At 40.9% G+C, this 246969-nt stretch overlaps 12 protein-coding genes across 20 annotated transcripts in view; 4 read left to right on the top strand and 8 right to left on the bottom strand.

Annotated features, from left to right (window-relative positions):
* Positions 1 to 4242: 4242 nt before the first annotated feature.
* Positions 4243 to 142320, bottom strand: gpc5a (glypican 5a). Its single transcript, XM_034219593.1, has 9 exons — positions 141901 to 142320; positions 134948 to 135109; positions 114619 to 115079; positions 114292 to 114525; positions 113368 to 113498; positions 113153 to 113278; positions 81789 to 81909; positions 68126 to 68288; positions 4243 to 6831 (listed from the first exon to the last, which is right to left on the bottom strand). The coding sequence occupies exons 1-9, from the start codon at positions 142052 to 142054 to the stop codon at positions 6671 to 6673; spliced, it is 1713 nt and encodes a 570-aa protein (XP_034075484.1). The 5' UTR covers positions 142055 to 142320; the 3' UTR covers positions 4243 to 6670.
* Positions 142321 to 151729: 9409 nt separating this feature from the next.
* LOC117547795 (ephrin-B2-like) lies at positions 151730 to 159767 on the bottom strand. Its single transcript, XM_034218622.1, has 5 exons — positions 159370 to 159767; positions 158394 to 158677; positions 157070 to 157162; positions 154300 to 154410; positions 151730 to 153535 (listed from the first exon to the last, which is right to left on the bottom strand). The coding sequence occupies exons 1-5, from the start codon at positions 159501 to 159503 to the stop codon at positions 153159 to 153161; spliced, it is 999 nt and encodes a 332-aa protein (XP_034074513.1). The 5' UTR covers positions 159504 to 159767; the 3' UTR covers positions 151730 to 153158.
* A 9583-nt stretch (positions 159768 to 169350) lies between these two features.
* Positions 169351 to 172943, top strand: LOC117547756 (C3a anaphylatoxin chemotactic receptor). The gene is made up of 3 exons (XM_034218574.1): positions 169351 to 169377; positions 170214 to 170339; positions 170853 to 172943. Exons 2-3 carry the CDS (start codon positions 170235 to 170237, stop codon positions 171807 to 171809), a joined length of 1062 nt encoding a protein of 353 aa, XP_034074465.1. The 5' UTR covers positions 169351 to 169377; positions 170214 to 170234; the 3' UTR covers positions 171810 to 172943.
* Positions 172944 to 173403: 460 nt separating this feature from the next.
* LOC117547616 (centromere protein Q) lies at positions 173404 to 179404 on the bottom strand. The gene is made up of 8 exons (XM_034218427.1): positions 179071 to 179404; positions 178940 to 178994; positions 178686 to 178794; positions 177140 to 177208; positions 176920 to 177043; positions 176334 to 176453; positions 174616 to 174690; positions 173404 to 174290 (listed from the first exon to the last, which is right to left on the bottom strand). The coding sequence occupies exons 1-8, from the start codon at positions 179173 to 179175 to the stop codon at positions 174108 to 174110; spliced, it is 840 nt and encodes a 279-aa protein (XP_034074318.1). The 5' UTR covers positions 179176 to 179404; the 3' UTR covers positions 173404 to 174107.
* A 1021-nt stretch (positions 179405 to 180425) lies between these two features.
* On the bottom strand, positions 180426 to 183312 carry mrpl16 (mitochondrial ribosomal protein L16). The gene is made up of 5 exons (XM_034218517.1): positions 183056 to 183312; positions 182350 to 182421; positions 182033 to 182181; positions 181347 to 181640; positions 180426 to 180904 (listed from the first exon to the last, which is right to left on the bottom strand). Exons 1-5 carry the CDS (start codon positions 183123 to 183125, stop codon positions 180713 to 180715), a joined length of 777 nt encoding a protein of 258 aa, XP_034074408.1. The 5' UTR covers positions 183126 to 183312; the 3' UTR covers positions 180426 to 180712.
* A 2060-nt stretch (positions 183313 to 185372) lies between these two features.
* On the bottom strand, positions 185373 to 196233 carry tgfbrap1 (transforming growth factor, beta receptor associated protein 1). 2 transcript variants are annotated; one of them, XM_034219550.1, is made up of 13 exons: positions 195951 to 196233; positions 194026 to 194741; positions 193177 to 193371; positions 192378 to 192532; positions 192092 to 192174; positions 191644 to 191824; positions 191366 to 191526; positions 190948 to 191005; positions 190718 to 190861; positions 188441 to 188584; positions 187417 to 187576; positions 186644 to 187107; positions 185373 to 186351 (listed from the first exon to the last, which is right to left on the bottom strand). In XM_034219550.1, exons 2-13 carry the CDS (start codon positions 194720 to 194722, stop codon positions 186163 to 186165), a joined length of 2631 nt encoding a protein of 876 aa, XP_034075441.1. In that variant the 5' UTR covers positions 194723 to 194741; positions 195951 to 196233; the 3' UTR covers positions 185373 to 186162. The 2 variants fall into 2 exon arrangements, with proteins under 2 accessions (XP_034075441.1, XP_034075448.1); XM_034219557.1 differs by having other exon boundaries at positions 194026 to 194736; positions 195951 to 196182.
* Positions 196234 to 196321: 88 nt separating this feature from the next.
* On the top strand, positions 196322 to 207294 carry cul4a (cullin 4A). Of its 2 annotated transcripts, XM_034219577.1 has the most exons (21): positions 196322 to 196442; positions 198290 to 198424; positions 199421 to 199536; positions 199670 to 199773; positions 200530 to 200599; positions 200688 to 200761; positions 200850 to 201012; positions 201105 to 201194; positions 201300 to 201382; positions 202283 to 202350; positions 202494 to 202612; positions 202711 to 202903; positions 203008 to 203112; positions 203227 to 203337; positions 204037 to 204122; positions 204255 to 204362; positions 204953 to 205066; positions 205149 to 205254; positions 205341 to 205513; positions 205649 to 205801; positions 206428 to 207292. In XM_034219577.1, the coding sequence occupies exons 2-21, from the start codon at positions 198352 to 198354 to the stop codon at positions 206521 to 206523; spliced, it is 2205 nt and encodes a 734-aa protein (XP_034075468.1). In that variant the 5' UTR covers positions 196322 to 196442; positions 198290 to 198351; the 3' UTR covers positions 206524 to 207292. The 2 variants fall into 2 exon arrangements, with proteins under 2 accessions (XP_034075468.1, XP_034075459.1); XM_034219568.1 differs by lacking the exon at positions 196322 to 196442 and having other exon boundaries at positions 198083 to 198424; positions 206428 to 207294.
* A 1302-nt stretch (positions 207295 to 208596) lies between these two features.
* On the top strand, positions 208597 to 216876 carry lamp1a (lysosomal associated membrane protein 1a). Its single transcript, XM_034219523.1, has 9 exons — positions 208597 to 208998; positions 212569 to 212675; positions 212772 to 212991; positions 213286 to 213447; positions 213532 to 213737; positions 214248 to 214373; positions 214476 to 214542; positions 214626 to 214793; positions 215838 to 216876. Exons 1-9 carry the CDS (start codon positions 208944 to 208946, stop codon positions 215975 to 215977), a joined length of 1251 nt encoding a protein of 416 aa, XP_034075414.1. The 5' UTR covers positions 208597 to 208943; the 3' UTR covers positions 215978 to 216876.
* Positions 216877 to 217026: 150 nt separating this feature from the next.
* grtp1a (growth hormone regulated TBC protein 1a) lies at positions 217027 to 227728 on the bottom strand. The gene is made up of 8 exons (XM_034219537.1): positions 227064 to 227728; positions 225387 to 225538; positions 225144 to 225302; positions 223445 to 223569; positions 222459 to 222555; positions 222010 to 222182; positions 218723 to 218908; positions 217027 to 218108 (listed from the first exon to the last, which is right to left on the bottom strand). Exons 1-8 carry the CDS (start codon positions 227132 to 227134, stop codon positions 218016 to 218018), a joined length of 1056 nt encoding a protein of 351 aa, XP_034075428.1. The 5' UTR covers positions 227135 to 227728; the 3' UTR covers positions 217027 to 218015.
* A 6266-nt stretch (positions 227729 to 233994) lies between these two features.
* Positions 233995 to 239330, bottom strand: adprhl1 (ADP-ribosylhydrolase like 1). The gene is made up of 7 exons (XM_034218636.1): positions 238758 to 239330; positions 237379 to 237543; positions 236935 to 237060; positions 236617 to 236757; positions 235290 to 235417; positions 235054 to 235186; positions 233995 to 234964 (listed from the first exon to the last, which is right to left on the bottom strand). Exons 1-7 carry the CDS (start codon positions 238972 to 238974, stop codon positions 234795 to 234797), a joined length of 1080 nt encoding a protein of 359 aa, XP_034074527.1. The 5' UTR covers positions 238975 to 239330; the 3' UTR covers positions 233995 to 234794.
* A 1296-nt stretch (positions 239331 to 240626) lies between these two features.
* Positions 240627 to 246969, bottom strand: part of dcun1d2b (DCN1, defective in cullin neddylation 1, domain containing 2b) — a 6452-nt gene continuing 109 nt past the window's right edge. The window contains exons 1-7 of one of the 3 annotated variants that reach the window (XM_034219501.1): positions 246875 to 246969; positions 244910 to 245126; positions 244161 to 244329; positions 243686 to 243816; positions 243492 to 243574; positions 243150 to 243246; positions 240627 to 242963 (exon numbers count right to left, since the gene is read on the bottom strand). The exon at positions 246875 to 246969 is cut by the window's right edge and continues 109 nt beyond it. In XM_034219501.1, the coding sequence (XP_034075392.1) occupies positions 242887 to 242963; positions 243150 to 243246; positions 243492 to 243574; positions 243686 to 243816; positions 244161 to 244329; positions 244910 to 245084 (732 nt within the window). In that variant the 5' untranslated portion in view covers positions 245085 to 245126; positions 246875 to 246969 and the 3' untranslated portion in view covers positions 240627 to 242886. Of the gene's footprint in view, positions 242964 to 243149; positions 243247 to 243491; positions 243575 to 243685; positions 243817 to 244160; positions 244330 to 244909; positions 245127 to 245579; positions 245990 to 246036; positions 246279 to 246874 lie in introns of those variants that run through there. The other 2 variants (XM_034219493.1, XM_034219509.1) reach the window with 2 other exon arrangements.
* tmco3 (transmembrane and coiled-coil domains 3) overlaps positions 245736 to 246969 on the top strand; it is a 13238-nt gene continuing 12004 nt past the window's right edge. For 4 of the 5 annotated variants that reach the window (XM_034219447.1, XM_034219464.1, XM_034219472.1 and 1 more), the window contains exon 1: positions 246693 to 246969. This exon is cut by the window's right edge. The gene's annotated coding sequence lies outside the window, so the exon portion shown is untranslated. Of the gene's footprint in view, positions 245805 to 246692 lie in introns of those variants that run through there. The other variant, XM_034219455.1, reaches the window with a different exon arrangement.

Below are 246969 nucleotides of genomic sequence, written 5' to 3'. Positions count from 1 at the left end.
ATATCACTGTAAAATCAATCGACAGTAAGAGGAATACTTACTTCCGGGTGTACAATTCTCCGTTATCCAATGGGAATGGACGCTCACATTGCCTTTAAGGGCAGCCGACACAAACGAATGCCGTGCTTCCATGAGCGTCAAATCCCGCCGCAGATGGGAATACATTGCAATCAGTTGAAAGCTATTTGCGTCCCTTTATGACGCTGAAGGAGCCTAGGAGCGTCACAACTGGACGCCACGGACACTGACTAAACGTCGCTCCTGGACGCTTAGGGAGTGAGAGTGTGTTGTTGATAGCAGTGGAACAACAGGATGTCAACCTAATAATCTATCAAGTTACCTGGTAACTAGCCATTTTTGTTCAGCTTAATTTACAGCTGCTTACTGCATATACAGTGTAACACAAGCTGTATTAGCTACTTGTTTTTATGCATAGCATAACTAGCTGTTTGTATCCTCCTGTATCCTTTGTTTCACAGTTGCAGCCTAAGTTCATTATTTGTAATACAGTATGTACATATTTATATATTTTTTCCCGTTGGAATTAACGTTACATTTGATACGAACTGATTTTAAATAAATGTGAACAGCAACTGACAATGCCCGGCATGTTCAGTTTTTGTAAACAAGCCTTTTTTTAATTTTTTTAAGAGTGCTATTGAGATTAAGAAGTAGAGACTAAGAACCTAGAGCCATAGCAGCTATGAGAAGCTATACAATGATGCTAAAGGCTGACAGCAGGTATTACCATGTTCATCATCTTATATTAGTGTGTTAGCATGGTAACATTAGCTGATTAGTAACACATGCAAAACATAGCGGGGGCTGATCCAAATGCTATTATTTCTTCCGGTATTTTGTTTGTAGTACAATTAGCTTGAGAATGCGTAACTGGAACTGAGTAAAAGGAAAAAAACATGACGAAACACATTCATGTAATAAAAAGAAAATGACTTTACAAGATATTTTTCATGCCAATAATTCAAGGCATGCAATGTTTCTGCTGCAATAATCCTTGCTCAGTTAAAAATGACCTCACTCTTATCTCACAACAATATGTCCTTGAGTGATTCAAAGGGATGAGCTGTGTGCAGGGTTAAGCTTCTGAAAAACATTGGCTTTAACAAGAACAACTTTAAGACAAAGCCTTGTCTGCGTCTGCACTGCAATGATTAAAGCCTCCCGTCTAAGTTGAGGCTAAACGTTGCATGCCGTCAAGGTCACTTTCAATTTTGAGTGAAACAGAAACCTCGATGGGAATATGAAATTAATCTCTGTATACGTTTAAGCAGCGCTCAGCACTATTCTTCTTAGAGGGTCCCAGGAGCCCTTCTTCACTATGCAGATAAAAGACTCCAAAGACAACGGTTCATATATAACGGTTCATATATCTGATGCTTTACCTCAGAGTCATTTTGAAGACACCAAAGTGTATTGTAATTGGACTCACTCCAGCACAAAGAAACTACTTCCTTGAGAGCAATTTGAAATACCTGTCTTACACTCGTTTAAAATGCAGGAGTTAATTAATATCACCTTTCTTCCCTCAGTCTCTATGTGCAAAGTGAACATCTTATTATTGTCCAGGATTCTCACCACCCAATTACTGATATTATAAAATGCCAAAGGCAATTTTTACAAAGAATAACTCCACTTTGAGCATCTGACTCAAACCACCTGTCATTCTGTAAGCGTCTCACCCTTTTTGGTGTCATTGATACATTTTATGGCATAAAAGGACAAATTATTCCAGTCAAGAGCGATGCTTTAGTGGCCGGGGGGGAGGGGGGGGGCTGTTTCCACACTTGTTGGCCACACAACACGGTAGGCTATAGTTAGAGAGAAAAAGTGAAACCCTTGCATCTGACAAGCTAACAGCAAAGATAAAAAGCAAAGATAAAACCGAGCTCTAGCCCCACTACAGATCTGCCTTATCAGATATATTGCACTAATATATGCTTGCATACATCACTGCTTGTTAAAATGTGTGGAATAAAGCATGAACATCTCCAAAAAAAAATGTCCTCTGTATTGACTAAAATCACAGTCATTTATTTTAAAGGAACCATTGTGAGAGATTTTGGTGTTCCTAAAAATAATAGGAAAGCTCAAAAGACACTCACGGCAAGTTGTAAAATCAGTGGTTGAAACCACACGCACTAGCGGTTGTAGCTAGATGCATTATTTATTGATACTGAAATTATAAATGAACACATATCTGCTTTGAGAGGTAGCTGAAGCACTTAGTGGAGAAAACAACATTTGACAGACACACCTTGTGTCAGATGTTAAGGTGAGTGGGGATCAGCTGCTCAACGTGAAGGAGCTCCGATATTGTTTTATTTACCAGAGAGACCGACTGCCGGTAAAGGCCCTGTCACACTGTCCCGAAATTGACACCCGATGGACACACGATAAAGGAAATGTTAAAATTCGGCTGTGATCGTAGCAACATCGGGCCATTCGTGAGGGCATCTAAGCCATCATATGACCGCCGGTGGAGTTTCTCAGGCTCCGGCAGCAACTTCGTGAGCGGCAACTTCGTAAGGCACTCGTGAGGGCATTGATTGAGTGATTGAGTGATTGAGTGATTGATTGATTGATTGATTGATTGATTGATTGATTGATTGAAAAGTTTATTAACAGCTTGTATATTGGGTACAGTACAGTACAGCTCAAAACATACAATTGTTAAGGGGATGCAGACCAGAGAAAGACTTTCGTCTTGTTTACATCAGGGTCCCCCATTTCCAATTCATCATGTCATTTAAGACATATAAGACATATTTGACATACAGATGGCTTATTTACAATTTTACATCTTGTCAAATCGTGTCCTCTTCGTGTTATCATCGGTGCATTCGCCCTCACTCTGATCGGGGCGAATGCCCGATTCTTTCACACACACATACGGATTTTGGGCCGAGGGCGACACCGTACTTCCGGTATCAACCATTCCACGCGAGGTGCATACAGAATATCATAGTCGATTGCCTTAATCAATATAGTCAACTCTAAAATACCACATATATGCATTGGCATGATAATATTATTGTGACAAGTGGGATATTCACCTGGTGTTTCCAGAAGATAGACGTAGATGCAGCCAAAATCGACCGAAGGCCACTTTTGAGGGTCGTAATTCCATACATTGTACATCCAACAACCCACACAGCTCTAGTTTACGCTGGTAACGACCTAAAGCACACCCCTCAAGTCCAGAGATGTAATCCGAAGACATGCAGCGATTTCTTCGGTCGTTAATTCAGAAAAAAAACCTAGTGCGCTCTGCCTGGGTACATAAGCTAGCTGTTTATACTAGCATTGCCAGGATTTTTGCACCTCCAGAAAAATGGCGTCTTTCTAAAAAAATATATGGTGCGCGTTGCATTGTGGGTAGCTGTGACGTCACTGTGTGTGAAAGAATGGCACCGATGATAACAAGATGCCCTCACGATGGCCTTACGAAGGGCAAAATTGACACACGAATTCAACACGAAAATGAACCTTCGCAAGGTCCTTCGGCAATTTTTTGGCATGCCAAAGATTTTGCCACCGCTCACGAAGTTGCTGTCGGAGCCTGAGAAACTCCACCGGCGGTCATAGATGGCTTAAGATGCCCTCACGAATGGCCCGATGTTGCTACGATCACAGACGAATTTGAACATTTCCTTTATCGTGTGTCCATCGGGTTGTTTTATTGCACAACAAAATCATGTAAATATATTATGTAAATAACCCAATTTGTGTTCTGTGAAACTAAAAAGGATATAATATATTATTTTGAAGGACAGTTGACAGGAAGTTGTTGTTGTTATGGAAACAACATTACGGAGAAAACGTAATATTTTCTACATATAAAGACGGATAAAGTAAAGAACAAAGTCTGAAGATATCAGTACAGTATCATAGTACTGTAACATAATTGTTTTTGGTACTTTCATTGCAGTTGTATGTCTTAAATGTAATGTAAATGTTGCCTTCGTGTGTGGTCGGGGCCATCTTCGTGCGAAATTCACAATTCCATATTCGTGTGTCCATCGGGTGTCAATTTCGGGACAGTGTGACAGGGGCTTTAGGGACTCTGGCTTTGAGGACAGAGCTAAGCTGTAAATAAGCAAAGATCTTAGTTTACCGCTCAATCCTTGTTCCAAAAAGAGTGAGATCACACATTCAAGGTTTCGAGTTAAGGGCACAGCCAAACAAATAAATTGTTGTATAATCTTTAATCTCATAGTTTTATTTAAAAAAAAAAATATTCACATGTCATCTAATATATATTAAAGAATAGGCAGGACATAAATATACACCCATCTCTGGTTAAGTTGTATATTTACGTTATACAGAGAACTCACACATTCCAAGGAAAAAGCTGTAATTTATATCGGATAGGAAATCATTTTAAAGCCACAAGAAAACAAAACAAACTCTGGATTAATTCTGTCAGCAGGCCTGGGGGGGATACCCCATAAAGAGTTGAGGGTGTTAATCTAAATCAGCAAACGGACAAATGACAACCCAAAGCCTCAAGATCCTGCAGGAAAACAGGCTTCAGATTGAGTTGAGCCGAATTTCAGAGAGTTATTATATATCTAGAATGCCCCATAAAAGTTTAACTAGGAAGTTTGTAAACTGGGATTGATTTTACAGTTTGCCTTTATTTTCCATTTCAACAAGTGTAACTCTCAGGGGTTTGTTTTAAACCTGTCTGGTTGTTTGTTGCAATGTCTGACTTTTTTTGCAATATTGTTGAACTGAAAAACCTAGGATGTTACAATTAAACCAATGTTGTGATAATAACCTGGGTAAACACAGCGCTGGTAACAACTTTTTTAATCAACACATTTACTTTTAGAACAAAAAAGCAGAGGGTAAAGAATGATGTTTATCAAGAGGTACTGACACATTGAAATACCAGCAGGATGACACCTTGTCAAAGGTGGTTAGTTTGCTCATCCTCATCAGCAGCATCTGCCCCCCCCCTCCTTTCTTTGGATAACTGTCATTGTTATAATAATCACATAAGACATCAAGTTGAACCTTTCCTTTAAGTACAGAAGAACCGGTATTACCTGACATCTTATACTTAGCCTAAAGGCTAATGTCTCTGCTGAGTGTGAGTCTGAACACTATTCTTTAATAGTGTCATTAACACAGCTTTTCAAATGACAGTAGCTGACTTGGATGGTGCCAACTATAATTGGTTGTTATAAATGTAAGTTAAAATTGTGTTACGGTTGTCAAGCAGTGACTTTTGTCATAGAGGAATCTCACCCTCAAAGATTAAGCCTTAAATACAAGACATTACAGTAGATTCAATGGAAAGTAAAAATGATTGAGTTCAATTAATTAAGTTATCATTTATAAACCATGAATTCGTTTATAAATGATAACTGCGACGTGAAGAAGTAGAGCATGTCGAATATGGTCAAACATGTAGTAATTGTACCGTTGTCTATTTACAGTACCAGATTTTAATGTTTTTTATTTATTTATTTCTGTTATGTGTATGTTTAAATGTAAATGAAAAGTGATATTGGTTTTTAAAGATTTTATTTTAGCTTTTTTCAGGATCTGAATAGGATTTTTTTCTCAGCCATACAAGCAGTTTGCAGCATACGAAAACACATTTTGAGTACTTTTCTCTCTCTGCCATTGACTAGACATACAGGGCATATGTGAAGCAATCTTTTTCTGTTTCCCTGCCCATAGAGCTGCCAGCAACACGCAGTCAGGTGCTGGGAGGGAGCAATTGGATTCTTCCTCACCAGTGGCTCCTGGAGCTATCAGCTCCCATCCAGGCCATGAAGGCAGAGGAGGATTGAGTTTGAAAGGTGATAATAGACCCAAGACTCCGGAAGGAGCTAATCTATTCCTAAAAGAAGAAAGGAGTATGAATTCTCTCACTTGCCCCAACCTGCCATCACCTCTCCTTTAACAATTATTCTCAGCGAAAGCTTTACAGGTCCATTTTGGAACTGCAATATCACAATTAGATGAACACTGGACAAAACTGTGCCATTACAATTGAAGAGAGGCCAATGTCTCAACATGTATAAGAACATAAATATCCAAAATGATTTCTACAATGATCTGAACCACTTTCAAATGAAACAGTGTTTGTAAGTAACAATATATATATATGTTTTATGTCTGAAGAATAAAAGGCCATTTTATTTTGGGCTTGTACAAATATTGCAACTGTAAGAGTTAACCTCTTAAAGAGCCTTTTTTAAAAAAAATTACTTGACTTCTTTCACAGAAGTGTTCACAGTAGTTTAAAACCCCACTACAAAGATGTATTACCTGCATCTACAAATCATATATTATGTGTAGAAATACAATTCAATTAATAACAAACTTTTAGAACATACAGTATGTTTTACTTAAACTTGACATTGTCTGTTATAAATAAGTCCTTTTATAGTGTTAATGAATGTCAGATTAAAAAAATGAATATTGGCAAAGCTGAACCATTTGTTTAAAATAAGCCATCAGTGTCTTCCAATTTCCACACAACCGTTAGTGGTCACTCCTACCGTGTCCTGCACTGTGTGGAAGTGGTACTCCGTTACATATTGGGGCTTGTAACCTTCCCTGGCCCTTTTATTTCTGGATAAATAAGCTTGAAATGAAGCCTTGAAAGTTTCATGCTGCAAAAAGGCAGCTGTTACAAGGCCAGGAGCATATGTAAACAAGGCAATATCAACACCCAGATGGCCCCTGTCAGTCCAAAGCTCCTGGATCGGCCCTCCCTCGCTGAGTCCTCGGCACGTGGATAATGATGATTATGATGACGATGTTTTTGATCGCTGGTCACATCTGGACTCACTAAGGAAAGAGCAGAAACCAACAGGTTAGTCAGAAGAACGCTCCTTATCAATATAACATCATGGAAGAGGTATTACTGTGTGCCTTGTTAAGAAGGATGATTTTTTATACGTTTGTCTACTTGTCAAAACGTCTTGTGAAAATACCTAAAACCAACTGTCTTCTATCTGACTTCCCTCCCTATCTGTGGCACTTACCCCTGAGCACATCTGATCCCTAAAATAGGTCAGATATATATAGTTTCATTTTTAAAGTAGGTTAAAAAAAATGAATACAGCAGTTTGGGAGTGTAGATTTTGGCAAATGTTACCTAAAGAGGAGTGAATAGTGTTTTGGTTGCGTATCATTTTCAGAAGCAGATAATACACATTTAGTGTTCTTACAATTATTCATGGCAGCAGGATGGTGTATGTTGACCCTATCCCAACTTAATTTCCTTTGTTCACATTTTGGACTATGAAAAAGCATCTTATATGGTAATTAACTTACATTTTAAGTTGCTATTAAAACACCTTAAAGCTTGTATGTGGCCAGGATGTTCTAAATCTTTATTAAATCACACAAATGTAATCAATTTTTGAACAATTATTTTGGTGCAATTCATTACTGAGGTTGGTTCGTTTTGAGGGTCTTCTGTCAGTTTTGTAAGATGTTAATGTTACTGGTTCCTCACCACAGGGATGGAGCAAAGCTGAAACCTTGATAGATGACCAGCAATAAGTCTTCCGAGATTCTCACTTTGGCCCAGAGATCATAAGTCTGTCTAACCCAGAAGCGTTCAGAGTGTGTAAGGGCTCTGTTATCAAACTTTATTTGACTTGCAGAATATAATAAGACCAGCAAAAGAGGCCGTTTGGATTTTGTGGTTTTCAATCCCACTTTTTATGGTGCAGCAGAAATAACCTGAAATTCCTTTCCCCAGTCGGGATCCACAGCTATTACTAACCCTAACCCTGTTATGGCTACATTTTCCTCATTAAATCATTAAAGTCTAATATAATATAATCTACAAAAAATCTAAAATAACTAAATCCAATCTTATTTTATCCCATCTCATCTCATCCTTTTCTACATGTAAGGGCCCATACATGAGCTACTACTGAAGCATCGGAGTGTGGCTTGAATTAACTGCCTATTGATTCACCAGGAGTCCCCAGGACAGCTTTCTAAAGGTCTACAGCTCACAGATAGTCCGCCTGGGTTTTGGACCCAAGAACATCAAACTTCAACACCTAGATCAATACTTCTTACTGAAGCCTTAAGGTTTACAGGGGGACAAAATGTAACGTTCAGACAAATTAATTCTGCATTTGTTTTTTTTGCTTCTGTCTTTATGTCTTTATACACATGTACGTATGTGTATGTATGTGTATATGTGGGTAGGTATGTACATATGTGTATGTGTATATGTGGGTATACATATGTGAGTATATGGGTACATGTACCTTATCTATTAATTTTCTTTTAATATTATCTTATCTTTTATATTACTTTATTTTTACCTAAATATGTATCTATTTATTTAATTACTTTACTAGCTAGGACCGGGAGGGGAGGGGGGGGGGAAAGGGAAAACATATTGACTGTATAAATGTAAACTCATTGTGCCTGACTCAATAAAAACAACATTCAAAAAAAGAAATTAATTCTGCATCACTTTAACCACATTTTAATTTTAACCGCAAAGGAAACTGAAAGTTACTCATGGTGTGATGCAAAAATCTCAAACTAAGTCATGGACATTAGGTTTGCTTGCAAGAGACTTAAAACATACACAAACTGTACTGCCTTTGAGGATCTGATTCATGTGCATGAATGTATTTAGTCTAACAATTATATTCAATGTGTTATGAATGTTCAGTGCATTTAATATACGACAGACATTCAAAGGTAAGTATTCAAATATGGAGCCATTTAATAATACCTTCATTAGCGACACACATCTTGATTACCAACACAGACGTGGACATGTTACTTAATATCACACACACAGTATTGACTCTGACTGCACTGCGGCTATTAATAACCGTCATCATTGCTGAATCTTCTGACTATAAGTGGCTTCCTTTTATGAATCGTAATAAAGGTCCATGAGGTGGAGCATATTACACCTCTAAAAGCATATCTTCATCCTCAATCATAAAACACAACAAAGGCTATATCTCTCCTGTGTCAAAGTAGGGTTTCAGGCCATAGCAAATGCGAATGGCAGAAAATAGATATAATGGTCTGTCCTCTTTTTGGATCCAAAAACAACTGATTTTGTGTACATTTGTTTGGAAAGTGGTGCAGTATTGGCATGTTTCAATACATCCTCAGCAGAGAGGTTAGGATGTCTGAAAGGTGCTTGGTCTGAAAAGAGACGTAGGTCAGAAAGAGAGGCTTACAACTGAAGTGAAATCAATAAAAGCTGATTCCTGAGGACTTGGACCAACAATGATCAATATCACACTAAGTGCACCAGGAAATAACAGCCAACAACTTCAGCAGTGGAGAGCAGCTTTTGTGCGATTATATGAAGGTAAGGTTATTACAAACAGCTCATATTTGTCAAACTTCATTACAGCTTTCCTTGCTTTAGTTACAATGGAGAGGATTCCTACATGGAAACTGTGAGCTTTCCTCTATCACGCCCTGATGATTTCAGCTTGGTTCTTACAATACTATATTCTGATGTAAAACGCATTGCAAGTGTAATCAAATTGCTCTGTGATTGTTCTCTGTAGTATCTGAAGTGTTTCAGTTTTTGCAATTGTGTGTTTGTTTGAAAACAGTTTAGAGAGACAAGAAACACAAAGAGAAAGAGAGAGAGAGAGAGAGAGAGAGAGAGAGAGAGAGAGAGAGAGAGAGAGAGAGAGAGAGAGAGAGAGAGAGAGAGAGAGAGAGAGAGAGAGAGAGAGAGAGAGAGAGAGTGGAGGTGAAATTGGCAGCTACTCTGTTATTCATTCTATGAAAGACTCAAAGACCTTAAATTATATCTTCAGCTGAGTTCTGACAACCTATTTTTCATATAGCTTAATGAATATGTGATGGATTGGGAGCATGAGTCAGCCATATCAATTGATTTGAGAACTTGTTACTTCTACATGCTTACTAAATAACTTTTACAATTGTGTCACATAAACATTTAAAACAAATGATGAGCTGTTGATGAACAGGATTTTAAATACAAATCAAATGTAACCACAAGTCATGTTTATATTTATGGGGAACATTTTAGGATTTCCAAATCTCTGTGATCAGATCAAATAATTGGGCTTATTCAGTTTTTTTTCCAGAACTAAACCAGAACTTTGAGAAAGATCTTAATCCATACTGTCTGCTGTCGATCGTCGCCTGGGGTGGGAGCTTCAACACCATTCAACCGGATTGATTTCTGTGAGACAGTTTTTTTTTTAGACTTCCTTCTGCAAGAAATAAACCTGAGAACTGAACCTTGGCAAAGTCAAATCATCTTTATTTTTAAATTCAACAGTAGAAGTACAACAAAATGATATTAAGACACAAGAGCAAAAACCATTAGATTTTCTAATACTGCTTTTCCTAAATGTGTCTATACAGATTAATGGTAAGATTGATTTGTATCTCAGTTTGGACCTGGACCTCAGAATGGCGTTATTTGTACCAGAACGGGGAATTCACATGACCAAACTCAGAGGCCAAAGGCTATTCTTTGTCTGACTTGACCTGATTCATTAATACTGATTAAAGCACGTTCAGTAAGGCTCAATCGTATAAAATAGATGAAGATCTCTCACAACATCACAATACAAAATAGAAAAGCTTGTCACAAAGCAATGAGTTTCAGCCTTGATTGTTTATGTTGTGGTTGCTTGCTCTTATTCGGAATGATATTCAGAACTTTTTCATAGGTTCATTAGCTAATTGTAGAAGATACCACACAGTTTCTCCAACTACTATGCTTATGATATATCTTCCTTGTGACTTGGATACGAGCCTATGACGCTGTCATAATATGACAAAAAAAGTGTTGTTTGCATTTGTTGCATTTACTTCATATTCAAACTGTTCCTTGGTGATTATGATACACACAGGATTCAGGAGTTTGCCGCATATAAACTCGACAATGTTGCGTCCTCCCTGGTATTTCATTTAATCTTGTCGGGCTCTTGAAAAAAGAGCCTATTTCTGGGACCCGTCCTCTATCATTTGTCACAGATACAAAATATCTGTGTCAAAATGGATGCCGCTGTCCCCTATCCTGTCCATCATATCCGACAGTATAATATGGGAATCTGTTGTCACCGTGTCTCCGATGTAGATGCGTACAGGATGTCTTGTTTTAGCTGCCTGTGTGGTTGAAGATCTCTCCTGAACAAGTGCTACATCATCCAACCACCATCTTTGTCCTGCACCATCACTTCAAAAGGCCATTACAGCAAGAGGACCCAACAGTTCTGCTGAAAACCCTCCCTGATTGTCCCTGTGGTGACTATAAAGAAGGCCTTGAGAAAAGGATGAGTTAAATTATCCCTGTCACACTTTGAAACCCCATACTGAACATGGACGCACATCACCTTCGCACTCAATGCACATGCATAAACGTCTCTAAATTAACTCTAATGATCAATGTATTAGCCGAATCCATGTGTGGCCTATAGAGAATTGTTTTGTTTACACAAGAACAAGATCATCTGGGGGGAGAAGCTAAACGAAGAGAAACCACCTGAGACCTCTTTGAGAGAAGCTGAGTGCTCCCATTCTCAAACATAACAATTGAATAGCTCTGTGCTGGAGACAGCATCCCCTTTCAATTAAATTCAGATGCCAAGAGAAAGTTGAATAAATTAACTCCAAAAAAATCATTTTGATTCATTTACGTCGTCTGTACAATTATAGTGTTTAATGAATAGCCAGTTTTATTCGATTGATCTACTGTGAGCGCTCCCTTTTTGTTTTCTTGTCTCTTTCACCGTTGACATGATCAAGAGGTGCCACATCTGAAAGGTTTAGCTCCCGATTGTGTGTGGGAATTTATAACATCTCTAGCACTGGTGTCAAATATATGTATTATTGTATATAGCAGTACCAGAGGAGGGGGTAAATTAGAACCTGAATGGATTCAAGAAGAATTATCAAGTATCCATTGTTCCGATATCTCAGTTTGTCCAGTATCTTGATGCTCTAACTGCCAACAAATGACATTTCCAGCATTATGGCAAGATGTTGTGCACGTGTATGCGTGAGTACCTCAAAATAGTGTGTTGCAAGTAATAAAGGAGCACAAATATCACCTTATGTAACTGTGGCATGCAGACTTGTATTTTGATAGCTTGAGGAAAACAACATTATCTTTAAAAGGAGGGAGGAATTCCATAGGCAACACTTAATTAATATGATAAATTCATAATGGTTGTTTCACAGGACTTAAATCTAACACTAACATCCCTTTCTAATCAAGCTATTACAGTCCTGGACAAGACCCAAGAGTCACCATTGCAATATCCTAAAGGAGAAAGATATTCTTAGTTTTAACAATTGATCAATTTCCACTCTCGTTCAGAACTACACTATTCTCCTGCTAACACTCTCACACTGAAGTTATTACTGTAAATGGACTAGTCGTAAATTGACTGCATTTATAAGGCCCTTTTCTAGTTTGAGTGACCACTTTAATGCTTTACAAGATGATTCACACACACATTCAGACACGGGTGCCCAGCAGAGGCACATGAACAGTCAGGAGCAATTTGGGGTGCTTATCCTCGAGACTACAGGGGCCAGGCATCGAAGATTGACCTTCCTAATAGTGTAAAAGCGATCTACCTCCTGAGCCATAGCCAACACTGTAAGACTTTCTGTGAACAATCTGCATTCTCGATCAAAGGCAAAAACCTCAAAAATTCCCTGGAGGCTCTTTTTCTTCTTCTTTTTAATATAACACTCAAGTCCCGGTTAAACCTTGGCCAGCACAGTGATCAAGGGACCAACCATTCATTATTTAATTTGGGTAATAACCATTTTTTTACTTTTTAAACCATTACATTGATGCCATTCAAGGGACTCATGTATACACAGGATATAAAAAAATGATTGTGTAACTGTTATGTTTCTCTGCGCTTACAAATAAGCAAATAATTAAAACAATAACATAAATAAAAAACAGACACTGTTTATATAAAAATGCAATCAAAATGAATAAGACGTCGATAAGTATTCTTTCTCAGACTGTGGCGCTCAGTCCAGAGACAGCTGGACTCTTTAATTTATTGCATTTATTGTACAGTTACTGGAAAGCAATCATAGACTGGCAAGGTTGGTAAACACAAGCAGACTGTGTTCACTGACAACACGTCACATCACTATTTGTAAAGCAAAGACAAAACAATAAGATGCCTTTTGTGGCTGCCATCTTGTGAAGTCTCATAACACAGTGTTTTAAAAAGACACAATCACAGTAAGAATAAATCAGAACCGTTATTAGTAAAGGTTTATACACACATGCTCTCCTAACAGACACATCATCTGACAATACTTTAATAGTCCAATCAGGATTGAATCAGGACAACCTGCCTTTTGTCTGATTTAATTACCCCCTGTACTTAAAGCTAAAGTTTTTCCAAATGTCTGGTCTGACACCCAATAAAACCAGCATCCATCCTGTTTGCGCAATTATAGAGAAAAGTGGGATCAATGGAATCTAATTTAAGGCAGAGGCATTATTCTAAAACACAGAGCCAGTGCATCACTGCATGGAGCCAGCAGAATGATTAAGTGCCTTGCTTATATCCTGTATAGCTTTGCAGTACATGCCACAGTGAGAGTGTTCGTGTCCTAGATCCCATCACCCCAGCCTCCATTACATCCTCAGAGCAGTCAATACTGGGCTCTGACTGCCAGTCAGTCACTCTCAGGTTGCACACACAGGCAGAATACTAATCAGCCTGAAAAACTCCAGGCTCTGCAGCCGCTCTGTCTCCACACCGTTTCTTAGAAGGCTGTTGTTTGAACAGACTGGTTCCAACTAATTTGGGTCGCCACGAAGAAAACGATATCTACAAGGCACAAAGTCTCTGGACACCCAAGCTGCAAATATTGTAATAATATTGTAAGTAATATGCAAAACGAGCAAAGAAATCAATTGTTTACTCTAGGCATAGTGAACAAAAATACTTTCTGCTAAATATAAAGTGATCAAGTCCATGACTATTGTGGAGCACTAAGATCATCCATCGATGAGTGGGTGGTCAGAAAATGAATGGCAACTATTGATGACTGTTCAACCATTCAAGCATACTGTAAATGCAGCATTCAGGGTTTTTCCTCATTTGCTGTTTTTGTATTTCCTGTGATTTTGTAAACTAAAAGATGATCGATTAATCATGATTGAGAAAAGTTGCTACATAAAAGATTGTGATACATTGCCAACACAGTAAAATGTTGGCAATATAATCTTTTATCATTTCCTAATCTTGATAAAAGCAATTTACCTGGCAAAAGCAAGAAAGAGTAAAGTAATTCCTGGCGAGTGGTAAAAAACAAGCTCAAAACAACCCTGTTACAATCATATCAGCTGGAGTCAGAGATTGTTAACAAAAGGAGGAAATGTGTTACATTTTTCATGCACAGTTCCTTTTTCAACTGAGGAAAACAAAACAAACCGGCCTGATCAAATTGACATGTGCTAACCTGCCCTTCTACTTCCTTTTCCTCCCCAGCAGCATATTGTATTCTTAGAGTTAACCCACACCGAAGTCAACTTCATGCAACAGCAAACTAATAACCTATTTCGTCTCACAGTACAAGGTTATTCAGCAACTTTATCTCACCATTTTGAGTTAAAAAAACATAGTATGAATGCAGCATTAAATGCCCTGAAAACCCATCCTCTCACTCACAAACTTACTTCACGCTTAGTGCAGATATTTCACTTCTTAATCCTAAGGACATCTATTCATGAATTCTGTAACAGAATTTTGCGTCATTGGTCATTCATATTTCATTTTTGCATTGGAAATTGAATTAGATACAAACATATATTTGTTAAGATTTAAAAGAGATGGTCGTTCTATCGGTGCTTGAACAATAACAGGATAAGAAAAAAAAGATTTCCTGTGTGATAATGGCTTTTGCAAGCATTAATCAAGATTCAAGATAGAAAATAACTTTACTTTCCCACAGAGTACAACATCTGTCCTGAGCTGTTCCCTCTTGTTGATGCTATGAGAAGGGCACATACATCAACAGCAATAATACAGCCATGGATAACATGTTTTCTGCCCTTAAAAAACCCTTAAAGGTCCCATGTCATGGCCATTTCTACTGATCATAATTCCATTGTTGAGGTCTACTAGAATAGATTTACATTGTTCAATGTTCCAAACTCACATTGGTTTCTCATACAGCATCTCTCTATAGCAGGGGTTCTCAAAGTTTTGATGAGTGAGGCCCAAGAAAAAACGGAACACAAAATAATTCCAAAACAAATCCTTTCTTTATTGTACTAACCAATTATACATACAGTATACATTAAGATTAATCAAACATTAATTTGTCTCAAAAGTGCCTTGCAAACACACACACAGAGAGAGAGAGAGAGAGAGAGAGAGAGAGAGAGAGAGAGAGAGCAGGCTAATGAGAGAGAGAGGAGAGAGAGAGAGAGAGAGAGAGAGAAGAGAGAGAGAGGAGAGAGAGAGAGAGAGAGAGAGAGAGCGAGTATTGTGCTGGAATGGAGATATGCTGTGGATTTCCTGTCTAATGTGATTGGTATCATAATGGCGTTTGATGTTATACTCCTTGAGCATTACATTCACCTGCTTGCAGATGAGGCATATCACTTTATCCGACCCCTGAGGTAAAACGAAGTAAGCGTTGCTCCATTTCTCCTGGAACTTCCTTCTCTCCTCACTGACACAACGTTTTTTACGCGACGGCCCTCGCTCCTGCATCTCGCTTACACAACGAAAACTTCCAACAACTTTTGTTGCGAAGGACTGATGGTTTGGGCCACGGGCTGTTCACGTGAACACTTTGCCGCCTTTGGGACATGCTTCCAGTGCGGACTTTTGTGTGCGTTCATATACTTAACCACACACGCAAACACGCACACGCAAATAACCACAATCACACACACGCCTTTTTACATAACTATATATAGGCTACAAACAAACACACATACATTTTGTGTACATATCTTGGCATTCACCTCCTATTTACAATAAACATAATTTGGAGTATACATCTTCTCTGGCATTTTAATCAGATGCACCACAGCGGCTTCTCATATAATTTCTTACCAGTCAACTAGTGACTCATCCAAAACAACTTTCGACTTTTGATCTAGCAAAAATGACAGTGTAGCATTTCCCTCCGAATAATGGTCGTAGGCTTTACTTTACTGATGAATCAGAATTTATTTGTAACTCCAGACCCAACGTAAGAGCTTGTGGCCTCTTCGGGGGGTGCTAAACATTTAAAACATACAGTCCGTTGTTCTCTTTCTCTGCCGTTACATAGAAGACACTACTTTATCCAAGTTGTCTCCAATGCCACCACAACTTCCTGTCAAACACGTCATCTCGCCTTCAAAATAAAAGCATGCAAACGAAACAGGAAGTTAACCTACATTTTAGATACGAACCATGGAGGATTAAAATATAACGCATGCATTTCAGCTTGTCACATTAACTACCGCGGGCCGCCAGAAACATTTCCCAGGGCCGCCATTGGCCCGCGGGCCACACTTTGAGAACCCCTGCTCTATAGTATGTGTATTCACTCTCTGTCTAACACGGCTTGTTGGAGCTCCTGCCCCCCCTCCTTATGAGCCCACTGTGCTCTGATTGGTCAGCTCGCCCACTCTGTTCTGATGAGTCCACCACCGTTACAGCGGAACATCAGTGATTATGTGTTACAATGGCGTTTGTTAGCAACCAGAAAATGACACCAGTAATGACAAACAGATGAGAATGCTGCGTGGGGTCTGGGTGCCGTGTTGGCGGGACGTTGTGCGGCTCGCTGCTGTGAGGAGCGGACAGTGTGAGCTGGGCTACTGGTGTCATTTCCTGCTTGCTGCAATACAGCGAGACATCGCGAATGGACGTGGGAAGGGGTGCTGAGGGGGCCGCAGCACCCCCATCTGCGAGGCTCCACTAGCGCCCGTACCCCCCCCCCCGCACCCCCAAACGCGGCGCACCTACAGTGTAAGCGTGCCACAGTTTTGCCGCTGCTAGGCTCCACTAGCACCCCCCCACCAGCGCGTCACAGTTTCGCCGCTGAGAGTGTGTGTGTGTGTGAGGAGCTCCATGGATTGGTCCATTTGGACCAATGGGTCCATTTGGGTATGGTCACGTCACTGTACCAAGGAAGAAAAAGAGAAATCTCCAACGAGGCGTTCTGGGTCAGCACAGACAGGTATTTTCTGTGTTAGAGTTTTACTCGCTACAGGGTGTACTTTGAGGGTTTGTGACTCTGCAGACCGTTTACATCCATAAAAAGCTACATAACACACAAGGGGACGGGTAATAACCAGAAAAGCATGTCATGGGACCTTTAAAGAAATACAAGGATCATCCATACTTTATCCCTTATCCAACCCTTTTTTAAGGTTTATTAAGACCGAGACAACATTATAACATTTTCTAAGAGCAACTCTGAAACTCCTACCAGAAGGCAGTCGTTCAGGTGATGAGATGGGTAATGAAATGTAATAAAACAGTCAGGGTGAGCAAGTGCAACATTTCTACTCTCGTTCTATTGGTGTTGATTGTTTACAGTGAATGAAAATCTGAGCAACGTTTAGCACTCTGTTTCAGCATCGCAGCATTGTGTACAGGTAAGGTGCTGAGCTCAGCATGACATTAACCGCATCAGCTACCAATTGGAAAGCACTGGACCCACTTATGTGTATACAATAAAACATGCACAGAGAGTCAGAAAATAGTTGATTAAAAGAAGTCAGTTTCACAGGTTATAACTCGATCAAGAAGAAATTCCCAGTTTGAGTAACACCTAATATCAGCTTCATGAACAATATGATATGTTCCTCCTACCACAAACCTTTTAACCACCACGACAAAAACAATTAGCATAATAAGGTTTTTGAATTTGCGCTGTTTCCTCTCTTATTAACCTTCCATTAACCTTTACGTAAACAAAGGCAGCGTTGAGCATTATCCCGTATGATCACACACACCAAAAGGCCCAGCCTAAATTCATCAGACCAGCTGTGGAATAGCTCCTGGGTGATTAGGCCACTGATAGCTGCCGCCTCACTGAAGATGAAGACCTCGTAAAAAGCTGCTCAGGAGCGAGGAGGTTACAAAATAGCTAGAGCTTCCTTTGAGTCGGCATGTCCTTTCTAACACAGGTCATTTGACGGATACATTAGTGATTGGTAAATCAATACGAGAGGAAACACTGACGGTGACAATTTTGAAAGCTGTTTTTGAAAACTGAAGCCAAGGGATTTATTTCAACAAAAATGTATTCAGTGGAGGAGAAATCTCAGATGTATTAGAAAGCAATTCTGAAATATATTGTAGATTTCTCTAAAGTTTCAAATAATAAGAAGGAATATGTGTTTTTTGTAATTGATACTTTGGTGTGAAGGGCTAGGAAGGACAGTAGAAACATGTCCAAAATGTATCGACATGTTTGGCTTTGACCTTCCTCAGAACATCTTACACCTAAACAAAAGACACAAAGAGAGACCTGTATGACCTCCAGGAAGTATTCATAGCATTCATTTAGAGTTTTCAAAAGAAGAATACGTGAATAACTTTTTATAAACTGATCTATTGAAGAGTTTTCAATAGATACAAAAAAGAAACCCAACTACATTCTTATTGCCATCTTAAAAAATTGATGATGTGTAATTCTGAATCTGTATCAGTCTCTGCTTAAGCTCGTTAGCTAATATCATGCCAAGGTGGAGGAAAAACATGAAATTGTACAGCAAAGGGAGGCAGCTCCTTAGCTAAACACTTGGATCACCCTTGTCACAGAAGACGGCTCTAAAGGTTGTAACCCAGACATCTGAGCATATCTTAAGGATTTCAAAAAACATTACACCACAAAAGAGTACAAGTCCCGTATGTGTGCCCAGCATCACATATTTTGCTGTACCTTTTCTACAGCATTTTGATAATATCTTCCACGTTTACTCCAGACAGATGACAGTCATAAATGGAGGCTATTGTGGTTAGGGTTAGGGTCCAAACAGGCAACAAATGCCATAATTTGTCCTGTGTGAACAGTCTCAATGCAGGAGTGACAAATACGGCACAACTGTTGATCAAGAAAGAAAAACATAGCCAAGCTGTTTATAAAGAACACTAAATTAATTCAGTACAACAAGAGAGAATACTGGTCCTTGATGATCCTTTTTTTTTTTTTTAAAGTAACACTTTCCTGGTCGATTGAACAGATGTGCACATATTCTAAGCTACTATTATGGCAATTATATGCAAATCCTACAGATTTGAATAGAAATAAGTCTTTACTTGAATTGCATTTCTTGTCCTAGCACATATGAATAACTCGTCTTGCAACAGCATAACCCTGCTGGCACTTAATTACTAAGTGCATGTACGACTGGTGTGGGTCATGTCTGTCATTAGGAGACTCTGTGAAGCTGCAGTGAAAGAAACGGCAAGACTAAAGGTTTCTCTTTGTTCTCAGGGTCTTTGATAGATCTGAACATTTATCAAAAAGATGTGTGCAAGGCTTCTACAATGGTACTTCATTTACATAAAAAAGTAGGACCATTGGTTAGGATTCATTGCTAAGTATAAACTGTACAGACCTTCAGGGTTAATGTAAAATGAACAAAAGTTGAATTGGTCCTTTGACATGTCTCCTCGGGGTATTTGATTATCTACAATATTGCACACTATGAAAAAAGACATTTAATTTCAGAAATCGTTTTTAATTACTTACATTACTTTTGTACAGATCTACAGTGGGGCAAACAAGTATTTAGTCAGCCACCAATTGTGCAAGTTCTCCCACTTAAAAAGATGAGAGGCCGCCTGTCATTTTCATCCTAGGTACACTTCAACTATGAGAGACAGAATGGGGGGAAATAATCCAGGAAATCACATTGTAGGATTTATCATTAAAATAAGTATTTGGTCACCTACAAACAAACAAGATTTCTGGCTCTCACAGACTTGTAACTTCTTCTTTAAGAGCCTCCTCTGTCCTCCACTCGTTAACTGTATTAATGGGACTTGTTTGAACTCGTTATCAGTTTTAAAGACACCTGTCCACAACCCCAAACAGTCACACTCCAAACTCCACTATGGCCAAGACCAAAGAGCTGTCAAAGGACACCAGAAACCAAATTGTAGATCTGCACCAGGCTGGGAAGACTGAATCTGCAATAGGTAAGCAGCTTGGTGTGAAGAAATCAACTGTGGGAGCAATTATTAGAAAATGGAAGACATACAAGACCACTGATAATCTTCCTCGATCTGGAGCTCCACGCAAGATCTCACCCCGTGGGGTCAAAATGATCACAAGCACGGTGAGCAAAAATCCCAGAACCACACGGGGGGACCTAGTCAATGATCAATGGTCTTTCAGCATGACAATGATCCCAAACACACCGCCCGGGCAACGAAGGAGTGGCTTCGTAAGAAGCATTTCAAGGTCCTGGAGTGGCCTAGCCAGTCTCCAGATCTCAACCCCATAGAAAATCTTTGGAGGGAGTTGAAAGTCCGTGTTGCCCAGCAGAGTTGGGTGTAATAATATTACTTTTGTCGGTAACGGAGTAGTGTAACGCGCTACTTTTATAATTCAGTAATCACACTACAGTTACTAACATTGCCCCGACACGCATTACTTCGTTACTTACTAAAATCAGTCATAATCAAACCTCAACAAACACCTGCAAAGAACACATGCTAAGGTGAAGCTAACGCACAGCTATTTGTTGTTTGTTTATATCACGTAGTCTGTTCTTCTGCTCTGTTTTCCGGTTGTTGCCTGTTTTGAATGACGAATACACACTACCGCCGCCTGCTGGTAAGGAGAGTTATTGCCACTCACGCATGCGCAGTTCGTACGTGCTCGGCTGAAGTCTTTGCGGTGTCTGGTTCCAGTGCAACACATGGCCAACACGCAGGAGAACACGCCGACGCAACAGCGTGAGCAGAGATAGACTGCGCAAAATATACAGATAGCAGGAGACAGAGGACAGCCATGGTCAGATAGGAAAACATTCAGGATCTGGATCAGTCTTATGCGACAATGGAAACTGAACTAAAGAGAACATTTGAAACGGGCCGGCCCTGCGAGTAAAGTAACGAGTAACTTTATGTAGAGAGTAACGAAGTAGTGTAATATATTACTTTTAAAAAAAAAAGTAATATGTAATATATTACTTTTTTTTAGTAACGACCCCATCTCTGTTGCCCAGCGACAGCCCCAACACATCACTGCTCTAGAGGAGATCTGCATGGAGGAATGGGCCAAAATACCAGCAACAGTGTGTGAAAACCTTGTGAAGACTTACAGAAAACGTTTGACCTCTGTCATTGCCAACAAAGGGTATATAACAAAGTATTGAGATGAACTTTTGTTATTGACCAAATTCTTTAAAAATCAGACAATGTGATTTTCTGGATTTGTTTTTCTCATTTTGTCTCTCATAGTTGAGGTATACCTAGGATGACAATTACAGGCCTCTCTCATCTTTTTAAGTGGGAGAACTTGCACAATTGGTGCTGACTAAATACTTTTTTGCCCCACTGTATATGTGATTTGTTCTGCTAATCTAATTGTTTTATCCTTATTTTGTTTTATAACACTGGCTATTATTATTGTGCTGTCCCCGGTATATGTAGTGTATATATCTTAACAGCCAGATAAACTCCCTCCGTACACCAAGACTCTGAAGACGTGAATCCTTTGCCCACAGGTTTTAATGATATAAGGAAGGTGTGAAACTAAAAATAAACAAGACAAAATATAATCAATTATATGATCATTTCTACATACACAAATATGCACAATGTATATAAATCAACACAGCTTTAACATTAATTGAATTGCCTTGTTATATTTACTGTAAGCTTTTTAATGTATTTATTGTAATTCTAGAACTTAAACAGTTATAAATGGCATCATATTATAAACATATAATCAACCATTTGTACATTTATTCATTTAACTCTCCTTGCATTAGCCTTGTACAATATTGAGACAACTCGGAAGATCTCCAGCATTAAACACCACATAATACAATATTTCCTAAAAATAATCATCTGCAATTGTTAATAACACAAACATAAACAATACTTACATACGATGCGATCAAAGGCATTAAGACGTATGCAGATGTAGCTGGATTTCTAACAAACAATAACACATTGCTCACAGAGCCATGCTTTGCCTATTTCCTGTCTAATGATCACCTGACACACCCATCTGATGATGTCATCCTGATTCTTAAAGGGACCACGACTAGGCACAATAGGCACACAAAGAATAGCCTAGAAGATGCAAACAAGAGTAAACTTAGCTGTAACAAAACACTCCCCGTCTGGCTGAATCTAGAACACCTAAATTACCTAGACATTTGGGGGGAGAAGAAGCACTATCTCTGTAATAGGCCTAAGAAAGAGTGAAGTCCCTCCTGGTTTAATGACCTTCACCTCGACCTGACGCACCTTCCCGTCTTTGTTGGGAAAAGTCTGTGTTATCAGTCCAAGAGGCCACTCGTTCCTTGGTACTTGGCTCTCCTTGAGGAGAACAACACTACCTGGCTTGACATTAGGCTGAATGGACTGCCACTTTTTGCGTGCTTGTAGTGTTGGGAGGAACTGCTTCCTCCATCTGTCCCAGAAGGTGTTGGACAGGTGCTGAACTTGCCTCCACTGGCGCTTGTAGAGGTCTGACACTCCAAATTCTCCTGCAGGAGCAGGAACGATGTTCACCTTTTGTGTGAGAAGAGCAGCTGGGGTGAGAATAAACGTGTCATCAGGGTCAATTGTCACAGGAACAAGGGGTCTGGCGTTGATGATAGCTGCTACTTCTGCCATGAAGGTCACCAGAACTTCGTGGGTAAGTTTGTCTTTTAGCTGGAGGAACATACAGTCCAGAATTCTCCTTGCGAGTCCAATCATCCTTTCCCATGTTCCACCAAAATGGGAAGCATGTGGAGGGTTAAAGGTCCAAATGCAACCTTGGTTTGATAGATAACTCTTGACAGTTGTGTTGTCAATGTTGGAGGGTATCTTCAAGACCTTGCAGGCACCAACAAAGTTGGTGCCACGATCAGAGCGGATAAGCTTGACTGGTCCACGCACAGCAAGAAAACGCCTTAATGCATTGATAAAGCTTGATGTGTCAAGGGATTCTATGACTTCGATATGAACGGCTCTCACGCTCATACACGTAAAGATTACAGCCCACCGTTTGCTGTGTGAAAGGCCTCCTCTAGTCCGACGTGAAGAGACACTCCAAGGGCCAAACACGTCCAACCCTACATTTGTAAAGGGAGGGTCTGTTGACAGACGATCCGCTGGAAGGTTGGCCATTTTTTGGACGTTAGTTGGAGCTCTAAGTTAATGTCAATGTTACGCATTGGTGGATGATGCTGCTCACTCTTCTCTTCCCACCGACTATCCAAAAGCCTGCTGAGCAGACAGCCCCTTCAGTAAATAGACGACCTTGATGTTGAATCAGCTTGTGGTACTTTCTGATGAGAAGAACTGCAATGTGATGTTTCCCAGGAATAATCAGAGGGGTCTTCTTATTCTTAGCAATACTTGAATGGTGTAAGCGGCCTCCAACTCTTAGAAGTCCATGTGCATCAATGAATGGATCCAGATTTTTGAGGGGACTACTTTTGGGAACCTCCTCATGCTTTTGGATACATCTAATTTCTTGACTGTAGATTTCCTCTTGTACTGCTCGAATGATGATATCTGACGCCTGATTGGATTCCTCAACAGTTAATTCTGCCTCACAGCAATGCCAGCCCTTACAAGAACTATTCTTTTTTGGGGTTGCCTTGAACGCACGTGCTATGTGCACGAGGCGAGTAACAGCTCGAGTGAGTGACTCCCATGAAGAGAACTTGGAAAATCGTTGAGAACCAAGCTGCTTGTGCGCTGTTGTTGTGCTCAAAGTTGACACTATAGGCCGGATATCCGGGTCTGAACTCGGATTCACAAGATCAAAGTTGCTCTCAGAGATACTTGGTTCTGGTTTTGACAGAAACTTGGGTCCACTCAGCCAGTTAGTGTATTTTAAGTGACCTGCAGCGACAGAACGTGTTGCATGATCTGCAGGGTTCTGATCTGTTGGCACATAGTACCATTGGTCTGGATTGGAAGATCTTCGGATACGTACTACCCGGTTACTGACATAGACGTAAAAACGTCTGGTTTCGTTACAAATGTAACCCAGAACTACCTTACTGTCTGAGTAGTAGGTCACAGCATGAAGCTGAAGGTCTAGTTCTGCTAAGATTACATCTGCTAGCTCAACAGCAAGAACTGCTGCACACAGTTCTAGTCTTGGTACTGTGTGCTCGGGGCGGGGGGGCCAGCTTAGCTTTCCCCATTACAAACCCAACATGATTTTTTCCAGCTGCGTCCGTGAGTTTCAGATATGCCACTGCAGCAATAGCTTTGGTTGATGCGTCACAGAAGACGCACAGTTCTCTTCTGACTGCTGCTGCAGACGATGTTTGGGTATAGGGTCTGGAGATGGAAAGATTAGACAGTCCTGACAAAGAATCTCTCCATGATATCCAGGCTTCCTCCTTTTCTTTAGGCAATGGCGTGTCCCAGTCACCATCCTCAACAGTGAGTTCTCTCATAATAGCCTTGCCTTGGATTGTCACTGGCGCTGCAAACCCAAGAGGATCATAGAGGCTATTCGTGGTGGATAGAACACCCCGCCGAGTGTAAGGTTTTATCTCATCTGAGACACTAAAGAGGAAGTAGTCTGTCTGGAGGTCCCAAATGATTCCCAGACTGCGTTGCATAGGCAGTGTATCTGCACCAAGATCAAGATCTTTAAGCTCATTTGTATGGTCTTTGGATGGAAATGCTTCCATGACCTCTTTATTGTTTGCTGCAATCTTATGCAGCCTCAGGTTTGATTTGGAGAGGACGTCCTGTGTCTTTTTTAACAAGTCGATGGCAGCTTCAACCGTCGGAAGAGATTTCAGACCGTCGTCTACGTAGAAGTCACGCATCACAAAATGCTTTACCTCGGCGTCGACATTGAGCTCTTTGACTTGAACAGACTGCTGAAGGCCATGAATAGCCACTGCAGGTGACGGGCTATTACCAAAGACGTGGACATTCATGCGAAAATCAACAATGTCTTTAGAGAGGTCGTTATCTCGAAACCAAAGAAAACGTAGGAAATTCCTGTCTTCTCCCTTGACCAGAAAGCTATAGAACATCTGTTCTATGTCTGCTGTGAAAGCGATTGATTCCTTCCTGAAGCGGATCAGTACACCAAGAAGTGTGTTGTTTAGATCAGGCCCAGTCAACAGTACATCATTGAGTGATACACCGTTGTACTGGGCGCTGGAATCGAACACGACTCTGATTTTTTTGTGTTTCTTCGGGTGGTACACACCGAATGTTGGCAAGTACCATCTTTCTTCTTCTTCATCGAGAGGGGGGGCTAACTCAGCATGACCATTTTTAAACATCGTGTCCATGAAGCTGAGAAAGTGCTCTTTCATTTCAGGCTTCCTTTCAAAATTGCGGCTGAGGGACTTGAGACGTTTCAGTGCTTGAGGCCTGTTATTGGGGAGCCGTTGACGTGGACTTTTAAAGGGTAATGGCGCTACCCAACTGCCGTTTTCATCTTTATGTAACCCACTATCCATTATTTTCATGAAAGCGGCATCCTGAATGGAAGGAGCCACCTGATTGTCCTCTTTGGTCCGTTTGAACACAGTGCATCCAATGTGGTCGGCATCACAGGCGGTTCTATCCTCTGCATCCAGAGAAGGATGATTGGCAACTTGGGTGTCACTGTATGTTTCCCTAACATGAAACGCATTCGGGCATGGTTCAAAGAGAGTAGGACGCTGTAGGTCTGTGGTTTTCGTGTAGAAGGTGTTGATAGATGATGGTTTGTGAACGCTGCCTAAACAAACATTGCCTACGATGACCCACCCCAGATCTAACTTTTGAGCATAAGGCTGGTTGTGTGAGCCATTCCTCTGTTTGCGAACCTTATGAACTCTGATAACGTCCCGACCCAGGAGAAGCATGATAGGGGCTTGTGGCTCAATGTCTGGGATGAGGTGCGCCACTGACTTGAGGTGTGCATGATTGAGAGCCACATCAGGGGTTGGGATCTCATTTCTGTTGTTAGGAATGTCATTTCATTCTATGAGGCTGGGTAATGGGATGTGGACAGTTCCATCCAGAGACTCAACTTCATAGCCGCTGGCTCTTCTTCCTGCTGATTCCTTCACTCCAGCACATGTTCTCAATGTGTAAGGAGCACTCGGACTTTGGTCACTGAACATTTCAAAGAACTGTGAACGAACTAATTATCTGTTGCTCTGTTCGTCCAAAATTGCATACAGTTTAATTGCTTTGTCTTTGTGGCCTGATGGATATACATTTACAAGACATATTTTGGAACAGGATCTACCTGCCAGATCTCCGCCACAGACGTTTGTGCATTTGGTGGTGACATGAGGAGGAGGTGAAGTTTTCTCCTCCTCCCCGCCATGCTCTGGAGCAGGGACCACCTCCTCCATCCAGGGTGCGGGTCCAGGGTGAAGTGCTGTATGGTGTCTTTCACTTTTGCATTCAAAACATTGAATTTTCATTTTACAGTTCTTCGCGAAATGTGATGATGAAGAACAGCATCTGACGCACACATTATTCTCTTTTAGGAATGCCTTACGCTCATCAATGGGCTTTGCTCGGAATGTACGACATTTGCGGAGTGGATGTGGCTTTTCATGTATCGGACACATTTTATCAAAGTCCTCAGATCTCGTTGGGGGCTCACCGGTTTCAGTAACGACTCCGGGGAAGATCTCTGTTTTGTGGACAGAGACCTCCCGATATTTGTTTGGTTTCCAACCTGTCTTATCATTCTGTTTAGCTGTGTCTGTGTGGGAGGCAAAGTTGAAGCTTGGATCATTCCTCATGATAGCCTCCTGGCTGACAAAGTTCACGAAGAAGTCAAAGGGTGGATAGTGGACAAGATTTTGCCGCTTGTAGGATGCACCGACTGATGCCCACTTTTCCTGCAGACCGAATGGAAGCTTCTGAACTATTGGGTTGACGCCTCTGGCTGTGTCGAGGAAGGAGAGACCAGGCAAGTCTCCTTCTGCTTTGGCAGATTGAAGTTCCATTAATAGATCACTTAACTTTGTCAGTTTGGAATAATCTTGATTTGTTATTTTAGGAAAGGTGTCAATGCATTTGAACAGAGCGTCTTCAATGACTTCTGGTGAGCCATATGTTCGCTCGAGTCTGTCCCATGTCATTGCTAATCCTGCTTCAGGGTGATTTATGTGTATTGCTCTTATCTGTTCGACATGTTGTCTTGCCTCGTTACCAAGCCACCTGTGCAGAAGATCCATCTCCTCACTTGGTGTCAGGTTTAAACCCCGGGTTGCGGTCTGGAAAGACCGTTTCCATGCTCTGTAATTCTGAGGTTTTTCATTGAATTGAAGCAAACCTGTAGCAACAAGCTTGTGCCGTGCAAAATATCTCACAAAGTCATTCAGGTTTGAGTCGTCGTGATTGTAATTTGGAGACATGGGATGGGGCGATGAGGAAGGATTACCACTATGGTTTTGAGGCCTGTAATACTGTGCAGGAGTACAACGGTTGTTCTCAAACCTTACATTGCGTGAACCACGAGCACACTCGTCTCCATTGATGCCAGGCTGCTGTGAGGTAATATGAGGTGATTGGAATCCAGGATTGGTTTGATGGAGAATGAAAGGTTTGGCTTCTGGTTTGAGCTGTGAATGTGAAATGCTGTCGCCAGGACTTGGCTTTGTAATTGCTGGTACATAATGATCACTTAGTTGAGGTTTAGCCTCCGTTATTTTGGCTTGGTCAGCAACATATTGCTGTGTGCGTAATGCTGCTTCCAATGATACAGAGCTTAAACATTTTGTACTCCTTTCTTTCTCAATGTCTAAATCCTCAGCAGCTTCAAATACTTCTGCTTCAGCTATAGCAGCAGCTGTCTCTTTCTGTATGTTGAGCATTTCCATAGATGCTTCCAACTTAGCTTTATCCAGCCTTAGATTAATTTCCTCTTCGGCGTAGGAAAGACGTGCTTTAGCTGCTTCTGCTCTCACTTGTGCCCTGACTGCAGCGGACCCAGTTGATGATGCTCTTGATCGTAGTTGGGAGCCTGAAACACGGGAGCGCGTGTTTAGCGAAGAAGCCTTTTCTGTCATGGCACCGTCTGATAGTGTACCTCTCTTTAGACACTGTTTTGACGGTCATCCAGTGGCTGTATGTGAAGATGCTGTCATTGTCTGCCAGCTTACACTGCGTTGTCCTGCCCGCTAGAATGCCGTATTTTCACTGTGCTGTCCCCGGTATATGTAGTGTATATATCTTAACAACCAGATAAACTCCCTCCGTACACCAAGACTCTGAAGACGTGAATCCTTTGCCCACAGGTTTAATGATATAAGGAAGGTGTGAAACTAAAAATAAACAAGACAAAATATAATCAATTCTATGATCATTTCTACATACACAAATATGCACAATGTATATAAATCAACACAGCTTTAACATTAATTGAATTGCCTTGTTATATTTACTGTAAGCTTTTTAATGTATTTATTGTAATTCTAGAACTTAAACAGTTATAAATGGCATCGTATTTTAAACATATAATCAACCATTTGTACATTTATTCATTTAACTCTCCTTGCATTAGCCTTGTACAATATTGAGACAACTCGGAAGATCTCCAGCATTAAACACCACATAATACAATATTTCCTAAAAATAATCATCTGCAATTGTTAATAACACAAACATAAACAATACTTACATACGATGCGATCAAAGGCATTAAGACGTATGCAGATGTAGCTGGATTTCTAACAAACAATAACACATTGCTCACAGAGCCATGCTTTGCCTATTTCCTGTCTAATGATCACCTGACACACCCATCTGATGATGTCATCCTAATTCTTAAAGGGACCACGACTAGGCACAATAGGCACACAAAGAATAGCCTAGAACAGGGGTGGCCAACCAGTCAGAGGTTAAGAGCCACATTTTGTCTATGTTACTGCAAAGAGCCACATCAAACACACAGTCACTGATACCGCTTGTTTCAGTTTTTTGTTTTCTGGAGACAAGATTTCAACCACGTCACTGATGCATTTTTGTGGCATTGGGATATATATTTTTTAAATCCTCTGGAGCAGAGAGAGGAGCTTATTGTTATTGATGAATGCATCAGTGTTTCTTAGGGTCAAAAACACTAAACTCACAACTTAAAATGAAAGTGTTTAGTTTATTTAATTAAAGAGCACATGTTCAATGTGAAACGTGACAGTAGATATAGATTATTTGCAATTTGGTGCTATATATATATATATATATTAAAAAAAAAAAATAATATATATTTTTTAAACACCTTGAATTTCAGGGGGGGCGCGGGGCTCCGTTGGCGGGGCGCAGCGCCCCTCCAAGACAATGGTAGGGGAAACACTGGATAGTGTTTAATCAACGATAGGTTTCCCCCCCTCATAGGTGATTGGTTCACTGCATCGCAGGTATTATTGTGATTGGCTCTTGGGCCACATCAAAATTAGACGCGCTGTCATCCTCTCATACTGACACCACACACGTATAGGGAGAGCCGGGACGAAAGTAACACGGGACAAAAGTAACGGAGCGATTTTATCCGAGCCCAAACAACTTTGACCGGCCAAATTACGTCAGAATTATCAGCATTCAGTACTTAACAGACTTACTAAATATCAGGTTTAACTGTCGTGTTGTCACGATACCAACATTTTGGTTTCGATACCAAGTCAAGAATTGCGATTCCGATTATTTTTCGATACTTTTCTTAAAAAAAGGGAAACAGTCTTAAATGTAATTATTGTGCTTTATTTCACACCAGAACCATAACCATAACACAAACTTTTAAACAATGAGAACAATAAATAAAATAAATGACAAGAATTAATACATGTCTGACAGACAGGACTCGTGGTGTCCGTAGGCTTGCCCTCACTGTCAGAAATATAGCTAAAATACTTCCAAATTTCGCTTCTGGCGTCTTTTTTGTCAACAAGCTGAGGCGCAGCGGCAGTTGCACTCCCAATTGCAGCCATGCTTCTCGCTTTCTCACATGCTCTGGCAGCTAGCGCGTGCACGAGAGAGGGGATGGATTTAGCATGTGCACGAGAGGGGAGGGACTGCAGGCACGGCTGCAGTGCAGGGAGTGGAAGCAGAGCGCTGAATACACACGGCTCTTATTAAAACGGCGCTTTCTCACCGGAGTACTTTTCCCCGTCATTCTTAAAGTACCGATACTAATGAAACGGAGGAATCGTAACGTTTTTAACGGCAGAGTATCGCGGTACCTTTCAAGTATCGGTACACCATGCGCAGTGGCGGCGGGTCATTAGGGGCAGGTGGGGCACAGCCCCACCTAGTGTCAGAAGAAAGTATTACAAATAATGATTACAAAAAAATACCAAAAAATAAATAAAAAAACATATAAAATATATTTTAAGGTCATGTTTAATAATCTGATTCGTCTGTACATTTCTGTTTTAGTCTGTGTTCTTCTAATTAGTGTCTAGAGTGCCGTTTTGAGCTGTTTAGAGCCATGTGGGACAAAACCCGATCCTGCCCCTCCCTCTCACAGTCTAAGTGAACGGTGATTGTAAAAACTACACTGCGCATGCTCAGAGTATTTTTCTATTTAATATGTGTGGCAAAAAAATAATGACCGTAGGGGCATAGTGCTCCCATCCCCACCATACGTCATCTCACATAATTCAGAATTGATTGGCTGTAAGTACTCACGTGTGCAGTGCTGCGAAACGTCACGTGTAGTTTGAAGAGGAGACGAGAGAGCAGCATATAGCGAACATCACCAGCGATTAAAAGAAGTAAAAAACTGAAAGAAAATGAATGAAGTTGACCATTTACTGGAGCACACATTTGAGACACTTAGTCTCGGAGAGAAACTGGAGGTAAAGCGCCTCGGTGCCCACCATCCACCGGATTTCCAAATGGTCCAGACTGCGGGCAAAGTTAAACGTGGGTTTAACGCTGAGTGGTTTGCTAAAAAGAAATGGCTAACGGCGAGCCTCCAGAAGAATTCCCTCTTTTGCTTTCCTTGCCTGCTTTTTGGTGAAGATCGAGGTACTTGGTCGAGGACAGGTTACAAGGACTTAAAGCATCTTTCGGAGAGGACAATGAAGCATGAGAGCAGCAACAGTCATTTGGAAAATGCCGTAAAATTGGGATTACTTGGAAGGGTGAATGTTGCAGATTGACAGCGCCTACAGACGCGGCATTGATTCTCATAATAGGAAGGTGGAAGAAAACAGGTACGTGCTTGGTCGGATCATCACCTGTATTAAACTGTGTGGGAAATGTGAGACAGCACTGCGGGGCCACAACGAGTCGGCGGACTCTCTGAATCCAGGGATATTCAGGTCAATTTTCGAGACAATGTGTGAGCGCGATTCCAGGCTTCAACGGCACTACGAAGCTCAGCTTGTTTTTAAAGGGACATCAAGCACCATACAGAATGAACTCTTGGACTGCATGTATGATGTGTACAGGGAGGAAATAGCCAAGCAAGTGGACAACACATCATTTGTTGCCGTTCAGGCCGACGAGACAACCGATGTCTCCTGTAAATCGCAAATGGTGATTGTGCTGCGATACATTATGCCTGACCTCACAGTTACAGAGCGTTTTTTGGAGTTTGTGGAAGTAAAGCACAAAACTGGTGTAGGTCTCTCTAACACAGTGGTTCTCAAAGTGTGGGGCGCTCCCCCCCTGGGGGGCGCAGAGGCATGCCAGGGGGGGCGCAAAAGACCAGGAGGAAAAATGGTTATATAAAAAAAAAAAAAGATTAAAAAAAAAAAAAATCATAATTTGAAAAATTATTGATTCGAAAATAATATGATACAGTACAGTACTATTACGTCTGGGTCTCTGTGTGTGTGGAACGAGCCATTTTGTGTGCGCGCGAGAGAGAGAGAGAGAGAGCGCACCGGTACCGGAGATCGTTGTTCTTAGTTTCTGGTGCTAGCGAGCTACGCTAACGGATATAAGGAGTTTTTTCAACAACAAGGTGGAGGAGAGTCCTCTCCTGTCAGACTGAGAGGCTCAGTGAGCTAAAGGACTCTCAGCGTTATCTCAGTGGGTCTCAAACGTTTTGGTCACCATTAATGTAAACTATTATTTCCGAGGCACACGTTTATATGATCATTATAGTTATACAAAAATAAGAGAATAAATGAAAAACAGGTATGAAATACTATATGATATTAAAAAAAGAATAAAGTTTAAAAGAGTGATTTGTAAAATATCCATAAAGAAAAAGTAAATCTGTTTACAGTTCCGTTTCATCTGGGTGTTGAGAGGTATCCATAGATCTCTTCATTTTGCTCTCAATGTGTCCACACACCACCTATAAAAATAGCACTTTACCCCTGCTTACACCTATATGCCGTGAGCTGATTATCGAGCCTTCGTTGTAACAGTTGCGGGAACACTGTGTATGTGCGTGTGGAGAGTGTTGCAGTAGAAAATTCCACTGTAGCGACCGGTACATTAATGGGAAACCCTAAATGTTTGAGCACCCTCTATGAAACGTCAAGCTACCCCACAGCACCCCCAAAAGAAGTCTCTGGCGCCGCCACTGAGCCTGACTATGTGTGTTGGGGGGGCCCCGACTTTATTTTTTTCTCCAAAGGGGGGCCTGACAGAAAAAGTTTGAGAACCACTGCTCTAACAGCATCAAGGCTGTTCTGGAACCCCTGAAGCTGAAAGAAAAGCTAATCGCTCAGACCTATGACGGGGCGGCCGTCATGAGCGGTAACGTGCGCGGGGTACAGACGGTGATGAAGGAGACGTACCCAAACGCTCAGTTTGTTCACTGCTACGCCCACCAACTGAACCTGACCCTGCAGCAACTGTGTTCAGCAAGGATGAGCATCCTGAAGGTGTTTTTTTGCAGATCTAACTGCTTTTTCCACTTTTTCTCCGGTGCTACAAAACGTGTTGCAGCTCTTGCAGAGGCAACACAGAGACGCATCCCACGGCCACCGGCTGTGAGATGGAACTTTAAAAGCAGAAACTGTGAACGCGGTTTGGGAGACCCGAGATGCACTACTTCAGTGTATGAAGCATATACGCGCACAACCAGGATGGATGCGGTCACCATAAGTGAGGCATACGGCCTGTCAAAGAAACTGCGGGACCGAGCATTTATGCAGCTCCTGGAGTTTTGTCGTTGCTTATGCCAGAAGTGGATGTTCTATACAACACTCTGCAAAAACGAAGCATCGATGCACCTGGGATCAACAGCGCGCTCTGCCGTTTCAAGGAAAATGTTCAGAAAATGAGGCAGAAAACTGATGCATTGGCCGCCACTGCTCATGATGGAACAGACGAGCCAGGCCGACGAGTCAGCAGCACAGCGCCGGTGATGAAGGAGGCTTGTGACACAGTCATCTCACAGGTGAACAGAGGTTCTCACAGAGTGACCATTTGATCGCTGCAAAGCTTGTTGACAGCTCATTCTTCCCACAGCATGTCCTGTCATTTCCTACACCTGAGCTTGACTGCGCCGTGAAACTGTGGCCTGCGTTTGGGAAACAAGGAGAAGTTGAAGTCTGAGCTGACCACGCTCTACCGCCACAGTGAGCTTCACACTGGAAACACTGCCCTGTCTCTGTTGAAATCCATTCACGAGAACAACTTGGAGGAAACGTTTGCTGAGACTGTTATTTTGGTCAAAATAATAGTGACAACTCCGATGACGACATCCGAGTCAGAGAGGAACTTTTCCACCCTCAAAAGGATAAAGACTTTCACTCGCAACACCATGGGACAGCCGCGACTTAACGCATTGGCCATGCTTTCAATTGAAAGCCAGTTGATCCAGCAACTACAGGACTTCATCCCCAAAGTGATAGACACATTCTGTCAGAGGAAGGACCGCCGTGCCACTTTTCTTTTCAAGTGAGCCTTCAGCTTTGGTAAGTTCATTTATGTCATATATTTTGTTGATCTTCTGTGTTTTGCCTCTGCTGGATCGATTGATATTGTGACCTCGATGATGAGTGTCTGTGTTTTCCTTATATTTACAGTCTATGGTGTTTTAATGCTAAAGCATTACGGTTGTTGTTATTGTTAAGAATTACTTTGTGATGGTGACCTTTACTCCATGTATGAAGGTGCATTACTATGACATCCCACGCTGTGTACGTAAAATGTATGCGCTCACAGTGTTGCTCCTGTGGTCTTCAGTATGTAATTTGACCGTCCCCCTCTCTCTCTCTCGTCCCCCCCTCTCTCTCGTCCCCCTCTCTCTCTCCTCCCTCTCTCTCTCGTCCCCCTCTCTCTCTCTCTCTCTCCCCCGACCTCTTTCTGCCCCCCCAGTTTTGTACACCTAGAAACGCCACTGACCATGCGGAGTCAGTGTCTCTCCCCCAAACTCACACACATACAATTCGATATGAACTGAAGAGCCGCATGAAACTAGGCAAAGAGCCGCATGCGGCTCGAGAGCCGCGGGTTGGCCACCCCTGGCCTAGAAGATGCAAACAAGAGTAAACTTAGCTGTAACAAAACAATTATTATTACACATGGCAACATGTATTTATTGTAAAGATTATTTACATTTAGTGGCTTTTCATTGGGTAAGTCAAGATAAATCCAATGCATCTAGAAAGACTGTCATGATAACAATTCCTAACTTTATAAAACGCATTATACTCAGTTTTTGTTGAAACTGTTTTAGAGAGGTGTTGATTCGACTGTTAATTGAAGGATGATGAGAATCATTTTCAAATGATGAATTTTGAAGGATGTCCTATGTGGTGCTGTTGAATTGTATTGTCTGTCTAACAAGTCATAAAAAAAAGTTGTATCTACTGTTGACCAAATGAAATGCAACCAATTGTTTGTTTTCTATTGGGTTTAAGGACAGTGAAGTGTGTGTCTGTGATGTGATGTGTGTGTGTGTGTGTCTGTGATGTGTTGTGTGTTGTGTGTTGTGTGTTGTGGTGTGTGTGTGTGTGTGTGTGTGTGTGTGTGTGTGTTGTGTGTGTGTGTGTGTGTGTGTGTGTGTGTGTGTGTGTGTGTGTGTGTGTGTGTGTGTGTGTGTGTGTGTGTGTGTGTGTGTGTGTGTGTGTGTGTGTGTGTGTGTGTGTCAGAGGACTCAAGTCTAATGGTTCAGCCTATTCCTCCAGTTCAGTCAGGCTCTCCCTGCGGTTGATTAACTTTGTGATCCATTAAGTGGCTTCATCCCTTCAGGGGAGAGAAAGTGCCCTCCACCCTACCCTCAGAGGATTAGGGGAATTCCTTAGACATCATCAAACGGACCCCAAGGTGAACAGTGCTGCTGACTTTCTATAAAATGTCAGAGAAGTGAGCAGCAACTCTGCTGTCTCGATCAAAATCAAAGGCTGGTCAGATATGTGTGAGCAGCACTGAAATCACAAACATCCAAAATCATCACAGGGAGGTGTTGCATTTACATATACGTATAGTACGTATATGTAAATGTCAGGTCATTATAAAAAGGCACATACTTTGTGATGTGCATTTAACTTTAATGATGTTGTTTAGATTGAGTTTATAATCCAGATATTAATAACCTTCTATGAACAGGGTTGTGGAGTTTCTACAGGTGATACTCTTTTCCAACATTATATTACATCTTACATTTATAACTCCTGCCTACATTCAGCCATCGAGCACCTTTCAGCATCGTATAAAATATAGGAAACCTCGAGGGGGAAACACAGCTGCAGTTTATGACAAGAAGGTAATATTTCATCACTAAGCATCTATGCAGAATTCCTTAACATGTAAATGTTCAGTGTTGCATATAAACTACATTTAAGAATTAATTCTTAAATACATTTAATTTACTACATTTACTACTGCTCCATTTCACAACAGTATTCCCCTGAAACAATAACACAATCATTTATATCACAGATTTCTTTACCATCTCAGTCAATTTTTTCATTTTATCAACAGAATGATGCTTTAAACGAGCAATCAGCTGCAATCATTACTCAAATATTACTGAGGTTTCATTTCAACTGTAGGAATCCAGTCAGAATTAATTGCTTTAACGACCAATATGTCTATAGCCAAGCAGTGCTCTGAGCTAAATAAAGCTGTGAGGCCACAAGTTCTATTTCAACTTTTCCTCAACAACCCTAGACAAGGTGTGAATGTGGCATGAAATGAGGTAGGAAAGCAGGGCCAATAGATATTTAATTAGCGTTAGGCCTGACTGGAGAGCCTCATCTGCTGCATGTCTCATCCAATATGCATGATTTACAAGTGGGATTCTTGCCACAGCAAACTTTACAGGCAATAAGGAGCATCAATGTGGAGGGGGAAGAAAGTATTCTGCAGCAACCCTCTACAATCTACAGTATACATCAGCAACGTGCAGTCAGGGGAGGCAGGGGAGGCAGAGCCTCACCTGTCATACTCCAATGTAACGGAAAAACAACTAAAGAAAAACTAAATAGTAATAATAATAAAATGTCTCCACTGATCTGTGTTGTAAGTGTGATTTCTGTATGATTCCAATCGCTTTTGTATAGTCAAAATCAGCAAATTGGCCGAGCTCCGCTACAACTACATGGGAGTGAGGCAGGGACGAGCTCTGCCTCACGTGCCGTGCCGTGCCGTGCCATGCCGTGTGTAGGGCGCGGGCACTAATGTAGCGCGGGCACTTATTTTGTGAGCGCGCTCAAGCCAGTTACTGTGGGGTGAGGTGAGGCACAGATGAGCTCTGCCTCACCTCAGAATGCGTCACCCCACAGAAACTGGCTGGAAAGCGGGCCCTAAGCGCATGCCTGTTACCATCTGTGGAAATTGATGTAGAGTATTATGGCAAAAAGTTTGATACAGCGTAATTCTGGTATATTCATTTTTATGTCACCTGATATAGGCTATGGGATGTTAAGTGTTAGTTTGTGAGAGAAATGTATGTGCGTTCATTTCAAGACTCCTAAAAGAGCAGGCCTTGAGAATTGAGTCACACAGTTAAGAGAGACAATGGTCCTTTTGATTCTGGGTAAGCTGACTTCGGGTGGATGGAAGTTCAGAGGTATGAAGACAGTTAAGCTTTGTTGGATAGCTGGTCTTGAGGAGGTCATGAGATGATGACTGTTACATTTCCAACAAGTATGGCTTTCATAAAGAAACACATATGACTTGTGTGATAAGCTACATGATAAGATGTGTTTTGTTGCAAAGTGAGCCTGTTTTGTTCTCTGCTGGCACGCGCTGATTCACTGTGACACAGCATCTTTTGCATCTCCCAATGAGATGACCTGAAAAGATGACCAGCTGACCTAACCCCTCCTGTTTTATTCTTGTATATCTCCTGTTGAGTCCTGGCGTTCACTCTCTCTTCTCGGGCTGCCAGAACCGAAGGATCTACGCAGCACGCGAACAAGGGCAGGAGAACTCCTTACATTACAGTATATTATAGTATATTATATTGTATTGTAATGTATTATATTGCATTGCATTATTACCTTTTATAATTAAAACAGATTATTGTTTAAACTGGTATCCTGGTGTTCTCTGATTTCCTTCCTGTTATGATTTTAAGCAGGACTCGCCAAAACGACACGCGGAGCCGAGTGGGGTTGTAAAAACCTCAAAACTCCGACACATCTCACTGTAGGTCACCAATGTAATGTTTGTAGATCCCTTTATTACATTTATCCTCGCCATCCATAGTCTCTAAATAACTTATTTCACGTATATGATATTTAGGCCCGCTGGTCTCATCATACAACGGCAATGAAAAAAGCACCTGGAGAGGCAGCCATAACCTCTGCCGCACTGAAGGGGGCGCACGTGAGCCCACATGTTCTTGTTGCTACTGTTATTCTACGCAGAGCGTACGCGAACAACAAGCTAGACTTTTGTTTTGAAACTAGAGGGAGATAAGGAGGACTTTTACAAAAATGTAATGGAGATTGTTGTCCAGAAGGATAGCATGGACTTAATCTTCAAGTCAAGGTAAGACCACAATTGTAATGAACATGGGATCTTACTAAGAAAGAACAATCCAATATTTAGATTTTGGGTATCCTTTTGTTGAACAGTCTGTTTAAAATGAATCGAAGCATCAGACTAAAAAAGCTTTTGAAAATAACCGAACATTTCGATTAAGGTCAAAATATAATATTTGTAAATCTGACTCTGAAAGAGTCAGTGCCTCACCAGCCATGAACCTCACCGCACGTCACTGGTATACATACAGTATGTGAGAGCACTCAATGTAATACAATGTCAAAGGAACTTAGAGTATCTAACTTTTGTATTTCAGGGTGATGCCTTTTTATAAAAAATGTCTTTGTAATTTCATTTGAAATATTTGTGCGCAACACAAAGTGTTTACACCTTTGCTGGTTTGAGGAGTTGTTTCAGAGGACAGCGTTTCTATATTAAACTCACCTGTTTTATTATTGAACACTCTCTACAAAGACAATTATCTGGTTTAAAGGATAATAATAATTCCTTACATTTATTATAGCGCTTTTCCAGATGCTCAAAGCGCTTTACAAATACACATTACACACATGCAATGGTCATGTACTGTGGACAATACCCACAGGAGCAAATCCGGGTGAAGTCCAAGGACACAACGGCCTGACACAGTGGCGGCAGGAGCGGGTTTCGAACTGGAGTTCCCCAGCACCCCCCTTGATCTGATGATCAGATGCACAGACCACTGCGCCACCCGTCCCCTGATGGCATGTCTCAACTGATTGACATGTATAGACCATAGGTATAGACACCATACTGTAATGTAATCTACTCCATTATCTGAATGGTACTGAGCTGTCAGTATCAATGCAAACCAATGATAACTTAAAGTTGAGTGTTTTATGATTGAGGAAAAGGATATGTTCAAAAATGTTGCCATGTTCTTCATTTTCCCACTGTATGTAGGATTAATACATTCAAGTTCTTGTTGTGGGCTGTTACAGTCTTATTGAGCAATTCTTCATGTGAAAGCATAATGTATATATTGGACTTTTGATGGTTACGAAGAGGACGCAATAATATGAAACTGAATCTGATCTCCTATCTAATACTCATGATGTGTGGATGAGTGTGTTTTATGCTATCACTGATCTCACAAGGTTTTTCATAAGAACCTTTGTATAGGTTTATGCATATGTTTTACCTGTTCCTATGTATTTTGTTATATTTCATATAAGCACAGTTTTCTGTGTTCCTGTGAACGTTAGCTAGAAGAAAACACAGAAGAACCAAGAAAACAAACCAGAGGGTCAATTAAAATACAATAAGACAGCATCTTATGATTACAAGATCAGCTTAAATTTAGATTATGTGGAGCGACTGATATATCCACCATGAATAAATGAAGGATTTATTAAATTGCAGAGAGTATTAGAAGTTTAAATCCCAAATTATTTACCGTATTTCCAAAAATGAACACAAAGGAAAATACAGGTTTCAACATCTAGATTTCATCCCTATGGAGAGAGAGCACCTTCCCTCCAAGGCTGCTGTCCTGTATGAATTCTGCAGGTAGAGGTAACAGGACATCATTTTTCCTGCCTTGGCTATCTGTCAGCCCCCCAACATTGCCCACATTACATTAAATAAATGCCTTGCTTTTCTCAGGAGTCCACAGCAGCGTTATTAAACTGCCTACCTGTGTTACGATGATAGATCTCCTCCAAATTTCGGACCCCCAACAAGCCCTGGTTACCCATAAATGCAGAACATAAAGAGATTGCTTGTGCGGACAACCGGTATAAGCAATGAAATCAGGCTGCACACGGCTGAATGCTTCTCTATTTGGACAAAAGGCAACTGGAGGGGGAAAGAATGATATATACGCAGCAATGCAAGCTCGATTTGACTTTGATAACGACATGACAAGGACAAAAAATAATAAAACTACAATCCTAATGATAATAATACATACATTTATGAATGTGTTATGTATTTCTCAATAAAATAGTTTTAAATCGCTTACTGTCAAATTAATTTGTGTTTCAACTTGTAATTCTCAAGATTCATCTAAAGGAAAATCCAGTTTTTGTATAATTTATGGTCGGCATTTTTTCAGCAGTAGCCATTCAATTGATTTACTAGTATTTACCATAACGTTCTCATTGTCAGTGGTGAAGTCTGCCATTCCTGTGCACGGTTCAGCTCACATTTAGATGCATGTAATCCAAGTCATTGTTTATGATTTTATCTCACAGATCAGTTTCACTGTTTACTCTTCTACAGAGCTGAATAGCTGATAACAAAAACCTGTCCTACTGCAGCTTTTTTACAAAACATCTCACTGGTGAAAGACATGGCTGCTTCTATTTTTGAATCACTCAAAAAAATAAAATGTATCTGTCACAGCGGATGGCAGTTGCTTCTCTGTTTGCTGCCCCCACGCCCTTGGTAACCACACTTGCTGTTACACACACTAACCACAGGTGTTGCTGCATTGCCCAGAACTGAAGTCTTAAGGATTATAATTTGAACCAGACTTCCCTATAGTAAACCTCTGGTCAGGTAGTGTTATCCAGCACAGGCTCACTGGTCTCTAGGGGGGAAATTAAGCTGTCATGTAGAGTCTGCTGTGTGCATGGAGGGCAGAAAGAGAGTGGGTTCAATAGAGGCCAACAGCACATTTCTGCCCTGATGGATGTATCTGGCCATGACCGTTGCACATACACCACATCCCACCATGAGATGTATAAATATTTGATACGTGTTAAAGATCAATGTTTCATTTCAAATAACTTACCTAACCTGATAGAGTAAAATGATACTAAACAAAATACTTAACACTGAAGGAAACGCCTCAACCACAATCTCTCAACTGCACAGCCGCAGAGAGGGGTGCGCTCCAAAGGGTCGTCAACCCGGCCCAGAAGATCATCGGGTGCCCTCTCCCCTCCCTGGAGGTACTGTACAGCTCTCGTTGCCTTAAGAAGGCAGTCAAGATCCTCAAGGACCCACATCACCCGGGTAACGAGCACTTTGTACGGCTGCGCTCAGGCAGGCGCTTCTGTACCATGTCTTCCCGGACAAACAGACTCAAGTTTAGTTTCTTTCCCAGGGCCATATGTGTACTTAACGCTGCTAATATTTAAGTTATCATGTCTTCCGTGCAATAATCATGTCTTCCGTGCAGTATGAGGGGAATCGTGCAATTTAATTTATTATTTATGTATGTACATATTCCCTATAATGTCTATTTAAGTCCCATTTCTTGTTTTGATATTGTCTTGTTGTTTTTATATTGTCTTGTTGTTGCGTGTTGGCACCTTGAGTTCATATTGTAATTTTGTTGTACTTGTACAATGACAAATTAAAGATCTCATCTTATCTTATCTTATCTCTGCTTTATGCATATTGTAAAAAGCACATATTGTGGCTGACACAGAACAGGTTAACTCACACACATAAAACAACACTCATACATATTCTAAGCTGCAGTAAGCCTGTAAAGCATATAGACTATAATCGATTAATTATGCAATAGCTTGCTGACAGAAACTAGAGAACTTAAATCTGCTTCTGCCTCACTGTCACACACTGTCGCAATCATGTCTGCCTGCCAATTTCCCACCAGGCCCTGGTGACAAGCCTGTGGATGGCAAGCGTGATAATGGATGGTTCTAATGGTCAAGCCCGGACCGCACATTAGGAATCAGGTCGATTCACAGTATTGCACACAGGAAGTGCTGCCAGCAATCAATGGTAGGCTAATGTGCGAAAAGGAGTAAGTTGAATGTCAGTGTTGCCGATCAATAACTATTCATTTTCAGCAACCGCATTTCCACAAATAGGACACTTAATATTGTCTGATTGGATAATTACCATGCTCAATTAAGGATGTGTGACACTAAGCAATGGATGGTGGATGGAAAACATCTGCCACAAGGTGCTAATGGAGACACGCGCCAGACTCTGATCGACAGTTGGGAGATGGAACTTGATGTCTGCAAACTGTGGGACGCCAGCTAAACCTGCAGCAGTCAGATAATCCTCTCTCTAGCTCCGCGGCCCCCACAGATAATGGATGTCCGTCCTCTCAGATTCTGCTCCAACAGGAAAACACTTCTCCAAGGGACACACTAACTTTACAACCTCTACTGTTAGCTGCTAATCATTCACATTGTACAGTTTAAAAAAAAATAAAAAATCTCTAATTGCTTCCTTTTTTAAATACATGCGATCTGATAAAATTGTTTTATTTTTTATTTTCAATTACATAATAAACTTTATATAACTACTCAAATGTTAGCCATAGTGCTGCCTCTTTTGGCTACAGAGTCTGAGCTGACTCAAGGACCTTTCGGGACCAAAGCGACAGAAGGTCAGCACAGATTATCCTGTAGTGGGATGGAGTGACATCTCATTGCCTCCAATCCAGTTGAATCCAGCCAAGTTCCAGCTGATAATGTCAACAAATGTAATGTTTATGACTAAAACATGCACACAAAGTCAGCCCTGTTGGCTTGCACGACATTCACCCATTTGAAACTATATGTAGCCCATGTTGGCCTCGAGGAAGACCTGACTTTCTTACACCACATGCAATGAATATCCTGCACATCATCTTTTTCAAATAATCCTGAGGAAAAAAAGTTGTTCATCTGTAGTCATCTCCGCATGCAAAGTTTTAATCTGCAACTATAATGTGAGCTAATATTGTTATAAACGCAACAAATATACAATATAGTAGACTCACAATACATGCACATGTTGAGCTGTTACTGTTTGCCCTACTTTGTCGACAACTTTGACTTAAAAGTGAACGAAGAGAATTCAAACAACAGGAAAGTAGGCACTCAGAAATAATTGAGCTGAAGAGGCCCATTACATTCATGATAAAGGATAATCACTATTGTCATTTCAGTGATTTCATCATGTTTGTAATCCAACTCCTGGTAAGTAAAGTACAATGTAATAGTGTGATTAGATGCACAATGTAATGAAGATGTATCCGACAAAGACAGGAAGCACTTTGATGCACCAGCTGAAATTAAGGCTATTAGCAAAAAAACTACTTGTTTTGTTTACTATACACAGCAATATGTCAGTAGTGGAGGCATTGGTGCAAATCCAAATAATAAACATAGTAACTAAAAATATAAATACATTAGATGTATTCAAATTGTGACACGTTTTCTGTTGCATTCAAGGGTCCCAGTTGATGAGCCAGAAATAATTGGTATGAAGCCAGCACTACTGTTTTTGGATACAATCGTGTTATTCCTGCTGTGATACGTATGTCAGCTGTTTGATGTAAAAAGTTACATTTCATTATGTTTTCTGATGTTAATAATTAATATCAAACATAATTCACCAAGAAAATCATCATTATTTTAAATAAAGGTGTAGGAGTACTAACACAGTTGCTTCTTCAAAATATATGTAACAATGTAGAATGCATAACCAGTAAAGCCTGGTGAAGGATTGCCTTGTTTATTCATGTTTATTTATTTTAATTCAACTTGAGGCAAAAAAAAAAATCTAACTTGTATTCACAATGGCTTATCTAACCGACTTGAGTAATTCCCCAAAAGATCATTATTCATAGTTGAGCCTGTCTTATGATTTATTGGGATACTGAAAAACAGATAAAACACAGTATATCTTGAAAAATAGCTGCTGTTGCTGTACAGAGGGCACTAAACCTTAATGGGGGACTTAAACCATGAATTAACTTTCACCTTATATTTATTGATATAAAAAAAAACATTTCCCATTGAATATAGGTGTTTTTGTCTAAACTTTCTGAAGCATTACTCACAAAATATCCACAGAAATCCTTCAATTTCTTGTAGGTAGTAATAAAACCACCGCTGCAGTGTGTGGTGCTTAGGGAGGCTATATCCTGGATGTGTAATAAAGCCAATGCCAAAGCTCTTTTCTACAATATAATTCAAAAAGCAATTGGAAAGATAATAGACACTTTCAACGTAGGTCTTAATGGATAATTTAATAGCTCAAAATCCGCCCCCACAACATTAACTATGACTTTATTTCACTTATACTTTGCAAGAAAATGTTTCTGAATAGCGATGAAATCAATTTCAGAAATAATGTTGGGGTCAGTGAGGCATTACTTCGATTATTTTATAGGTATTTTGGAACTGATTGATGAAGAAACAATATTGATACTGTTCTGTTGCATTGTGTGTGCCAAAGAAACCACATTTCAACAATAAACAAACAGTTCTGACAGCCAAATATTCTAATGCTATATTTCTTTTCTAACTCTACCTAAACAGTCATTAACCTCTCATGTTTGATGGAACAATTACTGGTGAGTAAATATTCTTTGGCAGTCGTAAAAGCGAGACCATTAAACAGCTTGCAGAAGCTGACCCTACTAACAGCTTTTCACTGCACATAAAAGCACCCAGAGCATTTGTTTTATTGATGTGCTTTCCCCTGGCGCGGCTTTGGCAGAGGTGCACACATGTAGACTAATGCTGCATTCTGTAATTTAGGTTTTTAGTAAAAATAAGTATATTCTATTCCCCAAATGTTTTATGTCTCTCTGATTGTTAGGCACCAACACATCAAAGTGAATTGAAAAGGAAAAAAGGAAACTTTTGCAAAAAACACAAAAAAACCTCATGTGTATGACGGCTCAAGTGCGCGTTTTACCACTTCATTCCTTTATTGGAGCCATTTCAACGAAATTATGGATTTTGGCCTGAGTTGGAACCCATTTTCTCCTGCAAAGAAACGCAATAATCTTTTTCACCCTCTGCCTTGTATTTTGGTTTTAGTTTCACTGTAAGCAATGCTGTTGGAATTTATTTATGCCAAATGGAATATCACCAAACACAGATAGATGTATTTCTGTAGCTTTTCTGAAATCTTTAATTGGTTGTGCGTGTACAATTTAAAAGGACCCTCCTATTGTGGAATACAAATTGTATTTATTTTGTTGCAACAGCGAACTGGATTTTTAAATAGCTTGAATCGTACAAGGTGTTTGGCTGGAGCATCTCTTCTGTGTTCGTCAGTTTGTTTTGAAACAATCCTGTTATCTGTAACAAAGTGCTTACCGGCTGAACAAAACTTTGAAATGCTATTATATCTAATTGTGCAAAGCCAGATTGTTCAGTGCTCAAACTCAAACATCACTCAAGCTGAACATCAAATGACAACCATTTCTGCCCAAATCCAGCCCAAAGTAAATGTAATCTGTTGCAAGGATTTAATTCAGCCGTCTGTACATAACGGATCAGGATATTTCACTGACTCTTGCTCCTATTGGGAAAGACATTTTGACACCTTCTGTACAATTAGCATAGTGTTACTTTATTATGTTCCTTCTCTTGCTTCAGGCTATGATTCTGTTTTGGGACAGGTTGAATTTGAAAGCATCTCTAAATTAGATTTATTTATACTCAAGTTTAGCAAAATGTGACAAGAGTGAGAGAGAACATTTGTTGATATAATGGACTTCAGTCATATATCAACAATAATGTGACAATGTAAAAATGCAATGATAAGATGTGTGTTCTGCAATATCTAATGATTATTTCAATGTATTGCTGTTCATCAGACTTTATTAAGTCTTTATAGTAGTTCAGGATAATTTAGTCCAATCAAATCTACCAAAAAAACATCTTTATTCATTTTTTATTTCAAAAACTACATTTGATGATTGCTCAGTTTGACATAATAAATGTAAATATGTGATTACAAATATTATTAAATTAGGAGTGAAAACTGAATCTTGATTAATCGCACTGATTGTTCACTTGTTTTATCTCAATTAAATTGTACATCATAATGTAATAAGATATTTGAATATTTCCTCAGAAAAATTTATGAAATCATTCTTTCCACTTTACTTAAGTATAATTATAATATTTTTTTCCAAACACTAGCCCAGACCTAATGTTGCTCGGTTGTCCCGTGGACTGTGTTGTGAAAGTGTTGCGTGTTAACTGTGTTGCTATTTGAGAGTGTGGCTCACGGTGTTGTGACATTCAATCAATCTGATGTGGAAAATGAATCATTGTGAGCCTTGAGGAGGCAAATACGAGGAAAATATGTGACTCCCAACGGGGGAACACAGATCACTGACACATCAGGTCTTTGATATCTGACTGATATGATCATGTGGTTGCAATACTGTTGACACTGTCACATTTCTGTTCCAGATGTTATCGCTGTCAGAAGCCCAGTCTTCTTTTCAGCCTCTGCAGCTCGCATTGTGTTTATTCAGATAATATTATTTGTCTTGTGTCAGATGTTTACAGTTTTGCCCATTGTTCAGGGCGCATTTGGCCAACGGAGCTAAATTATTTTCACATTACTAATCACACCTACATAAACAGTATAATTCAAATATCACAATGTGATTATTAAAGAAGGATAAAATGGACCTAAAGGAGCTAAATCTAGTAGCTGCCTCCTTGTTGAGATATTCTTGCCCAACACCATCTAGAGTTTAAAGCGATTGCAATAGTAATGAAGCAGTCAGAAGCAATTTTGTGTAGGAAAACATCTTGTCAGAGAAAGAGGTCAAAGGAAATTGACAAGCGTTGTTCAAGCTTGCAGGAAGGGCCACATAGGCATGAATAAAAGTGTTGCTAGGTGAAGAAGGACGTTTCAGTGCCACATCTTGTTGAACCTTGAAAATATGTGGGTTGCCGCACCAAAAGGACCCTTCAAGGTTTCATTGCTGTCGACAAGGAAATGAGCCAACAGACGACACATGCTCACCAAACTTAAAGATGACTAAAGAGTGTGGCATCATGTTGATGTGAGATGAGAATGTGTTGTGAATAGTACCCTGGATCCAGTCTGTGTCCAAAGAGCAATCTAGTGATGGTGGTGTTACTCTCCGTGCAGTGTTTCTTGGCACACATCAGGGCCTTTAATGCCAACTGAGCGTCATTTAAATTCTACACCATCCTCAGCTGCTGACCAGGAGCATCCCTTTGTGGCCACAGTATACCCTTTTTCCAAAGGATATATGAAGCAGGATAACCAACCGTGTTACAAAGAACTCTTTATTTCTAAAAGCTTCCAGAAAAAAGTCCAGTTCAACCCAACAGAGCACCTATGAGATGAGCAGCAACCAGAGGATTGCAGCACTAATGCAGAGTCCAATCAAACATTTCAAACCACAAAAACGATTTGCCTGGCGAGGGAATTCTTGCTCAAAAAGCCAATGGTTTACCAAAGTCTGTAATAATGTCATGCTCTGACACACAGTATGCATAGTCTCACATTACTATAATTTTAGCAATGGAATGTTTTTGGAGTACTAAGTGTCACCTGTTGTGATGGGAACAATTATTTGCATTACAGGTTAATCCTGATTATATTTTAAAATGATTGATTTAATGTACAGCAAATACATTGTGGAAATGCCAATTGTAATTCCAAAATGTGATTTTACGATAATACGTGATAGTGAAAACCAACATGATCTTCACAGTAAAGGAGGTTGAACCATCCATCCATCCATCTTCTCCCGCTTATCCGTGGTCGGGTCGCAGGGGTAGCAGTTCCAGCAGAGAGCCCCAAACTTTCTTTTCCCTGGCCACATCAACCAGCTCTGACTGGGGGATCCCAAGGTGCTCCCAGGCCAGCGAAGAGATATAATCCCTCCACCTGGTCCTAGGTCTACCCCTTGGTCTCTTCCCAGCTGGATGTGCCTGGAACACCTCCCTAGGGAGGCGCCCAGGTGGCATCCTAACTAAGTGCCCGAACCACCTCAACTGGCTCCTTTCGACGCGAAGGAGGAGCGGTTCAACTCCGAGTCCCTCCCGGATGACCGAACTTCTCACCTTATCCCTAAGGGAGACACCAGCCACCCTGCGGAGCAAACCCATCTAGGCCGCTTGTATCCGCGATCTCGTTCTTTCGGTCATGACCCATCCTTCATGACCATAGGTGAGGGTAGGAACGAAAATGTCCCGGTAGACAGAGAGCTTTGCCTTCTGGCTCAGCTCCCTTTTCGTCACAACGGTGCGGTAAAGCGACTGCAGTACCGCTCCCGCTGCTCCGGCCCATCTCACGCTTCATTGTTCCCTCACTCGAGAACAAGACCCCGAGATACTTGAACTCCTTCACTTGGGGTAAGGACTCATTCCCTACTTGGAGTGGACAGTCCATCGGTTTCCTGCTGAGAACCATGGCCTCAGATTTGGAGGTGCTGATCCTCATCCCAGCCGCTTCAAACTCGGTTGCGAACCGATCCAGTGAGTGCTGAAGGTCGCAGACCGATGAAGCCATTAGAACCATATCATCTGCAAAAAGCAGTGGTGCAATCCTTAGTCCACCGAACTGCAGACCCCCTCCCCCACGACTACGCCTCGAAATCCGATCCATGTATATTACAAACAGGATTGGTGACAAAGCGCAGCCCTGGCGGAGGCCAACCCTCACCGGAAATGGGTCCGACTTACTGCCGAGGACACGGACACAGCTCTCGCTTTGGGAGTACAGAGATTGGATTGCCCTGAGTAGAGACCCCCTCACCCCATACTCCCGCAGCACCTCCCATAGTAACTCCCTGGGAACTCGGTCATACGCCTTCTCCAAGTCTACAAAACACACGTAGACCGGATAAGCGTACTCCCAGGCCCCCTCCAGGATCCTTGCGAGAGTAAAAAGCTGATCCGTCGTTCCACGACCAGGACGGGATCCGCATTGTTCCTCCTCAATCTGAGGTTCGACAATCGGCCTGACCCTCCTTTCGAGTACCTTAGAGTAAACTTTCCCGGGGAGGCTGAGTAGTGTGATGCCTCTGTAATTGGCACACTCCCTCTGATCCCCCTTTTTGAAAAGGGGAACCACCACCCCGGTCTGCCACTCCTTCGGTACTGTTTCTGACTTCCACGCAATGTTGATGAGACGTGTCAACCATGACAGTCCCTCAACACCCAGAGCCTTCAGCATTTCTGGGCGGCTCTCATCCACCCCCGGGGCTTTGCCACTGTGGAGTTGTTTGACGACCTCAGTGACCTCCCCCCGGGAGATTGGTGTTGATCCCCCATCAATACTAACATAGAGGGCGGAGTTGTCGGGTTCAGGAGTTCCTCAAATTGTTCCTTCCAACGCCCTAACACTCCATCAGTTGAGGTCAACAACGTCCCATCCTTACTGTACACAGCTTGGATGGTTCCCTGCTTCCCAGAACAACTTTGGTGCCGCCCGAAAGTCCTTTTCCATGTCTTCTCTGAACTTCTCCCACACCCGCTGCTTTGCCTCGGCCACGGCTGAGGCTGCTGCCCTTCGGGCCTGTCGTACCTTACAACTGCCTCAGGAGTCCCCCGGGATAACAAATCCCTGAAGGCCTCCTTCTTCAGTCGGACGGCTTCCCTGACCACCGGTGTCCAGCAGGAGGTTCGAGGGTTACCACCCCTTGAGGCACCCAAGACCTTGAGACCACAGCTCCCCGCCGCGGCTTCGGCAATAGAGGCTTTGAACACCGACCACTCTGGTTCAATGTCCCCAACCTCCACAGGAATGCCCGAAAAGCTCCGCCGGAGGTGTGAGTTGAAGGCCTCCTGAAATTGGGCCTCCTCCAGACGTTCCCAGTTCACCCGAACTACACGTTTGGGCTTACCAGGTCTATCCAGAGGCTTCCCCCGCCACTCGACCAAACTCACCACCAGATGGTGATCAGTTGACAACTCCGCCCCTCTCTTTACCCGAGTGTCCAAAACATCGATCATGGACCTTCTGCCTAGGGTGCTCTGGTACCACGTACACTTATGAGCATCCTTATGGTCGAACATGGTGTTTGTTATGGCCAATCCATGACTAGCACAGAAGTCCAGTAACAAACCACCACTCCGGTTCAGATCAGGGGGGCCGTTCCTCCCAATCACGCCCCTCCAAGTGTCTCCATCATTGCCCACATGTGCGTTGAAGTCTCCCAGCAAGATTAAAGAGTCCCCTTCAGGAGCCCCATACAGGACTCTTTCCAGGGTCTCCAAGAAGGCCGTATACTCTAAACTGCTGTTTGGTGCATAATCACACACAACAGTCAGAGTTTTCCCCCCCATAACCCGCAGGCGTAGGGAGGCGACCCTCTCGTCCACTGGGGTAAACTCCAACAACGAAGCACCTAACCGGGGACTTGTGAGTATCCCCACACCCGCCCGGCGCCTCACACCTTGAGCAACTCCGGAGAAGAATAGAGTCCAACCCCTATCCAGAAGTAAGGTTCCAGAGCCGACGCTGTGCGTAGAGGTGAGCCCAACCAGATCCAACTGGTAACGCTCCACCTCCCGCACAAGCTCCAGCTCCTTCCCCCCCAGAGAGGTGACGTTCCACGTCCCCAAAGCCAGCTTCTGTCGCCCGGGTCTGGTCCGTCGAGACCCTCTGCTTTAACTGCCACCCTTCTGGCAGCGCACCCGACCCCATCGCTGTTTCCCGTAGGTGGTGGGCCCGCGGGACGGAGAAGCGGAGGTGTTGCCCATGTTGCCTTTTCGGGCTGTGCCCGACAGGGGCTCCGTGGCAAGCCCGGCCACCAGACGCTCACCGACGAGTCCTCCTTCTGGGCCTGGCTCCAGAAGGGGACCCCGGGCTTCCTCCGGGCCGGGTATCCTCACTTCTTTGTTTTTCTTTCATGAGGTCTTTTGAACCTGAAGAACCAGCACCTTACCGTGGTAGAGAGGTTTGTGTGCCCTGATGAACCTGGGGGCTGTGTTGTCTGGAACCTTGTGTTCCTGGTAGGGTCTCCCATGGCAAATTGGTCTCAGGCAAGGGGCCAGACTAAGATTGGTTCAAAAGACCTCAGGTTGAACCAGTGAATAGTAAATTATCCTTTTGAAAATAAGAACTAAATTAAATTAAGTAACACATTTTCCTTAAAAGTTTGAGAAACTATTACTTAAGATAGAGATCACCTATGAGTAGATTTTAAACTGAGTAAAAGATAGAGCTTTATAAAACATCCTAAATGCCCTTGAATCGCTGCACTTTCTCCAGTGATGCAGATCTGGGATAGGCAATCAAAAGCTGATTATTTAAGATGAAGGATTCTGTATGCATTTATTAGAAGCCAGACAAGGATCCGTTGAGAAATGATTTAAAAAATGATATCGTAAGTTCTGCGGCACTATAAATCACAACCGCACTCTAACCTCAAAGTGTAACATCATCAAACCTGTCCACTATGTTCGTGACCATGACAGACTCCAGGCTGCTGCAGCAATGTTTCCTGTCTGGATATCAGCCTTTTCCATTATTTCTCATCCATTATCACTGAAGGTCAACACGGAACATCAGCCTGAGTAGATTCAGACAACTTGTTCCTGTTGGGCGACTGAGATTGTCATCGGTTCACTTGACATGTAACTGTCAGCAAGTGTGTGTGTGTGTGTGTGTCTGCATGCTTGTGTATAACCGTGGTTGTGGGTGTGCGAACTGTTGAGAACGTGGGTGAGCTGAGGGCTTTTGAAGCAGACATACAGTAGATGGCTTTTTATGCCTGGCAGGGCAGGCAGACAGAGAGGTGGGATGATGGGAGAGAAAGCGTGGGTCTGCCAGCTCATGCACATCTAAGGATGACCTTGGAGATCTGAAGATGAAGGCTGAGAGACATTTTCGTAGGATATGAAGAGTGGGAGACAAAACCTGCCAGTCAAATGTCACCGTGATGACAAGTGGTCTGGGTCATGCAACGTCTTCTTTCATTCCTCCATCAGATGTAAAATACGACTCGCCAAGAGAAAATGGCAGATTATAGTCGTAACCAATTAAAAAAACATTACATTGCTACACACACTATTTTTAACAATGATATGTTGCTCAATGTCTGGCAATGTCATTCCCAAGAGGATGCATCTTACCGACCTTTCCTCTCACCTTGACAATGACATTTTTAAATGTTGGTAACATGTCTTTACAACCTCTGGTGTGGATTGCCATTTGGGCGGTTTGAAGTTCTTGCCACCATGAGGTCAAACATACATCTTATTGTTTATCACCAAATACCAGAAGTAAAATTCCCATTAGCTTCAGCTGTACTTTGTGTTGATAAGCAAATGTTTTACTAGGAACATGGTAAATATTAAACTTGTTAAAGACCAGAATGTCATCATTGACACTGTTACCATATGTTAGCATCACTGACGTTAGGATAACGCTCAAAGCATCACTGTGACTAAGTTCGACATTCCACCGCCACCAGCATTGCTGGTCGACTCACAAAGTCATGTAACTAACCTAGAGTTTCAGGGACAACAATGTGAGGAACATAGCACTTTAATTGTTAACATCTAGGTATGGTATGGTGCCCCTGGATTTTAAAATGGAGAAGCCAATGTGCAAATATACTGCAAGATGGCAACCATCTCAACAGTTAACTTCAGCATTTAGCTCATAATACTATGGTCTTATAGTGTTATTCATTCAATTTGTCATTACAGTAAACCCTTTTAGGAAAGCTATTATAGCGTGGAAGGATCACATCTAAGCTTGCAACGGAGAAACTGTGGCCAGTCAATTCAGTAGCATGGAAAGCATCTACTACAGACAGTGAGTGACAGCAAGAGAGACAAAGAGTAGACGGGTGGGAGGAAGAGGTTGAGAGTTGATCATAGAATAAGTTGTCTTAATGAAATGTCCAGCTTCTGTGCTTATTGATATAGCAGACTCTTGGTAGATGGGCTGTGTGTCTGACACCGAGCTTATTATTAAAGCAGTTCACACAATGATGTGTGCTTGCCCTTTTCACAGTTCATTAACACAATGAGATGTCCTTCCACATGCAAGCAGCAGCTCATTAAGCCAGCCATTAAATCATGCCGGGTATGAGAGAATGATTGAAAAACAGGAATGTGCCGCTGAAGATAATGACAACTTACTGTGGTTAAACGGCTTTGCTCAAAAAAACACAAACACCTGGAAGCAAATTGATAAAGAAAATGCAAGGTTTCTATTATCTTAAATTAAAAATGCCATTATGTTTACTGTGGCAAATCAAAAAGCAATTGCAATTCATTTTCATCGAAGCATGGCTTGAGTTAGAGCAGGCACATACACTAGGTTTGGTGTATTTAATCTGAAACAGGATCCGATCTGAGCTGTGACCATATGTTAATACACAGCAGATATTAATCTGTGTGCTTTCATCTGCCCTGCGGCTTATTTATGTGAAAGGGTACACATTTTCTCATTCGCAAACAGGAAGCGGTGAATTTTTTTTCTTCTGTGTACTTGAACAAGGACATAAGACAAAGAAAAGTATTTGGAAAGTAGAAAGTGGTTTGGTCATACAGTAAGTGTGCCATATATGCTACAGCTGTTCAATGCTATAGATGGGTACAATTGGTAAAGTTTAATTCTAGATGTGGACTGTCCATTGCTATTATGACCTTACTCATGACCTAAATCATGTATTTGAATGTAATGCCACACTGCTCTTTATTTATAGGTCTCATAGGTTATAAATGTTTAACCATGTCAGAGAGCAAGGCTCCACAGAAAGTACCATCCTCATTTTAGAACATGTATTTTGATGAGTCACTCACATCTATCATTTCCAATAGTTGAAAGCAGAATGAGTCGGAGAAAGGTGCATGATTATCCATATTAATTTGATAAGCCCACAGCAAACGGGGGATGCTTTCATGATGAGTCACAAGAGACTGATTACATAAACTAATCCCACAGTAAAGCTTAAACCTTGAAAAATTTGCAGATAAGTGGGAGGCAGTGGGGTTAATATGTTGTTTAAGGTAGTTTAGTTATCAAGAGCATGTCAAGGTAACCTTAGTTCAACTGAGAAAGAAACAGACAGTGTAACATAGAGCAAACACATAAAAACACATGCAGGCCCTAAATAAAGGAAATCTACACCAGGCTCATACTCAGACTCATTTGTAACTATGAGGAACAGATTAATCCAACAATGTAATGGCAGATGGCTTGAATATATATATCTGGTTATTCTGCCAATTTGAGTGTATATTTAGTGACTTTTGACTTTGTTATTCTGTGTTTGCAGATATGTATTTCTTAAGGGTTGAATCCTGTAGGGCTGTTATTTATTTTTCCCTGAGTGTCTACCAGCACTGCCTACTATTGAGACTGCAGCTCTTAGAGCAAGCAATATTGAATTGATTTCAGAGGCTTTCTCCAAAATATAAACAGTTGCACAGAACAGCCAGTGGTGTTATTAAAAATACTGCGTTTGTTTGACCTATAACTCCTGAACTTGGAGGTCTACAATGAATTATCTCCCGTCAGGTTTTTCAACTTAAGATAAATCCATTTGATATAGAGTCTGCTTTTTTGCTGTCAGTGAGTTTTGTGAGAAACCTGGCTATAAAAATGAATTAGAGGTTTTCACCATAATTTCTAAACAATTCATAATAGAGGAATGTCCATCGGTGTTGAAGTGATCATCTTCAGGCCAGTGTTACTGTTACTTCATTCATTCATTCTTATTCTATTACATAAACATTTTCAAGTTGAACCTCTACTTTTAATAGGGGTGTTGCAGGAAGTTTCCCAGAAAACTAGAAACCTTTCAGAGAAATTGCTCAGTAAAATGTACCCAAAGTAAAATAAGTTGATGTCTTTCTGTAGGATAGATTCAGGTGTAAAAACTATTTACAGACAACAACAATACACTACAAAAAATATAAAATTATTGATTTAATACCATGACCAATATGATACTTTTACATTTTTCTGGTCACTTTTTTACAGGCACAAGTAAAATTATGATTTAAATATTTTTAAAATGCTGAATAAGACCTTTTTTCTTAACGACATTGATCCATAAGCTCTGGCAACCCCCAAATGGGAGGTTTCCTTTGCTTGCAGTCTCTGACAGCCCCCTCATCTGTCTGCCGATGAGAGGAACCATTTTACTAATGAACATGCTTGGTGTTTCATACAGTGTCCTTGACGCTAACCTCCATTGTCTCCAGCCCGACAGAAGGTTGATGGACTTTGGGTTGAATCCCCGTACACTGGGAGGCCTCTCTGTGTCTTAATAATCAACAGATTTTGTTTAAGCTTCTACAATACCAGCTGAATATCTGACCAGCAGTAGGGCATACTGTGTGTACTGGAGGGTAAGTTATTTTTCTTGGACGTTGCTGCATTTCTTGGGTCCTGCAGCTGTGCTGTCTCTATGATGTGGTCTTTTGATAGTTCCAACCCTTCAACTCCAATTATCCTCCCTCCATTTGGTTTCACACAGCTACATTTTCCCCTCCAAATAGCTTCCCTCTGTCATTGCTGTAGATCCTCTTGTCATTGAGCTTGATGGCTTGCATGTAGAAGAGTTGACTGATGGTAGCCCCCCTCATGAACCTTTATCCACTATTTATGGTGATCTGACAGAAAGGTTTGAAAGCTATGCTGAATAGCAGCAGGGATGAAACATTAGGTCGGTATGGAGCGGCAAACGATAGGCACTTGTGTGATCGAGTAGCTTTTAGTGGTTTTCTCCACAAGCTCATTGCGTTTCTCGAAGGCTCGTAGAGAGTTGTTGACCTTGTATACAGGGCAAGGCGCTCCAGGGATCCATGAGTGCTGCACTGAGTCTTTATGGTTGTACATCCCGTCTAGCTAGCAGTATGCTTGGCATCAACATCATGACTATGAGAATGTCTTTTCGTTATGTGCTTTGTGGTGATGGTGAACTGTACTCAATCATGAGGAGAGGCATTTCTGTTATTTAGCCTACCGTCATGTATCATCTCAAGCGTATGCAAAACCACAAGTGAGGATCATGGCAATTAACTGTGTATTACCTTGATAAGGTACATCAGGAAACTCTTGGGCTCTGTTGAGCTCTATTGGGTGGAAAGTTACTAAGCATATTTACTCAAGTATTGTATGTAAGAACACATATAAGATGCCTAACTTACTGTAAGTGTTCCCGTTTTATACTACTTATAGTGCTACACCACTACAATAGAGATTCATATTCTACTTTAAACAGTAAAATGCACTAGTCACTTTGTTGATTAAGATGTTGCATTCAAAACAAACACACAACACAATAACGTTTTTAGTTTAAACTACCACAATAAGGTACCACAGTAAACTAGTAATATCACTAAAGGTACAGTTAAGGAGTCTTCTTTAGGAATACATCTTCCACCACTGTCTAAACCAGACTGTGCGTGGGTTGGTCCGTTTAATTTGCAATGGTAGAGTGACAGCTCTGTCTTCAGTAGCTGGCGCTTTGGGCCTCTGCTGTGGTATCCAATCCCCCGCAGAGCTATGCTTGTGTACTAACACACATGTCCCTTCTACTTCAACACTGTGATGTCTGACAGGAGTTCCATGTTGGATGGTAGTTGGATGGTGCTATTCCCCTGTGGGAACATTTCATGGACAGTATTGTCCTGCCTTGTGTTAGACAGTCACAGTGGGAGTCTGCTGTTAGAAAGTGGTTCATTTGTGCTGCTTGGCGTTAATGCAACTCTATTAGTCCCTACACCTAGTAGGTGTGATACATTTCAGGACCCATTTGCTTTTGTAATAGAGATTGGTCCCTGCTCACGAAGATTGAAAAGTCTGGGATTGGGTCCCTCAGCGTTGGTGTTAATTGATTATCCTTACACCCAAACATGTAATGACACAAGGCTAAAGTTTCAGTCCCAAAAGTAAACCCAAGTCCCACATTAGCTGTTTAAGATAATAATACTCTCAGAATAGCTATAGCAGCCCTTTCAGCTACAACAGTTACCTGACCTGCAGCACACAGTCGGAGTAAACAAACAGCATTGTACTCCTCTTGTAGATCACTGCTATGGCTACCATTAGGACACTTTATCTTACCTTTTATTTATTTTTATTCACAGAAAATAACAACAGCTGTTGAAATGGAGATATTGGCATTTGCATTTGGTTTAGCTTTGTTGGTGAATGAAAGTGTTCTCCGCCACGATTATGGTGAACAACTCAGAATAGTGTTTAGGAAATACCAAGTTAAGAGGGTAAAATTATTAAAAAAGAACAATAAATGCATCAGTAATCTAATTGTCACTACATGTTCAATAATATGAATAAACTAGTTACTGTGTACAATGTAGCAGCTTGAAAATATACTTGCAATCATACTGTGTATTGTGCAGTCTTTTAATGGTAACTTGTTATATAAATATCCAAATACAAAAATAATTTATCAGAAAAACTATAGGTTACTTACGTAACCCCAGTTCTCAGAGTAACATGAAGTGAGATGTCTCACTATGGGATGCGCCTCAACGCGTATGCAAACAGAAGCATCAATCTCATTACGCCAATCCTGATTGGCTGGTGATCTTGACGTCAACGTCAGGGAATCCACCCACCCTTTAAGTAGCTTGCGCTACGATGCAGCGTCATTCAAAATAAGCACCTCTTCTCGCTTCGCCTTAGCAAGAAGGGCCGTCTGGTGAGACATCTCACTTGATGTTACTCTGAGAACTGGGGTTACGTAAGTAACCTATAGTTCTCATTCATAACACTCCGTTCGATGTCTCACTATGAGATATTGAAACTCCCGTATTGCTAGATATGCTTATCTCGAAAATCACCAAAAACAACCAGAACTTAACAGGTAGAACTCTGTCTCAACACGGGACCCAGCACTGCGCGGGCCACACTTGGAGCAGAGACATCTAGCCTGTAAAAGCGGACAAAAGTGAGCGGGGAGGACCAGCTCGCTGCTGCACAAATGTCTTGGATGGAAACACCCTTGAACAAAGCCCAGGATGTAGCCAGTCCACGAGTAGAATGAGCACGCAGGCCCGTTGGTGCCTGCAAACCCTGACTCGTATAAGCCAGAGCAATCGCTTCCACAATCCAGTGGGAGAGCCGTTGCCTGGTAACGGGCTTGCCCTTCTGAGGGTTAGCCCAGGATACAAAGAGTTGGTCATTACAACGAAACTCTTTTGACCTGTCCATATAGATGCGTAAAGCACGAACTGGACACAGCAAATTCGGCCGCTGTTCCTCAGAGGAACACAGCGGCGGAGGAAATGCCACAATGTCAATGGGGGTACATGAGCCAACCACCTTAGGTATAAAGGCAGGGTTGGGCTTCAGAGAGCGCATGAATCTCACTGACTCGCTTGGCAGATGCCAGAGCCAGTAACATCACTGTCTTCAGTGACAGGTGTTTCATGTCAGCTTCTTCCAGGGGTTCAAATGGAAGTCGAGTGAGCCCATCTAAAACCACTGCCAAGTCCCATAAGGGCACCAGTGACCTGGAAACAGGGAGGAGCCTGCGAGCCCCTTTCATAAAACGGCAGACCAAAGGATGTTGGCTAGCCGTCTTTCCCTCAAAGCCCACATGGCATGCAGCAATAGCAGCCAGGTACACTTTGATCATAGAGAAAGCTCTGTGTTTATCAATTAAGTCCTGTAGAAATGATAAAATCACCCCGACAGGACATTGAAAAGAGATGTGTCCTTTTTGAAGGCACCACTCCTCAAACACCCTCCACTTACAGTCATAGAGAGACCTGGTGGAGGAAGCTCTTGCACTCTGAATAGTGTTTATCACCTTCTGAGGGAGACCCACTGTATTCAGATTGTACCACTCACGGGCCAGGCCCATAGTGCCAAGCGCTCTGGGTGTGGGTGAAAGATCGCCCCCCCCCCCCCCGCCTGACACAGTATGTCCCTGCGTAGCGGGAGCTGCCACGGCTGCCCGCACAGCAGCTGATATATCTCCGCCAGCCAGTACATTGCAGGCCAGTGCGGAGCTATCAGGATAAGTGTGTGGCGTTGTTCTCTCACTCTGGCCAGAGTTGGGGGTATCAGAGCCAGGGGTGGGAACGCGTACAGAAGGACCGGAGGCCAAACGTGCGCGAGCGCGTCCACGCCTGACGGTGCGTTTAAATCGCGCATTGAAAAGAACAGCTGACATTGAGCATTTTCTTTTGATGCGAACAGATCTACCGCGGCTCGGCCGTAACGCACCCACAGTTGACTCACAATCATTGGATGTAGAGTCCAGTCTGCATATAGTGGTGCACCTCTGAACAGCAGATCCGCCCCGAGGTTAATCACTTCTGGTACGTGCGTCGCTCTCAGAGAGAGGAGACGTCCGCAGCTCCATAAGATCAGTTTGCGTGCCAGCATGTGTAACTGGAGAAAACGCAAACCCCCTTGGCGGTTTATATACGATATTGGGGTCGTGTTGTCTGTCCTCACGAGGACATGATGTCCTCTGAGAAAAGGCAGAAAGCGTTTCAGGGTGAGGAACACCGCTAAAAGCTCCAGATAATTTATGTGTGACCGTTGGAGGTCTCTGCTCCAGAGACCCCTCACAGGTCGACCTTCGTATATACCCCCCCAGCCCGTCAGACATGCGTCTGTGGTGACCACCTTCCGCGATAGGACAGCACCCATAGGCACGCCCCGTACTAGAAAAGTCGGGTGTAGCCAGTGGCGCAGAGCCATTACACATTTCATAGTGACCATCACTCTCCGCGCGCCATGACGCGCGGGGTCCAATCTGAGGACAGCTACCCAGCGCTGAAACTCCCTCATGTGTAAGCGTCCCAGTCGTACCACCAGAATGGCTGACGCCATGAGCCCCAGCAACCGCATACATGACCTGAAGAGAACATATTTGCGTGGCTGGAAATGAGCGAGGCAAGCCCTGAAGGCTTTCACTCTCTCTGCTGACAGGCGGGCTGTAAAGGGCACCAAATTCAGGCGTAGGCCCAGGAAGAGTACAGTCTGGGCTGGGGACAACATGCTCTTTTCTGTGTTTATTACAAAACCCAGGTCGAGCAGGTGTTTTACGAGGACATTCGTCTGCGTAATAGCCTCTTGCTCCGACTGTGCGAGAAGGAGCCAATCGTCCAGATAAGTTGCCAGGCGAATACCCTGTTTTAACGGGGGCTATCGCGGCTTCCGTACACCGTACAAACACTCGCGGGCTGAGAGACAGACCGAAGGGAAGTACTCTGTACTCGTAACAGACACCCTGAAAGGCGAACCTCAGATATCTCCTGTGTGGGTAATATACTGGGATGTGGAAATACGCATCTTTCAGGTCGACTGATATGAAACAGTCGTTTTGGCGCACGAGACGCAACAGAGATGTGTGAGTGAGCATTCTGAATTTGTATCTTTTGAGATATTTGTTCAGAGCTCTCAAATCTAGTATAGGCCGAATTCCGTTCCCTCCCCGTTTGGGAACGAGGAAATACTTGGAATAAAAGCCGCTCTGACTCTGTTCGGCGGGTATTATCGATATAGCCTTCTTAGTAGCGAGAAAATCTCTTGCTCTAGAATATGGGCCGACTCTCCCCGGGCCTCTGAATACAGAATGCCCGAGAAGTGAGGGGGGGTGACAGCGAATTGGAGCCTGTAGCCCCGTGTTACTGTCTTGAAAACCCAAGCAGAATCTGTGAGCATCCTCCACTTTTCGCTTCTCAAAGCGAGCGGAGATGTCACAGCTCTGTCGTCTGCCCTCAGTGTCTCCATTTGTTGTGTTATGGCGCCCTCTAGTGTCTGAACACGGTGGTACCCCAGGTTGACAACCCCGGCCGACACTGTGCATGCGGTGGTGACTTCGCGCAGGCGGTGGTGCCTTCACAATCCCGTCTATTGTCCGCCTTTTGAGAGAGGCCGTAGCCGCTCTCAAAAGAGGGGCAGACGACAGACTGTTTATTGTTTTTATTGTTTTTCTTTTCATTTTTATTGACTGCGCCCTTGGCTTCAATCCTGGAAACGACAGTGGAAAATGATTTATTTTGAAACAACAATGATGACATGTGTTTGTGTGACTTAAACAGGCAGCGGAACTTGCTGTCTTTGATGTTAAGTCCATTTCCCTGACGGCGAGAACTTGAGGATGACGTTCTGGCATCACTCGAGGCGGCGGGAAGATGGGGGCACCCCGAAATAGCCATGTCCAGAACATCCTCTTTTTCCCGGTCTGGAAGGTTGGTCAGGTTGAGCCACCTGGCTCTCTCCTGTACCACCATCATTCCCAGCGCTTTGCCCGTGGCTTGGACTGCACAGCGCTGCACACGGAGACAAATGTCCGTGATCGCTGCGATCTCGTCCCACACGGCAGGCTCAGGTCTGCTCGACATGTCTTCGCAGAGCTCCGCCTGGTAGGCGGTCAGCAGCGAGGAGACGTTGAGTGCCCTGGCGGACAAAGCTGCGGCTTTATAGGCCCGTTTGGTCATCGCTGACTGGAACCGGTCTGCCTTTGCCGGTAGCATGGGGTTCCTGCTCGGTGTCGAAGCCAGCCTCGGTTGGAGGTGGGCTGCCACCAGCGGTTCCATGGGCAGCATGCGGAGCAGGCCGAGCCTCTCCATACCGTCACAGTCCAGGGAGGAGGCACCCTGGATTGGGGCCTTGTTGCTGAAGGGACGGTCTCTCCACGAGACCGACACCTCGTCCAGCATCTCCGGAAAGACTGGAAGGAGCTGCCTCTTCGTCCTCGCTGCTTGGGGCAAGTTCTTCCCCTTGTAGCGAGATCTGGAGGTCTCCTTGGCCACTTCAGGCCATGGGATGTCCAGCCTGGACGCAGCGCGTTGACACACGGCCTGCAAGTCCATGCTTAGGACGGGCGAAGCTGGTGTGCTCTCGCCCGGGGGAGCGGACATCGCTCCCGGCTTTACAGCCTGAGCCGATTAAACGAAGATGTCATCCTCATCTGAGTCAGACAGGAGGAACTCAGAGGTATCCTCTTCGTCCTCCATGTAGTCCAACTCCAGGACATCCTCCGCGGGTGGAACCATGGTGAGGTCCAATTGGGAGCCCCAGCTTGACACAGCGCGGGGCTCCACACACACACACACACACACACACACACACACACACACACACACACACACACACACACACACACACACACACCCACACACACACACACAACACACACACACACACACACACACACACCACACACACACACACACACACACACACACACACACACACACACACACACACACACACACACACACACACACCCACACACACACACACACACACACACACACACACACACACACACACACACACACACACACCACACACACACACCACACACACACACACACACACACACACAACACACACACACCACACACACACACACACACACACACACACACAATTTGTATTGTATTATTGTATGAGAGAGGTTCCAGGTTGAATTGAGGCGAATATTTGTAATGTTCAGAGGTTGTTGTGTTTAATATTCATGAGAATATTTGTATTGTTCAAATGATAATAAACATTAGCATAAAGCATATTTGTCCACTCATATGTTGATAAGAGTATTAAAAACTTGAAAAATATTCCTCTAAGGTACATTTAGAACAGATAAAAAATGTGCGATTAATTTGCGATTAATCGCGATTAACTATTTGTAATCGACTGACAGCCCTAGTTAATACCTTTTTTTTATCTCTGTCTCCTCTGGTGTGAGAGAGAAAAGAGAACGTCCTCTTTACCGTGGTGTCGGTGTGGAGGGAAGAACAAACTAGCAACAGGTATGTTACTAGCTTGAAGAAAAAATCAAACCTTACCATTATTTCGACAGAAAGAAACGGCGAGGCAGATTACAATATTAACTGGTGTGTTAATATTGCTCAGTCTTCTTGCAAAGCAAAAAAGTAACCGGCAAGCGCCCGTCGACCGAATGTTAGCTTTGGGTTCAGTCTGTGGACCGTTAAGCTAGCCCGGTTACTGATAATTCGAGATGTGCTCTGAAGCGAGAATAGGTGTTTGAATGACGCTGCGTCGTAGCGCAAGCTACTTAAAGGGTGGCTGGATTCCCTGACGTTGACGTCAAGATCACCAGCCAATCAGGATTGGCGTAATGAGATTGATGCTTCTGTTTGCATACTGAGGCGCATCCCATAGTGAGACATCGAACGGAGCGTTATGAATGAGAACACTGCATGGTTTGGATATGAATAGTACAATCTTCAAAAGACAAGTCTTGACTGATCACATTGATATTAATTAGTCATTTCATTGTGTGATGATCAGACAATCTAGCTGGTAAAAAAGTAATGAGACCCGGTAAATGTTTTTGATCCCATCATTACCTGCAGAGAGGAGGGCAGGAGTCACAGCAGGTGACCTAATTTGATCTCACACTGTAACGAGGATAAAGATTTGTCTAATAGGCACGGAAAACTATTACAGGGCCTGTTAGGAAAACTGCAAATGTCTCCCAGTGATGGGTCTATTACTGTATGTCCACAGTGGCCTTCATGTAATTCCCTGTCTCTCAGATCTCTCATTTAGAGCTGGAACATATACAACACGTCAATTACGACATTAAATTGCTTTTTCTAAATATGCACCAATTCCCTTGTTGAATGTGTTCTTTCAAATCATCCCTTGACATTAGATAGTGGAGGAGTTCTACATGCAACAGCTACATCCAGTCATTTACCACAAGGTAAAAACAACATGAAATACTCTCCTACTGTGACACTTAATGAATAAGAGTCATGGCAAAGCAGCTTCTCCCCTTCTCCTCATTGTGCTTACTTGCTAGAAATCGATTGGTATCTCCACTGCTGCCAGTGTCTGACAGATGTCTTTTTGCAGTACAACGCTCACACTGCAAGCAGTCACAGTGTCTGCAGCCGACTACATCAGGCCAGAAAAGAGACATGAGGTGCATGTTGGTGCTGGAGCATGACATAGCCTCTTAGTTTTTCCAAACTGCAGGTGATGCTGATCCAAGATGTATTATTGGATAAAGGGAAGTTGAGGTAAACCTCTATTTTTCCTTTAGTATGTATCCGGCAACCGTTTTTTCTTCTTCTGGCCATGCTAGGGGCACGTCTCGAGCGATGGCAATGTCAGTCGATCCTCTACTTTGATCCCAGCAACTTTCAGAGGATATATTCAGTACTATCTTTTTTAACCTTTTCAGTCTGTTTCCATGTCCTACCACCCCACCAAAACTGTGCTTACAGTCGTAAGTAATCTGCTTGGGAGATTTGAGTCCATTTCCTTAGTAATATCTGTCTGTATTTGTTTCATTTTACTGTCTGTATGAAGGATTCTTCAGCCTTAATTCTTGCATTTTTGTGTAGACTGTCTTCTTTCCAGCAGACATGATGGAGTGGAGGTTGTGTGACTCAGGCTCTGGCTGAAAGACACCTCGAAGATGCATGACATCAGCCTGTGTCCATCTTTTACAAACTTTTACACACATTTTACATACTCACATTCTTTGTATCATTTTGACATTTGGATCTTCTGTTTTGTAATGTTTTGTAATGTTTTTGTAATGTTGTAATGTTGTTAATGTTGTTGGTCTGTTCTGTACAATTGCCCTGGATATCTTTGATGAATATAACTGTTCCTCCAGTGCCACCAACAGGTTCTCGTTTTTTGGCTTTGAAGGAAATGTCTCAACAACTATTCCAAGGATTTTCATCACATTCGATGTCAACACTTGGTTCCACTTTGCGATACATTGTAATAACTTTGGTCGATTAATCGATTATTATTCGCCAGGGCTGCCGAATAATCGATTTTGATCATGGTCAGTTTCTGGCAACCCTACCCAATAGCATGGCTGTAGACTTTCTTTATTGTTATCTCATAACTGTTTGGTTATTAACAAGCCACCAAGGCTTAAATTGTTAACCTGGATTCATTATATTCATATCTGGGAAGCTTTTTATGTAATTAAAAAAGGTGTATAATTATCTCATCAGGCTCAACAATAAAGTCGGGCGGCAGAAAAGCATTGTCTCATCCCCACTACTTGAGGCCCTCCGGCTCGCCTTATTTATAAAAATGAAGGTCTGGATAAGGTCTACAAAGTTAAAATGTCTCTTTTGCTATTATGAAGTTAAAATGTGTCATATTACAATGATATCTGATTTGAGCAATTAGTATGTCAATGGAGTTTCACAATTGCACACAGTTACAGTCTGGACCAATGATATATTATATATTTTCTTAAGGAGTATTCCAGTTATGTTGATTATAATTGGTAATTATGATCCAGGTTATGATGCTTTGTATGCACTGTAATATGCTGCAATACACAACACTGTGATATTACAGTTTTGACATTGAGGTGCTAGTTCTCATTTGTGTTCAATTTTTATTTCATTTAATTAAGGAGGAATGTGTGTGTTTGTTATAGTAATTGGGAGGTCTGCAATTACTGCAAAAACAGGGCCTGACGTCAAAAGAAATACACAAAAGATTCTGGATATATTCAATCTTTCTGATATTTCTTGGAATCCTGAGTTTTCTTAGTCTGTGTTACCTTCTAAAATAATTGTCTGAGATTACACATGAAAAAAACTCAGGTACCTCAGGGATCTGGAGTGCAATGCAGTAAACAAAAGCCATCTGTAAGCACTAAACATTTCGAAACTCCTTGAAATATTTCTGAAGGATGAACTGCTAACATTGTTGCTTCTTGTCACATACATAGCAGTCTGACACAACAGTAATTCTGCTTAATGAGGATAATCCCTTAAATCAGGCTTGTATTGTCAGTATTGAGCTTTTCCCATTTTATTTCCTCATCATCTTGATCTATCGTCAGCATGTTCTGCTGATAAACATCAAACACACCAAGAGAGGGATTATGGATAATTGTGGAGAAAGAAATCCAATTAAATTATAAATGGTGTTATTGTATCTGGCACTGACAGCTTAATGTACGTGAAGAATGACATGCCTTTCAAATAATGTAAGCTTGATATATATCACGTTGTCTTGTGACTTCTATATAGTTCATAAACTCGTAAACACTGCACCAAAAAAACATATCACATATCTTGCAACATACATCTCTCACTCTCCCTGTGATCTCCTTCACTTGTAACTTGTGAATGAGTTGTATTGTTTTTAGTTGGTCGATCATGTTCTTGGAGAGCTGGTAGCATGTCAGTTTTTAGCTCACCTTCATCTAATTATTTATTTTTCATTTGTATCCATTTTTTGTATTTGTTATTCTGTAGTTGTTTGTGTTCATAGTGTATTTCTGTCTCAACGGGGCTTCTGTTCTGAAGTTTTGCACACACACTGAAATAAAAAACGAACAATGTTCATTAATAGTTCATCACCACCACCACTGTGATTTAACCCTCTCGGTAGCCAATTTATCAGCTCTGTTGCTGCAGTATGATGCAGGAACTTTTCAGAACTCTCAACTTTGTTTTTCTGGAAACACATATAACTAAATTCAATTACAATCTCCATCAATGAAGAACAATGTCAATACTCTGAAGAATTTCACAATGGCTCTAACGCTACTGCTTGTCTGATCTAAAGAAGTATGACGATCACAGAGCATTTCAGACACAGCAAACCCTCTCCATGACTGATGCAATATTTAAATCAATGTACATGCTATGATTTAACTTGACACCTTCAAGTCATTTAAGTTAAAGCTTTTATTGAAATGAGTCTTTTATTTTGATAATCTACTTGAAACTAAACATTAGGTATATACAGTATATTTTCTGTACTGAAAAGACCTAAAGTTTGCCATTAGTGTTATCCTTACACGCTGTGATTTGTCATTTATAATTGGTTTCTCAAGAGTCTGGGTCTCGTCTAATATGAACTTGTCAGAGCACAGACGCCAGACCGCAGAGTACAGAGACACTGACGCAACAAGTCCTTGAAAAAAATGCATAACCTCCAGAACAACACATATCAAAGCATTTTTTCTGATCTGAAAATATACTTTCATTTTGAGTTGTACCTGCAGATATTCACCAAACACCTAGGTGTACTGATCTAATTCGTTTTCTAAGAGGTATGGCCTACTAAAGGCTGGAGTCCAAGATTAACACTTTGTTTCCGTTATGGTTTTAGGGCATATTTGTATTCCTGTTCATAAATATAATGCATTGTACTTTACATTACATACATTAAGTGTTTGCTGTTCTTACAAGTTGCTTTACATTGTGTAAGACTTGTTTTAGTAGGAGAGAGACATTGAACATGTTAAGTGCTACTGTATCCAAATTCTACAACAATAAAACCTAAATAACAAACAGCCACTAAGAAATAATTCAACCCATTATTAAGCAATACATGCATTTAATACCAGTGGAAATGTGCAGGGACTGACCAGAGGTCTGGTTGAGGTGGAAACCCTGGGTATTTGTGTGAGGGTCAGTCAGCAGGGGACAGATGCTCGACAAAGGTCATGACAGACAGTGGGTCATAAATATGGGAGACAGGCTGATCTGGCCTATGACAAGGAAAGGGCTGCTGTACTGTAATGGGTGATAAATGTCAGAGCCTCCCACTGCCTCACATGAGCGATTGTTAAACAGCCTCCCTGAGCCTGGGCTGCTAAAGCCTCCAGACAGACTGACAAGCAGTAAAGGAAACATTTACATGGATAGAACGGCTTGTTTGGATGACCCCCTCTTCCTCGCTGTCGCCATAGGCAAACCGAGAGATGTGATTAATCAGGTGGTTAGCATGTTTGATGGAGAGCAGAGAGGAGAGGGGGTTCCTTGTGCTGAGTGGAGCGACGGGACACAAAGTGAAGAGGAGAGCTCCGCCGCTGTGATTCATCCGAGGTTACTGATCCTCTGAGGAGCCATAATTCTTAAAGTAACGGGCCTTGATTGCAATAATGTCCCCATAGCAACTATTATATGTAATGACTATTATTATGACTGTCATAAAATGGAGACTGGAGCCAGTCTTATTAAAATATATTCTTATGCATTTAATATCTTCAACGATCAAAAACCTGTTTAACTTTTTTAATTCTGCAATTTTGAAAAGAGCGATGAGTAAAAGGCTCAATTGAATGCATTTGAAAATTAGGAAGCAAATGAACTTGAAGAGTTTATACAGTATTACTTGTAATGATATGTGCTTTGTGACATTTTGTTTTAATAATGTGTTTTATGTTGAGTGTATTTCATTCATCTATCAGGGACAAAATCTTAACCTCATACAAAGAGGAGATTTATACAATAAAAACTAAATGCAATTATGCATCGAAACATACAAATTCACCCAATCCTTTAGAATATAAATGATAATATATTTTCCCTCTGTTGCTATTAAACAAAGCTGGGTAACATGTCTTCACGTGGTAAGGTTAACTGGTTTATTCTTCAATAAAATCACAGAAAGATCAGACTTACATTTGGAGACTCTGGGGACTTTCCTCTTCACCTCGTCGCCCCCCGAACCACCGCAGCCGTCCTCATCATCACAGTCGCCGCTGTAGCGTCCATCTGCGTCTCCACTTCCTGTTTCTATCTGGTCCAGTGACCCCAGTTTAGGAATGGACTTCCCTTGCAACAGCTAGTTGTGAAATGAGACACAGAAAATGACACATTTTCAGTTAAAATATCGTACTATTTATAAAAAAAAAGAGTAAACTAGTTTAAATTAGCTTATTTTTTTCTGCTGAATTAAGCAATATATATCTATATTAAATGTATACCACATTCATATTCACAGCAGGATTAAGTGAACAAGTTCCTTTCATTGAAAGGAGAGTGCAGAATATTTATTCAGAAAATGCAGAAAAAAGCAGGGAAATGCAAAATAGTTCCTCACAATCCTCTAAGTATTAACTAACTTTGTATCTACTTAATGACTGGATTGAAAATGTCTCATTTCTATACAATTCTGCCCAGATTATGTATCCTGTATCCCTTATACAAACATAAATAAATAATGAAATCATTTGTTTTGTACATTTTAACAAAAACCTTAAATAGTTATCCAAAACGTATCTCGATCGCCACCACCTAAACCAAATGAATTAGTATGTGTAACATGAAGCTCATCCTTCTCGTCCGCAGTGGCATGCAGGGCAGTTAAACTTCCTGCTGTATTGATGTGCAGCAGAATCCCAATCAAACACTTTGTGAACTGGATACCAGGGGAAATGCATACGCTAATTGGCTCATTTAAATGCGCATGGCGTAATTGGAAACAAGAGAGAATGCTTTGTGTTGATCAGAAAGGTAGTGTCTATGCTAATTAGTTAGTGTGGCGGCTCACTGCAGGGGAGCAGGTGTCAGGGTGTCATGTCAGGGGGCTGTCATGCTGAGCTGGGACACTTCAGTGCTGGCGATTAACCTATCTGCAGTTTCAGCTCCTGCATGTGACAGGTTAAAGGATTGAGAGGATTGTGAGTTTGATCCTTCCACTTGTGTAATTGGCATGTTTTTTTCTCCATTTAACACATTAAGTGGAATACTAGGTTTCTATAGTTCCTGAGATTAGCCTGTTCTGGGAGTTTGACTACATTTGAACTTTGTTGAGGTAGAGCCCTGCTCGAGGGCTCACTATGTGGAGTTCAGAAGCTATCCCCTCTGTGCCCTGTTTACCAAAGAAACAGCATCTTGCGATAATTAAGATTGAACATGTGAGACAATACGCTACCCAAGCTTTAAGATTCACTTTCTTATAGTTACCAAGGTCACAACTGTATTTAGTTTATTCCAAGATAATATAATGCAGAGAATAATGAGAGAGTTGATTCCTACTAATCTTACACTCCGATCATCAGAGACATGTTCTTACTTAAGTTTATTATCTGCTCATACAAACTGGTTTGTAACACATAAGCTTTGGTAGAATAGGGAGCAACATTAAGGGACAAGGCAAACAATATTCTATATTTCTCTTAGTCAAAGCCTGATAAAGGGAGCAGTGGACCTCCAAGTGTTACATTGCTACACTCTTTGAGGCATTTCTCATTACGATGAATGCAGGCACTATATTTATTTTAACTCCTTCTTACATACTGCCGATTTTTTAAGTATTGTTTTCTAAAAGCCACATTATTATAGACAGGCATAGACATTTTGATTAAATAAAAAAATGTTATGGTCATGACCCCTTTTATGACCCCTGTTTTAGTATTTTCATGATATCTGTTGATCGTAACAAATTGTTGTAGCCAACAGCCTTATTTTTGACATTGTCAATTAGAGAATACAACTAAAATGAGAATCAAACGAAAAAACAAGATAAAAGAGTGATAATGATATCTCACCTTCATGAATCAAATGATTTGTTTTACATATCCATTACATTCAGGTGTTAAAAGAAAAAGATAAACCTGTGCTTTTAGTTTATGAAGTCACACACAGATGACATGATTTTCATGAAATAGTAGTAATTCATTAATAAGGCCTTGTTAGCTAATGATATTTGAAAGCTAAATCAATGTGTTCTAAAGCTGAGGAGACACCGGTCATGTTTGAGCAGGTCTGTCAATCAGCCAGCTTCTTTATTCTCTTACTGTTCAAGGCCAGGGCAGTAACAGCTCTGTGTTTGATTGTATTGAACTGCTGTACTGCTCTTTCTGACCCATAATAAAGCAAGTCTGAATGGCCTAACTGTGTTATTAGCCTGAGTGACACGGGGCTTTCTCTATTGTGGGCTGTGAGACAGGTGCTCTGATTTCATTTAATTAATCTTCAGATGAGAAGACGCCCTTGGGCAGGCTGTTACTGCAGTGTGTGGCGATTTGAAAGGAATCAAATTACTCTCTTAGCCAAAAAACTGATCACATACTAATAAACAGTACTTTGCACTCGCAATGCATTTTCTGAAAAAAGAGATTCCAGACTAATTGGCAATTCTCTTTTGAAATTGCTGCACCAATTAAGAGCTTACACAAGAGAAAATGATGAGCAACACCTTTTATACAAAATACAAGCTCATGGTCAATTAGAATTTAACAGAATTGTATCCTTTGATGTATGTACAGGGCAAGTGAGAATAAAACACATTTTCTGATTAATTTATGAGCTCTTTATTCAGTAACACTTGCATTCATAATTGTACAATTGTTACAATTACTAACCTGAACTTGAAGAGAACACCCAGCCTTTATTTGAGAAAAAGAGGGAGATAATTCCACCCATAATTTGGTTCATGTAATTGGAGCAATGCAAAAAATGGAGCAAAACGAAATTAACCTAAACACATACGAACGCTGACCTTCAGAAATAAATAAAACACTAGTTAATAACTGAGCACTTAAGTAATTAAATTATATTTATGGCTCAGTGAAGTCATTATTTTAACCTACTTTCAGAGTGTCATCTTATTCTAAAAGTCCTCCTGAAATGACTATTTGTTTAATCTACAACTTATGGCGTAGAAAATATAAGTTAAAAAAAAGTGAAAAAAGGTTTTTTAACTTATACCGCCGTTGATATATGTTTTTTGCAAATTAAAGTAGAAAATACAATATTGATATCCATGGGAATAACACTATTGATAATAGAGAACATAGACCAGCGATGGCTACAAGAGGCTAGGAGTTGTAGCGGTAAGAATTACAAAAGGGGGTTGGGGAGCAAACAATAAATGAGTTTCATGTGGATAGTGTGTCTCTGACTCCCTGCCCCTCACTCACACTCTGTATATTTGACTAACACATCACTTAACCATGGCCTTGTATATTTACATGCAAACTCTGATCCTCACCTTGAAAGCCCTGTGGCCACCTGAGATATGTTGTACATATTCAATCCACCACTGCACTGTAGACCTAACACACTTCTTCATTTATTTCTCAGGAAATCACAACAAAGATTCAGCATGGTCTCTGAAGCTTGGCTTAACTTGCATCATCGCACCATAGAGAGTATATTCTGACAAGCTGCATCACTGCTTTGGAAGTTTTGACTGCACAGGACTGGAAACAGCAGCAAAACCCTGAAAAGCAGCATCAGGAATGTACTGGCACAGCTATGATATCTTCATTACCTGCCATAAAAGGAAGACCCAAAGCAGGACACCAGTCATCCAGCCCACACACTATTTTCCCTCCAGCCATCTGGAAAACGCTACCAGGGCATTAAATCACGCACCTCCCGTTTCAGAGACAGTTCCTTCCCACAGGTAGTCAGAATAATGAATACCCACACACATAAATATGCACACACACCCAGACACTAAAGCTGTGCCTATATTGTGGATGGCTCTACTTTTATTAGGTTTTTTTCTCAGGTATCACTTGGTTATACTATCCATTGTGTTTTTTATTTCTTTTCCAAGGCTGAGAATGACACGGAGCAACTATTTTCTTTATTTATTATCGCAGGGGATCTTGATATTGGATCTGCCTCTGGAATAAACAAACTGAATCAGAAGGAAAATATAAGAGTAATTCAACTCTACACGGTGTATTTTGGGCTGTACATGTCATTGATCAAGATAGATACATTAAACATAATAAACTCTTTTGAAACATAATTTCAAAAAAATATATATTGAAGGAAAGAAAGTGGCTCTCGTTTTATTGCACTCTAATGCTTGAACATTATTACACTACAATTTTGACCTCGAGCCATTAGGGTTTGTATTTCAGCTGCGTCTACAGTAATTGGACATGGTGGTGGTCATGTTACTAATTTAAAAGGTATTATCACCATATTTATCCTATCTAGACAACTATTCTACACCACAGACGAAAGGAGGTCTACTCCAAAGACAAAGTACTCAAAGTGTTATATTAATCATCTGCTAGTGTAACAGTTAATTATAAAAAACAGATGTTGTATAGCGAGCATATCCTATACAGGTACAAGGTGTCATCTGGAAAAATATATCACACCTTCAGAGATCCACAATATGAATAAAGCTGTGTGTGGATTTCAAAGTTAATTTGTATTCTCTTTGAACACTTTACCGTCTGTAAATAGAGGGTGTTACAATTATCATATTTGCCAGTCAGAGGAGAAAAGTGTTAGGATGTACAGTAAGTTGGTTCTTGGGACAAACAATGTCATTCTCCTTCTCCCTCCCTGCAGCAGCAGCACTGACATGCTGTGGATCCAGAGCAGCAGCAGGCAGATCAGTGAGTGAGCGGTCGGGGGAGAAATTACTATATAATGTGATTTCAAGAATAATACTATAACTCAAATTGACTCTCTCATGGCTCCACAATTGTATAACAATGCATTAAGGTAAAGCCTATAACGTATTCCTCTGTGCATCAATGTTGTCTTAAAAACATAGCAATGAGCTCTGACTTTGCACATGGTGACATGTTCCTTCATTGAAAAGATTTCAAATGATGTATTTCTCTAATGTCATTTTGCATTATTGTAGAACTTAAATGCTGCAACTCATGGCTAATTCCACAGAGGATTATGCTGCTGTTTCTCAAACTGGATTTGAATCTCTGATAAGCAAATGCAACAATTTAAGATACAGTCGTTATCTACAGGTATGCAGCTTAGCTGGATTTGTATGAATGTTTTTATTTTCTGTGTTTATGGATATAATGAATGCGTTTTGGCTAAAAACTAATTATTATGCTGCAGGTTTTGGGATTTGTCTCCAATTAAGACTCAGCTCTGACATCTGACTGAACAGATTTCTGCTGGATACCAACATGAAATAGTCGAACAAACTGAATTTGTAAGTAATGCTTAGCGGTTGTGGTGTGTTGAATATTAAATATTAAGGATGATGGTTACTTTTCTTCTTAACTGGACTTTATCACAGTCAAATGTTATGAAGCGGTATGGCCATTTAGGTGCGGAACAAATAAAATGTGAATATATTCTCAGTGTTAATCCTTTAGACTTAGAGGAGAGGGGATATGAATGATTCAAAAGCATAACTGCTGGTCAACCACCACATCAATGACTGGTAAATAATTCAGCCTGCAGACGGGGTGAGGAGCTGCTTGCTCCTGATTTTGATTGAGAGACACAGGGACAGGGCCTACTTATAGATTCTTGATGGGTTTTACCACATCAAGAAGAGAGGACAGGCAAGGAAGAGAGCAGCCAACAAATTATTCATAGGAAAGAGCTGCTGATGAGCAAGATGATGATATCTAGAGTTTGTACACTCAGATTGCATGATGAATTTGTCAATAGCAGCACCACTGTTTTGTGTTTTCTGCAGCCTCTGCTGTGGAATAGTAATGGTACATTTCCATTTGGTTCTCGGGAAACTGGGAGCGGTGTCTGCACTTGAGTTAGTCAAGGTCAGGGGCAAATAAATGAAAATAGTAAAAAAAAAACTCTCATATGTAGATGAAAAACATGAAAACAAGCATTCGCATGGACACATCCTTCTTATCCTGATAAAAATGCAAAACAGTTGAGCCTTCAGACATAATACAAATTCACCTTCTGCCTTCATCCATACAGTACCTCAGTATACACTTTCTCTCCATCCATTCAAATAGGCAACCTGCTTTTCATGCACACATGCACTTTAAGGTAAGTTTCATCATATTAATGAGGTGCACCTATACCATAGTGATTTATAGAAGTAATATAATGTGTGGTGTATACGCAGCTGTACACAAGGTCACTCATGTGCACGATTGAATGAGTGTGTGCACTGGTATATGTAATTGATATGTTTTCCGGTCATAAAAAAAACACACACACACACACACACACACACACACACACACACACACACACACACACACACACACACACACACACACACACACACACACACACACACACACACACACACCACACACACACACACACACACACACACACACACACACACACACACACACACACACACACACACACACACACACACACACACACACACACACACACACACACACACACACACACACCTCCCTTTGCATCAAATATTCATCTGTTTCACATAAATGCAATAAATACAATTTCAAATAATCACCATTCAACAAAGGATGCATTTTAAAACTGAACATGACCCACATGTCCTCCCCAAGCCCAGTTTCCATCTTAAACAGCCAAAGAGTTGGTGAATAACATGATTACTATTTCCGGTCGTGTATTCTGTTCAACTTGTCTCAGGAGATGTCTGAACCTTAAACACGGCAGAGCAATACATTGTGAGGGTAGAAAATGGGTGCTAAATTACAATTCAGGTCACAAGTTGACAATTGTGCCGCGCTTCACTGGCTAATGAGATGCCAATCAGAACTATTTGCAAATCAAGTCCCGATGAGATGATAATGCAAAGTAGACTCAAGGACTGCACACTCAAGCTGTTGAATGAATAATACCAGATGTGCAACATAAAGATTTAGACTCAACTAACCTTGCTCTATGTCGACTTCTAGTCTGAAAACATACAATTTAAAAACGTTTTCAGACTCTAAAGGGACAGTACATTTCACATGCAACATTTTAGATGTCATGTTGATTAATTAGCCAGGCACGCTTCAGAAAGCCTATGCACCGCAGCGTGAGTGTGATACTTACGACAGCAGGATTTCTCTGCATAAGGCACTCTTAACGCTTGATTAGGTGTGTTGTTGGAATAAAAATAGGTCGCCCATCATTGCCTTCTAAAACACACCAAATGACTTTGATATTTTGGGGGATAATAAAACTTTGATGTAAAAGAAATATCGTGGTCACAGTTAACAACAAACAAGGTACTAATGAGACACTGAAATAACATCCCAGGAGTCCAGTTTGAGTAGCAGATTATGTATTTAAGGCTTATCACCAGAAACTGCACCACAGTTTCTATTAATCACACAGGATTAAACAGCTCTGAAAAGTAATCACGATGGAAACTTTTTCATTTTTTGCACGTGTGAATATATTTGATTTGAAAAAACATTGCATTTTCTGTGGATTTTGTCAACAATTATTGGATGAATCATTATTATATTTGTAACAGATCCATGGTTCCCCGAGGATGAACACGCTAAACTAATAAGACGAACATGGATACCACTTTAGTTGTCGAACATCATAATGTTAACGCTGTCTTTGCGGCCATGTGAGCTGCTGATATAACCATTCATTTATAATTATTTCTCAAAATTAGCTTCTATCAGGAAAAATAGGCCTACAGACAGACCCTAGTGATTATATTAGATGGGAGTCTGTTTATTTTTGGAATGTACCAGATGCTCTAGCCATTCCTTTTGCTACCCGGCTTGATCTGATCTGTGTAACGCCCTGCAGCTTAATCAAAAATAGACTAGTAAGCATTAGCAGAGCAGAGAGTGACTTCTAGGACGCTTCTGCAACTCGTTACGTCGCATTTTGTGGAATCACAAATGTTTTCTGGAAAGGTCACAACGCCAGCCTGTGGTGTGGTTGGAACTTAGCGTAGAGGAGCCCCGTTAAATACAGGCCTTTGACTATTTATTTCCCTCCACAGCCAGCTATTACCAATCTCATCAATAATGACTGGTCAAAGCCCCCTCCTAGCATTATAAATGTACTGTGGGCATTTAGTGCTTTGGTAAACAAATCGTCAAACCGCTGCTTTAGTAACGGCGGATCTCTGTTCAGTGTGGGTTGAATCAGGGATCGCGTAGGTTTTTTGTGTACGCTACAAAAATCTTGCGTCTGGTGTGACTTTGGGCTGACAATTTTAACGGCACTAAAACACATCACACAAATGATGCCTTTGCTACTGATAGTCATTATAGGCTCCACAACGATAGCATTTCTATTACCTCAAAAAGCTTTCGATGCCAACTCAAGGACAGACGGATGGAAAACATGTTTAAAAAGCGTATCTGAGTGAGGTCAGGACAAATTCTAAATTGCTTTTGAATACTGTCTGATTTAATTCGCAAGAGTGATTGTGAGAAAATTATTTTGCAAAAATTAGTGCTTTATGTTACTGACATGAGGCTTACAAGGAGCGTAACAAAGCACTTCTCTTTGGAAATCATTTTGACCTTGTGATGGAGTGAAACTTAGCTTGAGTGTACAAGAGATGCTGCTAAGATTAATTATTTGATATTTCTATCTTGGCTTCCCTGGAAACCCAGACAAAACAGAGAAAGAGCTTTCATCATGGAACAACTCATTGAGTGACTACATACCTAACATACAAGGTTCACCATCTCTACTCTGAACCGGCACAGTGTTTTTAGTTGTTAGCACCTCATGTGGTGGAGACAGTGCTGGAGCCAATCATGAGGATTTGCCAAACATCTCTTGTGAAAAAGGGCAAATGTTGGATTTGAAAGAGATTTTCACTCATCAAACCACATTTTTGAGAGCTTTATTTAAATGTTTTAACTGTTTTTTGAACACTACTGAAGACAAGACACCATCACAGCTCAACACTTGTGGACATCATTTTCAATTGGATACATTAAGAGTCAACACGCAAAGTGAATGAAAAATAATAGAATACTATTTTGATCTGGTTAGTACTAGTGTCCAGATTGTGTCTTACATACTTAAAGATTGTCATTATATTCTAAAGAGTTAAACTTGTGTTGGTTTTTCAAATGATTTTAGAATTATTTTCTGACCTAAAGAAATGTACGTTTTCAAAGATTCTTGTTGTTGTTGTTCTTGTTGATTGGGACATGTTTAAAGAGGCCGCAACTGTCAACCTACAGATTAATGTGGAGGAGTATGCTGTGACTGTATCTGCATTCATCCAGAAGTGCATGGAAGACGTCTCTGTCCTCAAGATCATCACCACACGTGCCAATGAGAAACCCTGGATGAATATGGAGGTTCGTACTCTGCTGAAAGCACAAAACTTGGCTTACAGATCTGGTGACGTGGCAGCTCTTAGAACAGCAAGAGCCAACCTGGACCATGCCATCAGAGATGCAAAGCTCGCTCATAGCCAAAAAATCCAGAGTTTCTTCCATGACCCCATGGACAGCAGGCGCATGTGGCAGGGCATTCAGTCCACCACTGGATACAAGGCTGCTCCACCACCCTGTGACAATGATACTATATTTCTCAACAACCTCAATAATCACTTTGGTCGCTTTGAGGCACTTAATAACACCACTGCAATGAAAGCTGTCCCCAAGCAGAAGGAACAAAGTCTTCGCCTTGACACAGCTGAAGTTCGGAGGACCCTGAGGAAAGTCAACCCCCGGAAGGCAGCAGGCCCCGACAGTATACCAGGACGGGTGCTCAGGGACTGTGGGGCCAGCTGGCCCATGTCCTCACAGACATCTTCAACACCTCGCTGGACCAGGCCATTGTTCCATCATGTTTTAAGACGGCAGCCATTGTACCTGTGCCAAAGAAATCCTCAGTGACCTGCCTGAATGATTACCGGCCTGTGGCACTCACCCCCATCATGATGAAGTGTTTTGAGAGGCTGGTAAATAACCATATCGTCTCCATACTTCCCCCCACACTTGACCCGTTCCAGTTTGCTTACCGCCCTAACCGCTCTACAGAGGACGCTATCTCCTCTGCGCTCCATGTGAGCCTGGCCCACCTGGAGGAGAAGAACACCCATGTGCGAATGCTGTTCCTGGATTTCAGCTCAGCGTTTAACACAATCATCCCCCAGCATCTGGTAAACAAACTGGGACCCCTGGGACTCAACACACCCCTGTGTAACTGGCTGCTGGATTTCCTAATAGAGAGACCCCAGTATGTGCGGGTCGGTAACAACACCTCCAGCACCATCACCTTAAACACCGGCTCCCCGCAGGGCTGCGTTCTGAGTCCACTGCTTTTCACCCTGATGACCCACGACTGCTGCTCCAGGTTCAGTACCAACCACATCATAAAGTACGCGGACGATACAACAGTGGTGGGACTCATCAGCGACAACAACGAACAGGCCTACAGGAGGTGAAACATCTGACTGACTGGTGTAACACCAACAACCTGATCCTGAATGTCGATAAAACAAAAGAGATCATTGTCGACTTCAGGAACAAAAAGCACTGTCACCCACCACTCCACATCAACGGCACAGCAGTGAAGACTACAGACAGCACCAAGTTCCTGGGGGTGCATATCACATCAGTCTGACCTGGTCCACTCACACTACATCACTATTTAAGAAGGCACAGCAGCGCCTACACTTCCTGCGCAGGTTGAGAAGAGTACAGCTCCCCCCTCCCATCCTCACCACGTTCTACAGAGGAACCATAGAGAGCGTGCTGACCAGCGGCATCTCCATCTGGTCGAGAGACTGCAACGCCAAAGACTGGAAGTCTCTGCAGAGAGTGGTCAGGACAGCAGAGAAGATCATCTGAGTTTCTCTCCCTCCCATCAGAGACACCGCTCAGAAACGCTCCCTGACAAAAGCCCAGGACATTTTTAAAGACCCCACTCATCCTCACCATGCTCTGTTCTCCGTGCTGCCCTCCGGCAAGAGGTTCCGCAGCATTAAGAGCAAAACAGCCAGATTCTGCAATAGCTTTTTCCCCCATGCCATCAGACTGCTGAACAGCAAGTAGACCAGTAACATAAAGATTACATTACGCTGTGTAAAGAGCACATATTTTTTATATAGTATGTCGATTTTATTTATATGTATAGTAAGTCTTTATATTTTAAATGCACACTTTATCTTTAATTGTATCAGCACCACGTCACTATTATTTATTTATATGTACAATTTTAGCAAGTTTTTATATTGTCCTGTTCCTGTAAGCCAGTACAATGTTTTAATAGTACACTCTGTGTCTTATTGAAATTACAATAAAGTATGTCTATGTATTTTTTTTCTATTACAACACATAACACATGCACTAAATGACATGTGTTGATAAATGATAAATGATAAACAAAACAAATGTGGTGCCTTATATTGTGTTTAATTAACACCAACACTGTTAATACCTCATACATATTTTCTGGATTCTATTCCATTTATTTATTTATTGTTTCTAACAATGGTTGATATACTTGTACCACCATTGCTGAAGAGTGGGTGAAATAAAGCTTTGTTTGTGTCGTTGAGGCCCAAGACACAATATGCTGGATGTTCGGAGATTTCTGTGGTTTTATACAGCTGACGTGAAAACGTATGATGCTATTAATGTCTACATACTCATGCTAACATATGTTTTAAATAGCTGAATGACTGTTAGGAATCTATAAAGAACATAATATCTTAGAAGATAGCTCCTGTTAATGTGTGAACTTATTTTACAATTCATTACATTTAGCCAGATTTTGCAACACTGATCTATTACCATAATCACCATCTCAGGTTAGAGCGCCATGTGTACAATTTATAGTATTTTATTAATATTTTATATTTATATAGTCCAATTAATTCTGAAAGGAACATGAATGTGTGACCCACGTTCCATCCAATCAATCCAATAGTTATTGGAGCACTAGAGGAAATGTCAGAGGATCACCAAAGTTCTAAGGACATTTGGGAACCATGCATGACTGATTCTTTTTTTTGGACTGCTAGTGGTGCTAGATGGAAAGCCATCCATAGATTGTTTTATATTTCAGTCGGGATCAAAGTAGTGGAACGACCGACCAATCAACCAACCGACCAACTGATGCAGCAGCTACACTTATTGTCGGACTAGCTTACTGAGGGGTGGGATCATGACAGAAGACACTCAACATATTGGTGAGAAAAATAACATATTAAGGTTGCATTATCTTTGTTTTTGTTAAGCAAGATCTTTAAATGGGAATAAATGTTTTTGTTTGAAAATAAATGATGCATTTGCTCAGCAAAGACTACTGTGGGGGGGCTGAAAGCAGAATATGAATCCAAAAACAAGGCAAAAACTAAACTCAAATATACATTTCTTTGCTAAAGTATGGCGTACACACACTCACTTAAGTTCTTCACACACTGGATATGTGATACATGATAATGAGTAACATATCAGGTATTGAGCCCAAGTGTCACTTTTCATCACGTCTCCACTGAGTTGTTTTATAACGTGTCAGGAACATTTCTGATTTAGTTATAAATAGAGTTTCAGGAAAGGAAAGAAGAAAAGTAAGAAGACAAGAAAGACACAAAGATAAGATAACACGAAGAAAATGTTTACTTAATTCAACTGATTATTAACTGACCATGTTTACCTGTTTTGATATCTTTATGTTTACAAACCTCTAACAGTGAACATTAGGAAATATAGCTACACTCTCTGAATTACTTGCTTTGAGAGGATAACAAATGATTACATTGTACAATCTTTACCAATCTAATGAATATAATCTGTGTTATGGTGTTAACAGAAAACCATGCGCTGCAGATTAAAATGTCTAAATATTCAATGTTGTAAATCTGTCTTTGTACATGTAAAAATGCACAGAACCACAACGGTGTAGATGGCACAAAAACACAAACGGAGGGAGAGACATACAAAATGAATGTCAACAAGGCAGATCAGGCGCTCTGAATGGTTATGATATAGATGTATGTGTTCTGACATCCCACAGATGGTGTGAATTAGTCAGGGAGGGGGTGCCAGCACGAGGTCAAGAGGGATGACCTGGCCTTCAGCCCGCCACTGGGGAAACTAAAGCAACAGACATGTGAGGCTGCTGCTGCTGCTGCAGTGCAACAACCCAGCGGCTGCTGCAGCGGCTGTTATTGAAGCTACAGAAGAGAAAGTGCTCCAGTAAACTGCCGTAATCGCATCATCCTGAGAGATAAACAGAGGAAGAGCAAGAGGAGCCACAGCAGCACACACATGCTGAAAAGCAGGCTGGGTGATAGAAAAGATACATTGATTTTGACAAAGAGCAGTAAATGTGAAGACACGCAAACCGGAATAAATGGGTTTTTAAATGTGTAATGATGGATTTTTTTTTCATAGCCTGGGGGATGATTTAGTATTTGAGAATAGTTTTCTATCAGCCGGTAATATGAAAGATGATCAAAGAAGATAAGATTATCCAGAGGTGAAGGGCTTCAGCGTTGTGAGTTTCTTTTCAACGTAGCTGTTTCAGAGCATCTTAAAAAACAAGCTATCATCTAATGACAGCTACTCCATGTTCCATAAACGAAGACGCACAGAGATTAGCAGATTGCCTAAGAGAACAGTTAAAAAGGAGGGACTCTATTATAGATTTAAAGGAAAGTGTATTATGTGCACATAGTAAATCTGTAGAGACTCACCTGGTTAATGTGTTTGAGTTTGTCGATGATCTGATTTATGACAGGGTCTGCTACCTTCACTTTGACCTCAGGGTTAGCGCTCTGAGCCTTGATCCCGTTGCCGACCACACGGAGGGTGTAGCTGTGAAAAAAATACAAAAAAGGATCTGTTAGTATTTTCAAATGCATAAGGCATGTTAAAGCATACAACGTGATATACTGCATCTGTAACTGCAAGGCAAGGCAAGGCCAGTTGATTTATATAGCACCTTTCAACACAACACAATTCAACTGGCCATATATATGTAGCATATAAAATGTATTTGCTCCCAGACATTCATGTGGCTTGCTAGTTTTGGACCCCATCTGTAACCCCAATACACGTAGGGGACTTTAACCACCTACGAGGGTAACAATAACAGTTGCACATTTGCTTTACTTGTAATACCTTAGATTACTGATCATATTTCTCAAATTTGAATTAAGTAGCGTTTTAAAAGAAGAGTGATGGAGTAACAAACACAAATAATGAGCAGGCACTTCTTCCACCATGGCACAATGCACGTGGGATGTGTTAGAAAACAATCAACAGTGAAAACAATCTATTACCTCTTTGTGGAGCAATAGGTAAAGATGATCAATAGTCTGAACTAACACCAAGGTGATGGCATAATTCATCGGCAGGCATACCCTAAAGGTAAACGGGGGATTTGTGACGTGGGAGGATCATGATTCACCTGCATGTGAGCAGACAGGAGTCTATGCTGCAGGGCTTCGTATGCATCTATATATAATGCCCTTTCATTGAAATAAGAGTGTCAGCACAGTACACTCATCTATTCAGTCATGCCTTAAAGTTTCAATGTGGCATTATTCCTTGTTGCCAAGCCGGTTATTGTTGTTATAGCTTGGTAATAGGCTTCAGATCTCCTCAAGGACTCCTCACTCTTTAGTTTGAATACAGTCTGTCAGCTGTAATGACTTTGACCGTGGCTGCCGGTGACTGAGCACAATCCTTTCACATCTCAATTTGCAGCATATCATTTAATCAAACTAGTAGATCAAGGTAAAGTCAGCCATTGCTCAAAGACCTGCTGAGCTCTTGTGTGAGTATGTATGCACACAGCACATCTCGGCCCGATTTCGCTTTGAATTTAAATATCTGAATCTAGAATTAACAATAAAACTAAAAATACATTCGGTGGTTTTAATGACTGGTGGGTGATTTTGTAGCAGCTAACACAAATTGGCGTGTGGTTTTCAAGCAATACAAGGTCAGAAAGGAAAATAAACAATGAGTAAATAAAGTGCAGGAAGCCTGGGTGTCTAATTTATTTAAAAGAAAGGGTAGGCGGCAGAATTCAAATGTAGTCAGTGTGTCTGGGTCCTTGAGAAGTAATTTTGTTGTTAATTTCCTTCAAATCTGAACTCCTAAATGTGATTAGTTTTGGAAAGATTCAGCTGCCATTCAGTGTCCTTTTTATCAGCAGTTAGTCTGCCATCACCACTATTTTCTCTTTCTTCTCTCTTTTGTGTGGCCTGTCTCTGTTTCGGCTGCAGTCTTTCAACTTCCAGCTGCATCAAATGAAATATTTAAGTGAACATCTAAAATCTGTCTACAATTACAATGCTTTGGTGCAGATCGCCAGAGTTGAATTCAGAAATATACAAAGTAAATATTATATTTTAAAGGTCCCATGACATGGTTTCTGCGTGGGGTCTGCGAGACAGCGAGACAGCGCGGAACAGCCAGGCTGTGAGTGTGTGTGTGTTGAGATCCACAGAGCAGCGGCTGAGAAAAGATAAGGCTGAGTGAGTGTGTGTGTGTGTGAGGAGCCGTTACGTCACTATACTCAGGAAGAAAAAACTGGAAAAAGACAAATCTCCAACGAGGCGTTCTGGGGCAGCATAGACAGGTCTTTTCTGTGTTAGAGTTGTACTCGCTACAGGGTGTACTTTGAGGGTTTGTGACTTTGCAGACCGTTTACATGCAGAAAAAGCTACATAACACACAAGGGGACGGGTAATAACCAGAAAAGCATGACATGGGACCTTTAAGACTTTATTCAAGTTGTTGGCTTTTTTATGCTCGAATTCTCTCCATCATTGATTCATCATGTAATTTAATGTCCTTTTTACTACATTTTGACACTAGCTGCAATACATTTATATAATTTGCTAAAGGTGCCACAATATGACAAACATGTGGCAAAAATAGTAAAAAGACCATTGGCATATAGTGCTAAAAACATAAATAGCAACAACCAATCAATCACCAATCACAATAGCTCATAAGCAAACATCTTTAGCACATGAAATAAATGAAGTTTTCTGCATTTTAGTCTCTTCATTTTTTTGTCGGTCTGCAGGAACATTGTGGGTCTTTGATGTTTGCTTCTTCATATTTCTGAGAAGCCTGGATTAAAGGATGCAAACCATTTTAAAATGATTTGACAGAAATATGATGCAGCTCTTTGATTTATTTTGAACCTAACTAAAGTGGAAGCATATTTGTATGTATGTAGCTCATGTATGTATGTCTGCACTTCTAATAAAGTAAGGCGTAATATGTATATGAAGTAAAGATGTGCCAGCCTTTGATAACAACATGCTGGTGGCTAGACCAATCTCTAACCCAATTTTTGAGAGATAATAATACTCCATTTTGGTTTAAGTACTGTACATGTGAAAAGCAGAGTGGATTGAGGAGACTGGAGACATCTTGTTGGTTAACCATCTGCAAGTTGGATTTAGAGTAACCAGGCTACTGCAGTGCATGTCAACAAGTTCTCAGATGTTCTGCCCTAACACAATTCCTCTGAATAATTTGGCTTCTTGTGCACATCGACCAACATCTCAGTGTGTAAGTGAAGGCCCTGTGTACTGGCTGCAGCAGGTGCCTGCGGCTTTAGGCTGATGTTTTGGGACTAAATTGCACCTGAACCGTGTGCACAGGAGCTATGATACTGCTGCCTGCAGCTCTGTTTAATCCCAGGACACACCAGCTGAGATGGAGCTTGTATTTGTAAGAGCTGGAATAAAGATAGTCCATGTTAGGTCTGGCCCCACTATAAATTGTTAACGGTAAACCTGTTAAAAAATACAGTTATGAAGTCAGCGGTAAAGGTAGATCACTGCCCAAAAGCACTTTGATAATCTCATACAGTAGGTTATGTGCAGTTATCTGGAGACACCATCCCATGTAACAAATACTGCAAAATCCACCTCTCGTTGACCTTTACTGCAGTCTCTTTTTTCCTTTTTTTCTGCACTGTGTGATTAATAGCAGATTGAAGAGATTACATCAGAGCCATCTGTGCCCAGTTCTACCCAATGAAAATGTGAACAGCCACACATCTGCTTTTAAAAAGGTCTGTTGTTACCAAAAGCTATTTCATATTGTACAAACCAAAGACATGCATGAATTTGGTACAGGTAAAGGTTGAAGAATGTATACAATATAACCTGAAACTCACATTCATACATACAGGCAGGTTCTCTTGCATTCAGAGAGCAATCTATTTCATTATGCCACTGGGGTCCATAACCTGAAGCACATACAATCTATTGTAACATGCTGCAGGGCTAGCAGTGCAACACAGAGACTCTCTTGGAGTTGCAATCTCAGAAAATAAAGGTTGGATTCTTAAAAGGTGTCATAGATACAAAAAAAACATTGATCATAGTCATAACATATTCTATAGGGTGAGTAAAAAGCACACAGTAGCATCAAGCAGATGCTACAAAAGGATATCAAACAGCTGAGCGATTGCCTGTGTCTCTATGGACGAGCAACAGGATCTTATAATCCATATCTTTCGCCCCCAGAGGGATTCTTGGTTTGCATCTCATCTCTGCTCATACTGCTGTTCGGCTCTAGATTAAAATTTTCAATCTTTTATCCCTATCTCATCCAACTATATTTGTCTGTAAGTACAAAACCTCCACTTCTGGAGCAAAGATATTTGAGGCCTATTCCTTGATGTCAGGATAGAGTAGGATTGGTACGTCAAAGTAATTTACTATGATCATAGCTCACAGCTTTTCCTCAATCTGAACAAGAATAAAACACAGATGCAGGCTACTGTGATGTATGCTTTTAATTTACAATATGTTTTTCTTAGGTTGGACTATGTTTTTCTAAATCCCACAAAGTGTAAATTGCAACAACAACAAAAAAACTCCAATGGACACAAGTAATGCTGTTGATTTAATTGTCGGTCAAGGAGTTGCTTTGTTATAATGAATGTGTTCTCTTGCACATTTGCTATGCACTGTGTTAAAATGTGATACTTCTAATAATATCTTTATCAACAATACATTGACTAATCATAACATTTAGGGCAGGGGTCTCCAACCTTTCTTCATCTGAGAGCTACTTTGAAGAAATTAAAGTGGCCAAGAGCTACTTGCATCACATCACTTACATTTATTCACATAGCCTCCCCAACCTGTCAGACATGCGTCCGTGGTGACCACTTTCCGTGAAAGAACAGCACCCATAGGCACACCTCGTACTAGAAAAGTCGGGTGCAGCCAGTGGCGCAGTGCCATTACGCATTTCACAGTAACCATCACACTTTAGTTTTAGGGCGGCCACCCAGCGCTGAAACTCCCTCATGTGTAAGCGTCCCAGTCGTACGACCAGGATGGCTGACGCCATGAGCCCCAGCAATCGCAGGCATGATCTGAAGAGAACATGTTTGCGCAGCTGGAAAAGAGCGAGACAAGCTCTGAAAGCTTTCACTCTTTCCGCTGACAAGCGAGCTGAAAAGGGCACCGAGTTCAGGCGTAAACCCAGGAAGAGTATAGTCTGCGCGGGGCACAACATGCTCTTCTCTGTGTTTATTATGAAACCCAGGTTGAGCAGGTGCTTTACGAGGACATTTGTCTGCGTAACAGCCTCCTGCTCCGACTGTGCGAGAAGCAGCCAGTCGTCCAGGTAGGTCGCCAGGCGAATACCCTGTTGTCTTAACGGGGTTATCGCGGCTTCCGTACATCGTACAAACACCCTTGGACTGAGAGACAGACCGAAGGGGAGTACTCTGTATTCATAACAGATCCCCTGAAATGCGAATATCAGATATTTCCTGTGTGGGTAATATACTGGGATGTGAAAATACGCATCTTTCAGGTCGACTGATGTAAACCAGTCGTCTTGTCGCACGAGCCGCAGCAGAGATGTGTGAGTGAGCATTCTGAACTTATATCTTTTTAGATATTTGTTCAGAGCCCTCAAATCAAGTATTGGCCGAATTCCGTTCCCTTCCCGTTTGGGAACGAGGAAGTACTTGGAATAGAAGCCGCCCTGACTCTGCTCGGCGGGTACAATAGATATAGCCCTCTTTTCTAGGAGTCAGAGAATCTCTCTCTCCAGAATATGGGCTGACTCTCCTCGGGCCTGCGAATGCAGAATGCCTGAGAAGCGAGGGGGGGTGACTTGGAGTCTGTAGCTCCGTGTAACTGTCTTGAGAAACCCAAGCAGATGTCGTGAGCATCTCCCGCTGTATGCTCCTTAGAGCCAGCTGAGATGTCACGTCTCTTCCCCTCTGAGTCTCTATTTGTTGTGTTATGGGGCCCGCCAGTGTCTGAGCACTGTGGTGCCACATTTCGACAATCCCCACCGACACAGCGCATGCGTGTGGCGGTGGTGCCCTTACGGCTTCAGCCGGCACCGCGCATGCGCGTGACGGTGGTGCCTTCACAACCCCAGCCGGCCCTGCGCATGCGCGTGACGGTGGTGCCTTCACAGCTCCAGCCGGCCCTGCGCATGCGCGTGACGGTGGTGCCTTCACGACCCCAGCCGGCACTGCGCATGCGCGTGACGGTGGTGCCTTCACGACCCCAGCCGGCACTGCGCATGCGCGTGACGGTGGTGCCTTTACAGCCCCAGCCGGCACTGCGCATGCGCGTGACGGTGGTGCCTTCACAGACCCGTCAATTGTCCGCCCTTTGAGAGAGGCCGTAGCTGCTCTCAGAAGGGGAACAGTTGACGGACTGTTTATTGTTTTTATTGTTTTTCTTTTCATTTTTTCAAGCTGCGCCCTTGGCTCGAAGCCTGGATGCGTCAGCGGAAAATGTTTTATGACAGAAAAATCAATAAGTGTGTGACATGTATTTATGCGGACTTGAGGATGGTGTTGAGGCATCTCTCGAGGCGGCGGGAACACATTTAGAGCTGGGGAACCGTAGACTTCCAGCTCTGTCACAGAGGGGAGAAGGAGGGGCTGTCACGCCGCTCGCTTCTTCTTCCTCGACTGCTGGCCGAAATTCTGGGTTGGCTGCGCCTGGGCTGCAGCCGGAACCGGAGATTTTCTAGGCCAGCTCGCCCTCGTCCCCTGCCTGGGCTGGGGACTCGGGGCGGACTGCGACCTCTGCGTTTTCGGTATTTTGTACCGAGCAGGATTCGGGGCAGCTTGGACGAAGGGCTGCCGCTGCGAAGGGCTGCCGCTGCAAAGGCAGCGGCTGGGCCCTTCGAGGGAGGCAGAGGTGGAGGGCCTCGTCCTCCTTCTTTTTCGACTCGCATCTCCTCTGCATGGAGGCAAGAGCGGAGCCGAAAATCCCCTCGGGAACGATGGGCATGTCAAGCACATCCTCCTTTTCCCGGTCTGGGAGGTTGGTGAGGTTGAGCCATCTAGCTCTTTCCTGCACCACCATGATCCCCATTGTTTTGCCCGTGGCCTGGACGGCGCAGCGTTGGACACGGAGACAAATGTCTGTGACCGCGGCCAACTCGTCCAGAACAGCCGGTCCAGGATTACTCGACATATCCTCACAGAGCTCCGCTTGGTATGCGGTTAGCAGTGAGGAAACGTTCAGAGCCCTGGCGGAAAACGCTGCGGCTCTGTAGGACCGTTCAGTCATGGTCGACTGGAAACGGTCCACCTTCGCTGGCAGCGTGGGGTTCCTGCTTGGTGACGGGCCCATCCTCGGTAGGAGGTGGGCTGCCACCAGCAGTTCCATCGGCGGTATGCGGAGCAGGCCGAGCCTCTCCATACCGTCGCAGTCTGGATTGGGGCCTTGTTGCTAAAAGGGTCGGTCCCTCCACGAGACCGACACCTCATCCAACATCTCCGGGAAGACCGGGAGGAGTTGCCTCCTTGTCCTCGTTGCTTGGGGAGAATGTTTCCCCTCGTAACGGGACCTGGCGGTCTCCTTGGCCATTTCGGGCCACGGGATGTCTAGCCTGGACGCAGCGCGCTGACACGCGGCCTGCAGGTCCATGCTCAGACAGGGCGAAGCTGGTGTGCTATCGCCCGGGAGAGCAGCCATCGCTCCCGGCTTTGCCGTTTGAGCCGATGACATGAAGATATCTTCTTCTTGCTCATCCGAATCAGACAGGAGGAACTCAGAGGTGTCCTCTTCGTCCTCCATGTAGTCTAATTCCAGGAGATCCTCCGCGGGCGAAACCATGGTGAGGTCTCGCCGAGAGCTCCCGCCTGGTGAGGCGTGGGGCTCCGTTCCCGCGTCTCTTGCCGCCACCGGGTCCCGGCCTGACACGCGTGGGATCCCGGTTCCGCAGCTGCCGCTGTTAGTGAGCCCCAGACCGACACAGTGAGGGGCTCAGTCTCTGCGGCGGACGCCCCCGTGTCTTGATTGCCAAACGGCGAATCAGTGGACATGAGGGAGTCCTGTTCCAACAAGCTAGCTTGGTGTGCTAGCCGTCGGTGGAGGCTCTTTCGGGTGAAACGGGCACAATGCCCGCACGAGCCGGGGTTGTCGATAGCCTCCTGGGCGTGTTCCAGCCAGAGGCAGGATGAGCAGACCTGGTGTGAGTCTGTGCCTGCTATCTTCAACCCGCAGCCGCATGACCGAGCCTCCGAGTCCCTGACTCCTCTGGTGTGAGGGGGAGAGGCGTCCATCTTGTTCGCCTCGTGGCGTGGAGAGGACCCGCTCGTAACAGGTACGTCGTTGAGAGAAAAAGTGTTACCAACCCGTCCTTAATCCGGAGAAAAGGGGACGGTGTGGGTCCTTTGTTCTCAAAGAATATTGACTGGTGTGTCAATATACTTCTAATCCTTTTCTCCTCCGTGAGAGAGAAAAAGAAAAGCGTCCTCGCTACCGTGGTGTCGGTAGTAAGGGGAAGCTAGCTAGCAACAGGTGCGTAGCTAGCTTGAGAAAAATCAAAACCTTACCTTACTTTCCGGGGAAAGAAACGGCGAGGTCGATTTTAATACTAACTGGCGTTAGTATTACCGTCTTCTTGCGAAGCAGAAGGAGTAGCCGGCGAGCGCCCGTCGACCGAAATGGTTATATTTGGGTTCAGTCTGTGGACCGTTAAGCTTGTCCGGCTACTATAGAGATGTGCTCTGAAGCGAGAAGAGGTGTTTGAATGACGCATGCGTCGTGGCACAAGCTACTTATAGGGGGTGAATTCCCTGATGCTGACGTCAAGATCACCAGCCAATCAGGATTGGCGTAATGAGATTGATGCTTCTGTTTGCTCCGCGATGAGGCGCATCCCATAGTGAGACATCGAACGGAGTGTTATGAATGAGAACAAAAATAGTGCATGTGGGTGCACACTTATTCTCTGTCTTACTGTTACATAAATCCCATATCTCAATCAGTGATTAAGTGAATAATAAAGTTTCTATCGGGTCACTATCAGCCTGCCACTCATTATTTTCAGGGAGGGGGCGGGGTTTGGAGGAACAGAGGAGACGGTGATCGCGGAAGCTTTTTTCCTCCTGCCTTCACAAACTTTACACAAGTATTTATCAACTAAAAATAGCAGGAGGACATTCATACTCTGCAATCCAAGACTCGATGAAATCCACCAAAAACCTGACATGACGATAACGAGTGTTTTTCAAAAAACACAAATCCCTCCCTGTGTGTCTCTGAGCCGCAGCGACAGGGCCTGATTCAGAGCGGGTCATTCTGCTGTTGGTTCTGGACTGGTGTTGGTGGAGAAAGCAGACTGCTCCGTGTATGGTGTCGCTGTGCCGCTGTCACGTCTGTTCCTTGATATCTGCATCACCGACCAAAAACACACCAAAAAAAATTCTAAAATAAAAAAACGTTATTGTCCAGCCGCGGCCGAAAAATCAAGAAGCAACCTTACTACGCTATAATCGATTTATTGGATCAAATATAAAAGTCAGCCGAATTAGTGTCGATACTGCAAGGAGACGTATTGTGTGAAAAGAAATGTAAGATGTTGTTTAATTGGCTGAGATATTTATGATCCACGTCACGTTTTCAGTTTTGGCCGCAGTTCTTCCTGTTTGTCAAGAAGTCTTCTCAGCAGGGCTCTATAAATAGAGAACTACGGCAGATATGTAATATGTAATGCAGCCGAACCATGTATTACAGACTTTCAAAGAGAAAAGCAAGCACACTCGGAATAAAGTATTATTATTTTTATTTTTTTTTTATAAATGTTTTCGGATTTCACATCGCATAAACACCAAATCCCAGCGTGCATTGCGGCTAAACCATCCAATCATCGAGCTGAGGATCTTGCCTAAATCTGTTTCCGGTTTCGTTTATGACGGATGTATTTTGTTGTACACACATTCCTTCACATTTACATTTTAATTTACATTAAAGTATTTCGTGAGGCCTTCTAACATGTTTTTAAATATAACTACGGTTTTAGTTTTGTAAATTAACATGAACCGAAGCTGTTGCCTGGCAACGCAATCGCACAACGTCACGTCCGTTAATTAATTCCACATCCACACGCATGGATTAACATCGATTTAATACATTAATGTATCCTTTGTTTCTGCTAAAAGAGGTGTCGACCAGCTGGGGCAACAAGAAAATCGGTGTAATAGAGTGTGACTATTAAAAAAAGAAATCATTATTATATTAATATTGACAATAACAACCGACCGTCGGGGTAGCATTTGCTTGGCATTTCCGGGTATTTCTCCACTGGTTAACATGGGTTAACAATACCGTGTAACTGTCACTTTTGAAAGGACGAAATCGTGACATCTTCACGTCTCCCAGCATGGTAAATCGTCACATGTTCACGTCTTGCCGTGATACCGGAATGCCAGCAATTGCAGAGCAGTAGTGATGGCAAAAATGAAGCTTTGAATGAAGCATCGAACCACTTGGACAATTGTGTCGGAAATAGGTTCATTTCTCGAAGCTTCAGATACAGCGACCTCTCCTGGCGAAGTGCAAGGCTGCAGTGGGTTTAACGTATCTTTGCCTTGAAAAATATTCGATGCACACACACACTAAGACTGAATATCATGTTCTATTTGCAATTAAAGATTGATAATTGTGTGTATTGGGTTATTGAGAAGAGACTAGAGAGTGCTGGAAAAAAATTTGGGAGGAGAGGGCCTTTTATCAGTTATTAAAGTATTAAAGTTGAAAAGCAATGATTAAAAGTACATCCATTCCGGGCTTTGAACCAGCTGCGAGGAGGACATCGCCGCATTCGGGCCACCGGCTCTACCCACTGGGTTATCTACTAATCCTATTATCCTTAAACTATTGAACTGTTTTTATATTACTCATAATTGTCTTTTTGTTCACAACTTGTGTTTCCCGAGCAAGAACGACCTATCTTTCTTCCTGGCTTGCTCTATAATGATACAATTCAAATGCAATACCAACAACAACAACTCAACAGCAACAACGCAAACTACGACAACAACCCACACATTGCGCATTGTTTAGAGCGGTTATAAAGTGTTGAAGCGCTCAAATTCTAAACCGTTTCAACCTGTCACCTGTCAGAATCGAGACGAGGCAGTGCATTGAATCGCGTGAATGGACCGTGAACCAGTCAAGTGATTCATTCAGGAAATGAAGCAGTTACTGCTTCTGACGTCATATGCCACGTGTTTGAAGCAAGCTTCGAATCACTGCTTCTATGGAATATGAAGTCCAGGGTTCGGTTGAAGCTCCGTTCGAAGCTTCAGTGTCAAACTGCCATCACTACAGAGCAGCATTAGCAATGATTTAAGTCTTGTTGGCAATAAATGTAAGCCCAGTATTAACTTGAGGTCTGTTTTTGGCCTCATTATGTTTACTTTGTTCACAGGCTAGTCTCTACATGTGTCTGGCAGCTATTTAGACGTTGAGCAGGTACTGTTGAATGGGTTTCGAGGGATTTGTTACTGAAAACAGCTGACCATTGTGGCCTAAAGTGACAGGATGTGAGCTGTGAGAGTGAACCAAAACATTTCAGTTGTGGAATGAAGTGCTAAACAACTAGCTGAAGATATCTGCAGATGTGGGTGTTAATTATCTGTTGGTTAACGCCATTTGTATTCAAAATTGTACTTAATCTAAAAAGGCAACCCTTACAAACTAAGATGCTGTGTTCAATCAGCTTGTTGGGATTTTTGTAAGCAATGTACAGATGGTAGCTGAATGTTCACATAATTTCACTAGCAGGTCACAGACTGCGCTCACTGTTTCAGATCTATTAGTATGCTTCAGCTGCCTTTGAGGTATCAATCATGAGCTGTGGCTGAGCATGCCTATTAATTATTTGCAGTCACACCATCTGTCTTTTACTTGCAAGTTCACATGTATGATTTCTGTGGTGATAAATACAGAGTAACTCGCATTTTTCTTCTAATTTGTTTTTGTTCTTAATATGTGGCTATGTTCATTTTAAAAGTTAGGAGAAACTATAAGGCAAGTGTCAATTATGTTAATTTTCCTTTCCCTCTTCTATCCCATCTAATGTCACAGTTTTGTACAAAGCAGTGGGATTTAAAAAAAATAAAATGCAGTTTTATTTTTCCCTGAATATACCTTCAATATATACCATCAAATTGTTATGGATAAAGGAGTTCAGTGGCATGGGAGATAGAGGAGGTAGACCATGCACACTGTTCATGGTTGGCTGAATAAGAAACAAAGCAGGCCAGCGGTTAGGAGGCTAGAAAGCAATACCTGCCTTCCCGTTGTTACTGAGGAAACACAAGTCTCTCTGGCTCATTGCAGTGCACTTCAAAGCAGTCTGTTCACTCAGAAAGGACAGAAAATACTTCAGGCAAGACAATGGAACATATGCAGTTTAATGTGTAAAATCAACAAGAGGGCCATGCTTCAAACAAACATCTGTTTGGTACAATAACCCAGAGTTAATATGGTAATAAACATATTGACTCTGCAACACTGTAATTAAATAATACATGATGATTTACATACCGCCTGCTGTAAATAAGTGCAGTTTTATTTCACAATAGGTGCTGTGAGTCATGAGTTTGTTAGAGGACAACAAATTCATGAATGACAGAAATTGACTGTCAAGACTTTTGCAGACAGGCTAAAATAAAAAGGTATTTTCAAAAAGGATTATTATAATTAGGATTACAAGGTTTGCCAGCATGTGTATCTAGAACTGTGTAACTTTACAGAGAGCTGTGACAAAGAAGATAATACAGCAGCAGTCAACAGTGCCTCTGGCAAAGATTTAGCTCCAAACGTCACTACTGCCATGTTTGTTCCAATTACTAGGAAGCCATGAGCCTTGAAGTTGTATTGACTTGTGCCAGGAGGACACTATGGACTAAGCCAGACAGAGCTGTTTGAGCAAGGTGGTAGCTGTAATTAATATGGTCTGGTAGTTGGTCTGTGGATAATGGGCATTTTGTTCCAGGAACCTGTACTTACACTGTTGTACTGAGATGTTGGGACAAGCTTTTTGAGAAGAAGGATTAATTACAGATTTCTAAACACAAAGCTCATCCGGACGGAGACAAATAAAAGGCAGAATGTGTCAGTGCACTGTAATGTGGGTGAAAGAAAAAAAACATATTTAAGGAACTTATGGAGGAAAGATAGGAAAAGTCAAGTTGATTGCATAGAAGCGTATTAGTAGATCACAAAGCACGGCCATCCAGAGATGTCTATCTACATTGTCCTGATAGGAGAAATTAATGTTTATATTAAATATGTTTATATTTATATTTTTGTATATGGAAGGGTATTTCTTGTAGCTTTTAGCCAACATTACGACATTCAACACAATATGTGTATGGCATTTTAAAGGCAGTTTGGCCCAGAAGACCTTATTTGCTTTTTATTATGAGAATTCTGGTCCTACATGACAGAAAAACATTACTCAAAGTTGTGTTTACTTTAATTGATAGATTTGTGCTTTTGACAAGGCTCTTTTTAAGAGTTTTTAATTAGGTTTTAAGTAACATAAACATATTGGAAGGAGCGAGAGTTGGACCAGTGTCAGATGGCCACATACATCATTTTCAATTATATTTATGCTATTAATCACACTGTGTAGCTTTTCTGAATACCCTTCTTATCCTTATACCTTTAGATGTATGTGCCCATGCAGTCTTGGGGGTGCTACCTTGATTGTTATATCATTCATGTTTTTACAACATTCATCGCTTGGGGAAATGAGAACACAAGCTCTGTTAATAGTATGTAGTCCAAATATCCCTGCACCAGAACTACAGGGGTCAAGTCCATACATTAATTAATTGCTTTCACGAACGGCCTCATTAAAAACCCATGTTGGTGCGACCATGTGGTGATATCAAAGTCAAAACATATCAAATGGAAAAAGCTTTGTAAATAGCTAGTCCATTAGTAGTTGAATGAACAGCTTTATTGTGTCTTCTTGTTTTCAACTCTATTGTTGAAGTTATAACCTTGCTAACGGTGCATCGGGTTCACATTGATGGCAACAACAAAACTATTTATACACATCCCGAGCAAACTGTTTATAAACAACAAAAAAGCATTTACATTTAGTGTGAGCATATGGCCCTGCACCTCTTAACGCTGATGCCCAAAATGACATCTACCTCACATTCAAAAGACATACATTATTAGGGTTGTAAAGAGCGTGTTATATTGTACCAATCATTTCCCTCTGAATCTAAGAGCTCTGTTAATTTATGAGCTACTGCATCATGCATGCCGTTAATGCAACATAGATTTCAGAAGTTCTAAAATGGCAAGAGAACTTTTATAACACCTCTTAAATATTTGAGTTTTATGAAAGGTAATAAGGACAAATGTAAAAGTTGGCTAAGTAGGAGATACAACTGTCTCATAAAAGCAGATGGTCACCCAAAGAGGGGCTTTCCAAAGGTGTTAATGCCCCATAAGGACAATGATGTGCAGAATTAAACAGATGTGGTAAGAGCAGGGCAGACAATAAAAGACTCATCAGAGCTTTTATGACATCAGCGATCGACATGCTCACATTCAAAGTACTGCTCTACTGTGTTTTATTCACAATGCATACACTCAATGCTGCATCTTTCCCATCCGTCTAAAATATTTATCTCGCTGCGGAACACAAACGAATATGATCAAATGTACTGACTTCTTGGTCTCAATCAGTGCAGATTATCAAAATCATTACTCTGATGAAAAACATTTCCTCTCTGGCATAAAACTTGAGGCTTAGTCGTCTTTGCCATCATCATCATCTACTGACCGTGCTTGTGAACATTTCAACACCTGCTTTATGGAGACGCAGAGACAAAAACATTGAGCGGATATTTATGAATTTAGGAGGCGCTCGGTAAACAAGCATAAACAAATCAACAAGCCTAGAGCAACACTATTATTACCAGGATATAAAATATTACAGATAGGATGTCAGGTTTAAAGTTAGCAGTAAACAACAAATCATAACTAAAGTAAAATAAACTTTAACACTGATTGAATCTTTTCATAACAAGGTTTCTATCCAGCCCAGCAGTGCAATCACAATATGTATGAATAGATTGTATTAATGCTTGAAGAAGCATGCACCCTTGTGTTGTGATATTTCAGCAGGATATCAACATGTAATTTGTCGGTGCTATGCTTAGCAGTGCAGCAAGTCTCTCTGTCTGTAAATTATCAGTATTTTACTTTCAAAGATTTGAGCAGCAGGAAGCACACAATCTTCATGGCAATATAAAATGCATGGAGGCGAAAAATATCTGCAGCCTTTTTATCTCACGCTGGCAGAGTTTGTGTACATTGGCAAGAAAACCATACCATGACCTGGTTTCTATTTTTAGTTTGTTTTAGTCTTTTATATTAATCTTATATGTAGCTGTGTGTTAAGGGCAGTGGTAGAAAAAGTATTTATAATATTAAGTAAAGTGTGGAACTATTTGCAATGAACAGTAATATTTTAAAGATTAAAATGTATTATGTGTTGTCTTTAATAAAGTATAACAAAAATAGACAGCAAAGGGGGAAAGAGAGAATAACTTTTGATGTAAAATAAAAGTAAACATTTTTAACTCAGAAATCAGTAGAGTGGAAATATTCTCCCGTGAAGGATCAAAACTTCATATTATCAATAAAGTTCATTCAAATCTAATGTGGGTCTTTTCCTCCATTTGAGAACTGTCACTCAAATATGCAGCTCTCCTCGGCTCTGTGCAGCTTCAAAGCAATAGTACTGTTGTTTTCAGACCCATCAGGCAGCTGTTTTCCTTTAAGCTCTATAAACCCACCCTATACTGTCTGTCCCTCAGGAGTAAGTAGAAACCAAAGACAGAGCTAAAGGAAAGTGAATATTCGACTCACATCAGCTGCACACAAACACTACTCTAAATCAAGGATCGTCTCTCACTGCTGTCATATTACCTGAATGTGATGATTTATCTTTTTATTCAACTGAGCATGTGAAATCCTTGTAGTCATTCATTTAAGGCTGTAATGTAATATTTGAGCAACCCTCAAGAAAGAATATAACACAAGGCCCGTCATCGACAATGAAAGTGGCCAATAATTAAAGTCTAAGATTAATCACGTGCTTATGTGTCCTGGGAATCTTGTAGTCAAAGAAAACATGCAATAAACCTGAATTCATTGGAACCTATCAAAGTCAAATAGGTAACTGGCATGATGAAAACCATTATTTGCACAAATTGAACATATATAGAACGAAGTAATAATAATGCATGATGTATCAATTAGACATAGCTCAACATGCTGTGTGTCAAACACTAATTCAAGCTCCAAAACTGACACCAGCAGGATTATTTAAAAGCTGCAAATTGTATTATGTTTCAAGCCTTTTATCTTCACATCTCTAATTATTTTACCACAGCTGGCAGAAGCAAGTGGCCACATCTGCTGTTCCTGAGATCCATTGTGTTGTCACTGCACCTCTGAGAGAGCACTGTGGACCCGCATCAGTAAACAACACATTGGCAAAAGGGACCAAAATACCAACAGTCTAATCACCGCTGTAAAACCCTAATTTATATTTGCTCTCTCAGCCTCATTCTTTCATTCACTCGGCACAACAGCGGCTGAATGGGCCGAAAGAAGAAAAAGAAAAACTGCTGCTAATGGTGAAGAAGCTCATAAACCTCCGGCAGGCCCTCGAAAGCTTCAAGGTGAGTGACAGCTGCAAAAACACCGGGCGAGTTTTATTCAGGGATTCTTCAAATGAGGCAGTCAGTGTGTCACTACATTTAAAAGAATGACACTAAGCATTGGATGGGAGATGCAGACTAAAGTGTGGGTATGATTCATCAGCTGAATGAATTCTAAACAAAATACAATATAAAAACGGTTATATGTTTCTAATATTTAATCTACATTTTAATGAAATTACAGTTTTAAAGATAATATTTACACTGCATCCATTAAAGAGCATATCACGCTCCAATCCAACTTTATTTATATAGCACTTTAAAACCTTCAGAACAAAGTGCTGTACAGAGAGATAAGCTCACAAAACATAAAATAAATACATTTAAAATAAAAGATACACTACGTTAATGTAGCTACCACTGAGCAATTATGCTTCGACTGTAGTCCTACACCACTGTTACTGCAGTAAGACTGAGCTCACAGTCACATTTTTCTCAGTATATTTCAATATTGTTCGTTTAGTTTTTCACTTCGACACTTTATTGAGTGAACACTGAAAAAACTGTATGAAATGTATTCTCGGCTTACTAGTGCTTTGCAGAAATTAAAACAAACATGCCAGAATTAAAATAAACTGTTAAATGGGGCGAGAAGAAACGCTGCCCAGGAGGTCTGGTGATGCCGACGTTAAACAGACAAAACAGGAGGCAGAAAATCTATCCAAGCTGCCATTTCTGTTCTGTATAATCTGTGAGCCAATTGTAAACTATAGGCTTAAAGAATTGTAAACACTTTAAATGAACGACAGATTGCTTAATACAATACAACAAAACAATACAAAACAATGTCTTTTCGTGTGTTCATCATGTTGTTTATTTGAGTAACGGTTTCAAACTAAAGCTGTGACGTCACCCATTAGTTTTATGGACAGTTTCGAAGCCTAGAGTTTGGCATTTTGACTATCACCATCTTGGTTTTTGGCCGTCTCCATCTTGCATATTTGAAACGAGTGACAAAAAATGGACGGGCAAAGCACAACCAAAAACTAGACAAAGTGGATAAGAGAATGTTACCATTAACTTTCATGAAGTAGAAACACTTTGAAAGATTCAAGCTGTGAGACAGAAACACAGAGATCCCCCAAACTGGACAATGCTGTGGGAGCAGCCCGTCAATTACACGTAGCAACGGCCAAAGCCACACCCTAGTTTAGAGTCTATTTTGCCATTGCTCAAAATTCAAATGAATACAAATAAATTAACTTTAATCAAGCTATATTAAAGAAGACTTGAAACTAGAGCTTGCGACCATTAACTAATCAGGGAAATGTCATCAGTTTGGTTATAATAAAGTAAGAATTGGGTCATTTTCTCATAGACTTCTATCCAATCAGACTACTTTATGCAAAAGGTGGAGTCGCGCCCTGCTGGATTAAGAGATGTTTAAGGCACTTCCACAGTGGCCCCACCTCTCAGACCCAGATGTTACTGCTTGTTGTAAACACATTATTAAATGTGCAGCTTCCGTTAATAGCTTACATTCAGATTAAAGCTCACACTGTTCACATATGAGTTAGCTTAATGTTCAAACACAATCGTTCAGTCACTTGTTTTATACTTTGATCAAACTGTTTTCTCCATACATTCTACTTTTCTATGCAGCAGTGGAGATACATGAGTGGCTCAACACTTTCACATGGCACAATATCCCTGATTACAACCTTCATGAGGGTGGGATTTATTGCAGGCCTGTTTGCATTAGATTAGGTAAATGAGTTTCATTGCATCTGTTAATAAATAAACTGAGATGAGTTTCTTATCCGGCCACAGTAAACACAAAGTGAAGAGTGGAGTCCAGAGAGAAAGAGATAAAATATAGGAGGATTGTTTAACATTTTCCTTCGATGTCATATCACCAATCTTTCTTGAGAGACAGTAAAACTGCTCAGTCTGAGTCAATGGGGAGCTCATTCCACCATCTTGGAGCCAGGATAGCAAACCCACGTATGAGTCAATTTTATAGTTGACTGATTACCAACTGTAATGTCTCTCCCTTCATCCTCTGATGGGCTTATCTGTGTTTATGTTTCCACACAGTATCTCCCCTCACTTGTCGCTATACGGTCTACCAGAATAATACAACCGCAAAACTGCCCCCCCTTACCGCCAAGGCTCTAAATAGACGACGAGTGCTCTCCCCCAAGGTCCATCACAATTAAACATATCTTTTAATCTCTCTCTGTGTGATACTAAATCAGTCAATATGTTTTTCCCTTCAGGTATGGCTCGCTGTTTAAATTGCTTTTGTAATTAAGGAAATATCCAACAAACACCAGCTTTAGGATGCTGTGCTCACAGCTGCGGTGCGGAAGAAAAGGGTTTAAACAAAGCATGTACTCATTTGAGAGGGGTGGGAAATGATGCACAGTAAACAACAAGTGCAGTTGCATTAAAAAAAAATTGGTGTCTGGCTTTTGTAGCTAATTTAGTATCAGAATAACATAACATTCAACAAATAGCTTGTGTGATGATGTGTTTGCACCATTTTACAAATTAAGATGGCATATTTATTTATTAAAGAGCACAAAGTGGGCTGATCCCTATTAGCACAAACTATGATATGCTTCCTTGTTGTCTTTAGACTTTAAGGGGTAAAGTAATGTATCTTCCCCCTGTCAGCCTTGTGCAAACAAGTCTAGTCTGCACACTCAGTGGAGATCATCATAATTTATAGGAGGAAGATTGTGCATTATCCTCCAGCACAGTAACATTACATGAAGCACTTAACAATAGCTGCTGTCATGAGGTTGAGCACACCTACACGTCCATAAATACCACCTCATTGTGTGCCAGGGGTTTGACGGGTTAATATATCTAGTGTATTCTTTTAAATAACAAGCCCCAGGGTCGGCCGTGAAGTTTTGTGATGATCATCTGTCCTGTATCTGTGCTTTAACAACATGATCTCACCCCTGGGCTCAGTCATTAGGATTCAGTCCCTTCTCATGGAGACTAATTTATCCGTGCCACAAGGTCTTTTACGACAGTGCAGTGTCAAGTCATTTAAATGTCAAAACAATGCCCTGATTGTTATTTTACTTTAGAGGGCAAAATCATTTGCTTCAGAGCGAAAATTAAATTCCATTTTACAAGCCTGACCATGAGCTTAAATTTAATTAGCATATCCCCTTATCTTATATGAACTTTACAGGAGGGACACATCCAGCCGACACTGTTATGCTGCTCATTGACAACAAACAAAGTGTGGACATCAAAGTTTCATGATTAAGTATTGTAATTAATCAATCTGTTTCATGGTGTTGTTTACTTCAACATGCCTCATCTGCTTGTCTAACTTCCCTCGATAACCTCCTATTCAGGCATAAATAACAAGAATGTTTCACCATCAAGTACATTTTTGTGAAAGTGTACTTTTTTCTTTCTTCACAATCTGTACAACATCGAATAGTCTCAATCTTTTTACCCTCAATTCAGATTAGGATATATTCGAATATTTTAGATAATGTTTTGAATCCCCAGAAGGGAATCAATAATCACGCATGCACAATGACAAATAACTTAAGGAGAAACAAGTCAGAGGGGACGTATCAGACAACATGGGCATGAAAGACAAATTGCCACAACACACACACACACACACACACACACACACACACACACACACACACACACACACACACACACACACACACACACACACACACACACACACACACACACACACACACACACACACACACACACACACACACACACACACACACACACACACACACACACACACACACACACACACCACACACACACACACACACACACACACACCACACACACACACACACACACACACACACACACACACACACACACACACACATACATTCCAAGAGAACATATATATGTATCTCAGAAGCCCATCCTGCAATGTATTCAATTGAATAAATAAGTAAATAAAAGGCTCAAAAAGGCTTTTTAGACGAAAAAATAAAAAGGAGAAACTTTCGGAAGAAGCTAGCACACCATTCAGCTTGGATTTAGGTGTCAAAGATATGTTGTAATAATTTATTTGATTTTAAAGCACTTTAAAAATATACCCTCATGCAATTCTGTAAAACGTCAGAGTAACGAACATACATATTTGGGTTTTCTCGTTTTTGAATGAAGCAGGTTTCCAGGCTATGCCACGAGTAGCGGCGCTAATCTTCACAACCTCTTCACACTTGTTCAGCTTGTGTCAACAGCACTGTGAGTCAGTTCATATGCCGCTACATATGGTCTCATCCCTCTTCTTCAGCTCTGCTGCTGACATGATTCATGGGGCTCTGTGTCTTGATTTAGGGTCTCTTTTTATATTTCTTCTTGCCCACAGCAGAGAAGCATTTCTCCAAGACACGCCTGAGGCAATGACCCTGCTCTGCCTGGCTAAGAGAGAAAAACGGATCCTCTGGGCAAAACTGGACTTGACACAACAAAAATACACACAAAGACGTACATATCAGTTCATACTAGCTTGTGTAGTCAAAGCCAAACAAGTCAACGTCTCTTTGTCTTTCTCACAAACCCAAAATAGTCGACAAAAACTATTTTTTATTCAGGCATATTTCGAGACATAAAATGGTGCAAATAATCATCCTTTTGTGCTACACGAGGGTCATTTATTTACATACTACTCCATTCTTTCCTTTCCTCTTCTGTTATTTCTACTCCCAAAGTCAATCGAATAAGCCCATCGCTTAAAATTAAACCAGCAGTCACCTGTGATTGTTTTTCCACTCAATCTGAGTTTGTTGAATTTGTATAATAATAACCTTGCGTGTTTCCTTCCATCAATTTTCCTCCAACTCAGTCTCCATAGGCTTCAGATTGCCCTGTCAGAAAGGACTATAGCAAAAGACTGTGCACACCACTTCCTTATCGCTACCAGTAAATTACTTCAGGATCAGATACAGGCTGCCAACTCGCAGAAACTCCACTCACCAGACACAGAGAGGGAAAGGGAAAGGGAGAGAGGAAGAAAAAAAAGTGTATGGACAAGACAAGCGGAGAGTTTCCCCGTGGAGACCGATACCTTCAGCTGCTCTCAAAGGTTATCTGATGTTATCTAAAGATCATCTTCAGTCACCAAAACTCGCCTTTTCCCACTCTGCTCAGAAGCTGGAGTCAAGCACATGTCAATTTAAAATCCATAACCTGCAGCGACAAAACAAATGGGCTTTCTCTTCCCAATGTAATCAATCTGAAGTATGAACACAAACAATGAATAAAATGACTGAAAGCATGAGGAACAAAGATCACCTGGAGTTTGTAAAATATTGTTTTTGGCATTGCTGTTTAATGGGCAATGTAACAGGAGAATATGGCTGAAATGTACCATAGATATTTTTTGTATGTGTGCAAGTAACACATAAATTGAAATGTAATTTATAAAAAGAATCAAACTACAGTAAAACAGCCAGCCCATGTTATTCCATATAAATTCCTGTCTCTAGCTTTGTTCAAAAAATGAATGCCTCTATAAGATAATCTGCAAATGCATTATCGGTCACATTTTGTAGCTAACCATTACTTTCAATACATCTACTCACAAATCTTCTCATTGTTTGGTCTGCAAAATATGTGCAAACAGTGAGAACAAAAGCCAGTAAATCACATTTAATATCAGAGCGCAATTAAAAAAGCAAAGACACTCAGCCTTTCAAAGCTGAAAACAATATTGTTGTTGCTAAAACATTTTCTTTCACTCAAACTTTTAACTATTTGACTAATTGTTTCCAAACTTATAGTATGTGTGACTGAGGTGTACATGCCAAATTAAAAAAAAAAACATTGACAGGTTGTAACATAATTTTTTTTTATGAAAACCATATTAAAGCAGACATTGAACACTAAACCTGATGAATCAATTATTTGGCTCATATTTGGTAGATTTAATCAGTAGGTTGACCTTCTGAACACTAAAATATATCAAAAATGATCTTTATATGTTGAATCATTTTATTTTTAACTAGACAATTGAAGATAATCATCGATTGCAGCCCTATTTTTACATCCAGCTTCACTGTGGTCTGCTCGTTTGAAGGATAGGTTTTCTTAGTCGAAACTGACACACATGTTTTTAAATATTCCACATCATGAATCTTTTAAATGTAAGGTCTGCTGTTTGCAACAACCTAGTTCCCATGAGGAGATGAATCAAAACACATGAATGCTAGAAAAGATTGAAAACTATGGTACACAAATCTACTATTTATAGCATGTGGTCTTGTTTCCCTTTACTATATTTATCTTAAATGTAATATTTGTATCTTATTCGGGTTATTAATGTATTTCATCCTGACATTTAATCATTGTCCTTAATTATAATTAAACCAAAGGGAAGCAGGAAAAAGCTAATGTTATACAAATCCAAGGAAACATCATTTATGGTTATCTTATTACAATCGGTTGTGTTACTAACAGGTGACGTTGTTTATATCAGTGTTGTTTTTTTCTGGTGACTGCTGTCATATCATGAGGCTTGCCCTGCTTGCTGGGGTCAGATAGAGTAAGTGGCCTCAGAGACTGGTCAATTTAGCCTCTTGTGGTGTGCAGGTATGATTAAACTGCCGGCGAGGCATTGGGATGCAGGCGCTGTTTTTCACACGCGTTGAGGGACACTTTCACTGCCTCCTCTCCTCTCTGCTGCATTGTGGGGAGCAGCTCCAGCCTGCTGGAACCTAGCAGATGGTGAACGTATGCGGCGCTCATGCATGTCATCATCACCTTCATTAGCTGAAGGTGACATATGACATCATCTGGCCCGTGTGCATTATGGGGGCTAGAAAGAGTTGTTTTCTTCTTTTATTGCAGCATGGTTCAAGGTTGTTGATGGGAGGTATTGTGAGTAATCACAATCTTGCCCCCTCCTTGCACACACACACACGTTCCGCTGACTACTCCTCCTCCCCCAGCATTAAGGTAAATAAGGGCTTCCAGCAGAGAGCCAATGAGCACGGGCCACTGAGCAGAGATACATGTTTGTGTTGCCTTCCTCCCAGGACCCTGCTCGTTTATCTTGGCTGTCAGGTAAAGGGCAGACTCAGAGAAGGTGAAACTTTTTTTTTTTTTTTTTTAATAAGGCCGACTCGGTTTCCATAGAAACTGCAGGACAACATTAGAGGGACAATGATAAGAGAGCAAAGTCTGGTCTCAGGGCATCCCACTGTGTGTGCAATTGCTGTCAGAGACATTTGTGTTAATGTCAGAGAAATAAAAGAGCTATTTAGATTTATTCTCCAGGAGCCTCCAGACTCAGACCTTTTTACCGTGGGAGGGGAGATTAATGAGAGCATATTCACACCTAGCTGCAGTTTAGGTCAGGAGCTAAAAGGTGCTTACCACTTATAAAAAGGTGCTGAGTCTTCTGTGGGTATAACTCCCCGATAAAGAAAGAAAAGACATCCAAAAAGGCAATAATGTCTTTTTATATAGGGATATTATAATGTATAAACAATATACAGACGATAACAGGCACATTTCCTAACTTTATTCAGTAATAAACACTAAAACACTGAACAGCATAAGAGTTATTCTAAATACGAGCTACCTACGCATTCAGAGAATACTCCAGGCTAAAAGTGCATAAAGAAGAAACAAATTGCACAGGTAATGAATACTTAATGACTACCACATTTTTCACTTTGTGGCAGTAAATGGGAAACATGTTTAGTTAACAAATGAGTGGAAAATCAAAAGGAACAGAAGCTACCACACGCATTGTCAAAAGCCTGCAGCGGTGAGATAAACCGAGACAATGATACAAAGATATGAGGGTCTTTGTTTCCCACCACACTCCGGCAAAAGAGAAATTAAGTCTCTTCTGGAGCAGAACCCAACACGGATACGGTCCACATGCAGCCATAATGTTGATATGAAATAAGGAGCTCTTGAAAAGATGGCACACGACTCTTACTCTTGTGTTGACATGCAGGAAACTGTTGAATTCCACATTAGGCATTTTATTCTGCATTCAGCCCGACATTGTGATTGTCTCAATAACAGAGGAAAATACTACGGACTCTAAACACAAAACAAATCAAGAAAGGAAATATCAGGAGCTTTATTGCCGACGTCCATTACTAGAATTGCTCCATTAGTCTATTGTTTACTGGTGCAGAACTATTCCAGCTATAACTGTGGGAAACTGCTTTTGTTCTCAGAACAATAATTGCTGTGTCCTTGTGATTAAATCAAGTTTTTGTCAGCACCTCAAATTCCTTAACAGTCTTTTATAGCAAAACAAATAGACCCCGCTCACGCAGAGGGTTTTTCTCATCAAAGACGTGCTACCTTTGCTCCCTCTTTATGAGCATCAACTTCACATTTTTTCCAACTCTTTGTTCCCAGTTTTTCAGCAGCCTCTGATTTATATCTGAGGTAAAGAGGAAGAGTGCTCCGCCGGGACAGAGTGTGTTCGCCTGCCGGTAGACGGAGGCAGGCCGGTATCACACACGAGGGTGAGGGTGTGTGCTCTGACAGCTCATCAGTGGACAATAAGGCCTTGGCTGTTAATGTCCTGCTACCTGGCATGCTGCAGGGTCACAATCTGCTCCAGATGCTGGAGGCAGGCGTCCAACTCGTAGTGGTGGAGGGGGGGGAAGCAAAGGGGAGTGGATACACTGAAAAATGAATGGGAACGGATAAACACACATACACGCAACTCCTGCATCCAGCCAACTCAGAATTGACTGTCTCTTCTGCACAGTGGTCTCGCTAGCAGTTACTGTAGCAACATCAGGGACAATCTCTGAGTACAATAAATGAAATCGCTCTTTTCCAGGGAGCTAGATTGAAAATGTATCTGTGCGGAGCAATCATGCATAATTCGAGATGGGTGGGGGAGAGAGGGGGGGGGCTGAAGCAGTCAGATACACGCACACACATCTATATGTGCATACAAGAGGAACTTATGAACTCAATTTAGTCAGCCAGACAGAGTTCTTGATTCTGTCACTTGGGATATTCATCAGGATGTGGTACTCTGACCGAGCCCCTGCTCTAAACCCAGGCAGGATATAAGGTCATGTTGGAGTGGAACTCTAGCCATGCAGCACCCAGACCTCAAGTGCTCCAGTGGTTTTGTGGTTATCTGCAGTAGCCAGCTGTCGCAATACAGAGGAATTCTTCAAGAACGTCCCCTCTCCCCTTCCTCTCATCTATCTATCAAAACTGTCCAATCACCCCACCCATCTCTGTCCTGCTTTCTTTGGTCTACTTCTAGCATGTGTACATTTGTGAATGTAATTTTGTCTGTTGCTATTTTTGTGTTACAAAAAGATTAACGCCTAACAAGTCAAAACAAAACTATTATAGTTAGTGTTAAGAGAATTACAAGGCACTAAATTACCCAGTTTGTTCCCAGGCTGTTAAAGAGAGAAAAACATCCGCTATAATTATATTCAACTTTGAAAGCTACCGACAGTTCATAAAGTGCCGAGGATTCTTTACCACATGTTTTCTGCAGGGGATGGAGGGAAACAACTCTCCTACTTTCTCGCATGAGAGTGACTAAGAGGACAGCTATGCATAATATATTTGACAGTGCATGTTTAAAAAGGTTATTCCTTTCCGTTCAAAATTAGGTTAGTTCATAACTGCAAACCAATGCATGTGGAGGGGGTGAGACTTGATGTTCTGCTGTGTCTGTTTATCTCTTAAATTTGGTTTCATGTCTGTCACTGTCAGGGACAACGTGGATAAGAACCACCAGTCCACAGCATACATCTTTCAAAACGGATGCAGAGAGAAGCATTGGAGGGATCAGCAACCTGCTGTGTTTCAAGAGCAGAGCTCCACCTGCTGGTGACAGAGAGCTGCAACAGCACTGAAGCAGGCCTGAGGAACCGTTGTTGGATTTACGACTATAATGACCAGTCATTTTACTGAATGGGCACTACCTCTTTGCCAGCAGGTTTATTAATGGAGGAAGAGTGGGCATTTATTTGCACTGTACAAAGATAAACAGCAGTGGTATATGCTAATGTGAGCATTATATTGAGAGTTTGACATTACAACTACTTTTTCATAACCCTTGTGATTTGTTGAAACCGTCAAAGTGGCGTGTTCCTCTACCAAATTGCTAGAAACAAACAAAGCAATTTAGGAAAAATGTCATGTTTTAATTGTATATGGCCTATGTATCATCAATTACTGTATATTGTTGATTTTGGACTTGGTTAGATAGTATTCTTTTTTTTAAATAATTGCAGTTTTCTCAGATAACTTCAATAAAAGGTATTTCATATTTGGAAGAGGAGTTGTAAAAAATATTATATAATATAATATATTAACAACCACTAATACATTAACAAAAGAGCTCATTTACCAACTTGTGGGAAGGTGGCACAAATGGTTATTGCTCTGTTTTAATGTTATATATTTTATTATTCAACACACTGTCCCCTGATGGGCACATTGTGTGGCTTTTGCAGCAGTGAGGCCAGACAGCCCTCAGATGAGGAAGCATGTTCCCGTGCAGCCTGGGATAACCTAAGCTCTTGATGCTTCCTCAGTAGATTCCTATTAGCAGAGCTTAAAAGCTGTCATTTCAGTTAAGCCAAGGCAAATCACCTGAGCTTCACGTCTAGTGGGGGAGTGCGGAAATGAGACTAATGATGGAAGAGGCGTATCAGGAAAAGTAAAAAATATATGAAAGAGAGCAGCATAGACCTACATTTACAGAATCACCCCTGTCCTCTCCTGACTGGCCCCTCATTGAGGAGAGGTCTGAACTCCAGGACTCTTATTACCATGTGATTAACCTCTGCAGGATTAACCGGGCAAAGACAGAGAGAGAAAGGTTAAAGGTCGGCGCTCAGACATCTACTCCAGCATGAAGGGTGGCCTATTAAACAGAAGGCCACGCTTAATTCTGCCCACCTGCCTTCAAGCATATTTGCAATACATACTGTAGCATTTATCCCACATTACTCATCCCTCCAATTGTTACCGTTAAAATAAAAATAAAAACCTCTATACTCAATTAGAAAAAGGCTCGTTCGAAAACATAAACGCACCGCCAAACACCTGATGCGCGTTGGCAGCTGTGAGACAGACTGCAGGTGGGGATGAATTAAAGTGAGTCTGCGCCGGAGGAGGGAATCATGAATAACACATCACACACATATACAGTAAGGCCACAGCTTTTTAGCACTGCTGTAACTCTGGTGGTTGCAGCTCATTATCAGGGAGAAAATAATATAGTTACAAACATTTCTTAGCGCAGCCCATAAGTATAGCACATACACTTTTTAAATTCAAGTGTCAAACTGAAATAGAAGGTGAATGTGTCGAAACTGATGAGGAATGAGGATCCCTGCAATCCCTCATCTCATAAAAGTGTGTCTGTGTCAGTCTGTTACTTCGATAGAGAGCAAAGACAACCTGGCAACCCTTCTCTGTGTGTGTGTGTGTGTGTGTGTGTGTGTGTGTGTGTGTGTGTGTGTGTGTGTGTGTGTGTGTGTGTGTGTGTGTGTGTGTGTGTGTGTGTGTGTGTGTGTGTGTGTGTGTGTGTGTGTGTGTGTGTGTGTGTGTCCATGACGGATGGAGAAAGCATGTGGGAATGTTGTTAACCTTTCTGCAGAGACAGGGCCGCGCCTCCAACCGAGAAAGATCACCGTCACTTCCAGATTGATCCAGTTTGAGGGATGTTTCACTGTTTTACTTTGTTTTGTCTCTTGGCGGTCCAGTGACATGAATCACTACAACTTTTTAATCAGTCTTGAAGTGTCTAACACAAGAGCAAAACAAACCCTCCAAGGTATAACACGAGTACTTGTATTTCAAAGAGGCCGCTTTTAGTGATGAACACAGAGAAATATCACCCACTTCTGCAGCTCCCCTCAGCTCAGGAGACTTTTAGCATCCGAGTTCATTTTTATATCTCTAAACATCAGTGTTTCACTCTCAAAGCTCTTATTGCCGTTTTCAGTAAAATGCTTAATAACAACAAACATTTGAATACTACCTGCTCAGCATCAATTGTTGATAGCCAGGGAACCTAGTAGAGACCCAGTAATTTCTCTAAGGGTTTTGTTGGGACCAAACATTTAGACAAATAGAGTTAAGATTTGACAAATAGTCATCAGGTAGACACAAACTCCACTCCAAATTAAAGCTATTAAAGCTTCCTCTATATCTGCTTACTATCTGGTGGATGTCTAAGTCTGCAACTCTTAGTGCTTCAGAAAGTGATAATTGTCCATCATTGTGTTTACAGTGACCCCAAGTGTCCAAGTTTTTTGCCGGTTTTTATAAGACCAAAGTTATATTATCGAAATGCTTGTCTGAACACAAACTATACTACAACTCTGCTAGCTAACACGACACCAATTTGGCATGAAATGACCAAATAGATATTATTAAAAAAGGTAAGAATAAATGTGACAAGGCATTAGATACCGACCTCTGGTACAGACAGTTCTGATGTTAACACAATAGTATACAGAGGTGTGATATCCAGGTCCTTGCAAATTTGATAATTGTGTTCTGCATCATTCACATTGTTACTGTGAACATAATATAACACCTCTCCAGTTTCAATTCAATGCAGAGACTCAGTGTGGGATCATTGACTGTCACAAAAGAAGAGAAAACTGTTAATAAGCCATAATACTAATCAGAAAATATAATGTCCTACTTTTGTTCCTCCCATTCTGAATGTCATAGCGAGGGACACGCCAGAGAGAGAGACTGAGAGAAAGAATGTGTTTACCAAATGTCCCCTGAAGCGAGACCCCATCTTCCACACTCACACAGACATTGAGATGAAAGCAGCTTGTGTTCTTCCTCTCTGATCTTATCTGATTGTTCTTTATCTTTTTGTTTACCAGGAACCCAGATTAGAATGTGCATTAAATCTCCCTTCAATCTCCGACTCCTGTGCCATGTTTTTTTTGTGCCTGTCTTTTTTCTTTGTTAAATAAGACAATGCTCTGGTGCAACTCACTACTTTCAGACCATAAAACAATCAGCGGCAGCACACACAAAGAGCCGTTGTCTTCCACACACATTCAAATGTACAGTTTCTCACACACACAAGCACAAACACACACTGAACCAATCGTTTAAAGTCTCAGAGGCCTCGATAAGCTTCTGTAAATCAGCCACCATCCGGCAGTGAGTTTTATTCCCTCTCTCTCAGTGGATGTTGGGTTATGACCCGTAGGCAGGAGGTTATTTATTGCTTTTGTCTCAGCCTGTGTTGACTCCCAGCCACTCATCTATGGTTCTAGGCTAATAGAAAGCAGAACCGGGTTGTAGATCTGCAGGAAGCCTGCTAAGCTGCGGGGCCGCAGCTCGATAGCCTCCTCAGAGCCTCGTCTCCCCAGTTTCTTAATGTCTCACAATTCCCCATAGCTTTCTTCATCTGTTTTTTTTTTATAATGAGCTAATCAAAATGAGAACCTATGGGTGAACCTGGTGAGCCAGTCCTTATAAAATAAGAGTGAATGAGAAAAAGAGGAAGGCAGGTTAGGAGAGCTGAGAGGAGCCCGCACAGACCATAAACATTTTTCCCGGAGGCGGCTTGCAGAGATGACAGACAGTCGGCAGCCTGCTGGCCTGCCTCTCTCGCCAGCACATAAGAAACATCTCTATTCTCAGAGATGGCTGCCTGCTTTGTAATGGAAACTTGAGGTGTTATGTTGGAAAATAACAAAAGATAAAAAGTGTATATTGTCAACGGCAGAATTAAACTTTACCTTGATACTCCGTTTCCATAGTAATCCAATTTTTGAAGAGCAGCCTCTCACATACTTCACAGTGTCTCTGGTTGCTATGAAGGCTGTGAAAGACTTTCTTCCCCCGGTCCTCCCTCCTTTTTTATACCTTCACACAGCCGCTGTGAAACGATCTCAACAAGGCTGTCATCCTTTACAATGGGCCATCTAACCTGAACTGGCAACTTCCACCTTGCTGTCGTTTGAAATACGGGTCCACTCGCCATTTCTACAGCGCTGAAAGCGGCTGACAGTTAAGAGGAAACGCCACAGACTGCGGATATATGAGGGGGTCCTTGAGTGATGACAGCATGGGTAGGATGGAGAGTCGTGATGTAATGGAGACAAGGCCGCTGACTGATACTACCAAAGAGACCAGTTTGTCTGCTCCAGTTCACAACCATTCATATCCAAGATCTATGTCTGAGAGCACTAACGGTTAATAGATGAATCCTACATCGGTGTCATCCGGTTCCTGAGGGCACTGTGTATGTGAAGGGTGTGTGTATGCGCATTAGATCAGGGACAAATGGTGTGCAAACAGCCTTTGCTCCAGGATCATACAGGGATATGTCTCTGGAGCTGAAACCCTTCAAAGGAAAGCCCTTTAAAACCCGATATGTATAGTTGTTGGATGTTTATCTGTTGAGTCAGGGTCTGATTTTTCATATATCTGCCAGTGCGGCAGGTCACTTGCATATCCCGACGTCTTTTTCCATTTTAAAGGCTTTAAAATGGTAAAAAGTCAGTGTTGCCGAATGCAGAAATGGGTGTCATGTAACCTCAATCATTTATAGGAAAATAAAAATAATATGTCTTAATATATGGAAACCCCTTCTGCCATGGTGGTAGGTGATATACGATTTCTGCCTGCCATTACCAATATTTACCATATACTGTATTACAAAGGTAGCATTAACTTAAATTCATCGCTGGTTAGAGTGATGTCTTTCTGTCATTCAAACATACTTCCCTTCATTTAAACAAGACATCACATTTACAAAAAAGAGATGCACAATTGCACAATATTACCTCACACATTTTCTTTTAAATCTACAAAATGAGAATTATTCATGTAAAAGAAAAGCTTACTTAAAAAAATAAAAACCTAAATAATCTTTGACATTACTGAAAAGTCCATTCTCAGTGTATTGGATCAGGACTCCCAAACAAGTTTTGACGAATATACCTATGTAATGTGAGCTTAGAGACTATTTCCCCCTCAGCAGAGGAAGGTAAAAACAGCCTTCTTTGTGTCACAGTGAATGTCAAACATCCACATGACTTAAGTGACCCCTTGACTTCTTTAAAACACACACACCTTTTTACGATGTCGGTTCCATTCCAACAGGCCTGCCCGTCACCGGAGGCCAGCTCACTCACACACAGCTGATCGGCCAGGCCACCGTAGAACGTACGGTAGAGGCGTAAGCTGTTTAGAAAGTCCCTGAAAAAGTGTGGGGGGGGGGGGGGTTACTTATAGTAGGCTTACGTTCTAATATCACAAAATGACGCTTCATTCTTTAACCCACGTACCTCCTCCTCACAGCCAGCGAGTCCCCGGATCCACTGAGAGCAGCTTTAAGAGGGATGGAGTCCCGGCTGCTGTGCTGGAGGCTGACTGACTGTGCAGGCCTTCTGCTCGGTGTGCCACACAGTCTGTGCACCTATTACCCGAAGAGACAGGCACAGATTTAGGCCTAAACACTGAGGGAGAACCCTGCATTTTAAGTCTTGGAAAATTGTACTGGTGCATGACGAATAGGCCTCATTACAGATGCTGGAATGACAGCTGTTTATACCAAGGCCATTAGTGCAGCCAAGCCTATCATCTCAAATTTCTAAATGTATTTCATGTGAATCTTGTCAAGCAGCAGAGACACCAGACAGCCACTAGATGGAGATGTGGGGTCTTCATCAGAACAGGAATGTTAGTGTGGTTCAGGGACAACCATCCTGAGGCATTCACTAAACAAGCAACATACATGTAAACAGAAAGTTACATTTAGTACATAAATAAATACTTTATGGTTAGGCTTTGATCGATCACTTGTGTCAAGAATAAAGACTCCTTAGGTTTACACTCATTGGCCCAAACTGAAGAGTGGCTGTTGACACTGAATCCTCCCCTGTCTGACAGTCTAACTACAACAATTCTGAGCGCCTTGGGGACGTATTTCTGGACATATTTTGGCCTGCTCCGGTCTGACTAAATTGTTGTGTGTGACTTGTGCAATTTATCTTTGGTCTCCACACCTCAAATCATTTAGTATGGAGCTGGCAGCTGGAATAGCCTTGAAATTCAAAGTAAAAATACTCCAATATTAACAAAAATACCCTGTACTTTATCTGTTCTTGTCCACTTGACTGGTGGTTCCTATGTGCTCCCACAGAGCCCTAGTACAGCTTTGAGTCTACCATCTTAAACAGTGCTTAATCTCTCCTTAAAGAAGATCTGACCTGTGCAGAGAGGCGAGGCCCATTTTTCTGGGCATGTCCGACAGCATCATGAAGCAGCGTGTGAACTCCCAGAAGCACTTGCTCCAAATCCTGAGGCCCTTGCATCCGTGCTGACAGGCCCTCCAGCGAGTGGACGAACTCTCTCCAGTGGCTGTCGATCTCTGCCATGCTTGCCAAACAGCCTCGCATCACGTTGAGGCAGTAACCCATGCAGGGCTTGGACTGGGTTAAGCCCTGTGGAGCAAATTACTTTGTGATCAGTAATGCTGAAAAAGACTTTCATCAATTCAGATCAATGTACTTGGCTTCAGAGATCTGCATCCATACCTGGCAGTGAGGACAGTAGTGCATCTTGAGCAGGGCCCGCCTGCACTCGCGGCTCAGCTGTAAGTGGTCTGTTGTATTTATGACCTCAATGCCCAGGTGCAGTGCCTGAATCAGAAGTTTCCCAGACACCCCAGAGCGAGCGATTTGATCAGCCAGGAGGCCGGGCGCCGCGGCAAACGGTCTCACATCCCGCCTGGACGACCTCACGCACTCAGCGTAGCTCGGTGATATGTCGCTGAGGCCAGGGTTGATGAGGTGATTGTAGACCAGTGGGAAGAGTGCGTCAAAGAATCGCTGCACCAAGTCATCAACGCTGAGCTCAGACCCCAGCAGGAAGAGACTGATGTCTGTGAAGAGTTCCCGCACCGGGCCAACAGCCTGATCAGCCATGCTGCGGTACGACGCCTGGAGAACCACATTGGTGTGATTCTCAGCCTGCCAAATCAGAGCCTCAAAGGTCTCTGTGGGGAGACAGCAGGAGAGAAAGAGACAAAGAAAGGCAAACGATTACAGAGAGAACTAATTTCAACATATTATCATCTTTATCTTGGTTCAAAGTTAAGTATTCTTGCTGCCTCTTGAGCGATGCAAGAAAATTAAAGCCTTAACATCCTCTCACACTAAAGGCAGAAACGACTGTGCTGTAATATGAACAGGGCTGAATACAGTACAGATTCTTGATGAAGCTTCTACTTTGATAAACCCAGAATGAAGAAAAGAAGAGAGTCTTCAGGGGTGCCAGCGGGGATCTGGAGCCCCCCTGCGTCTCCCCACAGAGGGGGGAGAGTACGTGTAGGGAAGCAATTTGTTCTCTAATCAAAAGATGAATTGACGAAGAAACATGGAAAAGAAAGTGGCTAAAGCACACCAAGCTGTTGCTACGACAGAGATACAGTATATATTCTTTAAATAAACCAACTACATTTTAAGAATTAATTCCCCAGAGAATAAGCAACTTCAATGATGTTCATTCCATTTCCATACAGCAAAACATCATGGCAGTCTTTACACAAGCACATAACAGACCCCATGCTTTACAAGTATGCTCACTTTCAAACTCAAAACATGTATTTCAAATCCGCAGCACATGATTTTCCACTAACAATTTGTATTATCACCATGAAAGTAAATGTCATCAAATTCTGCTGAGCTGCATCTGACACAAAAGGCTGTCCACTCCTGATAAAGCGTCTGTCTGAATGATACTAATACTCAGGCCGCTGCATCAGGAAGCTAAAGCACACCCTGCTGTTTCTCTTTTGCCGGTCAGCAGCGCATTAACCAGTATTTACAGAGTGTTTCTATGTGTGTGTTTTTTAAGAGCAGTTGTTGAGGGGAGGGTACAGATTATAGCATCCAACATCTACCTCACTGTGTGGAACTCGATGTGTTAAAATAGAAGGACTGATATTGAGGAAAAAACGCAACGCAATAGAAAAAGTGCAAAGAGCTCGCCTTTATCCTTTTGTCTCTCTGTTTTCACATTGTGTCTCAGTTAATACCTGAGCCATGGCCATTCTCACATCATGTGTTTGTCATGAGTTGTGAGGCAGTGGTCATGGTGAAGGCCTGGAGCTGCCTGGGGGGCTGAGAGTCTGTGGGGGGGTTAACCAATGTGATGAGGGCTTAGACGGTCGAGCGCTGTACAATATGCAACGACGTGGAAAGATTGACCGAAAGCCCCCTGGAGAGGGCAACTGAGAGGGGGAACAGAGAGGTGTCGGACATGCCTACGGGCGTACCATCTTAAGCAGGCAGCATTAAACACAGAGGAACCAGAAACACCACCTGATCCTGCTCAGATGAGATCAGTCTACCAGGATCCGAGACTCAAAGATGTGTTTATGTGTGGAGGAGGAAAGGAGCTGCACCTCCTACACAGCCAGCTGTTTGGGTCAGAGAGCAGCACGGAGAACAGAGTGAGAATGTGTAAAGAATGAATAAAGACAAGAGCGGCGGCTGTGAAAGTGCAGCGCGGATGATGTGACTGTGTGAATGAAGCAGACAGAGGAAAGGCAAGCAGACAAGCTGAGAAATGGAGAGAGAAAGAAATATGTGCTCGCAGAGTACAGTTCGAGATTATTACAGGCCCTGAGTGTGTGAGGCACAGCAGAGAGAGTTATGAAGGGTCCCACAGGGATTACAGCACGTGCTTTAGGAGGGCTTTACCACATTAGATTGTGGAGTTAATGAATTCTACCTGTCAAACCACATAACCAATATCTGTGTGGTAAACACATTTCTCCTTGTTTTATCCCACCGGTATCCTTCTTGCTTCCTAGGATGTAAATCTTGTCACTAACCGATTTCCCTCCATAAGTACAAAAAGGGAAACTTAAAACGACATGGATAATAAGCTGATCTAAACAACTTTGCTGTGTTACAAGAACACCCACTCACGAGTTGCTAGCTGTCCAGGCTGTATTAATGACTTTATTCTTCAATAAAGAGAGAGCATGAAGCAGCGTCTCTCACTGGGAGGCCTACACCAGCGGCCAGGCTTCTGGGCAAGCCTGAGGACAGAGATAAGAGTGGAAAAGATGAAAAGAGTTACATAGCAAAGTGAGAAGAAGGTATATCTTTTAAGTTTTTGAGACGGAACTATTTAAACCGAATTGGATATCTGTTCACATTTTTAAACAGGCCGAATATGTTTCTTTAAAGCGACTGTAAGCTGCATTAAAATTGTAATTAATTTACTATGGTTAACGTGACAGAACTCACTTGCAGTAATATACGCATAACAAATGATCACCTGACTGAGTGTTTCCGTGTTTTCAAGGTCGTTGTTTTCGTGTTAAAGCCTGCTCCTTTAATATGGCAGAGGATCCTGAGCACTCTCATCAACTTTGTTTTCAGAAGCAGAAAGCTGTTGTTTCAGCTAAGAAGCTTTTATAAACCCACCAGTATTCACAACCTGCTCAGCGTCACACTGCATAACAACAGTTAGTGACCAGCTGGTGAGTATAGTTAAACATTTAGCAGGTAAAGAGTTTCTGCTGTTTCTCTAAGGAGCTTGGGGAGTCATAAACAGCTAATAGTGTGTGAATATTAGATTTCACAGATAGATATTACAATGTTCTTATGTAAAATTGCATTTTGTTCATATATTTTGTATTAATATTGATTCCTTTTTATTATACAATATGTTTTCAATGCTTTTTTTAAGAGAAGCTCTGTGTTTTTAGACCTAGTGCGGATGCCTGAGTTGTTCTGTGTGTGTTCTGACTGTCAATGACTCGGCTGATAAGAGGAGGGCAGACATGTTTGCATTTTCTGGCAGCGGGGGGAACAGAGAGAAGAGGCTGAGCCAGCATGATAGAAACACTCTCATACTGAGGAGGAGTGGCTTCTTACACCGTTACCGAGGTTCTGCTCTGCTAACTACAGGCTGGACACATGGTGGGCATCATCTGAATGTGTGGTCTAGGGTTGAAGGGTGTGCGTGTTTGTGTTTGTGTTTGTGTGTGTGTGTGGGTGTGTATGTTTCTTTATTTATCTATTTTACTGCAGGAAAAAGCCAAGCAATGAAAAACATTAGCAGCTGCTGGCCTGATGCGATGAAAAGAAAAGATATTTCACAAAACATGCTTCACATAAAAGTGCTTGAAAACGAATCATTGATAAATGAAAACATAATTTTGATAAAGTTAATTTGACAAAAAAACATTAAAAAAAGGGATTCATACAAAGACAGGATCCCGGGGGAAAGAGTCATTTTGTTAATTATGTTGATGGTCACAATTTTGATTCAGCAGATATAAATACCAATCGTTTAAATTGTACAAAAATGTGATCCTTAACAACTAGCATGCAAGTTTCATCATACATTATTTTAATATTTTTAACATTTACCTGCATTGAATGGCATCCATTTCTGATGAATGTTGCCTTAAAAACATTCCATCAACCTGTATTGGTTTCTGCTGGCATGGCAAACCAATTATAATATATGAACAATTAATGTTTGAAAGCTCGAATATCATCCAGATATATTGCCTATTATATACCGACCACAAAGCCCCTTCAGTTAAATTCCACAGTAACCAAGCTTTCCTCCATGTCTAAAAGGCTTTCAAATTTGATCCCATTTTCTTTCTTTTTCCCATAATTGCTGCACTTCTCATTTTCTTTAATGTAGGATGATCTGGTTAACTGTGACAGGGGAATCTAACCGAGTAATGAGTTACACTTAAGGTAAGAGCTTCTGGCAGTTGGCTCTGAACTAGAAACCAAAGATTGTTTTATTTCACCTCGTTTTGCAACCTAAGTCTTTTAATGCCACCCTGTATCTGCTTGATTTGGAAATATGACCAAGAGTAAGTAGATTAGAAATCAGGTGCAGATATAACAATCATCAATGAGGAAATGGAAACTATAATAATCAGAATTGGTAGCACAAACAGAATAAGCCAGTTAAATATGTGAACTGATAAGTAAATGCAGAGTTGTATCTTTACCAGCAGAGGGAGACATTTCTCATTGTAATGTGCACATGTAATTGGATCAGTGTGATTTTGAGAAAACAGAGCAGCAACTGAATAAACATGTGAACCATGCGACCTCCAACTACTGCCAACCATATCCAAAAACAACTACAGGCCTCTTATCTAGATTTATATTTTATACTTTGTTTAAACCTTGAGGTACAGTCACAGATTATTAAAAAGAAATATATATATATACGTACGTAATAAACAGCCCTAACTGGCAGATTTGCACACATTCATGTGTACTTGATGAGGCGAAAATAGTATACATGATAGGCTTTAAATAAAGAAATTGTAAGTTACCCTGATATGTCCTTAGCTTCAACAATAAACACAGCAAATAGTAAAAATGTAATTTCAACGACGATTAATTTAACAGGTGTTGACTCATATTAAGGTTTGAGACACAGATCCTTTTTTATGTGTTGGCATTGAGGATTATTGACTTTCAGTGACTTTTAGTAAGCTTTAAATATAGTGAGTGAGTAAGTCTTCATTAGATCAGTGATCATTTGCTGCAAGATTCTGAACTCCAACATTTTAAAGTGGAATTTATCCAATATGAAGCTTCAATAGGCATTTGGCAAGTATTATTATTATGCTGCGTCAACGTGTGTTTCATGTGCGTGCGTGTATTTATATTCAAAGAAATGTCATCGGGGAAACGGATCTTTCAGCTGGAGAGAAAGAAGATGAGCCTTTGTAGTTGAAGATCCATTGCAAAAGAGGCAAAAAGACTAAATAGATTGCCTTAACATTGTTGATACAATAAACGCCTCATATTGCAATGCCTCCCTGAATGTGCCCTGTGTGTAATTAGATCACATCAGCTCTTTCTTTTGAAGCCTCCCGGGTTTCCAGGTTTCGGGCACTCAAATGCCACCAGTCGACCTCTGTTGCGCTGTTGAGCAACGCAGAGATGGCTTGTATTAATGTGATTCATCCTCTGTGAATGGCTGAGACCACAACAGAGAAGCCCATGACATCTGATAGGCTGCAGAAAGGCCATTCTCCATGTCGAGAGGATGAGTCAGTGGCTCTGTGGGTTCAGCTCATCCCAGAGCAAAACAGACACATAATGAAAGTCAATGACTTACAGGATGGCACAGGCGGTACAGTCAACAGAAAACTATGTCTTCATTGTGGCATATTACAGGATCAAAGAAGCACTTGCACGCTTTGTTGTTCCAGGATTGAGATGTCCATGTATGATTCACAAATGTTTATGGTGGCTAAAAAAAATTGAAAATAAGGGTGTGACACTGAGATTTGTAAAACAATAAAAAACACCTATACAGTAGGCTACACACTATTTAATTTTAGAGACCAGAATTACTCAAATTATTTATTTGTTATGTAAAAGAGGTTTCCCAGAACAAACTAATTGAAATGCGTTACTCATTATCAATGATAAATAGCAATATTAACAAGAACACATCCCCTTCAACCCAAGTACATTTTCATTTATTGTTGGACTACTATTTTCTTTGTATACATTGAACTGTGTGTTTGTCTAGGAAACATGTTGTGCACTGCCCATCATATTTTGTAGATTACGAAATCAACTGGAAGTGTATGGATTGTTAACTTTTCTATTCTGCCTAATATTGGAAAGAAAATTACATTACATTACATTGCATTTAGCTGACGCTTTTATCCAAAGCGACTTACAATAAGTACATTGGACCAGGAAGACACAACCTTGAAGAAAACAGAATCATATAAGTACATCAGGTTTCATAGAGCCAAACATTTCAAGTGCTACTCAACTGGCTTTAGGTAAGCCAGTCCTTTATTAGTATAAAAGTGCTTCGTTAATCGTTCTAACGCTCGAAGTGGAGTCGAAAGAGATGAGTTTTCAGTTTGCGCCGGAAGATGTGCAAGCTATCTGCCGTCCTGATGTCAATGGGGAGCTCATTCCACCATCTTGGAGCCAGGACAGCAAACCCACGTGTTTTCGCCGATGGGAACTTGGGTCCCCCTCGCAGCGAGTCCCCTCGCATGTGGCAAAATAACATTGCCACATGCTATAAGGCTTCTTTCATAGATTTTCATTGGCCTAACATCAAATAATGTACATTCTGCCTCAACCAGTTCCAAAAATGTGTGCAGAATTCATTTAAATTAACCTGGCAATAAATGAGGTTTTTTTCCAATACAGAACATGCCTTTATCTCAGGCTGTAAACTGGAAGCTGGTCTGACTTGAGTTATTCTAACAAACTAACAGACTCTTGAGCCGCTGGATATATAATGTAAAAATAAACCTGCCTGTAATCTCTACAAGAGGCAGCAGAACACGTTTAAAACGTTATAGCACTTATTCACGAAAATCCACTGAATGCAGCATTGTCCGGGGTGTGATAAGAGTTTTAAATAATCTTATTTTAGCTTCCCTGGCATGACCAATTTTCACACATGCAAGCATGTTAGTTGTGATGAAGAGGAAGCACCTTCGTTATCACACAACACAAAGCTCTGCAGGTGTAAGCTGAGGATGTTCCGAAACCACACCTAAATACATCTAGCTGCTCAGACAGAAAATGAGAACATAAAAAGACAGACAAGTGAAAACAGATCAAGCAATAAATCGAACTTTGCATCATCGTAGGCACAAACAAACCATGACTGTCTCTATGTAGCATGAGATTGAAGTGATACACTAAGTCTTATTCAGTGAGCTCAGTGTACCTGTCTGCTCTGATCTACAAACAAACCACCAAGCCTTTCATGTGTGTGTGTGTGTGTGTGTGTGTGTGTGTGTGTGTGTGTGTGTGTGTGTGTGTGTGTGTGTGTGTGTGTGTGTGTGTGTGTGTGTGTGTGTGTGTGTGTGTGTGTGTTAGGACATGTGCAAGCATGTTTGCAGGAGGAAGGGGAGAAAGAGAGAAAAGCCATATCAAACTGTCCCATCTCAAAATGTTTCTCTAAGACCCTCTGCCTCCCTTTCAACTCAACAGCAGCACGGCAAACAGAAACAGAACGACCGCTCTGACCTGCACGCGGCAGAGAGAAAAGGTTCCTGAGAAAAGCTTAAAAGCCCGGGGATGTTTTCCTTTTCCTTCCGTCCTCAGTTTTAAATAAAGGGGGCATTGTTTTAAAACTGAAAACCGTCGCCTGCTCAGAGGTGTTCCAGGAGTGTGGTCTGGCTCAAGGTTTCTCAGAGAAGGATGGAGGAGAAGAAAAGTGATTTATTTAGTTAAAACTAACAAGGAGAGGAGAGGAGGGTACGGGGGGAAAGAAAGAATGGAGACAAAGAAAGGCAAGGAGGGGAGGAAATGAGACAAGAAGAGGAGAAAAGAAGACATGGGAGGAAAGGAAATGAAAGGAATGGAAAGAGGAAATAAGGAGCTCGGGAAAAGAGGAGAGCAGAAGAAACTAAGGGCAAGAAAGAAAAGAAGGAACTGAGGAAAATAATGAAATCCATGGAAGGGTTGAGAATATGAGGAAGAGCAGGAAAATGAAAGGAGAGGAGAAAGAGAAGAGGCACATTATGACTACAAGTCATTTTAATCTATTTTGCTGGAGGCAGTCTCAGCTTACCATCAGCCTTATCTCGCTGTACTTCCTCCTCCACATCCATAAACACACTCCTCCCTACGTACATTAAGAGCTGACAAACACATATTTAGCCAAAGCTAATTTAGCCGTCCTGTAATAAATCTAACACCCACCTGATGTACAACAAAAGCAACTTCCCTCCACCTGTCTATGCATGTGCCTCTCCACTCTCCATCTTTCCCCTCTACTGCTCTCCCTCTCTTCTTCCTGCAGACGGCTTAAAAGTCAATATTTGAGGATCTGTTGCAGCTCTTGAACACTTCAAAGAGCACAGAGCTCTGCTGTGAACATGGCCTTTAATATGCCGTTCAGGAAAAGAAGCAGAGAGGGTCAATACAGTGGGGCACAAGTACTTCTTGTAGGGAAGTGGAAGTGTGTGTGTGTGTGTGTGTGTGTGTGTGTGTGTGTGTGTGTGTGTGTGTGTGTGTGTGTGTGTGTGTGTGTGTGTGTGTGTGTGTGTGTGTGTGTGTGTGTGATATAGGTAAAATACCCTCTCATACATGCTGCACATGTAGAAACACAAGCCAGGTTTAACACGGATAGAAACCCTGACAGAGAGCGAGTTGACACAGTTTAAAGAGCCAGAATGAAAATAATTATATTATAATAAAGCTTTCATTAGCTTTGAAAGGTGGCTCTGTGTGAGGCTGTGGAGGGTTTCCTGTGGCTGGCCTGTGGGAGCTGTTAGATGTGAAGGAGCCAACAGGGCTGTCATAAGTCTGAATAGAGGGCCTAATGCACACAGCACGCCACTGATTACTCTATTGAACTGGATAATTAAGTTAGATTTATAAAAAGATGATATGGAACATTAGGTTCAAGGATTTCAAAGTGGCAGGCTGTGTTATTTCACCTCTTTGACTGGCCTACAAAAGAGGAGCCATTATGTTATTGATTTTAACTTCTTCTTATTAGAGCTCTTATTTAATCCATTGACTTCTACAAAAGCTAGCACACAGGCTTTTCGGCTCAACTAACTTGTTTAAAAGGGTAGGAGACATGTCTGAGACAGTGAGTTCAGAAAAAATATTTAACAGTTTAGTTACATCCACGATTAAAGATTACATTGTGTTTTTTTTGCAGTCATTTAGATTCAGTCCATCAGTGAAAAACTATGATATGATTGGTTTGCGTGCAGTTTTGATGCGATTGTGAGTCAACATACTTGAGAGCAGTGCCCCAAGCATATTTAAAAGTATCATTGTAAGAGTAAAAATGGGGCATGTGCATGTAAAAACTGTCATCTAATCAGGATTGTAAAAATGAGTTTAGCCAATATCAAAGTCTCATCCGCTAAACTGAACCAGCCTCCAGACACTGGCCTCCCAGCAGTAAAAACAACACTCATCTGTCACTCATGCCAGGATACTGGTGATAAGCAGGACAATTATGCCATTATATCTGCCATGTACGGGAGAAGGACAGGATAAGAGGGGGAGAGAAGAAGAGGGTCGAGTGGGAGCAGACAGTAGGCTTGGTGTGTTGCCGTGTGTTTCTGTGTTTAGGATATCATCTCCCAGACGACTACAGGCTAATCCCTGGAGTCTCCTTCCTTACTTAGGAAATACTTCCTTCCTCTGACGGGCAGAAAAAGTGATTTCTTCTCACCAAACAACTGCAGTGAAACAGAGAAACAAAATCCTAAGAAACCAGCCAAGAGACCCAGATATCTGAAACTAAATATCTCAATGATGTTTTCATAGAGAGTGCACTGTGTTTATAGCAGTTTCCTTTTAGTAACTGTTATGGAAAGTCACAGTCCACAGGCAAATATTCTGATGTACATCCCTAATTTGTGTCTAAATTATTTAAAGAATGTTGGTTTACTTGAGGGCTGCTTCTAGAAAAAAAGAGCCCATTATGGCCTCTACCATTCACTTAACATACCACTGAATCAAAGTAACATGGTTTGTGTGGAAAGCTGTGAGTCTTTGCTGTTCACTGCCAACAGTTGTACATGTTCTTGTCCACACTGTCAGCTCCCCTGCACAAACATCACACTAGAACATTACTCTGCTGGTCTCCCCACAGCTCAACACTCTTTGTTAATCTCTTAAAATGAAGGGGAAAATAGTGTGTAAATCTATCATAAAATATATAGCACCTGATTAGCAGTGTGCTTTATCATCGTATATTAAAAAAAAATGCGCTTAAGACAACAGCCAGCAGCCATAAATCTCCATTTCAAACAGGCACACAGGAGACAAACAATATAAAGTGCTGACTGGTGTATGTATTTTTAGGGCTCATCCCTATGCAGTAGGTGGCTAGAGTGCAGTCAGGGAGTGTGTTTGAAAGAGGAGACAAAATGTAAGACAGAGAACACTACAGGGGTGTGTTCATTCTGGCAAGTGAGTGGGATTTTAAGAAGTGTGTCAACTAAACTCGATCTTCTGAACAGGACTGACCTCACACACACACACACACACACACACACACACACATGCATGATAATGGAGAGTCAGCCATTAGCTTCCTGTCTGACATTGTAAATGCACTAAAGGGCTTCTCTGGGAATGTCAGATGAGTATGCAGGGCATTAAAAAGTTATTGGTAGAAAAAGAAAATATAAAACTGCAGTTGGTATTCCTTGGGTTTCTGTGGTTCAAAAGACTCACAATAACAATCTAAAAAAAGAATGAGCATTATATGCTTTAACATTTGCAAATGAAAAGTGAGAGAATCAGTTCCACATTTTAGAAAATACAGTAATTTGTTGTTAAGGGAGAAGATTGATACTACTATCTGTTTTGTCTGCTACAGCCAGCGGTTACTTAGCTTAGTATGAAGACTAAAAACGATGGAATGCCATCCATGCAATGTTGTGACATAAGTTATGAGTTGCATGTCTCGATTTTAGGCACACTTGAAAAAGTATATGGTATGTAAGGGGATTCAAAATACGTATTAAAATTACGTGTTTTGAAACACAGCATATTTCTTAGCTGGGAACAGTTGCCAGGCAACCCGTGACTCCATGAAGTCACTGCTTTCAGACAAAAAAATAGCCCAGCAATAAAACCCCTTTGAAGAGTTGAATCATCCTTATTTAAAGTGTAGGCTATGCAGATGTTGTGACCCTTTGTGCTCAGCTAAGCTAACTGGTAGTAGCTTCATATGTAACAGAGAGTAGTATCAGTCTCCTCATCAAAGTATTTGCCAGAGAATTGGCTTGAGCATATTCCCTAAATGTTAAACCTGCTAAACATGTCTGAAACAGGGGATGCAAGAGGAGACGGAGGGGGGACAGCCGTGGTTAGTCTGACTACGTTGTTTCTTTCAGAAGCCCAAACGCCTAGATTGTTGAAGGGTATTGACTCTGAATAATCCTGCTTCCCTCTAAATCCTCATCCTCTGACTTCAAACGCTGTGCATAGACTTTCAATAGAATATGGCATCCTCCCAACTTTCTCTCCATCAGTCGCTCATTCTTCTTCTTCTTCGCATTCTTCTTCACTCTCTGTCCTCCCCTGGATCAACTGTCCAGCCCTGAATCACAAAGCCAAGCCCAAATTCTGTGGAAATCTCGAGGAGAGGCCCCTGCGTTGGCGTTGGCATATACACACACACACACACACACACACACACACACACACACACACACTTGTACGACTGACAACAAAGAAGGCACGGCTGTATACCCAGTGGACAAAGAGTCTGCAAAATGAAAGGTCCCACACAAAGGAGCAGAGAGCAGGTTAGAAGGGATTTAAAGACCAGCTGTGAGAATCAACATGTGAAATATCCAACCACCACTCAATATATTCAGTTTATGTACATTTATATCGCACTTCCATCTAATAAGGTTTGCTTGTGTGCTTACTGGAATCATTATTTGTATCAGATGTAAAGCCTTCCCATATTTCATTCTTCCCACAAACAAGACACACTCACAGCTTTTCATGCTAGACAAAAAGCATTAAGAGTGTTCTTTGTGGAGGGACTAATGGTTTGCTACTGTTATGGAAAAACAAGACTAAGAGTCTACAGCCGTGCTCCGGCCCTGGAGTGAGACACAGGGGAGCTTTGTTTTTAAAAAACAGTAACTTACACGCTCCCTATAAAAATGTCAACAAGCTGATAATTAGTAGGTATACTGTTTATCATGTTCACCTACACTTTGCAGGTAACATACTAAGACTTGTAATACATTTTGCAGGCATTTAGCTATAAACCAAATATTGGACACATTCATATATCGAACTGATGATGGCCATAGATTAAGCTTTATGGATCACCACAATTATTTCAATATATGTTGAGGGCAACATATATTGAAATAAGGTTTTTAACACATTTTAGACAACTCATCAACCCTGCAGAGACATTTCAATTCAAACCATCAATGCAAAGCTCATGGTGGAGCTAGGGGAGGAGTCACGACATAAAGTTGTTAGAGTTCCTCCTCTGATGACCATAAATGTCTGTATTAATGTTCATGACATCAATAGTTGTAGAAATATTTAATCTTAGACCAAAGTGCTGGACCAAACCAGCAACCAACAGACATTGGCATACAGCCATGCTGAGAGCAAAACACAGTAGAAGATCTTCATGGCACCAGCATGTATTCTGTGGATTACCTCGGGTCATTGTACAGAGAAAACCAACTATTGTTTTACAGCAACTACCAAACTATGTTGTAAAATGTAAAACTGATATATTTTATCTCACACCTCTTATCATGTAGTAACGTGTATTATTATTTATTTATTTATTTTTAAATCAGAAACATAATTTCTGTGATAAAACAATGATGAAACAAAGAAACTGCTTGTACAGCATCATGGTGTTTCTTGAGGGGAATTTAATCCAAGGAATGTTCATTTTAAGACAAAAGATCCTAAAATGCAGAGTCCTATAAAAAGCAGCATATTTTCCCTGACCGAGGCGAGCAGCCAATTTGTGACCAACATAGAAACTTTACTGGAAGGGAACACTGTGTTACTGTAGCCAGTGATGCAGTGCTGCTGGGCGGGTCACAGCACAATATATTTCCTTGGTAGCAAATTACTGTTTTGAACTTGAAGTCATTGGAGAAATGTAGATGCAAAGAATTAGTTAAGGTCGATGGCTGCAGCAGCTCTGCTTTTACAATAACTTTTCCATTAGTGATGCAGTTAGATGATAATGCCAGTGTTAACCAGACTTGTGCAATCTGAGTTTAACTTCTCAATAGCAGATTTCTGAGAGCATCTCAAACCATAATACAGGCGCTGATTTCAGGGTCGCTTTCATCAAATCTACAATATAGAATATCAAAATAAAGATATTTTACCAGAAACAGCAAGGGATATCTGCTTTAACTGGCCCTTGATGTCGTGTTTTCCCTTCACTTAGTGCTCAGAACATGGCAAAGTGAGATGTCGTATTCAAACAACAAAATGTATTTAGGAATATACACTAAGTATAATTTGACACGGCCCACTCTACAATACGGGTAAAAATGCACTTGCCTCAAGGCCCTTACAAATTAACAGTTAATAATAATAATTTCAATTTATATAGCGCCTTTCACGAAACCCAAGGACTCTTTACAATGGGAAGTAACAAAACAAAAAGTAATAATAAAGAGACATAGGCTGAAGTTAATTAATATAGAAATGTGGAGCCTCCAAAGGGCCCCCCAGGGCAGTTTCACGCGTTGCCCAATGGGTAACTCTGCCCTGCCTCAAGGGGCCACTATCAGGGCTTTAAGGATCAGGCTTACATCAACACATAACATGCGTGAGGGAGAATTTAAGCCAGAGTTGGTTACAAATTCAAATTGATTTACAAGTGCCAAAAGTTGTATGATTTAGCTAATGGTAATAATCTAAGATTCATTCAGATTTGAATGTGGAATATCAAAACAAAGAACAATTCGCTGTCCAAAGAAAACCATGCATCTCATAATTTGGTGATTTGTGTTTAAGTAAAAACTAAAGGATTACGTTTGTTTAAGGGTTCATTTATTCCTACTTCTCAAGCTAAAAAAGTTAATTTAAAAAAAACTGGATTTGTTGAAAACTGTCAATAAGATGATGATCATGAAGATTATCATTTTGTATGTTTTATAGAACAGTGAGAAATCTAACCTGCTATCCTCATACTCTCAGATATTGGCTTGTAGCAGTGTTTCCTTTCTTCTTTCAGTTACATTTTAAACATACCGCTTATCTCAGCATCTTGATGCCATTGGATGTGCCTCGGGTAGCAGCATACTCAGAGGTTGAACTTAACGCTTAGTTTATTGCAGACAGTCTGTTGAATGATTCAATTAAATCAAAAATATACTTTTATAGGATTCAAACCAAGGATGTTATGTTCATATGGTATGGGCGTCAGCCAACTGAGAACTGACTCCAACGGACCACAGTTTATTCACAGAAACAGAATCTGCTATGAAAAAACAATTAAAAAAACATCATCCTTCAAATCAGCAGCAATCCAAACTACTTTACTTCCCCTACTGAGAACTCCTTGTTCGGCACAAAGCGTGGTTGTTATTTGACGTCAAATTGAGGTCTCCACTTACTAAAGCTGTGGGGCCACTGCCATTCAACCATGTTTCTTTCTTTATTCAAAAGTAAAAGATGGGCAGTGGATCCTTTAAAGGCTGGTAAACAGAAACACAATCAGCATTTATGAGCGCAAATAGCAAGACCGGACCACAACAGGTTAGCTTTCCACTTCAACGGCACTCAGCCCTGGCTCTTTGATCTTACATTCATAGGCACCACTTGTGTTCCTGACAAAATGGTAGCTCACAGTCACAATTAGAAGCAGAGCAACTATAAAAGCAATGGCCGACTATAAGTGTCTGTTGGATTCATGTGTCTTCTCAACTTAAATGTTTCTTCCCAGGCTAAAAGGACTACAAGCCACAGAGTGTTGATGGTCACACCAGCTTCATACCACATACATTCAATAAAAGCAGCATTACATTTATTAAGGTCTAGATCATCACATGGTCCTGTAATAATGGTGGAGGCTTTGAGGCAATATATTGGATATTTAAAAACACATTTTGTACTATCTACAGTCTATATTTTTATGTATCCTAAATAATTGTCTGTTTTCTTATGAAATACTGACCAAGCTTCAGCTTTTAGGTTCACCATAAAGTGAGACTGCAAACACAGCACAACGGCACTACTTGTTTTAAAGAAATAGTTCAAAGATATTTTAATTAAGTAATTTGCTTTTCCTCTCAAACTCTAGAAGAGGAAATGGAAAACTCCCAATATCTGTGCATGCATATATTGAAAACTCAGAGCTGTTAAGAGAAACAGAAATATGTCAACAAACACTTTTAAATCTATTTATTCAACCCACTGTGTCTCATTGTGTTTAATCTGTAGAAAAACCACAATGACAGCATCGGGGCTGGTGTTTCTGCTGGTTTCCTGTCGGAAAGACACCAGGGAGTCATCGAGCACACTATGAGCAACAAATGAACAGGCTACAAGTGATTATAAATGGAGGCGATTAAATGAAGCTACAACCTGACACCAGACTTAGCTGCTTTGTGACGGGTGCTAATCACCCTACTAATCAAAGTCTAGCAGGCCACAACTTTTGTCAGCATCGCTTTTGTGTCTTGTATAATGAAATTAATTAGCATGACAGAATGTAACTTCCTGAAAACCCACTCAACTGATGCTTTTATTATGTGTATGAAATAAAGGAATGTAGAAATAGCAGGTTAAATATTGAGCTCAGGATGCTTTCATAGGAGGATTTGAGCCCGGCATGCTGCCTTTAAATGTGTTATGCTAAGCTAGGCTAATCAACAGCAGAGCTTTAAACCAATATTAGTGTGGTATTGTTCGTCCCATTATCTCATTCCCCAACATTGGGTAATTATTTGATTGAGCTTAACAGGTGTTGGTAGGTGTATATCTTAACCTTTGGACAGAGCCAGGATAGTTGATTTTCCCTTTAGCCTTTATGCTAAGCAAAGCTAACTCTATGCTGGTTGTACCTTTGTATGTAACGGCTAACGGGTAGCTATGGGAGTAGTTTTGCTTTTCTTATTCAAATCTCTGCAATTAAGTGGAAAATCCCATTCTCAAAATAACAAACTATTCCTTTAATTTGTTACAAGCCAACAGTTCCAGCCTCTGTAAATATCCCTGGATTCTTCACTTTTGAAGGCAATATGTTGCTTTAATATTTCCTCAAAGCTCTTCCCAAAGGAGGGTATTCCTTTGATCTGGTGGTATCCGACATTCTGCTAAGATTTAAGTGCCCCTCCTCAGACAGTCTCTCAGGCATCTTAACAGCCGATTCATAATATGCTCTGTTTCTGAGTTGTATCGGCTGCCGCCCCGCGGGAAGCTAGGATTGCACAGGTTGGTTGCCATGGATGTAAGACAAACCTGCACAGGGCAAAAAAGATCTCCTCTGAAGCCCCTCTGAGCAGGCTGCATATTTGTGCATTGTGTGGACAACATGCAGGAAACCCACAACCGGTGAAAGAAAACATGCAGTCCTAAGAGGCTTACTGACAGACCAGCAGAAAGAGAGGAGAAAAAAAGTGATGTGCTGGGAGGCTCAAAGGACTTCTGCTGAAAAGTATGCAATCAACTTTATCTTTATTCTTTCTAGTTTTAACCAGCCCAGTTGCCAAGCTATCTTTTCGTTGTGAAGAGATTTGAGAGGCAGCAGTCAAGTTCATTTAAGGACGAGATATTCTAATCTTGAGGCACATAAAGGAAATGGAAACACGTATTCAGCCATTAATGTAGGATGAGCTGTGCTTTGAAGCTCTCATAATCAACATCTCTCATTATGTGTAAGTATTAAGCACTTTTTCTACATATGCTCTTGAAGACGTGTTATTACTGCAGCCCATTAAAGGGCAAAAAAAAGTCCCAGAGGAAGAAAAACATTTTAAATAGCATTTTATTGGTTAGAGCTATTTTCCCTGTCTCCTAAGTCTTTCAGACTGTTATTCATCTACATTCCTCTAAGTGTGTCTTGCCCCCTCTCCTTTTAGCTGCATATATATAAAAAATGCCTAATTGAAGGCTTTGCACATAACAAATGACCACATTAGTCTGCACCCCTTTAACTCGCCCTTCTTCCTGTCTGTGGTTGTAATGCATTATACACTCTGCTTGTTCTCCGTTGTCTCTCAAATTACAGCGCAGGCTGCCAATCATTTGGAAGCTAAAACTAAGGGACTTGTTTTTCTCCTACCTCCTAGAGAGAAGTATTTCTTCCAGTACTCAACAAAAGTGTCTACGGTGAAGCAGTAATAATGCTGAGGGCAGTCAACATAACATCTTATTTCAATTTAAAAACCATCCGTAAAGTTGTTGGCTTGTTTCCACCTCCATTATAATCTGAAAACACCCAGAACAAAACTAACAGTCACACAAGATGAATAACAAACAATTCAGTCATATTAATTCAGCATCATTAATTCAGCATCATTGAACACTCCCTGGATAGGAAAGAAGGATTAAATGCTTGACTTGTGTTTCTTTTATGTCTGCACATGAACAGCAAAGCTGGTTTTTTTTCCCCCACTCTGTTAAGATCTAACAACCTGCCAGACATTTCTTTCCCTCCGTGCTTCCCATACATATGGTGCCACAGAGAGTTTTCTCCATGTGACAAAGACCCTTAAAACCTTCACAACCAAATAGAACAATGCCACGTGGGTGGCTCTGTGTGCGTACGTGAGTGTGTGAGTGTGTGCGTGCTAAGATATTATAGACTGCGAGTCAAAAAAACAGCAGCAACATTTTAACAATCATCAGCTTCTATCAGCATAGATTTACTTCAATAGCAAGACAAACAATATTGAACCGGCAGAGAGGAAGAGTTACATTTGTGGTTTACATTTCTTTCATGCGCAACTTGATTTAGCTTATGAAATATATATATATATGTGGTTTATATGTGATCCAGAAGATATTTTTGGACACACGTTTTCCCTTATCTAAAGTTGGTGGTAGTAACATGACAACAAACAAAGTAAAAATTCCAGCAATAGGGAAAGATTGCTGGCAAGCAATCATAAATGCAAACATTGCAGGATTTAAAATGTTTAACATGATTAAATATATTATTTATTGTTATGGCCAAAAGCTAAGTAACTTTGTGAGGTCACAATGACTTTGAACCACAAATTCCAATCAGTTCTTCTGAGTCGAAGTGGAAGTTTGTTCCTCCAGAAATCGGGGGTTCACGATAATGAGAGGGACGGAAAATCAAGAACAATATGCCTCTGGACACATACATATAGCTTTGCAAAGGTCGTGAAGAAAGTAAAAGCAAGGTGTTTAGATGAGAATTCAAAAGCAAACGTGAAGAAATTTCACAGGGAGTATTTTAAAAGTCGAATCAATCAGTCAATCAACAAACTTTTTTAAACAACAAGTCAATTACAAGCCAACATTTGGTATTATCTATGGGGGCTGGACTGCAGGTCGGACTATACAAACAATCTGAACATGCGAACTAAAAAATTTAAAAAAATGTAAATTTAAAAAAAGAATATAAATATATATATCAAGAAAATAATCAGTCACAAATGACTTAGAACCCACAACTTATTTTAAATAAATCAGAATAACAACTTGGGAACACAACATAACGACTTAATAAATGTCAGGGTAGTTACACTGCCGTTGCCTGTGATCCAATATGAAACCTAAATTGCTGAGCGTCTGTTGCCACTTGTGTTACGCAGCCTGGATGTTGGAAGCAGCCGCCACTGTTTGTTGACTGGTGATGAGAGCCGCTGTTGACAGGGAACTCTGTTTGCTTTGGCAAGAGAGCACACTGCCTGCCATTCCTCAGATGAAACCATGTGAGTGCTGCTCATTTTAGGAGTATTTCAAACAGCTACCAGCTCCTGTAGTCTTTTTTGACTTGCCCTGCACTCACAAAGCTGCCAGTTCTTGGACTGGCTTTAAGTAACAAGAACTTTAACTTTAAACATGTATTGTTTGTGTAGCCCTGATTAAGCTTACTCTTATCTGCTTTGGTCCCCCAATATTGTCCAACAATCATTTTAAAAAACAATCAGAATAGTCAACATTGTTGTACTGAACAACATGTCAATTATTTGGAGCAAGTCCCAAATACACATACCTGTAATACTATACCAAACATGTATTCATCTGAAGTTCAAAGGTTCTCCTAAAAACCAAATGTTGGGACATTTCTATATGTTAGCGACCGTTTTGAAGATGTATTCAGTTGAGGGGGAAGTGCCAAAGGAAGTGAAGTCTTTAGTTTTTTCATTGGATTTGAACTTTTCTTTTTAGAGGTTGTTTTTTTTAAACCTTTCACCTAAATAAGACTGTTTGCCATTTTGTAATAAGTTAACAGTATTTAAAAAATCTGCCAATGCCTTATGAAAACCATCATAAACGCAGGGTATTTTAATTCACCTTCAGAGCCCCAGTAGAGACATCAAACATCTGACAACACAAACAGGGCATTGCCCCTTCCAACCTCAACTAAAACACTGTGATCATGCCGGGACTCTCCCATAAACCATTTGAGTTTAGGAGGAGGATAACAGCACGTCTTTAAACTGAGAGACATCGTTAAAGAGAATTGGCTTAATGATATGTCTGAGACTGTACACTCAAGTCGTAAGCTCTGCATTTGTTGCCCACTCATTTCAGCCATCATATGACAGCCATTAACTAGAGTGGGAGAAACATCCCACGCTGGGCAGGAGAGAGACAGAGGCAAGTTGTTGCTTGTACGCTAACTGTCAATCATTGCTGAATGAAAAGGATGGAGAGGAATGCAAAACAATAAGAGAAAGAGGTTGAAAACCGATGTGGGGATGGGTTGCAGCCAGTTTATGGTGTTTCTATGCTGAGCTAACTGTGTTCCTCTGCCCTAAATATGTTGCTTTTATGGAGGTATCAGTATAAGAGGACACCTTGCACAGGAAAAGCAGCTATTAGTAAAAGCCCCAGTGCATATCCCTGACAGACTTTCACCCTTAGAGACGGCATCCTGAGTCCATCTTATCTCAGGATCATAGTGTAGTGGTAGATCTGGAAGGAGGACAGACCCTCTCTGTTTGCTCTGAAGTGGAGCCTAGCTGCACGCACACTGACTCATCCACTGTTTTCACAACACCCACACAAACCCCAACTCCTATGTGTACTGCAACTCGGAAACACACACAAACAACTACACACATACAATTATCCACGTAAACATTTGCTCTCTCATCTCAGCACGCGTTTATGAAGTTTAACATTTGTTACAGTGATGAATAAACACACACACACACGCAGCACACCAGTTAACTCTTACCTTGAAAAGCTGCCACATTGCGCGATATGAGGAACTTGAGGCTGGAGCTGGACGTCTGCAGGAGGTTTTGGATGTCTCTCCGGGCCGCCACCTGGTACTTCTCCTCCATCTTTTTGGTGCAGCAGGTCAGGTTCTTGGACATGCACACCTGAAGGTCTGAACCTAAGAGTAGTTAAGATTGAATGTTAGGATCTTAAAATAAAAATGGGAAGGAATAACTCATTTCTCATGGTGCCACTGTATTTCGAAATTCACTTAGCCAGAAATTACATTTGTCTTTGTTATTTTGTTCAACAAAAGAGAAATGTCAAAGAGATAGTTCAAACTTTTGGAATTGGGTTCATTTACAGGCCCTGGTCAGACCTGTAATTAGTCAAAGTCAGTGTATTTGACACCCAAGGGGGCAACAGCAAAAACATCATCAACCACCTAAAAAGAGGCTTGGCTAAAAGAAAATCAATATCAATGTAAGCTTAAGCTGGCATCCATTACTATTCTCTTTTGATGTTTTAAATGGTTAGCTCAGATGTCAAACAACACAAACATATTGATGCAGCGTTAGAGCAACCTCCGTGTAATGTTGTATACATTTTCAGTTTTATTTTTTCCCCCCTATGGAGTCTGGTGGCTCTAAAGAGAACATAGATAACAGCTTTAGTTACATGTCAAAACCTGATTGCGGAGGAGTTTCAAAATATAAGATTCAAATTGGTTTTGCTGCTGGCTGCCCACGTCCATAACAGTACACTTCTTTACCTCCATACCGTAACACCAAGGGCAACAGGTGAACACAACGAGACAATCAGACACACCAGGGAAACCAACGACAGGGAGGAGGACCAGACAAAACACCGAATGAACAGATTTACAAAGCCCACAACCAGACAGACAACACTAAAACCGTGACATAAACCTGGGAGTGTGACAGAACCCCACCTCAAGGGACGGATCCCAGACGTCCCAAAAAAAAAAGTCCAGCAGGTTGGGTGGAGGGGGACCGGAGGAGGGACACATAACTAGGGCCAAGAAAGGGTGTGTGGAGGGGGTCTGGAGGACGGGTCTCGGGCGGACGGCCCGGGGGCAAGGCAGAGACCAAGGAGGGGGTCTCGGGCGGACGGCCCGGGGGCAAGGCAGAGACCAAGGAGGGGGTCTCGGGCGGACGGCCCGGGGGCAAGGCAGAGACCAAGGAGGGGTTCTCGGGCGGACGGCCCGGGGGCAAGGAAGAGTTCAAAAAGGGGCGAACGCCACAGCGGGCGAACTCAGGGGGCCGAGCATGAGGGCGAAGACCGCGGTTCTCAGGGGGCCGGGCTCGAGGGCGAAGACTGCGGCTCGAGGGGGGCCGGGCTCGAGGGCGAAGACCGCGGCTCTCAGTGGGCCAGGCTCGAGGGCGAAGACCAGACAGCTACGGGGGGCCGGGCAGGACCCGGTGTCGGCCGAACAGGAACCAGAGCCAGTGGGACAGGCTTCGGCAGGATCCCCAACGGAAGAGGACCAGGAGTTGGCAGGACCCCCGGTGAGACAGGTGATGGTGGGGCCTCCAACGGAACAGGACAAGGGGTTGGCAGGACCCCCGGCAGAAGAGTTGTCGGCGGGACCCCCAGAGGAACAGGACATAGGATTGGCAGGACCCCTGGCAGGAGAGTAGTTGGCGGGACCTCCAACAGGACTGGACATGGAGCTAGCAGGACCCCCAGTGGAACCTCCAACAGCACAGGACATAGGGTTGGCAGGACCCCCGGCAGAAGAGTAGTCGGCGGGACCCCCAACGGGACAGGACATAGGGTTGGCAGGACCCCCGGCAGAAGAGTAGTCGGCGGGCCCGCCAACGGGACAGGACATAGGGTTGGCAGGACCCCCGGCAGGAGAGTAGTCGGCGGTACCTCCAACGGCACAGGACATAGGGTTGGCAGGACCACCGGCAGAAGAGTAGTCGGCGGGCCCTCCAACGGGACAGGACATAGGGTTGGCAGGACCCCCGGCAGAAGAGTAGTCTGCGTGACCTCCAACGGCACAGGACATAGGGTTGGCAGGACCCCCCTAGAAGAGTAGTCGGCGGGGCCTCCAACGGCACAGGACACAGGGTTGGCAGGACCCCCGGCAGAAGAGTAGTCGGCGGGACCCCCAACGGGACAGGACATGGAGTTGGCAGAACCCCCGGCAGGAGAGCAGGGTTAGGGTTTGAGGGACTTGAGAGAGAGAGAGAGAGAGAGAGAGAGAGAGAGAGAGAGAACTCGAGAGTTGACTTGAGAGGGGACTCGATAGGGAACTCGAGAGGAGACTCGAGAGAGGGCTTGAGAGGGAACTCGAGAGGTGACTTGAGAGAGAACTCGAGAGGTGACTGGAGAGGAGACTCGAGAGGGGACTCGAGAAGGAACTTGAGAGGAGACTTGAGAGGGGACTTGAGAGGGGACCTGAGAGAGAACTCGAGAGGTGACTGGAGAGGAGACTCGAGAGGTAACTCGAGAGGGGACTCGAGAGGGAACTTGAGAGGAGACTTGAGAGGGGACTCGAGAAGGAACTTGAGAGGAGACTTGAGAGGGGACTTGAGAGGGGACCTGAGAGAGAACTCGAGAGGAGACTTGAGAGGGAACTCGAGAGGGAACTCGAGAGGAGACTTGAGAGAGGACTCAAGAAGAGACTCGAGAGGAGACTTGAGAAGAGACTCGAAAGGGGACCTGAGAAGCAACTTGAGAGGGGACTCGAGAGGGAACTCGAGGGGAGACTAGAGAGGAAACTTGAAAGGGGACTCGGGTAGGAACTTGAGAGGGAACTCGAGAGAGGGCTTGAGAGGAAACTTGAGAGGGGACTTGAGAGGGAACTTGTGTCGGTCAGTACGACGACAGGACACAGGGAGCTGGCGTCGGCTGGAGAGCCAACAAGTGACGAGGTGCTGGAGTCGGCCAGTACACCGACAGGACTCGGGGAGCTGGCGTTGGCCGGTACGCCGACAGGACTCGGGGAGCTGGCGTTGGCCGGTACGCCGACAGGAGACGAGGTGCTGGAGTCGGCCGGTACGCCGACAGGACTCGGGGAGCTGGCGTCGGCTGGAGAGCCAACAGGAGACGAGGTGCTGGAGTCGGCCGGTACACCGACAGGACTCGGGGAGCTGGTGTTGGCTGGAGAGCCAACAGGAGACGAGGTGCTGGAGTCGGCCGGTACGCCGACAGGACTCTGGGAGCTGGCGTCGGTAAGCCGAAACTGGAGTCGGGACCATGGCTACTGGGGCCGGTAATGAAGCCGGAACCATGGCTGCTGGGCACGGAACCAGAACACGGAACCATGGCTGTGTGGGATGGTACTGGAGCACGGAACCATGGCTGTGTGGGCCGGCACTGGAGCATGGAACCATGGCTGCTGGGGCCGGAACCAGGGCCGGAACCATGGCCGCTGGGGCCAGAACTGGGGCCGGAAACATGGCTGCTGGGACCGGCACTGGAGCCGGAGCCGCTGGACTACGGGCTGGAATCCTGGCCTTGCATCTTCCAGAGACCTTTTGGAGGCTCCGTGGACCTCCAAACGCCCGACGGGTTCCTGAGAAAAGGTCTGAGGCTGGAACTGGAGCCGCTGGAACCGGAACAGAGACCTGGACCATGGCTGTGTGGGCCAGGTAATCGAGCAAGGAAACATAGCTCTTCGGGCCGGTACTGGTGCATGGATCCATGGCTGTGGAAACCGGAACTGAAGCCGGGATCATGGCTGTTGAAGCACGGGCTGGAATCCTGGCCCTGCGTCTCCTAGAGGCTTTTTGGAGACTCCGTGGACCTCCAACAGGACAGTAGTCGGATCCCAGGAAAGGGTTAGAAGCTTGTGACAAGTCTTCAGGGCTACTTGTAAAAGTTTGTAGCCACTCAGGCAACAAGCTCCTGAGCCAGGGCTTGCGAGCAACCTCCCAGCGTGCCTCCTTCAAAGCAGCCTCTTTACCTCGTCTAGATGAGGCGTTCTTCCAGGTGTAATAAATGTACTCCAGAGAGTACCCAAGACATTCCGCCTGTGGGGCCAAAACATTCAAATCTGCTGAGTCCAAATTTGGTCGGTTCATTCTGTTACGCTTGGGTGAAGCAGGTAGGACTCAAATGCAGAATTTAACGAAAAGCGAGCTTTATTAAATAATAAAAGCTGTGGCAAAAAAGGCAGTATCCAAAATATCCAAAACAAACGAGCAGCACAAGGAACACAGACCGTGGAATAACATGAAGGGGAAACAATGAACCGACATGGAACACAGGGGAAGACTAGACCAAATACACAGAACGGTAATCACAGGACAAGACACAGCCGGGCAGGGGAGGGAGAAACACAAGGGCAACAGGTGAACACAACGAGACAATCAGACACACCAGGGAAACCAACGACAGGGAGGAGGACCAGACAAAACACAAGGAGGAAGACGAAACACCGAATGAACAGACTTACAAAACCCACAACCAGACAGACAACACTAAAACCGTGACATAAACCTGGGAGTGTGACACTTATGAATAGGTACACCATGTTCCCCAACCTTGTGGGTTTTCACCTTGTATTTATTTAGTAACAAATTGCTTACATATGTTACATGAATGTAAAACAAATATGTGAGAGGCATGAAGTTGTGGCTGGGGATCTAGAGGCTCTCCTTAGGGTGCTCCACTTACTTTCCATTCCACAGACATGCAAGTCAGGTAGATTTGACACTTTAAACTGTCAAAAGGCAAGTATGAATAGGTGTGTGTGTGTCTAAAAATATTTTTTAATACCTGTATGATAAATTGGCAACCGTCCAAAGTGACAAGCAACTTTCTTTAGCAGCACTCATGAGAATCTGTCAAATGGAAATATTTCACTCAGAAACAGAGGGGTCAACCAATTATGGGAAAATAAAAGTCAAGGGGTCATCGAGGTTAAATGTATTGACAATCCATGTTTATATAGAGAGATACACACAAGTCGAAAAATACAAGGTAAATAAATAGTATGGGATATTCTAAAGAAATATAATATTATGGACCTAATCATGTCTGTTTGAAAAGCTGCAGTTGATTCTGGTCATTCAAAATCATTATTCCACCATTATAGGAGTACAACAAATGCTTTACTGGAGCAGAAAACCAAAACACAAAGAACCTGAGCAGAGATGAGAGTCAAAAAGTTATCGGCTCACCAGTTTGTGGCAGTGATAAGCTAAGCTATGAACAAATAAGCAATCCTTCATAGGGGACAGTCAAAACATCTTAAAAGAGTCCCAAAACTGTGCAAAAGCCTAGGCAGAGTGTGCAGAGAGTGCAGAGCTGTTGCCAGAGACGCTATCAGTTGAAGAAGAGTGAGGAGGGTGCAGGGCAGGCGATGGCACACGTGGAGGAATTTAAACTCTCCCAGATAAGACAACTTGAAAGAGCCCCAGGTCTTGGTTTTTTTTTTTTTTTTTTCACCTAAATGCTTCCCAGAACTATTTTCACAGAAAGCAGCTTTAGTTGGCTGAGGGGAAAGACTTATGGCTTGCCATATTCTGACCCAAACTGAAGGCTGTTTGGCACGTCTTATTCGAAAACATAGAAACAGCTCGCTCTCAATCTCCTGGAATTTCTGGCAATGTATCACAAGCCAACCCTAAAGAATAGATAAATTATACGATATACAGGATTTATTATGCTATTGCCCATTACACTCTCTGATGTGTTTCCATACATTAATATGAATCCATCAAGGAAACCATTTACACATCTCTAATGTCAAGATGCATTCAGTTTAAGAGGAAATGTGCAAGGTTGCAAGAAGGGTCAGCAGCACCACAGATATTAACAGTAGCAAGTGTTGTTATAACGTTACTGAATCAGGAGCTTATCATCGCCTCTACAGGAGGCACCCACTGCACACATCATTCATATCTGAGAAAGTACTTTTCAGTTGAGAAGTAGCACTGAGATTCAGATTCACACAGGCTCACTTAAAGGGCAGGAGTGGTGATGGCATTATAAGGGTTAGTTAGAGGTTTAGGAAGTATTTGAGGGTTTTCTGCCAATGTAATCAGTTTCCACACAGCAGCAGAGGAAAGTGAAGTTTGTAGGGAGCAGTTTGTGGCAGGATGCTATCAACACTGTTAAGATTTATTTTTCCAAGAGAAAGCAGCAGCAAGCCGTTTGGTCAATGACAGCCCACTTGAAATATCTGCACCCATCATCCCACCTAATTGATGTGCAGAAGTATAATATGAAATTGCATTATGGGTGGTGTTCAGAAAGTTAAATGAGGCCTTGTTTACCTAACTTTAGACTAAATAATTCCTGTTTATCCCTGCAAGCCACTTATCTGCTGACAGCCGTCAAAAAACAACACATCATCTCAGGAGTTTAAACTTCTAGATTCCTTCGAAAAACGTTAGCACATATAAAACAGCCAAGACAACCACATTTTAAAGGTTGTTTTGTTGCGCAAACACAAGCAAATTATAATCTCCAAACCTATCTCTCTAGCCCATGCAACCCTATTGAAATATTTCAACATGTATTAAACTGAAACACTCCTGGAAACAAATTTAAGTTATGGGTCCAAACATTATATCCAAAATAAACATAATTGCGTTACACGGCATTTCCTCCATATTTCTCGATGTAAACGTCCCATCACACAAAGGTTTAAAACTTTAAACAGTTTAGCGCTCTCCAGATTCTGTCTATGTTATTATCATGACTGCACACACGCCTCTAAATATGTTTAAAAAGGCGCATTTTGTAACTACAAAGAGTACTTCAATAGCCAGAAAATGACAGGTTAAAAATCCACAGTGCAGTTAGTGACCTCAACAGGAAGGTAATGTAGTGTTGAATGACTTCTCTCTGGCATATTTCTTTCATTCAGGGTTTAGCTTGATGATGCTTTCGTTGCTAAATAGATGTTAATGATTAAATTATCGAAAGAAATGTGACATCAATTATATGATAGCATAGGTTAGCTTCTCATGTGTATCTCAAACATACCTGGTCTGGGGCTCAAAGGCAATAATTGATTTGGTCCAATTTGTTTGAGTTGGAAAACTTTCCGCACTTCATCGCATCTGTTGGGGCTGCCAAACCCTAATCCAGAGCCACACGCCAGCAAGAAAACGCAGTTCGTCCACAGCAGCACACCCATTTTAACCAAATCCAGGGTTATACGCCACAAAAAGACGCTTGTTTGGAAGTTAAGGTTTCTTCTGAACCTTCGGGCAGCTCAGGTGAGTCCCGTCCACATCTCAGGTTTCAGGACTCAGCGTCGTCGACCATGTGGCGTTTGTGTGGAGGAAACGCTGCGGATCATCATTTCAGTGCAGGCTGACGGAGTGAAAGTTGCAGCGGTGTGAGGAGTCTGTTACACAGCGGCATGTTGTCCAAGTTAGCTGGACCCGGAGCGAAGGCGGTACCGCAGCGTTACCTGCACCCCGTGGCCGGTGAGCAGCTGCCGGCGAACGGACAGCGCCATCTAGTGTCCGCCCCCTTTGAGTTAAGACCTGATTTAATTATGACAATTAAACAATATCAACGCTGAAGGGTGCAGAGATTAGGTGGATATGAAGCAAAGGTCTCTTTACAGAACAGTTTGTATTGATGAGGCGTGACTGTTAAGGGTTTTCTTAAATCATGGATTGATTCATAAACTATGGGTATGCCTATGTTTTGCCCTTAATCCCAAATTCAAGTAAATGTAATTACACTGTAGGGGCCTACTCGTAATTTTCAATAGTTCTCAATTTCTTATTTGACTAACGTTTGCTTATTGTCATTAACATCTTAGTTTGACATTTAGATTTGAATTCAAATTAAAGATTGAGTTTTGCCTTTCTTCTCAGTAATTAAAAATTAAATTGTAAAGTTATTTTCCATGTTTTCAGTTAGCCTTGAACTCATGTGGGCTTGATTGTGATTTGCAAACTGAAAAAAACTAGAGGTAATATTCAGCTTTCATATTCAAAATGAATGGGCAACTACTACAATAAGACCCCATCAGTTTAGCCATTACTGCCCTTCACTGTGGCCTCCTGTAATAAACTGCTGTTATTCAGGGCTGTGCTCTTAAATGTCTGTCTTGTGTGCATTGAATACTGCACCTCAATTTTTTTAAAGCTGTTAACACAATGGGTGATGTGCTAGATGTAATCCGATATGGTGGTCAAAAAATTACATTTATTAGAATATTAGTGGATGCCCATCAGTTAAAGAAAGTGTAAAGAGAATCAAAAGTTACTGGCCATAGAATTAGTTTATTAATCTAAAATAAATAATGTTACTTTTTGTATTGTCTTGCTTCAAGTGTCTAATAAAGGCGGCACGATATAACCATTAAAAAAAGCTTCCAAATAATCCTATACAAATTCAATTGAGGTGCATTTCAATTTACCAAATGACTAAACAGTGTTAAATTCCTTTAACTCATTGTGAGATTTGCATAATAAAGCATTCAAGAAAAAGAAAAGTGTAAACAATTTAATATAAATTTCAAATGACATTACAATTAACCAATTTTTAAAAAAAACATATCCCCATCAACTATCACATGCATTGCATACATAATAAGCAGTCATAAAGTTGAGTGCATTCATTTTTCTAGTATACTGAGGTCAGGATCCAGGTCAGCTCCATCTCCTCGTTCCTATACAGGCCGGGACAAGTGCAATACCTCCAGGTACTCAGCATTGCTACAAATCCCCACCTGCACAGGAAGGGACATCTCCAAGTATTTTAGACACCATATACCCACCACGAGGAAATAAGATCTATGTTTAAGAGCAATACCACTTAGCAGAACAGTTCATCAACCTAGTCAGTTTTGCATGGATTTGCACAGCGAACATCAGAAAAAGCTGGATGCAAACCAGCAAAACTGACCAAGTGATGATTAACAGATCACCCATGACCATAGACATCCGAGGTTCAGAAAGATGCAGTTAGTTAGAAGTACTTTAAGTGCTTACATTGCAGTAGATAGGAGAAAGACACTACCTGCACTATAAGCACTTTAGCACTGCTGAAACTCAGTAACTTCACAAACTGGAAAATACGTGTTTTTTTATTTGATATCAGCACTACATTTGTATTATTCAAACCAATTGTGTTTGATGTGACACCCCCAAAACCAAAAATCTAAACAGGTGGAGAGCAAGCAGGCCACCATCAGTTTTGCATAGATTTGCACAACTCATCTATTCTTGTAGTGCAACTATGCAAAACTAGCAGAGAACTGCAAGATATTAAAGCCCAATTGGAAATTGAAAAAAAAGGGTCTGGTGGCGCATATCACAGCCCCTTATGCCAGAAGGAGCACTTAGGGCAGTAGGTGCTAGTCTATTTCACTATCTGCACTAGATGCACCTTAGCACAAAGACAGTACTTCACATGACACATAACATCAAAGGGCTCTGCACATCAGTGTCAGGGTATTGCTGTAAGTGCCTCCATTGCAGTAGGTATGACATAGAACTACCTGCACTGTAAGCACTTTGACAATACACAGACTGATTACAGCAACATGGGAAAGACTGTCACACTGGTCCAGGTTGGAATTCGGGTTGGCCTCAGGATATCATGGTGGATCTGGAAGGGGGGGGGGGGGAAAGAGAAAAAAATACACCTTAGAGAACAATTCGACTTTTTGGGAATTGCAACAAGTTACATCCTTAGGTTGATGTGTGCGCACATGTAACCCATTTCTTTCATTAAATCCACCCCAAAAAAACGTGGTATTCAAATCGTCTCCATCAATAAAGTGCATCACTATTCCTGATTAGTCGAGGATTACACGAATTAGTTGTTGTGATAGGAGATGTTGTGATTTATCGCAGCAGCACGAGGTCACAGAAAACATGAATGAGCTGCACAGCCTGCGGCCCGCGTTCCCTGCGACACTGAGGCGCATGCGCAGGGAGACTGTTGATCACCCCTCCCCCACCGCCTTTAACATGGCGCCTCCAAGTGCGCCAACCTTAGCATAAATGAGTTACGACAAATCGCGCTAACGCTGTATTGACTTAAAAATGTGTAGTTGCGTGTTGTTTATTTGGCGCAAACACCGGGGCCTGCTGTGTCGGATCCCCGAGAAAAACACAGCTAATGTCCGCAGCAAACAGCAGCCGTGGTCGGGCAGGTAGCTTAGCTGCTGGGAGCTAACGAATTAGCCTGGTGAAAACATGGAAAACCGTGTTAACGTTGCTACAGCTGCAATAACTACAACTTTGATGTGGCACATGAGCAGTTTAGTGTGTTAACAGTAAACTCGGTGGGTCTGTTGCAGTTGTTTCGCAAGCTAATACAATTAAATAGTTTGATTATACTGATTAGCCGCTAGCCAACAACAAACGAGCACACGTCTGAACATACACCACCTGCCCCGGTGGATTGGCTGTATTTATCTGCTCCTATCTTTATCTAAATGTGATCCCAACCCTTTATACTGTTATGTATGTGTTTACCCAACAACACAACTGTGTTGAGTGTCTGCAGCTAGGCTAAGGTAGCTAAGCTAAAACGCGCGGCCTATCACTGCCCCATGTGCTGCTGCTTTGTTCTGGGGGGCACTTTAACTCACACACCACTGCATTCGAGACTGAGCAACAAATTATCCACATTTACAAACTTTCCTTACTAATATTGGACACGCATGTTTACACAAACTCGGGTGTTGTTACGAGAATGTCGTATTATTCTCAACTAGTTGCTAAGGAGAAAGGCTCTGGACAGCTTTTCAAATCTCCCTCATTCCCTCAATGGTGGAGCAGAGGGGGCTGCCATGCGCCTCACGTTACACTGTTTTCATCGCCAGCATATCATTTAGGATTTAATGTTTGCATTTCCCCTCCAGTAGTACGATATTAAGACACATTAAAACAGGCATAAAACACATCGTTTAGAGGTTTCGTGCAGCAAAACAGAGATAATAAACAACCCCAAACCCGACTTCCTTGCCTGATAAACATGCGCTCGGCAGACACTCACCAGCCGAAATCCACCATCTTCGCTCACTTGCTTGGGCTGCCGTGTAGTCTCTTACCGACAAAAGAGAGGAATAAATACGAAACTGTTCCGGAAAGTTTTCTACCGGCGAACAACAACGGAACATAAAGAGAAATCCGAGCCGATCGGGAGTCAATTTGTAGCCCAGTAAGGCTGGTTAAAAATGATTGCGGGGATAGGAAAGTGGCGCGAAGGCGACCAGTTGGTAACCATGTGGGTGAATGAAGGGCGGCTCCCTCTGAACGTAAATATCTAGCTACAACCCCCAACTCTACACATTAGCATACATAAACTACGGTACTTCCGACACAGATCTCCACCTCTCCTGAGGAAGGAGAGGGAAACAGTCAGCAATCACTGAGGGTTTCCAACGTACTCTTATATAAAATGATATATACATATATGAATTCGTCATAACGGCACACAGACTGCTTAATCATACATTTTAATGTCCATTAAAGTTGTTCATTATATTACAAATGTATCATAAAAAAAAATGTATCGATAAAAAGTGCTGAGTTGTGAACTTAATGTATTTATATGATGTTATTCTTAAGGTTCATTGCCTCTTTGTTTAATTGTTTTAAAAATAAAATGACTAATTAACCTGTTGCTGTGCTCAACGCGTTACATGTAGCCTACAGTACTCATATGTGTTGACCCGGAGCTCATCATATAAACATGATTTGCATTATTTTTTTTAAAGAGCGAAAAATAAAAGTAATGTTTCCTTTTTATTTTAATTCTAAAATTCTAAATGTTACACTTGTTTTCGAAAAACTGTTGCCCAAACTTAATCTAAGGACACTATTACACAACAATTGGTCAGTTATACAGTTTTTGTTTGCTTTATAACACTTTAAGTATTACTAAACATTTCCATAATAAAACAAATCTTTAAAAAAAACATTAAGCACCCATAAGTGTTTAAAACAGAAAAACAGGGATCATTGTCATGTTGTTTTCGTTAGTCTTACCTAAATGTTCAAAGGAATATAAATCAGTTATTTCAATAGAAAAGGGCTGACAGTGATGTCAGAGTACAGTTGCTTCTCTTTTGGAAGTTGTTCTTATTTTAATTTTAAAAATCATATTGGTTGAGAAAACAATGAAGATGGTAGTAATCTGTGTTGGGGCCAGGTTCATATTGCTTTATTTATTTTCAACAGAAAACCCCAAAATATGTTGATAAAGTTTTAATGAATCAAGCAAATAATTTAAAGCAACATTTGAAACTGAAATAATAATTGGAGAAAAGGTATGAAGAATACAAATTAAACGGAAAATATTTTGCAATGTATTTAAACATTTATTTTAGTAAAGGAGTAAGTACTATGTTTGTTTTTTTCAAGTGTTTTTTCAAATGTTTCAAAAATGTTTTCACATTTTGTTTTTAAAGTGGTTCAAGACAAAAGACAATAATAAGTCCTATTTCTTTTAATATCATCCAAATTATTTGAACAATAGATATTTGGTTTGTGCATCATAAAAAACTGTAGAAGATTAAACAAGTTACAATTATAAATTGTTTATAATTATGACTGCCTTTTGTGATTATAATCCCACTATGAAATAAACAATTTGTTTCTAACATTTTCCTTCAGTAACATCACAAAAAGCTCATCCTGGGTCCTTCTTTCTTTTCCTATTCTTAACGAAACATCTGGATGTTATGGAGACATTACAGCTAAAGGTGGAAGCCTTAAAACCACAACAGAAGTGTCGAGTACCACAACACTCTCGGGCCCTAAAACAGGATGCAGGGCCCACACTCCACACTTTGTGAAGTTATAAGTTAAAACTGCCTAGCAATTTAACCGTACAGTAATCTGAATGTATGAAATTAAATAATTCAAAACATGTTTTGCAGTTAAACACAAAGCTTATGTCGATACAATAATGTATGTTTCATATGTGTTGTTGCATTCTGCAGAACTGACTTTTATATTGAATTCAAGCTCCCAAACTTCAGTTTTTCGTTTTTTCTAATAAGTATGAATTTGCAATTTTCCCCAAAAGAGTTACAGCTATTTACTATGAGACAAAATCTTGTAGAAAATTGTATCAATTGGATGGTAAGGTTGATATCTTTTAATTTAAGATTATCATCAAATGACATAACTGAAATAGCCACTTCATTCACATGTATTTGTTTGCCACTCTCAGACTGGTAAGCTCTTTTTCATTTTCTCAAGTATATCCTTTTTATGCTACTTCATTTCAGAGGAAAACATTGTCACATTTTGCTTACATCATTTGTCCAACAACACATACTTTTTAAATGAAGCTGCCCTAAAGAAACCGTATAAAATACAAAACAGAATCATTTACATTTTCTAAATTGTTGTCATGGTTCTTTTAAAGTTTATTAAAGGTTTTGAATACTTTTAAAACCACTCTATATACGTCCCCTGCAGCTTTAAGAGCAAGTACAACCAATCCTTCCAATTAGGTTGTTTTGTTTAGACCACAAATATGCAACTTCACTGCATAAATGATTAAACAAGTGTTTTTCAAGATTACTCCGGTCCATTTTCTTTGGAGTTTAATAACAAAGAAACAAGGGATGATCTCTTCTAAATTCACAAATGCAACCTTTGGGTAATTAGATGGAGGTCTGAGTTCTTTTTTTATAATTCTATTTTAATTTAATTTGTACGGGTATATCTATATTTGATCTCTATCTCATGTAAATATTGCTATATTTTAATGTTATAATAGTTTTCTTAAAATAGTTTTTTATAATAGTTTAATTTTGTTGGTCCTTTTCTTACTATATATCTTCTTTGACTGTGTTTTTGTATTCAACATATACACCAAGGCAAATGAACCTGTTTCTGATGAAAAGCGGGGTATTGCTATTGTCCAGATGTGCTGTTTAAGAGTCAAACCATCTTCTGCTTTCCGTTAGTTAGTTTATATTATTATTATTATTATTATTATTATTATTATCATGTGTTGAATCCTGTAAATCACCACTTTGATACTGTAGTAGGGTGATACAGTACGATAGTGGCCAGCAGAGGGAACTAGCAAACTAACTACTGTAAAGTCATGAATGGTTTTCAACTGTAGAGAGGAAGCACTAACCACAACTTCCCCATCCCAGCTTCTGTTTTTAAAGAAAGAGTCGGCTTTATGCAACTTATTGAGTTTCAAAGAATGTTCCGCGTGTTTCCGCAGCTGCTGAAAAATCTTGTTATTTAACTGTAAAATCTATTTTCTGCATGTTGCTGTAAATTACTCTTGGTTGTCACAACTGACCAACATATGAAACTTAAACCTGATACCACAATATCTGTTCTTCTTCTCCAACATCTCTGGGCACACGGTGGGAGTAGGAGCGCTCACTCATGACCCACAACCCCCCATACAAAAGCAGCGGTGGGGCCAGTTCCTCTGCATATGGAAGTGAGGTGGGGGGTGGGTGGACGCAGGGAGGCTGCAGACTTCTCCTCGTCCCATGGGGTCAGATAAAAGCTTGCAGCTCTCCTTATAAGACCTCCCCCTCCTCTTATGCTCTCTGCACAAAGACTTAGGTATATCAGTTGCAAAAGCATGTAGAAGACTTTTTATATAGCTGTTTAAAGAATAAGGAAATGCTGTGAGGGACGAATAGCAACAAATGCATTAAATTCATATATTTCTCCAGAAGACTTCCAAGGTAAAATGTGTATCTTAAAACACCAAGCTGGCAGCATCTGTGATATTCAGGCCTTTATTTCAAATCCAAAACATCCCGTCGGATGCATCATGCAGCACCACTTTTGCCTCTTTCTTCAAAATGGCCTGCTGGATCCAAGCCCCTCCCACTACAGGGGCCATGAGCCTGGGGGTCCCTGTTTTGTTCTTCCTAAGGAAGCCTGACCACCATTGTCTCTGTTTGACCCCGGGGTCAACTGAATTCACCTCGCCCAACCACGGCCTATTCAGCTGTGAAACTCCATAGGACAAAAACATCTCACAAGAGCAAGGATCACTTGAGGCGAGGGGGTGGGAGGACACACACACATGCACACACACAACGAACATGCTCTGTAATGTTTCACAGTCAGAAGCTCATTTGTGTTGCATTGTTTTTGCACAATAGCAGCGAGGCAGCAATTATTATCTCAATTGATCAATAAAACATTTGGACTATAAAATGTCAGAAAATGATGACAAATATCCATCCTTGTTTGTCAAAGTCCAGCTGTCTTTAAATGACATGTTTTGTCAGCCAAAGAGATATGTTTTAGTAAAACATTCAACAATTACAATTCTGGAAATCTAATTTTCATTTATCATTGGATAGCCAGGATGTGTTCCCTATTCAACACCTCATGGTTTAAATTAGACAAGACCCGCTAGTCTATTAAGGAAGCCAATTATAGAAAGCGGTTCTGAAGTTATCTTTGACACATTTTCTTATTCAGATATTTTAAACACATCACTTGCCTGAGGGAAAATAGCTTTTTGCTACAGGGTAAGAATGACACTATCCATGTCAGACGTGCAGTTCTTCATTACGAAGTCTATTATCAAGAGCTGCAGATCACGGGCCAAATAATCAACAATTTCCTTACAATGCACTTTTGCTGGTATTTTTTACATGTTTTATTCTTTTTCATGGTTTGATCTTTTGCCTTTTGTCTCAGAGCTTTAGCTCTTTTGTCTACAGCCCTTTGAATTGCCTGTTTTACAGACATGTGTTTACTTACCTTACAATGTTCTCCTTCAGTAGACTTTCAAAGAACAAAAATAGCTTTAATGTTCTGTTTAATGTTAGATGAGCAGTCTCCTTGTTTGATGCACAAAGCGCATGTCCTGGAGATCCTTCAGTCTTGCTTTCTGAGGCAACAGTGTCCCCGGTGGAGAGGAAGCTCATGGAAGCTGACAGGTTGAAAATCTGTGGCATGATGTGGCTGAAGGAGCATGAAACATGTTTACCTAGGGATGCCGTTCACAGAACCACAGGAGACACAATGAGAAATTGAAATGCTGAGAGTTATAAACATGTATATAAAAAGGAATTGCATTACTTTTCCAGATCGCTTGACAGTTTGCAGATTATACACGTGTTGAACTGCAAAGATGCCACTTCTAATTCTACATGAGAAAAGGGTTTAGTACAAAACAATCAGAGATATTTATGCTTAAATGTGTTTTTGGATCTTGTGTCTTTTTTGCTCATTCAACCTAATAAGACATTGCAAAAAACTCACCACGGTGCTGTTCACTTCAGAATGACAGTCACTTTCCCATGAGCACCATTAAGTTATGATGAGACATGCTCCTCTGAGCAGCGTCTACCCACCCAAATTATTCAGAGAGCGGTTTTGAGTTGAAAATAAATTAACCAACATGTGGCGATGAAAATGTCTAAAAGTCTGTTAAACATAATGCAGTGGTTCCAATTGCTGTATGGGACTATGAAGGTCTTTACACTCACTTTTTACAAATAAAGTTGCTGTGCATGAAGTCATCACGCACTGTGACGCTCAGTCACTTGGTTAGTCCAAGAAAAGCTGTGAGTTATTCGCAGTCTTTAGTTCAAATTGAATTCTCCATAACTCTCCTGCTGTAAATGTTCATCACTATGCTGTTGCTCTTGTTAGTTGTAAAACATTTAAAGCGAAAGCAGACACTGAACAAGAGGCTACTAAGTTGTTGTGGAGGTTTCTTTTGTACTTTTACACCTTTAACAAGTAAAAAATAATAACATCCGATTTTGAGTAATTACATTTTTTTTTAACATGGCCCCCTGGCTGTTTATTGAACACAGCTAAACAGGTTTATATTCAAACATAAGGCCCGGAAAAGAGAGATTGATCATCCAACAGCATTTAGAACAAAGTGCACGACCAATCCATTTACAAATGTACCAATATAATTAAATAAAAAGCATATGTTTAATTGCAGCTGCCATGTGCAGTGACAGTGAGGGATAAAATCATTGATCTTGAATAATAAAAACATAAACAATTATACTGTGGAGGAGGTCCTCAGATGTTTCACTTAAATAAAAATGTCACCACTTTAAAAAAATACTCATTCACAAGTTATTGTTCAGCATTTGAAAGAAAATGTATCAGGAAAACGTAATTTCGTATTAAAATAAAAAAGGAAAGAGTTCAATGTAGAGAGAAATGAGTTTTCATGAGTGAAAAACTGTTGTTTTCATTTTGGATGACCTACTTGTTATTTGATCTAATCCATTTAAATGTTGGTTTGTAAGAAAATTGTGAGAAAAGATTACAATAACCCAGTGTTTTAAGTGTTATCTTCAAACGTCTTGTCTTGTTTAACCAACAGTTCCGACATGAAAATGTTTCTTTCATTTAAGACAAAGAAAAGCAGCAAAGCATCACATTTGAACATCTTAAACCATGACATCAACAGATGATCAGTTATCCAACAGTCACTGACTAATTTCAAAGTTAATTTACGGTCATTTGACAACTCAGGGTTGCACAAAGGAATGCAGTTGTTATCCTTTAATTTGACATAAGAACAACATTTTATTTATTATTTTGTTTGTAAAAAAAGGATGAGTTGCTGAGTCTCAAAGACGGAGGGAAGAAGTTGCTCAGTAGCCCGGTGGTTGGACAGCGCATACTTCTGTATCTCCTGCTAGCGGCAACTTAAACTAACCAAATAATTGAATAATAATTTGCTCAAATTGTATAAATATTAGGTAGATTAATTTCTTACAAGGCCTCATTTTTATTTATTTTTCATATGTTTTGTACGTACATTTTATCAGCTAAATGTACTCAACGGATCAAAAGTAATATGAGAATGTTACTATATATATTATTTCCAATATATTGTTACCTTGTGTTTGGCCAAAGTGGAACTTAAATAAAGCATACTGATGGGTAGTTGAATAAATGAAGATGCAATAGTTTATGATCTCTCTTTTTTGTGTGTAAAATCTGCCGTGTATATGTAGTAAGGTGAAAAGCACAATATTTCCCCCTGTAAAGATTACAATTTTACCTCCAAATTGTACAGTGGGCTATTAAGTTACATCCTACCTGTGGCGTTTGCTGGATGATGTGTGAGACGCAACACTTTGACTCTGATTGTCTCTCTTCACAAAAGAAAAAGTATGTGCAGTGCAGTAATGCTATCTGATGTATGGATGATCCCCATGTGACTTTTCTTCACACCTACTGTGCAACACAATTTAAATCTAAAGCAATAGAAATGCTTTGTGTCCCAGATAGTTTAGGAACATCAGTCAGAGTCTGGCATTAGAGCAGCAAACATCAGACCTTGTAGTACATGTTGGTGGGAGTCTGGGGCATGATCTCCTGAACTATGTACACAGGGGGCCCATAGTCCCCACTCGCACGCTCATAATGCCGACAGATCATGCTTTCAGACGCCCGCAGAGGGAAGACCACGTCGCTGGGGTCCGAGCCGTTGTTCTCGCTGCTGATGCTGTCCCGCTTAGCCACAGACAAAGTGTTGAGGGACACGGAGGCAGACTGATGGCTGTCTGGCACGCGGTCACGCTGACGGCTCCGGCGCCTCCAGAGCACCACCACCAAAATGATGATGACGAGAAGGAGGATCACACCTCCAAAGATGACCCACATTAGCAGTGGTGGCCCCGAGCTGAGGTCTGTTGGTCCTGTTGGTCCTGTTGGGAGAGAAAGAGGAGACACCGAAAAAGAAATGAAGGAGAAACTGAGGGTGAACTTGGGTAACCGGCACAATGATTGAAAACATTTTCTCTCAGTTAATGCCCTGGAGAATCATGATCATAATGTGTTAACATGAAAAGCATCAGAGAATATGCTTTAATCCAGTGATAGTCGATTTATGGAGGCCATTTTTTCGGATTATCAATGCGAATAAATTATCTCACGATGTTAATCTTTTTTTACTTTGAACTTAAAGGTACTGCATGAAAAGCCCTACAAAAAGAAAAAAGTTCACATTCCCCCCAACAGATGTCCTCAAATCCTTAAACTCCCCTGCATCCATCTGACCTTCGCATGGCTGCTGCCTGTGACTGGCCTCCTGTCATTGAGAGAGAACCGTAAAGATAACCATAAAGTCTCCCTGTGCTAATCCTTAGCCTGTTAACTTTCTCTAGAGACCAAAGAGTCATGATTAGGGGAGGTTTGGGTACAAGTTGGAGTGTGGAAACAATAAGACTGTCCCTTATTGTCTAATGAAATAGCTAACAATGTTATATACTCTTACCTTACATACAAGTTCCTACTAACAAGAAATATACAATATCTGGGATGTTGTTTCAGTCAAACTTGATTTATTTGGCTAAAACTGCCAAAATATAATAATAGTCTAATAATTGTAAAGCTCTTAAAGATCATTATGTTTTGAAATGTTACACACGTATACTTATTTTAAGGTAATATTTTTGTCTTGATTTCATACCATTTGTGCTTTTTATATCCTTGTCTATTGCAGAGGGGTTCTTGGACTTTGGACGTGTGGGTGGGAATCTGGTGGGGGACTCCTGGAGGGTTGAAGGTGGATCTGAAGAGCCTGGAAAATAAAACAAGTCAGTTGGAAATAGAATCACAACATATAGCTTGTTGTGCCATTGATCACTTCTCCTAACTTTCCCCATATGGCGGTATGTAGGAAGGAATGTGTCATGTCAAAATGTTTCTTTATAATGAAGTCTGTTGAATCATAATCTGTGATGGTGTCAGAGTCATAGAAGAGGTTGTTCTGCCTGGTTTTCTGATTATATTACTCTGAAAGGTCATTCAGGTAAAGATGCGTCAGTAACCTTATTGAACAAAATAAATGTTTTGTTCTGAGTCACAAAACTCTTTGTTTCTTGCCTGGAAAAACTACCATTAACAAAAAAAAAATGCTTTCACTTTCTCCACCTACACATTTGTGTCTTCATATTCACTGGGGTTTTTCCAAAAGGAACTTTGGGAATCAAAAATCTAAACGGTGTTGAATAATGTTCTGTAGCTCTATAGAAAATAAGATCAAATGACAGCTTAAAAAACATTTACCGAGCTAACCATGTCCAGTATTGTTTTATATTTATCTGTATTTCAGTAAAAAATCATACTTTGTTCTCCTCTACATGTTTCTGACAACTGTTAATTACCTTTTAAAAAATGAAGATAAGCTTATAAAATACACATTGTTGGATTCAAACAGCTGTTTCCAGCTTTTTTGGCAAAACCCTTTCAAAAAGGGTTTATACTGTAGTTGGGCTCTTTGTCACTATTCAGATGTTGACATGTAGAAGTTAAACCAAAAAGACATATACCCTGTCATACCATTCAAGGCCAACAAAAGGAGAAGCAATTGAACATTTCACAAAAGAAAGCAATCAAAGTGTGCAAAGTCTAAAAAAAGTATTGGTAAACACGATCAGCAACTTCAATTAAATGTATTATGTCAACAGGTTCCACACCATTGTATTAGGTTAGTTGAAAGCAATAGTATTAAGTTGAACCTATTGCTATCAACTAACCTAATACAATTATGTGTTATCTGTTTACATAATACATTTTATTTAAGTCAACGGATAAATAGTTTTGAGTGTAGGAATCTGTGTTTAAAAAGTTAAAATCAGCCCCCCCTCAACCCGCTCCAACATAAATGCTGCTTACACACTGAAGAATCGTTATTAGCAATAGAATATTAATAAAAAATGTTGATCATACTTCTGTAATTGTACAGAACTCATGCAGGATTTTTTGACTTCTAATTGAGAATTTTAAATTGCTTATTGCTACTTTTACTTAAGTGAAGTTCTGGATAATTCTAGAAAAACTATTTTGTAAGTCTCTCAAAAGACTCTCTTCTTTATAAGTACAATATGACATAAGTGTTAAGAATTATATGGCGGAAAACATGATGCCTGCAGACAAGAGATACAAACAACACTTCACGTAAAAAAGAAGGACTGTAGGAATTCATTTGACATCATAGATTCAGATATTCTTGTATGTGCAAAGTGTCCACACTGAGCAGTTTCCCAAATGAAAAGTACCGCAGTAGACGCACATACTTTGGCCTCTCAGTGACCTAAATAAAATAACATTTGAAATTCTCTCTATTAATTCAGGATTAGATGTATATTTTATGAGGACAACACACATGAATCAACATTTCTGTATGTAGCACTAATTCAAAACTGGCTTTAATAAAATGTTTCCTCACATATCCTTTTTTCAGGTTTGAAAATGCACAACCCATAAATCCAAATCCAAACAGAAGGGTAGTGACATCAAATTAATCTAAACACAAGACCTTAAACTGCAGAAACTCTGTACAGATTAACAAAAAGATTAAATCTAAATCTGAGTGATTAATTTTTCTGTTGCTGTTAAAAGGTGTATTTACATCAGTAGCATTCTGTACAGCAAGAAAAAAGGCCCATATTTGCAGTTAGGATCAGTTAAGAAACACACTAAATGTTTATTTTTCCACTCAAATCCTTGAATCATTTATTTGAATAATACTTCAAATTTCTGAGGTCAAAGATTGGATGTTGGAGCTTTAAGAGATTCAGCTTTTAAAGTTTTTAGCAACACACAGAATTAGTTTAACTCTGATTTTGTGCAGCTAAATAAATTAAGCCTCCTTAAGATTTGTAATGACATGCAGTTAAACAAATTTAAAAACGCTAGGTTTCTGTATCCATAATATGTATCAGAGAGATTTAAACGCAGGGCATTTATAGTGACCTCAGTTAATATGTTCCATTATCTGCTTTATTAAATGTTAATGTATGTTATAAGAGCACAAGAATGATACGGCCCACTGGCTATTCTGATGTTAATACAGGGGAAAGAAAGATTATTGAACGCCACAGTCTGAATGACTGCATGAGGGATAATACTGAAGCCTTAAGCTGCCAGCGCTTTGAATTAGGGATTTTGAGATGATTCACGCAATCTCTCTGTGAGAGAATGAATAGATCATCAAGACTATCTGACCACTTAATAACACCAGCGAGGTGGTAATACTATTTGCTTTAAACATAACCAGAATAAAACTATTGCCATCACTACTTTAACTTTGTTAGTCAGATAGCTGTGGTTATTTTTTTATTTGCAAACACAGATTTACACACATGGTGACACACAAGGTGACACACACACACACACACACACACACACACACACACACACACACACACACACACACACACACACAAAGCACTTACTTTGGCCAACCCTCAGCACCAGCTTCATGGATTTGGTTTTACACACCCCTCCATTAGTGTTATCCAGTCCCTGCAGAGACCCTGCAGAGGTGGCTGACATACAGAGAGAAGAACATTAACATTTTATTTACATAATTCTAGATATTTAAGAAATGCGAGGTCCCATTATGATCTTTGCAGACATTTGAGCCAGTTGCTGAATGTTGCATCATAGGCAAGAGAATGCAGATGTTACTTGCAGTGTATAGATAATCACAAGCGTATAAACAACCAAACAATCGATCCTGTGCTAGGGCTGCACCAAATGTTAATTATTGATTGACTGTTTTATATATTGTCAGAAAATCCCAAGAGCCCAAAGAGAAGTTTTCATATTGTCTGCGGAGTCTGATCAACAGTCCTTAAATAAAATATATTTGGTTTCACTTATGAGAAGCAAAAGCAGCAACTCCTCATATTTAAGAAGCTAGAACCAGAACAGATGCAGCATCTCCCAATGACGTTAAGAACTGATTATACAAATAGTTGCACATAAATATTCATGTTAAACTGACTTAACGTCTCGGCTGTAAATGCAAAATGTCTGCTTGACAAAGAGAATAAATGTGTTTTTTTTTTTTAAAACAACATAGAAATGACCAAATAAATGCATATACAAAAACACACACACTAAGAACTCTAGTTCACCCTGTCACATCCCCCCACCCACCCACACACACACACACACACACACACACACACACACACACACACACACACACACACACACACACACACACACACACACACACACACACACACACACACACACACACACACACACACACACACACACACACACACACACACACACACACACACACACACACACAGACTTGTTAGCAGCATTTAGGTCAGATAACAACATCTCACAGTCTACAAGCCACGTTGCCATGAAAGCTCCCATCAAATCTGCCTGATGCTGTAAAAGCCTTGTGTGATTTGGGGCATGTAAGCCCTTGGAATCACACTGGCCTGCCAGAGCGAAGTGTGCTGTCAGATCGTGGCGAGGAGGATGAGGCTACATGGTCAGACTTGCTCTCTATCTCATGCATCACTTGCCACTAAGATGCTGGTTTAACCGACAGCGGGCCAATAACGAGGCCACGTTTTTGTGACTCTCACGCAAGCTGACAAACTGAGTTGGGGCCCATAGGAGGACAGCTTCCTTTTCTATTTCACCAGAAAAAAGAAACAGTTGTTAGCATTGATTCAATTCCACCTGTAGGAACCAGCAGCTTGTGGCTCTGTGTTACTGATTTCTAAGTGTTCACATGGGACTCACAGGTGATGTAGTAGTCCTTCCCCTTCAGGAACTCCAGGCCCCACAGGTTGGGGCTGAACTCCTGAAACTTGAAGGTGAACTTTACATCCTGGTGAGGTTTGTCACAGTTCAGCAGGGGCGTGTCCGTCTTGTGGATGGTGCAGCTCTCTATCTGACTTCTGGAGACAAGGTACACTCGGTAAAACTCCTCTTCCCCCCCGGAGGAAGCATCTGCCCGGGGACACACGATATCCATCTTGTCCCCGATCTGAGGATACAGGACCAGACCCTGACCTGGAATAAATCTGTGTGCGAGATAAGTGGGTGAAAAGATGAAGTGAAGCATCTCTGTTGCATTCAACAACATTTTTTTAATCAACTGCAACATAAGATAAGATACTTTATGCTCAGACACTAAAGCCTTTGTATCAGATCAATTGATAAAGGAATAAAATATGGCCATCACAAGTTTAAAAAGAAAAAGGTCCAAAGGGGACATATTCAAAGATTTTGTTGGAAGAACTGGCCAAAACCCCAAAAATATTACATTTAAAAGATGCACATTTAGTTGAATAATTGAGTGACATAAGATGTATCTTCAACTATGTTGATAGTTGATTAATCCTTAAGTCATGAAGCCTCAACATCGCATCTTTTTTTCATGTGACAGTCAAATGTATATTTATTGTTGAGTTTTTTCAGTCAATTAGTTGAAGGCAACATCTTACACTGGATTTCAGGACATTGAGAACATTGACAAAATACACATGATGAAAATAAATGTTGATTGCAGCCCTATTGGCATTGATGTATCAATTAATTTAAACAATGAATCAATGAACAAAGGATTCTGTAATGAATGAACTAATCGTTTTAACACTACAGCCATTCAAATGAAACGTCCAAACTGTGGTGTCGTGATTTACTCCATCAATGAGGTCCCACTACGCCGACAAAGCAGCAGCAGAAAGTTGTGTGAAGCTGCTCCATCACTTACTTTGCATTGGAGCTGCTCCACTGGATGGACTCCAGAGTGACTGCCCGACATGAGCTAATGATGGCCAGCAGCGCCGCGGCACAGCAGCTCCATGCGAGTCTCCCCATCCCAGGATAACAGCGGCTCCGTATCATAAAGCAGAGTGGAAACGGGAGAAAACGTGGTGACTCTGCATGTCTCCGGCGGCTCCAGGTGCGCACACAGGACGCATTCCTGAGTGAAATCCCACACAGCGGCGAGTCTTCCTCCTGCACTTGTATGAGATTTTCCACATTGTGCGTTATTGCCTATAAAATCATCCGTGTGACGAAATCCATGTATTGAGGACAGAGATTGTGAGGAGTACTTCAGTCATCAGCTGACTGACCGGTCCGCCCATACACTGGCTGGTTGGCACAGTTTGTGTTCACATGCAGACACTGAGCTAAATACCGAGGGCATGAGAGGCTGTATTTATATGGTGTTCATTGTAGAGGAGGTTGGGTGTATTCTCTCAACGCCTTGTAAAGTAAATGATTGAAAGAAACATCTATTCACACTGTAAAACTATTTTACTCCAACTCCACTTTCCCAAAAACATTATTTTTGTCACGTTTGAATATATACTATCCATCTCTGTGAGCTGATAATTATGATAAAGGTTATTAAATGTATCTTGTTTTATCAAATTTGTTTGTACATGTAAAGGCATTTCATTCAAATTAATCATACAAGTTGCCTAAGATCTTATGAGGGAATAATTAGTTAGAAAAACTATGATTTTTTGTACAGTATGTTGTTTGTGTTTATTTGGATTATATTCTCATGATCATTTAATCAGAGTTTAATTTAATAATACATGTTTTGTCTGTAGCTACATTGCTTGACCTGCAACATAAGTTGGGATACATGTCTGTGGTCTGCCCTGTTGATGTGGTGACAAACTGAAAAACCAGATCGACTCAGAGTTCATCTTAAATGAACCATACTGTGCCCAGCATGCACAGACCTTAGGGGACACGTTTACTTCTTAACATTAAGTTAACTCCTTCATTAAAGAACAGTTTAAAAATCCTCCACTGTATCCTGAGCTCAATATTGAATTGTTATTCAATGGATGCATTTTAAAATAGTCTTTGGATGGATGTGTCAGTATGGGGGGATTTTCTTTAACATCCTGTATATTCTGCATTTAGGGAGCCAAGGCTGTAATCCTCTCATTTTCAGAGACTCTGAACTAATGATAAAGTGGTTTAAAAGATTACATAGGGCTTCTGTCACAAGACTAACGCAGCACAAATGACGGCTGAACTGCAGAAATGTCTGCGACTCGGCTGGATGGGGGTTCAAAGTGCCGCCTACATCTTTCTTATTTATAATTTAATGGTCTATTTCTTGCTTTTGACATGGACTTCAAGAGAAACTGGATGCAAAATGTATTTATGATGCAAACACAAAATTATACATATCAGAAAAGGAAAAAATGCAGATGTTTGTCTTTGAATTGATTTATTTATGATTTTACTTGCTTCAGAAAAAGCAACAAGCATACTGTAAAATAAACACAATATGACAAAGGTGAATTATTAAGAACCAAGTCTCAGCATATTCTCTGGTTTGAAAAGTAAATGTTTTTAAAGTTCAAACCATTATTGGGTTTGCTATGAGTTTATTTTGATTAGTTTATAATGGCTTATATACAGTTATCTCTGGTGGAGCACATTTTTCACAAAAAGGTCAATTACACACAAAAGAAAGGGACAATGATCGATCACAATCTGCTGAGTTAAAAGTGGCTATAAAAATCCTCTTCAACTCTAAAAACAACATGTTTAATATCATATTGTGAATGCCATATTTCATAAATACAAAGTACAAGATTTGTATGTTTAAACAAACTTGTGGCAGTGATGTTACTGTCACGTGTTAATTGTTATGTTTGATCTCTGTCAACATGAGGATCGTCCCACAAAAGAAGCACTTTAGTGTACAGTGTTTCTGTTGTGCTGCTGTATTTATTGTGTTTATTGTATTTTGTTACTCTGGCACAACAATTTCCTTCGGGATAAATAAAGTCTTATCTTATCTCTTATCTTATCTTACTTAATCTTTCATTTACATTCAACAGCAAGGATTTAAAGCACATGGTTGGGATTGTGTCAATGAGTGTGAGCTTACCCTCTTTCTCTCTTCATGAGCTCATGGCACACATGTGTTTCACCATGCTGGCTGCTTTCAATTTCCTTAATTGGACCCCTTTTTATATTTGAAATGAGCAGAGTTATGCTGTAAACTTGAAATACACACTAAACTAAATAATAAAGGATGCAGGAAGAAGTCAATCTGCACATGTTAAAGTTAAATAAGTCCCTGTAACAAGTCACAAGTAACTGCTGTACCAACAGAATGTTTGTACTTTTTAAACCATGTTGATCTCTAATATGTGTTGCACCAAATAATAATCAAAGCTAAGAACTTAGTATCTCGACATCTTCAGAGATGGATATTCTATTGAGTGTTGGTCCATGCGTTGTGCCTGTTTTTGCATCATTGAGTTTAATGACTTCTTACATACTCCCGGATGTTGCTCCTTCTGCTCAGTTTTAATGTGAGATCTCCCAGAGTGAAGCTAATGCTAACATGTTAGGTGTCTGGTAATAAACAACCCCTATCACGATTAGCATTAACCTCACCATGGGACTAGATTCTTCATCCACATGCTCACCTCCCAGTGGGTGATCAGGCTGCTGAGGACGTCCTGCAGAGGGGGACAGAGGCACACTGATCACAGGTCATCTGTGTGGTTCATTCATAAGTACTCACTACACATGGCACCATCCAGAGGTGAAATATGACTTGCTGTACTTATGTAGAATGTTCAGGTACTTTTAATTTCTGCTACTTTTTACATGATAAAAAAGCTGCATATAAGCTGCAACATTATTGATTTATACATTTAACCATCAATACATTTTTTTAAATAATATTAAAAATGTTCATCTAAAATTGACTCAGTGACCTAGTTACGTTTTAGACTGTACTTGAAAGAGACTATTTCTTTAATTAATTGAAATATTTGAGCACTCCTTCCATCTATGTCAATAAATGGACATTCTTGTGACGTTATGGCTATATATTGGCAACATTAATATACTTTAGAGTGAATTAAAAGTAAGTAGGCTTTCATTTAATTAACTAAAAACATTTTTTTAAATTTAGGATTAAGGATATTTTAAATGTAGGATTGCAATTGCTACATTAATGAGGAAAACAAATCAGCACTAATTCTCCCACTACCCTCTCAATATTTAACCTAAAACAACTTCATTTGTTCTAGTTTGATAAGACATACTTTAAGTATGACCATCCCCTGTCATTTAGACTGGTCCGTTTGTTTGGCAACTAGTTTGTGATTAGAAAATCAAAATACATTTTCTAAATGTCTGTAAAATATGCGTGTGACCCTCTCCAGTGTCTGTGAGATGAAACACTTTAAACCAGGTACCTGGACGAGTCTTTAAAGACTGAAACAGTCCTGTTTGTGAGGCTGCAAACTATCAGTAAAGTTTGTACTATTATCTCTCTTCAGAGACATTGTGAGGTATAACAGGATGTAACAGGTTATGTTGTTTGTGACTCTGGTTGAGTATCAAGATGCTTATCTGAGCTGAGAGAATGTAAGGAAATTGATTTTTTTCTGTGTGTGTGTGTGTGTGTGTGTGTGTGTGTGTGTGTGTGTGTGTGTGTTGTAATGGTAGTAAGGTAGTTACTGACCTGTCTTCACTTCCTCTTTTGGCAACTGGTGTCTCTCTCCTTCTTCTCTGCTGGGCGCCTCTCTCTCTTCTGTTTACGCTCCACTAGTTTCCGTGTGTCTCTCTGTCTCCCGTTGAGCAGTAAGCCGAATGCGGGTCTGCACGTCTTTATACACTACGCAGGTGACTCATGTGAAATTCCCCTCCAACATAATGACTATTAAAGTGCAAATCAAGAACACATTTCATTTATATGTAAATGCTTCCCACATAATCATTTATTGGATTCAAACAGGTTATTTACAGTAATATCAAAGGGGGATGGTAGTTTAATTGTATGATTATTAAATGAAATGTGTTGCTGCTTTTAAGCAACATGTGTAAAACTAGAACCTTTTAAAACATATATGGAATGATTTTTAATGTCATATTCTGAGATGAAACAGATATAAAAGTTAAACATTTGATTAATCAGATGTTAACAAACGTACTTTATAAATAGTGTGAGCTCCGCCTGTGGAGCCAAACCACATTGGCTCCACTCACATTTCATACTGCCACAATATGAATGGGTTGATAAAGGGACTTAAAAAACTATTCAAATTTCCTTATTTTCTCTTAAGATCTAAGATTGAAGTTGAGTCCCTATACTATACAGTATGTCTTCTTTTCTAATTGTCATAAGATATTATAGTTTTAGTAGTTAGAACCCCACCCACAACGTATTTAAAAGAATGTCCAGCTCTGAGCAACTCCTTTTTGCATTGGTCTGGTTTAAGTGTAGGTTACTTTTATTATTCACTTTTTTTTCGTGAACACACTTTATATATATATTACAAAAAAAAGATATAAGCATTTAACTTTAATTCTGCTACCAAGTACTTATTTATGGATGAAGGATGCTACCATCACCTTGACATCATGATCACAAACAACATTGCTAACATGCTGGTGTTTAGGGGATATATGGTTTATTGTGTTCACCATCTTTGTTTAGCATTCTAACATTTGCGACCTAGAAAATGCATTTCCTGTAGAGAAAGTGTGTGGATGCTTACAGCTGAAATAAATGGCAAATATTACTCAATACGCAGAAATGTAAATGCTAAACATTTTAAATGTTACAGCTAAATGAACTGCATGGCATTGAAAAGCAGATGAAATGTAAAACTGGCAGAGTTGGAAGCTGAACCGCATTAGCCTACCTAAAGTGTTATACCGCCAAAGTAGTAGTAGACGCTTAGTAGTAGGCTAGTAGAAGGAAAAGCAGCAGTAACGCCATTGAAATTACTAAAAGAGGATTTAAAGAGTCCTCCTATTCACTGCCAGGATAAAATAAGCTGATGGTAAAGAAGAAGTATAATTACTTTGTAGAGATAGAGATAACGATACATCATCTGGGAACCATGAATTTCTTCTCTTAAACGTTTGGGTCACACAATCAGAGAGATATTAAAACCTTTCAATGGATGAGAGAACAAATGTAGACCTGCTGGTGGCACTGGATAACAAAATCAAGGGATCACCAAAAAAAATCTTAATTTTAACATCTGGGACCCTGGATACTGTACCACATTTAACTCTTCCAGAAAGTTGGGATATGGCACTGAAAGAAACTAATGACAATTCGATGCTGCATTTAAAGAAAAGTAAAAGTAGTGTGTACCGGATGTCTATGGAGCATATTGAACTTTTTAACAGATTTTCTATCTGTGATCATTTCGTAAAAAATATACACTAAAAAGTGTATCACATACTTTATCTTATATACATCTTTCCTCACAGTTATTACACAACATCCATTTTGTATCAAGCCACGTGTACAATCACTTCTGACTGCGCAGGGTCGTGAGATGAACTGGAATTCTGTTTGACAGTTATAGGAGTGTCAGTGGGGATTTTGAGACCCTCTTGCACGAAATGACTGATCTAGCACAGTATCATGGTTACGTTTCTCAGATGTCACCCATAAAACGGCCCAGAATCTCACTGGCCGTAGTGTTTGCCTGTTGTGACCTAGTAACCATGTCATATTGCTCTTTTTGACAAAAAGGGGCCTCCCCATCTATTCTGAATGTCCCTCCCTGTCATTCTGCTCTTATAGCACTTTCTGATTCTGACTCTTTCTGCATAGCTCATTTCTAAAAACTCACTAAGGTGACGAGCCATGTATATACAGTGGAGGAAATAAGTATTTGATCCCCTGCAGATTTTGTAAGTTTACCCACTTACAAATAAATGAACAGTCTATCATTTTAATGGTAGGTTTATTAAAACAGAGAGAGTAAGAATATCAAAGATAAAATCCAGAAATTGACGTTATATAAAAGATACAAATCTATTTGCATTTAACTGTGGGAAATAAGTATTTGATCCTCATGCAACCAACAAGAATGCTGGCTCCGACAGACCGGTTATATATGTTATATATGGGATCAAATACTTATTTCCTCCACTGTATATACGTGCATGGCTGTAAAAGAGGTGACATATTAGAAAATACAAATTGACTGTGTTGAATTTGAAGGGAAATGTTGAAAGAACATGAGGAGGTGGGGGAAGAAACACAGAGGCAGCAGGGACCCTCCCTTAGGTGAAATGGAAATTCACAAGGTGTAATATGCCAGCTGGGGAGACTTCAGACACAATAGTCACTTCTTCTGTCTGGCTTTCTGTCTCTTTCTTATAGATTACACATTTATGGAGGAAGATACTTTATCAACACATTTATCAATTTAAATGTTGAGGGACAGTTATAGTGTTCCTGTCTACTCAAAGAGGAACTGACATCATATTTTAATGTTAAGGGAAAATCAGATGCTAATCTTCCTGTGAAATTCAGGTGAAAGGGCAAAAGTAGTCAGAAATACTTTTATCACCAATCATAACCTTGTGTACTTTCAATTCTTTGTTAAGCTACTATTGTGGAAACCAGAAATGAAAGTGTGAATGCTTGTCCTTTAGAGCAAACATATCTTATGTGTTGTATCGAGTTACAACAAAAGAGTTCTCTGAGCTGAGCTCAGTGTTTCCACGTGGGCAGACCCACAGCTGATGTGATCTGATAGCGTTTCCGTTCTTTGTGCTTTGTGCGTGTCCTCAAAGTGTGACGAAGATGTGTCGGAGATATGTAGTTTATTATAAACATCATTCCTAACAACTGTTTCAGACTAAAAGTATCGATTATGTTCACTCCTAACAGAATGAAATGACTGAGAAACACTGTGAGTAACAAATAGTGCTGCGTACCGGTACAACGAACCGGTACTTGACTTGTAAAAAGTTTCGGTTCAAGTCCGGTTAAAACCGGAACGTCGGGAACCGGTACTTGGACTCGCAAAAAAACTAGCACTTACGTATATTCTGGTGTCTGTGGTTATTTAAACATTCCCTGATAAACGTTATTCAGCGTCAATAAATGAGTGCTAATCCCAGTGTGCTCAGTGTACAACATCACATGTCATTTCACCTTCGATTCACGGTTTGAAAACGTAGCATTTCGCCACATGCTAATGCTAACCGGAAGTGAAGAATTTTCAGAATAAAAGTATTAAGTTAATAGTGTGAACTTCCGGTTTTTTCAGAAAAAAACTGATTTAAATTAAATAGTGTATTTAATTCAAAATTACGCCATATCAACATTGATTTTAATTTCTAACAGTATGTATGTATATCACTATGTATGTAGTATGTACTGTATAGTGTACACATGTAGAGTTGTAGAAAATACATGGTGTACAGACAGTACAGTACACTCTGACTGTACAGTCACTACAGTGTAGTGGACTCAGGGACTGTTTGGTTACTTTAGTTTGGTAAATGAAATAAATGTTTGAACTGTGTAGTAGTTCACTGTAGTTGCTGTCATAAGTCATTTGTAGACTAAGTGGCAAAAAGTGTTTTTTTTACATGTGTACTTTGTAGAGAAATCTAGACACAAGTTGGAAGGGAGCACAATACACGAGTTTGAATTTGAGTTGATTATGAGTTAATTTTCACACAACTTGACACAAGCCATGCGTTCAGGTCCGGACTTATAAGTGCGGACCTGAACCTGAACCTCTGGACTTGAGTCCGGACCTGAACCTGAATGTGAGTCCAGGTACGCAGAACTAGTAACAAATCAGAAAGTCTTGAATCAAGACGTTGGTTTCCCCGACTAAAACCCCTGCAGCTAAAATTAGCAAGTTCAAAGAAAGTGTGGGTGAGCTGGTTATGATTCAATTCCAAAAACTCCTTTAAATAAGCTAATTTCTCCTTTTTTTTATTTAACGAAAATCCACATCAACAGATTCAACTAACCACAAATACTAAGACTATTATAACAATTAAATGTCACTTTTTTGCTAATTCAACGTATAAAGTATTAATGTATGTATGTATGTATGTCATTTCAATTTACTGATACTTTGTTCAACTCAAAAACAATTTTAACTTTAGTCACCAATTACAAATGAGATAATACATCATTTTGTAGGTTAAGCTATCAGTTAGTGTTTAAAGAAAATATAATAATATAAACCTTTATCAGCTGAAACTTTAAAGCAATTACCCATTCATGTATCACTAATGATAGTAATAATATAGGATTCTGAAATTCTCAACACTTTTACCATTGACATGAACATATGTACACCAAATTCTGATATTCTGGCTTCTCCAATACAGAAGTTTGGTGACAATCACCAATATTAGTGAAAAATACAATGATAAAATTGTTTAATGCTTCCATTCCTGGTCAGGGATTTTATTAATTGATTATTAGATATGACCAAATGTCCCAATCATGTCAAATGTGACAATGAAAGTCCCTTACAATAACTGAAGCAAGTGTCCAATTCATTGTATATGCCATTTACAGCTGCTCATGTAGCTAGAGTCGTCACAAAAAACAGCCTCCTGAGAAAAACTCCAAATCCTAAAATCACATCCAAAGACATCAATTATTAATGAGATTTCCTCAGTTAAACAAATGAGCAGCACTGACACCTAGTGGCGAAGGTCGACTTCTGCATCTTTATAAAAAACACAAGTATAGAGGCTTCAGATCACAACAGAGCAGTCAGTTGTTGAAGCAAACCGTGATACATGAGCAAACCTTGCTGGATCCGGAGTGTTGTAACTTCTATGATAGGGACTTTGATAATGAAGAAGACATTTCCTTCTGTCCTTCTTTATTTTCTGGTATTATATAATACATCTGACAGTGAGCTAAACTGTTGCCCTGCAAAGGGAATAAGAGAAATCTCATACTGTCATACTGAATATAAGTGTTTGAAAGGCTACGTATTGCCTGTCTCTTTAAGCCCACCTCCAGAAAAGGCCAAGTCACAGGAAGTCCAAATCTCAATAGCTTGTTGAATATAATGTTTTCTGAATAATACAATCCCACAGAAAACAGATATGGTTGTCTTATTTCAGATTCTGTGGGTTGGTATTCACACCAGTTGCCGCACAAGCACTGAAAAGTTCGTTTTTATTTGTGTCCCCTTTAATATTTGTGTAGGGTGTTTAAAAAATACAGTTTATCACGAAGTGTCCCAGACACTAACTACAATGTTGCCCATAAAGTCAGAATAAAATATGTTTTAAAAGTGTATATCTTCTCAACCCTTTATTGCTCATTCTCTTCCAAGCATATCACAGTGAAAATTAAATAGGAATAGAAAGAGGGAGGTGTCTGAAATCTGAATCATTCCAACTTTATGGACAACAGTGTATAGCAACACAAACGCTTTACATAAATGAAAACAGATATCATGGTGCATCTACTGACCAAGGACATCAGGAGGACCATTATTTCATGTCATTCTCACTTTCTTCCCTCATTTTCTGTCTGATCTCTCACCATCTACCATATAATTAGGGCAAACATACCTATAAGTCTAAAAAGGTGAATGATGAAAATGTTGCTAAAAGTGTGTGGGAGTATTTTGTCCAGTAGAACAAGCAGAAGAAACAGCATTAAAGTGCACCGCGGATTTGAAGATTAATGAGTAACTTTGTATGTAACCCTCTGAGGTTAATGTTCTGTTGAATCTTGCAGGTAATACAGCCGTCTGAACACAAAGGAAATCACCTTTCATTGGTTGCAGACTGCTATGATCGAAACTATTGCTTAGATGTTAATAGATATGTTCATAGGAAGGAGTGTGTGTGTGTTGCAATCAGAGAGAGAGAGAGCGAGAGAGAGAGAGAGTTCTTACAACACCAGTAGGCACTCCTTCCTTCTTTATCTCCAGCCCCATTCCTCCTCAACGCAAGGCAAATAAAGCAGGTAAGAAGCATTTTTTTTAAAATTGACATCCAAATGATTTGAAGCAGCTTTTTAACACAGACTTTCAAACAGAGATCTTAAGTCATTAATGTATTCGTCGATGTCGATTATGGAAATCTGCTTTTAATCAGATAACCACGGCTGCTATCAGTAACTTAGGCACAGGTAAGTGGTTCTGCTACTGTGCGGAGGCTAAAGAGGAGTGTTCATTAACACAGGAGTGTTCACATTCCAGCTGCATGCAAACAGGAGATGGCTTTCTCTGTGATGATTGCTGCTAATACAACACCTGGCACAAGTCCTGCAAGTCTGTGTATGTGAATGCTTGTATTGTGGGGACTAAGACAACATAGAGGTCCTGCACATCCAAAAACCGCTGGGGCTGGATTTATGTCAGACAGAAATTAAAACATTATCAAAGGTCCACACAAAGTAGCTCCCTCAAATGCAGTTTATTTGCACATCCAAACAAGATTCGAGGCTACATGCTCTTATTGCGCTTTGGGACTCCCATTTTTGGACAAAATGTGATTCAATGCAAGAATGACAATGAAAGTTTTCAGGGTAAATATGTGGTAGTAATGGTTATGGTTCTCAGCAATGAAACCCTTAGAACACATAAGGAAGGAAGTCTGTGGGTTTTCGTGTGATGTTGACATCAGTCTGCTTATGTTTAAGACAGACATTTGAAATGCATATGCAATCATGCATGTTACATAAATCATACAATAAAAAAGGTGTTTTACTTTTGTGACATTTAATATTTTTTGTCAAATTTCAGAAAAGAAAACAAATCTTTGCAACTGTATCATCAAAAAATGTTTACTGTGTTTCAGCGCAAGACCTCAGTGGCCAATATGAATGGGACTGTCCATGCAGGAATCAGCCTCAACACCAGCAACTCATGGCAGGTGGAGGCAGTTAGGGGCGTCCAAATGGCAGCTACTCTGGTTATCTTCCTGGTGAGCAATCCTTTAATAAAACTGTACACTACTACTGCACATAGCGCTGGAAAACACTGAATAAGGGGCTGCTAAATAGGACCTATAATAATAGTTTCGATAATCTGTTGATTAGGAAGTTTGCAGGTGAGAAAACACAACATGCTCACTAGACTGTGACTTGCAAACGTATTCTTGTATGTATTATATGTGTTTTTAAATTAAGAGTTAGATGATGAGTTGATGATACCACTCTCATATCTGTACGATTAATATGTATTAAAAAATATCAAACTTTCCCTTGTTCTGCATCAGCTCATTTCCATTTGGAGAGTCTATTTCTTGGAGAGAGGCAGTCATTTCCTGGAGTTATTTTTAATGCTAAGTAAAGCTTAAAGACTAGGTTTCGATGACATGAGAGTGATGTCGATATTTTTGTAAAATGAAATAAAACAAACAAGATTATTCCCTGTATTATGTCTGTTACTCTAAGGCTTTCGTCCTAAATGTGCCTGGTTTTCGTGGTGTCTCTAGGTTGGCGTTCCTCTGAATGGGCTGGTGGTTTGGACACTTGGACTGCGGCATAATCGTCACCTGGCACGCAGAGGCAGCTGTGAGGAGACGCGTGCTGCCAGCAGTTTCAGGATTTATGTCCTGAACCTAGCCCTGGCTGACCTGGTGCTGCTCCTGCGCACCCCCATAATGTTGGGCTACGTGGCTCACAACTACAGCTGGCCGTTCGGCCTAGTCTTCTGCCAGCTTGTCATGTTCCTGCGAGGCCTGGGCTTGTACGCCTCTGCCTTCCTCCTCTGTGCTGTGGCCCTGGAGCGATGCCTGTGTCTGCTGAAGCCTGTGTGGGCTCGCCTGCGACGCCCCTCTTGGGCTGTTCCTCTGGCCTGTGGCCTCATATGGCTGTTAGCCACCATCTTCTCTGCCCCCTACCTCCACACTGCTGTGCTGATCGACGTTAACGGGACACTCCATTGCAGAGAGAGCGGGAACTTTGACATTGGGCTGTTTGTCACAGAAACAATAGCAGGTTTCATCTTGCCCCAGCTGGTGTTCCTGGGAAGCAACCTGGCTGTTGTGCTCACCATTCAGCAAGCAGTGCCCTTAACACCGACATCCTCCAACCCTTCCAATGCCCGCAGGATGACCAGAATGTACCACGTGCTCTTTGCCACCATGCTCCTCTTCCTCACCTGCTGGGTGCCATATTTTGTTTGTCGGTTCCTGCGGGCCTTGGCCGTGGGGCGCCCTGAACGATTGACACTGTATATCCGAGCATCTTGGGGCGTATACGTATCTCTGTTCCTGGTGTACATCAAGTCCGCTCTCAACCCGGTGCTGTACGTGTTCGCTGCCCGAGGCTTAAGTCGTGCCATCAAAGCTTCAGTTGTCTCCACCCTAGAAAGACTTTTCAATGATGACTCTTCAGAGTCATTTCGAAGGAAGTCACTTAAAAACTCTCTTAAAAACTCACAGATGTAGCCAGGAGTTCAAAAATGCATTAATGTTGTAGTTTTTATATTAAAACCAGACATTTCTTTGGTTTTTGTAAAATGAGAAATCGCTTTACTGGTGGGTTTCTCCATTTGCTCATACCCACCAAAAATGAGTAAATAAGACAAGGACAGTTTTTAGGTGAAGTTACTGCTAATTAGCCACGGCAAATGGACAAATAAGTCAATAGCATTAATATTACACTCCTTGTATGTAAATATGTGATCTTGATAGATTTGACCATAAGAATAATTTCAATTTTTTTTTTGCAATGTCAAAAGCAATTGCGTTTTTTTAACGTTATTTTTATTAAAATGGTCTTAGCTGGGTCATAGTTTGATAATAGTACCACATCTCAGCTCCTCATGAAACATGATTCCTCCTCCTGGTTTGATTTAAATTCTTGGATCAATGGTTCCAGAAACTGGTTTGAGATTTCAGAGACAGAGTGTATCTCCCAGGAATTGACAAATAGGAGCGATACATCTTTCATCAGACACTGACACAAGCCTGGTTCCTCAACTGTCAGCTGAGAACAAGAAGATATATGACTGCAGGTGTCATCAGTGAAAGTACATGACTGAAGACTCCAGAAATGCTGCTTCTGTTACAGCACGCTGAAGGCAGGGTCATAATTGGGCATACAAATGAATTCATGAATCATCTTGTCGATTAGTTTCTTGGGCAGGGAACACTTTGATGGTAAATAACGAGCCGAATGAATCCAGGATTATTTCAATGCCAATTTCCTAGCCCCAGGAGAGTCTTTGTTAACCTTTGGATTCCTCCAAGATGACTCACTGTTAAGCTTGCTCATACTACCTCTGCTATGTTTCAATGAATGTTATCTTATCAGAATCAATATTGAATCAGATCCATCAACATGATCACCTCCTGCTCTATAGACTAAACACCTCATACTGAGCAGGAAGTGAACATGTTGCAGGAAGATCCTCTTATGGTGAATGCACCACTAACATGTCTGACTTGACTTCAGTTATTCACAGATAGCTTTATGTGTTTTTTGTTAAAACTATATTATATATTCCATCATTGTTGACAAAAGGGATGAATGGTCATGCTTTAAATGTGTTTAATTCCTACATTAAAATGTTAAAGGTCCCCTATTATACTGTTTTTCAATATATAATAGTTCTCAGATATATACAAAACATGTCTCTGAAGTGTTTGGCTCTAAATACCAAACAGATCACCCATTGCAGCATCCCATAAACCCCTCTGTTTCAGCCCTGTTTCAAAAGTGCTGATTCTGTGTCTGTTACCCTACGCCCCTCTGTGAGACATTTGGTTAAAAAGAACAATGGTGCTCTAGGAGGAGATTCAGGTGATAAGGTGTGTGTGGGGGGGGGGGGGGTACCTTGGTTGGTTATTGGCTAATGGTTACACAAGCCAAAAAAATCGTTATGACATCATAAAGTGGTTAAAATCTGATCAGCTCATTTTCAGACAGGTTTTTAATATAAATGGATCAGGACAAAAAGAGAGAGAATCTTTTTTCCTGAAACTTTCAGAATCTACACAGAGGGGAAACATGTTGATGTATAAAAGACATGAAAAAGTGGATTTTGCATAATAGGTCACCTTTAATGAACAAAAGTCAATTAGTTGTTTTTAATTATATCTGATCATACAGTCATAGCATTAACTCATGTCTCTAAGGTTCTGATTATGGACATCAAGTCACTCTTTATTTGCTGTTACAGTATTTCTTTAATGAAGTTTATGTGTTCAGTTATTTAGGCTCAAACGATGAATAAAGAGAATTTGGACTTTCTATGAAAAATAAAAAACGTAAAATGCTTCGACATCGAATTCTTTAAATAATACTGCACACTTCAGATGGGGAATGGTTACGGTGTACACTGTATACCACATGACCGCAAAATGATTCAATTACGGTTTCAATGGAGACTTTATATGTATGCCTCCCCATCTCTCCCCGTTTCCTCTCTGACTCTGTACTGGCAGCTTTACAATAAAGACAACATGTTAAAGAAACCTTATGAACCACATGTGGTCTTAAAGAACCACACAGATTACATTTCTTTCTACAGGCGTTTCTCTCTTTCTGTTTCCATTGCTGCCAGTTAGACTTTTTTCTAGTTCTTCACATATTTGCCACATTTTTTGCGCCATGTTATTTTTGCAGGTGTTTAACCACCACAAAAAGTAGAACTGAGTAATATTAGCACAGGAAAAATAATGCGTACACACTTCTTCTTCTTCTTCTTACATGTATACATATCCTTAACATTTCAGACCTGTCTAAGAAGACGGTGCACTACTGATGTGGGCGGAGCCAGGGATGAACAGCTGATTGGCTTGTCTCTGTGCCTGCAGAAGAAGCGCTTGGGTACCCTCAGTAGTCTCTGATTCCTGCAGGATTTCTCCAAGTTTGCGGGCAGTGGCTTCAGAGTCACTTTCTGGTATAATCTTTCTCAATCGAGCCTGAGGAAAACCAAAACATGTGTGATTTTGTTTAAACGATATGTATTACGACCGTTTTGTAAAAATGTATCTCTGACGCAACAGAAGCACAATTGTTCTCTCTCTGCATTTCGTAAGACAGATTTCATATCTTGTTGCCCAACACAGAACATGTTAAGACTTTCCTGTAGCATAGAGAAGTGCCCACTCAGATATTTTGACAACGTCTTATTCAAAGGAAAAAGTGTCAAACAATAAGTGAAGCTTGTGAAAACAGCTATTATGCAACAGGAACAAGTCAAAGCTAATACTAGATTTCATGAATGTGCTCCCCACCCTTGCTCACCTCTAATCTTGATTCATCTTTTTGTGAAGGGAGGGAGGGAAGGTTGAGATTTGCTTGTTCAGCTATCTGTTGGATCTGCATGAACACAAAGAAGGAGAATTGGACTGCATGAGAAAAGATTTACATATTTGTATCTAATAGATGAGGCGAAGGAAAAAGACATGCTGCAAATGTCTGCTTTGTTATATTCTATAAAGTATATCATAAAAACAGATCTCACGGTCATTTCCTGCTAATGCTAACACCCATTATGTCGGCTTCCACAGAACAGCCACATTTCAACATGCTGTTCACTTCTGACCGACAGGCTGATATGGAGAAATGCAGTTAACCACTTATTTTTCTCCGTCACCTATTTTACTGAAACAGCCTGATTAATGTTGTAATGGTTTTTTTGTTAAAATGTCTTTGTACAGCACTTACATTGGAGTTAATGGTGCTATAATACATCAGATGTCACACCGTAGGCCAGAAGTTGGATGGATAAAAAGGAAGCTACACCAATAATCTCTCATTTGTGTTTCAATAACATCTGAAATGATTTGTGGATTGTCAGAAATAAAGTTGGAAATTATTTGTGATTAATAATTTCAATCATTTTTAAAGCAGAAATAGTGAAACAGTATCTGAATGCAGCATCTTATAATCAGAGGTTTCCTGGTTTTCTTTGACACAAAGCATTGTAAACTAATTTTGGGGCCATTTGGCATTTTAGTCAAACGAAACAAGTTGTTTGATTCTCTGAAGTATACAATTTCCATGTGTAAGACTAGGGTATTATATATACAAAGAAAACATCTGCAGATTAATCGATATGAATAAAAATCAGTTGCTGCAGCTCCAGTTTCATGCCTTCAAATTAAAACAATAAGGAATTCTTAGCTGCTTTAAAGGGGACCTATCATAAAAAATGCACTTTTTGATGTCTTTTATACATAAATATGTGTCCCCGTGTGTCAGGGAACTCACGCAGTGTCAGAAAATAAAACCCTCTCTCTTTTCCTCCGTACCCAAATCTCTAAAAACGGGGCTACAACGGAGCTGATCCAGATTTGTGTCCGATATGAAGTCAAATCGGCAATGCAGACCCACAGCACTATCAGAAAGTTGCTATCAGAAACAATGCCCGACTGTTTTGGACGTAATATGGTCGGTGTTTACATTAGCATCGCTAACACTCAGAGCTAACCTGTACTGGAGAGCACGTGTGTGAAGAAGCAGGAAGTAAAAAGGAACTCACCTTGTGGTATAACTGGCAAGAGAGAAAGCCTTTGAGCTCCATACTGTTTCAGAAATAATCCTTGATAATCCATGATATGGCGTTTCATCACGGCAGTATTTAGTTTAGACAGTAGCTGCGGGTCCCGCATGAGCTCAGCCCCCACCTTTTTTATTTATTTTTTATCAATTTTTTTTTTTTAAAGCTTTATACCCAAAATCAGCACTTTTGAAACAGGAAGTGAAATGGAGGGATATGAGGCATGGCTAGAACGGGTGATCTGTTTGGTATTTTGAGCAAAACACTTCATAGACATGTTTTTTATATATTTGTATATATCTGAGACCTATGCTATTGCCTAAAAATAGCATGACAGGTGCACTTAAGTTAGTAACAATGAGTTATAAAATAAAGAAATAAAGATATAAAAATAACCGTCTTTTTACAGCTCAGGACACAAAGACATTTCATAAAATAAAATACATCTGTATGCTGGCACCTCTTTAGCTTTCTCCTCCTCCTCCTCTACCTGCTCCCTCAGCACGCTGCATGTGTTCTGTAGAGAGTCGGCCTGCTCTTCCGTCTTCTCCAGAGCACGGACCACAGATCTCAGGTTTTCCTGAAAACACAACAAGACATCATGTAACGCAATAACATACATTTACTCATTTATATTTCAGATCAATTAATGCACTGAAATACCCAAACATTATGTATTTTCAAGGCAGATGGACGACATTGCTTTAAGGTTTATTGCATATAGGACTGAAGCTTACAATTATCTTCATAAATGATGTGATTATTTATTCCATAATCAATTTATAATTTAGTCAATAGATAGCCACAACCTATTTAAAAATGACCCTCCTTGCATATCCCAGTGAGGTAAACTAGATTAGATATCAAGAGCTGAACATGTTTTGCTTTTTTAATTCTTTAAGAAATAACTTGTAATGCTGTCCATGTATTTCCAATCAAACATATACATCAACTAATAGTTTCAGCACCAACTGAAATGTAAATTAAATTAAGGTTTACATTTTTAAAATATTCCAGCCTCTTCACCAGACTCCAGTGTTTCTCACCTCCATTGTGCTCAGGGTCTTCTTCCCCACCCCTGACTTCTTGGCCTCCTCTTGGTGGCTCTGAGAAAAACACTCATTTTGTTTCTGCACTGGAACTTTTAGCTCTGCACATTTAGCAAGAAACCTAAAAAAAAGTTAGGGAAATATGTAAGCACCTGTAATTACAAGATACCAGGCACATGAAATTCGTTTTTATCCTTATTTCAGAATAATTTCTCACCTGCTTTTAATTATGTTTAGATGTTCCCGGCTCTCTTTCTTCTCTTTCCGCCTCAAAGCAATAGTTGCTCTGGGGAAAACAGGACAAGAAGATAAATATGTTGAACCATTTATTCTGCTGTATTTCAAATGCCTCATAGTCTTTAGGGGGAAATGGCTGGCTTCAATTATTATTATAGCTATATTACATTACATTACATGTCACTTGTTAGACGCTTTTATCCAAAGCGACTTACATACTCAATACTGTGGTCTAACGACATGCTGACTGCAGTGGGGTTTGAACCTGTGCTCCCCTGATCCGAACCCCAACGCACTAGACCACTGCGCCACAGCCTCCCCTAGCTATATATTTTAAGCTGATACCTATCCCACCTTTATCAATATTTGAAAGTTTAAAAAACCTAATGACAATTAATCAAATGGTCTGTGATCTCTGGCTAACAAATAATGTAAAAGGGGAATTCTTTTCTAAAAGAACCTCATAAATAGTTGGCATTTCTGTACTTAAATCTATTGTTAATCGAGTCGTCACTAGGCTTATTCTTCACCAATACTGACATGCCGGCAACAAACTGGCCCGTTTATCAATATAACTCTAGGCACAATAAATAAACAAAAAAATGTAAAGTTAAAATATGTCTCAAACTGTAAACCATAACTGATAACTATTGATAAAATCTATAATTGATTGTGTAATTGGCTTCCGGTAACTGCTAGAATCCACTTCAAGACAATGGTACTTGCGTACCATGCTGCGAATGGATCTGGCCCTTCCTACATCCAGGACATGGTTAAACCGTACACCCCAGCACGTGCACTCCGCTCTGCATCAACCAAACGGCTCGCTGCACCCTCGCTGCGAGGGGGACCCAAGTTCCCACCAGCAAAAACACGTAGGTTTGCTATCCTGGCTCCAAGATGGTGGAATGAGCTCCCCATTGACATCAGGACAGCAGATAGCTTACACACCTTCCGGCGCAGACTGAAAACTCATCTCTTTCGACTCCACTTCGAGCGATAGAACTATTAACAAAGCATTTATATACTAATAAAGGGCTGGCTTACCTAAAGCCAGTTGAGTAGCACTTGAAATATGTTTGCTCTATGAAACCTGATGTACTTATATGATTCTGTTTTCTTCAAGTTTGTATTTTGTTGGTCGAACGCACTTATTGTAAGTCGCTTTGGATAAAAGCGTCAGCTGAATGCAATGTACATTACATGTTACTTGTTAGATGCCTTTATCCAATGCGACTTACATACTTAATACTGTGGCCAATCCCCACAGGAGCAATTTGAGGTGAAGTGTCTTGCCCAGGGACACAACGACATGCTTACTGCAGTGGGATTTGAACCTGTGCCCCCCTAATCCCAACACCAAGGCTCTATCCACTGCGACACACGCCTCCCAATCCAATCAATAGTTTTTCTACATGTATACCTTACAAAGTGGCCCGAGTCTATATATGGAAAATAAGAAAATACTACTTTTTAAGGGTAACACTCAGGAGTAGTAAGCTGTAAAACAACACAGTGAAACTCACAGTATGGACAAATCCATCATGTTTTCCAGAGCAATGATGGAGGATGCTGGCATAGACCTCCACTTTTCCTCTCCTTTGACTTTGTGAGGGACTGAAGGTGAGACCTCAGCTATTTCAGGACACAAACAGGAACAACACAATGACAAGAGAAAGTAACAACATTGCATTAGGCTTGTTTTGTGGGCTGAAACGTATTTATATTCAACATCTGAAGAGACATGACATCACATTGTGCTATGAAGGGTTTTTCTAACCTTTCCTCTTCTTGGCTGCTTTTGGCTGGGTGCTCTTGCCACTGGGCTTTGGGTCCTACACACACATTGTTGACGTTAACAGGAGACTGCTGACAGGAGCCAACATCAGCTGGAGTATTAACTGATCTTACCTGATTCTCTGCTGATTTTTGTTCAGTCCTCTGGACAGGTTTTTTATTTTTCTTCATGTTAGGTGTTTTTGTAGAGGCCTGGTTAGAGCCTCTTACAGGCTTCATCTCTGCTAACGTGAGCTAGCTTAGATCACGATGAAGTGAATGTAAAGTTAATGTAACGTTAGCTGTTATAGCGTCTGGCTAGGCTAACGTAAATAACAATAGCAACATTAAAAAGAAGTTCCCTTGTTGGACAAATGAATACCTAATACTTGATATACAACTTTATACAAATGCAATCGTAAACTGGACTTGTTGTCATCAGCTGAGGCACTTTACCGCGCTGCTGTTTTCGAACAGGTTAGCACGTAATGCGCATGCGTCAATAGTGTGCTTTTTCCCAGAGTCAAGACTGACAGGCAGCTATTCATCTAAGGCTAAGAAGTCATGGCCTAACACAACATTTGAAGGCATCATATTCACACTAGAATTATTATTGTATGAATCATACATCATGAATCAGCAGACTTCTTTGAGAAAACAAAACCCACATGACAAAGGTCCCATCCCATCTCCTACATAGGAACAAGACACGTTTTTTTCTCAATTTGTATCTCTTTGAAATTGTCTTGGTCTTTTTGTTGTTATGTTTGTTTGTGATTGTTTTGACCCTTTTTGTAGTCATTTTGAGTTTTTTTGTGGTTGTTTTTTTTATTTCAACAGTGGTCATGAGTCTGCTTAAACGTCCGACTCCTTAGTAGTTGTTGTATGTTTCTCTGCGGTCATTTAGAATATTTTCCTGGTTGTTACCAGAGAGGTTGTTACATGTCTCTTTGAGTGACATGTTGTAGGTGAAGGACCAGTAGGTTCCTTCAGTAATCCATTTATGATCCCAGCATGGTCACAATGTCAAACGCCTATTAAGTTAACGATGGGCATAATAAACACAATGCTGCAGTCACAGTGTATTGAAAACATTGTATGTTTGAAGAATGTTTTCATTAGCTTCTCTGAACACATGAACACTATGGAGGGATTTATTGGCTGTTTGAATCTAACAAGTTTGTAATTATAACAAAGATAAGAAAGATGAGTTTTGCTTTAATTTCTCAGACCGCAGGTTCATGCAGAGTTGTTGCAATATGTAAATGTTGATATTGACTTAGCTAAACCATCTTTGAATACCAGATAAGTGTAAAATATTGTTAGATATTAATGCTCCCTGCTCAAAATAGATTTAAAATTATGCCAAATATAATTATCATGCATATATCTTACTCCATATACCCCATTTACATTATTCCAGCAAGACAGCAATTGGAATTTCACATTCAGCCTTTAATTACTTGTTAAACAATAAATAAAAACAGGTATTTTTAGGTGACAGGAGATTTATTTTCACTTCCGTTTCACACCTTTTTTCAGCAGATTACACATAAAGAGCTTTAAATTCAAATTGACAAAATGCAATTGAATTATTTAGTTTATTTGTACTTTAAAGCAGGAAATTAAAGAAATATCCCTTAGACAAATGTTAAATCCACTAATACGTGTGTAAAAAAACAAAAATGAAAGAAGATTCCCAAAATGTACTGAATATTTAGGTCTGGATGGTAAACAGTATGACAGACACTGCAGCCACGTATGTCCCTCAGGTCTGTCACACCCTCCATGGGAGGTGAAATTTGCCTGCAAAGCGTCCGTTGTGGCACAGGTCTTTGGGGCTGAGCACTTTCCTGATCCCCAACATGTTGCCGAGCGTTATCTCCTTGAAGGTCCAGGGATTCTGGTTGTTCTGCTCCATATCAGCATGCTTCTTCTGAAAGGCTGCTAGGCTCGCTCTGCTAAAAACCTATAGGAAGTCCACAAAACAAAGAACGAGTTGTTTTTAAGAATTTACTGATACACTCCCTTTGGCTTTATATGGATCCTCAAGTGTATTTATGCATGAATAATTTAAGCATTAAACAAAGAAAGCAACATTGTGTTTAAATGTTCTTTAAATTATCTCTGTAATCTTTTTAGGAGTCTTTTAGTATATAGATAAAACCCTATATGGACGGATCCCTTATCAAGATCTTCATTGAGGTATGATTTATTGCAGACTTGTTGTATTTCTGCATTTGTTTTTAGCAAAGTATACCTAATCGACTGGCAGCTGTTTATATAAATAAAGTATGATTCACCAAAATATGCTTTTGAAAAAAGTGCACAAACAAAGTTAAGGGATATTTTGAAAGTGAATGTAAGAGTGTATGTCTGAAGTTCAGTATATACAGTATCAGTCATCTCACCTTGGCCTTGAAGGGTAGCTTTTGTGCCACTTCAGTCATGATACGCTGAATCTCTCCAAGCTCCACCTTTCCTCCGACTTCCACAATAAAGCGGCCGTAGCGCACAGGTGTCACGTATTGGTCGATGGCTCCCTTGCCCCCGCCCATGCGCATACCCAGACCTTTACGTGTGACAGGCTTATATGGGCCATTGACACGCCAACGGGCAAATGTAGTCTTGGGATCCATCTTGCGATTGATGGTTAGACGGATCATCTCTATGTGACCCCAATGAAGGTAGCCTCCTCCCATGGCCTGAGCATAAGAGACAGACAAGAGGGAGGTCAGTTTTTCATGGTCTAAAACAAGTATGTATTATTCTCTTGGCATTAGGTGCATAAAATAATACAAATACAAATGAGTATTGAGTACATGTTTTGCTATATAGTATTTTTTTTAAGCTTTGCATAAGTATATAGTTACATCATTTTTGTGAAGAAGAAAGCTAAGTAAAAATAAACATTATTTTACGTTGTATAATACGTTGAAATAAGTGCTATTAAGAACCTGCTTATACTGTATACAGTTACATAAGGTTAAATAATAAATTCAAGTAATACAATACTGCAGGTTACATGATCTTCATATGCTTGAACGCCTTAAGCAGCTGCAGATATCAGCAGTCTCTTAACATTAAATCCACTCACCACAATAGCAAACTCTCCCTTAGTGAAGGCATTGGCTGTCGTCGCTGGGCCTTGGATATCCTTCAGATTCTTCATCTCTTTCTTGGCGTTTTTAAAGTTAGGCATCTTGTTCACAAACTTCAGTTTGCGTCTGTCTGGCAGCACCACATCTTTAGAGGAAAAAACAAGTGAGGAATTATGAACATTTTCATAGTGCATCATGCATGCATGTCGATGTAAGATTTTAAAAGTCCAAAGACTGGAGCAAGGACAGACATCTACTGTAAGCATTATTGTGTAAATATAACAATGTCCTAATGTAGAAACTAAATGATTACCACTGTGGTCTGGAGGGATGTCACGTGTCTTAAGGCCAGCAGCCAGGACTTTCAGGTGGCCATGTAAAAGACCTGTGGAACAAACAGAAGATTACAGAACTGTCATGTATTACTGCTAATGTGCACTACTGCTCAGTTCACAGCCAAACCTCAGCCAGAGAGAGAAACTGTAGCAATTGTATTAGTTTTTCTCTGATATTTCCTATTTGAATAGAACAAGACCCATTTGAAAGTACAGTTATTTTTTACTTTTAGACGTAACTGTGTCTAAATTGTGTAAAAGTAGACTGTTGTTAATATTGGTCCCCTTCATTCATCTCTAATGTATCTATGTACTGTAGGCCAACTGTTTTAAACTACAGTGAAAACTGTTTTCACTTTATAAATGTTTTAATATATATATATATATATATGTATAATTTGCTTTGCTCTGTGTTAGTAGTTGGTCGTGCCTTAATTATTGCTCTTCATTCTGATGCTCTACCTTTATGACTAAGACCTGTGCAAAAACTATGAGTTTAAAATATTGTATTCGCCTACTCTGAAATATAAAGCTTAAGTGCACATGCTTACGGACTATGTGAAACAAACCAATTGATATGCATATACACATGTCATGCCTAATAAAGACCATACATTAGCTTGTTTTGTTAACTTCTAACGCAATAAAGGAAGAATTAACACATGAACTGAGCTGACTTGTTACCTTGCTGGTGACCGTTCACTCGACACAAAGCAGTCAATCCGCCGACAGCAGCCTTTATGATGGAAAACATGATATTACCCTTTGAATGGACTCTATAAACACCAAACTGTCACTGTGTGTGATCGATATAAGAGCATTATAAGGTGGTAACTCATTAAAGCATTGTTAACATCAAGCTCTATACAAGGTCGCTGCCATTGCTGTGATGCTTCTTCTTCTTCTTTTGGTTTCAATGCAACCAATGTCTTAGTTGCATGTCGCCACCTGCTGTACGGAGTGTGTAACATGTCTTTATGATAACTAAATTAAAACAAAACCAACAAATATTAAAAACACTCAAATCCAAATACAATATAGGGGTGACCTACTTGTTCAGCCTAGTATTACAAATCTGCTTTGATATGGAGTGACATGACACAGGAAAAAAAACCTTTATAGAGAATGCTGAATTTTCAATAAAATATTTTAGACACTAAAATCTAAAGGAATGTCGTCCAGTGCAGTATTACAATGATGCATTTATATGGAATCACTTAGTCACATTATACATTGAAGCTATTGTAAAAGCAAGACTTCTATATTGGAGTTTCAATAAAATGTTAAAATAAAAATAACCCCCACTTATATCCAATTAAAAGATCTATGTCCTACTAGTCCAGTGTTGAAACACAATGCTGCATTGATTCAGATTCCCTTGGTCAAATGAAAAAAAAACCTATTGAAGAAAAACAATACTTTAAAAATCACGTCTACTCTAAACACCAGGGGAATACTTTTTAGGTGTGAAATTGAAACACCATAAGTTGATGTACAGTTTCATGTTTATTAAAATGGGACAGATTTACAGTTTGTACACTCCATCCACATTGGCATTGATTTAGAAAGCAACAAGTACAAATGCAGTATATACATACAAGTATACATATATTTATAAAATACAATAGTATTTTTTCACACAACAGTTTTTTCTTTTAATTATTTGACGTCATGGTTAGGATGCTTTTTGAGCAAGCTCCACTGACATTGTCCGGATAGAAGGATGCTGTGCATAAGCTGTGAGTTGCTGTCAAAGAAAGCGAGTCAAGCCAAAAAAGAATTACAAAACTTAGATCTCCATGTTAGAAAAATAGTCCCATGAGTGCACAAAGTTCCCTCACAGAAATGTGTTGCAATTACAAGAGGCTAGAATCAATAGCACAGGCAGCAGAGAAACAAGAAATACCTGTAAATTAATTCAAATATAAAAGACGCACTTGTGTTCTTTGCTTCTGTTGAAAACTTGTTGAAGCAATGTTTAACAATCGGGGTTCATGGAGACTTGTTTTTGGAAGTACCAATATTCTGTTTTTCAGAGCAAATTTGAATGAAACCCTTGTATAAAGTGAGAAGTGAGTAAGGATTCCTTTTCACATACGACTGTCAATATTGCTATTTTAATAACTGTGTTTTTGCCAGGGTTGTAAACCTCTCGTTATAAGCAATTCCATGCAGCCTGAGATCATTCAATATAAACTCTTTGCAAATGAGTAGAGATGTAGCAAGATGTTGTCGGTGCATCAAAGCCATGTTTTGTGTTTTCTTAATTTTCAAACATAAGTAAGTGAATCACTTTTTCGCATTGCAATATAATGTATTATGAGACAGCAGTTTCATTTAGTCATCCTTGGCCTTTGTTAGGAATGTGGTAGAAATGCATCCTTATCCATATCACCTGCTATACACGACACTTGTAATCATTGATTGGACCACCAGGGGTTGTGGAAATAGATTGTGATCTGAAGTAGAATAATAAAAGATGGATCAGGTTTGGAGTATTTGTTCCAAACAGCTTAATATATTTCTCGTGTTTTGTTTCACTCTTATAAAAAGCACATTCAGGGCATATTGAGTAATGATAAAGAACACCATTAAGTCATTTCCATTAGGTTCCACCTGTAACTCATTTGATTTAAAAAGAACTGCCTTCTTGGGTTCAAATACTTGTTTACGGCCTAAATAAAAACTGTACATCTCTTACATCACAATATGTAAGCAGTTAACATATCTTATTAGCCCACAGGTTGTAATGAAGTAGATTCATTACAACGATCTCACATTATACAAATGTAAATGTTTGGAACAAATGACCTCCCAGCCCTTTCCTGAAGAGAAGTCAGAATAACAGATATCTTTAATTGGACTTTCTAATTATTATTACATTTCGCCTCCGGTTGATATTTGTTTTGTGGTTGACAGGATTTAAAATGAACTATCTTTATCACTTAGAACATGAGCCAATCAAACACAATATATCTACGGTATGAAAGCAGGCGAGTGGTTCATTAATATCCCTCTTGATTTATTTCATTTGTAACTTAAAAATAGACAAAATGTATGAAGCTTGATTTCACATGATTAGATGATATGTTTCCAACCTACTGACATATTATTGGTAAAGATGTTTTGGTTGGCATAAGCGGGCTGTTCTGAGGGTCCTTGAAGCAGTTTGAGTGATGATTTCACTGTTGTTGCTCCACACACGACACAAGGTTGAAAACCAAAAGTCCCCGGATCAAACTGTTGAACTGAAACACTGCGAGTCCAACATCCAGGGGGAAATAAAGCAGCAGGGAGACCAGATCACAGAGAGTAGAAGACAGCCAGAGACTCTTTGCATCAGCACTGAAGGTTGTAGTATTTGACATTAAAACAATGCAATGTGCAAGTTAGGACAATATTAATACAATACCCATGAGGGGATTAGACCACAACTGTAAGAGTGGTAATAATATGCATGCTTCAGAAATATTTGGAACAGGTTTCAAATATTGTGTGTTCTGTAGTTCACCGGGACCGCCCTGAAGTCTACGGATAAGCACGGAGGCCCCTCTTTAAGAAATGGATTATTGGGCAGCCGGACTGCTGTTGTTCCTACTTCAGACAGTTTGGTACAATTGCAGCACGGGATATATAAATAGAAGAAATCATAGGTTTCTCCCTTGCACTCTCACACACAGCTTTGTTTGTGTTTCTCATCATGTTCTGTGCTTTTGTTATCCCCCACAGTCCTCAGTACGTCCTGCTTTAGTGCCTCCGATCAGTCACATGGTAGCTTACAGGGTCAAGTCTCACGTGTGGTTACTGCTATTAGTTAACTGTCTCTTAGTGGGAGAGTCTCTTACTCTCTGGGCGACACAGTGTGTGTGGACAGGCGCTCCACCTGGCAGACACACCACGTCGGGCTCGCTGAAGGTGTTGTGGCACAGGTGGCATCCTTTCTTCTCAGACACAAAGATCGGTTTCTTCCGGTCTTTCAACTGAGGAGAAAGAAACACGAGGGCAGTGTTACAAAGCACCAATGAGCATAGAGTATATTCTTTTAAATGGTTGGGGGCGACCATGAGTAAAACCCTTAAATATGCAGCTTTTCTTTAGTTGTTTATTTATAATTGTTTGGTTGACTCAGGATTGATAAATTAGTTATTCATATTGTGACAACAAAACATTAACTAAATAAATAACCATAGCCTGTAAAACATCACATTTTAAAAGTATGATTAAGTATTTGACTGAGTTTAATGTTTTTGGGTACGGTCATGTGTTCCTCACCCTGTCGTGGAGCAGTTGGAGGTTTTCGGACTGGGCGAGCCCCACGGCGATCTGCGCGGTGCGGCCGGCGTGCATGCTGGCCCTGACGGCTCGGCCCAGGAAGGGCCGCAGCAGCTGCAGGGACCAGCCCTCAGGGAGCATGCGCAGCACACGGACTGCATCGAACACCTCGCCATGGCGATTCAGGAGATCCACTGCCGCCATCTCCAGCTCTCCACCCCCTGCTGCTGCTGCCTGGGACTTTCCAGGAAGGCTCCGGTCTAGATACACCTCCAGGAGCAGGTGAAAGAGCTGATGTTGGTATGCAGAATCCCGACAAGAAGAGGCCCAGACGCAGAAGGCCTCAGCGGACGAGAAGTCTTTGAGCTTGTGCACCAATATGTGCAGAGCTTTGTCATTCTCCTCCAGCTTACCATGTAGTGTTGCACGCTCCAGCAGCAGCTGTTCACAGTTCTCCATCTTACCTAAAGAGAGCAGGAGGAAAGGAAACATTAACAAAACCTGCATGTGAACTCTCGTTGAGACCTACTGTATCACATCTTTCTATAAATGATTTTCCACCTTTCCACCTCGAAGCAGCACTAAGCCTGCATAGCATTTCTGATTCCACAACTGTCAAACTATATGTGTTAGAAGTACATTAATATGTGCAGAGCTTTGTCATTCTCAAGCTAAACATCCTCACATTACGTCAAACTTTACACAAACATAGAGAGATCCATCATAGGATTCAAATATGTCCGTGTTGAGGCATCTTCCGAGCTGTGGCTCACCTAGAAGGAACTGTGCCCGGTAAAGGTTGGACTCCCTGAGCAGAGCCTGGAGCCGCTCTCTCGCTCTGTTGAGGCGCTCTTCATCTGCTGGCGCCTCCGACAGCAGCGACAGAACTCTCTCCAGGTACAACACGGCCAGGTGAGTGTGGAACTTCTCTTTCTGCAGACACAAACATGAGAGAAAACTATCTGAGTTCAATAGGAAAGCAGATACACTTAAAAATAAAAACAATATTCAGATAAAACCTTGATTAAGAGCGTTTTCTAATAAGCTTACTTGAAAGACAATGAAAGATGGGCTCAAAAGTGCAGTATTACATACAACTTGCATCAGATAATTAGCATACAAAGTAGTAATGACAGTAACTTGTTTTTGAGGACACATTGACCTTTGACCACCAGTTCCTTATCCATCCATCTTTGAGCCCAGGAGGGCCTTTGTGGTCAATTTGAAGAAATTCCCCCAAGGCTTTGCTGACGCATTGCATCGATAGGAATGGGATAGACTGACTAAACAAAAAAAAGCCCATTGTTGTGGGCAGTGCGAGGCCTAAAAAGAAAAAACTATGTTTGGACAGGATCCACCTTTGTAACCATCAATAAATCAGGAGAATCGGTTTCAAATTAAGTTTTAAAAGCACATACAAAAATGCATCCTTCCAGTACTTATGTGTCGCAGTACTGCAGTGATGAGCCAGGTAGAAATGAATGATGTACATGTTCTTTACCGAATTGTAAGTCAAGGGAAATTGAGCCACTGTGACATATTTAGAATGTGGTCAATAGAGAGTCTGTTTCAGTTCATGTAAATATAATAATAATGCAACTCAGTACTTTGGAGAAGTGCTACTGCTTGGGAACTCATCTAATGCTGCTTGCTAGCCTGCAGAAACCCTCATTTGGATCAGCATCGCTTGCACATATTTTGTGTATATTGCTCAAGGAGAAAGCCAACCACTTGTTGACACGTGATCTACGATGTATCCTAGGATCGAGGATATGTTTGTAATCATTTGGAATGTACCTTTATCTTTCTCTCCAGCACCAGGTGTTCCAGGAAGAGAAGCAGCGCCTGGCTGTGCTTCCCCAGATATGTGATGGCCTCCTCAGGGTTCAGCTCCGTCACATCCTTACTGACTGGCCTCTTAGTGAAGATGTGGACACCTATCTGTGAACACAAACGAAGGTTAGAAATAACCAGGCATGAAGGAGAAAGCATGCAGAATACCAGTGATACAAGTATTGTATTACAAACATTTGGAAGTGTATCAATCCACACATAAATGGAGTTGTATATCGGTACCAGCGACGTGCAGTCAGGCAGAGTTGGGTGTAACGCGTTACTGTAATAATATTACTTTTGTCGGTAACGGAGTAGTGTAACGCGTTACTTTTATAATTCAGTAATCACACTACAGTTACTAACATTGGCCCGACACGCGTTACTTCGTTACTTTTATAAGATAATCACACTCACTGACAGACAAGAGGGGTTTCCGCCGCAGGTTTATATACATGTAGGCCTATGTAATCTGCGCGACTTGCGAGACCACATATCCACGTGCAGTGCTGCATAAACATGGCTGAGTCTTTTCATCTGTAAACTCCCTCAACGGGCCGCTCGCTCTCTTTTGTTGATCGCCCTCTCACGGGTGAACAGTTCAATGTCCCGCTTCATTGTAGGAATTCTGTCTCTACCACTTTAGTTTGACCATCTATGTTATTAAGTTATGGAATACTAAATAAATAAGTAATTAGATACCTTACCGTTATGCGCTCATAAAGAATGATAAGAATAATGCGTCTTGAACTGGTTTCATTAATTAGTGTATTGACGTTTCACAGACTGTTAGCTTGTTGTGGTAGGCTGGTAGCCTATTTTAGAGCATATAAAAAGAAAGACTTGTGTTATGTCTTCCTTAATGCAATAGTAATTGGGGGTGCAAGTGGAGTCTCGCAGAGGCAAAACTGTGGCGCGCTTACACTGTAGGTGCGCCGCAGTCTGCGTGATCTGCCTGTAGGGAGGGGCGGGCCGGCCCTGCGAGTAAAGTAACGAGTAAAGTAACGAGTTACTTTATGTAGAGAGTAACGAAGTAGTGTAATATATTACTTTTTTAAAAGTAATATGTAATATATTACTTTTTTTTAGTAACGACCCCATCTCTGCAGTCAGGGGAGGCAGAGACTCACCTGTCATACTCCAATGTGACGGGAAAAAAACTAAACAAAAACAAAAATAATAATAATAAAATGTCTCCACTGATCTGTGTTGTAAATGTGATTTCTGTTTGATTCCAATCGCTTTTTATAGTCAAAATCGGCAAATTTGCCGAGCTCCGCTACAACTACGGGTAGCGATGAGAAGTGAGGCAGGGACGAGCTCTGCCTCTCGTAACCCCACAGAAACTGGCTGGAGCGCGGGCACTAATTTAGCTCAAATATGAGATGGTTACAGGCATGCGCTTAGTGCCCGCGCTCCAGCCAGTTACTGCGGGGTGAGGTGAGGCCCAGATGAGATCTGCCTCACCTCAGATGCGTCACCCCACAGAAACTTGCTGGAGCGCGGGCACTAAGCGCATGCCTGTTACCATCTCACTGTAGGTAGATTGTAGATCTCCTTATTACATGTATCCGCCCCATGCATAGTCTCTAAATAACTTATTTCACGTATATATGATATTTAGGCTCGCTGGTCTCATCATACAACGGCAATGCACCAGGGGAGGCAGCCATAACCTCTGCCGCACTGAAGGGGCCGCACGCGAACCCACAGGTTCTTGTTGCTTCTGTTATTCTACGCAAAAAAGATCTTTGTCTAGAAGGATAGGCAAATGGACTTCATCTTCAAGTCAAGGTAAGACCAAAATTGTATTGAAAATTGGATCTTACTAAGAGAGAACAATCCAATATTTAAATGAAACTAAAAATGTTAAAAATCCTTTTGTTGAACAGTCTGTTTAAAATTAATCGAAACATCAGACTAAAAAAGCTTTTGAAAATAACAGAATATTCCGATTATTGTCAAAATATAATATTTGTAAATCTGACTCTGAAAGAGTCAGTGCCTCACCAGCCATGAACCTCACCGCACGTCACTGATCGGTACATATAAGGGTGCTAAATGAGGACTTTTGTAAGGAACTGAAAACAAAACTAAAACTGATCACATCTCTGCTGCCCTCCTGACTCCATTGTTTTGCATTCGAATAATGTGGACAATGGAGAAATTATACTTGTGTTTACATTTTTACAATGAATAATAGAATGATCCTTGAGGTCATCTAAAGTGCTGGTGACGTACCGTGGGATCTTTAGCCAAGGCCCAGTCTGCATGCTTCCACACGAGGTCCGGGTTGGAGCAGGAGCAGAGGAAGTCCACGATGTACTCATAGAGGCCGGACCTGGTGGAGTCCTGCAGATCCCCGTCTACAACGCGGATCCACAGCTGTCAGAAAAGAAGAGGGGATTCGTTAAATATCTACAAAATGGTGGCGCTGATTCCTTCAGAAGACTCATTTTAGGTGCACATACCTGAAGTGCTGCAGAATCCTGACTATTGTAATGATAGAGAAGCCCAAGTGCAAAATATCTACAAGAGGAAAAAAGACAGTGAGTATAGCAAAGGCTGTTTCTGTACAACATATGAAATTAGCTGGACTAAACTGGATACAGTTGTAAATGGGATGGTTCAATATCAAATCATTACATTGTCTTTACCTTAAGGGCTATTTATCCATCTAAAATGTGTTGGGTGACTGTGGAATATATAGTTATGATATTTGATTGCTGTTTCAGATGAATTGTAATTATATGAGCCCATCTACACATGTGAAGGGCCTAAACAAATTAAAATGTCTGCGTTATAATACAGGCATTTCCTTTGCGTTTTGAAAGAAATTACACAAACGTATCTTAAAAGTAAGAGCACGAAACCAAAATGATTACACACTTGTGATATTTCTCCAGCCACGGGACGCTGTCTGCTAGCAGGCAGGCGTTGTCTGAAGCTAGCAGGTCGAGGAGGCTGTCGTGGTCCTGTTCAGCATACAGCTTCAGCAGAGCCGTGTCCACGTCCTCTCTGCAGCCATTGGCCACCTCTGTGCTTCGTACCTGTGTTCGGAGAGAAGACAAAACAATGGCTACGGATGTAGTAATACATGGACTACTGAGGCGTGAACTCTCTCCATTATAACATGCATATACATCTTTTTTTATCATTCCATTTACCTCTCCCAAATAACTGATGAGGAATTTCTTGCATCGCAGCACTTTCTCCTGGTCGCCCTGCGCCAGGTGGTTCAGGTCTGCAAACTCGTGAAGAGGAGGGTGGCAGCGTGTGAAGGAAGAGGAAGCTGGCAGCAGCAGAGGGTAGAGAGAGATCAGCTCCCGAACGTCCAGCTGACCCTTCCTGAGAATATTAGTGAACAAATCAATCAAGGATTCAATCTAAAAGCAGGGAACTACAGGAACTAGAACGCAGTAATAGAAGGAAGACCATTCCTCATAGCTGCACAATCTTTAATATCTGTTGTGATAGAAAAGGATATTTCAATGGGTATTTGATATCACTTAAAATAAAACACATAAGGATATTTTTCAGGAAAACATTGGACCTAAATGGTTCTTGAGTTGTCACAACAGAGCAGTTTAAGAAACACCAGGGTCTGACTCTCACCTGAAGTGTTCCTTTGCTTCCAGAAACTGAAGCTGGCCAAACTGTATGAACCCCGCCTGCTGGAGGATCCTTTTGTGCAAAATCTGTAGCAAGTGATAATATATGAGACAATCGTTTTTTTACTTTAAAAAATATGGTCAATAATGTAACAGTTTACATTGAAGGTCACAGTCCAGGCAAAGCTATCATATTATCATTCATTTCTTGTAATATCAAAATCATGGAAGGGCATTTCAATCACACATAAGAACATTTCAGCCATAGATTCAAAGCAACAGTTCGTTACCTGGAACTTGTCTTTGGGGATATTTTGCTGTGCTCCTTCTGTGAGGATGAGCGCCTCCTCCACTCTGTGACTGGCCAGTAGGTCCTGGATCTGTCTCTCAAGAGGCAGCGGGACAAGCACGTACACGGCCTTAGTGGACGCCAGAATGACCTTTCCTAAAACAAAACAACACCCACAGGTCAAAACTTCCACTCTCAAACCAACAGCTGCTGATAAGCACTATGACATCACACCAATTGGCTTGTTTAAAGAAACCCAACACACTCTATTTGATTTTGAATCCCATAGCTCTTAAACTTATTTAGCTCTGGAAAGAGCCAGCTTCAGTTAAATGTTGGTTGTTGAAATGAAATATTCTATGTAATGGAATCAAGACAGCACCGCACAGCTCTATCCAGCTAAGCAGTGACACTTTCCATCCCTGGTCTATCTAATAACAGAGGCTATTTTCCAATTTCAAACGATGAAGCATTTGACAATCAAAGTCCAAATGTATCTCCATTCTCTATAATCAATATGTGATGGGCAAATTAGAATAAAAAATGAATTGTCTCTAGTGAGCGGTGAGAAATCTGACAAATTGCTTCATGTGATGTGACTCAGGTATAAACAACATTCTGGATGAATGGAGTTAGAAAGAAGTGAGACCTCTGTTGGTGCTCCTAATCCCTGCCTGACCTACATTAGCAGCTCAAAACACCCAAATCTCTGAATGAAGATAATTGGTCGAGTTTTCCTTTAAAACCATGTATATAGTTTGATTGATTAGACAACGTAGGTGTCCAATATGTGAGGATACCTTCAAAGTCTTGCAGAATGTGTCCATCCCTGAAGGAAAGGGTTTGTTTTAGTTGTTGGTCCAGCATGCTGTGGATTGTGATGAAGCTTTCATCCAAAGCCACCACGTAGGGGAAACTCACGGCAGCACCAATCACGCTCTCCGACCAGTTGACTGGAGCTCGCTGAGATACTCCTTCTGCATTGGCAAACATCCCTGGGAGAAGATTCAGAGAAACAGTTTGAGAAACAACAGGGAAAGGTCATGCAAACTAGTTTCAAAGTTAAAAAGAAATCATTTTCAAAACTATTTACCAGCAGTTGCAAAAAGGCTGGGACAATTTTGGAACTGTTAGATGCAACGATTGAGTAGACTGTTACAAATGGGTACATCAAACGTATGAAAAACTGCCAATGATTTGATTTATGTTTTATTTTAAAACCTGGTGACTGATCAGTTTTTTCTGCCTTTGTGAAGCCCTTTGTAACCGGGATTTAAAAATATGTGATTGTATTAATATCACAGTCATACAGGTAGAAGGATGATGGAAAACCAGTAAAGAAAGTAAGACTTACAACTGATTTTTAAGTACACAAATGTATGGACATTCAGATTGTTGTTGGTACTTCCTTGTTATGAAAAAAAGTGTTCTATTTATAATTATCCCATAAAAGTGAGTTAAAAATGGTATGCTAAAATTCCAAGCACTATCCACTGTCGTCTCACTTGTTGTTTATAGCTTCTCTACAAAAACGCAATGCAGCAAATATTTACAACCTTTGTAAATTACGTCTGGTAATAACATCAAAGCCTTTTCCTCTGAGGGGACTGAATGAATCCTTTAAAAGACCTTTTCTTGTGCTGACTCACCCAGACCACCTGGTGCTGCTAAGAGGAACTCCTCCCTTCCGATCCTCTTCACAATGGGTCTCCTGTCCTCGCTGTTGTAAGGGAAGAGGTCTTGGGAGGCTCCTGTGTTGTAGTTCAGAATCATGTACTGTGTAGCGAGGGCCAGGCACAGGAAGTAACCGTCCACACTGACAGCACAGGGCTGCTCAGGGGTGGTCACCTCTTTGACCAGCTGCACTCTGTCCTCATACACCATGTAAATCTGCACCGTCCGTTTCTTGGAGGAGATCACACCCATTTCCACACAGAATGGATCCCCGTTCACCGGGTTCTCGTTAACGCAGAACGCTGTCACTCCTCTGATCTTGGCTCCGCCTCCAGCTGCCGACGGCACGGTCTCCAGTGTCACCATGTCGACTAGGAACACAATCCCATCGCAGAGCACAATCAGACGCTCCAAGGCGGAGGCTGCACGCAGCTCAGCAACGGGTTTCTTGAGGCCTAGATATTTGTGCAGCAGCTTCTGCGCCGAGTAGGTCAGTTTCCCTTTGGAGGAAGTGACCTCGTCCAGCAGGAAGTGGTGGATGAAGCAGTCGTTGGTGCCCATGTACAAGTGCTTTCCACAGCATTCGATGCACTCGATGTTGATGCGAGCCTTGTCCCCCATGAGGAGATCTCTCTCCACAGCGGGGACAAGCTCAAACGCCTTCACACTCATCTCAGTCACGGCATCTACACTGGAAGACACAAAAGAGACAGGCTTCAACACAACAGACTTATTAAATAAAATGATACTGCAAAACGTCAAAAAGAAATCACTGGCTATATATTACTGTTTCAAAATAGGATAGACTGCAGCAAGGGTGTCCCTCACTCACAACAAACTTCATGTCTTCTACTTGAAGACAGAACAGGGCTCTTGTAAATTGTGTCAAACATTTCTTACAATGTTTTGGTATTTTAAAGATCTAACAAGTTATTGACTAAATTAAAATGCAAAGAGCTGTGCTGCCTTCTATAACCTTTACAGACAATCTGGCACTGATTATTATAGATATGAATACATGTTTTAAAAGTAGGATGGCAATGCTTAGTCTTTGTTGAGAACTTAACATCCACATATTAAAGTGTTTTGTGTTTAATATGTGTATAGCTTATCTTCTTCTGACACGTGAAAATATATATACTTTCTGTTTTGCTCTTCCTTGCCCTGCAATGCAAGTAGAGGGCTGGGCTTTGGGGTGTGATACTTGAATAGTACAAATACTTCTTAAGGCTTACCCCCATGTTCATAAATATTATGTTCATTTTACAAGACAATTTATTTCCGTAGACATAATTGTTAAAAGGTATCTGTAATGTATGTCATTTTATGGTAACAAGCTCCTTTACTACCATTGTATAGCTAACTCACCTCCTTACAAAAATATTCTATTATATCTTAAATATAAGTCAGTCATATTTCCAAGCCAGTTCTTTAAAAAAAACATTAGCTAAAACACTTTTCTCATGTAACGTAAGGTTGCTGGAGTGGTGACAGCAGCTAATATTGTTAACGCTAGCTAGCGACAAATCCATGGAGGCTAACGACAGTAGCAAAAGACAAAGTTCAATGTTTAGCACTGGCTGTCTGTGGGAAGAATGTTTGGTTTACGTTTGGGAGAGTTAACTTAAACATGTGAAGAAGACTTGGTCGTATAGGTATTATTTTAGATTTCTGTACGAGCTAGCTAGGCTAACGTTAGCTTATATAGACCAGTGATTTCAATGCTAGCTGGCTAATTAATACTTAGCACAGCTATATTTTGTATGTGGCTAAAGGAGGGGCTTTCATAATGGGTCTCATTGGGTGACTGTCCAAAGAAAAAACTCCCGAGATTAGTTTCCAACCAGCCTGCCCTCCCTGGAAAAGATTATCCCTCCTTGGTTCCTGTTAGCATACCTACCGCTACAGACAGCGCTCAGGACGGCAGGCCGGATCAACACCAACAGGCTCACCACTCCACAAACAGCCGCCCCGACATAAATGTACAGTCAGACATTACTGCCATGGTGCTCTGTTCGGCACCGCAGCGACAAACATAAAATACAGCTTGAATTGGGAGCGTTCAGGTCTTCCTTGTCCACTGTAAAACACCGCCCATTTGCACTGAAAGTCCTGCTGGCTGCAGGTGATGCTGGCCGTTTCTCAATCTCGAGGATACTGGCTTCCAAGCCAATATTTCAAGGATACTACGTCATCGAGTGCCGCCGAAGGACTGTTCCAATCTCCAGCATACTTGGAATTCCACCGAGGCCGCGTCCTTGGTTTGGGGGAAATGTCGAGGCTCCACATGGGTAGACTCCGCATCCTTAAAATCCCCACAATGCTTTGCGCACGGTCCAATTTCAAAAACCCTTGCGGAGAATGGCTGAACCGACGCAGCACACATTTAAATGTAAGTATGTAGTGGCGTAGAACATGTAAATATGTTACTTTGTTATCACCAACAATGTGTTCCGTGAAAGTAAAGCAAGTTCATAATTAGATAGACATCGTGAGGTATTTATTTTCGGTACAGTTTATGTTGAAACCGTTAGAGAGACACACACTTGTTAGCCTGTTCCATTCTTCTTCGTTAGAGAGACACACTTGTTAGCCTGTTCCATTCTTCTTCGTTTTCCGAAGCCGTGGCTTGGAAGAATACTTGCTTTGTTTCTGAAGGAAGTGACTTGGAAGTACGCGACTACCAAGCCAGCATCCTCGCGATTGAGAAACGGCCCGTGATTCCCCTGCTACACAGGGTGCGTTCATGATCGAGAAAAGTTGTTAGATTTCAAAGATTTTCAAACTGATTTCTTAAATATTTCATAGTAAAGTCAATAATATTCAATGAAAGACAGAGGTGGTTATAGATGGATGAAGTGTTCATTTATAATAATAATAATAATAATAATTATTATTATTATTACATATTTATTTGTATTATTTTTTATAATTTTGCAAGGTATTGTGGGAATTTCCCCAAGAGACCGATTAAACTTTACAATAGTCATCAATTATCTTTTATCATTATGACTAAAAGGGATTTACAATTTCTGAGGGTAATTCAAGATAAAAGAAGTGGAGTTAAAAGGTACCATGTTTGAATGAATACATTTTGTCAACATAATAAAATACAGAAACAACATTTCAGTGCACTTTTAAGCCTACATTATCGCATAGACTGATATATCCTATACTCCCCTTCAACATTGACTGTCCTGGTTTCAGCAGTGTTTTAGAGGAACTATTGAAATGTAAAATGTGCATGTACATATGAATATCAACGTACATATTGATTCATCACTACACATTTTCCAGTAATATTAATCAGGCGGCGGCCTATGTAAGAAATAAAATAAGTAGTCCATAAATCATATTATATCAATCGAAAGAAAATAAATGGTCAACTATATTAATAATTGTTTCATGTTTAATCACATCTATAAACATAAGCTTAAAGTTGAGCTTTTTGCATGATTCTTCGGTATGTCAATTCAATGTAATCAGTGATAAATCGAAGAAATATTTATGAAACTTAATCATATTAAATATGTAACAACAATAATAATAATAATACTGTGACTTGTATAACTTTACCTCAAATACTCTTTATTGATCGGTATAAATTAATTTAAATGTGTTTAATGTTTGAGCTCTCCAACAAACTGGAAGAAAAAAAATGACAGTGAAAGGTCAAACTGTCACTGAACGCACCTCGGCCGCTTTTCACCCAGGATGCACCTGTCCAACTGAACTGTCTGAGAAAAGCCATTTTGTTGTGCTAGCTAGCTAACGCTATGTGGGCAAAGAAAGCCACTAAAAATATGGGTATGTTACATCAACGCTAACTCTGTCGTTTTTCCTTGTTTCTTTACCGGCGCAGTGATATACCTCTGTCAGTAGGCAGCACTGGCATGGACTAACGTTATCCGGAAAACAAGCTGAAGTGTTTAGAAGAAGACGGTAGCTGGTAGCTAAAGTGTGCTGCAGTTTCAGATAACACACTGTTAGCTAACATTAGATATCTGTTTACTTCACCTACGGTAGTTATGTTTTTTTTTTCTGATTGATATACGTTAGTCAGTGTGTGTGTGTTTGTAAATGTGTTTTAAATACACTTCGGCTGCCCACCAAAGACAACTGGTTCAACAAAGAGTCTGTGACAGTGAGTAATAAACAGGCGACTGGACTACCAAACAGTAACTAAGAAAGAAAATAAGCATACAGCGTTGAACCCTCACGCCAATCTGATAATGGCAGAGGACACCCGACAGGACAAGAGGGCCAGCTTCTCGGCCCTGACGGAGCACAACACCAACGGGATGGCCCGGAGCTCCGCCGTGGCCTCCAGCAAGAGTGGCGCTTCAAAGAAATTAGTGATCAAGAATTTCAAAGGTACTGTCTGTCCCTGGTCGTTTTCACCTCCTTTACCTAACAGCGTCACTTCATATCTTTTATAATACTGAGCGTGTAACTTTTAGATGATGCTGTCAAACAAAGTTGGGCACATATTGTTTGTTTTTTTTACCCCAAATAGTCTGATTAGAGCAATTTCAAAATGTTCCCAAATTGGGATCAGTAAAGTACCATCTTATCTTATGTCCGATTTTAATAGACTCATTTTGTAACCACACATCTCCTAGTCATTTATTTTTCTCGATTCATTTATTTATTTGGAGTCACAACTTCTGTTTGTCCCATCAGATTTGAGCACGCATTGGGTGTAGTAGACTAATTCAGTTATTAATCAAATAATATAATAAATAAGACTTTGATAATGTGACGTTTTATGTTTTTCTTTCTCTCTTTTTTACCCACATAACAAATACATACACATGTACCTGTTACAATGACTGTGCATCTTTTTGGCTGCTATTGATAGATGAAATAGTAGTTTTGCGCAATCATTTGACAACTTGTGATAGGATGCCATTATTATTGTTTTTGTTTATCAACTAATAATTGTGACAGAGCTTTAACAATCAGTTACTTTGAATACAGGCAGCCGAGCATTTCTTTAGGACTACATATGTGCAAACTTCTACTGAACAACTTATGTACTATTTATTAAACAAAAAGTCACAAAATAAAGCACTATACTTCTGTACCTTTTGCCATTCAAAATCAGTATTTACTTTCTCACCTGGTCCACAGTATGTGGTGTAGGCCTTGGTTTATTGTCCGTTATCCCAAAAATGACAATTAAAAACACATTTTTTTAAAAAGCTTGTGGTTTTACAAACCTGCAACTTATCATGTTTGGTTAAACACGTGAAACCATGTTTTAAGATGCAAATACATTTGTTATTTTCACTATATGCTTCCTTTTATCTTCTTTGGCAATATCTCATTTGTATTCATTAACATTGTTGCTTTTCTCTCTCTCAACAGACAGGCCAAAATTAGCCGAGAACTACACGGAGGATACATGGCTGAAGCTACGAGATGCAGTGGGAGCCATCCAGAACAGCACCTCTATCAAGTACAATCTGGAGGAGCTCTATCAGGTAGCTACCATTTCTACATATCAAAAGTGCTACTCATCATTTGCAAGAATAGCTTTAAATCAAGAAATAATGTGACAAACATTAACTTTTTTTTCCTGCTCTTGTTTCTCTCCCTTGTCTCTCTTTCTTGAAGGCGGTAGAAAACCTGTGTTCGTATAAAGTCTCCCCCACGCTGTACAAGCAGCTACGGCAAGTGTGTGAAGATCATGTGCAGGCCCAGATCAAACAGTTTAGAGAATATCCTTTTTTTGTGAACAGACTCATAACTCAAGCCATGTGTTGAAGTTGTGAAAACATTTAGAATCATGATGCATTGTGTCACTGAGTCTCTCCTGGCAGTTAGTATCTTATCTCAAAGCTTTGGAAATGAAACTGCATTTGGCCTGTTCTCAGCCCTGTTGAATACTGCGCTGCAGAAATGTTCATTTAGTAATCCTCTTCAGATCAAGCAGCCCATGACTCATGTAAGAGAGGACAGTTGGACCAGCCTTTACTTACTGTAGCGATTTAAGCCAAAATGCAGTGCTAATGTGTATCACAAACTTGTAGCTTTATTTGTACATGTATGAGATTTAACAGATGGCTTTCAACTTAATTTAGAAAGTGTTGGCTCTCCTGTTACACCTCAGGTGTTGTTGCAGTCTTTCCTCACAAGAGGTCAACATACAACAAGTTTGACAGCTTTATAATCCTAAAACAAAAGGGCTGTTTGTCTGTTATAGCAATTACAGGACCTTTTCATTAATGTAATTAATTAATGTAATTTGTAAAAATAACAGTTTTTAGACTCTGTATTTAGGTGGACTTGATGTATGCTCCCCCCTCTAATAAGACCTACAGAATGTTCAGTAAAGAGTAAAAAGATTGCTTTTACCTAACTTGAACCCCAAATCTTTTTTGAGCAAATAAGTGAGGTAAATGGTTTATGTCATGCTTGCTAACAAAAGGATACTTTGAACGTGTGTGAAGGTTTTTCCTTAACATGGAGCTCACAGAGTCTTTGGACAACCTTTCCTTCCTGAAGCGAATGAATCGCTGCTGGCAGGATCACTGCAGGCAAACTGTAAGTGTGATGTTTGACAAACATTCACATCAAGACGGTTTGAGTAAGAACGTTTCCTTTAAGACTCTTGTTGTTTTTCTCTTTATAGATAATGATCCGAAGTATCTTTCTGTTCCTGGATCGTACCTATGTGCTTCAGAACTCCCTACTGCCCTCCATCTGGTAAAGCTACAGTTTATGCAAACATGCTTTTTTGATTCTGTCTGTCAAGTTGTATTAGGAGGCTGAGGCTATGATTTCTACCATGCAGGGACACTGGGTTGGAACTGTTTCGTACCCACATTGTGAGTGACAGCGGGGTTCAGAAACGGACAGTAGACGGCATCTTGGAGCAGATAGAACTGGAGCGGAACGGAGAGACAGTCGACCGGAGTCTGATCAGGAGTCTGCTGGGCATGCTGTCAGACCTGCAGGTACCTATGCCCCTGGTTCATTACTAACAAACTAGTTGACTTGAGTTTATGTCATTGTTTTTACACCCAGAAACTTTCTATCTGTTGTTCAGGTTTACAAAGATTCCTTTGAGGAGAGGTTTTTGATCGAGACCAATCGTCTGTACGCTGCAGAGGGACAGCGGCTGATGCAGCAGAGAGATGTGAGTGGGAGGATTCATGGATATTTGATGTATTGATCACTAATCCGTCACACACTTGATGCCATCACATGCAACTGCTCTGAATCTTCATGTTTATGTGTCCAGGTGCCTGAGTACCTGCACCACGTGGCTCGTCGGCTGGAGGAGGAGAACGATCGAATCATGAGCTACCTCGACCAGAGCACTCAGTAATTTGTTTTTAAATGTTTAACTCTCTAAATTCCATAATTAACACTTTTTAATAAAAAACAACAACGCATGTGCATACCAAGAGAAACAAGTAAAGAGAACATAAATAGCCATTCATTATCATTTCTTCCCAAACATTAACACAGGGTAAACCTATAATACAATACCATTACGGCCCCTACACACGGCGCCGTGCGCTAACGCTTCTGCCCATTCACTTCGAATGGGGTGACGCCACGCTTCGCCGAACTGCATTGTGGGAGCAAAGCGTAGAACATTGCTCCACTTATACAGCAATGTTCTACTTTTGAAGCTTTGACGGAGGCGTCAGCCAATCGAATCATATGCCAGTACAAGCTCTAGCCAATCAAACCGCGTGCTTGTGTGTCTGGGGCGGGAGATTCATGTGATTGGTTGTTGGTCGAGTTTCAGCCCCCCCCCGCCGACAAGCGACAACGCACGCCGCCGTGTGTAGGGCCGTTAGGGGCCTCTGTAAATAGATCAATAAGTGCCTGGTGTTTTGAAATGTACTTTTTGTAGACAAATGGTTCATTATAGTGTCAGGTGTTTGCTTACATTTCTAATACAGAGCCCTATGTTAAATTCCCTTCACATCTTCTTTGTCATTCTTTTTACTATTATCCATTTGTTTGATTTTTAATAACCCACATTAGTAAAGCATGTGTTTAGCTCTAATTGTCTAATAATGGTCAAATCCACACTATTCAGAGGTTACAGCTTTGTTTATTATTCTTAAGTCCACAAATAGTTAAGAAACTTAACCAGGAAAAGTTGCTATGCAAACATTTTATTGAATGAATAAATGGACAAACCTTTCATGTATGCGTTTATTATATCTTTTTGATACATGTTCTCTCTTTTTCCCACGTACCTTGCAGGAAACCACTTATTAGCTGTGTTGAGAAACAACTTTTAGGAGAACACATGACTGCAATGCTACAAAAAGGTACGTCTGCGTTCCTGCACTTACACATCCATCCCGTTTGAAATCTGAATGAAGTGTTGTTAATGTGAAATTGCTAAAATGCTGTAACATTTTCCATATGGACATAACATAATGTGCAATAACTGTCATTTGTTTTATCCCAGGACTGAGCACCATGCTGGATGGGAATCGTGTGACCGAGCTGTGCCTCCTCTACCAGCTCTTCAGCAAGGTGAAGGGCGGACTCCCCACACTGCTGCAGTTCTGGAGGGATTACATTAAGGTAAACATACTGACCTCATACACACAAAGCATTACTATCAAGACAAACATGGTCTGAGAGATGCATTTGCACATTGATGAATCTGTCCCTGGTCTCAGTCCTTCGGTGGAGAGATTGTCTGCACTCCAGAGAAAGACAAGGACATGGTGCAAGACCTGCTGGACTTCAAAGACAAGATGGACAACGTTGCACAGAACTGCTTTGCGCGGAATGAGGGGTTCATCAACGCCATGAAGGAGGCCTTCGAGACCTTCATCAACAAGAGGCCCAACAAACCCGCTGAACTTATTGGTGAGTCAGGCAAATGAATGACATGGCAGTTGTTACTCATAAACATACCTTTTCATTAGGTTTCTTTAGTTATAGCCTGTAATAATATATTGCTTCCCATCCAGCTAAATATGTGGACTCTAAGTTGAGAGCGGGGAACAAAGAGGCTACAGAGGAAGAGCTGGAGAGAATCCTGGATAAGATCATGATAATCTTCCGTTTCATACACGGTCAGTTTCACTTCCGTCGTCAATGCTGGCTGTCTCAGACAAATATTGCTCTCAACCACTACGAAGCGTTTAACACTGTGATAAGAGCTTTTTCTCTGTTGTCTTTTGCTCCAGGAAAAGATGTGTTTGAGGCTTTTTATAAGAAGGACTTGGCCAAGCGTCTGCTGGTTGGAAAGAGTGCTTCTGTTGACGCTGAAAAGTCCATGCTCTCCAAGCTCAAACATGGTGAGTCGAAAGGCTGTTCTTTGTCTTAAATATCAATTCCAGAATTATTAAAAAAATGATCGTCCGTTGAGTGTCTTTCATGGCATTTAGATATGCAGCCAAAAAACCAACCGCTGTGTCAGAGCTTGGGAGTAGAGCTGACAAACTGAAGATAATGTCAGATAATCACCGATAATGATTTGAACGCATGGTTCTGTTAGTTACCTGCCAGTTATTAGGCTTCGTGGCATGGATTCATACTTTTCTGGGATAGTCTGTTATCTCATTGAAGTCAAAAATGAAATGAAAATCTGCTCAAAGATTGTAGGTCAACCCTTTGAGGAACGTTATGACTCATGATATCAATGCAGGTGTGTGTACACTGTATTGAACTCCAATCGTGTCCTGGACGGCAAATAAAAACATCACATTATTGGAGATGCATGGTTATACTAAAATGAGAGACAGTTGAATCCAAGATCAGATGTCGGGTCTTGAATGTATTGTCTGCTGTGATGATAAACAGTTTAGATATATGTATTTGTTATTTTCCTCGTACATATTTTGTGTTTGTTCAACGGCGCTGCTGTGTTGCAACAACATGTTTAGACTTTATCTGATCATGAAGTTTCATTCTCACTATGATCATTGTCAACATGGCGAGCGCTCATGTGTAGGTGTGACAATGATTCAATGTTTTGTGGTTTTGACTTCCTCCAGAGTGCGGAGCAGCCTTCACCAGCAAGCTGGAGGGGATGTTCAAGGACATGGAACTGTCCAAAGACATCATGATCCAGTTCAAACAGGTACTCCACATAAATACCAATATTAGCAGAATACAAATATTGATGCCGTCTTTCAGTATCTGTATGCATTCTGAGTGTCATTAAATGCCTTTTGACATGCACTATTATAAAATGTATGATTCTTCTGCTCAGCATATGCAGAACCAGAGCGAGCCGAGCAACATCGAACTCACTGTGAACATCCTCACTATGGGCTACTGGCCTTCATACATACCCATGGAGGTCCACTTGCCCCCAGAGGTACGCACGTCTTTGATGGGGTTCCTTAATGTGCACTCTGTGCTCAGTCTGACAAAAACACTGAAGCATCGAGGGAAGCCGTTTTCTATTTTGTTTGTGAACTACAGTTTGAGCAGCAGACTATTTGTTTAAACAATATTTAGCCTTTCATCTGTTCTATTTTAGTGTGATGGTTTCAAGTAGTTATTTGGGAAACACTTCATTTCCATGCACAACATAATCAGTTTCGCCCACGGTCTCCTAACAATATTCCTGCTAAGCTGCTTGCATGGCTCATGGAAATGAATATTTCACTTATTTTCCTGTTTACATGCAGCCATCAAAATACTCACCACTTATTTTCTAAGTTTTAAGCATATCCATCTTGTCTTAACAAAAATACTTAATTTGAATGCCTAATTCATAACATTACATGATATGCTGTATATAAAACCCATAACAAATTCAGAATATTGTCATATTCAGAGCAATAGTTGTAAAGAACATGAAATCTGGTTTCACAGAGTTGTACTATTGTGTCTTCATACTGATGATCTCTTAGCAGAGTCATCACCCGATCCCTAACAGACTCTCTCTTTGTGTTTGTGCAGATGGTGAAACTCCAGGAGGTGTTCAAGTTGTTCTACCTGGGGAAGCACAGTGGGAGGAAGCTGCAGTGGCAGCCCACACTGGGCCACGCTGTACTAAAGGCAGAGTTTAAGGAGGTAAGGGCATAATGCACACTGAAAGAGGAAAGGCGTGGGAAAGCCTCTGATTCACACTTAAAATCATTCCTTTTTGCCACAGGGGAAGAAAGAGCTGCAGGTGTCGCTGTTCCAGACGCTGGTGCTGCTGATGTTCAATGAGGGAGAGGAATTCAGCGTGGATGAGATCCGCACTGCCACAGGCATAGGTTAAACACGTCTTCAAACATGTAGTACAACTATTCTATTGTGTGAGAGGGGCCTGGTGTCACAGACTGTCTCTTGTCCTGCACAGAGGAGGGAGAGCTCAGGCGGACGCTGCAGTCCCTGGCCTGCGGAAAGGCTCGCGTCCTCAACAAGAACCCTCGAGGGAAGGACGTGGAGGACGGAGACCGCTTCAATTTCAACAATGATTTCAAACATAAACTATTCCGCATCAAGATCAACCAGATCCAGATGAAGGAAACGGTAAAACATCGTTCTTTCTTTTGATGTTTTGACGTATGGATGTTAGTAGCAAAGAAAGCTTGACGCTGTTCTTGCACTGTATGTTTTTCTATGCAGAAGGATGGTTTAATCCATATGTACGTATTGTTCTTACAGGTAGAGGAGCAGGTAAGCACCACAGAGCGCGTCTTTCAAGACAGGCAGTATCAGATCGATGCAGCTGTGGTGCGCATCATGAAGATGAGGAAGACCCTCAGTCACAACCTCCTGGTGTCAGAGCTCTACAACCAGCTCAAGTTCCCCGTAAAGGTGAACACTCCTAAGCTTCTTCTTATTCTTTGAACTGATAACTGATTTCTATAACGGTGTATGAAAACACATTATTACCTGCGTATAGCATGGTTTACTTATATTTATGAGCACTGATGGATATTGTTAAAACGAGGTATAAGCATTTACTTGAAATGGGCATTTGGGGACTGAGGAGAATGAAAAATATTGACAACGTTTTGTGTTTTGCATAGATGTAATGTTTCTTTCACTCCATACACTATTGCTATACAAATGGGACCAGCCCTTTTTAAAGTACTATGATACTTGTGCCTTGTTACTCATTCTAAAATATTTTATATTATGAATATTTATAAGTGTTTTAACTTAATTTTGACATCTATTTAAGCTCATTGTAAGTCAAATCCATGGAACAATCATTGAGTCATTTAACTGTTACCTTTCTAGATTTTTTATTCACTCACTCACACACACACACACACACACACACTCACACTCACACTCACACTCACACTCACACTCACACTCACACTCACACACTCACACACACACACACACACACACACACACACTCACACACACACACACACACACACACACACGCACACACGAAGCTCATAATTGACTTTCTTTCCTGTCTGCAGCCGGGCGATCTGAAGAAGCGGATCGAGTCGCTCATAGACAGAGACTACATGGAACGTGACAAGGAGACTCCTAACCAGTACCACTATGTTGCCTGAAGGGATACAGCTGTTACTGCCATGCTTTCCTCAGAGCAAGCGTACAGCTGGCCCCCCTAAACACAGCATAACGGCCCTCCAGCCACCCGACTCTCCTCTGGTGCCCATCTTCCCCTCCATCCAGGATCCTGGACGCATCGTCCCGATCACACAGAGCTCCAGAGAGACGAGAGACACTTGGCTGTACCGTTCCCACTCTGCGTTACCTTTAGTGGCTCGGGGCTGGGGGAGTGGCCCGGGTTGTTGATGGTTGGTTTATGTGACTTACAAATCTTCTAATGCAAAACTCAACTGAAAATGATTAGCACTTTCCTCTGTTTTTGTTTCGTTTTTTCCCTCCCAGGATTTTGATTTGTTTCCCCCTCTCCATCACGCTGTTCTAAAATCACTTATTTTCTACTATAGTTGGTTTGTCTTGAGTTTTAAGTTTATATTGTTTCTTTTGTTCAAGGCGTTCCCCTTGGGAATGGCTGCGTAAACTGCTGAGTGTAAACCTGGTTGGTTGGTATGGCAGAGAAACAGCTGTTAAGGACAAAAAAAGACTTAAGAAGATGAAATGGGTCAGACGTGTTTGGGTATGAGGGGAGGGTTTATTGCTCAGAAGCTAAACAACATGCAGGCAGGCCACTTGGGTATTTCTTTGGGTATCTTCTATGTTCTGACCAAAATGTCCAAATGTCATGTGCTGACGTTTTTGTAGATCAGATTGTATTACGTGTAAGAGTGAGACAAAGTGAACCTGAATAAATGGATATTTAATGATTCAATTCATAATTTGTAGATAAATAGCTAGTAGTAGTGTTGATATTTTCTTTATTTGAATACTTGTCTTCCATCTTGCCTCTTTTCAGCTTGATCATGCTACATAGCTCAGTGTGCAACTCATTCAGTCCAATATGATTTCATCAAATGGTGAATCTTGATTACAACAAAACAATTTCCAATGGAATCAGAGCAGATGGGCTTTAATGTATCAAGAATCTTGTCTTGTAGTTTAAGTATCAAAACATTGACATTACTTAGATCAGAAGTCATTTAAACACCACAACACTATAATGTCCTTTTTCGGGCCTTGTATCACTCCCTAAATCATACAAGTAAGTTGTCCGTTCTCTTTCCAATCAGTTTTGAGTTATCTTCAAATCATTTTTGATTCAAAGGCCGTAGGGTTTTAGTTTTCTGATAAACGAGCCATTCGGGATTTTAATATCTAAGTTAAGGGAAGATGGAAATGAAAGCATATTTCGTAATACTTTCACGGCAGGGAATGTACAGCTTTTTATATATATCACTTAGAAATAGATATTAAATCAATGAGAAATTGTTGTCTGACATTCTAGTCTTAATAAAACAAGAAAAAGTTGAACTATGCAGGGAGGTTTTAGCAGGGCCCTGATAAGTCTTGTGCAGCAGCATTAAAGCAGCCTCTGCGTTCCTTCTAGGGTTTGCACACCCTCGTGAATTGATGATGTTGTCAGCTGACTTCCCACCACACATGCAGCCTGCACAGGGTCTGTCTGGACTCACATGCTGACTTCCTATGTTGTAATCTTGAGGTTGTTCTTCAGATGATACAGGATGTGTAATATAGCTGATATCTTACATGGCATGCTAAAGTGTACTTTCCCATTCCCATACCTTTAACCAGGCAGCTATTGTTGTGCTTTGGTATGCGTTTGTTTGAAAAGTGTCAGAAAGAGAAGGCAAACAAACCAAAGTAAAATGTTGTCCTGAAATTGTTTTGGTGTTTCCCTCCTCCCTCGTTATTATTTTTTGTAGCCTTGGCACATGTAGCTTGTGTGATTTCCCCGAAGGAGAAATGTAATATTATTCCTGGAAGTGCACTATTTGTCTCATTATGTTTCTCTTTACACCCACTCGTCATTATGTACACAGTTATGTAACTTCTTAATTAGTCATGTTTTTCAAACGCAGTATAGTAAACAATGCATTACACTGTTACTCTCTGTGGACTACATTGTGACGTTCATGTAAATGGAGCCGAAGACAGTTTATTAGGACTGCCTTTGATAGAGCTCGTGAAAGAAAGAGGAGAGGGGGGGGTGGCTCACGTGACTGGGTGGGTGGCTCTTACTGCTACCAGTTCACATGACGATTGACGAGACATGGTTTATTCAGTCTGTGTGGCTGTATGACCGACAGCTAAACGCGTTTACCGAGAGAATACCAGCAGGACGTGATTTAGGATTACTAAACAACGGGTTCCTGCATCTTTGGACAGCAGATACACGCAAACAACAACAACAGTGACGCCTCGCTTTAAGCTAACGCTCCGTCAAGTCAAGTGCAGTACGTCGCGTAGACCCACCTGCGCCCGCATCGCCGACACAACACCACCTTTGTGTGCTCGACGCCATCTATTACCCAGGAAAGAAAGAGGAGGACTGTGACCGGAAAAGATGAGAGTCTATTACTCTTCCGCCGCGCTTATCATCGCCTGGTTTGCGGTTTTAGGTGAGTTTTATATGTCACAAAACACAACATAACCTTGGTCTGTTGTGGTGTCCGTTAGTGACAACATGAAGTTCAATGCTAAACGTTCCATCAGTCGATTAATCGAATGGATGGAAACTTTTGTATCGATTGATCAAATTCTAGTTACAACTTCTCAACATGGGACCCCTCCCCCTTGTCTTTCATTATAACACTGTCAGAGTGTGAACTGATGGTCAGACACAGTGGTGGAAGAAATATCCAGATGCATTTGAGTAAAAGTGCCAATACATTATTGTCAAAATACTTCCTGCATTCAAAAGCTTACTTAAGTAATAGTGCAAAAGTATTATCAGAAAAATGTACTTAAAGTATTTAAACATTAACAGTTATCATTGTGCAGAAAAATGTGTTTATAATATAAAATATTTTTAAATAATTTGACTCTTTTGTGACTTAAAAAGACCAAAACTATTTGAAGATGTCACTTTGGACAATTCTTTCGATATTTGATAAGTTAGTTGACAATTGACTAAATAAACTATCCTGACGAAATTCAGAAGAATGATGATTGACAATGTAAATAAATAGAAAAATGATCCTCAGTATGTTGTAGTAGCAACAGGTATATCTAGTAATATGTGTATAATATATAAGGTTGGCTAGTAATGAGGCAAGGAAAAAAACTACCAGCATTGGATGTAGAAATGTTCTATATTCATTCATGACTTGACTTCATAATATAATAAGGGACCTCATAGTGTCAGCAAGTAACCAGTTAAAAAAGACACATCCCTCCTAGTTTAAGCAAAAACGGATTGATGGATCCACTGCCCTTTACATTTTCATGTAGCTCCTTGTCGTAAAATAATCCAAAGGTCATCTTTCCTCATGTAGCAATGGCAAAACAGTCCCTGGATTTATTTCACTCGATTCTGATATATCAGCCAGGTGTTGTTAATGTTGTGGACCAGCAGGCTGGCCTCTTTGTTGTGCCATTTGAGAGCTTCACATGACCGCTATATGGCTTTGTGTTGCACACACAGCCCAGCAGAGGCCTACTGACAGTGTTGGTTTATGACCTTTTAATTGGCCTGACACACACGCACACAAACACAATGCTGACACATGAAAACAGGCCAGTGAAGTTGTTCAGTAGTTGCAGTATTGAGTATTGTAATACTCAAAAACTGACCATCGGATGTAGTTGGGAGTTCCGTTTAGATTTTTCCACAGCCCCTGGTGACCTTTAGAGTTCAGTCCTCCTGATGCAGCATTTCTTCTCAAGCAGCAGAGTCAAGTCACTTTCTGTTTTGTTATCCTCTCCACGCCGACTGTCTATTGCTGCTCTCTGCAGCTTGATACTTTGAACACGCAGCCGCTCTCACCTCATGATCAGATTGCAGTGTTGTGTAAACCCATTGCTGTGTGTTTACAGGGTGAACAGAGGGGTGACATCTGGGTCAAGTTTCAGCAAAGTAGCAGCAGAGGGAGTGTGTGATTTACAGAGAGCCTCACAGGACTGAAGCACAGGCTTTTACCATAGTGATCAATACATTTCGAAAAGCTCATGTTAAAAGGAAGTGAGGGAAAGGATATGAGATAAATAAAATGTGTAAAAAATAGATCTCAGTCAGTCCTCTCAGTAATAAGTGAGTAGTGAGATAGATTTATTGAGTTTATGGCCTACAAGACATATTCTCAATAGATCTATCTCCTGTAGGCCTGTCACGATAAATGTTTTAATTATAGATACAATTGTTAATGTTTACTGAGTGCAATTTTTGTAGATTAAGCCAGAGGATCCATTTTATTTATTGTTCTGGTTGTCTGGTTTCATCCATTTTATTTTCTCAATTTATAAAAAAAGAAATTGTTATTCAATAAAAATAAATTCACTTTGAAAGGCTATTCGTGCAATATAATATTATTACATTATCATTACCATTATCAGTGGCATACAATTTCAAAAATATTGTTCAGCACAATTACTAAAATAAAAGAACATGCGCTGTTCAAAAGTGAACCAAAAGCAGTCCTACATCAACCACAAACTGCTTTCACTTCTCGCTGGACCTTCTGGGAAGTCTGAACATTGGGAAACTAGTGTATTGTGTTGCAACAATATGTTTGAGAATCCCAGCCACCATCACACACCCATACACACGTAACAGTGAGTTGGCTGATTCCAAGGCATGAAGGCTAATGACTCAGGTTCAGTTACACCTGTGTGTGTGTGTGTGTGTGTGTGTGTGTGTGTGTGTGTGTGTGTGTGTGTGTGTGTGTGTGTGTGTGTGTGTGTGTGTGTGTGTGTGTGTGTGTGTGTGTGTGTGTGTGTGTGTGTGTGTGTGTGTGTGTGTGTGTGTGGTGTGTGTGTGTGTGTGTGTGTGTGTGTGTGTGTGTGTGTGTGTGTGTGTGTGTGTGTGTGTGTGTGTGTGTGTGTGTGTGTGTGTTTGTGTGTGTGTGTGTGTGTGTGTGTGTGTGTGTGTGTGTGTGTGTGTGTGTGTGTGTGTGTGTGTGTGTGTGTGTGTGTGTGTGTGTGTGTGTGTGTGTGTGTGTGTGTGTGTGTGTGTGTGTGTGTGTGTGTGTGGGGTCTGCTGACCCCTGATGGTGTCTGTGGGAACTACTTTATTGTTTATGTAGGGCATGGCACCATGTAACACTGGTTATGTTGTAAGAATCGTCATTGCCATAATTTGTACTTATTCTTTAAGTCAAATATAAATGCAGATAATGAATACAATTCAGGTCACATTGTGGATTAATAATTTGTGGTTTGCAAAATAAAAAATCTATACATGTTGTTTATCATTGTGGCATGTTTGTAGTTTAACGAAAATCTGACACTCGAGTAGTATCACTAAGTTGTATATTTATCCAGAATAAAGGAGGAAGACAGCTGAAAATAAGTATTTTCTTTAGTATGTAGAATAAAAAAAATGGGTACTAGTCGAGGGTTCAATGTTTATTGAAATGAAGTTATTGCACATATTAAACCTGGAACTAACAAAGCTTAAATGATTGCCTATAAAAACAACATTAAACATGAAATAATCAGTTGCATTCATTTCTTATGGCTCTATCTGCAGCTTTTCCAGAGTCATTTCTTTTGATTACATTTTCCCACAGGCCAACAACAGCTTCAAAAAAACTATTTCCCTCAAAGAAAAAAACAAACATGCCCTGTTGTCGCAAGAAGAAAGAGTGCAGAAGGAAACATTGAAACTCAGTGTGCTGCTCTGTGATGCTAGTTCAAGCAGATACTTGGCATCTCATCTTGGGTGCAAGTTCATCAATGTTTGGGCTCAGGCTCTGAGCGGAGAAGACCCTCAGGATTGAGTGAAGGTGTGCGTGCAATATACCGGCGGGCCAGATGTTATAGTAATTCAAAATGATCCTGCGGGCCGAAATTCAATCCACTAAGGTCCTGATTTGGCCCCCGGGCCTTGAGTTTGACACATGTGGTTTAAGACATTGAAGAATCGTGTCCTTATGCATTTTCATGAAAACATGCACCAACCCAGGTATGAATTAAACTGTGTCTTCTGTATGCCTAATCGTCACTGTTGGCCTCCCTGTTCTCCTCCAAAGGTTGCATTCAGGCTGTTACCCTTGAAGTGAAGGAAGGGAACTCCACCTGCATTAAGGCTGAGCTCTCTGCATCCTTCTCCGTCACATACAACACCTCCAGCAGCACAGTACGTACAGTGAACACAGTATAATCATTTCCCAAAGCTTTAATATTGTTTACCTTGATATGTATCTGATTGTAAACTTGGGTTCTCTTTCCTCAGAGAACCGTGCAGTTCCCTCTTCCCGACTCCACCACGGTGGATACAGCCAGCAGCTCCTGTGGCACAGAGGAAAGCTCCCCGTGGCTGGTGGCCGTGTTCGGGCCCGGCCACGCGCTCGGGCTGAGCTTTTCGACCAATGGGAGCCTGTACAGTGTGGCTAACCTGACGCTGCAGTACAACCTCAGCGACACTTCTACCTTTCCTGATGCCAACAGCTCAGGTGAGAAAAACATGTCAACAAAACGTCCAGCGCAGTGCAGTTTGTGTGGTGTGGTAAAATGTACGCGATCCTTGTGTTGACAATACAATTCACACCATATTTTAATATATGAAGTAAGTGAAGAAAATATTTTATTTATGGTGAAAAAAAAGGAGCAAAAGTGTGTGCTTATATTTTCTGCAACTAGCAAGTTTATACACATTTTAATCCTCCTAGTGAATTTACATTAAAACAACATATGCAGTTATACCCCTCAGGCACCATATTGATTTCTTATGTTTGATTTTGTCCCAGGTGTAATCACTGTGGTGTCAGCTTCAGTTGGGATCTCGGCGACGATCAACACCACCTACCACTGCGTGAGCCCCTCCACTTTTGTAGTAGGTGGAGCGACTGTCACTTTCTCTGACATGAGGCTGGAGGCGTACATGCCAGGAAACGAGCTGAGTCCAACAGGTACCACTGGGAGGGATTGTGGGTTATTCTGACCTGCTTCTTGATGGTGGATTACACATTTCTTTATAATTTGTTTCATCACAGAAAGCATATGCATGGAAGATCCAACCAGCTCTACAGCTCCACCTACCACTGCCGGAACAACAACAACCGCAGCTCCAGCCCCCACCCCCCCAGGAACACCTGAGCGAGGCACCTACTTTGTGAACAAGGGCAACGGCACTCAGTGTCTCCTGGCCCAAATGGGACTGCAGCTCAACTTCACCTATTTCTCTCATTCTCAGAATAAGGTAACGGTTAGCTTCACAAGCAACACAATAAACATGTTGTCTGGCGAGTTGATGAAGAATGGCCGCTGAGAGCACAATGGAGTGCGCACCATTCGCACCTGTCAGTTTTAGCCAGAGAGCCACTTCCATCTCCTGAATGCAATGAAGTGACAGAAAAGGGGGAGATAATGTTAGCCCAGGATTGAGAACGGATTACTGGTTATTACATCCTTAATGGTTTATCTCCCCTATTATATATTTTGATAAGAACAACATTTAACTTCCATGTATGCCGCCGAGTGCGTACTTTTGTAGAGACAGCAAAACATCTAGCACTTTAACTGCGTCGAGTTTGAAGTGCTGATTTTTGTGAATCAAGGGCTTGGTGGTGCTGTTAGGGGTGCATTTGATGTTTAGTTTTAGTGCACATCATTTGGTTTTATTTGCAAAGGTTTAGAAACCTCCCCCCTTCAGTCTATTATGTATAATAACCCTCAAGTAAACAAAATGTATCTTTGTCTACTTTTCCAGACTGTCCAGGAATTATTAAACCTGACTCCCAATCTGACAACTTCATCAGGCTCATGTGAAGCCAGCAGTGCTTCCTTGGTTTTGACACAGGAGCAAATCACCACGCTCAACTTCACCTTTACTCTGGTAAGATCTTCCTGCGCCTGTTGAGCAGGTTGCTCTATAGTCAATGTGTTTCCATTTGAGTGTGTGGATACACATTTTCTTTCATTCAAATTGTCTCCTCAGAACTCCACGAGCAAGAAGTACCACCTGAGTGGAATAACCCTGCTGGCTGACAGGGCTGATGCCACTGGTACGTCATTTGTCAGATGCAACATGACTTTTTGTCTTGGCTCTGATTAGCTTAATTCAACTCTGATCTTTCCCTCTCCACAGCTCCCATCTCTGCCAGTAACAGCAGTCTGGACTACCTGCGCAGCACCCTGGGACGCTCCTACATGTGCAACGCAGAGCAGACTCTGGCTGTGGTGCCAAGCTTTTCTCTCAACACATTCAGACTGCAGGTCCAGCCATTTCAAGTCACCACTGACCAGTTTGATACAGGTACAAATACTTTGTGTAACCATCCCTGCTGAGGTGATGGCCTTGTTGTTTGTTAGGAGGAGTAGGTTGCCCTCTGCAAAGTGCCATTTCACAGATGCACCGCAGACCACTGCAGTTAACATATTGTTAACATGTTGGAAGAAGAAGTACGCATATTTAACAGAAAACTCCTTTCTTACAGTGAGAATATAAGAGTTGGATGAGAAGATTAAAACCACTTAATAAAAATAAATAAAGCATGTAACCACTTATAATCACGACTTTAGGGACAACTTAAAGGTGGGGTAGGTAAGTTTGAGAAACCGGCTCGAGATACACTTTTTGTTATATTCTATGGAATGCTCTTAACATCCCGATAGCAATGAATATCTTACGTGCTTTGACAAAAAATCCATAAAAAAATGTCATCTGTGGAAGCCGTGGTACTGTAAAAAGCACGACCAATCCGTTTGGATTGCCGCCCTGTCAGCCTTCCATCTCGTGCACGCACAAATGTATCTCGTGCCCTCATTGGGCGTGCATTGCAGCAGTACTTCAACGACTCGCCAGCAACAGGCGGCCACTTTCACCAGTCTGCTGACGTCATGTGCGCGTTCATGTGTGTTGGAGGAGGTGCTCTGTAAGGAAGTCTGAAGGAAGGGGCGGATTCTTTTCGGCTGTGTACTTTCACATTTTAGTGCACACTCGAGACGGTTTCTGAAACTTACCTACCCCACCTTTAAGGGACTGACATTGAAGTAGTATTCTCATCTAACTCTTGGTAGGAAAGTGAATTACCACATGCCACAAAATGTAAAGCTATTCTTCTAATCGTTTTTTTTTGTTGCATTATGCTCATCCACACTGGTCGTTTTTCCAACTGATGAAACAACCACAAAAAATCACAAAACCAGAACCATTTGAATATTGAGCAGGACTCAAGCACCCTCCCTCAATTCAAGTTGCATTTCAATATTTAAAAAAGGCAATAGAAGTGGTCAACCATAATAATATATAGATCCAAAATTCTGCAATGTGACACAAACTTGTCCTGTTTGTCTCCAGCGGAGGAGTGTCAGATGGACCAGGACCTGATGCTCATCCCCATCATCGTCGGAGCAGCTCTGGCCGGCCTGGTGCTGATCGTCCTCATCGCTTATCTAATAGGAAGGAAGCGGAGCCATGCTGGATACCAGACCATCTGAGTGGACCCCTTCATTTCACTTCAGCCTGACAGACTGGGGGGGGGGGGGGGGGGGGGGGGGGGCGGAACAGCGCGTGAACCAGCGTGTGAGAAAGAGCTAGTAATACACTGTGGACACGAGCATGACTGAAGGAAAGCAGTTACTCTGGGGCGAGAGTGCATGTTTTTGCATATCCTATGTGACCTCTGGATATTTTTCTTTCACTTTCTCTGTGAGATGATGAGAAGCCAAAGACCTGCTAGTTTTAGACGGTGTGCAACTTGATGAGTCTTCAGAGAATCACTGAGGGAGGCAGTTTGAATTTGTTGTGGCAAGTCCATTGTAAGCGGTTTTCTTTTGTTCCATTAAGTTCTAGGATTTGGTTGAATTGCTGGTTTTATCTGTCATTATTTATAAAACATCATGAAATACCCCATACAAATAAAGAGGAATTTGTGTGCAAGTAAAAACATTTTTAAAGTTAGGTGGAGTTACTCCTGAATGCTTATTATTTGTTAAAGCTTATGAGCTAAAGATAATCCTGCGCCAAGAAAAGGGAAAGCTCTTATTGTTTTCCAGCCATAATACTCCACAGTGAAGAAGACTGTCCCCAAAGCGCACTGAGGCAGTTTCATTCTGATTATTTAACAGTCGGGTTATTGTTATGTGCAGAGCTGCTTTGTGTGAACAATGTGTTGTGGTTCGACACAGAGTGCGACTTCGCATTACTAAAATGTATTCAAAATCCCAAGTGAAAAGGTGCATGGATTCTTTTTCCATTCTTGCTTTCCCCGACTCTCTCTTGAAAGATGTGTTAATATAAATTGTGATTTGATCTTTTATTTTTATAGAAAATGGTTTGATCTCGTTTTCTATTATGCATCCTACTGAAAGTTCATTAAAATCTTAAAACTCCAGCACTGATATATCTTTTTGAGTGTGTGGTATGTTACACCTAATACTCAGAGCTGGGATCAATGCAGGGTTATTTAGGAACGGTGAAATAACATTTTGATATCACGTCTATAAAATGTTACAGTCAACAAAACCTAAACATAGAACCAATGACATTATAGTTTGAATTTCGTTTTTTATTTTTGGTTTAATTCAGTTTTAGTAAGAGTGTCAGTTTTCCAACAAAGGTTCGGTTTGGTTAGAGCCAGGTTAAATGTCCCAGAAGCATGTGACATGATTAACATAACAACATATATATGGGTTAGAAAACTGTAGGAATGTTCATAATATTTAAATATTTTGAAATTGGACAGTACACCTGAGAGGGATTGCTTGGTTAAATGACATTTGATCTATTACAATATAAATCATGGTTATGTCATTAAACTCTACAAAACTAGACAGCATCCACATCAGGGATTCATTGTGAAGCAATATCACCATCTCCTGGAATGTCAAGTATGTTCATCTGTTGTGGTTCAATATCACAAATGTATTGAACTTGAACTGCTTATTTTCGTGTTAGTTTAGGATAATAACCCTGCACAGAACAAACAGGAAACCCCTTTGTGTGAAAAGAGCAGCTTTTTCTTAGTTACACTTCGATCTTGTCATTATATCAATTATGCATACTATGACATTTGCTCAAATATTGAACACAGGCAATAATCCATTATTCAGATTTTGAAATGTTTGAAAATCTGTTTCTGCATAACTCTCATTCAGTTACAGCATTCGATTGCCAGTCTTCATTTACCATCAATTTGAAATACAGTGGGCCAACACATTTATCTGACCCGGCTGCTAATCTTTTTTTCTCTACAGTGTCTCTGACTTTCTGGAGTAAAGTGCATCATTTAACAAAAGCAAGCAACTACAAGTTAATTCCCAATGGAATGCTCAGCTCATACATCGCTAAGAACATTCTCATTTCACAACATAGTTACACTTGGGTTGTAAAATTGTCTTAAATATGACTAAGCCTCAACAGCATGTGAGAGTCACTGTGACATTCATGTGTCAGTACAAAAGAAGAAGGTGCAAACGAGCGCTCGGGGCTCATCCCGGTGGAATGTGTATTGAAATGGAGCAACAGGCTGTTAGTTCAGTGTTCTTCTGCACTGATGCGAGATCGACAAGTTGCCCGCAGCTTACTCAAGGTTGCAATGGAGAGACTTCCTGGTTCAGTGAAGATTTTCTAGGAAAGACACAAGGATTATCAGATTAAAGGCAGCTGATAATAATGGACATCCGTTTTATACGGATTGGTCTTTCCTCCAGTGGATAACATTTTAAAGATCCCCTATTATACTGTTTTTCATCAATATATTATAGTTCTCAGATATATACAAAACATGCGTCTGAAGTGTCATGATACCAAACAGATCATGACTTGTAGCATCCCATAAACCCCTCTGGTTCAAAAGTGCTGATTCTCTGTCTTTTACTTAGATGAAAATAAGGAGCCCCTCCTCCCCAGACCCCTCTGAGAGATATTTGGTTAAAAGAACACAATGGTGCTCAAGGAGGAGATTCAGGTGATAAGGTGGGTGGTTGGTGGTTGGCTAATGGTTACACAAGCCAAAAAAACATTATGACATGAAGTGGCCAAAATCTGATCAGCTCATTTTAAGACAGGTTTTTATATAAATGGATCAGGACAAAAAGAGAGCAAATATTTTTTCCTGAAACTTTCAGAATCTCTTTACACAGAGGGGACACATGTTTATGTATAAAAGACATGAAAAAGTGGATTTTGCACAATAGTTGACCTTTAAATAAAAAGCAGTGATGTGATTCCTCCTTTCTTACCTGCATGAAAGTGTGACATTCTTCCACAAATGGTCCCTGGGTGATCTGCTTGAAGTTCTGGCAGACGTCCGGCAGGGACTGGGCCTGCTGCAGCAGAGCCTGCTGGTGCTGGATCAGAGTCAGGGCCACGCGGAACAGGATTTTAGAACCCTCGTAGAACAGGCAGTCCCAGATCCGCAGAACTGTCTGCAGAGAGACAACAAGAATGAAACTGGCTACCTCAGCATACAGCATTTTATATTAATGTACTTAGCATTAAACAGTGATGCAAACACAGGTATGGTGAAAAAAGAGAGAACTATTCGAAGAAGAAAAAAAAAAGCATAATATACCATCTGACAAAGGCCTGTGCTATAATGCTTCAATTTACTGGCTATTCTTTATAATATACTCAGATCAATAGGAGACAGAGATGTTAAGTTATAAATGAAGGGTTTTTCTAGTTCATAAACATGTCCGTGGTAAAATGTTTGGAACACACAAGCAGAAATCTGCCTGAGTCTTCTGGCACATGTCCCTTGAAAATGAAGTCTAGCCACAGATTCTTGTCTTTTTCCAGGGATGGCATTGCATGCAGTCCATTGTCCCGATTCTTGCAGCCAACAACAGCACAACGTTTAACTCCCTTAGACATCCTGGCAAGAACAGATGTGACTGGGGGAGATTTAGCTTTCCGACAGCCTATATGCGAATGAGAGGTTGGGCAATGGCCGTGGCCCAACCTCTCATCCCCCTGATAGGTGGAGAGTTCACCATATAGGCGGAGCACCCCTTTTCTGACATCAGAGAAATTCAAATCTGTATCAGCTCCGTTGCAGCCTCGTTTTTAGAGATTTGGCCATGGAGGAAAAGAGAGAGGGTTGTGTTTTCTGACACTTGGTGAGTTCCCTGAAACACCGGGGACACATATTCATGTATAAAAGACGTACATGAAAAGTGCATTTTGCATGATAGGTCCCCTTTAAATGCATCAATCTGGTGCACTTTGAGGGCGAAATTAAGAGATCTATGGATACAGCGCTCAACACTCATATAAAACAGAACTGTATAATGCTTCAATTAACTGGCTATTCTTTATAATATACTCAGATCAAGAGGAGACAGAGATGTTAAGTTATAAATCAAGGGGTTTTATTATTATTTACAGGTTAATATTATACACTTTTGACTTTAAGGGCTTCAGTTTTTCTTGTTCTTCTTTGCTTGCAAAAGTGTTTCTACTGCTTTACGTCTGCTTTACTAACTGCTTTACTGCTTTACGCAACCGACTGGTGCTGCTGCTGCGTCATGACGTCACCGGTGCTTATCAGGCTCTAGCTCCGAACCGGCCCTGGAACCGCGTTGGTGTCAAAGGGGCATTAGTTCGCCGGACCCTCGCAGCGGGATTACAGCGCAGAAGTGCGCCGCATTTGCGCATGACTGATGTGCAACAACATGTGACTCCTCTGTTTGTCTTCTGTTGGTCGCTTCTTAGCAGACCCTTCACGTGATAGCAGAGCGAACAGGTACAGGAGGCGTAGAGCGAGGGGTCATTGTCCACTAGTCATGCTCGCGGATGGATACAAAAATATCCAATTGGCGGCCGTTGATAAAAGTAAAGTCTATGTTTTGAAGTGAGAAGTTGTACGTCAGTCAACCTCCACCTATCAGGAGGAGACAGCCACGGCCATTGCCATTCGAAAGCGCTGGAGACGCTGTAGTACATATGCCAGGCCTGTAGGTGGCGCTGTAGTCTGCCACAAAAGCAGCGAAGAAGACTTCTCAGATTCAGCCCTTGCAAAAGCAGGGCTAAAAAAGAGCAAATAGAGTGAAATGAGGCATGGCTAAAATGCATGATCTGTTTGGTATTTTGAAAAAAAAACTTCGCAGACATGTTTTATATAGGTATGGCCCTACAATATATTATTCAAATATAGCATGATAGGTCCACTTTAACTGAGTCCTCAAACAAGTACCTGGGGATCCCATTAATGTAGCTTATTTTGCAAACCAAAGGAAAATTGTGATTTAAATGACTTTCTAATGCACCAAAAAAGAAAGCACTTTTCAGTGTAAAGATTAAGGGAAGTGAGGAATGTATTCTTTGTATTATCTTTACTCCAATTATTCTTCTTTTCCTTACATTGAACCTCCTTACCAGCTACCTTTAAACTATACATTTACAACCATGGTCTCTACTCCTTTCAAATGGATCAGAGTATAACTTGGACACTGCCGGAGGAACCCTTAAATACATCTAGGGGTGGGACATTAGTGAGGAATAATGTCCTTGTGGCTGCAGTATTAAGTGTCAGTGCAGTGTCTGTGTGGGGAGGGGGGATCTGGAGTGAATACTGTGAACATCTGCAAGTGTTACGCCCTCCTCCTGGAGCTCTGTGTATGTTATTTGGAAAACAGACATAACAGAGCACGCCCATCCCCAGACCAACAGAGGGAGTGAGCAACAGCAAGGACTGTTTACATGGTGAGCTGGCTATTGGAACAATAGGAGTTATATATTTATATCTGAATCCACTAAAAGCAGCTCTTGTATAAATCACATGAAGAGCTTTTATTGTTTGAGAAATGAGAAACAATTTATCAACCAAAATGTTAAGTTTATAACACCTTTGCTTTCTCATATACCGTATCTATCCCCTAAAGTCCTACATCATGTGAAACCCTCAGCCCCTGAACAGTGACTTTTGATCCACCCCACAAACATTATGGATTACATTAACGCACATCATGTGAACAACATCTTTTTTTCTTTCTTAATACTGTGAGCCATGTTCATGCTCAACTCTGACTGCATTTTGCACATTTTTGCACTCATGTCTGCGCAGCCCTAAACTTTAAAATATAATACACTGTAGTTTGCCAAATATTGTCCTATTTTTAGTGTTTGATTTGTTTTGCTTTTACGGTTCTTTGTATAGTTCAATTCGAATTTGGTGTAAATACTTGTCTTTGTTATCCTTTTTGAATGTTAAATTGTTTCCTAAAAATACTTGTTTTTTTACTATCCTTATATCTTTTTTTTTTTAACTATTATTTCAACATATTTTCTTAGAATGTTTATGTTCGCACCACCAGACACCAAAGAAAATTCCTGGTAAGTGTAAACGTACCATTAAACTTGATTCCAATGCAAATGACCAGAAAGTATGTCTGTCTTTCCACACTGTCGGTTATCAAGCTTTCCTAAATGTTGAATTAATCAGGATACAATGTGCTGTATACAATGCGGTGGAAATGTCAAATCTTCCCTTGTGTCCGCACTATGAAACACACACAGAACCACTCACCTCTACTGGCAGGACGTCTATGTAAAGACAGATGAACCATCGGGACACCACGAGGCTCCACATGACGTTATGATCCATCATGGTCTGCCACACTCCGGGGATTTTCACTTTCACCAGTTCCCCCAACACTTCCTGGTCCGTTTTCAGCCCCATCATGGCGGGACTGTAGTAGTCTGAAACCACACACAGAAGCATCATTGTGAGTTACACATTGCTCTTCCAAACAGATTTGAATACATCAATGTAAACAACAGGATACATGGAAAACAGTTTTAATTCATAGTGACATTTACTACTTTGAGTGAGTGCATGATACAAAGGAAGTGTACTACAGGTCTTAAGCCTTGGCCAGATACAGACCATGTGACTAACAGGATTATTCTTAGCTCAGAGAAAAGGGACAACTACAACATCTACACACACATACACACATCAAGACGCATACACACCTGGTAAGATTCTACCAAGCAGTGCATCCATCAGCCAGAAGGACTTCTCTTCATCTTTTGTAATGATAAGTAGATACCCTGCTACGAAGTTCATCCCCTGAAGGAAAAAAGAAAAAGACACAAACTCAGGTCATGGTCACATGAATCTTGAAATCCTGCCCTAGAGCTCTTTAATAAAGCATCCAGGAGAGAGAGCAGGAAGTTTACGCTGGAAATGAAACAAAGCGGCACCAACACAAAAACATTAAATCCAGATCAGGCTTCCTGAGTTACAGACGGATGTTTTCGAGTGATACTTCATAAGAAATGTAGACATCAACAAAGCCCTGCTGTCATTTGAATTGCAAAGCAAACTGGACGAGCTCAGGTGAATGAGATTTGCCATTCACATGGTAATTATTAACATATGCAATACTGACACAAACAGCCTGCTCAAAAACAGAAATATGCCTTCATTGAAAATGTTAGTCATACAGCGCAATAAACAATAAAGAAACAATATGAAAAACTGCATGATTTGATATCAAAAGTATAAGATGCTGTAAAAAAAATTATATTCATCAAAATACACTTAAAGGTGGGGTAGGTAAGTTTGAGAAACCGGCTCGAGATACAATTTTTGTTATATTCCATGGAATGCTCTTAACATCCCGATAGCAATGAATATCTTAAGTGCTTTGACAAAAAATCCATTAAAAAATGTCATCTGTGGAAGCCGTAGTACTGTAAAAAGCACGACCAATCCTTTTAGCCGGCCCGGCTAAAGTAACTGGATGGCCTACCTGCCTGTCAGCCTTCCATCTGTGCACAAACTTATCTCGTGCCCTCATTGGTCATGTGCGCGTTCGCGTGCGTTGGAGGAGGGGCTCTGTAAGGAAGTGGCAGATTTTTTCCGGCTGTGTATTTTCAAATTCAAGCGCACTCGAGCTGGTTTCTCCAAAATTACCTACCCCACTTTTAAGGCTGGATCTTTGCAGTGATATTACCTGACAGTAGCCCACATTTGGGTTATGGTTGCCATAGGCCAACAGCACGTTATACAGAGCTTTCTGCATACATGGGTTGGCTGTCTTGCGGAACGCCACGTTGTCTGGAAATGTTCTGTTCAAGTCTAAAAGGAAAAAAAACACCAAAGAAACAAGTATTCAGAGCTGCTGTGTGTTGATCGGTGCATAAGAGCATGTTGATTTCAAATAAAGAGCAGTTTGCTTTATGCTATACACAGTTATAATAATAAGTTAGGTTTCTAAAGCTCTTTCTAAGCACTCAAAGTCACTTTACAAGAATACAATTTAAAAAACAACAAAAATGAAGTGAACGGTATGCTGTTTTTTGACAATAAGTAAAACACTGCAGGTCATACAAGGATACATTTTCTTTTCATTTCTCACACACACACACACACACACACACACACACACACACACACACACACACACACACACACACACACACACACACACACACACACACCACACACACACCACACACACACACACACACCACACACACACACACACACACACACACCACACACACACACACCACACACACACACACACACACACACACACCACACACACACACACACACACACACACACACACACAACACCCACACACACACACACACACACACAACACACACACAACCACACACACACACACACACACACACACACACACACACACACACACACAACACACACACCACACACACGTATTTCCAGTGTTTACAGACCGATATTACATTGGGGGGCCCATGGCTAGTGCAAAGATTAACTTCTTGGAGACTCTTCAAATGCATACGAGCACACATTCATGGTCTATTATTTGAAACCAGGTCCTTACGGTTAAAGTGTTGTTTACCTTGTAATCTCAGAGAGAGAGGATAAAAAGATTGTGCTCAGGATAACTTTACACAGTCCTTGGTCATTTTATTATAACCCACTGAGCAGTGTTTAAGCATATAACTCAACTTCACACTTATTACTCAAGCTGGCTTTCGTGGACTCCTTTATCTCACATACTCGTTAACACATTGCAGTTTTCTGTCTGTATGCCAAGTCAATGTCTGACAGGAGGAAACATCAACATGGGAGCTGGTCTGGTTGTAGAACAGTCTCACTTACTCATAAAGCCACAAAGGGGATGCCAGAAAATACAAAGTGTCATGACTCTGAACACCAATCATCAGTGTAGCCGACTGTTGGCTGTGGCTCTGTAGTGCGTCTGCCACTGTGGGCTACAGTCAGCAATAACCAGCCAGCATTCAGCCGCATCAGCACACTGACTCAATCACCCTCAGAGGGTTAGAAAGATTTCCCTGACTTGGGTTGTAAAATGTTGTTTTACTCATTTGGACCACATGATGAAAATGGCAATGCGAAGCAAAACGTGGGACTCAACTTGGGAAAGAAACACAGAGTTTCAGGTTTCTTTAAGGATGTTTGAGTGGTACAGATGCACGGATTAATATTTGTCTTGGCTGATTCTGATTTTCTTTCTTTATAAGAACTATAAGTGACATTCTTTGCCATGCGTTTCAATTTGACAAGCCAAAAATGAAATACAAGAGACTGATCAGTCACAGGGCGTGGCCGAACGGTTCTGAAAGGGTGCCGATCGATTGGTGCATCTCTACTGAATGCCGTGGGACTGAATGAGAAACAGTTTGCAGTCTGACCTGTGCAGATGGTCTCCACCAGTTTGGGGTCGTGCTGGGCTCCGAGCAGGGACTGGTAGTATCCTGGGTTCTTCTCTAGCTGGTCCTGACCCCCGCTGGCGGCCATCCAGATCAGAGCCCGGTGCTCATTGGGAATCCCCTTGCGTACGTAGCGCTTTACTGAAGGAGAGGTTAGGTTTCGTTCAGTTTTATGTTGTGTGCTCAGTATGTGAAGATACTGCCGTGTTCAATTTTAGCACTCACGTTTTACATTCTTCTGCACTCTTCTTTTCCCCTTTAGTAGTTTGGACCACTTGATGGTACGTCGGGTCAGCACCATTAGATACTCAGACATGAGCTCCTCATATGACTCGTAATCAAAGTCCTTAGAGCGCTGAAAGCCATACGGATCCACGCTGTGCCAAAAAGAGTTAGAAACTGTTTAATGAAACACTTCAAAAGGATGAATGATTCTTTGATTTAGTTTATCACAATCATCACCTGAATCACCAAGCATTCACATGAGAGCAGTGTCAGCTGTTTCTGTGCTTTTCCTTGTAAACCATGAATTTAAAGAAAGACTGAAGACAATTAAACAACTTTGGCTGAACATTTCATTTATAATGCAGTTCAAATATTGAACTTGGTATTTTAAACATTTTGTAAAAAGTAATGTAAAAAAGCACTTGAAACAAACAATTATTGTCATTAATTAGTATTCACATTAGCTACATCTACCTACATCTGGTTCTAAATGAAAAAGTTGTGTATACTATGTACAGTAGGTAGCTCAACCTAATGCCTTAGGTAACACCATAATCTTCCTGCAGCTTAACCCTTTTACAAGAGCAAAGTCATGCCTGTAGAATACATGCAGAACAGACCAGCAGTGTGGCAGGCGGCTACATCTGTTTTGAAAAGATTTAACAGACAAAGGAAGGCATCATCATGCAAATGCTATGTTTTTCATGACTTTGTTGTCAAAGCAGAAGCAAGGGCACACGTTATCAACCTGGAGTGTGTGAATGTGGCACCTGATTGCAGGTGTTAGTTTAGGTTATCACCGTTTGTGTGAACTGTGCAACAGCTCCCTTTCAAAAAATAAGTAATTCAACATGTACTGCCATGAAGAGCGTGGATTGCAATCATCTACACAGAAAATAGATCATCAGCCTAAGTTTACTTGCAGACAGATTTAGTCAACTGCACTTTATCAAGGGCAAATCCACTCCAGTCCCATGTTCATTCAGTTGCCAATTTATTAGGTACACCTGTATACCTTTTTGAAGGTTATGTTCCGATTTAGAAAGGTGTTGATTGAACTTAATGTTCATTTTGGAGGCTGTAGTTTCTAATACTTAGACTACCCTCATTGATATAAATTGGGAAAACCACTATTAACTTCAATAGAGCTACAACGTTTCTACAACCTCTATGATGGCCATACCATTGAATCAACACCACTCTAAGAGAGTTTAGTGAACATCATCTTCCTGAAGGTAGTTTATTTTTATTTTAAATGTAAAGTTGTTTACAATGTTCCAATATGTCTGTTTAAATCAGATCATTACAACTGAGTTCACTTTTAAGGGAACTATACATATGTTTCTGTAAAGTGCATTTAGTACAACAATGTTTCAGTATCCATACACATTGAATACTGAACTTTATGGGTTTAAAACTACAAACATGTGTTGAAAGTTGTTAAAATACCACAACCTGTAACCATTAAAGAGTAGCCGCTAGTTAACAACTCAAGTAACGTCAACGGTTTAAAGTAGTTTACGTCAGTTAGCTAACCTTACTGCTTCCAATTTGAACAAAATTAGAAATAAAACAATTAGCTGTTTCTGAGTTGACTTTTCAGTTAAGTTACTGGCTTCCAGATATCGATCAAACATGTTTTTAAAGGTTGTATTAGGCTGAGAGAGCCCTGGTTACCTGTCCACCCTATCTCTGGCTCTACCGTCCGGGGAGCGGGTCCTCTGGGCTGGCTTGCTCTTCTTCTCCATTGCCTCTTCTTCTCCGGTGATATCCTGAGAATCTGTGCTAGAGTCTCACCATGAATCCACCGTGTTGTTGTTTTCCCCCAAGATATGTCAAAACAACAATGATAAAGTTCACATTAACGTCGGAGTCACGGTTAGTTTAAGTTAAAGTTCGCTTTTAACTTTTCTCCATGTTTGCGTGCGGAAAGACGGGGACGAGATCGCTGCCTTTTTTCCTGCAGTTTTCCATGCTATTCCCGAAACGGGAAAGACGGGAAAAACATTCTTTAGCGATTCCTTGAGCAAAGTACTCGTATTATCCAATTCGTCAAATGTTGTTTTAATGATCCGCCGATGTCTTAGCCGTGTGTAGAGAGTAGAGTTTGAGTTTTATCGCCATCCGCATGCACCTGCTGCTGCTCGGAGTGCAACTAACCGGCCTGAAGCTCCGATAACAACATCTACAGATAACCACTACATGAATGCAGCCACATGATACAAGTCACTTCTACTCTCGTTGTCCGACCTAATTTACTACTTCCATGGAAGATTTCGGACTCGTGACGTAATGGCCCCAGGACGCCACACGTCAATCAGACCTAATGCTGCTTTCGAGTGATTCCCGGAATATCCCACTTCAGTGCTGTCCTCAAGGAAAGGCAAGATGCTGTCCTGATTCTGTGGTGCATTCAGGGCACTTTGGTTGGAAAAATAAGTGTATCCGAGAAGAGTGTATCAGATAGACAGAGTTACCCACATTCTTGAAGCGTTCCTCATTTTGCCACTATGTTTGCCTATCACCATGTTATATGAATATTCTGTTAATGTAGCCTTAACTTTTATAGCCTACTTGTCAACTTCTATGATCGCATCTATGTTTTAATGGTAGGCCTATGTATTGTATTATTTGTTTTTGTACTTATATTGATATAGGGCCAGGCCAATGTGTCTGAAATATAGTTATATTCAAAACTGTTGTTATGCATCTGATCTTAATGTGTTTGCTCCTATGCTTAACTCAACATGTAGATTAGCAGTTACATAACTGGTTACTACTTCGACGAGGTACGTGTTGTGTGTCCGACGACACACAAAGGCAGCAAACATGCTAAGTAGCCGCGCCCTTCGCAGAGCAGCCACCGAGCTCAGCACCTGCATGCAGCCACCTGCTCACCTGAGCTGCTGCTACAGTCAGTCAAATATACCTGACTCAAACATATCTGCTGCCTGGGTGATTTATTTATATACACAGTCTTTAGGTGATTCAGAGATTTGCAAATATGACAAGCTCAACAAAAGGCCATGGGCTTATGAAAATAAATAAATTCAAACATATTCCACCCATCTGTCAAATGTGTCTGTCTGGTCTGGCATCAGCACATCACAGAGGGGAACATCTTATTCATAATGGAAAAGGTGACAGCAATTGAAAATGACGCAAACGTTACTTAATGAAATCACCAGATTGATTCCAATTTGATTATGTGCTAATGAGAGACTCTGGAGCAGAGCTTATTGTGTCTCCAAGCTGCCATCCACTTCCAGGCAGGACTGCAGTAAAATGACAGCCTAAGGGTTGTTCTGTTTACGTATTGCTGTATTTTAACAATTTCCTGTAGTTTCCTATTTAGAGGGGGGAAATGGGGAAACCACGTGGTGAAACAAATGTTATTAGTGTGTTAATTTGTACTCAAATAAGTTTAAGTAAGGGACATTTTTAAATAGGATGTATGTTTCATGTTTGCACTAATATGTTCTTTTTGTATTCATTTCCATAAACACCACAACTATCATTTACTTAGGTGTGTAAATATGTATATCACTGTGTTGTACGGTGTACCAACTGTTTCAGAATGTAGAAAAGCACTTTTAACCCTACCTAAATCAAATTACTTCAAATTTGATTTAAGCGTTTCTGCCCTATACACAGACAGTAAATAACAACACCATACTCCTGATCATCGCCACTGCTATCAGGATAAGCCTTGTGATGGACGGATGATGGATCATGTAGGCCCGGTCTCTTATCCTCTTGTGAAAATACCAGAGTAAGTAAGTGCAAATGCAGACTCATGTTTTAGCAGTAATGTAATCCTGCTGATGGGCGGGGTAGGATCTCTGAATAGGATGAGTTTCCAGCCACATGTGACATGTTTGTCAAAGCTGTTTGCAACCTTTCATCTGTTTTGAGCATCACCACAGTTTCCTCTTTAAATTTGATTGAAAATCATTTATAAAAAGCCTTGTAACCTTCTAACCTTCATGACCATGTAGTTGGCAATGTGTCTGGGTCAGTGAGTCTGTAATACACTGCAGCCGGTTTGTATAATAATGTATTTTGCACTTGTGCATTTGAGCTTCAAGCATGGTTTGAAAATCCAATGTATCATATTTAAAATCATTGAATAAAGGTTTTTGAACCTCATATATCCTGCAGAATTACTAACTGCACTTACCAAAACCAAACATTTGCACCCAATTGGCAAACACTTTATTTACAGTTCAAGACACTTTGTCCAACCAACTACACACCATTGTGATAAAGCACACTCATCTTTTAAGGTCGTTCTGTATGTAGAGAATTCTATATATACATTTTTTTCAAGTCTTCAAAAATAAGTGCAGGAACAAAAATATACTGTTGTACTTTTATTTTTCTCCAAAACAAATTGGTGCAACAGTCATGCACAACACATAGTTACAATTGTAAACAAAAATGATGCCTCTGTCAAATACAGTAAATCGAAAGGAAAACTTTGAGGAAAAATCAATCTTTTACCAAAAAACAGAGGAAAGAAAAGTGCTTAGGCTGCATCTCGTCCCCTAGCTGGGTCTGGCCACAGCCCCTCATCAACATTCAGAAGAAGCATGCACCTATAGCCTGACGGTCATACAGCTTCAACCGTTGCAAATAACTCTTCAACTACTTATCCTCCCTCTACATATTCCCACTTGCTGCTATCCATACATCCATTGTTGTTGTGAAGAGTTAACATTTTTACAAAAATAAGTTCTGTTTTTATGGTAATTTGGCATGTGTTAATTGATTCATGTGTGTAGAAATTATAATGGCAGTGTTTTGAAAATGTGTCTTACTTAGAGAACCGTGGGCAGTGTCTTGCAAAACGTACCAAGTTGAATTGCAAATTGGGGAGCTGAAAATGTGTTTAGAGGTTTGGAGATTTAAGCTGAGGTTTTGCCCTTTGAGTGTGAGTTATAACTATGCTTTATGTGTCATTTTAGTGTGTTAGCAACTGAAAAAAAAACTGTAAGCAGCATGCACCTGACACTAAAATAATCTGGCTTGTGAGTGCTTAGGAGGAGCTGGAAAAGGATGCTATGGAGAGGGGATGGATGAAAATGGATGGATGGATTAACATAGATTTATACTGAATTAAATCATAATTCACCTTCCAAATGTAAAGCTGTTTACCTCTACGTTCAGTCCTCCTATCATATATGTTTATACATGTAAATATATATATATATACAGCATAACATGTAAGGCTCCATGCAGCCTAAGAAGTTAACAGTCCTGATAATATGAGGAACGTTACTATTTGTAACAACCTTGATAAGTTCTTGGCTGCCAGTGTAACTGTAGTAGTTTATTTGGACGTTATCATTGCTATAAATAAATATTGAGGTGGACTATAGTGTAAAGCGCCTTTATGAATATGTCAACCTGTTAAATTATACATTAGATTTTAATTGAACAATGTTGTGATAATTATACACAAGATAAGTGTTTACAGTGGGGTTTTGCCTGAGCAATTTTCTAGTATGATCTAGCTTCTGGCTTAAAAACACCAGGTTCACTTGTTGTTTCCACTGCGTTTCTGTAGCTGTTACTTTGTATTAACTTTGTATTGTTGCTAACGCATGAGGGTACATTCAGGTTAACTACAATTTGAATTCCTTGTACAACATTCCTGTGTGCATCACTCACTGTTAAATACTACCAAACTAGAAGTTAAAGGTGTCAGTAAATCGTATAGTTTTGGGTTTATATATTTGTTTGACTGAAGGATCCCCATAGTTGATTGTTTTGTACTTTGGTCTCTGTTTAGGACTGTGTCTCTCAGGTTGAATCTTTGCTAATGTTACTGCAGAAATCCCGGTGTCTTCAAATGCATCCTTAATGGCACTGTCTTCAGAAAGTCTCAAACTTTGTGGCACACTATATTTGATGTCCTTTGTTGTTACATCCTCTCTTCCCTCTCCGGCCTCCTTGTCTTTTTCATGTGCTTTACTGCCGGTTAGTTTTTTTTCAGTTGGGGTTTGTCCTTTCATTTTGTTAGGAGGAAATACGTTTGTTCCTATTGGCACCAATCCAGGGTCAAAAGCAGTTATAGAACTATCAGACTTAAGTGTCCCTGTTCCATCCAAAGGAGTTATGATTTCTGGGTGCGGTCCTGATTGACTCTCATCCGCAGCATCTAATCCAAATCTGCGAACACATGGGATAACGTACATGGGCGTCCTTCTTTGAACGTTCGTAGCTTTGGTTGGATCTTCCACTGCTCTCTCCTCCATTGGTTTGAGGCTTGTATTTGAAGAAAGTTCTTCAATGTTTGGCTTTATTTGACATCTCCCTGAAAGAGCTGCAGTGTCACTTGGATCTTCCACTGCTCTCTCCTCCATTGGTTTGAGGCTTGTATATGAAGACATTTCCTCAATCTTCGGCTTTATTTGACATCTCCCTGAAGGAGCTGTGTCACTTATTCTCACATTTTGTAGATCTATATGACAAACTTCCATCTTCATGTTTGGTATCTTTTCCAAGGTTGGGCTTTCTGATTGTTCCAGGGAATATAGTTTAGGAGAATAATCTACACAGGTGGACCACACAGGACAGCAGGTCACGATGGTCGCCACATGCAACATCACCTCGTCTTCTACCTGTGGAAGAAGCCTACAAGGCTGTGTGAGCAACGTCTCAGTGACAGATGATAGACAGAGCAGCTCTGGATGTCCATATTTGAACTTGATGGTGATACTGGTTTCTTCAGCTATAGTCTGAATTTCCTCATAATCCTCTGTCCTCCAACCCTTACCATCATTATTGGAAGTTTGTTCTGTATGGTTTAATGAGCAATGGCTTTTAGAGTTTTGACCTGATTGGTGGCCCACTGTTTGCGTAATTTGTTCTGCTTTCAAATTATCTTTTTCTTCCATGCTTGAGTTTACTTTTGTCAAAAAGTCTATGGCCTGATCTGGTCTTTGCTGTTTGTTGTTTTGCCCATTTGTAGATGTATTTATATTCAACTGATGTCCAACAGATTTACTTTTCTTCTGCTTTTGTTGGTTGTGTTTGTGAACAGGCAGATCTGGTGCCTTTCGGTGCTGTGTTTCATGAGAAGATACCCTCTGTTTTATATTACTTGTCACCTTGACTTTTGCAGAAGGCTTTTCATGTGAACCTCTTAAGTCAGATCCCCTACATACAGTGGCAATGTTCTCAAACCTCTCCATTAATGAAGACAGGAGTATCCCTTTTCCGATGAGACTTGGTGTGATTGGCTGTTTCTTCAGCATGTTCTCTCCCTTTTCTTTCTGCTCAGCTGTAGCAAACTTGGCCACAATATCTTTGACACTGGCCCCTGTCTTCATTCCTTGTCCTCTTCTAGTCCGGTCCCTCTTGTGGATGACATTCTCACTGTCTCTGCAGTGGTTCACATTAGCTGCCAATGCTCTGCCAGAGCTCAGAGTTCCTACTTCCCTTTGGTGGGTGATGGGAGGTTTAGGTGTGGCGCGTATGAATTTGGATTGGAGGAGCTGGAATGTGGTAAGACGTCGTTGTATTAAGCCTCCTGTTTTTATATCTCCTCCAAACTTGCTTGGCCATCTGTCATTCGGTCGTTCTGTACAGTATCTTTCAGGAATTTTCAAACTGGTCCCGGCACTCTTTCCGTTGGTCGTTTTATGCTCTTCAGATGGCTGAAAAATGATGCAACTTATATGAAGTTGAGTTTGCCCAACTTCCTGATCAGGCACATCGGTGTAACTTTCGCCTACAACATCGAACCATGGCTTCTCTCCATATTGGTTTCCGTTGGTCCTCATGGGCAGATCCTTTGTAAGGTAATGCAGGAGACTCTCCAGAATCCCTCGGAGAACAGGACGGCAGCTGCGGTCTCTAATCAACTTCCTCAACTTACTGGCATCAGGGCTGATACTGCTTTTCCGAGAATCTGGTCTATGGAGAATAAAGGACACGCAAAGCTTAATCCTTGTAGCAATCTGGATTTCAGCATACCTGAATAGTTAGACAGCTGATTGGCAAATCATTAAATCAGTGTCAGTGCTGGATGCATAATTGTAAGGAGGTGTGTAATTACTTCAGTCAGGTAACTTATAACCAACAATGTGATGTCAACTGAGCACATGGTTTTGAGATTTTCAATATTGGACTTAATTCTCACTGAGACTTTTAACAGAACTCAATTATTGTATAAAATTGTTTTTTTCAATTATGTTTTAATAAATTGTACCTTGGAAAAGCATTTTATTGGTCTTGCACTATTTTGAGAATGAACGTAGTAAATAGACTAAACAGGTTATAGAATGTAAAAATGGTACCTCACAATTTTTAAATATGGGCGGTAAAACTAGTCCAAGTGATCTCCAAAAAGCTTGAACTTCAGCTTGAACTGGACATACCAGAATTCCTCCCAGCCCCGCAGCAAAGTAGAGCAGATAACATGTTCAGACTTGAAGTGAGGTGCTCCAGCAGCGTGAAATTGTTACTTGTTATTAGTGCAGGGGATTGCAGAGTAGGGTTTTGAGGCGATCTGGTAGCAAATTAAGATAGAACAAAAGCTGCTCATCAAAAATAATTTTGTAGTTAAGATAAAAAAAAGACAGGCACTTCATGCATGATATATATCTGAGTCCAGTTTAATATTCACATCATATATTGACCAGGAAATTGCTAGTAACTTTCACAAAATAGTACACTAATATTATACCTGATAAGAGCATCACAGTGCAAATAATAGTTTATCACAGTATAAGATAAAAGTAATGCTATTGCACGAATCAACAATCTTATGTGTTCAAACAATTAAAAGAATATAGATGCAAAACTACTGAATCTTAAAATCTGTTAGTTTATTAAAGGTTTGCACAATGTTTTGAAGGAATAGATCCTCCATGACACGACATAACCTTGTGCTTCGTGTTAATGCTGGTTAGCTTTAGAAGAGGGAAAATGCCAGAGAAGGAAATTATCGTGTATTCATTTTGAGAGGTTTACTATTCTCAGTTAAAATAAAAGTAAAAAAAGCAGAATAGTTTTTATTTTCCTCACAGTTCTGTCAGAATAATATGAGTTGGAGACAGGTTATTCCTCCCTGCCATCAGTTGACAAATATGCAACTGAGTGCAGATGCAGCTCCAGAGAAATGACCTCAAATGAAAGCAGTCATGACAAAGGCTGAACCTCAATACCCTAAATGGTCTCCCTTTTGATGTTCCTCTGCCTCAAATTTGCATTATTTTCCAATTCATGAACTGCGAAAAAGCCAAATCAAAGAGTGGGGGGAGTACAGGCAAGGAAAGGACATGGTGTCCCTATAGACTATTAGGATTCTAAGAAAGAGAGGGAAGTGTGGAACAAAGGGAAGCAGCCTTGTGCAGTTCCCCTGATAGCCAGTAGGGTTCAGGCCAGTGTAGAGAAGGATTACTTGTCTATGCACTTCTCTGCAGATGCTGCTTTGTAAAGCTTTTCTCCCAGCTCCTCCAGACGCTCTCTTTTGTCCAAATCCTGGTACAGGCTTGGGGGAACCTGACTCAGGCCGTGCATGAGGCCATAGAGACAACCTGCGATCAGGCCTGTGGCTTCACTTTCACCTACAAAACAGAGCAATTTCACACAAGTCACTGTGAGCAGGCTCTGTGATTTATCTATCTGTGTTTGGAAATGTCTTGCAGGCACTCACCTCCATGAAACATGGATCTTTTGCACAGTTCTGCCCAGTCACCCCCTGCTGCTAAGAGGGAATCGTAGGCTATCATGGGGGAATCATGACCTCTGCGGCCCGCACGGCCCTCTGAGCTCCAGCGCTTATAAATCTGTAAGGATGAAGACAATGCAACAGCGGCACAATGTTCCTGTGAGGGGTTCTGTAAGCTAAACGGTATGTGTATTTTTATGTGAGAGAGAAGTAGTATTTACCTTGTCTGTCTCCTCAGCATCATAGCGATCAGGGAAGGTGGGTTTGTTCTGGTCTTCGTTCTCTATTTCTCTCTCTTCCAGGTAAAACTGCCACTTGGCCTCAAAGTAAAACCAGTTCTCCTGATACTCTGCACACAATCCCACATAACTGGTTTCAATTAATGCTCTCTCAGTAACATGTAAGAAAAATAAAATGTGACTTATACCGAAGAAACACATGTTAAAGGTCCCGTGTCTCGTAAGTGTTTCAAAAGTGCTGATTCTGTGTCTGCTACTTTAGATCAGGGGTGTCAAACTCAAATACACAGTGGGGCACAATACAAAACATCTGTACTAGTCGAGGGTCGGACTGGTTCAATGTTTAATGCAAAACGTATTGAAATTAACTTATTGCACATATTAAACCTGGAACTAACAAAGCTTAAATTATTGCTTATAAAAACAACATTAAACATTAAATAATCAGTTGCATTCATTTCTTATGGCTCTATCTACAGCTTTTCCGGAGTCATTTCTTTTGATTACATTTTCCCACAGGCCAACAACAGCTTCAAAAAAACTATTTCCCTCAAAGAAAAAAACAAATATGCCCTGTTGTCGCAAGAAATAAATTGCAGAAGGAAACATTTAAACTCAGTGTGCTGCTCTGTGATGCACACTAAGCCAGATACTTGGCATCTCATCTTGGGTGCAAGTTCATCAATGTTTGGGCTCAGGCTCTGAGCTGAGGAAACCCTCAGGATGGAGTGAAGGTGTGCGTGCAATATACCGGCGGGCCAGATCTAATAGTAATTAGAAATGATCCTGCGGGCCAAAATGAAATCCACCAAGGGCCTGATTTGGCCCCCGGGCCTTGAGTTTGACACATGTGCTTTAGATGAAAATAAGGTGCCACTCCCCACGCCCCTCTGCCAGATATTTGGTTAAAAAAAAAACGCAATGGTGCTCTAGGAGGAGATTCAGGTGATAAGGTGGGGGGTTACCTTGGTTGGTTATTGGCTAATGGTTACACAACCCAAAAACATTGTGACATCACAAAGTGGCCAAAATCTGATCAGCTCATTTTCAGACTGGATTTTATATAAATGGATCACGAAAAAAATAGAAAGGATATTTTTTCCTGAAACTTTATGAATCTCTTTACACAGAGGCGACACATATTTATGTATACAAATCATGAAAAAGTCGATTTAGCATAATAGGTGACCTTTGATATAACTGCTTTTGTTTCGTTTTTTACATAAGCTTCACTTGACCTGAATAAATCCACCAAGCTGTAAAATGGTGTCTTCGTCCCTCACTAACAAAGACAGAAACAGAATCTAACCTGCCAGGTGTCGTATGGTTTTCCTGCAGTAGTCCTCTGCTCGAGGGATGACCTTCATGAGCTCACGGCCCCAAGTCACCAGAGGTTTCCCCTGGATGGCATAGGATGCAAACAGTGCCGTTGTCAGGGAGCCTAAGAAACCTGAAGCCAAGAGTGACACCAGAAGTCAATTGTTTCTACTGTAATGACAACTACAACTCAGCAAAGTATTAAATCCATGTTCTTGTAGGTAAAGTATCATTAGAAATGCAGCACAATAATCAGCCTGGGGTCTAATCAGATTTGTTTGGAAAGGTTCAAACGAGCTGACATCGTCACCTGTGGGGTGGTTGTGGGTCATCCTTCCAATCTCAATGCTGACCTCCACCAGGCTGTCGATCCTCTCAGGTTGCCAGTATCTCATACCAACACACATGGCTTTTGCAGCCGCCCCAAACCCAGACCCTGGACATAAAGTAGACATATCTTAAGTGGACACTTCCACAACAACATTTTCATAATAGGTAGTGTATAGCTCTAATGATTTGTATTAGACGGAAACAGAATAATAATCACCAACTACTTTGATAATCAATTCATAGTATAAGTAATTTTGACTTTGAGACATTTGAGAAAGGATGGACATTTGGTACTATTTTTAGTAGACCAAAAGATAATTGGAGGAATCAAGAAAAGAATAAGCAAATAAATTGATGATAAAAAGTGTTGGTTGGGACCCTATTGTTGTTATTTTAGAAGAAAATCTCTACAATCTCCAATGACCTTTTTCATTGAAGGGTGTATGCCAGGCGAGCAGGAAGTTGTGAGGTTTGAGATGAACACATCCCTCCACTGTGGCCGGGTCAGGTGCTCTGCCCTGCAGCGACACCATGGCTTCAACATAGAGGCGCACCAGCTCCCGGTACAGGTCCTCCAGACACCAGTAATCTGGACACACAGACATACACACACATACACAGTGACTGAGAGTCAGACAAGATTGGCATGCAAGGCGAGATGAGTGGCGCTGCAGAAGGCTAAGTTTAGCCTCAGCCTGCCACACCAAAGATTAGGACCAGCATGCCTTTAGAGCGAGTGGAGTCACTTCCACACACCATGAGGTCAACAGGGATCCACGAGCAGAGCCCCCAGCCATCCTGCTAGAAATTGTTTATGTGTGTACTGTTAGTTTGTGTGCGTACATGTGAGTGAGTGAGAGAGAGAGAGAAAGAGAGCCTATGATGACAAAATAGTACCATGTCTAATTAAGTAGTCAAACATTTTTGATGAAAGACGGGGATTGTCACCCTCTTGGCTGGATTTAGCTAATTCTGTTACATGGAGGTAGAGCGAAGATATAAAAATGTATACAGTTATCAATAAAGGTGTGTTAAGAGGGAGCTGAGAAAATAATCCTTATTTTTACACATTGTCTTTCTGGATGCTGGTGAGATATTTGACAAAGCAAACACTCACATTCGCAACATTCATTCCACTCCATCATTGTCTGCAGTGCTGATGTGTGAGTGTGTGTGCAGGCATGCTGGATTGTGGCTAAATAGGGCTTCCTAATCTCAATGGATATCATCACTATTTCACAGGACCACGGTCATTGGCTTTGAAGCAAGTCTGCAGCCAAACTTGATACTGGTAGATTATGGAGGAGTCTGACCTGCTATTGTTCCGTTAAGGAGAGCCGAGGGTCCGTTTTTCAAGTAATCTATTTTGGACTTTTCTGTCCCGGCAACACCCTGTGGGGGCTTGAAATTATGTTTGAGTGATATATAGTAAGGTTTCTACTGAGATTATGTCTTTGATGACCTATTGGGTGATGGGTTATGGTATGTAGGCAGGTTTTCCTTTCAAAAATGTTCTGCCAGTTAGCGATTAGCAGCTTCCATTGACTGTACAGAAGAAGCTATTCTGGTTTTAAATGAAAACAGATGTGATGTTAGATCCGTATTTTATTGAACAGATAAAAAAAACTACAGGTTTCAGTTCTGTATGAAGGCATTTGTGTTGATTCTGATTGGATATTCAACATTGCAAAACAGAATAAATCAGCAATTGATGATATAGTCATGTTATGAGTTACACACTGTTATCTGCCTCTTAGACAATCATCAATCCTTTGTCATTCTTGACATCAATCCTAAACGTACCTGTTATGAGTCCTTCTGCCGTGGTGATGTGCATCAGCGTTGCATCACTCAGGGGCCAGTTTTCCGGGTCCAGTTTCTGGGCCCCCAGTCCCCCCAGAGAGGCTAGCTCCTCTTGGATCTGCTTGCCTGAATGGCAGTTTACCCAGCTTCCTTTTCTGTAGCCCAAAGCATCACCAACAGCTCCCAAAACCATGGCAGCCTTGAATTTCTCCATCATACTGGATAGCAACAGAGGTTGTTCTCTTGAATGAAGTGGTCACTTCTCCTGGGATCTAGACGACTCCTGGCACAAACAAAGGCTGAAGTATTACCTCCTTTCAGCTGTAATTCTTCAGCACATCAACCGAACACACGGTCACAGAACCAAGGAAGAAGAACAAATTCCCTTGCCCCAAAACATCCTGAATAACAACTTCGTCAGGCTCTCACAATATGAAGATTTCCGCTTGATATGGAGCTACCACCTGTCTCCACTTCAATACAATCTCTCTTCCCACTCGTGGAGCTTTGTAGAGTTTCTCAGTACCAAGGTGGATGTGAAAACAAACGCATCAAGTGTTTCTTTGTGTTGGGCGGCCGGTAGTTCAGCAGTGATCAGGTGTCTCCTAAAAAGGCAATCCCCATGGCCCCAAAGCCTAAAAGCTGGGTGTTGAGTGGTAATGGGGGCTGGACGCACTGGAAGAGATGCTAATGTAATGCTGGGTGGAGGGCAGGCTCATCAGCTGGTGTGGACCTTGTTGACATCCCAGCTGTCCCATGGGAGGAGGGTAAGAATGGAGCCCCCATTGTTGAAGCTCAACTCTCTCATCTTTACCTCACGTTTAAAAACTGACTTGTTACGCACCTCCTGCACTGACATCTGCTGATCCCCTCTGCAGTTATGTGCAATGCATCCATGACATCCCCTCCCTTGGGTTATTTTATTCTTTGTGACATCGTTTCCAACCCTTCATTTTTGTAATGTATATGTTTTTGAATGTTGCCCTTCACATACTCAGTAACAGTAGACATTACCAGAGGGGACAATGATGATATGATGCAGGAATGCAACCTGATAATGGACAACTGTTACCAAGCTGACATATTTCATTGTAAACACAAAATCAGAAGTATGGATATTATGTTTGATGTATTACTTCCACCTTCTATATCAGTATTATATCAGGGGCTTGGACTGGGAGCTGTAGGGTCGCCGGTTCAAGTCCCCGAACAGACCTAAATATAGAGTGTGGACTGCTACTTGGAGAGGTCCCAGTTCACCTCCTGCCCTGCCGTGGTGCCCTTGAGCAAGGCACCGGACACCCCCCTTCCCCCCTCACTCCCCGGGCGCTGTACAATAGCTGCCCACTGCTCCTAGTACTACACTCCTGGTACTAGGATGGGCTAAATGCAGAGGCCACATTTCACTCTGTGTGACCATTAAAGAGGGTTTCATCCCTCCCTATTCTTCTATATCACTAAAATCAGTCTGTCTAAAAACCTGCTGAATTAAGGGTCTCTTCTGAATAGAGCAAAGCAATAGCTGAGACAAACTCTGTATTATCACAGTGATATCATAACATTATTATTGTTTAAATGTTACAGAATACTGCTATCCAATCCAAATTAACTATTCAGAATTAGGTTTTAAATTAAAAAAAAACTAACAATATTAGTTCCTGATGTTCTTGCTTAATAACAGTTTTGTTTGATTAAATGTACAACATATTTTTCAAACTGAAGATCAACTTTTAGCTGCATTTTTGCATTTGCCATGTCCTGATTTTCAGAAAAATATGAATCTGAGGATATTGATTTCTGCACAACACAACTCTGCTTAACTGTGTAATATACCAACTTGTTAGACAGAGACAAACCTTCACAAGGCTCTTTAAAAACAACATGCTTTATTCACAACTTTCTAAAAGAAAACAATGCTTTTGTGACAAAACATAATATTCTGTAAATACCTGTTTTCTTGCTGGCAACAATAATACTGTTTTGATAAGAATGATCTGCATGACTTGACACAATTGACCAGACATTTGATAAATAAACACGTACCAAATGTACCATGTGAGCAAATTGAACAACCGAAAGAGGTTACATTTTCTTGCTCCAAATCCACAGAGGATACCAGATAATTCTGTCCACAATCAACTGGGAAAAGCTTTCACACCATCTGGCTGTGCTGGTGGTCTGTGCACAACTTCAACGGTCAGAAGGTTATACAGGATATTTGATTCCACCAACACATATGATATATGTACCAGCTGCTACAGTGACTGTTTTACAGTCATAATAAAGCTGTTTCATTTGCCACTCGATTGCATTCAATCAGGGACTAAAATAATAATAAACTCCCATCCTGATCCACTCTGAAAGTCAACTTAACACACCCCACCTTAGTTATGACCTGTGCCTACATATATGCAAACTTAAACACAAGTTTGTCTACTTAAAAACAAAAGGCAATCATTACAACTGTAGTTGGATTTGAGATTTGTTGCAGGGTAACACATCCTCATTTAATAACATGGTTTTATTATAGTGACAATTGGTAGAACTAGACAGCATAGTTAGATGGCAAATAGTGATGCAGGTGCAGGAAGCCACCTGCACTGTGAGAGAGGACGACTGGTACCTGAGCTCTACCTTCTGCCACACTCTTCAGGCCAGGAAAGCGCGGTGCATTTAAAGTTCATGACTGCACTTAAAGAGCAACACTACATCTTGTTTGGAGGAAAAGCATTGCACCGCTAGATGGCAGTGCAAGTACTGTTGAGCACTGTTCTCAAAGTGACATGTTTTGCTCTGTGGTAGTTACTTAAACATGCCACCATTGCACTACAGTCACTAATTCATGATAAGCAACAGACTAAAACTCAAACAGTGCAAACTAACAGTTAAAATACTCTTAGCTCGGATGTAGATGTTCATTTAAAAAGTCTAGTGTGTTAGTGAAGCTACAGTCAAGTCAACTGAGTAGCTGTGTACAGTACTGCCTGATAAAGAAAAGTCCTACAACAGAAAAGTGTAAATCAGTGCAGTTTGCACAGTTGGCAAATCACCTGGCTGATAAACAGTCAATGTGCCAGTCAGTCTCTCTTTGTACAGCAGTACACACACTGCAACATAAAAGTCAAGTATTTAATGCAGAAGCATTTAAAAAATGAGGATCTAATCGATGTGTACGTACCAATCATGATTATAAATGTCATTACCTGTTTTCTCAGATATACATTTCGGTTTCTTTAAAATTGGATCTTTCTTATTCCTATTGGTATACAGCGTGTTACGACTGTAACAACATGATTCTGCTGGTGCTGAGCTTGAAAAGCATGCCGCTCTGTCCAATAGTGCGAATACAAAATGTTGACTTGAACCCTTTCTCTCTGGCTAGTTAAGGTGAATCATAATTTCTCAACTTCTAATCATCATAAAACCAAATGAAAATATTAAGCATTGTAAAAGAGGCCATATGTTTACCTTCCTTAAAAAATGCTCTCACACACACACACACACCCTTACAAACATTAGCTAGCACACTTTCTCTCTTCTCTCAGTATGATTGTAAGAGAGCTCCACACTCGCAATCTCAGTGAAAATAATGTAGACTTCTATGTTTTTCTCCCCTCCTCAACATCAGTGGCACTGCTTCACACTAGCTGACATAAACATGCAGATTTGAACAGATTGTCCCATTCACGATTGACAATGTGAGAGGCCACATCCTACTGCATCTATAAGTTAATCTTCTGCGTGTGCTGAGGGTTCACCGTTACCTTCCCTCCTGACTGTGCCGAGGGTGCAGCTTAGTGAGAAAGTCAGCAGCAGTTCCAAGCCACACCCATTGGTGATGAGTTCTCAGGGTACTCAACATTTCCATATTGCAATAACAAAGTCTGTCTTTGCCAAAAAAAAACATAATTAATCTTTCTCCTGTTGATTCCCCTCCTGTTTTCCTCTTGCACTGTTCCTGGTCAAGGCATCTTATACAGTTTGAGGAACAATCCTAATATCAAGCTGCAGACAGGCTTATTGAGAAGTACTCTCTTTTTGGCTCATTTGTATGAAAATCCTCATTCAAAAAAAGAAGAAAATTGGGAGAAACACAAACTCCATTTGCTGCATGAAGCCGGGACAAACACTATGTCATGTTGCGCTTACTCGTCACAATCGGCCGAGCAAACTCCACAAAGTCGTCTATGAGGACAGGCCACGCCCCTGAGAGAGAGAAAAATAGTAGTTACATCTCAATGAAATCTTGTTATCAACACACACAATGATGGGGGGGGACTAACTGCATTATCAGTAATAAAAGTGTATGTGATCAGCCAGAATTTATCTTTCAGTGTTGAATTAACCACTCAGATGTGTTCACATGACTTTATCCTGCTTTAAAAACCTCACCTTCCTCATCGTAGTTTGACATGTCGTCTGTGATCATATTGCCGAAGTCAAGGAGGAGGTTCCACGTGTCTTTAGGAATGGAGCGTTTGTGATGCTCCTGAATGCAGCACAGTGACAGGAACATTGAGAGAGAAACATTATTACAAAATCAGTAAAAGTCCATTCAACAGCTTTTATGAACCTTAGTGGTTGTTGGCAATGTGTCAAAATGGTGTTTAATGTACTGGTTATTTTTGAGTCTGTAGTGATTCTAGTATTATTCTTCTTCACAGGGACTTTGTAAATGAGATGGACAGAATATGCGGAAGAACTATTCTGAATGTATAAAATGTTCTTGCTTACCACCAGGAAGCGGTTCCAGAGATCCAAAAACTTAAAGCGACCAGTGAGAACTAGATTCCAATAGGCGACAGCCATCTCCAGGTCTAAAACACAAAGTAGATTAAGACTATTACATTCTTTGTCCAGATAAAATCTGTTAAACAACAAGTAACACACATGTTCTTCTATTCTTCATGTTTTGTTCTTAAACTTACCTAAACCTTTCTGGCCTGGGTTTTTGGCAAAATTGAAGGTAAACTGGTAGAAGTCTTTGAACTTCCCAGTGTCTTTCAGCTCCTGCTCTAGTCTGGGAAGGATGGCCTTGAGTTTTTCTGGACTGTCACAGCTAAAGGAGACATTAGGAATCATTAAACATTTTAACAAAATATCAAAGTCAACTTTATTGTAAATCTTCCAGCTTGTATAGATAGAGAGATCGAAATACCGTTTCCCACAATCCCGAATATAAAAACAAATGTTTATAAAAATATGTGTGCAAATATGTGTGTATATATATATATTTGCACACATATTTTTATAAACATTTGTTTTTATATTAAATATTTGGGTATCATAAAAAACAAAAGTTCTAAAAACATCTTTACATTTCAATTAACATGGCAATGAAATGTTGAGAATGAGGTGACTTCTTAATGAAATGTTGTAGATTTCAGTACCAGTGTTGCTCACCCAAGCTCAGCCATGCCATCCAGGAACTCCTTTCTGCTGAACTCGCACTGCGTGGCCGCTCTGAACTTCCATGCCACCACAAGGATGCTCACGCTAGCTGGATCCAGGATCAGGTCGTCACAGAACTGCTGGACGCCATCGATGCCTATCTTGTTTTCATCTTGGGGGTCTGCAAACACAGATGCCAAAGTGTTACAGACTAGCAAGGTAAATGGTGCTAATGTTAAAGGGAACCTATTATGCAAAATCCACTTTTTCATGTCTTTTATACACAAACATGTGTCCTCTCTGTGTAAACCGATTCTGAAAGTTTCAGGAAAAAAGATTCGCTCACTTCTTGTCCTGATCCATTCGTATAAAAACCTGTCTGGAAATTAGATGATCAGATTTTGGCCACTTATGATGTCATAACGATGTTTTCGCTTGAGTAACCATTAGCCAATCACCAACCAAGGTAACCCCCCCCCACCTTATCCCCTGAATCTCCTCCTAGAGCACCATTGTGTTCTTTTTAACCAAATATCTCTCAGAGGGGCGTGGGGAGGGGCTCCTTATTTTCATCTAAAGTAACAGACAGAGAATCAGCACTTTTGAAACAGGGCTGAAACAGAGGGGATTATGGCATGGTACAATGCATGATCTGTTTGGTATTTCGAGCCAAACACTTCAGTTTTGTATATATCTGAGACCTATAATATATTGATGACAGTATAATAGGGGATCTTTAACATTAGTTTTGAAACACTTGCCTTTGTATCTGTTGTAGAGCTGTTCCAGCTTCTTGCGGTCCACCGAGGTTTTCATGGATTCTTTGTAGTATAGGTCTGGATTGTGGAAGTAATTATCTGTGGCGACTTCTAGTTTCCAGTCATTCTGCGTCAGGCAGTACACGGCTGTCCTCTCCCCGGCCTGCGTGAAGGACATGAACTGCCGAACCTTGTCCTTCTGCGATGACTTCAACTTGTGCTGTGAAACAAAGTTGTACACAAGACACATTAAGGGCTGTGTCAGGATGTGCACCATGCAAGCACAACATCAAGTGAAACAATACAATTATTAAAGCAGAAAACACCAAGCCTTTATAATTTCAGTTGTTATTGTGTTTGAATGGTGCATATTAACAAACAAATGATTTCTAACTATTTTCTACACACACAACCTGGGGGATGCAGGAACCCGAGGGTGTAGACAGGCGGTAATCTAGTGTTATGGTAAATGGGATGCACAGATATGCATGTATGGTTGAGGCTACACATCGGCAACACTCAGCCTAAACTTTCTGTACTTAAACTGTACACACACACAGTTGGATGTGGATAAATAACACTTGTTATTAGACCTGATCAGTAGGACTCATATCATGCGTGCATCAGCCATTAGTACATTACGGGAAACCAAAACCTCCACTCAATAGCCCACCGTAAAGTCCCGTTAGTTTACAAAAAGACCTCCTCGTGTTCACTTAAACTAGACAGTCATCGGGAGGATTGCACGTCTTTGCAGAACTGCAGACCTGACCCACCCGATAATCAAAACAGCAGATTCACGGTGACAGAGCAGTGTGTGGTGACCCTGGACGTTTCGCTCCGGTATGCTCTCTCCTGACCCGGGGCACACTACAGGCGAGTTACCAAAAAGGGAAAGGTACGTGCGGCAAGTGCTGGTGTCCTGATCTCAAAATACCAACAACTGACCTTCCATTTCCCTTATATTCCCGACATACATCACCCTGGCTATGCGACACTTGGCAGAGGACACCCCGGTATCCTGTATCGGTGTGCCCCCCGCTTTACGGTAGTGCCATACGTTATCGGGTTATGGACTTGTTTAACGGAGCTAGAGATTAGCACTGTTTTCTTATTTTTATTCTACATACCATTTTATCACACGCTGTTTTGGCCCACTTGATATCCAATTACCCTGGTGCGCATGCGTGAAAAGAACTGCGCTACAGTAGAGGCACACTGTTCATGGGAAGTGTAGTTCCGTAGTGCTGTAATGCCACAGGGTCTGTGTTTTTCAATACTTTACTGCATTAAAACACCTCTGTTTCGGCAAAATATGGATTTCTTCTCAAAATACTTTTAACAAATATTATGTAAACTAAAAAAAGTCACATTAAAACCTATGTGTAGCTGTGTTTACCACCACATTCAAAATACAAGTTTTGAGCAGGACAGTCGAGGAAACTCGTCTTTGAGCTTATGTAAACGGGTTTGTTGTTGTTGTTGGAAAAGTCAATGTTAAGCGAGAGTTAAGACCAATAAAAGTATATTTAACCAGCTGTCACAATGCAGTTGGCACGATCGCGTAAGAAAACATATCATAAAAACTACAACTCCCATATAAAAGCTGATCAATATGTTTCGGAAGTAACTTAATCTTAATATAAATCAAAGTTAAATCAGAAAACAATGCAGCAGTTGTTTAGTTTCGCTTAGTGTTAAAGTTATACATTGACACGTCTTGATCAGCCCTATCTCATAAATGTTGCTGAGACATGTAGCTAACTTATTCAGCTAATGTTAGCATTGTAGTGTTAGCCTTAGCCTCGGTGTCATGGGAGTGTGTGGACTCAGCTGGCTGAAGCTGGTCTGACAGCTTTAAGGATTCCGACTTCGCTTTACTTACAGCTCCAGAAGAGAAAACAGGTTGAACTTTGTACACATTTTTAAAGAATGGTCCAACTTTAACAAGGTTTTTGTCGCACCTACCTGGATGAAGTTACGCTAGTACCCAGTTTGCTAGCAAGAATAGTGTTACCCACTGCTTGAGGTCGAAGTAAACATGAAGTTGGTCGCAAGCCGGT

This window comes from Gymnodraco acuticeps, unplaced genomic scaffold (assembly GCF_902827175.1).
Source record: "Gymnodraco acuticeps unplaced genomic scaffold, fGymAcu1.1, whole genome shotgun sequence".
Taxonomy (NCBI): Eukaryota; Metazoa; Chordata; class Actinopteri; order Perciformes; family Bathydraconidae; genus Gymnodraco; species Gymnodraco acuticeps.
This window is presented reverse-complemented; position numbering and strand designations above follow the sequence as displayed.

Excerpts from the sequence above, each read along its gene's own strand:
- gpc5a (XM_034219593.1), bottom strand. The coding sequence starts at position 142,054 with ATGGGTGTGCTGCTGTGGACGAACTGCGTTTTCTTGCTGGCGTGTGGC. Across the intron at positions 135,110-141,900 it reads GCCTTTGAGCCCCAGACCAG|GTTCAGACCTTCAGGTGTGC; the intron begins GTATGTTTGAGA and ends AACTACTCTTAG. Across the intron at positions 6,832-68,125 it reads AGTCCCCAGAGTCTCCAAAT|TGAGTCCAGATGTGACCAGC; the intron begins GTAAGTCTGATC and ends CTCTTTCCTTAG.
- LOC117547795 (XM_034218622.1), bottom strand. The coding sequence starts at position 159,503 with ATGATACGGAGCCGCTGTTATCCTGGGATGGGGAGACTCGCATGGAGC. Across the intron at positions 154,411-157,069 it reads GGTGCTGAGGGTTGGCCAAA|GCTCTTCAGATCCACCTTCA; the intron begins GTAAGTGCTTTG and ends TTTATTTTCCAG. Across the intron at positions 153,536-154,299 it reads GGATATAAAAAGCACAAATG|GACCAACAGGACCAACAGAC; the intron begins GTATGAAATCAA and ends CTCTCCCAACAG.
- LOC117547756 (XM_034218574.1), top strand. The coding sequence starts at position 170,235 with ATGAATGGGACTGTCCATGCAGGAATCAGCCTCAACACCAGCAACTCA. Across the intron at positions 170,340-170,852 it reads CTACTCTGGTTATCTTCCTG|GTTGGCGTTCCTCTGAATGG; the intron begins GTGAGCAATCCT and ends TGGTGTCTCTAG.
- LOC117547616 (XM_034218427.1), bottom strand. The coding sequence starts at position 179,175 with ATGAAGCCTGTAAGAGGCTCTAACCAGGCCTCTACAAAAACACCTAAC. Across the intron at positions 178,995-179,070 it reads AAAAATCAGCAGAGAATCAG|GACCCAAAGCCCAGTGGCAA; the intron begins GTAAGATCAGTT and ends ATGTGTGTGTAG. Across the intron at positions 174,291-174,615 it reads AAGATGAATCAAGATTAGAG|GCTCGATTGAGAAAGATTAT; the intron begins GTGAGCAAGGGT and ends GGTTTTCCTCAG.
- mrpl16 (XM_034218517.1), bottom strand. The coding sequence starts at position 183,125 with ATGTTTTCCATCATAAAGGCTGCTGTCGGCGGATTGACTGCTTTGTGT. Across the intron at positions 182,422-183,055 it reads AGTGAACGGTCACCAGCAAG|GTCTTTTACATGGCCACCTG; the intron begins GTAACAAGTCAG and ends TTTGTTCCACAG. Across the intron at positions 182,182-182,349 it reads CATCCCTCCAGACCACAGTG|ATGTGGTGCTGCCAGACAGA; the intron begins GTAATCATTTAG and ends TTTCCTCTAAAG.
- tgfbrap1 (XM_034219550.1), bottom strand. The coding sequence starts at position 194,722 with ATGAGTGTGAAGGCGTTTGAGCTTGTCCCCGCTGTGGAGAGAGATCTC. Across the intron at positions 192,175-192,377 it reads TCCCCAAAGACAAGTTCCAG|ATTTTGCACAAAAGGATCCT; the intron begins GTAACGAACTGT and ends CACTTGCTACAG. Across the intron at positions 190,862-190,947 it reads AGGATTCTGCAGCACTTCAG|CTGTGGATCCGCGTTGTAGA; the intron begins GTATGTGCACCT and ends CTTTTCTGACAG.
- cul4a (XM_034219568.1), top strand. The coding sequence starts at position 198,283 with ATGGCAGAGGACACCCGACAGGACAAGAGGGCCAGCTTCTCGGCCCTG. Across the intron at positions 201,013-201,104 it reads GCATGCTGTCAGACCTGCAG|GTTTACAAAGATTCCTTTGA; the intron begins GTACCTATGCCC and ends TCTGTTGTTCAG. Across the intron at positions 205,067-205,148 it reads TAAAGGCAGAGTTTAAGGAG|GGGAAGAAAGAGCTGCAGGT; the intron begins GTAAGGGCATAA and ends TTTTTGCCACAG.
- lamp1a (XM_034219523.1), top strand. The coding sequence starts at position 208,944 with ATGAGAGTCTATTACTCTTCCGCCGCGCTTATCATCGCCTGGTTTGCG. Across the intron at positions 212,992-213,285 it reads TCCTGATGCCAACAGCTCAG|GTGTAATCACTGTGGTGTCA; the intron begins GTGAGAAAAACA and ends ATTTTGTCCCAG. Across the intron at positions 214,374-214,475 it reads TCAACTTCACCTTTACTCTG|AACTCCACGAGCAAGAAGTA; the intron begins GTAAGATCTTCC and ends TTGTCTCCTCAG.
- grtp1a (XM_034219537.1), bottom strand. The coding sequence starts at position 227,134 with ATGGAGAAGAAGAGCAAGCCAGCCCAGAGGACCCGCTCCCCGGACGGT. Across the intron at positions 222,556-223,444 it reads CAAATGTGGGCTACTGTCAG|GGGATGAACTTCGTAGCAGG; the intron begins GTAATATCACTG and ends TTTTTCCTTCAG. Across the intron at positions 218,909-222,009 it reads TAGACGTCCTGCCAGTAGAG|ACAGTTCTGCGGATCTGGGA; the intron begins GTGAGTGGTTCT and ends GTCTCTCTGCAG.
- adprhl1 (XM_034218636.1), bottom strand. The coding sequence starts at position 238,974 with ATGATGGAGAAATTCAAGGCTGCCATGGTTTTGGGAGCTGTTGGTGAT. Across the intron at positions 236,758-236,934 it reads GACCCACAACCACCCCACAG|GTTTCTTAGGCTCCCTGACA; the intron begins GTGACGATGTCA and ends TCTTGGCTTCAG. Across the intron at positions 235,187-235,289 it reads ATGCTGAGGAGACAGACAAG|ATTTATAAGCGCTGGAGCTC; the intron begins GTAAATACTACT and ends TCATCCTTACAG.